The 288,358-nt window shown below is 38.3% G+C and overlaps 3 protein-coding genes and 1 long non-coding RNA gene across 4 annotated transcripts in view; 2 read left to right on the top strand and 2 right to left on the bottom strand.

Moving 5' to 3' along the window:
- Nucleotides 1-10,783, top strand: part of pcdh15a (protocadherin-related 15a) — a 412,089-nt gene extending 401,306 nt beyond the window's left edge. The window contains exons 33-36 of the mRNA XM_055162873.1: nucleotides 24-42; nucleotides 2,467-2,525; nucleotides 5,750-5,834; nucleotides 10,060-10,783. Of these exons, the coding sequence (XP_055018848.1) occupies nucleotides 24-42; nucleotides 2,467-2,525; nucleotides 5,750-5,834; nucleotides 10,060-10,677 (781 nt within the window). The 3' untranslated portion in view covers nucleotides 10,678-10,783. The remainder of the gene's footprint in view (nucleotides 1-23; nucleotides 43-2,466; nucleotides 2,526-5,749; nucleotides 5,835-10,059) is intronic.
- A 40,241-nt stretch (nucleotides 10,784-51,024) lies between these two features.
- LOC110157226 (dickkopf-related protein 1) lies at nucleotides 51,025-52,875 on the bottom strand. Its single transcript, XM_020921508.2, has 4 exons — nucleotides 52,544-52,875; nucleotides 52,287-52,431; nucleotides 51,984-52,118; nucleotides 51,025-51,894 (listed from the first exon to the last, which is right to left on the bottom strand). Exons 1-4 carry the CDS (start codon nucleotides 52,754-52,756, stop codon nucleotides 51,626-51,628), a joined length of 762 nt encoding a protein of 253 aa, XP_020777167.1. The 5' UTR covers nucleotides 52,757-52,875; the 3' UTR covers nucleotides 51,025-51,625.
- Nucleotides 52,876-55,931: 3,056 nt separating this feature from the next.
- On the bottom strand, nucleotides 55,932-283,439 carry LOC110157105 (cGMP-dependent protein kinase 1-like). Its single transcript, XM_020921370.2, has 18 exons — nucleotides 282,984-283,439; nucleotides 260,392-260,558; nucleotides 196,952-197,065; nucleotides 117,123-117,228; nucleotides 100,498-100,561; nucleotides 93,782-93,859; nucleotides 87,663-87,757; nucleotides 74,312-74,377; nucleotides 71,315-71,389; nucleotides 61,768-61,864; nucleotides 61,084-61,223; nucleotides 59,688-59,777; nucleotides 58,928-59,069; nucleotides 58,433-58,596; nucleotides 58,229-58,351; nucleotides 58,091-58,153; nucleotides 57,536-57,602; nucleotides 55,932-57,455 (listed from the first exon to the last, which is right to left on the bottom strand). Exons 1-18 carry the CDS (start codon nucleotides 283,280-283,282, stop codon nucleotides 57,357-57,359), a joined length of 2,049 nt encoding a protein of 682 aa, XP_020777029.2. The 5' UTR covers nucleotides 283,283-283,439; the 3' UTR covers nucleotides 55,932-57,356.
- LOC129411549 (uncharacterized) lies at nucleotides 94,695-95,557 on the top strand. The gene is made up of 3 exons (XR_008633353.1): nucleotides 94,695-95,041; nucleotides 95,130-95,281; nucleotides 95,488-95,557. It is a non-coding gene; the product is annotated as an uncharacterized LOC129411549 (long non-coding RNA).
- Nucleotides 283,440-288,358: the final 4,919 nt, after the last annotated feature.

The raw sequence follows: 288,358 nt of genomic DNA, 5'->3' as shown, positions 1-288,358 counted from the left end.
TTTTTGTTTTATTTTTTTTGCAGGCGAGGCATGGGCAGACCGGTAAGCGTTCCTATTGTGATTTGTTCTTATCTATTTGTTGTGCCAAGACATTTCGTCGTTCTTCATGCAGCTTGAGGCGGCTTATACTCCATTATTCTTATCTGCCACTCCTCTGATGGAAAGCACTGAATGAGATTAAGATGAGATAGGACTCCCAACACTGACAACATGGTTAAGGTTCATTCGGGAGCCCCTCGTATTCCCCAGGGCTTCTTCTTTCAGACAACTGGAAAAGATTGCTTTGTGCTATTCCTGACAACAGAAAAAACCCATATTTGATTAAGATATGATAGGAGGATATTTGAGGCTAATAGTTACTGGTGAGCTCAGATCTCAAAAACTGCTTTTGTAATGATATTGTAATATGCGGAACGTGAACTTGATTTGGTTTCAACTGAATGTTTTCAGATCTAATTAGCTTTTTAGGATGACTGTTTTCAGATACTAGTGGCGCTACACCAATTTAAAAGGCCAAGATAAAAAATTATATATATATATATATGTATAAAATTTGCTGTAACATCCTCTATTTAAGTTACCGTATTTTTTGCACTATAGGGCACACTTAAAAGCCTTTAACTTAATCATAAAATTACTGCCCCCCTTATAATACAGAGCGCCTTATATGAATTTATTCGGGTGTCTTAGTACGACTTTAGTAAACTACAAAGCCTCATCACTTGCAGCATTAAAACTACCGTAGTCAGGAGCATCGTGGAGTAATACATACTGTGATTCCTTTTAATATCAAAATGCCACCTGTCAAGAGACACGCTTACAACGCGGACTTTAAACTCAAGGCTATGAGAGAATGGATTCGCCTTTTCTCAAGGGATGAGGGAAGGCGAACACACATTCACCAAAACAGGGAGACAGCGCCGAGCGACTTACGCCACTATCTGCCTATGGATCGTGGACGCCTGGGCTAAGGATCAGTATCAACTGTGGTCCGAGCTTTCACGAAGCCCGGAATCATGCCAGGTAACAGTAACGACACTGACTCGGATAATGGCGAGAGGGATGCGGGCATGCCTGATGCCGTAATCGCCCAACTGTTTCAACAATTATGAGTTATTGTGAATACGCTAACAATTTAGCGCTCTCAGACAGTATTTTTTGTTAAATAAATTTTGACTGACTTATCTAACTGAAAAAATAGATCATTCAATGACAGTGTGCCTTATAATCCAGAGCACCCTATAGTGCGGAAAATACGGTAGTCCTCCTGACCAAGCCTAGCTCAAGATCTGAGTCCGATTCACATTGAAGTATGGGTCAAAAGCAGAGGACAACTTCCCCTACAGTGACAAAATTAAGCGACCCTGTCTTATGATTGATATGTAAGATTAGTGTCTCCTTGGCCATTGAAACACATTCACTTAAATTGAGGTGTCTGCAGGTCTACCATTGAATGAATATATCCAACCAGCTGAAACATTCTCCTGAAATAGTGCTTAGCTTTGTCTGCAAGGTCTTCTACAAATTACTCCTTCAGTGTCGATTCCAAGTTCACACATATTTTTCCATTCCTAATTTATGCCTTTTTACATTGTTGTTTGCTCCTGTCATCTTGTCACCTTCAAATCAACATATTCCCTCCTGCATGTCTTATTCTCAAAAAGTTCTTATGCCTGCAAGTTTTTCTTCCATATCAATATTTTATTAGTCTTTTCATCTCACGGTAAATAAAAAAGCGCTTTCTGCAAACAGTGCACCTTCTAATTTTAAAGGTATTATATTGCGCAGAATTGACTCTTATGAGCTTGAAGCCATGTTATAAAGTTGTTATATTCTCAAAAACATACCCGGAGATGTATTTTGTTTCATTCACACATGTTTGAGTAAGCCTTTATTATTAGTCTGACATCTCCAAAGCTCAAAATGCTCTGTGCCATCTTGTGATTTCATGTAGTGGTAGTTTTCAAGTTACAAGCTATTTTGTTTTTGTTCAGTGGAGATTGGTAATTCTAGAGTTGAAATGATCCAAATGGAGATGTATGGAGTTTAAAAGCACAGTGGAGAACATCCTGTACTGCCACATGACATTACAAGTTGGAACAGAGTGGAAGAACTCAGTGTAAATATACAAGTTTTGTGTGTTAAATGTGTGTGAATGAAACAAAACACAACTCCAGGTATGTTTTTTGGTACGAAAACAATATTATAACAGATCGAAATTTGCGTAATATGGCCCCTTTAAATCTTCTATCCTCGTGTGTGCCTCTCCTGACCATCCTTCCTTTACCTTTCTCCTTACTAATCTCTGGTAGCAGCAACAACAACTGCTGAGGCCATCCCTTCTGAGACCTGAGGTAGATTTCTTCCTGCTTTTCTTAATTCACCAGGATTGTACGAGCTGCTCTGTGCTCTTCACTGCCTCTTGCTCATAGTGCTGACTCATTTCTTTGCTTCTATAAACCACAGGAGCTGTCCATGGAGGCTGGCCAGGACTACTACGGACAAGACTACTATTACGACCAGGGGTGAGTGTATACTAGTACAGAAGCATGAAACAACTTTAACTTAGACTTAGATAAACTTTATTGATTTACAAGGGATACTGAAAAATTTGCTGGATTGGATATCGGCCTCCAAATATCATTTCAGTCAATATCCTGCTTGGACATAAATTGATGTACTAAGACTATTTACTTGATAGTGAGCCCAGAAATTCTCATAATGTGTACACTTTTATTATACAACGTTGTTCTGTAGATACTTGAGAGATAAGGACCAGAGCCATGAATGCTCGTCGTAAGGTCCAAACATTTGTGAAGCCATAGTTGACGTTTTGCACACCTTGTTTCACCTTTTAAAATGCCTCAAAACTGAAAGAATCCACGGAGAGCGATCCAAGTGCAGTTAAAAACTCTTTACTTGAGTATTTACATTATTGAGACATACAAAACATGCAAAAAGGGGAATTTTAACATGTACAGTAGGTGACAGGAGGTCATAAAACTGTTTGGCTCCACTTCACTCCCATGGTACACCTGCATTCGCCTTAAATAAAAAGCCATAGACCACAAAATAATAGAAAAATAAACATTCCTTAAGTAAACTTTTAATTAACATTAGCAATAATTAACTGAAAGAAAAATGTAAATAGATCAAATTAGCAAATAATCAACAAATTATCATGTTAATCATAAAGAATTACCAAAATACCAGAAATCATGCATTTTAAGTAAATATTAAATCAAACAAACTAAGAATAATTATCTCAGTAATGAAAAAAATTACAAAACTGGGTTTAGGCTCTCACACTCGTTTTAATTACAGGCTTCTGAAAATGTGTTGTTTTAATCAATTTTGTATTTTTTCTTAAATTTTCAGTCTGTCTTAAACATTTTTGTCAATGTTTTCTTTGTGCCACCGTGGTAACTAATGAAGAACACCCCCAGTGCAATGTCACTACAAAGTATCAATTAAGACACGGTGGTTAGCCATTGGAATTCTCAATGACCATGGTATAAAGTCTTTTGAAAGTCCTAAGTCTCATCAGTCTTGCTCTTACCCTAATCTCTTCATTTAAAATAGAAATGAGCCCTGTTTAATCGTATTTACCATGGCAACGCGTTTATCTTTTGGTGCTTAAGTCCTTTGGGGGCGTCTAGAATTTTAGAATAAACGATGAGCATAACTTTTGCTCCCCTCAGCATAACGCACCAGCCGACTGTTTACCCTTACTGCTCCCGTAAAATGAGATCAATTATGGCGCCTTGAGTCAACCCTGTGAAGCATGCGTGTTTTATCACAGCTGACTGGATGGGGGCTGTTTTGGCTTGTCTTTTACCTTGGCCATATGGTGGAAATGTGGGGGAAAAAAACCTCCAGATCCAGGCTTTGAGCAGCTGTTGAGAAATTGTTATTCATTAAACGTGGCCGGTCTATGGCAGGTGACGCGAAGGCCTCGGGGGGATCAGGGGGAGTTTATCAGAGGATAGAAGCAGCTTATACACCCTGAAGGCCAGAGCCAGAGCCGAGACTTTTTTGCCTTATCCTTTTATTCAATACAAGTCACCATAGGAAACAAGTTGCACAGTTATGTAGAAAAACTTTGTTGATTCCCAAACGAAATTAAATGAACACAGTGTATACGTTTTAAAGTTGCAAAGAAAAGTAACAAAGAGCAAATAGAATAGTAATATGTAACTTTATTTACACACTCAGCGTTCAAACCAGTAATAGTCTGTGTAATAAGATAATTTAAAAAATATAAAGGGCCCATATTACACTATTTTCTGATCTCTGTTATTATGTTGTTTCCTCATTAAAAACATACCTGTGGCTGTATTTTGCTTCATTTTCACATATGTTTAACACACAAACTCTGTAAATTTAGGCTGAGTTCTTCTCTCAAACTGTGAACACTATGTTCAAGGTGTTCCACTTTTTGATGTCATGTGGTAATACAGGAAATAGAAATTGTGTTTTTAAACTTCTTCACTAGAATCATTTGGATGGAATTGCCAATCTCTTCTGAACTAAAGGTATAAGGCTGCTGTGAACTTGAAAACTACTACTAAATGACATCACAAGGTGAATCAGAGCATTTTGAGCTTTGCAGATGTAGAGAGAGAGAGAGAGATTAATAATAAAGGGTTACTCAAACATGTGTGAATGAAACAAAACACAACTCAAGGTATGTTTAAGGAGGTAATATCATTATAACCTGACTTAAATCTCACTTCAATTCACTTCAATTGTGTGTAATACAGGACCTTTAATGTGTAACAAACGTGTATATTTTTAATTATTCATTATATTTATTCTTCCCTGACTAATACAAACACCCAAAAGTCAATATGTTTATAAGTAAAATAGGTTTAATATAAAAACTGGTGCTGCATAGGTAATTCTCCAATTTGCCATACAGAAAGTATGTAATCACTGTTGTGTGTGAAATGAAGTACATAAGCATTATAACATTCTGGAAGGAAAAGTTTGAACTAGCAACTCTTTGGTTGATGAGTAAGCACTTAGTCCTGCTCCCTAGACTCACAAACACTCCAGACCACATTCAAACCGGTCACATTGAAATTACACTTTTCATGATCCTTCTGGTAGCCGTTGCCATAACTTGCCTGTCATCTGGTCTAATTGGTTGGGAGGTTGCTCAAAGTGCTAACAAGCTGTAATTACGTAGCTGTGATCCATCATGGGGTTATTGTGGTGCCACGCGGTGTCCCCGGCCCAGACCAGGTGCCTTTGATGTGTTTCTGTTTGCATTAAGAGGTGAAATTATACTGCAGTTAAGCTCTTAATCCAGTAATAAAGCCAGCATGCTCTCCACTGAGCCACGGAGTGTAATGTAGGAAGTTATCAATGACTCACAGCCTCTCCAGCCCCGACGCTCTTCTTTAATTTAGCACTTAAGGTAGGAGGAATCATTTGAATCCAGTATCAATAAAACATTTCAACACATTTTTTAATTTGCAATATAATTAAATAATTAAAGAAAATGTCACTAGTCATACTTAAGTGGATATAACTATGTCTCTTTTGCTGTGTGTCTCAAAATGAATGAGGGGTGAAAAATATTCATGTATCCACTTGACGTTCTATTTTCTTCTCAAAAACATTCCTCTTTTGACACGGCATATCTCTCCTGTATCTAAATCACCATGTCTTACTTACTTTTCTCCTATTGTTAGTATTGTTCCATGTATTAACTTTTTTCCCTTGATGTCCTCATTTTTTCCAGTTATGGCAGCAGGAGGAGGTTGATTCCACCAATGTATGATGAATATGGAGAGATGATAGAAGATGAATATTACTACAGTCCACAGGTACTGCTTTATTATTTTTGTTAATCAATCTCATCAGTCATAAATCATCATGTGAGTTCCAGTGTGAAACCTCCCAGTGTGACCTTGTCCATTAACATGAATGTTAAAATTAAATATGATTGTCTTAGGTCCGGGGCCGAGGTCGCGGTATGCGTGGTAGAGGCCCACCCAAGAGGGTTGGTTTTAGAGACATGCCGCCAGAGGAGGAGATAGAGCAGGCAGAGCCCACTGAGGAGCCAGAGCCCTCTAAAGCTGCCAAGAAACTCAAGTCTGTCATGAAACTGAGTAAATTCCTAGCAGCCAGCAAGGGAGGGGATCAGCCCTCAGAGCCTGTCTCTTCTCCATGGAAGAAGGCCAAAATGCTGAAGATGTTTGGCGGCAAAAAGAAGGATGATGACTACGCCAGACTAATGTCTGCTCGTCGCATTGACAGTCAAGATAGTCTGACAGACGGGCCTGCTCTTACAGGACCAATCGACAGTAAGGTGGAAACTCGCAGCAAACTTGGCAAAGTTTTTAAGAAAATCAACCTGGGCGCCAAATTACAGGGCCGATCTATGAGCGGAGACGAGGCCAGTGAGGATGACAGGAAGTCCAAAGTGTCCATTAGTGTGACTGAAAGTGAGCCAGAGGCAGGGGCCAGTGGGAGTGGAGAAGAGAGAGAAAGAGGCTCTGATGAGGAGGCCTCTGATAAAAGCAGTGTTGACAGAGACTATCTGAAAGTAGACTTAGATAAGGACTTAGATCGGGAAAGCACAGTGGACTCAGAGGAAGAGGCAGAGGAGCCAGAGGAGTCGGGAGAGGAGAAATCTGAAGAAGAGGAGGAGGGAAGTGAAAAGGAGTCTGCTTCAGAGAAAGGGTCAGAGTCGGAGAAAGGGTCAGAGTCGGAGAAAGGGTCAGAGTCGGAGAAAGGGTCAGAGTCAGAGAAAGGATCAGAATCAGAAAAAGAATCTGAATCGGAGAAATCTGGCTCTGATAAAGAGTCTGAGTCTGAGAAAGAATCCGCATCAGAGAAGGAATCGGAATCAGAGAAGGAATCAGAATCAGAGAAAGAATCAGAATCAGAAAAAGAATCAGGCTCAGGATCAGGATCAAGGTCTGGGACTGCTACAGAAAAGGAGAGTGGCACTGAAAAGTCAGAAACCGAGAAGGATTCAGAGGAAGAGGAAGAAGAGGAGGAAGAAGAGGATGAAGATGAGGAAGAGGCATCCGAGGGGACAAGAGAGAGTGGTTCAACTGCTCGCTCTTCTGTCAGATCTTCCGCCACTGAGGCCAGTAAAGGCAGTAGTGCAGTTAGTGGTAGTGCAACTAAAAGTGGCAGTGAGAGTGGTAGTGAGAGTGCTAGTGGAAGCAGAAGATCATCCCAAAAAACTGTAAAGTCCAGTGAGGAGGGTAGTGAACCTGAATCCGGGACAGGAACCGCCAGTGAATCCGAGGCGGGTTCCGAAAGCGAAGAGTCAGCATCTCGCCGATCTAGTCAGAGGTCTGGGTCAGAGGGCAGTGGTGGATCCAAAAGTCAGAGTGATCAGAGTTCTGTAGCAAGTGAGGAAAGCTCTGGAGGTTCAAAATCCAGAAGTGGTAGCCAGCGTTCTCGAAAATCCACCGCGACGCCTTCTGAAGCCACCATAACTGAAGAGAGCGAGGAAGAAGAAGAGGATGAAGATGAAGACAAGGACGAAGAAGAAACCGCGGACGAAAGCAAAGAGTCCTCCAGTGAGCAAAGTGACGCATCTTCATCCCGGAGGTCCAGTGTCACCTCTGAAGAAGCTGGGCCCTCTACTCCCGTCAAAACCCCCTCCTACCCCACAGACATCAAGAGCATGAGCGCCACATCTGAAGAAACCTACGGAGGACTCTCACCCATCACCGAGGTAGACGAAGACGCCATTTCGTCCGATAGGTCCAGTGGATCTAATGCTTCGTCAGATTCCGACACAGCGTTATGAAGTAAGAGAGTGACTATAAACTAGCATGGGAGTGAAGAAAACACTGCTTTTCCCTACAGCGTGCTTCAGATTTTGTTTTTTTTCCCTTAGCTAGCAGAAAACTTTGCAGATACTCAGCTGCAGAACCTTTAGTTTGACACTCTCTTGCACATCGTTAACTTCTATCTATGACTTGTCTTTGGGTGCCTTTTCCGCCTATTCTGATTTCTCCTTTGGGATTTTGTGTGACTCTGTGCTTGAATCTTTGTTGTATTAGCACAAATAATAGGAGATGGCTATTTCTGTTTTAATAACATTGCCTGTAAGGTGAAGAAAACATTTCCTTGTTTCAGCATGCTCACTATAATTGGAAGGTATATCAACATATTGGTTTTGTTCCCTGTGGTCTTTTCAACCTTTCTTTCACCATACACATTTGTTAACTATTGCCTTCTGACAGGTATAGCCTTTGGGAATGAATGGAGGAGGTCTATCAATCAGACTTAGAGAATGATTAAAAGCATGAAAAAAAAAAAAAAGGAAAAACAAAAACGCTAGCACATACAATGCCATTAAATGTGGAGGGTCTGTCGTCTACTGTCTCCATGGAGATGTTATTGCTTGCCTGGAATGTTCAATAGTATGATATTAAACACATCTATCTATCATTTATTCATTAAGCATGTTTCTATTGCAGTAGGCTCGCGTCTCCACAATTCTGACATGTAATGTTGCCTATTGTTGTTTGCTTTGAGATGGTTTAATCTCTATTCACAATCTCACATTGTTGACAAAGCAATAACATTTCCATGAAGACAAGCAGGTGACGGACCCTCCACCAGAAAAGCTGCAAAATTCACCTGTAAATGTGTAGCTATAGACTAGGAAACAAATTTGGCAAACATTCACAACACATCATCTCATTCAATTATTTTTTTTCAATATGATTGCTACTTTTGATATTTTGGTATACCTACCAAAGACATCAAATATATCACATGAAGAGATATATGGAATTATTTAGTAGGGATATAATGATATCCAAATCTCTGGGTACGATATTATCACGATGTGCATCTCACTGTACAATATTTATTGTGATATTTTAGAGAGGCTGATATAATTGTAGATAGGACACTTTTTTACTATTAAAATACCCTGGCAAGATTTTGGTGTGAATTATTAGTGTCATAATCCAAAGAATTCTAGTAAAAAACATATTACTTCATGTTGTCTGCGCTGAAATGAATCATGGGATATGTAGTTCCCGATGTTTATTATTGTGAGACTTTTGACGATACGATATCACGATATTTCGGTTATTGTTACATCCCTGTTATTTAGTAAAGAAAAAACTTCAACAAGTCAACTAAATATTTTTCACCAAAGCAAAGGGTGGCTACTTTAAGGATTTGGTTATAAAATATCTAGTAGAGTTAGTTTTGTTTAATTACATGATTTTATACATCTTACTTCAAATATTTGATGTCTTCTGTTAAAATGAAAATGTATAAAGTAGTAAACATGTAGAAAACAACACTGAATGAGAGACTGAATCCAAACTTTTGACTGGTGTACCTGAACGTAATGTTAGGAATTACACTACTACATTTGGCTTTTCACATGTCATAAATAATCAGTTAATTGCAGTCTCACAATTGGATCTTGGAATTGGAAAATGTGAAAAATATTTTATTTAAACATCCCATATTACACAAAATTGACACTTGTGAGCTTTTAAGCCTTGGTAGAATGTTGTTACCTTCTCAGAAATATACTCAGAATTGTTTTGTTTCATTCACACGTTTATTATTAGTGTGTTTACATCTCCAAAGCTAGTTATCAGCTACCTTTTACCTTTAGTTTTGTAGAAATGGGGAATTCCAGGGCTGAAATTATCCAAATAATTGTAGTGAAAGTATATGCAGTTTAATAACACAGTGGAGCACTTCCTATATTACCACATGAAATCACAAGTTGGACCAGAGTGTTTTCTGTTTGAGAGAAGAACTCAGCCTAAATATGCAGGGTTTGTGTGTTGAACATGTGTGAATGAAACAAAACACAACTCCATGTATGTTTTAGATGAGGACACATACAACAAAATTAAAATAGAGATCAGAAAATAGGGTATTATGGGCCTTTTAAAAGCATTCCATCTTCCAAAAACAAGAGATCAGATAGTCATACACAGTCAACACATTTTGCCTTTCTTTTCACAACAAAAACAACACTAACATTTGTCATTTTGATATTTCTCCTCTATAGTAGTAGTAACTCTCCTCTTTCTGTCTTTATAGTCTGGCAGAAGAAAGCGAATCAAGCTGGTGATCGATCGAGAGAATGAGACAACTTCTACCGGAGAGGAGAGCACTACAGAGACCCCGCAGCCCCCCCTGTCCAATGTCAACAGTCACAGCAACATCAACGGCAGCATCTACCTCGCCCAGAACGGCACTATTGTCAGAACGCGAAGAGTGCCCCTCCCAAACAACATCAAGTCGGGCTCTCCATGCCGCCTGACGGAGCATTTTAAAAAACTCGACAAACTGGGGGTCACTCACGAAGAGCCATCATCGCCCGTCTCCACCACGGACGGCACACTGAACGGCACGGAGAACGGCACGAGCACATGCATCTCCGCTAACGTGGACATCAATCTGAACACGCGCTCCTCCAGCGGCTCCCTCGGATCCGGTATTGTAGTTCTCAAAACATTTGGCTCCAGAACTAATATAGCCAAGACCTTGATTGACAGAAACAACAGCTGCGTCAACATGGAGCAGGAGACGTGTGTTGACAACCATAAGGACAGCCGAGAGACGCTGGAGTCCCACAGCGAGCACACACTTTCGGACGAGGATGAGTTGTGGATGGGGCCATGGAACAACCTGCACATACCAATGACAAAACTCTGACTGGCCATGCAGAAAATATTTTTGTTTTTGGGTTTTCTGTCAGTCATGTAGAGGTGGGTGATACTGACAAAAATATATTATGATTTTTTTTGTTGTTGTATGATAATCAAACAGTATTTTTGCAATATACTAGAAGTGATTGCGGAAGGATGGACATAGGGTCTTGTGTACAGAGTTTAGTATGCGAGAGGTGTGCTGTGTACACTTAACCCCTACCTTAATATAAGTTTAATTGAACGTGTCAATCAAAAGATAATTGACAGTACCTGTTTTCAGAAAGATGCAGAACATGATTTGTACGTTTTTTTGTTTTTTTTTGTTTGTTTGTTTTTTTTAATAGTCAATTGTCTTCAGAGGTGGGTACTTCAAATTAGTATTACTCAAGTAGAAAGGCAAAGTAGGGGTCAAAGAAATTACTGATTTAAGGTTAGAAATGTATTTGGGGAAACTCTAACTCAAGTAAGAGTAATAGTAAGATTTATCTCGGAGTATTTGAAGTTATGTTATTAGGTTCTATTTTCAGACGAAGAGTTTGTTTTCATACCTGACATTTTCGACTGCTCACTAGCGGTCTTCCTTTGAGTGGTCACATGATGTTGCTGTAACGTGTCCGGTCAGCTGATTTAAACAGATTTTGGCGCTGTCTTGATCTGCAGTCTGACTTCCTCAGGACAGTATCCCAGGTTTTTTACTCTCACATACCTGGGATACTGTCCTGAGGAAGTCGGACTGCAGATGGCGCTGTCGTCCTGCCTCCTCCGGTAGGAAGACAGCGCCAAAACCTGTTTAAATCAGCTGACCGGACACGTTACAGCAACATCATGTGACCACTCAAAGGAAGACCGCTAGTGAGCAGTCGAAAATGTCAGGTATGAAAACAAACTCTTCGTCTGAAAATAGAACCTAATAACATAACTTCAAATACTCCGAGATAAATCTTACTATTACTCTTACTTGAGTAAATTTACCTCACTGGACTAGTATTTGAAGTTATTGTAACAGGCAGGACAAAACAATTAAAAAATACACACAATAATATTTTCAAAGAATAGACCACACACATTTGAGTGGTGCAAGAAAGAAAGAAGTTAAAATTATTGGAAATTGTCAACATTGTTTTGTCACATCTAGACACTCACAATGGAGAGAGTAACAAAAACTTATACTCAAGTTAGAGTTCTGTTAAAGGTGCACTGTGTAGCTTTTCTGGTGTAAGATCAGCCGTCTGCTTGTTTCCATGGAAATATTGCTGTTTTGCCTTTATTATTTCACAGTATGGAAATAAATGTAGTAATCACAACAGGTTAATGGTCAGAGCTATGGAGGAGCAAGCCTGCACATGGTAAGAATTCATGTTTTTCAAGTTGAACAAGTGCAACTGAGATGTGTTTAATGCCATACTGTGGGAAATTCCAGGCAAAGAAATAACATCTCCATGGAGACAAGCAATCAGCGGACACTCCACCTTAGAAATGACATACTGCACCTTTAAATGTACTACGCAAGTTGCAGTAAAAGTACTACCCACCTCTGCAAATTTTCAAATCAACAATGTTATTATGATTTTAGACAAGAAACCGTATCACCCACCTCTCACATCTTACTGGTTTTCTTTTACCAAATCACTTTTTAAACAAGATTGTGTGCCTCAAAAGGGGAAGCTCAATGCTGATGGATACAGGTGATTGCACTTAAAGTATTTTTCTTTACCTGATTACACAGATCAAAGGACGATGAGCTACAGGGCTAAGGGTGGGGAGATTATATAGTTCTATGGCAATGAGTGCCTCAAAGAAATTTATGTGAACCGTGCTTGACTGTCCTGATTTTATGTCCTGTGATAATGGACCAGTTTGATTTAGTACTTTTATATTCATTTTCTTTTTTCACGAGATTGTTCATATTACACTGACAGAAAGAGATCTGTAACAATGAAATGTAAAAAAACGATTATATATATAGTCTTTATTGAAGAGAAGAGACATATTTTGATAATGTTACTGAAAAGAATTTAAAAAGATCATTGGCTTTATGTTGTGATCATGTTTTTGGAAGAAAAAAAATATTATTGAGAAATTATTTTTGTCTATTTTGTATCTAACAGAGAAAATCTAACATAATGTCATTAAAACATAAAACACATATTTGTCACAGAATATGGCTGTTTTTGTTGATACTGTCTGGAAGTCCATTTTCAGGATCCAAACATGGGAAATGGCAACCAAATCATGTTTCAGGCCAACAATAAAGTTTGAATTTATTTTAAAACTCTGAAGTAACTTTACTACTGCTTTACTCCATGCTTTTTGGCAGTAATAAGGTAAGTTTGAGCTTGGTCTTCCCACAATTGACATATGGTTTCAATATAGTAAAACTTTACGATCTTATGAAAAAATACTATTCTGCAGACTTTTGAGAAAATGTGGCCTTCTCTCTGTGTGGTTGGCTCTCACATCCAATTCTAGTGATGACAAGTCACTAATAATAGGAATATGGGGAGCGACTGAATGTATAAAAATGAGTAAAGCAATGTTACATGCACAAGCCAAAAGTGCTCTGCCTGACACGAAAGTCCTAAATCGAAGGCCCTATATTACACAAAATGGACACTTGTGAGCTTTAAGTCATAGTTAGAATGATGTTACCTCCTCAAAAACATACCTGGAGTTGTGTTTGGAGTTTGTTTCATTCACAAGTTTGAGTAACTGTTATTAGTCTGTCTACATCTTCAAAGCTCAAAATGCTTTTTTCCACTTTGTGATGAACCTTGTCATGAAGTGGTAATTTTCAAGTTAATAACTACCTTTTACCTTTTGATTGGTAGAGTTTGGCAATTCTGGTGCTGAAATTACCAGTATCCAGATGATTTTAGTGAAGGTGTATGGAGTTTAAGGCTATGTTTATATGATGATGGGCTGAACAGAAGACATAAAAGTGGCATCGCGTCTTCACTTTTTATTCAGTGTTTACGGTGATGCAAAAGTGTGTGGCATTCGATTGAGTATGCATGCCATTCGACATGTTTGTTTCTGTTTATTGTATGTATGTGACATAAACGCTTGCGCAACGTGAGCAGATCTGGTCAGAGTTTTGCGTCTTGGGCAGTGTAGATGGAAACGTGAAGCCTATTCAACTTTTCCACTCTGCAGGTTCACTTTTAAGCACCCAAAACGCCATTACTGTATTAACGAAAGGCACTTCTGAATTCTGTTTGAGAGAAGAACCCTAAATATGCATGGTTAGTGTGTGAAATATGTATGAATGAAACAAAACACAACTCCAGGTATGTTTTGTATGATAAAACAACATAACAGTTTGATACGGGCCCTTTAATAGACAGAGGAAGACTATAGTAAACCTGAGCTTGTCTCATTCATTTGCTACCTGGTGGAAGATTGACACATGAAGCATCTCCATGGTGACATTTTACAAAAGGGCTCTGATGTCGACCACGCTGACAATGCCAATCAAGTTTTCAGAGATCCCTAAAAGTTTTGGAAATGAGATGCAGCTAAATGCCAAAGCTATTGCAGAAAATAGGTCAGGGAAGATTCTGGTTTCCTACTGCAACAAGTTTGTCCTCAGAGGAAAGAATATGCTTCTACAACGGTACTTCAAACAGTATGAGTTAGTGTTGTCACTTTGTTGTATTATGATACTATAGGAAAAGGAAAAATGTGAACGTTAGGTGTAATCTAACTTGTTTAAATAATCACTTAAATGCAAATAAATAACAAAACAAAAATACATATAAAGTAAATGGTCACATGTATACAGCCTAGTGCTTTTCTACCTCCAATCAACACTAAAAGTTGTTCACCACTCTAGGTCCTCCGCTTGTTTGACAAAGTCTTTTACAAATTCTTCTGACGGATTAAATTGGCTGATTGGAGGATGGAAGGAGTCTGCATGTGAAAGAGCCATTTATCAGTTTCTTTTCTATAGAAATCTATCACTAGTTAGGCCCGAGCCTCGAGATGGTGTAGGGCCTATTGCTTTCACTACGATGAAGGCATGGGCAATGATGAGCACATGGGCGAATATGAGAGGGCGTTGTGCAGCTTCATCCTCTTAATCGCCCTCGGCATGAATAGCAATATCCCAGTAACCCAAGGCCTGGGCAATCACGTTGACCACACCTACATGTCACGCAATCAAGCTGATCACTCCTACATGCCCTGCAATCAGGCTGACCACGCCTACAGGAAGTAACAACAGCTGATATACGACACATCACTACCAACACCGGTGACAGTTCTGAAGATGGCTTATAGCAGCAGCCGAAACATGTCAACAAGGTAAATGGACTTTACTGTACTGTCTTTAAAAAGAACCCAAGAAGTTAAAGGCCTGAGCCATATTTAGCACTGCTAAAATTAATGGAAGTCAATGGGAGTTCAGGGGGTGACCCTGAGGAGATGGTGCAGATGCACCCGTCATTCACGAATGACCCCAGGGTGACGTGGGGAAGGTCGAGAGCTTTCAAAAAACGTATAATATACTATTCCAATGTTGACTGATATGCTGTTTTTGCTCCAATTTGAGCCTCAGAGGAGGAGAGAGATGAGGAGAGATCAGGAGACAGATGAGAGGGGGGGAGAGAAGAGAGGAAAAAGAGAGGGAGGGTGGGTAGGAGACAGATGAGAGGAAGATAGAGAAGAACAAGGGAGAGAGAGAAGGTGAGAGATATTGGGGGGTACAGAGAGGAGAGAGTGAGAAGGAGAGAGTAGGAGAGAAAGAGGAAGAAGGAGAGAGAGGAGGCCGTGGGCAGGGCAGCAAGTAGGGGACTGGTGGGAGCAGCAGGCGGGGGCGTGGCAGGAGCAGCAGGCAGGGGGAACCCTAAATGGAGGAGCAGACATATTGTCATCAGGCGGGGACGTGTCGACATCATTTGGGTACATATCCTCATCAGGCGGGGGCATAGCGACTGCAGGCAGGAACATAGGAGCTGCGTCCTGTTACGGCGCAAGGTACAACAATGTCCTGTCGATTTGAACTTCCTAGCGCTACTGCGCATGACCCCAAAAGCTCTGTTCCAGTTTAAATACCGTCGATTTGAGCTCCTGAGGCAGAAGTGGAGTAACAAGTCACATTTTAAAAGTGTTTAGGTTTTATTGTATGTTTTGACCAGTTAAGCAACGACATGTGTATGTTAGATTTGCGGCTGAATACCTACATTAGATGATTGAATAGTTTGGATTTAATGTTTGATTTTATTGTTATCATTTTCATTACATCATATTTATTTTGTTTCCATGTATAGAAATTGTTGAAACTTTATTTAGAAAGGCATTGTATAAATAAAATATCAGTATATTATAATAGGATATGCACACTGTAGCCTATGATATTAGTGTTAAATATTATATTATTACTATTTAATATAAAGATTTCAGTGTTTCCAGTATTTTTTTCACTCTCACACATGCGTTCACCCTTGTAGACACACATACAATGTACAGAATGCAGAATTTGTTTATTTTATAGTTTAATTTCTACTCGAACAAAAAAGCAAAATCGTTTGTGCTGATAAAAATTGCACTAGAAATAAAACAAAAATATATATATATAATATAAAAATGGAAAAATTAAGCCAAATTAAAGCCATTTTAAAATTAAAACGTTTTGCAGACTTCTGTAAAAAATAAAAAAATAAAAAAAAAAAAAAATTATCACATTTAATACGTTTTTTTTTTTTTTTTATTGCGGGCAGTTTTCTATCTAGACAGAAGGGGCGGGGCTTCCAGAGAACGTGAACAAGCGCTTGTGCACCACTTGTAGGAAAACAAAAATAGGCTAAAGGTTGCAGTTTTTGCGCACTTATAAACCAATAACTCTTCTGTGATAGCTCCAAAATACCAAAATCACAAGAAATCAGACAAAGCAAGCTATGTGTGAGCTGTTTTCTTTGAACCAAAAAAAAATAAGGCAGATTTAATAACTAAACTTGGCTAAAAGCTAATTTCTATTTTCAGCGTTTTCGGGATTTTGTTTAGCCTCCACGTGTCTGCTGTGACGTCTGGTTTACGGAGAAGTTGTTGTTAACAAAGGTGAGTGTGGAAATAAAAGAACACTGGGAGTAAAACTGTAATTAGAAAATACCTCAAGTCTGCTACTGTCTACTACTAGTATTGGTTGTTTTTTCCATACTGGGACTAGATTAAAACCACCGCTGGAAAGTAATTGGTAACTTGTTTAATTATGTATTTATTCTGACTTAACTTGCTATGGATACTTTTATCGAAATTTTGCACTAGGTCATTTATTTTGAGTTGGCTTTTTCACCACTGACCTACAGAGTGACTTGGGGGTGTATTGTCAATTCTTACCATGTGCCATACAACAATAAAGTGCTATTTAAAAGGCCCATATTTCAGATCTGTTATAATGTTATTCGTCATCATTGTGTTTTACACACACACATTCTGCATATTTAGGCTGAGCTCTTCTCTCAAACAGAAAACAGTCTGTTCCACCTTGTGACATTATGTTGTAATGCAGGAAGTGCTCCATTGTGTTTTTAAACTCCATACACCTTCACTAGGATAATTTGGTTAATTTCTGACCAGGAATTGTGAATCTCTACTGAACTTAATATAAAAGGTAGCTGTTAACTTGAAAACCACTGTTTAATGACGTCACAAGGTGGAACAGAGCAGAGCTTTTTGAGCTTTGGACATGTAGACAGACTAATAATAAAGGATTACACTTGTGCATGAAACAAACCACAAATCCAGGTATGTCTTTGATGAGGTACCAACATTCTAAAATTTCAACTTAAAGCTCACAAGAGTGAGTTGTGCAATATACAACCTTTAAATAAGAACATGGGGAAAAAAGAGAGAAAAAACAAAACAACAGAAGCAGAATTTTTGTTGTATTATTTTCCCCCACCACAATATACATTGTAGTTTTGTCAAAAAAATTGGAAATTCACTATAGGTGTTTACCTATTGTCTATTGTCATCAACAGGCCGTCTTGTCTCGTAGGATTAAGTGACATCTAGTGTGAGAGTTGGATTGCAGCTGAACATTGCTCCAAGCAGCAGGTACGGCACCCATGGGAGACAACTAAGAGTGAAAAAAAGAGACAAATCTTTTAGCAAACTTTGCTTCACTCACTGACTTAAGTCCCATAGGCTTTTCATAATTTATCAGGATTAGATGGAACTTGCAAGGAAGTCTCAAAGTTTTCATCCTTGCAGAATAATTGCTTTCAGGTTATAGAAAGTAAGTTGCGTTACAAACACTGTTTCTTATTGAGCTTTATAAAAATTTGATGGCTTCGCATGAGTTGATTATCTATGCTGGAAAGTCTGAACACGCCTCATCCTGGCTTGTTTCTGTGCAGGTTTGTGACAGCTTGCTTGTTCTAATTGGCCTTCTATGGCCTTGTTTCTGGCCCTTACTTTAATCAGAGGACCAGGCGCGTGCGTGCATTCAGATGTGCTGTGGAGTGAACAGAACAGATTCATTGGCTTTCTGAGGCTGTAGCTCTGCAGCAGCCGTAGACACTCCTGATGCGTTAACATTCAATGTGACAGGAACAAGTGCAAAGCAACTTCTTAGAAAATATCAATTTCAAATCACCTGGTTATCAATTATTCATAGTGCATGTTATATTAGTCTGTGTCTTCAGATGGAGCTGTATTCAGGAGCTCCTTAAACTAAAAAATGTAGCAAGGGATTTCTCATTATGACTGCATTGGAGAAAAACATGTCAATTGCAATTGCAATACGATACATTATTATGCCAATTTATTTTGCAATTAAATAAAATCTCATTATGATTTTCACAGTTTTATTATAAGTACAAGGGCTGCATGATATGGGGAAAGTTAGCAATATTGCGATATTTTAATACTTTTTTGACTCATAAATAAATCACTGTAAACATGCTTTAGTTTACTAGTGAATCTTAATAAGGAAAATATAGTTTTAAAGTTTCTGCTTTATTTCACATATTCTTTTTAAAAAACAGTGCAAGACAGAGAACTCTGGTGTTATTGAGATATATTGAGTATGTTGTGATGCTGATTACTGCAATATCGATACTCTTCCGATATTTTGTGTATACTGTATAATGTATACCAAATTAGTGCCATGTTAGACGTTATCTTTGATTATCTTTTAGAAATACAACAAAACAGCTAACTTAAAATCTTATCTAAGAAACAGAACTTTTTGTGGAGAAAACACCGGTCAGAGCTATTATTGTCAGCATCATAAACAAGAGAATAATACCAGCTCATGGTGTTATACCTATTCAAACAGAGCCTGTGCGGTCTGATTGTGGCAGACAGACTGAATAAACGCCGTACACAGCTGCAATGGGCTGATCTATTTATTAATGAAAAAGTTCTCTCAAGTCTTTTCAAACTGAATGGCATCTGATGGAGCCGGAGCTGTGAAGTGGCGAGCATCCGACAGAGGTGATGATGACTCAGTTCCACCAAAGAAGACCTCATTTCTCCAAATCCATTTTCTACTTTTTTATCCTTTGTTTGACGAGCACAAGGGAAATGCCATAGAATTCTGTTTCAAATGAATGAGAATGAGAAATGAAAGCTTCACTACTTATTGTATATTGCAAACATTAGACTTAGACTTGGACAAACTTTATTCATCCACCAGGGAGATTATTTGGACACTGTAGCTCACACATCGCTGTAGCTCACACATCACAAACAAGAGCAACAATATAAATGGTAATAATACATTCAAAATAAGTAGCAACAATAACAAGAGACTGGTGTCAAATAAGGCATAATTTATAAATGTATGTAAAAAAAAAAAAAAATGTAGTAAAGATAAATCTCAGCTATATCATATTTCATTACATCACCATCTGCTACTTCTCTGTGTCTCCAGCAATGAAAACATGTAAGGGGTGTGCGCTAACCAAAGCTCATACATAAGCTCTAGATTATATATTGTGTTGACGCAGGAGCATTCATTAATCCATTAATAACTCTGCCACAGTGAGGAGAGCGTTTCCCAGGTACTACTTTCTCTCTCCTGGCTCACCTATTAGCATAGCGCATATAGGATATCCTGGCCTAGAGGAGCCAGTATGATAATCTGGTCATGACTCATTCTCCAGATTATCACAAATCCCCAGCGGAGGCAGCAGGAAACTCCTCATAATACCTATCCGTCACCATTGCTCACTGCTGCTCTGAGCTGGAGGGCTCCACTTTGCTGTCAGACCAACTCCAAACATTTACAGTGGGACTTTGGTGCTTTTTCGGTAGAGTCAAAATAAATGGGGAAGTTTAATCTAAATGTAAAACTACATTAACTTTTTCTTTTTGTGTATCTTTTTATTTAATTAGTTAGATTTCTTTATAGAACAAAAAATAAGACAAAAATAAAAAGACAAAACAAACACCCACCTCTCTCTCCACACTCCAAACACAAAGAAATACACAGCAACTAATGTCTAATCTTGTCTAAATAGTTAAAAAGGGTGTCCATGTCTGTTCACAATAACAACTATAATGTATTATCAGTAGTTTTATGTAAATATCTTTGCTCTTTGTTATTATATTATATTGTAATGCATGAGCTACTGTGTCCAAATAATTTCCCTTGTGGATCAATTCAGTTTGTCAAAGTCTAAATGGGACAATAGGTTACACTGTTGGTAAATGTTAACTTTCTAACCAGCAAGTTTAGTTAATTTATTTATTTAAATGAGGATGTAGTGTAGAGATCCTGTACACCAGATGCTGTACACCAGATTTGTAACATACTTTCCATCTGCAGTCCTTGGGTTGGTTGAAGGTTCAGATCTCACTTGTTGTTATTTTGAATGTACTTTACTCTATTGCTCCCACTCCAGTCACTGTAATGTGTCAGAAAGGACATCTGACATAAAAAGTTATGTGAAAATAGATGTATCATTAAAAACCAACAATGTTTTAATGAGACAATGCTTTCTGGAGAAAAATTAAAAATGAATTACAAATTTGCACCGAATATTTTTTTAAAGTGAGTTGATTTAAGTTTAATCAGTCCCTTTTTGTCACAACTGAGTCAAAACTAAAAGCAAAATAATCATAATTTTAATAAAACTATTGTTTTGTTTTTGTTGGCATGAAACATTGCATAATTTCAATTTGTAAAGACATGGCAATGACATCTTGCTTTCATGTCTTTCTCACTTTTCTTTCTTCACAGTTTAACAATGAGCACCAAAGACCTTGCAGAACTTTGCCCCCTGACTTCTCTGGCAACGATCTTCTGAACACCAAAAGGTCCTACTTCCACCCACTCTACACTACACTGTCTTCTACAGGTAAGTGTTCTACTTCTGTCCTGAAGTGCGTAGATTGTTAACAGTTTATTAATACTGCTGACAGCATATGTTATGATATAAGCCGTAGCAGCTCCTGATCAATGCTAAATGAATTGCAGCCTCTCAGTGGGACCATAATGCAATGAACCACACTTAAGTGCACTTCATAAACATCCCAGGTCTACTCTTTGCTCCATCTATACAACCCTAATCAATATGGCTCTCATATTGTCAGTTTAGCCCCGGGCCCTGCCACCTGTTAGACTTGTGCGGAACCTGGCTGCTTCAAAGTTGCAGCATGTTGAGAGCCTGCTAATTAGATTTCCTCTGGAGTGTGATGGGGCTGAAGAGCTGATCAATGAGATAGCAGCAGATGAAGCCGAGCGAAGGGAAAGTTTTGCAAACCACACATTAGCCGAACCAGACACCTGAAAGAGAATATTCACCAAAGCACGGAATCCAGCATATGACACCAAACTTTTTTATTTACAGACAAAATGCACAACTTTCCCAAATTGTATAAAGAAAAAAACACACACGCTATGCTTAAATGCATTACAACTTTATGGCATACACATCATACTTCAAAGAAACTAAAAGCTAAAACTAAATCAAATAAATAGTGATAGTGATAATAGTGAAAGTATTAAAGATAAGATAAAGATAAACTTTATTTGCCCACAATGTGGAAAATGTTGCAAGTTGCAACACTTAGTTTCAGAAATGAATGAGAATAGAAATATGCACTCAAAAATCAAGATTCACTTTAAATTAAATGTAAATATATTATTCAGCAGTTAAGTGTGATATATAAATAGGAGCAGTTTATATAATGAAATCCTGACCAGGTAAGTGATTTTAAATAAATTAAAATTTGTGCAGTGAATGTGGAAAAGGTGTGTTTAAGTAAGTGCACACAGTGTTTAAGTAACCACTAGATGGCGCTTGAAACTCACAGCTCAGTTTTGACATCCAGTGTCAAGGCTGCATCTTGACTTCAGCCTTTAAATATCTTTAGCGATCTTTTGACTTCTGCAGTGCATAGAATATTTTATAGTGGTAGAAATTACCTGTCAATAAAAAAGCAGTAAAGTGGTCAGTGTCAGATAACCTTCATTTAATTTATTCCACACAGTGATAAAGTCGCATGTCTCCACTTTTCATAAGTTATTTAATAAAGACGTCAAGTTTGATTTAAGGACTTCAGGTTGTTGTGTCAGCCAATCAGAGCCTGTCAATCATTTCAGCCTTTTACAGTTTTGTTTCTTTCCTCGGGTTGGCATGCTCTATACCACAGATCAGTCACGTTTTAGTAGCCCAGTCTTCAGACAGAGAGGAGATTCAAGTCCATCATCATCTCCTCATTTCCTGTAGCTATTTGAGCGCGTGCCTCTCTAAAATAGACGGCTGTGGACCGCAGCCCGAGCTATCTGGGGACCTGTTTTCAAAATAAATCAGGGATATTAGGATGTCTCTGCATCTTGTGTTTTGACATTTCTACAGCCCAGGCCGACTTTGTGTGCAGAGCGTGTGCTATCTGACTTAATGACATTTGAGAAGTCTTCTTAGATGCTTTTAGGTTTCCATAACTATATATTGTACATGTCGAGTACTTTATAATTTCTGCGCTGCACATTGTTATTTTGGATATGTACTCCAAACCCTAAAGTAGGCCTTAAATGACAGATAGGTCAGACGCACACACACTCCGTCGACATCCCGCCCAGAGGTTATATTCTGTCCGAAATGTTGGGTGTGTAGTAAAATACATGCTCCACACTGTCTGGCACTCCTAATGAAGGCCTTTATGACTATAGTCCTATGTATTATACCCCACGAGGTCACATCAGATCTCATCCTATATCCGCCGCTGTACTCGCCGTTTCACCAAACCTTCTCCAAACTTTACTCATGCCCTGTCTATTACTTGTTCATCTTCTATTACTAATATTATTACTGATGTCATACACAGTTTGATGTATTTTTTCATCAGAGGAGAAAGTCTCTCCCTTGGGTTATTCTGAGTCAGACACACTTTTACGTGGCCAGACTTGTCAGACTGCGAGCTTTCAGCACCCACAGTGTTAATGTATAATGTCAACGCAGTAGGGAGCCTTGTTAAAAAGCAATTAAGCCAAAATGATTTAAACATTGTGCGGTCGGCCCTATTGGCGAGCCCTGAGGTACACACTGTTGTTGTCTTAAAATGAGAATTTCACTGTCTGCTCGCACTGCAAAACCGCTATTTGTGTGCGCGTACTCCCAACCGCACTTTCCCACACCCCCCGAACCGAGCACACCACAGGCACACGCACACACACACACACACACACACAGCAGCATTCACATGAGCAGTAATTGTGGGCTTGGACTAGTTTTTGGTGCATTAAAACAGTAGCTGCTTTAAATGACAGGGGCTGAGACATACTTGCATTGATGTCTGTGAGGTTGGTGAAGATGGCTGATTACTCCGGGAGGACGTGGCATTCACTATTTCGTATTTCAAGTTGTTTATTGGTCTGGATCACTGGATGAAAACATGAGCTCTCTGTTAATTGTAATGTATTCACAGTCCATGGCGAAATAGCTCTCCTCAAGCTAGTCTAGTGTTTGGTTGTTTGGTTTGCTGAAATCTTTCTCTAAGTGTGTTTTTTTTTTTTTCATGTTGAACTTGAATAAAAAATAACTTATTTTGATGTTATGAAACAACTTGAGGTTAAATTTGCATTATATACCATTTCTACTGGAGGGTCCGCCACCTGCTTGTCTCCATGGAAATATTATTGCTTTATTTAGAATGTTTCACAATACAGATTAAACGTATCCAGCATAATGGAGACAAGCAGGTTACAGCACTATGCTACATTAGAATTCAGATCTGTGGAGAGTCACCCCTATTCACAGAAGGAATTGTTGTATTTTTGAGCAATTAAAACACCCGTAATGAATAAATGCTAGATGAATATGTTTAATATGTTTATGTTTTACCATGGTACATTCCAAACATCACTATAGTATCTCCAGACACAAGTAGGTAGCGGACCCTCCACAAGAAAACTGCGTTGTGCACCTTTAAATGTACCTCTTCAAAATACGTCACAATATTTGCTGTTATCCATCAGTATAAATTCATCTAATTAACTGCATAAGTTGTTTTTCTTCTGGCTAAAATGGCATAGAACTATTATTGGGGGACTTGTCAATGACGTTTGCCAACATATTTTTATTCTAATTGCTCATAGAAAGAAAAGAATTGTACTCAAGGTAGATGATGCTAAAAAAAGTAAACCTTTCAATTGAGATTATTGTGGATTGGCATCATGTTTTGTTGAGCTGCAAATCTTGGCAGTGTTTACACTTGAATACAGTAGTTGTTCTTTCATAAAGCAGTTGTCATCTTCTACACAATGCAATAATTTGCAGTAATTTGTGTCTCTCAAAAAAATTATGTAAGAGGCTTTAGTTTTGTTGCTATCCTGTGTCTTAGGCAAAGATTAGCACTAGGCCACAGGCAGACGCGTTCTTGCTGTTGGCAGATTGTTAGCTTTCTCTCAGTGCAAATGTGCTCATCACAGCCAGACGCTTGGATGTGGTTAGAACATCTGTGTGGTCTCCAGCTCAGAAGAAGACAGACAGAGGAGAGACAGAGGGCGAGGATTCAGAGAGGGAGGGGCTGTGGGACCCCAGAGTTTTTCCATGATGGAGCCTGAACCATGTGTCTGCAGTGACAGTGACAGGCGCAGACTGTGCATGAGTTATGCTGCTGTAGAGTCTGGAACGTCACACTTTGGGGCAGAGAGATGGGGGCGTTAGAGGAGTCTTGGTCCAAAGCTGCGGTCGGCTCCCCACCACCAGCACCGTGTGTGTGTGCGTGTGCACGCGAGCGTGTGCGTGCGTGTGTGTGGTGTTTATTTACGAGCCTGTTTAACCACGGCGCGGTCCCTGTGGTGGACTGACACAAGATGACAGCAGCCCAAATGTCTTGCCCTAAAACTCCAGCCTAATGGTCGCTTAGTGCTGTGGAGACAGGCACTGGGAAAGGCGCCTGGGGTCTTTTCGTAGGGGCCCTCTGAGCAACACATCAGCTCACACATCTATAGGCCACCCTCCAGAGCTTTATTACTACCTGCTCGTGTGGCTGTGGCGCCACTCAGCCAAGGCTGTATGTTAAGGGACAATAGAACCTGAGTGGAGACACTATCCATCTATTACAACTGCTCCAACGATGAAGAGCCACTGGACCACCGTCTGCATGCTTCAGTAGAAATAACAATACTTTAATCAGAGGTTGTGCTGTCTGCACTTCACTGGAGCCAAATCCTTAATCCCAAACATACAATCTCATTTCTTGTGCAGATAATTGTTGTTTTTAAGAGTCCATTCTAACTTGTCCTTTTCGGGTTCATCTGCGACTGAAGCCTGAATAACTGTGGTAAGTAAATAGCAGGGACTTGTGTTATTGGGCAAATTAAAGGCAATATAAGAGCAAAGTTACATAAAACTGATCCGCGTAAACACACCATTCATAAGTGCATACCATTCTGTGTGGGCTTGTCAGCCAATGCAATTAGATGCTTTCTGAGAGGAAGAAAAGATTATCATCAAAAACCTTGAGCATTGCTCAATTCATGTGAACAGGGCTGTTTGTTGTGAGACAGACTGTGCCTGTCAAAAATTCACATCGGTTAGTCGTTCTGATCACAGCTCCAGGATTTAGGAGAGGAAACGGGCAAAGTCACCAATCCCATGGGAATCCATCTTCTCCTGAATCACCTGTCCCCTGTGCACTGTTGATAACCAATCCTGCGCGGTGGCCCAGTGCAACACACAAGAAGTAGAATGAGCTTTGATGAGAGCTTTCCAATCTGCGCCTGTGGAGCTGTGCAAACACACAGCGCACCATATACACTGGGCCCGGCCGTTAGCACTCATCAACCTGTTTGTACTGCAATTTCCTCCTGCTCTTATCCAGCTTTTGTCCACTGTCATTTCACTGGGATTATGGAAAGCTTTCATCATGCACGAGCATCAACCGCAGCACAGGCTAATGTTTTTGGAGGTTTTTTTTTAAAGGAAGACATCATTTGTACCTGGTTTAAGTGAACTCAATACATTACTTGATTAGACAATTATAGGTGCACTGTGTGATTTTTTATTTATTTTTTTTTTTTTGCCATCTGCTTGTCTCCATGGAGATGTTATTGCTTTACTCAAAATGAATTGTGGCAAGGCAGTACTGCATTTATTCAATTACAGGTGTTTTACTGCTTGAAAATTTGTAAAAGAGGCATTCTTACTGTATGTGGGCTTGCCTCTCCAAAGATCTGATCTTGAGCTTGTCCCAGTGGTGCCACCTTTCTTGTCTTCATGGAGATAGGCATTAAACTTGTATTACTGTTGGACACTTCAGGTTAACCATTAACATCTCCAAGGAGACAAGCAGGTAGTGGACACTCCATCAGAAAAGTTACTTGAAAATTTAAGTTATTTTAGGGCTTATGGCCCTTCTTACTTGCTCTAGTTGCAGAAAATACCATAATACATCTAGTTCAGTCAACTGTTTCATAATTCATAACTGAAAAACTGAAAATATTTATGAACTTTCTCAAACAATCTCTTTGCTTATCCTATGTAACCAATAAAGAAGTTTTATAAATCTTTCCAACACAGGGCCTTTTCTGTTTTTTTTTTTACTCATAGTAAGTTTTACACTGTTTATTTAACAGTGTTAAATAAACACACACATATATATATAAAAATGGTAATCTTCACTGTTTGTTAGTTTTTGAGCCTTGCCCTTGAGGAGCACCTGTTCTGGAGTTTTAACTAAGAAAACCAAGCCCTGAATGAAGCCCTCATTCCTGTGTTTTTAATCTCCATACCTTTTTTATATTTGCTAATTTGATTGATAGGCCTCTCATTCTGCTACACTCCTGTGACATTTGCTGCACATTTTTATTACAGTAGACACATGGACAAATACTCTTCGCACAAGATGGGTGTGACACTGTTAAACCCTCATTTAAAAGTGCAAAATTAAACCTTTTTTGTTATGTCTGGCCTCATTAGCTCTCTGTTAATGTCTTTTACATACGTATCCACCTGCAGTCCAAACGAGGTAAGTTTACACTGTGTTTTAATCTCCAATTGTCTTTAACTAGACTAGTGATGTCAAAAGCCTCCACTGCTGAGTCCTTTAGAAGAAGTCATCAGGACAGATTAAGGTCCCGTCTAGACACAAGCTGCGGTGGGGTTGTGTTTTCTCTTCATATTAGCTCAGGCTTTGTGGAGGTGAAGATTATCTCCAGTCAGTCCCGGGAGGCTTGGGACACTCACTGCTCTAATCTGTGGGGGGACAGTGCAGTTGATTTAGTCTTTGATGAGAAGTGCTCTGTCCCAAATACTGATGAGCTGTTAGCCATCACCACTGGCCAGTCGCACTGCTGTGGTCTGGGCCCGCTGCCTGCCCTCTCCTCATCCCAAGACAAACACGCGCAGTCATCACAATTAAGCAGCGCTATTAAAGGAGAACATAAAAACTGGACGAATGAAGTGGTTACGATTCTGTTTGTGTCCTCAGAGGCTTATGATGTGTGGAGCATCTGGTGTGAGCCATTTACACGTTAAAGTACACCAACTGCCCATTTTATGAAGAAAATACAAGAAATTTAAACTGTGAGCATGTTTTTTGGCAGCAGTAACATCTGAAAGGAAGAGAAAATGGTAAAAGACAAGAAATCAAAATGATAAAAATGAAAATCCTACAGCAGCAGTTTGCACTTTATTATCTATTAGTAAGTCAACTGGATTTCAAATAAGAAAAGTATAGAGGCAAGTTCTGTTTGATCTGTCAAATGCTCACGATCTGCAAGATCTCTTGTGGCAGTCCATTATTAAGCACCAAGATTAATGATGGTCCCCAAATGGGACCACTTCCTAAATTGACTGAATTTAGTTTTCTAGACTTAGTATGCATGTGTCCAAACTTTTAGCTCCAGTAGTTCCAGTAATAGTGCATCCCAGTGCCAAAACAGCTGTTATTGATGCTTATTTTAAAGAGGAAGCACGTGGAGACACTGAGGACTTGTGACTGGTCCTTTAGGGGCCTTTAGATTTGAAGGATTAAGATTACGGGGGAGGTTCTTTTAAATGACTGATAGTACAAAGTGAGAGAAGGAGCAAGGCAGGGCAGGGCAGGAGCCTGTGTGGCGGACCAGCGGCAGCTTTACTCTTCAATCAGCAAGATGAAAATTGCCACTCATGTCAAAGTAGAGGTGTTTACTGAAAAGAGGACAAAAAGGAATAGAGTGAGACCTTTTGAGAGGGAGAGTTATGCAACCTGCAGGTCCATCGTTCCCAGGGAGCAGGCCAGCTAAATTTAGCCTCACACAACTAGAATTTGTACCTTTTCATGTTGAGTGGGCAGAAATAGCCAAGGCGCTGAAAGGCATGATTCGATATGATCTGGTAATGATGTACACTGACACACAACCAAACTGCACATCCCCAAATGTGACCACACAAAGAACTAAATGTAAGACTTCAAAAGTAGAGGACAGCTTTTACTGTTTGTCACTGAGCAAAAGCAAAGCGGACCAAGAAAGTGATGCAGCAAAATAACAGTGCGTGTTATTTTAGACTGAATTAGAGGCTGGCGACATGTGAAATGCCATTCGTGCCCTCTGCTTTTAATCATTTACAGGGCTATGGGCACAAAAGAAATCCAGTTTAGGGCCAACCCAAATCTAAGCCGTATGTGGTTTGGAAGCAGGGTGGTCCCAATAGTGATTTATGGTACAGTAGTCAAGCTTAGTGCCAATGTCCTCGCTGTAGTTTATGTCTGTCTAGCTTGTATAGATCAGATGGACACTCTCTCAGATCAATTATCATACAGTGTCAATATGAATGAATAAACTGTGTGTTTCTATGTTTTCTTTGTGGTGTTTGGTAAATATCGTAGCAGATTCTAGTCTGAGGTCTTGTAACTTGTAGCCGTACTTAATTTGGTGTGATAGCTCCGTTAAAGGTCCTATATTCTCCTAATTGACTATTGTTAGCTTTTAGCCATGTTATAATGTTGCTTCCTCATCAAAAACATACCTGAAATGTTTTGAATTATTAGGCTGCCTACATCCCCAAAGTTCAAAATGCTCTATTTCACCTTGTGATGTCATGAAGCAGTATTTTTCATAGTAACAGCTACTTTTGGTCTGTAGAGATTGGTAATTCCAGATCTAAAATGATCCAAATGATCCTAGCGAAGGTGTGTGGAGTTTAAAAACATAGTGGACTTTCTGCATTACCACATGACATCACAATGTGGACCAGTTTGTAAACAGTCTAAATATGCAGGGTTTGTGCGTTAAAAATGTGTGGATGAAACACAGCTCCGGGTATGTTTTTGTATGATGAGGAAACAACATTATAAAATAGATCCAAAAATATCGCAATATGGATATACTCAGCTCAGTGCAAAGTCCTTTCTGCCCTCTTCATAAATCAGTCTAATCATAGGGTTGTGGTGCACCTCTGCCTTGTTTGTGTCTCTGTTAATACTATGCACATGTGACCAGTGACATGCTTACATAGAGGAGGGACTTATATCAGCTGCTTACGGTTCGGGAGAAATACCAGGAAGCGTAACATGCTCATATGTGAGAAAAACAAGTTGGTTGGTACTAAAACACGAGTTGTTAGTACATAATGTCTGTGTGTTTGGACCATAGACAACATAATGGACATAGCTAACCCGCTAGACACCGTGTTCATGGGGGCACCTCCAGCTCCATCAACTCTGCTTCCAATTGACTTTACATTGACAAATTAAAAAAAACTATGCAAATGTTCGTATTAACCCACTCTACATGATTTTGGTGTTTTTATTCCAGTATTTTGTACATAAATAAATTTCTGTTCCTAATTTCAAATTCTGCTCCAAAATTGCTCCTATAAATGCTAGCCCTGTGAGCTTCGTTTGACTGGATCCGGACACAATGGGTAACGTCACACTCCCTTAGTCCGCTACTTTAAACAGTTTATGGTTAGGACATGAGCCATTTCTGTGAAATGAGTAATACTGTTGTGTAGAAAAAAACTGAGCCTTTGTATCTATCTAGTCAATGGGGAAAGACTTTCTTATTTAAAGAATTTGGTAAGTGGTGACTCAGATTGACAGCAAAAAATGTTTTTCTCGGTGTCGACTAAAAATTCCTAACTCGAAATATGAAATATGAGATTCGCATCAAAAGCCAGATATTTTCTACCTCTTGAAAAGCTAAAAACAAACATCGTTGAAATACAGCAGATTTTCTCTGAAGAGTTTTAAGGTAAGCTCATTTTTTTTTCTGAATTCTGTACTTCCTTTTCTTTATCATTTATGACTTTCCAGAAGTTACTAGAATTTGTGTGCACAAATAAACAACTTCAGTACACCTGTTAACCATAATGCGTGTACATCAGCAATAGCACTATTATTCAAATACAGTTGTTTTTTCATGTAATTGACTTGTTCCTTATGTCCAGATATCGATCAGCTGGAGCGGCTCTCATCAGACAGTGCAGTTAAGTTCAGAGATCTCTGGTGGCTAAAGTGGACACAGGCTCTTCTGCAGATAGGCCCGCTGATGGACGCAGGAATGCTTTTGGTCTTATCACGCTGTCATCACAATTACAACAGGAGGCCAGAACTGGGACACGCGATGGAGACACAATGTCATCTTGAACTGAAAAAAGCGCTATAAATCAACATGGTGCTTTTACAGCCAAAGTCACATAACAAACAAGTCTATTGAGGAAAGGGGTTGCCAGTTTTTACGTGTCAATTGTCAGAGGAGCTTTTAATTACTGTTTTCCCAATTCAGAATTATAACCCTGACTAATCCTTTGTGTCATTAGCATCCTAGTAACTTGCTGCACCTTTTGTATTTAATCAAAAGGAGGCAGTATTTCACCTAGATACTCTGGCATTTTGTCTTGTTTTTAAAATTATTAGGGGCCATTTTGTCCTTAGTACTGTTTAGTGCTTGCTCCACTCATTTACTAGTAAATGTTCCACCACGCATGTTAGACAACTTAATGTTTTCCAATACTTACAGCTTCATAATTTGGTTCAAGTCTCCATTTAGTTGTTTTATGATGACACAAATACTCGTGTATATTATAAGGAATGTTACTATAATTACTAATGCCTACGGCCACATGAAAAGAAAAATATTAAATGCAGTGGGAGGGCTGTATTTTAAGGTTGCGGTTGAGAGTTGAAACAAGGCATTCCAAAAGCTCTGGTGACACAGGCGACAACAGCAGACTGTGCGACTGGCTGTCTGTCAAAGTTTCCAGCCGTCACAAGCTCGGGAGTCTACGGTGAGGCTGCACAGTTCTGGTTGTGATTACCATAACGGAGACAGTAAATCATGACGCAGCACGAGACTAATTTGTGGCGGGGCGCAAAAAGACCTGGCCTTTACTTTATAGAGTCACAGTTAAATACAAAAGACACATTAAACACATGGAGGAGACATTTAGTGGCAAGAAATTAGAAAGAATAGCCAGCAGCACCCAAGATCTGCAAAAGAAAGAGTAGTCAGTTAATTTGGATATATGGGGAATGCATGTATCTTGATTTGTACTTAAATCACAGCCATGACTTGATGTATGCTGCCAGTAATTTAGGTGAGGTCTCAAAGCAACAAGCATTTCCACAGTTAAATGCCAAATTAGAAAATCAGTGAAAACTTTGTAACTAGGCCTATCACAATGATTACTATATCAACTTACCGTTCAATATATAAAAGCTGGAACTATATATTTTCTTTGTAAAAGTGGGGAGATTATGGGTGTTGCATAAGATTCAAGCTGTAGTGAGTTGAGTAACTAACTGCTATGGCTAATTATTGGTTCACTTTGTCATTTATTTTTTGCAGCTCAGGCCTATTAATGATACTGCCTATTTAAAAATGGTTTACTGGAAATGTCTTGCATTATTATTATTGTGTCATTTGCATAAAGTAGTTTCAATTGATCATTTCTCTGTAGCAATGTATCGTGCTTCAAAATGTGTTATCGTGCCAGTCCTTTTAGTAAATTTATTTTTGAAGGTAGTAGATAGATTAGGCCTTTATTGTCCCCGCAAGGAAATCTTTTCTCTGCATTTGACCCATCCTTTAGTGCTGATGGGACAGCCTGTCAAGAGCATTGGGCGCTGCATTGCCGCATCTAGGGACCTATCTTCAGATTTTGAGCAAGGCTTGGTCAGAACTACTTTAGCTGTTTTGGGTTGTTGTGGTAAACCAGAGTGCCCTGAGGAAACCCACCCAGACACAATAAGAAACTTGCAAATAAAGATATAGAAAGGCCTTGGAGTCAAACCTAGAATCTTCTTGCTGTGAGGTGAGGCGTATTTTACAGGTGCTGTGTAAATGTTTAGCTTAGCCTGGGGCCAATATCCTGCGTGAGCTGTATTATAGTCTAATTTTGACATTGACTGACTCTGAGGACTGTGCATTATGAGCACATGTGTGAAGTGAAGACATAATTAAATAAATGTTCTGTGAATATATTTCAGTGCATTTATAGACTTTTTTGGTGGTTTTTCAGATTTTATTCTATTCTGTCAGATTCAGATTTTTTTTTTATTATTTTGTTTGGAAACATGTTGTTTTGGAAAATCACCTTGAGTAGCCTTGTAAAGTGCTGTATAAATAAAGTTTGATTGATTGATTTGATGCAGTAGTGCCGAATGAATTAGATGTCCCTATAGATTACATTATACTTTGCCATGAGATATCAAAAAGCTAACTGTACAAATGTTAAACCTAATCATTTCTTTTATTAACTACCCACAAACTCCCTGTCTTAAAAACATATCTGCATTTTAACCAGTCATTTTAGCTACCCCTCTTTTATATTAAATATTATTGGCCTATAGAATGTTGTGATGCCATCTGAAACCCAGGAATACTTGTATTATTTTTAGTTTTGATTATACCATGATGTAACTAACTTTTCATGACTCCATAAAAGAATAGAAATGTAGCGTTAGCAGAAAACGCAAAGTAGAGAAAGGTACACTCATATTCGCGCAGTTACAGAAGACCAAATGAATTATAGAGAAGCAACATGTCATCCACATTCCTGATCTCAAATAATGACTATACTTGGCATAAATGATACAGGTGATCTATGATAATTAACGCTAGTCTCTCTTATGAAGGTGTTTTGGTGCCTTTGGGAATTACAGCAAAGAGAATGTGAGGCAGAGTTAAACATTTACCTGGTTAGCACAAATTGTCATGAAAAATGTGTTTAGCTCAATTTCCTATATTACCTTAAATGTCTGCTGTTTCTCTTGGGGGGGAAAAAGAAACAAAAACAAACATGTCTCCATTAGGCAAAGCACTTAGACAGGTATTCCAGCAATTTCGTATTACTCAAGTTATGGGACTAATTAAGCGCAGATCAAAGACAACTCTGAGGACGTGCATGCCAAGATCTCCTGGATTTAGACAACAATCATGAGTCAAGCTTTAAAAACATTCAGACTGATGACAAATTAAAGGGAAAAGCCTGTACCACTGACTCCTTCCAGGTAAACAGCACCCCTATCCGTAAGGCATGACTATTCAAAACCACCGTAATGGATCGAAAATGATTCCAAGTTAATGCTAGTTAGTAAACAGTTAGTAATTTCACCTGAATTGAGTTATGTTTGGTATTTTGCAGAGCTATACAATGGAGACTGTATTTTTCTCAAGAGTTGGGGGTTTGGTGAGTCAGCATCAATAAAATGTGGCATCATGCCCTTATAAGCCAAAACCTCAGAGCTCCCAGCAGTAGGGAGATAAACCAGGCTTGACTGTCATATCAGCTTTCCGAGGTAGAATGACATAACTACAGTATTAGGACACTTAATCCTTGCGCATCTGGAAGAAAAATATGTTTTTGAATGTTAAACCACTAATAGTTTGACATGGTGAGACTAGAAGGATAAGTAATGGGTAGGGCTGTGTGAAAGAAAATTAGTCAAACCATTTTTTCCCCCTTGTAACGATCAATCACAATTTTTTATTTTATTTTGTGTTAATAAAAATGAATTTTCAATATAAATTTCTTGAGCATAAACAGTTTCATTGCCATTTAACACAAGAAATTGTAATTCAGCCAAAGTCTGAACTCTGCTCCAAACCACACGCTTTTACTGACTGAAGATTGGCTGTGGACCTCCCAAAAAATACAAAACAAGCATATTATTGACTATTAGAAATGACTGAATCTTGGTCTTGATTAAATTTTTATTAATTATATAGCTGCTGTGCTTTGTTTTGTAAAGGTCCTTATTTTTTCCAAGTCTCCCATACAACACAAACAATGTTTAGGGAAGTGCTAGGTCTGCCCCCTAAACTTTGGCTGTAGAGATGTTTTTGTCGCCACTCTGCTCCTCAGTTTTAGCTCCTTTGAATCTCTACCTCTCTGGGTCAAATGATTCCCTGGCTTCACAGCAGTTCTGTGGTGGCTCCTCTAATGGCGCTGTAATTTTGCATGTCTTTGAAGTTCTCCCGACCGTTGTGTTACCTGAAGTCTGCGCTCTTCTCTTGAGGTTTTGGGATGGGGCAGGCTCGCTACCCTCTGCAGCCTAATTAAATGTAATTGCTCCATTTTGTAGTGGTGCCCGTGTGGAGAGGGGAAGCCTTGTAATAAGGGAGATTGCGTGAAGGGTCCGAGGATCACAGACGCCAAAGAGGAGCCACGAGGAGACGATCGGAGACGCTTCCCCCTCTGTCGCCTCCTCTGTCCTGAGCAGACCTAGTCATTACCCCCTCCACTCTTCTTGCTCTGGCTGTTTCTCTTTCCTTTTTGCCTATCCTTCATCCTCTCCCTCTCATCATCACTCTTTCTTCCATTTAAAGTCATGCATACTCACTGTTTTGAAACTCAGCCCTATCACTTTTCATGCATTTTATACAAACTTTGTGATCCAAACATTGAGCTGGGATTTGGGTTGCAGGAGAAAGAATGAATGCCAAACATGTACAGGAAGTGTCTGCTCTGATCTCTGTGGCATTCCCTCAGGTGGCGTCACTGTTGTGGGTGCAAAGAAGCAGGAATTCTTGGAATCCGGCCGGCACCTCTGGGACTCCGTAACTGAGTCAGACGCTGAAATGGGCTGTTTGGACCCCTGACACTGACTTGCGGAGCGACAGGAGACACATTCTTTCCGGGAATGAGGAGAGAGAAAAAAAAAGGAAATTACAGAGCAGGTCAGAGACAACATGACACACAGGCAAGGAGCGCCAGCTTGACCGTGACCCGGCAGGATGACAGGCTGACAGGGACCACGCCGTGATGTGTGTGCTGTAGCTACAAAGGTGACTTGGATACAGGGACATGCATCATTCCCTTTTCTCCTGTGATGTCAAATCCTTCCTGTTAGCTCCGTGACATGTCTCCCAGCTGTTGTAGCACCACATAACATTCTGCATCAGGTCTCCAGCCACGCGCTTCCCTCCTCTTCCTCCTCAGTCTCCTCCTACTCCCTCTTGTTCTCAGCTCGATGGTGCCAGTGCGTCTGCCACACGGCCCGTTAAGGCCTAATGCGACACAGGCTCCGGATCACATTTCAGCCACCCGGATCCGGCCGCTTCCCCCATTTCATCTCCATCCTCCTCTACCCCATTTCCTCCGCGGCGAGCTGACCGGGCCTGATCGCAGGACACAGATCAATAAAAGCCACTGTGTCCCCGAGCCATCATTTGCTGTTTAATGATCCAGGAAAGTGTGGACTAAATGATTTCTCTGCTTGTTAAAAAAAGTTTTGAACGGTGGGAAAGAGGTGTGTAGTGGCGGTGGCTTAGTAGAGGATGAAAAGGATGCGGAAGAGCTGTATGTGCACTTTCCTGTCAGTGAGATTCAGGGGTCTCTTTTGGAGCAATGATAAAAGTTTGGAGGGAGACTTCAAAAGTGTGGAGGGGAGCGAGTGCGGTGAGATCGCACACAGCGCCAGGCCTGCTGTCTCTCTCATGACCTCCCTCTCATGTGGCTTCCATGAGAACCAAACTTCCAGCCACAGTTGTTTCCATACAAAACCCAAACGCTTTGGTGATCACAACACTTCTTTCTTTTCACTACCACAAAGCTAATCGTTTGGCAGTTACTGTGGGGCTATTTTTTTTTTTTTCAATCCGTCTGTGGAAGGAATGGATTGCATACATTAAAGGTGCATTGTGTAACTTTTCTTTTGAGGGGTCTGTCAAATGCTTTTCTCCATGGAAATGTTATTGCTTTATATGGAATGTTTCACAGTATAGTATTAAACCTTTCTATCTTCCAAGTTACTGGTCAGATCTGTGGAGAGGCAACCCCACTCACACTCAGAATGCCTGTTTTTGTAGGTATTTTTGATCTATAAAATCACCTCTAATTGAACGAATGTAAGGTAGATATGTTTAATGTCATATTGTGGAACATTTCAAGCAGAGCAGTGACATATACATAGAAACAAACAGGTAAACGACCCGCAACAATAAAAAGTTATAATGCATCTTTACCATTTCCTTTTATCAGATTTAGTATCTCTATTCTATATTTTGTCCCCAGGTTTACCAATAGTGCAGAAGAATTGTGTACTATTTAAGAGGGGGTATGCAAAAGTGACTTTTGGAGCTTTCTATCCAGTTATAACCATTGTTCTTTAATCAAAAACATACCTGAAGAGGTTTTAAACTCATTGTATTCATGCATGTTATAGTAATCTTGTGATCTCTCCTAGGGACGATTTTGAATCCTTATTATGGTTAGCGATTGTGTGTTACATAGCCCATACTCCCGCACAGCCATTTTCCATAAATAAACAAAAATGTGACACAAAAAAATACACTACAACTCCACAAACCTGAAGCAATGTGCAGTATTAGTGGGATGCACACTTTTGTGTTTTTTTAATTGCAATGGCAGGGGGAGAAGCAAAGAGAAGGGAACTCAGAGCATCAAAACATTTTGAAAAAATTAAACCAAACTGAAACTTATTGAAAATTTAATAAATTTTCCGTGATTTTCAGTACAATATAAGGTAACATGGTGAACTAAATATGTTTGCAGGTAATACCGCTTAGAAGTGTAATACCCCCTCTTTAAGTACTTGTAAGTGTTTTGGGACTACTTCAGAGATCCCCTACAACATGGTCTAACCCACCAGAGATTACTTTTCAGCTTTACCTGCTGCTATTTTTGGTCTTCAAGATATTTTCTCAATAGGTGTGCCTCAGCTCCATAAATCTGCCAAGCTGATCATGCTGTCATTCTAATCAGGGTGCATAACCAATTAACGTGGCCTACACAGTAATTAGCTGTCTGCGCACTGAATAACTCCTCACTTTGTTCCCATTAGTGGGTTATTGCTGCACAGGTTCGTAATTATATCATGAATTGTGTATATGCTTGATTTGTAATTATACCATCTGTATAATTATAGATTGCTGCTAAAACTGTGACCTGTTTTGACAAATATTTCTGATCAAAGATCAAATTGGGGTGTGATTGTTATTGCTGTGTGGATCGCCAGTGATCTTTAAGCAAATGTTTGGCTGTTTTCTGACAACAGACTGTGAGAATCTTTTTACATGGATATCTTAGTGGTAGAAAGTGGAAATGCTTCAGATCTCTTGTCCCACGATGACACTGACAGGTCAAAATGATATGTTCCAGGATAGAATTGTGGTTTTATTATTTCCTTATCTCAGCAAAACAGCTTTTATTTCTGGCTAATGAAATCATATGGCCTGTTCCCTATGCAGTCAAAGTGTAGTAGTTGGCTGGCATGTAGACAATTGTTTGAAGTGTAAAGTTTTAAATCAGCATCAGATGGTTTTCATTTCACATCTCATCAAATCCAGATGGAAGTATATTTTTACGCAGTGTGATACGAATATCCAACTTCTCAGAGCCTGTTTGCAATTAAACTTTTGGGTTAACGTTCAACAGGCTGAGAAAAACCTGGTCTTTTCTGTGCAAATGAGACACAAAGCAGGTTTAGCTGTTAACACCGGGAAGACCACCCCGATTTGAAACTGTAAATGATATTATAAGTCCACACTGTTCAAAGTCAAACATCAAAGGCGGGAGCAAGGATATGGATTCTGCTTTTTACTCCGTGTGAGAAAATCTGATGTGTTTGGAGTGCTGCAAAGTTAATCTCTTTTTTTGGATACATAACAGTGATGGTGTTCCAGGAGTAGTAGTAGTAGTATGGCGAATGGACCACTGCCAATCAGGTGTAGAGCAGTAGCAAACCCCATAAAAGCACATTATGAGAACCCTGTATGTTTAGTGTCATCAAGAAAAACAAGAAACAAGATTTGTCCCTGTCAGAAGTCGCCTCTGGGCATTGCAGACTTGTAATTTCAACCCCATTAAGAGGTATTAGTCTTAATTTGTTCAAAGACAAGGAGCTGTTGTGTTTTGTGAAGAAGGCCCATTGTGTGGCAAGAGGGTGTGGGCAGCCGCAATTAGTTTTATCAGCAAACGTTGGCCACGCATGCATTCTGATAATGAATGGAAAATATTTAAACAAATAATTGAAATGTTTTGTTTTGACAGACGCAAGTATTTAAATGACAAAATTCACATTGGCAGCGTTACAAAGCTTGCTCTAACCACATAATGAGGTGGTATGAGCATTTTTCGTTGAGATGACGCTGCTAATCCTATTGACAATAAAACTGTTTATCTTTCTCATGGGGTTCAAAAGGTAGAATTAAAGATTAGGTTGCATCAACTCACAAATGTACACTGTTTCAAAGACAGTAATAATATCCGAAAACATGGAAAAAACTCAGATAAGCCAAACATATAAATGGGTCACTTCATTTCCACATATTATTGATATAATTAAAGGCCTAGAGCAGGTCCATAAAGCTGAAATGGGCTGAGTCAAAGGAAGTTGTTGAGGAGCACTGGGCACTGGAGGAGCTGGAGAGGGTCAAAAGGCCAGCATACGAATGAAAAAAAAAAAAAATCAAATGCGTATTGGCCTCTCTCATTAGAGCGCAGTGCACCATGGGACTTCCTGGGTTAATAACTGGGATGGGGTTTGCATTACTTTGTGTCTCGGCAGCAGGAGAGGAACACAACCCTTTAATACAGTGGCTTCAATTACACCACATCAGGAAAATGATGTCCCCTTAGATCCCATTAACAAAAATTATAAACCGTGATGTGTCTATGTGTCCTGTCTTTTGGTGAGTTAATTTTGGTTCTCTAGCCCTCAAATTTATCTTCTTCGTAAACAGGACAGTTGGCGAATCGACAAGTCTGCCCGGATGATGTTTTCAATGGAGCTGGAATGCGCCAATGTGCCTCAAAATTGTACCAGCACCAACATCTGTTCAATTGTTGATAATCATCACCAACTACCGGCAAATTGCTGCATCTTATCGCGAGCAATTAAGAAAATACGGAACTTCTAAAATACCCTCAGGCAGTCTCCTCTCCCCCGCCAACCCTCCCCCTCCTCTCGGCCGGGTATAGCTCCTTAGACACATGTGGCCTAATGTCAAGGGATGCCTCTTGTAGTGAATGCCCATTGAAGGAAGCTATTTTGCCAAATGCCAAAGCCATTGAGTTGCTTCATATCCTGTCAGATAAGCACCAACAAAGACTTCTATTTTTTTCCCACTCGCTCCCAAATAGTTCTAACGTCTTAACATCCTCTCCTCTTCCTCACGCTCCCCTCCCTCTCCTCTTGTTGGTTGATAAAACGCGTTGTAATGTCAGGAAGGACACACATTCCTCACCATGTGCTCACAGATCTCTGAGGAGTCGGGGTTGAGTCTTCATCAGAGGAAAGAGAGGACTGCTATTTTCAGGAGAAACGGAAGATACACAAGTTATGTAATTGATACTTTGCAGCTAGTGTCATCAACGTTTCCTGTGTGAAGCTAACTGAAAGCACTGCTATGTTAGAAGCTCTGTTCTCAAGTTAGACTTAATCAGAGCTTTATTTTTAACACTAAGCAGAAAGACCTGACTCGGTTCAAATTACAACAGGTGAGATGATTTGTGCGTCTCTCACATGTAAATATTACTGACACAAGCTCGCTAGCATTACCCAACAGTTTTTCAGTTAGTCACTCTCACCTTTTGTTGAATATCAAACAGAGGCTCCTGAAAATGTGTTCTTTAAATAATTTTTCAATTTTTTTCTTGAGTCTTAAGACTATATTAAAACATTTTTGTGAGTTTTTGCTGATGTGTGCATCGTGTCACCCTGGTAACTAGAGATATATTTACAACACCCCCAGAGTAATGTCACTGCAAAGTAATAATACAGATTTACCAAAACAAAGACATTCAAATTCATGTCATCTATAATAGTACTAGTACTAGACTTTGTAGAGATAAAAACAATCAGTATGGGATAAAAGCCAATCCCAGTGTGCTAAATTTGGAGTAGCAAAGTAAATAGGCTACAATCTCTGTCACAACAGCCATACATATTTGATATTTCTATTTCTACATTTGGCATTTATCAACGCAAGATGTCAAGCGACAACTGCAATAGTCGAAAAATATTGTCCTTTTAAAATGACCAGTGGTTTGGACTTTAAAGCTTGTTTTTCCTTCAAATTGCTTGGTTGTAGTCTTGTGTGGACTGCCTCCAGCTCTAATGGTCTGCGAGGCACCACGCTGACCAGCCTCTGTGGAACATCCAGAGTGCACAGAGCAAGGCTGTATGTGAACGCACCACGGGGGTGAACGGTAGCAAGCTCCCAGTCTATCAGTGCCATTGTAAAAACTACTCACACATTACAAGTAGCAGTGTTTCACAAAGCTCCCTTGTGGCTGCATTTGGACGTCTTACAAGTACAACGCTCAATAAAACGCAGGCCTGTTACTCCGCTTCAAAAACACTACTTGAAATAGCTGCGTGGGACAGAGGGATTAATTGGCTGGGTGTCAGTAACAGTTTTCTTTGTTTTATGGTCAACTTGGAATTTTGGTTTGGATCATAAACACCTGCTGACTGGAATAGTGGTCAGTTAAAAGCTGAAAACTCTGGCTGGAAGACAGTGGTTCTTCTGCCAGTGATCCTGTAGACAAATGATCATGTGTTATCTTCCTGAAGCTTGTGGCTTTGTTGTCCATTCAAAGATCTTTTATCACTTGATTCACTTTAATCTTTACATATTCCAGCTCATCTTCTGTTCCAATCTGTCCTCTAGTGCAGCTTTGCAGAAAAGTGCCTCCAGATGGCCCTTTTATCGTCATGGCCGCGGTCAAAGTGAAAAACAAAAAGCTCCAAACACAACTGCCCACATTGTTATTACATATAAAAATGTTTGCACACTTCAAGTGTACTTACCATCACTTTTACCACATTGACTCAAAATATAATCTAGTCCTTCAAACAGTGTTATGCTTGTATGCTTTGTCAAGTAGGTGAAATTAAATGGAAAGATCATAAATGCTCATTTATGTAGCTACTTAAAGCATTTTTTGAGGACTTCTAATCTTATAGTCTTTAAATCTGTCATTACACATTTAGTAGTTGATTGTTGGTGGCAGGTAGTATTTTTCAGTCCCTTTGAGCTCCTCAAAATGAATATGTCTGAGACACCACTGCTTCTTGTCTGCTTGACAGATTTGGCTTCCCACAGTTGTGAAGACCTCAGTGTGCACTCAGACCCGTCCATATGTCATCACAGATGTTGGACCACTGACAGCGCTGCCAATCCACTGAGTTTAACACAGTCATTTCAGCCAATCAGCACACCTATAATTCAGCTTCACCTGAAGGTGCACCTGACCTCATTTGAATACACCATTGCCCTGTGTGAGAAGGTGTGCTGTGCTGTTAACTCATTCCTTTTCCCCACATAATTCTCATGCTGTTTTGTTAACTATCTAACTTTATTTATTTATTTTTTTACATTAACAAGGACATGCAACCTCAACTATTGTGCAGCACATGCTTTTATATTCATTACATTATAATAAAAACTGTATATTCCTTACATACATGCTATAGATTTCATGTACTTTCATTAAATTATTAAGTACATACTTTCGTGCAATTTTCTACAATTTTATTTGCACATTTTCAATTTGTCAACAGGCTCTTTAGCCATTTGGCTGCAGTTCCACTTGCTGACTCTGCAGAAAAAACACTGCTATATGTAGAAGCAGAAAAAGCAGCATAGTGCGTATGAAGCCTTCTCTGTTTGGCTCCTATCAAAATGGCTGAGATGTTTGTGGCTTTGTGATTAAGCTGCTGCAAACCGCACAGCCCAGGGAGAGTAAAACCAACATTTAAACCAAAAACCAAGCTACAGGCAGCCTGGGCAACAACAGTGGCATATTAGTAATTACTCCAAGACAAAATGTCCGTCATTTGTGTAAACCACAGTCTCAGCACATGGAACCAAGTCTAGGAGCCTCCAGGGTGTTTAGGCTTGCATTTTGTTGCATTTATGACATGCTCAATTGTCCAGAAGTAGACGACTTCTTGTAAGAATGGCTTAAGATTGTCCTTTGCTTTTTCCTGGTAGATTTTTACATATGAACAGGTAAATACCATTCACCAGAGTGTCGTATCTCACTTCAAAGCTAACAACTATCGGATATGAGCAGTGCCATTATTTAGCGAATCCGCTTCTTGACCGTTGGGACCATTTCTCCAGGGGAAAATAAGCCATCTGTCTGGCAAACGCTTCCATATGTTTACAAAGGGAAGGGGGCACATTCTAACTAAAATGAAAGCTGGTCCTTTAATCTGCGAGACAATCAATAAATGATAAGATGTGTAGCTTCAGGAGCCTAAAGCAGTAGTTTTGAAGATAACTTTTAGGAGCAGATTAGTGATGGGACGAAATAGGATGCTGAGAGGGGATCTTGCATTAAAGATTTTGGATGGGAAGGAGTAAAGTTGCTTGCTAGCTAATCACGGGTTCCTATCAGCGCTGGAGATCACTTCCTGCAAGCTTAGCGCAGTGGTATTCATTGTTTTATCTGGAAGGAATGCTAATTAACGTTGTAGAGAGGCCAAGCATTTGCCAACATCACCAAAGTACAAGTTGTGGGCACTACAAATGAGACAATGGATGCTTTCAGTGGCTACTATGCAAAGGAGACAATTAAGAGCTGAATCGGAATGCCTAGAAAATATTTACCAGTCTTGTGTGTGGTTAATGGCCAAGTATATAATGCACACTAGAGTAACATGAGGGTACACTGAGGTTTCTTACTTGGAATACACTTCTTTTGGGAATGTGCTGACTGGAACAAGATAACCAAAATAGTGGGCATTTTCAATCAACATGTCAGCGCAAATTTCTCGAGCAATTCAATAATAACACCAAAAATGGAGTGAGGTTTTACGCTTGGCTTCATCCTACTATAAGTTTAAGCACCGAAATTATGTTGCGCACGTCTTGCCAGCAGAATTTGTCCATCTTTCTGAGCTCTTTCTAATGATATGGAATGGAGTGACCCAGACTGGTGCTACCACTACTATACTGGTCTTAAAGTGTCCCGAAATAGAGATGCTTATTTGCAGTACCGCATGTTGGCTACGCGTGCAGAAAATGGCAACGGGTGACACTAGGCGAGGATTCTAATTTTCCCCCTTTTATGGTTATTGCTGTGAATTTGCCATAACGAGCTTGGAAGGCTTTGAAATAATAAATAATCTTTTGACGTCTGCGTAACTGTGTGCGACAACGCCCACAGTGCTCCACAGTGCTCCTAGGCTGTTCGTGCTATTCACATCATTATTTTGCCCCTGAGTTACCTTCATTTGGTTTCAAAAATGCTCAATGTTTGCACTGTTTCTCTACCAAAACATACACGTGTCTCTCGTAGTGCCATGAATAGGTGGATTCTTCGATGTTCATCAAATTATGGAGAGGTGTCTGCCCACGAGCTCTAAAGCTGATTCTTTGTCTTTGGCTGCAGAATAAGCAATTTGTGATTTATACCTTTCTGTGTGTGAGCTGTAGCAGTGACAGTAATATAATGTTTCCCACCCATAATGGGAGAGCCACACACAGTCAGTAACCTCAACATAGCTTACTACTACAGATAGGACAGTTCACAGTCATTTTACAATCCACAATTTAGGCATTAAGTAAAGAATTATGAGTTACTCTATTAAGTAAGACCATAGTTTAAAGACTATAGCTGTGTTGGAGACCCTAATTCTACAAACCATACCATAAAGACTATAATGTAAAGTATGTTGACTGACTTGCAATGTGTGTTGACAGTTGTCATGATTTAGTATTATGATAAGCCCTAAAGAGGATTAGTTTTCCAAAAGTCAGGGTAAAAGAAAGCATTTAGTAGCCATTGTTCTGTTCTATTACACAGTAGTAAATTCTGTTTCTGATAAAGATTTTATTCGACTGTATTTTTAAATTATTTATCTTTATAAGTCCTAAGATTTTTGCTAAATTAAAATTACGTTTTTATGGAATTATATTGTACGATATGGTTAATTTGTGAAGACATACTTAGTTGATGCGTAACAAGTTATAACTTGATATAATGATTTGGTTAGCGGGCAGTGAGTTTTTCTTGGTCTGTCTGTAGTGATGTCAAAAAATGTTTTAACTCTTTTCTTAAAGGTGCATTGTGTAACATTTCTGATGGAGGGCCTGTCAAATGCTTTTCTCCATGTAGATGTAGATCTAGATGTAGATGTAGATGTTATTGCTTTGTCTGGAATGTTTCACAGTATAGTATTAAACCTTTCTTTCTTCAAGGAAACAATACCAGAACAAGTTACAGGTCAGATCCATAGAGAGGCAACCTCACTCACACTCGCCTCTTTTTTGAGCTATGAGACCACCTGTAATTGAATAAATATAAGGTAGAGCTGTTTAATGTCATCCCGGGACAGACCCCCAACCAACAACGTTTAATCAACAACCACCTCTTTGTTGAATTTTTCGAAGCTGTACTAATTAAATCTATTCTTTTGACCTTCATGCACATCTTTACCAAAATTGTGGTTGACTGAACTTGACTGCTGGGTCCATTTGCATTGACTCTCTGTTGTCCTTTTTGTCAACTCATTTAGCCATCCTGAGATGCTGGTGTGAACAAATCAACATTTAGATAGCGTCCTAATGTACCGCTCTGAGGACAACCTTTGATATGACCCCCTGCCACTCTTACTGTCCCCAGCTTTGCCCCCACCCGCCGGGGACAGGACAATCCAATCCATTTGCCCCCCAGAGAGATCAAAGCTCCGGCCCCCTCCCTCTTACATTGTATGTTCACCCTGCACTCCACCTTTGCAAAGTCCCCTTACACAAATGAGATTGTCACATCAAGCATTTTCCCTAAGACAGTGTTTTTGAAAAGAGGAAAAACAAGCATAGACATTAAAGAGCTTGAGTTTGAAGGAGTTTGAAGTGGACTACATGGGGGGTAGTTTGAGCTATAAAGAGGTGGTGAGGGGCAGAGGGAGGCTCATTAGGGGCCAGTGACTGTTAAAAGGACAATGGTTGGAATAGTGGGGCCATTATTGGGTTATTGTCTGGTAGGATGCTCCCCTGCTGGGATCTGACACTACTCTCCGCCCTACATGTCTGAGTTACTTTGACAGTTGAGTTTGTAACTGTGTTGTCTTTCGAATGGTGTATATGGAGTCCTTTTTGATGAAGTAGTGTTAGATATAGATATATTAAGATGAGATATCTTTATATTACCATATTTCTATATTTGATTTTTAGACTTTAACAAACCTTATTGATCCACAAGGGAAATTAGTTTTACTTGTACATACACATTTATACAGTCATGCCTTATTTGACACCAGTCTCTAGCTATTTTTGCTATTTACAATTTATTATTATCTCTTACGTTTTTGCTCTTTGTTATTATAGTATATTGGGATGTGTGAGTTACTGTGTCCAGATAATTTCTCCTGAGGATCAATAAAGTTTGTCTAAGGAGCTTGCCAAAAAAAGCTTAATTATAGGGCTTGATATTTGTCTTAATAAATGTCTGTGTTATGTGTTAGGAATTCATTTTCAAGATTGCAGAACCATAATCAAAATTAGGGACAGTTGGGCAGTAAGAAGTTCATAAAAGTGAAAAACTGGCCACTCCTCTAGTATTTAATGTTCCACAAATTACAAATAAACAGTGATATTGTAATCGTAGTAGTTTATAGTAGTAATAATGTTTACCAGAGAGACAGTTTTCATCCCACTCCACACAAGGACCTGCTCTGTAATGTTTATTAATTATGGGTAATACACCATATTATGAAAGTTCTCTTCAGATACCACTTTTGTAGGTGTGCTTTGTGTGTGACAGAATAAATCTTTACAATTATCATTTCATACCAGTCAAAAGTTTGGACTCACCCTCATACAAAATACATCAAATATGTACTTCATTTATTTGTGTATGTATATAAAATGTAGAAAGTAGAAAACATGTATATAAAAAATAACATTTAATGAGAGGGTGAGTCCAAATTTTGATTGGTAATGTAGATCAAAATCTGTACTTTTTACCCACCGTACAATGGAAAATGTTCCTTGTGCACTTGCTAACTTGTCACATATTTTTCTTTGCTTGACTTTTAAAATAAAGACAGTAAAAAAGGGAGACACTGTTCTATCTTGGTCTCTTGTCTTCACAGTTGGTGGTTCCTGTTCTGAAATTGAACATGCTGTCTTTCTTATCAATCTCTGAAACTCTATGCTGTTTTGCTGCTAAAATAACCTTTGTTTCCTGAAAAGAGAGTCCAATATTTGTTTCCAGCTAGACAGACTCCTCTCCTGGCTTTATGAAATCAATTGAGACCTTGGAGACACATATTTCCTGCTGCTTGTGTAACTATTGTTTTACAGTGAGCACTTTGTACCATGGTAAAAATGTCACCGTCATCTAAAACATGGCTCTGGCTGATGGTCAGGCTGGGGCAAAAAAAAAAAGTTTCCCTCGCATTGATCAAGAACAGTTTTCTCTTTTATTTCTTTGTGTGTTTTAAATCAATAAGACCTTTTAATAACAGGTTTCACAAGAAAGACCTTTTTTTAATCAACTACTGTTTTCCTTTTAGTACCATTTAACACATGAGAAATAATCACTTTTATTCCTCCAGAGTCACAAAACTCCACAAATGTTTCATTTTTATTTCCTCAAGATTGGAAGTAGACCTGTTCACTGAAGGTTCAGAGAGAAACACCATTTACAACTGATGCAGAGCTCCTTTAGTGCTGAATTTATAGGTCTGTAATTATGTTTATTTTAATTAAAAATGTATAGAAAATTAAGTGGTCTGGGTGTTTGTGTGCTTCAGTCTTTTTATTTAATTCATTTTATTTAAATACAGCAACTTTAGCTACTTCTAAGCTGTAATATTAAGCATCTCTCAAAATAAGAAATTACCACTGCCACGGCATGTCCATCAGCCGGTCCAAATTGACTGTGACTACCTTGAAACTACATCTTGTTATATAATGTTTTCATCTCTCACATTAGTCTTGCTCTCCCCTATATATTTTTCAATGCCTCTCAAAAATGGCATGAATAATGAGTAAATTATATGTGTGAAGCAGCTTTGCACAGTGTGGTTGTGTGGCTGAGGCAGACTTTACATGGCTGCCAGGAGAGAAGCCAGCCCTGGCCCTAGTCCTAGCCCCAGCCCTGAGCCTCCAAGCAGGAGCAGCAGGAGCCATAATGAAGGCTAGGCATTTTTATTTCCCTGTTGTGCCTTGGATGCGGCTGGCAGGCAGTATACAGTACATAGGGACATTATTTGTATAAACAATGGGGAGGTTTTTCTCTCTGCTCAGTCTGCTCCAGCTGTGAAAACACAAGTGGGGGTCTGGGCACCTGAGAGACACAGGTGAATCTGTGAATTACAATCATTATAGAGAGAGATAGAGATGTTTTTCATTCTTGACTCTGTGAGGACAATTTGTAGCTTTATTCTGCACATAATTTTTAATATTTTTCATCAACAACAAGCTTTGACTCTTTAGGGGGCTTGTTCAGACTTTAAAGAGTTGTGACATCAGGGACTGAGTTAAAGGGCCCATATTGTGCAATTTTCTGATGTATGTTGTAATGTTGGGTCTTCATCAAAAACATACCAGGAGCTGTGTTTTGTGTCATTCACTCACAAATCCTGCATTGTTCTCTCAAATGGACAAGACTCTTCCACCTTTTGATGTCATGTGGCTCCACTGAACTCTGTACTGAGCAAAACTTTGAAGGTAGCGGTTAATTTCATGACATCACAAAGTGAAACAGCATTATTAACCTTAGATATATAGACATCCTAACAATTATTCAATTATGTGAATGAAACAAAACCCAACTCCAGGTATCTTTAATGAGATAACAATATTTTAATGTTCTGGTGGTTAAATAATAAATTTTGCGTAATATAGGATCTTTAAGAGTAGACATTTGAAAAACTGAGAAATACTTCAATTTATTTTTACTTTAAGCTAAAGGAAATGTTTAAATTGAAGAAACAAGAACAACAGTTTGCAGTTTAGCACCTGTGGGGTGGAACATGATACCCTAACAGTGTTGCACACGTGATTACCTCACTGTGTGAAGGCCCTTGTTTCTGACATCATCTACCTGTTTGTTCACCAGCCAAATGAGTGAGTCTGTGTCAAATGACTTTATATTTCCATGAGAGTTTTCCTAAGTTGCTCAATCAGGCAGAACGCCTTCATGAAGAATGGTGTTCATTGTGCTGTTTTCTGGTGAAGATGCCAGCAGATACCGGTAGCTCCACACCTCCCCAGGAAATAGAGTTTACCTAAGAGCCCAGTTTGATTCTGATTGGATAGAATGCTATCTCTTTTATCTGCCCAATAACATACACCAGTGCTGTGTACACGTGCCCTTTTATCTGTGATGCTTCACTCATGAGTTTGTTAGCTGAGTCTGTCAGGAGTGTTTGGCATCTGTGGTAGAATAACAATAGGAGGTGTTCCAGGTACTAAAGATGAGAAAAGCTTTATTGTAACTCTCAGATCCTGCAGGGAGATAAGAGATTCCCAGACAGATATCAAACCAAATGTGTTTTAGAGCAGTTAATATTGTGATTGACGGTGCTTGCTTGTCAGACCACAGGTGGTGCTGTCATCTTATGTAAACTAAAGGGAATAAAATGTGCTTTGCTTTTTCTTTTGCAACACAATAGCATGTTTTACTATCATGTAATCATTTGACATATGATGTTTTTGCCACTATAACATGGCCTGAAATTGCCTCAAAGTCTAATGCTGATTCATTCCTGTGGCATGATAACCCCAAATGTAGTTAGTGTGTGTGGATGCCATTGTGTGGGCAGGCGCGCTGTTACTCCAGACCTCTGCTCCTCCCTCCGGGCGCTGAGGAGAGAGACTGTGTACATGTGTGGATATATGTCCATGTGTCAGTGAATACGTGTAATGGGCCTGGGTGTGCGTGCGTGGGCATGTCCAGGCCTGGAGCCTGTGTGTATTTGATGTGTTTGGGTGTCTGGGCTGCTGTGGCTCTTGTTGTTGCTCACAGTGCAGTGTAGGGCAGTGCTCTGACAGTGCTGAGTGCAGAGTGGCGCATGCCTGTGGCTGTGAGGCTGCCCCACTGACAGACTGAGACCCCCACAAACACCACAGGGCCTTATGCTGCGCCCCATTACTCCAAATAGTGTTAAAATGACACTAAATTGCTTTACTAACATCAATTTGAGCTAGTAAAAAACAAATCATATTTTTGGACCCCTTAGCTAAACTCACTCCGTTGGAAGTTTAACCAGTCTGTTTATTATTTACAGTGCTTTACAATGCAAATAAAAATGTTCTAATTAACTAATTAGCTTAATTACCAGCATTATGTAAAAAAGTGAACATTCTGAAAACCATGTGTTGCCAATGACACGATTTATATAAAGTAATAATCAATGAAATAAGATTTACCAATTTTAATGTTTCATACGATTGTGTATGCTTTATAAATGCAGTATTTTAAAAATGTATCAACTTGGTGGTATTGGTTAATTTTCATCATAGAACATACTAGTGCATTAAAAATAAAATATAATGTAAATTCTGTAATGCTTTTAAAATAAACTGTAATGCGTTTACTGAGCCTAAACTCCAGATTACATGTTTCCTAGAACTCTACTTAAGTGGTAATGTTTCACCAAAGGCCTTCAATCAAAGTGACTTAGAATGACTTGTTATTGCAGCTAAGCAGATGAAGAGGTGATCTCACTCGGACATGTACTGTATCAAATGTCCCGCTTTGTTTGATCTGACAGAGAATCAAACAGAAAGCACAGTAATTTCCTCTCCATCTTTTAATCTTAACACTTCTAATTACAGGCATCAAGGTGTATTTGGGAGGATTCAGAGGCGACACCGGAGCCTGAGCATTGCACAACAGTCAGGAAATGTGGCGTGCTGTGAAAAATCCTTTTGTGCGTTGCATCACAAAATCTCAAGTGCTGCTACACTTCACCACACTGAATAAACCTGTGTGCAGATTGGGTAAGATAAAGTAATTAGAGGCTTTAGCAGCAAGCTAACTATCTACACAAGAAGCCACAATGTTGTAATTAGCAACTAGCCAGCAATAGCAACAGGTATAGACACTAGCCAAGTATTATCCCAATGCATTGTGATTGGGCATCTCCTCCTGGTTTTCTGTTCATCTGATGACAGTGGCCCCAGTGTGTCCTCTGCTGCGATTGGCTGGAGCACGATGTGGCATGTTGAGGCACCAGTAATGCTTTGTATGTTTGTTGTAAGTACTTATGTGTGCCTGAAGATACTTAGGCAATTGTCTATAATGAGCGTGGCCTGCATATCTCGGCACTTAAACCTCCTACACACAACACTGTGGAAGAGTCACTGTTTATGTGTGAAATGAGCAGATTGTTTCTGTGGAATGCCACAAGTATTTGACACCAACAACCATTGTGCACTGAATATTTGCCACCTAATTCAATAATGGTACATCATACTCTATTACGAAATCCTCTACGAATAACAAGAAAATACACAAAATAAATGCTGTAGATGTTCAGAGTGTTGTTTAATTAAACAATATATTCACATTTTCTATACACGTAAATTAAAAATATAGTAATTTACAAAGTATATAACATTATGCTGTGTACACATTTACAATACTGAGAACGAACCATGCAGCACCATGTCTAAATAATACTGGTGTTGACAAAATTCTATATTCCAAATAAGTGCCACCTCCATCATATTTACAACACAGTAATTTACTGCAATAACCGAGGCTTGAAGTTCCACAAAAGAGAAACAAAACAGCACTGCCATTTCTAACGACATAAATTGATCTTCGAAGAGTTCCTAATGTCACTCTCCAACTTCCTTTTCCTCTGGATTGTTTGGTGCCACAGGATCAGTCCATCCTACACTTCCGCATCCCTCTGGGTGTATCACCTTTCTCCGGACTCTTGTCTCCCCTTCCGGCTGCTGTTTGTCAGCAGCTTGGCCGGAAAGGATGTCTTAGGTGTTGGGTGTCTGTGTGTCAGCATCTCTGGCTGAAAGCTATCCACCAGTGTCTGACTGCTGTGTGGTGTGGAGCAGAGCTCAGAGTCTGTATGATCTGTGTGGAGCAGAGCTCACAGTCTGTATGGGCTCTATGGAGAGTTCAGCGTCTTTGGCAGGTGTGTAGATTCCGGGCTGCTGCTGTCCTGCTGACTCCATGCTCCCGTTCCCCTTTCTCGGGCTTACAGGCCAGCCCGTCTCCACAGTCACAGCGCTGGAAGAGCTCCAGGCCGTGGGTGCCTTTCCTTCGGTGACGTGTGCACACCTGGCCCTCTGTCAGCACAGGCTTACAGATGCGAGACCAGAAGTGTCGGGCACAGCACAGTCCCTCGGAGCAGTCTGAGGAGCGCAGGCATGTGTCCCCCTCCATACCTAAGGCAGCAGACAGACAGTTAGTGACTGGCGTTCATACAGCAGGCCTGCTGGATAATGAAATGTGAATTAGATGTGAGAGTAATTACCTTTAACTGCATTGGGCAGGTGGCTGTTGGAAGCAGGCAGCTTTTTGCTGTGATGCTCCAAAGTGTTATTGTGTTTGTGCCAGCCGGGGGTGATAGATGGGTCAGTGCTGTCTATGTCATTAGCCTGACAAACACCTGGAAAAGCAGCACACATTAGTTAGCCTATTTAAAATTACAACATTTCATGGGCCAAAATCAACTAGGTTTATTTCACTTTAGAGGCTCATAATCAAAATGTCATGACCCAAAGTATTCAGTCATGCTGTAGTAGTAAATTCAGTGTTACAATTACAGCATTCTTACCGTTGCTACAGCGGTTCCCAGCGCAGCACATGGAGTCCCGTGAGCAGCGCTTCCTGCTCTTACGACAGGGCAGACAGGCGCCCCGGGCGTCGTTACAGAACTCATCAGCGCTGCAGTCCTCATCCTCCAAACACACTCCTGGGTGCTGTTATAATGAAGATAAAAAGTGAGTTTTTCAATCGCGAAAATGTCAGTGTGTTAAAACAGTGTGCCAACTTGTGCGCACTTGACTTTAACGCACGAGAAAGCAGCATTACCTGTATGTTGTCATGGTGAAATTTGTGTCCAGCGCTTTGAGATGGTGAGGTGCGCGGACTGGGGCTGACAGTCTCTCCTCCTTTAGCGCCGAAAGTACCGGGCACGTTCTTAATGGCGTTTGAGTTCGTGAGAACTGTCCCTGCGTAAACTTCCCCAAGGTATCCCAAAAGAGAGAGGCACACAGCCACGAAGCACCGCACTGACAGCTGCATGATTCCACGCTCAAAGTCAGCTGTGAAACCAAACACAATCCCGATGCGTAAAAAGCTGAGTGACAAAGTCCAAGTGAGTCTCGAGTCCTGAATCCAAACTCCTCAGAGTGAAGTTAGTGGACGATGCTCAAAGGTCTCCTGACGCACCAGCGCTGGGATGATCCTTTATACATGTGGACCTGTTTGTCTTCCCGCCCCTCGCTGTGCACAACAAAGGCGGAGGGTGGAATTTCAAAGAGAGCCCCACTGTACGGAAATGGCCATCTATTCTCTGGTCATAGGACCCCGTTTCACAATATTTGTGTAATGATAATTACCAGTAAATACTGATTCAATGGCCAATACTTGGTGACACTAAGTTTCATTTAATGCATTAGAATATATTGCTTTTTATATAATTAGAGGAATAAGAGTTGTTTTTGGCAGCAGTTACAGACTTCTATTTTGGCAAAACTTTGTATCGGGCTTTTAGGCTTTTGCTTGGCTGCACGGGGTAATTATTAATTTTATTAATACAAAATTATCTTATAAAATGTTCTCTTAAGGTGAAGATAAAGCAAATTTCTCGTTTTGTTGTGTTGACTCTGTTATTACAGTATAGCGGTAGGGTGCTATTAGAAAGCTTGTTGGTTATTCCAATTATCTTAGACACTCAATATCGCACCTACCCTTTGGCGGTGCGAAGAGGGTGATTGAAGTTACTTGCGTCGATTAACTACTTCATTTGATCCTTGTGATTGCAAAGGGCCAATTATCCTCCAAAGTGTGCTTGGTTACACCAGCGACGGACATGAATGTGTAGGATATGCGCACCATTAAGGGGTGTGAAAAGTTTACCGAATTAATGGACTTCCGTGGCGAGGCCTTTCAGGGTTGACTGGCACTTCGAGATTAAAGGAAGCTCTGATGTGTCCTGACCCTTTAAGCACCCACTCTGCAGGGTATGTTTGTCTCCACACCAACGATCCCAAATATAACCAAATATACCGCAGTCACCTGTGTCTCAGACACAGGCGGTGACAGAACCTCTATCTTACAAACTAATTGTCCGGGCAATTATAAAATTAGCACAGATAACAGTATGCACTTTGGTGGTGAGTTCGCCTTAAAACTACAAAGTAGTCGTAAAACAATAATAGCTAATGAACATTTGTTTTACCTCGTGTCAGCCTGACCTGTTGGTCCTCTTACGCGCAGGCTACAGTTTTAACTATTGTTTATTTTCTTCCCGATATTTCCAATGTGCGCTCAGTGTCTACACGCACAGTTCTGGATAGAGTCGGACTGTAAACGTAAGAGAGAAGTTATTTACCAAAGTTTCGGGCAGAGTTTCAACAGCATCTGCTGGTCACGTCCATTTGTTTTTGTGCGTGTGCATGTGCATGTGTGAGCGACAGATCCACGCCGTAGACACCTGACTGACGCACCGCGACACTTTGCATGTTTGCTGCGTATCTTTTGAAGTGTAGCTTTTATCTCCACTTTACTAAATGTCAGTGTTGGTAAGGTGAGCCCCTTTGATGCACTTTGATCCTCTTTGATGTTGTAGAAGTGTCACCCTGTTGTTACGTCTGCAGCCATCTCCCTGCACTGTCCTCCAAAACAAATCTGCCAACAACACCGTGAATCATCTCTGCATTTACCGCTTAGAGGATGACACAAAGCCCGATTATCGCCTCTACACTACACCAACTTGTTTCTATCAGTGAAGTGGTTTGGGGTATCAGTCTTACCGGCAGCACCCTCTAGTGGAGACAGGATGAAATTGCTAGGTTTTTTTGTTAAATAGACGCTTTTCTTGGATGGGGCGTGGAGCCAATATTTATGAATAAAGTCTTTCATTTAGTTATACCCTTAAAGAAAAATTAAGCAGAACAATTATGAATGCCTCCTACAAAGTCACAAGAAGACCAGTGAAAACTCTTTAAAAAATACACACACAAAATGCACAATGCTCACCCAAAAGTATTTTTATTATTCTATATTTAAAAAAAAAGTTTACACGTGGCACTCTGCAAAATTAATTTACTGCAAAAACATAACCCAAATACCAGATAACATATCATCAGATGACTGACACGGGATTTGAATGTACAGTTCATAAATAAAGCTGAGTGGACACAATAGTAAAAGATCATTTAAAAGTGAATGATACAGTTGAACATGAGTATTTCCATTATGAGTGATACTAGATTGTCATCGTTTGAATAACTATTTAAGCTGCAAATCATTCCTGCCATTTTCAACTGCCTAATATGTTAAGTGTGTTTGAGACATGATCTTATGCTTGCTGTTACATTACAACCATATCTAACTGACATCTAGAGAAAGGCATATCAGTGCAGCCACGTCCAATGTGAATAAATAATTTTGCATGTTTCCTATAAAAGTTCATGATCCTTGTAGATTTTGAATGCTGTCCAGTGACTTGAAAAACTCCTAGATAAACAAATCTATCAGAAATATTAGAAAAGAGAAAAGCAGCTTCCTAAGAGGACACATTGAGGTGTGTGTGTGTACATGCAGCATTGAAGGAGGACTGGAAGGGTGAGACTTTTGGATGCCATTGAATTAAGGCACTTACATTGTTCGGATCAGATGAGAAATTTTTAATATAAATGTCATGGAGTTACATTTTAGTTTAGAACACTGCTAAAAAGGAATTTCTACATTACTTAAAGGTGCATTGTGTAACTTTTTGGTTGGCGGTCCATCACCTGCTTGGATATGCCAGCGCTCTGCCCGGAATGTCCCACAGTATGACCTTAAACAGCTCTACCTTACATTTATTCAATTACAAGTGGTTTTACTGCTAAAAATACCCAAAAGAACAAAAGAGGCATTCTGACTGTGAGTGGGGTTGCCTCTCCACAGATCTGCCCTGTAATTTGGTCTGGTCTCCATGAAGATCGAAAGGGCTAATACCATACTGTAAAATATTCCACACAAAGCAATAACATCTCCATGGAGAAAAGCATTTTGTTTATCTTTTCTGGTGGAGGTTCCGTCACCTACTTTCTATCATCATGGAGAACAAACCAGACCAAATTACGGGTCAGATCTGTGGAGAGGCAACCCCGCTCACAGTCAGAACAGCTGTTTTTCTAGTTATTTTTGAGCTATAAAACCACCCGTAATTGAATAAATGTAAGGTGCAGAGCTGTTTAATGTCATGCTGTAGAACATTCCAGGCAGAGCAGTGACATGTCCATGGAAACAAGCAGGTAATGAACCCCCAACCAAAAAGTTACATAATGCACCTTTAAATTATTTGGAATTCATAATTTGTCTTGTTTTAATTTATTTGGTGTAGATTATGTAACTCTTTTCTGGTTATTTCTGTATGTATGTAAGTCATTAACTATAGTAAATATTCCTTTTTTGCATTGTATAATTTTAAGATGAAATGTGAAGCTAAAATGGCTGGTAAGTTGGGATGTCAGTGAATCAATGTATGATCAAAACATGGACAAAACCACTTTGCACTGCTCAACATTGTAAAAAAAAATATCCACTGAATTAAGTAACAAACAATAAAACTCCAAATTGTTCAGAATAATCTTACAAAGACCAAAAGAAACCAAGCACAAAATAATCACTATACAAAACATGTACTGTCAACTCACGGTCTATTGTAATTTGTCATTAACAGCACCAAAGACACTGAAACCAGGGTTCACAGTTAAGTCAGATCTATAGAGGTTGGGAGAAGAAGAAGAAGAAGAGGAATTCTGGTTTGAGAAGGAAGAGGCAATTGGGTGATTCAAAAACAAGAAGCATTCAAGTGTGACGTTAAGCTTTTTAGAGAAAATAAAAGTAAAACTGAAAGTGACCCACACAAATGCAAAAAAGCGGCAACACAATATTTTATCAGTAAATGGTCATAAGTGCATAATGACAAATTGCTTTATGGTAATGCTAGCTGACAATTCTCACAGGTCGGTGTGTGGTATACTTAGAAATTCAATGCAGGGCACTTGGAGAATCTCGTCTGAACGCACAGTGTATTGTGCTTCTGAAAACTACAATTTGTCTGTATAGAAAGTGTACTAAGTTCTAGCTGTCAGTCTTAACGCCCATGAGTGTGAATTCAAATGCTATATGTACCACTCCTTTCTCCTCAAATAAATATCAGACATTCATAGTCTTGAGCACTTAGTTTAGTTTTTCTTCCTCTGTACCGTTTGTTAGGGAATGGCCCCAAAATTGTCCAGCAAACTTTCTGAAACAAAATGAAAATCTCTTCTGTTTCTAACCATTCATAATGTTGTCACCCGAAAACAGAATTTTCAAATCTACACTGGCTCCATTGTTAGCTCATTGTGTTGTATGTGTGTGTGTATCCCTGCACGTTCTTTGCCTTTGAAACCAAATATAAGACAACACTGAAGTAGTGCTACAGCAGTCCCATTAAAAACGCTTGATCCACAGCTTCAGCCACAGTGAAATAAAGGCATATCGGTGAGCCAGCGGTGTGCCATCTACGATCCAAAAATCCAGTCTTTTTTGAATGCCGTTTGAATACAACACAGCTACAAGTATGTCTTCCTCCAAGCCAGTAAAAAGAATATCTGTTTTTTTTAAGGAAGATGAGGGTGCTTCAGAAATCTACATCCCACCCGGAGTTATCGTCAGGGGGCGGGTCCTCATTGTCCTCCGGGAAACTGTCGAAGTTACTCGTATCGACTGCTGATGTCACCTGGACAACAAAGTAAAAATACATAAATCAAATGTGAAATTGTTTACTTTCATGGCAGTATAACAGGAGAAATAACTTACAGTAGGTATGATAGGAGGTGTCAATGTCCCCTTCTTTAGACCCTCCCAGTTAAAGCCCTCAAACCATCTGTGAATACAAATGCAAATAATTATACATATACATATATGTGTATTATATATGTTTAATAATGAGCAATATGCAAAATCTGTAACAAAGATCAAGAGGGGTTTATGAATTTATCAAGCTTAAAGTAGAACTAAGCCAGGACTTAATTGGGCATAAACAACCGGACTGAAATACAGAAAACATTTGTCATTTGTTTTGTTTCTTGTTATATAAATGTTACAGTATTGTCAATATTATGATAATGACTTTGTATACTTTTACAATCTTTTTAGAATTACAAAACCTCTAATTTCCCCACATAAGGGAGTCAATCATTCATAATAGCTACAATACATTTTTTTCATCTTTCTCTGTAATCAGCATCATAATAAATAATCTACCCTCTGGTGTAAAGTCAGTGAATATGCAATTTGTCCTAGCAATCCCTGTCTAATAACTGTTCAAACTTTATATTATATAAAAAGACCACAAGCCATTGCAGTTCTTACTTGTGCTTTTGGATGTCTTTGACACCATTCTTCAAGTTTCCTAGTCTTTCACAAGGATTATCCCTGTAACAACCAAAAACATATTTCACTTTCATGTTTAGACTCCATATATTTATAAATCTTGAAGGCAGCACTCACTTGCATAGCTTTTTGATTAAGTTGAGAGCATTTTTGGTAATTTTCTTTGGAAAGACGATCATGTCAATGCCTTTAAGGATGATGTTGTAGGTTTTCATAGGATCTGTGCCAGTGAATGGAGGGCTGCAGGTGAAAAGCATTTCAGTAAATACAGGCTGTTTACAAAGACTATTCTAAATGAACATAACCAGTGTCCACACGTACCTGCCAGTGAGGAGTTCATACATGAGAATTCCTAGTGACCAGTAGTCAGCTGAGATGTCATGGCCCTTGTTGAGAATGATTTCTGGTGCTACGTACTCAGGTGTACCACAGAATGTCCATGTTTTCTTCCCAAATCCAATCTTCTTAGCAAAGCCAAAGTCCACCTAAGACACAGTATAATAGTGGTTAAGTTAGCTTGAATATTTATGTTGAGTTTCATATTATTTTATAATGGGCATTGCTTCCAGGATTTGTTCTTTTGCATTTTTTAAATAGTCTATAATAAATCTTAACTCAAAACAAACACCACTACACTGTCTACAGCAGAACAGAACTGAATATATTTAAGTACATTTACATAATGGTGTTAGGATCATGAATATTCACAGCATAATCATAAACTTTTCTACAGGACAGAAGTAGTAGAGAGAAACATTATAAATTGTAGCTTTTCATTTTTTCTCTTAAACCCATTTTTCCATGCAGACGCCTTACCAGTTTGGCGTAGCCTTTGTGGTCCAGGATAAGGTTCTCTGGTTTGAGGTCTCTGTAGATGATGCCTTTGGAATGCAAGTAGGCGAAGGCTTCCACCACACATGCTGTGTAAAACCTGGTGGTGGATTCTTCAAATGAGCCCCTACAGGGAAATCAGATAAATAAATACAATCAGAAATACATCATGAGATCCACAGTCAGATTCTTTTTGCAACCACGCTTGGTCAAAGCTGATGCTATTGAAAATATAATGTTGTATACAGCAGGGATGCACCGATCCGATACTGGCATCGGATAACGACGCCGCTACTGAAAAAATTACTGGATCAGATACTGCTTCCAAATATCAGTTCGGTCGATATCCTGGTTGGACTTCTAAATACAGTAGATGTAAAAAGACTATTTACTGCTTGTAGTTGGCCAAGAAAGTCTCATAATGTTTCAATTTCTGTTTTTAAAAAAATGTTCTGTATAAATAACAGCCACATAAAACATTTGGATCAGTTTTGTCTTTTTATATTTTTGGTTTAAGGAAATAAAGGCTGTTTTCAGTCTGCACTGGTTAATATTGAGTACTGGCAGATATACATAAGCAATAGTATCAGAATCTGTATCAGAAAAAGCTGTATTGTTGCATCCCTAGTATATATAAGATGAAAACTTTAGTTTTGGTTGTAATACTTAGAATAAAAATAATACTAGGGTTATTGTTGAAATTTGAAAAAGCAGATTTTTCAATTTTAATATAATTTCTGTTTACCTGTCTCGAAGGATGGTCCACAGTTCTCCTCCTAAACACGCTTCCATCAACATATAGAGGTACTTGCTGTCCTTGAATGTTCTATAAAGTCTGCAAACACAGTAATAGTTAACAAACACCCCAGTTACAAAAAGGTGACAGGTGGTTCACAGTCTTCGCACACTTCAATGGCCTCTCTCAGCACATGCCTCCCCCTCATTGTCCAAATCGCCCATAAGGAAAGAATCGAGTGTGAATAGTCATCTGTCAGTACCAGTCCCTAGTTAGCACTGCTATTATCTGGCAATTTTCCAGGACCTTACCCCCACTTGTTCAAACTCTCATGGCCCGCAAGAGGATAGTGAATGAATGAATCAACTTAATGCACTGGCCAAAGTAAATGTACTCTAACATCTTACATCAAATTACATCAAATTACATCTTCAATCTGATTTTAACTCAACACTGACACGTTTGATGGATGTACTGTTCCAAAAGGATTATATTGAAATGAGAAAGAACAACTAAGAACTACTTGTGAGATGTTCAAATCTAGTTATGGCTACATTTGTGAGCCCAGTAATCAGTAAGTACAACACTGTATAATGACTACACGTTTATTAACCTAAGAATGCATTTATTAAAGGGCCTACATTGTGCTTTTTTCTGATCTGTTATAATGTTGTTTTCTCCTCATTTCATTCATGCCCCGTTTGTGTGTTATATGTGTAGTAAAACACACAAACCGGATATATTTAGGCCGTGCTCTTCTCTCAAACTGAAAACACCTTGTTCCACCTGCCCCAATCTCCACTGAACTAAAGTTAGAAGGTAGCCGTTAACATAAAAACTACCACTACATGGAACAGGGCATTTTGAGCTTTGGAGATGTAGACAGACCAATAACAAAGGATTACTCCAACATGTGTGACTGAAACAAAACACAACTCAAGCCATGTTAGAATGTTTTCACCTCATCAAAACATACCTGAAGGCTATCAAGAGTCAATTATGTGTAATAAAGGACATTTAAGAATGACTCAGACTTAGTAACTACTTGATAAATACCCTAACTCCTAACCCCGTATGTAAGTGGTTACTGGCCTGAGTCATTCTTCACTAAATATTGCCATTATTAATTATTTGTAGTTATTATAAAATTGTACTTATATAACTTTTTTCCCCTCTTTTATTAGTGATTGTTTATGGATACCTTTTCTCACATTGTAAGAACCACATCTCCAGTTCTTTACCATTTTATCTGAACACATTTGAATTGCGGGCTTTTTTTTGTCACACATCTCTATGGCTAGATTGCCACTGATATGATATAAAGAAGTTATTTATTCTTTCATATTACCAACAGTGAATGTGTGACAGTTCCTTTGTGTATGGATCAGCTCATATGGAGTAGTACCTAACAATGAAGTCCGAGTGAGCCTCCTGCATGATGAGCTTCTCTGAGCGTATGTGCTCCTGCTGCCGTGTGTCCACAATGTGCCTCTTCTTCAGGATCTTCATGGCAAACGTCTTATTCTCATCACTCTTCAGCTGAACCTGCAAACATAAAGACCGTTACGGACACTGTTTGATGCTCTTTTTAATTAATTTTTTCAGTTTCAAAAATAAAAAGTATCATAATATTAAAAATGCATTGTGTAACTTTTCTGGTGGAGGGTCTGTCATGGAAGGTTGGAGATGAAATGTTATTGCTTTGTCTAGAATCTTTCACAGTATGACATTAAATCTTCATCTAGACCAAATCAGACCACGTTAAAGGTCAGATCTGTGGAGAGGTAACCCCACTCACAGTCAGAATGCCTGTTTTTCTAGGTATGTTTGAGCTATAAAACCACCTATAATTTAACACATGTAATTTAGAGCTGTTTAATGTCATAGTGTGGAACATTCCAGGCAGAGCAATAACCTTAGATGACCATATCCATAGAAACAAACAGGTGACAGACCCCTAACCAAAAAGTTACATAGTGCACCTTTAATAATAAAATAAAATCACCAACAGTCAAGTCCAGTCAAAAGATCTAATAAAGATGTTACTTTATGCTGTTGCAGTACCACCTTTCACCTTAGGGGTCCTTACCAGCTCTACGCGCCCGAAACCTCCCACCCCCAGTGTGTCGATGATGTTGAAGTCAGCCAGGTTGAGGTTGGAGAAAAAGGCATTCTCCTCTTCATACCTGTGGTGAAGAAGAGGGAGGAGAAGGCAAAATGGGAACAGGATTAGTTGAGATATGACGGATGAAAGATGAACTAATCCACTTCCAACCAGCCATCCGAAAATATCCGACTCCGTTTTCAGCCCATCTGTTTGGAAATCTTAAAGGATTACACCTGTCCTAATCTATTGAGGATGTGAAGAGGATGTGTCTAGTGTTCAGTCACAATGACCTTGGATTAATGGGGGATCCACGTCTTCCAGCTCCCAAAACATGTTATTGTACCATATAAAATGTTCACACTATAATAAAAGGAAGACACAAGGGCCACATACAAGGGCGTTATCAAAGCAGCTACAAACTAAACAAAGATTTCAAAGATGGGATGAGGTCAAAACAAAGTGGGATCAAACCAGACCTAAACCAAAACTAAACTCTACCTAAACCCAGATAAACCAGGAAGGCTACACTTTAATTCAAAGTACAAGAATTAAAGATTCTTTACCTGTTTTTTTCTCATGGATTTGTGCACAATTACATCAGTACAGATTTAATTGCATACGCAGTTCTTGAGCTCAAAATAACTCACTGTGTGCTGTCTGCATATAGTCAAAAAATCAGGACGCGTGTGTTAACATGCTAGTCATTGGTAGTGTAACTGTCATAGACAACATAAGTGAGAAATAACTTTGGTACTAGTTCTGTTTTTCAAGTTTTTAAGATAGTGAAAATCAAGCACAGCACCTTTTGAAATTAATTTGCTCATCTATGTTTATTTCTTTATTAAAGTTTGTGTAAGTGATTCTTGTGAAGATTAGCCTTGTTATAATCTTGTTATTTTATCGTTTCAAAAACATACCTGGAGTTGTGTGTTGTTTCATTCACACATGTTTCAGTAATCCTTTATTATTAGTCTGTCTACCAAAATCTCCAAAGCTCAAAATACTTTGTTCCACTTTGTGATGTCACGAAGCGGTAGTTTTCAAGTTGCCCTTTATCTTTTGTTCAGTAGAGACTATGAATTCCAGGGCTGATATTTTCCAGTGAAGGTGTATGAAGTATAAAACACAGTAGACTGCTTCCGTGTTGCCACAAGACCTCACAAGGTGGAACAGGGTGGTTTTAGTTTGAGAAAATAACTCATCCTAAATATGCAGGGTTTGTGTGTTAAACATGTGTGAAGGAAACAAAACACAACTCGAGGTATGTTTGCGATGACAAAATATTATAACAGAGATCAGAAAATAGCCCAATATAGGCCCTTTAAAATTTATTTTTAGACTTAGATTGAGATAAACTTTATTGGTCCAAAAGGGAAATTACTTGGACACAGTAGCTCACACATCACAATATGATATAATTACAAAGATGAAAAATGTAAATGGAAGTATTTAAAATATAATGTTGAAACTAAGAAAAGACTGTAAAACTTCTGAGTGCCCGTGTTTTTTCCAGGTTTTAGAACGGCTTCTTTATTTACAACAGTGACGTCAGAACTGGCAATGTCCAAATCCTTATCCCCAGATACCGCATGTCTTCTTGGTTATTGTACCTATCCAATGTTAGGCTGCGGATCAGTGGGCTTACGACAGCTTTGATATGGGACGGGTCTATCTGGGTCACTCCAAAACACCAACCCGCCATGCCCCACCAGGACAGAGGAATATACCACAACAAAAACCATATACGGAAACACTGTCTGCCTTCCTTCAAGCAGCAGCTGGGGTCTGTATCTAAAGTTAAGATAAACAGTGAGTCATATGGAGAGCACTGCCCAGGAATCTGTGTGAAATGATCCTTAATAGACTAGTCTTTGAAGCACAGTGAAAATGAGTCGGTTCCACTAAATGAACGAAGAAACCACAAGAAGTGAGTCAAACAGCAGCTCCAACACGTGCGGGCAGGCAGGTTAAGTGTTTCTCAGAAAATCAACCTGGTTTCCATGGGGCACTACTGTTTGTGTGTGTCTATATTGATTCTGCTGCCGTGATCATGGGAGCCGTTTATCTTTAGTGATGTGGAAGCAGGCCAAGAAAGTACTCCAAATCCCAAAATGCCCTCCGCTTAAGGAAGTGACCAATAACAGACCAGTGTGGCAAGATGTGGGATTATGGGACAAAAGGGCATGGATTTACAGACCGCAGCTTCTTACACCAATGACATTTACTCTCTTCAGAGAAAGAAACAAACAAAAAGCCTTAAAAGGAAAGAAACAACACATTTGACCTTTCCTTTTAATGGAAAGATTGTTATTTTCAGTTAATATGAAATTTTTAAAAGGATGTGTAGAGTTGTGTAATGTTCTTAATTCAGTAATAGACCAATATCAATAACTAAATCTATATCTATATATCTATGTCTATATTAAAATATGGGTTATACTTTATATATATAAATTTAGATCTAAGATGATAGCAGGTACACAGCAATAAAAAGTTTGATTCGTCAGCTCTTTGCACAGACTAAATAAAACTTGGTATGGTATGCAGTACTGGAGTTCATCCAGCAGAGGGAGGCATGTCTCCATTAGAGAAACGTGAGCTCTGGTATGCTGAAATGTCCACACTGAAGCGCCAACGAGAGTGCCGTGCGGAGCCATGCTAACAGATTGATGCTGTCTATTATATTCTGTGCACTTAGATTAATACAAAGACCGCAGCCAGCTCAGTTATCACTTTACACCAGCAACAACTGTGATGAACACGACACGAGTCAATTCCAGCTATTCACTTTTCAGGAATAACATGCAACCTACATAGAAAGTGGACATTACAATTATATATTCTACATATCTTGAATAATACTGTATTAAGAAATAAATGAGTAACATATTTGCTTTTCTCAACACACGCCAGGTTGTCCATGTTTTGAAATTATATGTAAGCTTCATGTTCTTGAAGAATTTAGGGTGTAAATTTGAATTTAGCTCAGTTTCAATTTTGACTTTAACATTTTTTTTCGTAATATAGATTTTTTTTTCATGATAATATCCAGCAGTTTATTATTGTAATAGCCTTGACTCCATTTGTTTTATTAAAGTAAAAAAAAAATAATAATAATAAAACCAGATCTCTCAGTCATCTAGGCAGGGCTTCTTGGATGAGTTGCAAAATGTCTCCTTTAAAAACATTTGTTCAGCTGACAGATTTCAACCATTTAAGTTATTGTTTTTCATTTGTCCAAAAACAATTTTGCCTCATCTTACAATGTGAAGTACTTCTGAGAATGGGAATATGATATAGGTCAGTTTTCCCACAGAGAGTGACTGCGTACATGGGCCTCAAATAACCACCCGTGACCTTGGAACCGACAGACTTGAGTTGTAATCAGATCTGGTAATAATAAGTGGTATGGTACGTATTACTGTTGTGTGCTGAATGGTCTATCAATAACACAGTGGTCTGAAATATTGCTGTGGTGGTCAGGTAACACCCAAGGGTGTCATAAAGTGCAACAGTGCACAGATGACATCATTTTAAGGGTGTACAAAGGGCTAATTATTGTCCAGACTTTTTTTGTTTTCCTGTTATTTCTTTTATTGCAACTATGCAGTGTTTTATGCTCTAAACACAATTTAGTTGTTTTCCATGACAATGACAGTAACATCTTGAGTCTCAAAATAGAGATTTGGTTACTACCAAACTGCATTTTAATGTTACCATGTCAAAACTCAGTTTCAATATTAAATAAAATTGGACTCAATATTTTTACTTGCAGTGAAAAAATGTTATTATATTTGTTTCATTGTTGATGCTGATGAATTTTGGAAGTGTATGTCTGTCTGCCTGTCTATCTGTCAAAAATACACTTGTCTCCTTTACTATTCATCTCCATTCATCATGGCAACATACAACACACAGGCTACCTAAAACAATCATAAATAATATTATGTTTTCTAATTAGATGAAAACCATGTGTATCAGGCAGAAGTTCTCCTTTTACAACACATTGCTGGGAAAAAACTGAATTTACTCATTTTTGAAGAAAAGGTTGAGTAAGGTGAGGTGTAGTTTTAGAGAAAGATTAAAAGCCACATGAACAGTGAGCTGGGAGGATTTTGTGCTGTCCTAAATTAGCAGTCAAAAGTGTTTAGCTTTTGAACAGACTTGGACATCTCTTTTGAACGTCTTGACAAGTCTGGACTTGACTGATTTTTATTAAAGCTGCACTTTATTACTTCGGTTGGGGGTCCGTCACCCGCTTGTTTCTATGGGTATGTCTTTGCTCTGCTTTGAATGTTCCACAATATGACAGTATGACTCCATGATGATAGAAAGTTTTAATGCTATACTGTGAAACATGTCAGACAAAGTAATAACATCTCCATGGAGAAAAGCAAGTGACCTTCCATCAGAAAAGTTACACAATTTGTCTGCCTAGTTTTTTGTTTTTGTTGTGTAATTTTTGTGTCCGATGACTGTTGAGAGAGGGGCAGGTTGTGGCAGTTTTTTTTTTTTTTTCATTATGTATAAGTTTAAAAGCTAAAGTAATTTTTCATGTAGATGTTGTGTGTGTGTATATAGCAATAATATTCTGAATATTATCCAAACTCCTGATTCAAATTGTGTTGCTGTCTCAATCTGAGGCAACATGGGAGTGCTAAAAATACGGCCCTATTTTGTTTTTCGATGTTTTTTTTTCCGGAGATGCCATCTAGGTAGAGTGCTTTGTTGTGGAGAAGCCAGAATGCTCTCCCCACTGAGAACACGAGTCATGTTTTATGCATACAGGTGAATCTGGAGTTTCCACTTTTATTTGGTGCAAAGTTGTGTCCCCCCGTTGAGATGCTCTGCTGCTGATCAAAACCAGCACGCATGCAACAAAGGAATCTTCTGAACGCACAATCAGCCTCGCACTGAGCTGCACTACTGTATGTCATAACATTTTCAGAGGTTAAAAAGTGATGGCCAAGAACTAGCAAAATTCACTTAATATTTGTGTCAAATTGCAAAATTGTTGAGCTGGTTTATGTTTAAAGGCTTCATATTACTCTGTTTCCTGATCTCTGGTATAATGTTGTTTCCTTATCACAAATAAAGTACCTGGACTTCATTCACACATGTTTAAGACCCAAACCTTGCATATTTTTAGGTTGAGTTCTTCTCTCTAATCAAAAACACTCTATTCCACCTTGTGATGTCATGTGGTAATACAAGAAGCGCTCCACTGTGTTTTTAAACTCCATACACTTTCACTAGAATCACTTGGAATTGACCATCGAGTGAACAAAAGGTAAAATGTAGCTGTTAAAAAACAAAAAAAACAAAAAAAAAAACAACTACCGCCTCATGATGTCACAGGTGGAGTATTTTGAGCTTTGGAGATGTAGACAGACTAACAATAAAAGGTTACTCAAACGTGTGAATGCAACAACTCCAGATACTGTTTTTGATGAGGTAACAACATTATAGCAGGACTTAAAGCTCACAAGAGTCAATTTTGCATAATATTGGACCTTTAATATCTCAGTTCCTCATTCTAATCACATGAAACAAAAACTGGTATATGCAAAGGTTGGAATGAAATTTTACTGCATTTCAAAAAAGTTGAGGTAATACTTCTTTCATTCAGGCTGTAATAAGACGTTTGTGGATCTCTGTTTTTCGTGTAGTAGTATCCATTGACATATCAAATGACCTCCATATTTTATTTATGAACTGCAATATTAGAAAACCTATTGAGCTTGCGCCTGGCATATAGTTATTATCTATGATACCCATGGATCATTAGTTATAATATGGACATTTTAAATCGCAATATTGATCTAAAACAACTTAATAAATGAAACAAGTACGTGTTAGAAAAATGAGGAGCGTAATGGGAGCTGACATTGCCACAAACATCATCATAACAAAGAGAAGTTGTTGGCATTACCTATGGATAGTTGCACGTCATTCTAACAAGCTGCAGATATTTTCTTTAAAAAAAAAAAAAATTCTTCATGTATCACCAATACACATGATAGAGAGAAAATACAATTGGAGAACAAACTTTGTACAGAGCAGTGTGGGCATATAGCAGTGGAGTTCAAAACGGGAGTTGAGCTGCAAAATGGCGATTTAAGATTAGTCAAACATGCATGAATCACTCCAAATACAACTTTGATCGAGTAAATGGAGAGAGTTAAACATCCATAACATGACTGAAAGCTTTGAAAATTTGATTTTGCATAATAGGTCTGATTTAAAGATTATGTTTATGGTGTTTTGACAAAGTTTTTTTTTCCCATCAAGGCCTGCACAGTTGTGGTGGTACTAAAAATGCAGAGCAGCAGATGCATCTTGCCTAATCAGGGTGGAAATGTCTTTGATGTGACAAATTTGGGCGAGCAGGCCAAGTCACGATGTCTGTAGTCCAAAGTCCGATGGGAAATAGGTAAAATACACCGTGTAAAGTGGCCAAAGAGGCATTAAATAGATTTTAGATGTGGTTTTGAAGGAACAGAACAGCAGCTCTCTGAAGACGTCAGTTGGCAGCTGGCAGTTGGAGTGCCAGTCAGTCCATCGGGCACAGAGCCAGGACCCAGTGCCAGGATATACCACTGGGTCCAGCCATTACACCTCGTCTCTCCCATTCCTCTGCTTCTGCTCCAATGTTCTGATCCCGTATGATGCAACATAAAACCATGACAGGCACCTTTAGCTGTTCTCCTCCTGGTTTTGTATTTTTCTCACATTCTATGTAAAAAGTAGCATCACTAATATGCCCTGTGTATTTTCTCAATTTTTCACTCTCTCTATTTTTATTGCCCATAGTTGAAGGCATCATATTGTTTGATAGGAGTATGAAGTGGTTTTATCTGACTGCATTACTTTTAATTTGTATAGACATTAAAGTTGCACTGTGCAACTTTTCTGGTAGAGGGTCTGTCTCCCACTTGTCTCCATGGAGTCATTCTTTTCCTTGAATGTTCCATGGTATGACTTTAAACATTTCTATCTAGCATTTATTCATTAAAGTTTGAGTTTCTATTGCTCAAAAAATATTATAATTCCTTCTGAGAATAAGGGCGACTTTCCACAGATCTGAATTGTAATGTGTGAGTGTGGTGCTGTGACCTGTTTGGCTCCCTTGTGATAAATAGGTTTAATCTACACTGTGGAACATTCTAGACAAAACAATAATGCGATTTGCAATAACTGATTAAATACAACATGCTCACATTTAATGCCATAGTGAGGAACATTCCAGGCAAAGTAATAACATCTCATTGTAGCAGACCCCCACTAGAAAATTACATAGTGCACCTTTAATTTGCACATTAAATACAACCCTAGGCAATGAATTTGATGAAGCCAGGGCCTGTATAACTACAGTATATGGTAGATTTACTGGTTTTGGAAGCAATAACCATACTTCACAAATGTTGAACCTTATCATTATTTGTCAGGAATTAACTCCACTTGTTATATTAATCCTTTCAACTGGCAACAGTCACATCTTTAGGACTGAAAACTGGCACCAGGTTCTGAAGCAAAAAAAAAAAAAAATCACTTTTGTTTATTTAAGATGACAACAAAGAGGTTGAACTTTTAGTTTCATGCAGATAGACCCATTCATTATTAAAGATATATTAACCATAAACCAGGTCAACAAACTTCTAGGGATTCTAGTTATCTGATTTGACCACAGCAAATCTTGGACCATTAATACTTTGCAACTGATGTCATCAACATCCCCTGGCGTTGTGATGCTTCTGAAAGCTTCTTCTATAAAGAAGCTCTTTATGGAGCTAAATTATTTCCTGATTGTGGGAAAGATGGACTAGCGTGGGTAGTGTTGTCTTTTAGTTTTTGTTTTTCCTCGAGTGAGGCAGAAAAGAGGGGGCCACTGTCTGTCTGAGTGAAAGCACTACTTTGTCAGAAGCTCTATTAGCCTTTAATTTGAACTTTGTTTTAACACAATCTGATTGAGCTGAAATTGTAACAGGAGAGATGATTTTTCCTGTTGGACAAATCTCTCACACACAACATAAAGCCTGCAATCACTAGCTAACATTAACAGTTATTCTGTTAGTCACTCACCTTTTCTGTTGAAAATCAAAGTCCTGAACAGGACCGTGATCACTCGTATTAATCAAACTCCTGAAAATGTGTCTTAATGTGTTTAAATAAATCTTAAATCTGTTTTGGCTTTAGTGTGCACTGTGCCTCCATTTTTAACTGCTGAACATTGCATCATAGGTGTACATACATGTAGAACACCCCCAGAGTGACGTCACTACAATGTATCAATGCATATTTTGTATGTCATATCGTATACAGTCGAAGTGCCACATTAAAATAGCTTTATTATACCCCTGTTTTGCTCCTTGGCTGTCAAAATGCAAACCATGACTGACTCCTGTATTCCAGTCGAGTTCACTCTCTTTTCACCTTCTCACTTTATCTCAGTGCTTTGCTGTGATAAACTGTCCTTGCTTGTGCCTTGTATTTAGTTAAGCTTGGGTTTCATCTCACCTTGGCTAGCAGCATACCCAGGAAACTATTTTACAGACACACTAAGCCAAAACATAAAAATGGCATGGACTTTCACATTCGCCCAACCAACCAAAGGCATCTGAGCTTTTTTTTTTCTATCTTTTTGTTTCCATAGTAACAGTAAATAATACTTGAAGTTAACTGGTCCAGAAAGACAGGGGCCATGGCCTCGGCTGCCTTGCCACCTGAGCCCAAAATCTCTGCAGCAGATATTTTACAATTATGAAACTGGCCGTTTTTTGTGCTTCAAGTTTGACAAATCTGCATTTTTTTATTTCCACGGTGTTGCTATTATTTTCAGGGGTAATAGGTGCATAACATAGCATATTTTCAGAGCGAGCAATGGACCATTGAAGACTGACAGTGATAATGAGCAATACCTGTTCAGTTTTCATCACAGTGGTCTCGAACAATGGAAACTGCAACGCTATTGTATATTTTTACTATTTTAGCTTTTCCAATATGGCTGAAGGCGCATCTCTCCCAGCAGTATAGTGCATTGTTATCTGCGATGTGTAACTGAATGTGATCCACGGCAAAGGTAATGATTTGCAATTTTTATGCACACAATAAAATTTAAAGGTGCACTATGTAACTTTTTGGTTGGGGGTCCGTCACCTGTATGGCATTAAACAGCTAGATACCTAGATACCTAGAAAAACAGGCTGCCAGCAGGGTTCTCTCCATAGATCTGACCTGTAACTTGGCATGTTTTGGTCTCCATGAAGACAGAAAGGTTTAATGCCATACTGTGAGACATCTCATACAAAGCAATAACATCACCATGGAGAAAAGCCAGTGATGGACCCTCCACCTTAAAAGTTGCACAATGCACCTTTAACATATTGCTATTTTGATGACATTTTGAGATTTTTCTGGAGAAAATATTGTTTTTAAATCCACAACTACCTCTCTGTTTGTAAATATTGTATGGTGTGTCAACACTATGGATGTGCTTTGGTAAGTGGGAAGTAATAAAGTGCGTTCTTACTTGGCTTTAGCATCAGCGTCCTCATGGCCCTTACTAGAATTATCGTCAAACCCTCCGATCAGTTTGTTGAAGGATCTGAAAGAAAAAAAACATAAAACATTTAGACTACAAAAACATGTATTCCTCTTTGTTTTATAATATCTGACACAGCCTTCAGATGCTCAATATTCAATATACTTTACATCAGTGTTTCTTAAAAAGACCATATTCTTTTTTCTGATCTGTGTTATAAAGTTGTTTCTTCATCAAAAACGTACCTAGAGTTGTGTTTTTGAGTTTTGAAAATGTAAAACAAATAATAATAAAGGGTTACTCAAACTCGTGTGAATGAAACAAAACACAACTGGAGCTATGTTTTTAATGAGATAACAGCATTCTAACATGAGTTAAAGTTCACAAGAGTCCATTTTGCTTAATATAGGACCTTTAAACTTTTCACAATATAATATTTGGCTTTCCAAGTACCACCAGGTTATATGTAGCCTAAATTATGGCTAAACCATGGATAAGGTAGCTCTATATAAATATGAATAAAAAGGAAGACAAAAACAAAAAAGATAATTCATTTACAAAAATACTTAAACTGCAGGTACCCCCAGAGGCAGCCCCCACCACAGTTTGGGAAACTGCTTTAGATATAGCAAATACATTTTATGACAGCGCAGTCCCAAAGATGTGTGAAAGGGATGAGAGGGAATTCTGTGACAAAAGTAGAAACTGCATAAATGTTTGAATGAATGAATTATAAAACAGAAGTCCTGCTGAGAAGCCACTGGTGTGATTAGACCTACCGATTCTCAAGTTCAGTGTCACTGTTTCATGATAGATCTACACAGTGCTGTCAGTAGCTATTGTAATGTAAGAATGATGGTTTATTTAGTACCATCTTAACCACTTTGACAGTTAAATGCTTTTGGCTTGTTAGAAAGAGCAACTCCTCGTAAATCTCTAGACATTTTATTACGAAACCAAGTGTCTTCACATTTTCAGTGCCTAAACTTGTTGCATCTATTTAGTATTATTATAAAGTGTGTACTTAAGAATCAGATGAAAATGCTACTTACAGAAGTATCACAATCATGAGACAAATGCATCATTTACTGGGCTTTGATGAGACTTAACTTGCCACTTTCTTGATATGTTCCTAAAACTATAATGATCTGTGCAGAAGACTAAATATTGCAGGAAAATGAAGGCTGCTGGATATGAGCCTCATCAAGCCTCAGACGATGGGCCCAGCTGGGGCTTGCTCCCACTGAGACTGTAATGTTTGAGTCTACTGCTCATTTTCTGCTCTTCGGAGACTCCCCACAGGGCATTCTCCAACTTGTTCTTGTTATTATCTATTCTTTACCTTTTAGCTGTGCTCTTTAGTCTGTTAAACTGCACATTAAGCCCAATCCCCAATGGTCCAGAGACATAACTGAAATTAGGCTCAGTTCGAGGGAAACAGTAGCTCAGTTGGTAGAGCATTGTCCACTGACCCACATGCTGTCACTCTGTCCTTGGGCAAGACACTTAATGAGATCACGTGTGACCATTTGCATCATATAAGTCAGTTTAATTGTTATGTTTTCAATGCCTGATCCAGGTTTGAGCAGGCTGATGTCAAACACTTCTGCATGTTTATTGCTTATCAATAACAATATTTTTTATAATCCCTTTTCTGCTTTTTGCTTTCTATCTGCATCATGTACTTTAATAAACTGCAGAAATACCCACAGCCAGAGGCACAGACACAAGTGCAGCCACATCCTGAGTTTTAACCCAAGTGAACAAAAGCCCATGCAGTGCTTTAACTGTGTGGGCAGAGATAACATTAGGCGCTCCCTGACGGACAGCAGTAATCACATGTGTGGGATGACTCATTCACTCTCTCTCTCGCCCCTCTGTTTCTGGCAGCTTGGAGGGCGTCCCATTTGTGCCGGGCAGGAGTCCCAAGGGCCACACGGAGGTCTGGGTAACCTGATATGATCTAGACCTGCGTGAACCTCCCTGTTCTCACAACCAGCACTTGTTTGAGAGATGAACTTTAAGCTTTACTATATGCCAGACATAATATCAACCTTATATAACCTTTACATTTTTGGCCCAGTTTGGCAGGGATTATCTACGGTTATTGTAAGCAGTGGGTGTTATTGTGATGCTAAATAATAATTAGGTTTAACATTAATCACACCAACAATAAAGTTACTTTCTTATTTTGCTGGCTTAGCACCTTAAAGAAGATATATTGTGTTTTTTCAGCTATTTATTTTACAATTTGTTCACTGAAATCCACAATATTGACCTAAAAGGGCTTAACAAAAGTGGTTCTATTGACTTATTGTTCAAAACTGCAAAACTGGGAGGCCCGCATCATTATAGAGACATTTCAGTGTCACAAGCGGCACATTTTAAGGTTTGTGTTTTTAATTAGAAAAATGGCTACATGGTATTAATTAATCCTACAGAGTTTTTTTTAATGCAAGTACATAACAGTGGCCAGGGATAGGGATTTGAGTAAGCTAATGATGTAGGGATGCCAGTTATAATTAGTTTTACATAATATGTCCCCTAGAAGTAAAAGTTTAAATAGTTAAATAGCAGTCAAAGCAGACTAAAACATGGTATGCAGTTCAAGCAAGGAGATTCATTAGACACAAAATTGTTCAGTCTCTATTGATAAATCTCTATTAACGTCTTGATATTGACAAAAAAAACATGTGGTAAACATTCTTTCATTATCACTTAATTTTGTGGTTTGGTGCCTAGATCACTCATACAGATCTGCCCCATTCATTTGGAGATTTTCAGTCTGAAAATATTGTCCTTTACGTTTGCTTAGCATTCAAAATGACCTTTACTTCTTTGCAAATATCCAATAAAGCAGAGCTGACTGTAATATCCAAATGATTTCTCTGTGGTGCTTTGTGCAGCTCAGTGTTCTTATTGCACATTTATCATGACTAATGCTGTTATTAGAACAGATCAAAGAGAATGAATGGTTTGACTTACTCCAGGTCAATGACGAGACATGTGACTGCTTCTGCCGCGATCACGTTGGCCGTCCTCAGGTCCTCTCTGTGAACACACAACACACAACATATGCATTACTGCATGCTTCTGTTTCTGATTACATAAGTGGCAAATATAAAGGCATTATGTGGAAGCATCACTGTCCTATGTTTCTTTTTTTAACTTATTTAGGCAAATCATAGACACCCATATCAGTTTATAAAAATGGAAACAAAATATTCTCTTTTTATTCCAATTTTACTAAGGGAGTGATCACACAAAATACATTTTCTGCTGCAACTGTATTTGGAAGGTTTGTTAAAAATCTGATCCTCCAATTCATGAGTGCTTTTTAAGGAATAAAAAACAACAATTTATTAATGACAATATTTTTGATGTTTGAAATAATTGTAGTGCACTGATAATGCAGCCACATCTTCTGCCCACGTTCAGAACATGGACAGAGAGTAATGCATATCAAAAATAAAACTAAAAAGCTATGGAACGACCTGGTAAGCTACTAGGTCACTACCAGTAAATAAATTAATTACACTGTCAAAATACTTAAAATACTTTTGAATGTACGCTGAGTCTAGTATTAGAATCCTAAAATCTCCATTGGTTTAACATTGGGCTAACTGTACATTCCATGTGTGTCAACAGAATTCCAGTCTCCATAAAAGCTTAATAAGACTCTTATTATCTTATTTAAATTAGAAAATGCTTCATTTGAAAATGACTGAACACCCATTTCATTCAAAATCCAACAGGTTTCTTCACTTGTCCTCACACACTGCTTCAATTACACTGGCACACTTGAAGACGTCTCACTTTCACACTCTACAAAATGAATGACATTACTCTTTATTATATTTGACTCCAGCTTCCTCTTCATCTGATGACAGCTCTTGAGAGGAATCATTCCATCCACACGAGTCCTCCGAATCACTGTCCAAAGCCTCCATCCTTCACTGTTCCCAAAGAAAACTCCCAAAATCCAATCGCAGTCAGCTCCACACAGCACAGAAGACAAACCCAGCTGCCCCGCGTCACTTGAAAACCACTTCACTAGACTAAGAAATTACAAAAGAAAACCAATTCTTCCATCTTCTTCAATATTTTCCATCTTCAAATGCTCAAATCTCCACATTTTCCAACATTATCCTGCTTGAATCTTTCTTTAATGCAAATTCGGACACACTTCATCCAGATCTTGCCTCGGCTCTCTCCTGACACGCCGACTCAAAGCAAACTCTTGCAATGAACTAGGGGCGACAATTCTCTCCATGATATGTCAGCTCCCTCCACTTTCCTTTTTCAAACGTGCAAAACCCTTTTGCGCTCTGTGGACACTGACCCCTGTACAAATAAAGGGCACAGATGGTAGAGAGCAACTCATTTCAGAAGGTGTGGAATAAACAGATGTATTAGGGGTGGGAGTTTGATGGGGGGGAGAAGAGATGTGTTAACAGTTGGAGGGGGCCAGGTTGCAGGGGAGATATTTCTTCCCCCATGACCTGCATCCAGGTCTTAGCGCAATAGTCTGGCCTGGGACTGTTCCACCTGTTGCTTTTGTTTGGCCACAGCAGCATTGAATAGCCCTGCAGTCATTTTCACAAGTACACAAGGGATTACAGGCAGGTTCAAATCTCGCCAAAGACAGAGAGACAGATTCTTTAATATCAAGCAATATATCTTGGGTGATGTTTTGTTTTTTATTTTTAATATTTTACGTTAAAGGTGTATTATGTAAGTACATATTCTTGTAAGAGTCCAGCACCTGGTTGTGTCCTTTGAGATATGTTTTTGCTGGAATGCACCAAAGTATGGCATTAAACTTGCTTATTATTTAATTGTAGGTGTTTTTTGCAATGAAGCAGTACATACAGTATATGCATTCTACTGTAAGCGGGCCCACCTCTCCACAAATTGGACCTGTAAATTTGCTTGTTGTTTATCTCCGTGGAAATAGATAAAGTTAATATCATAGTGTGAAAAATTCCAGGCGAAGCAACAACATCTCCGTACTGGTGGACTGTCCATCCGGAAAATTACACTTGGCACCTTTAACATCAGTACCACAGTATACAGAGCAAGGAGCGACGCTTTTAGATTCTATTTTGCTCATTTATGGAACAATGTCATAAACCAACTAAAACTAAACAGTGTTAAGAGTCCCATATGTGAATTTAAATACACTGTATTTGTTATCCTTTTAGACCACTGTAATTATTTTAACAAAATGCTTTGTGGACCACAGGTTGAACAACTATTTAAATGTGCATTTTATAATGCATTTTATGTTTTTAACTGTGTTTGTACTTGAGAATCCCTTGAAAATGAGAGGCAATCTCAATGAGACTTCCTGATGAAATAAAATAATAATAATAACAATAACAGTTGACACAATCTGACATTTGACATGTGATCTGAAGTATGACCAATCACACAAGTCTCTTCAATGTTTCATTTATGCATCGTGTGACTATGTGCCGAAATGATCCCGTAACATATTTTCTTGTTTGTTTCTTACAAAAGAAACAATCTTCACATTTATTTCATATTGAAAAAGAGAGTGGATTTGAAATTGCTCTCAAACGTGACCATAAACATGACCAGCGGATGCAAAAAATATGTATTAGGAAGTGAAATTGAAATTTCATGCCATCAAGGAGGGCATGTGGCATAATGCTTTGGACAGGCGTAAAAAATGGTTTGTGATGCCTCGTGGCTGAACTAGAAAAGAGCAATCCTTAGTTTGTTCAGTGAGGCAGAATATGGATGAGTTTCAGTTTCATGTTTATAGATGCGATTTTAAAAACTTCTTCCCATTAAAAGACCTAAATATACTGATTAAAATTGTTAAATTCTATGGCAACGGTCTCTGTTTCTCATCATTGAACTCCATGGATACTATAGAATTCATAAATCACCATCTCTTAAGAAAGTGCTTTGTGTTTACATTGGACTAACCATGGAGATGCACCACAACATTGCACAGAAATGCTGCTTACATAATCCTTGCTCATCCTTAAGAGACCTCCATGGTTTCACATTAGACAGTAAGTCTGCACACCTGTCCCACTGTGCCCTGTTCCGGCCCTGTTGAACAACTTAGTGTGCCATAGCGTTGATGCTGGTGCCATTCCCCGTGAAACTCTATCTACACACAATATCTGTCAGGCACATCCATTTTCACACCACACTGAGCTTCAAGTCTGTGCTAAGCCAAGGACGGAGAGGCTAGATTTAATTGTAGCAACAAGCAAAACGAAATCCCTGCAAACATCTCCACAGGCAGGTGCGAGCTGTATCGAGAATGTCCTAGCCCGCTTTCGGAGATGGCGGTGTTGATTTTCAGACAGATAGAGTGAATAGGGCGAGTGCTAATTGGTGATGATCGTGGCATCCGTGGAAAGGGGTTTTGGAGATGACGTGGGGTGCGGTAACGTTGAGACAGAATTAGAGGAAGATCGGTAGAGAGCTGGGGTTATGGGACAGTGCCAGTGCCTCAAGGCTTAGTGCCACACAGGGGAAAACAGCTGCAGCTAGTGGGGGCTATGTATACATCGTAACCACCAAGGATTAGACGCTTCATCTAAAGACCACTGGTGCTACTTTAGATTTGACCTCTGATTGAAATTGTTCTTAAATTGCGATATTTTTTTCTCTCTCACTCTCAGAGCTTTTAATCGTTACACATATTTGCTGTGAAGATTAATTAGATGTAAACAGAAAAAAAAACATATTTCAGCACCACATGTATGTTATGTCATAGTAGGGTGACAATCCCTTGACTTTCCTGAGACTTGTGGAATGGGCTCCTATATTAGGACATAGAAATTGCTGGTGTAACAAAAGCTCCTTTACTCTGTCAGTTATTGTAATAATGCAAACATGGCATATGTAAACAAGGAGTTATATTTTAAGCGTAACTGTATGTGCTAATGCTAAACACAGAACTGATATTCCCAAACTCAGGCTTTGAAATAACTGATATGATACATAGGGAGATCATTACAAAGCCTTATTGACTGTTTCATATTTCAGTCTATTGTCAAATAGCAGTGTGCACAGTTTAGGCTCTATTTTTACGTAATGCACAGATCTGCTGTTAATCACTTGAGTGACTGTGTATGAGCAGCAGTGTGCTGTAGTCTGCCACTCAATGTAATGTAACACCATGCATGTATTATGTCACAGGGGGGTGAAAATCCCTCTGGACTTAAACCTTTACATAGGGCTTTTGAATGCCTTTATTGAGACCTGTAGCATTAACTCAAGTCCAAATTATATTAAGCACATTTCCACATTCACAGTAACACTGTATTCTGTGATCAAAACATCAGCAGAAATTGATGGAAAGATTTTTTTTTTCTTTTTCACATACTATAAGGTTTGGTGCTTGAATATACAAATGTAGTATAGAACACCTGTCCAGTGCAATTTTTTCAAGTAGTTTGATACATAAACTGTGCCAGAGAAAGGACAATTTCACTACCTACTATGCCACTGTTTCCCAAAGACTGGGTCATGACCCTCAGGTGCGTCACAAAAGATTTTTTGGGTCACCTGATATGCACCTGTTATGCGTGTTGCATCCTGCATCCTGGACTGGAACTACAAAAACGCAGACAAGCCCACTTATCTCATTAGAAATGTTGACATGGTTTGTATAATTTCTAAACTTTTCATATTTTTTTTAAACTATTTTCTTCCTATATTGTTGGTTCAATTGCATGTTGAAAAGAAAAAGAAATGGGCTACATTTATGTCCAAATAGGTGACTTATGGATTCCTTTTATTGCTGGTTCAATTACTGTTTTTCATTGTTTAAAACTTGAGTAACACTAATTGTTCAGACAGACATGATCACTCAGTCAACAATAAAATATCCTCATTAATGTTCAATCATGGTCAAATCCACCTTTATTTTGTGATTTATGAATAATGTCTATTGACTTGGGTCTCGAAGATTTGTGACTTTTAAAATATGGGCCCCTAGAAAAAAAGTTTAGGAACCACTGTACTATACAGCCAGTAGTGGAAGTTGTAGTCGTTTGGGAAAAGAGCCATCTCCCTCTCCAGAGAGTAATAATAAGACAATGATATTCTTTGCCAAGTGATTATACACTATTCAAATAGAAAATGTACTCACTACTGATCCTCATAACTTTTAATTAAATTCTAAGTACTATTATAGTGACAGTTTTATTATGTTGCCATAATTTTTGCTGCCAAATCTAACTGTTCATTTTTTCACTTATAAGAATTTATTTTACTGATTTACCTTTTGGAGAGACTGTTCTGTTAACATGCTGTATCTTTCATTTTCAACAGTTTGCAGTGATCTTATGCATTCTGAGCATTCTTGTTCACCGCGATGAGTTCATAAGTCACTTCATAACTTTATAATTAGAAGCAGACAGAACAGAGGAGACTAATTTTGATCTCAAGAGCTGCTTATACAATATATCTGTAATTTGGCAGGACAAATGTTTCTCAAATACATAGGGAAAATCAGGTAGAGGCCCTTTAAGCACAGAATACTGCACAGAAGAGTGAGTAGAAGATGCTGCGGATGGTTTAAAGTGTGCCCAATGGTCGGAGTTGGAGTTAGAGACACATTATTATTTATCAATGGTCAATGAAATATCTAATTTTTAAAAATTTGGATGCTAATATGATTTTACTATACTGCAAAGCAACTGTTACATCCTTATCTGTCTAAAAACAATGAATAACTTCTTTTTCCAAATAATTCAGTTCTCAAAATAGTTACCTCACGACAAACTAAAGCTCTCCATTGTAAGGCAAGGTAGCGCGAGTCAAGATGCACATATATAAACCACGTGACCCCTTCTGTCTCCAGTGACGTGCCTCTCTCAGTTTGTAAATATGTTTTTGCCTGAGGATCAAAGTGCGCGGCTCCGTGCTTTGGAGTATAACCTATTGAGTTTCATGAGCGCAGACACACACAGTTTACTTCTAATTAGAAAGACAGCTGCCTGAGAGCCCTCTGATCAAACGCTGTGTCCTCCAAGATGGCTGCCGTCTCAATCATTTAAATTTGAGACATGCTTGACCATCAAAGGTGCATTTCAATATTTCAATAGAGCCCCTTCTCTCAACACACTCATGAGACAAAGAACATGAGTGTGAACAAGGCAGAGCTGACGCAAAGGGCTTTCTTGAAAACCGCATGCGTCTTTCCTTACACAAAAGAAGAATAGCCTCAATAACAACTATTTAAATGCCTTTTTAGATTGAATGGTATAATTATAGGGCAAACAGTTAATCCCACATGTACCTAGAAAGAGTGTATAGAACAGTATATAGTTAAAAGGCTAAGGAAATCTGAACCAATTCTGCTATGAAGCGATTTTTTTTTCACTTTAAATGCTTTTTGCAGCCAGCCATAATGAGTATATATGTGTAACTAAGGTACTATGGAAATGTGAATGATTTGGACTAGCAGATGTCTGGTTAGTAGGAGAGGACTCAACTGCTGTAATGAAGATAAAAATAATTGTGTTAAAAGTGTAGAATAACTTTAAAGGTCCTATATTTTGCAAAACTGACTCTTGTGCAATTTAAGCCACGTTAAAATGTTGTTTCCTCCTCAAAAACATACCTGGAGTTGTGTTTTGTTTCATTCACATGTCTGAGTAACCCTTTTATTATTAGTCTGTCTGCATCTCCAAAGCTTAAAATGCTCTGTTCCACCTTGTGATGTCACGAAGCGGTAACAGTTAAAAGCTACATTTTACCTTTTGCTCTGTAGCGATGATCAATTCCAGATCTGACGTTATTCAATTTAGTTCAATGAAGGTGTATGGAGTTTAAAAACACACTGGAGCACCTCCTGTTTTGCCACATGACATCACAAGGTGGAGTTTTTTCCATTTGAGGGAAGAACTCAGCCTAAATATGCAGGAGTTAGTGAATTAAACAACGTGGGAATGAAAAAACACAACTCCAGGTATGTTTGTGATAACGAACTAACACTATAAGAGAGATCAGAAAATAGTGTACTGTAGACCCTTTAAAGAAAAAAAAACAAATCAACATAATATTTTGCAGTTCGTATTCTATCAGAGGGGAAAAATAAGTGAATAAATGCATAAACTGATAGAAAACTTGCAAATTTGATATTATGTTTGCACTCCTTTCTGAGATGACACTGTGCGCATTCCAAATCTGTCCTTGGTGCCATTTCCCCATTAATCTCCACTGTTTCTACCCATTAGTTGAAAAGAATCGAATTTCTATTTGCCACCACGCCGTCTCCTCCCCATAACAAGAGATCAAGCGCTCTCCGGGCCTCACATGTTCCCCATGCATTTTAATGTAGTGTCATCCTGTAAACCCTATAGTCATTACTTTGTGCATGTGAGAAAATAGGGGAAAAACACTGACCATCTGTCCACTTCCAGCTGCTTCATCTACAGTAACCAGCTCCCCTTTACCGAACGCTTGGGGATGTTTTGAACCGGAAATACCCAATACAGTAAAAACAGATAGGATTCAATTAAGATACAAATTTATCTCCCATCTGCCCTTACTGTAAGTCACTACTTTTCATTATGAGCTGAATTACACTACCCAGATGTCCTAACGTGCATGTTTACTAGAACCGGCCACTAGATGGAGACATTTTCATTACACTGGCAGCTTCGCAAGAGCATTCATTCAATCAAGTGGAACTCTGTGGTGGTTCTGTGATAGTGGCTGACCTTTAGCAGACAACACTTGAAACTATTCTGTGTCCCTCTTGAGGCACTGGTTTCCCAATACAAGGAGATGTGTGTTCAGGGCCAGATAGGGCAAACTGTTAGCAAAAGAACACTTAAGGGCTTTTTGTGTGCTTTCCACATCACTGGGCTTGTAAAAGGTTGGTGTAGTACAACAGAAGGGATTGTTTTCATAAATAAAACACTCAAATCTGATTGTAAGTTGGGCTAGTTTTGAGATAGATAAATACATATAGTTTATTGATCCATGTGATGTTGCTTTAAAAAATATAATTACTATTAAAGACAGAATATTATTACTATAAATATTATTTTATGCTAAATAGAACACAACTTCACTCCCATATTATGCTATTTTCTGATCAGTTTTATTATTTATAATGTTGTTTTTTCATCACAAACATACATGAAATTGTGTTTTGTTTCATTCACATGCAAATCCTGCATATTTAAGATGAGTTCTTCTCTCAAACAGAAAACACTCTGTTCCACCTCATCATGTCATGCGATAAAACAGGTTGTGCTCCACTGTTTGTTTGTTTTTTAAGTCCATACACATTCACTAAAATCATTTGGTCAGGCCAGTCCTGGAATTACTAGTCTCACTGAACTAAAGGTAAAGAGGAAGCTGTTGACCACCACATGACATCACAAGTTGGAAAGGAGCATTTTGGGCTTTGGACATGTAGACAGACTAATAATAAGGTGTTACTCAAACATGTATGAATGAAACAAAACACAACTCCAGGTCTATAATGCCCAGACGAAGACCATCTTGCTAGTCAAAGCGTGTTGGCGTCCCTTCATGTAATAAAGGACTTTTATTATATTCAGTCAGAGTGCCTCGGGTTTGTACCTTGCCCACTTTTACATTTTTCAGAAAGGGGAACTTTCTGTTAAGATTACTAGTTTAACCCTCGTAGAGCACCTGTATTGCTATTTTTCACTTTTTTATGACCCTGTGAAGCGCTCTACCTCTGTTCTTCAACTGATAACTCCAGGTATGTTTTTGACGAGGTAAGAACATTAAAGAATTTAAAGAATTACGACTCAAAATGTCAAGAATTAGTAGAAAAAATACTAAAGAAATAAACTGTATTTAATCTTGGTTATGATGTTCTAAACAAGGCATATCACCCTATTCAAAATGCAAGTTCCATAGAAGGATTTAGCAGAGTACAATTTAATAACGTTGTATTATATTTTCTTCTGAATCGCTATTACGTACCAAAGTGATAACAAGATTGCACTGTCATTCTGTTATTATTGGTAGGAAATTGAGCAATCACATGAATTTGTGTATTTTTCATATTTGATAACTATTTTTCACAATAATCTTTGAACAGCTGCAAATCTTAAAACCATTACTTACTTCAATATTATAAATGCATCCATTATACTAATCTGCTTTATTCAGATTTTTTTTTTTTTTTCTGCACTAAGACCTGCACATATCATTTTCTCCTTCTGCCAAGGACAAGCGAGATTTACCTTGACTTCACAACATTGCACAACGCCTAAAGAAACACAACCCGTAAAACACCGTCTTGAATCTGAGCTACAACATCACATGACTATCAAGCTCCATAGAACCAATCACAGAAGCAATTTTCAATGTAGATAACTATCTCCCGACATGGCAACACACAAATTAAGGCACAGAAGGCTTGTCACTTGAGATTGTGAAGTGATGTGAAGATTCTCTACTGTCACTTAACAAAAAAAAAAAAAAAAAAAAAAAGAAAACACTTCATTGCATCTGATAGGGTGAAAAGAAACAGCACTCAGAGAGGAGAGCATCACAGTTGTAATTAGGACTTCTGGCACGTTGATTGTGGAAATGAGATAGAAGAACATTTGATAAGAAATAGTTTGATTAAATTGTTCGAATAAGATCAGTGTCTCGATGGTAAATTCAGTTTTTGTGTTGGATTCACAGACTGTATAAAGAAGTGGACCAAGGGAGTGCGACGTCACCCTTAGTGTTCGGTTCCAGTCAAATGAAGCTAATGGAGGCCGGCAGTTATAGACGAATTTGGAGCTGAGTTGAAGCAACCTTGGCAAAAGAAGGCACCCGATTAGTCTGTTGTTCATATTTTGATTTACGGAGAAAATAGTGAAATAAAAACACCAGGATCATGTAGAGCAGGTTAATACAAACTAGGGCTGTCGCGGGAACTTCTCCTGCAGTGTGGTATAGGAGCTCAACACCGCAGTATGCTGTGATACTGCACCCCCTCCCCCACCCCCCATCCCCTGGAGTTACAATATTTCCAATGGCACTGAAAACTCTCTCCAATGATGTACTTGTTGCACAGATTCATTGGTTGCCGTATGAATATAGTGCGTAGCGTGGGAGAAATAATATTTGGCTTTGGGACAGGTGCCTCTGCACCAGGTTGGGTACCCACGGACTTAACAGAGAAAGAACCAGGAGCACGTGGAGCAATGGCCACATTTACCTCCGTGCGGTATGGAGTTCTATGCTGGTCCTTTCGCCTACGATCACGCGACGGTCTACGCGGGCACACCTTAGTTCTGAGTTAGTCCTGGGTTACTCTTATGTTAGTCCTGGGTTATCACAGGTCTCTAAAAATGGCCCCGTGCAGGAATCTGGGTCGGGTCACGTTGGTCACGTGTGGTGATCGCGGTGGGCCTCTTAGTACCGCGGTGATTCATTTTTGCGGTTATTGCGACAGCCCTAATACGAACATTTTAAGACTGAAATGATGAGACTGACAACAGCAGTTAGAGTAAAAGAGGCAACAGTTTTTCAATACTAAGTAAAGTCGATGGAACCGAAAGCACACCTATGCTCCTTTCTTAAATGAATCACCTGTCCTCGTCTGTTTATATCACTTAACTAACTTTATGCCATTTTTATTACATCTACAATTCTTATCTTTGGTCTTCTTTTTCGCTTCTTTCCTACAAGCTCAAACCAGCGTCCTTCTGCCAATATTTTTCTCATACACGTGATAACCATCTCAGTCTGGACACTTTCCTTCCTTCATGCCAACCTTATTGTCTTTGGAGAGAAATGTATACTTTGTCTTAGCCCTGCCACTGTAATTACTATATCAGCTTATATTATGCATTTTTCTGATTTATTTTATGTTCTATTATGTTTCCTCACCAAAAACATACCAGCAGTTATGTATTCTTTTATTCACAAAAATCCTGAAAACAGAGGATGCAGACAGACAAATAATGCTGGACTACTCAGAACATATGTGAATGAAACTAAACACAACTCCAGGTATGTTTTTGATGAGGAAACAACATTCTAAGAAGCTCACAACAGTCATTTTTTTAAACATAGGACCTTTAAAATGAGAGATGGAACGAGTCAATATTTCTTGAAGATGTTTTTTCCATCTGAGTAACTTTTTGTTGTTTTTCTTTACAACAATAAGATTTGAGCTGCCGAGGCTTGAATCAATAACTTCAGTGCATCATTATAGGCTAGATACATACTACGAAAGGGTTTTATTCTGCTGTTTTTTAATTGTGGCTCATGTTTTAATCATATTGTATGTTAAGAATTGTTTATTTGGGATGTTGTCAGTGGCATAAATTGCTTTCAACGTTATCTTTTATTGTCTCCATTTTCTTCAGCAAAATATCATCCTTCATTTCCTCTGCGGCAGCCTGTCAAAAGCATGGAGCACTTGGAAAAAGTAATTAGAAAAAGTACTTGGAGTACTTAGAAAATTAAGCATTTTGTGCATTTGTAGCAATGGGGATAAAAAGACTGAGATAGCATTAAAGGGAAAAGAGTTAGCAATGTTTTCTGCTTAATTCCCTGTGATTTCTGAGTTTATTTTATTTCACAGGGACCATGTACAGGAGAATCAATCAATGAATCAATGAAGAGATGCTTTGTACCAGTCTACAGCTCTCAGAACTCATTTCCATTTGCAGTCCCCGAGACATACAAAACATAGAATACACGAATAACATAAAACAATGCAATCTGTATACAAGTAGTGATACAAAAGTTACATTAAAGGTGCATTGTGTAACTTTTCAGGTGGAGGGTCCATCAGATGCTTTTCTCCATGGAAATGTTATTGTTTTGTCTGGAATCTTTCACTGTATGACATTAAACGGCTCTTCCTTACATTCATTTCTATCTTCATGGAATCCAAATCAGACCAAATTACAGTTCAAGATTTGTGGAGAAGCAACCCTGCTCACAGTCAGAATGCCTGTTTTTCTATGTACTTTTGAGCTATAAAACCACCAGTAATTGAATAAATGGAAGGTAGAGCTGTTTAATGTCATACTGTGGAAGAGCAATGACATCTCCATAGATACAAGAAGGTGATAGACCCCCAACCAAAAAGTTAAACAGTGTACCTTTAATATTGGCACTTCTGTGTTGTTAAAACATTTTCTTAAATCTACACTAAACTTTTTGAAATCTTGTTGTTCTGGCCATGTGTTCAGAGACAAACCTTTTGACTGGTCGACGGGCCATATTGATCTTGTGGTGCATATTTTCCCAGAGTCTTGGTGGGATTTTACTGGGTAGCAAAGGAGAAATTCAATTTGTCAACTGGACAAAAGTTTTTTTTTGGTTGAATTTGTTTCGCAGCCCATCCAAGCTGCTTCAGTTTCTCTGAACTGAAGAACGGCATTTTTCCAGGCACTGCAGTGATTTCATCGAATTGTTCTTACAGATTTACTCGCAACACTGAAGGCTGGATCAACAGAAAAAATCTCTTAAATTCACCTGTAATCCTGTTAATCCTTATTTCTCTGCACAATTTAGGATAGAATAGACTATCTTTATTGTGTAAGGAGGTAGAAAGTCATCTTTGGCTCACCCATAGACTGTATAAAGAAGTAGACTTAGGGAGTGTGATGACACCCATAGCGTTCACCTCCAGTCAAAAGAAGCTCATCGAGGCCTGCAGTTATAGGAGCAAATTCTGGAGCCGAGTTCCATAGTAGGAATAGGAATTGCTTTAAGGCCAAAATCGTGAAAAATAAAAACACCAGGATCATGCAGAGCGGGTTAATATGAACATTTTCCATTATGGAGAGAGAGGTGATGTTTTTTTTTTTTTCAATACAAAGTGAATTGAAGAGTCAATGGAATGCGCACCCATACTCACTTCCTATTTGGAACGTGGCTAGTGTGTTAGCTGTGTCTGTTTATATATATATAGTCTATGGCCTCACCAGATCAAAAAAAAAAAAAAAACAGCACAAGGACAACATGAATGAAAGTAGCAGTAGCCTTGGTGAAATACATTAAAGACATTATAAACAAAAAACAAAACACAGTTCATTTTTGTGGCTAAAGTGTTTCTGTTTTTCAGTGTAATTCATTTTTCTCTTATTGAGACATGTCTTCCTGTGCTGTATTACGAAGTGTACTCCTCGTCCTTTTTCATTATGACCCCAACCACCAACCAGCACAAAGGTAAAAAATAGAATCCCTGATTGACAAGCGAATTAGATGCAAGTAATTGAAAGAAGATTAGTACAGAAGGCAAAAAAAAAACTGAGAGCAGGTGAGGTTGGAGCACAGTAGAATAACGGCCATGAGATTTGAACCGTAGTTGACAGTACCCGAGGCAACTCACCCTTGGAATATTTTTTCTCCAAACCAGTCTCCTCTGGCCAGGCTACGGACGTACACTGCTTCTCCACCCACCCGCTCAAACCTGGTCACGTCAGCCTGGAAAAGGAAAACAAACAAGAGATTATGTACCAAAAAACGTATCAATGTCATGGGGGTGTGATGCTAACTGAAGGCACTACTCTGTCAGAAGCTCTATTAGACTTTAAACACAATCTGACCTGAAAGAGCTGACTTAGTTGGAACTACAGCAGATGAACTGTTTTGTCCTGTTGAACAATTTTTCACACATAAAATAACAGTTAAAATCTAGCATTAGCCAACAGTTTTGCAGTTAGTCACTCTCACCTTTCTGCTGAAAATCAAACACCTAAACAGGACCATGAACGGCTTGTGAAAATGTGTTGTTTAAATCCATTTTTTCTTTGGTTTTCAGACTGTTTTAAAACTTTTGTCCCAGTGTTTGCTAATGTGTGCATTTACCACACAAACCCTTCAAGTATTTCTCTTAAACAGAAAACATTCTTCTCCACTTTGTGATGTGATGCAGTAATACAGGAAATGCTTCACTGCTTTTAAACTCCAAACACCTTCACCAGAATCATTTGGATTGTTTCTGACCTGGAATAAAAAGTGAAAAGTAGCTGTTAACTTGAAAAATCGCTTCATGACATCACAAGGTGGAACAGAGGACTTTGAGCTTTGGAGACGTAGATAGACTAATAATAAATGTGTGAATGAAATAAAATATTAACTCCAGGTATGTTTTTGATGAGGTTACAATATTATAACATGGCTTGAAGCTCACAAGAATCCATTTCAAGTAATATTGGATGTTTTATTTCGCTTCTAAAATTTTCACAGTTATATTTTTACGATTACATTGTAACTTGAACAATCACTACTGTTAATTAACCTTATAATTTGACATCCCTGGTACATTTATATATTCACATACATACCAGGAGCTAAGGCCTTCCAGTCTTAGCACCACTCCATCTTTCCCTCAAATTGCTGTGTACGTCTTCATAAACTAGCAATTTCCCAAAGCTTATAGAGACACTGGGAAAGCATATGCTGTGACGGACTGTGCCTCTCCTCCCATCCCCGCTGGAACAGGTGTCTTCCCCGTGAGTGAACAGGCATCCAGGCAGCAGAGCCCACTTCATTAGCCCAGTGACGTTTGAGTGATGGAGGTCTGTCTCTCCAGCAGGATCCACACACCACTCAAACATAGCACAGGTTTGTTCCAAGCAAGAGATCATTAGAGTAAATTGTAAGACTTTTAACTGATTGTGCATGTGCTATAACGTTAAAAATAAAATGCCCTAGTTTAATATTATTAGATGCATTTTAAGGGTTTATTTGCAGGTGTTTTTTTGTTTTTTTGTTGCCAGTTGCCAGTCACAAATCAAAATTGACTTGTGAGCTTTAAGCCATGTTATCATGTTACGTGATCAAAAACATCTCTGGAGTTGTGTTTTGATCATTCACATGCTTGAGAATCAATTTAATATTAGTCTGTCTACTTCTTCAACTCTCAAAAGGCTCTATTCCAGCTGCTACAGTTTATGTTTAGTTAAGTAGAGACTGGCAGTCGGAAGGTTGAAATCATCTAAATTATTCTAGTGAAGGTGACTTTAAAAACACAGTGGAGCACTTCCTGTATTACCACCTTACCTCTCAAGGTGCAATAGAGTGATTTTAGTTTGGGAGAATAACTCAGCCTAAATATGCAGGATTTGTGTGTTAAACATGTGTGAATGAAATAAAACACCACCCCAGGTATGTCTGTAATTATTTATAAATTATAACTAGGGCCCGACCATTATATTGGTATAGGCACTTGGAGACATATCGGCTATCGGCCTACATCTTGCCGATATGGGGTAATAGTCCATGTGGGCATGTTATACCTCGTTATAAAGCTTAGATTCTCTATCCAATGTACATACAGATAAATGTCCAAACGTGGCGCCTGCGGAGTAATTTCTCTGTGTCCCGAGAGCCGTATTGCCCTTGAATATACCCCAAGACTCACGTCACTCACATGCACTTGTTTACACATGCAGCTGCTGTTAACATGCTGGATTATATTAAATTTACGGATGATTGTTTTGAGTCAGGATTGAAAGGACACTTATTTGTGAAGACTTGTGATGTCTGTGTGAGTGTTGCAAATGTGTCGGTTTTGGAGCTACTTTTGGTTCTTTCTCATTGTTTAGCTCTTAGTTGTTAGCTGTAGCTCCCACACATAAACAGGCCTGTTTTCTCTTCCATTGGCCTACTGTAAAGTGACTATACACATGTTACTGGACCAGCATTGATATGTAAATGATCTGTGAATAGAGATGCGAATGATCTGCATTTACACATAATTAATTACCACAGCTCGCACACATTTACCACTTAAGGCTGATAGCGATACTTTACTTACTTTCTTTACTGGCTAGAATGTCATGCAAAAATGCCATGCCCTTATGCTGACCTGTCTTTAAATATGACTGTAAAAAGGCAGAATAACAATAAATGTAGCCTAAATAAACCCAATATACAATCCAGTAGAGCCAGATCTAAGTTTTATAATTAATGGAAGATTTATAGTTAATTTTTACATCTCTAAATATATTCAGATTTTTTCGGTATCATATCAGCTGCAAAAAAATCCATATCGGTCAGGTCCTAATTATAACATACATCAGAAAATGGTATAATATGGGCCCTTTAAAGCAAAGTTCCGTTTTTTTTCTTTTTCCCCACTGTGTCTGTGTTAAATATATTTCCCTTTAGCAGACATTCTTCTCTTCACCCCTGGTACTGGTTGCGCAGGTCTCAGGTGGCAGGTATGAAAAGGGTCTGATCTGTAGTCTGTGGCGTGCAGCCAGAAGGGCCAGAAGTCCTAAAGAAAACGGTGCTGTGGGTGAGCTGGACACCGAGCCGAGCGTGTGAAAACAGCTGGGGCAAAACTCCAAAGATCAGGTGTGTATATGTGGGTGTGTGTGTGCCACTGCCTTCAAGTCCACTAATGGATGTATCTCTGCACCCCACATGTCCTGCTGGCTCATTTAAAGACAAAATATATGAAATGGAATGATCTCCACTTTGCTTGAGATGATGTAAAAATACTCATATGGTAAATAGGTCTGTCATGATCATTCCTTTCTACAATTTAATATACATTCAGAAGACATCAAATATATGAAGTAAGACACATGGAATTATGTATAAAAGAAAATAAGTTAAATATCTCTTTATTTGCTACATACTTCCATATATCTTCATTGTTTTACGGTAATATTCAAGATGTAGAGACTCAAATAAGTACTTTCTATGATTATTTATAAAAACTACGGATGAACACAGCTGCAGAGGGTTTATTAAAGAGGTTATTATATGTGTTGCATATATGTACGTGTTGCAAATAACTTCCCACTACAAAATATTGACCGACGTGTAATTGATTCCTGCTCATTTAAATAGCAACTGAAAAATGTCCACCGTTTTCTTCCTGACGTCAGTATTGAGTCTTGGCCTTGCTGTTGCTGCGGTTACATAACATTTGAATAGAATCAGGCTTTTGAGTTCCACTTGTGTCAAACGATTAAGTACTATTGACTTTATTGAGGAAGCTGCCAAGGGCGACTCAGCAACAAAAAAGTTACACAAAAAGCTGTTTTCAAGCCATACAGAGAAGGCTGGATTGTCGGCGCACACGGTCACTGGCCATTTGACAAAAATCAGCATACTTAATAATATTTTAGTTTTTTTTTGAGTTCTACATTTAAATGAATGAGATTCTCAATTGGGCCCATAATACCAGTGGTGGAAGTAGTAATGTACTATACTTAAAAACAAATTAGGTATCTACACTTACACATTACTAAATTTTAAAGTTGATAGTTTTTACTTTAACTTCACTATATTTACTTTTGAATTCAAGCTTTGGCTTTCAGTAATGACACATAAATAAACAAAATACGTAGTAAAATTAGACTGATTGATTGATTGATTTGTATTGACACTGGTAACACTGCATCATTTTAATCAATATCACCACATTTAACATTTGAACAACACTTTACCAAAATCTGTGTGAAATACTTTTACTTTTTACTCTTTAAGTACCTTTTAAAACAAGTACTTAAATACTTTTACTTAAGTGTATTTTTTTCCTATCATATTTTTACTTGAGCAACTCTTTGCATCTGTCTGTACTTTTACTTAAGTAACAAAACCGAGTACTTCATCCAATACCGTATAACACACACAGATTGCCCTGGGCACTTGGTCACTTTGAAATCCAATGGCTCATTTACTCTAAGCTGCATCTCAGTTCAGCAGCAAGAGAAAGAGATTTTTTTTAAAAACTACAAAAAAAACCCCACTTTGCTCATGGAACATTTGCCCTAATTTTCCGGCACGGACATCTGAAGAAAGAGATACGCACATAATACATTTAGATTAAGGAATAAAAAAGATAATAAAAATATGATTAAATAATTTGAAAATCAACCCACTTATAACGCACTGAAGCATGTCCAAAGAGCACAACCTATCTGCTTTGTGACCGCTGTATTTGTACAAATTAGTGTCTAGAAGGAAGACATGATTATAGCATTTGAACACTGAGAGCCAAAGAAAACACAATTTATTCCCATTGTGCTCACAAGAGACCTATGATTTTCTTCAAGCATTCTTGGTTTTTTAGAATACAAAACGGAAAAATGGAACAAAATAAGGTCAAATATTTTTATGCAATAATTTTTTCATCATCCTGGGTTGAGATTCTGAGTGTGTACTGTTTGGTAGGGTGATTTTATTGATTTTGTAAGTTTTACTTTCTGTAACACCAAATCATTTCCCGTGTGGATCAATAACGTTTGTCTAAGTCCAAGTCTAGAATGCCTTTATGACCAGAAAGATAAAAAGAAGAAACAAAAGCCGTCCTTGTCCCACTGTAAAGAGGTGACATGAACGCTGCTTGATTCCTCTTCTCAAGAATACTGATGCCAGAGCTACATCCTTTTCCACACCTCTCTACGTAGAATCTGTTTGCGGATAAATGCACGGTAAACAAGTTGTAACCGGCTGCGATTACATGCACATTAAGACATGTTATAAGATATTTTAACAGCAAAATCATCTCATTTCTTTGTGATCATGGTCCTTCTAACTTGTGTTTTTCATGCAATATAAATCTTAAAGGTCCAGATCAGATAATATTCATATTTTAGTCTGCATAAAAACAAAGCTACTGTTGTGAGGCTTGTGTATGTGTATTTTATATTTTAGTTTGCACTTTATTTTTGTTTTTCACAGTTGTGCAGAGACAATCATCCACACAATTGACATTTTGGTTCCTGCTAAGACAAGACTCATAGCCCATCGTGTTTGTGGAAGCAGTTAGTGTGAATGTGTGATTTGGTAGACTAACCACGCTTCAGTCCAGTAGAGTGCAGTTAAAGAGTGACTGAATACTGTTGGAAAATGGACTTTAAGCACTTATGATGGGTCAGACTACTCATCTTAAAACACAGTTAAGATACTTGGAAGAACATTCACACTCGATTTCCCAATTTAGCCATTTTTTTCTTTTAAAATTTTATTTCCTAGTTGGAAATTGTGGGAATTCCATAACTGTTCCCTAACAAAACTCCCTTTAAAATACACAGAAATTATAATCTGACAAATTGAAATATAAGAAAACACCTTTATTTTGTTGAAATCATGTTTAAAGTATGAGAAAAAAAATGTGTTTCTTGTGTAAAAATTTTGTCAAACTTGGACAAAATTCTAACACGATGCCATTGATATGTTTAATTTTCCACATATTTTTCTACTTTTCTTGTGAAACTGCTTCTCGATTTGGATAAAACTATAATTTGTACTTACAACAAATTAAATCAAAATTAGAGAATCATAAAATCTGTAATGCGCATTTTAAATAGCAAATTTGAACATTCATTATTAGAGAATTGCACTTGTATGACTGTAAAGCCTTATTTTTACCCAAGCAGCCCCCATTGAAACACGATGAACAATGCAATATTTGTAACATTATGGGGGGAAAATAGGTAGTTTATTCTGACGGATGGTGGGGGATTATTTTGTTGACAGACTCACCTTTCCTTTGGTGAAGATAAAGAAGGTGTCTCCTCTGGCCCCCTGTCGGATGATGTACTCTCCCTCTTCGTAAGTCGTCTGTTGGAGAAAAAGAACAGAAGAGCAGCAAAGGTCACTCCACTATCACAGCGGGACAGAGCTCCTTGTAAGGATACTCAGGAAGCATTTTGCATTTTGCTTAGGGACCATTCCAGCTTTTTCAGTTCTGATTCTGACACTATAGTTGTAAGCATCTGTCAATACCCCGCTGATCTTACTGTTGTGTAGCTGTTATTTATCTCATAAATTACTACAGAACAACTTTGTATAAATAAAAGTTCAATCATTCTGACACTTTCTGGGCCAACTACAACCAGGAAATTATCTTATTACATCATTGTATCTGTCCAACCACACTGTAAACCCAAATTTTCTTTTACATATTAAGCCATGCTAATATTACTAATCTTTTTAATATTTTGCAAAAGGCGGGACCATTACTAAACAAAGTGTGAATTGTAAACTATTTTAAACTAGTATTTGCTGTACTAATGGCTCTGAGTGGAGACGGCTCACACTTGTATGTTTTTACCGGTGAAGGGAGGGGCTTGGCACCTGAACACTCCCAAACTGCACCAAACCACATTTGACTTCTGCTCGGACTGTTGGCTGCAATTCAGCGTCAGTCTGCTTTATCATCATATGGTAAGTGAATAAATATGGTTTATGTTCCCGTGAGACTGAATAGTTGGTGACATTGGTTGACGCTTACAGCCAAATAAGGCTAAAGTGAAGTTCACTTGTGGTCACGATGCGCTCGCTATCATGTTAGCCGCTAACAGAGAACAGCTAATGTTAACAGTTAACGGTGTCTGAGCCGGTACTACCGGCATCTTTACCGGCCCGGTAGAGATGCGCGGAGGGCGGACTCCGCGGCTAAACCGCGGCTCGGGCGGATGACGCGACGAAAAATACTATTTTAATCAAATTCGGGCGGGTGGCGGTTTAACGACGCATGGACCCATAGAACTCCTCACGGGCGCCGTGTCGTCTCACGTACACCGTGTGCACCGCGCCTTTTTTTTAATCGAGACTCGTTTTCGTTGTTTGCTATATGATTGTTCTAAAATCTAAAATCGTGGGTGCAAATGGAGAGTTTGGAGTTCAAGTTTTTAGATTATCACCACAAAATTGCATAAAAGCTTTGGTTGGAATTAAACACTAAAACATATTTTCTGTTTTACAGGTGACTACCCAACATGCTGTGGAGCTGTAAATACTGTGAGTTCAGCTGTGATAAGAGAAGTTACTACCTCAGACACTACAGAACACTAATTTCTTTCTTTTTTATTTATTTATTTTTTTTTAGATTTGTCTGGAATTCAAAAGGATTGTGGGAAAAGACCTGCACCAGGAATTTTATTCTACCCTTGATAACCACACTACCCATTTTATTGAAAGTTTTAAAGCTAAGAGGGGCAACGTGGGTGACAGTTGGCACAGCTTTTGCAGCAAATACAGGTAAAACTTTTGTAACCCGGATAAAAATACATGTGCAGTAAAAGCATAAGTTCATAACATAGTTAATCTAAAATGGATAAAAAGATAATTCATTTTTATTAAAATACATAGTTCATGTTAATGCTTAAATGTATATTTACAAAAGTGTTTGCGTCTCTGTATATTTCTTGTAATTTATCATACAGTATCCATTTTCTGTCTTACAGTCACTGGATTCTACTGAAAAAAGGACAGTCACACTAAGAGGTCTTCCTTACTTACTCGGAGACAGTCCCAACCGAATTCTTCAAATCTAGCTTTGTAAGTGTACATTTTGTTTGTAATGTGAAACTTTTAGAATGTGACATTTATTGTATAATTTGAATATGCCAAAACTGACAAGTAGTCTATACATTACGAGCTTCAGCCATTCCATGAATATTATTTATCTTAAAGTCAGATTATTATTGATTTTCAAATATTTGTTTGAACATTTATCAGTTATCATGTCAGCATAAATTGAATTTCATACAATTTATGTTTTGTCATTCTTATTGAGTCTGTTCTAGTTCAGTAATTTCATTCACTAATGGTTATGTTTCTGGCATTAATGTTTTTGTTTTTCTTTAGGATGGTGATGAATCCTTTCGCCAAATGGACATTGGGATCTTGTTAGTAAATCTGAAGGTGTCTCTCTTCCAACACCAGATCTTCACCCAGCAAGCCTGAAAATCATCATTCAGGGTGAAATTGTTATGGACAAGCTGATGACCCTTATAACCCCTTGTTTGAATTGTGAAATGTAAAACCCAAAAGCAAATGCTGTTACAGGGAACAAACAGAAGACTGCAGTTTATTCAGGTTTAAGCATGTTATTATTGCACTATTTTTGCAATAAATTTGTGAGAAAAAAATTGTCATTTTATGTCAATTATTAAAAAAATAATATGATGTATAATTTGCATGTAATTATTATAATTAATAAACATATTCAATAAATACTCATAAATATCAGAAATACATACTGATAAAAATAAGTAATGATTACTGTAATACACAAGTAATGGTTAGTTAATTACTTGTAAACATTCGTTTTAGAAACTTAAGTTCTTTAGTAATGGGTTATCTTGGACAGAAGATTTTATGTAAACAGAGCTTGATTTGTTTAGTTTTTGATATTGTAAAAACTAGACATCCCAGTGCAATCACTTACCACGCGCGGTTTTAGTAATGATTACTAATTTGGGTTTACAGTGCAGGATATCAACTGAATTGATATTTGGAAGCCGATGTCCGATCCAGCAAATTTTTCAGTATCAGCGGCAATACATGATACCAGTATCAGATCAGAATTTTACTCCTACTTAAAAGTGGGCGATGTATCAAAAAATTAACAGTTGTAGTTAGACCTGTCACCATAATAAATTTGAATATATTGCTGAAGGAAATTTAGACAATAAACAATAATACTGAAAATAATTTATGCCACTGACACAATAACCCTTAACTCCAAAAGCGCTAGTGTAAATGTGAAATATTGTAAGCAAATTTGAGCTACAATAACACAGCAGAACGAGACACATTAGTACTTAGTTTGAAAATAACAGAGAAATAATAAAAGGTTTTCCACCCGTCCAAAGAAAAAGTACCAATGATAAATATTGACCCCCAAAAAATCAATAGCAGATACAGATTGTTCCATCTGTCAGGTATTGAACGATGAGTCAATACAGTAACTATCATGAGGGGCCTGGTTGTGGTTTTGGAGAGTAAAATTAGTGTTTATAATTAAAAGTAACGTGACAGGAACCTCTACTCTAGTCTTGCAGTCTTTCAAACAAGTGCAACAAAAATACATATCATTAAATATTTATATACTGTCAGATTTGTGGGTAACACATTTTTAGATAACACTTTTCTCTGAAAGTTGTTTAGCTGATAAATGCAAGAGGATGGACTGCTAGCTTTAAAGGTACACTGTGTAACTTTTCTGGTGGAGGACTCGTCTCCTGCTTCTTCATGGAGATGTTGCCTGGAATGTTCCACAGTATGGCATTAAGGCAGTAAAGTTTTTAAGTCAATAAAAACCGATGTTACTGAGAAAATGCTAAATAGATAGATTTAATGCCATACTGAAACATTCCAGAGAAAGCAACAACATCTCCATGGAGACAAGCAGGTGACCCTCTACTAGAAAAAATGCACAGTGCACCTTGAACTGTCCTTTCTAGGTTGCTGTGTTTGTTTCTTTTTTGCCGAACAGTGAATTCCTTGGGATCAATAAAGTATCCATTCATCCATCTATCCGACTATCCATCTATCCATCTAGACATATATCCATTTATCTATCTATAGGCTTTTCAATACAGTCTCCCTTTCCTTCAGCAGATATAGAACTTTCATCGTCTTCTTTCCTGGCATCTAAGGTGACCTTGGTTTTGAATAAGTCTAAGGATCCTGATGGATAAATTAACATTCCCCATTTAAACTGAAAGGATTCATAGATTTCTAATTGAGTTAGAACATTGCGTCCACACAGCGGTATGTTTTTGTATACCTTAATCCTATTCAGGGACACACTCCTATACAAGAGGAATGCCCGGTCAAACATACACTGCATACCATATAGGCCAGTGTTGACTTGTATTGACTATATCTCAAGGTTAGGTTATGTAATATGAAAGGAAATATCCACAGTGACACTGCTTTCTCAATGACAAAGACGGTGCAAAGCAAATAGTAGTGTTTTCTTAAGAGGGTGACTTTATATTAAGACACTGTTGGCAAATGTCCTTCTATTTCAAATGTGTTCCTTTTTCCAGATTCTACTTGTATATGTTGATCAACCATAATTTTCTCTCATATTTTCAAATTCTAATAATATATTTCCACTTATGTTATGTTCTTTTATTTTATTTTATTTTTTATTTTGTTCAACAGAGTGGTTGGCTGCTCTTGTGGCTACGTGGCTCATACACTGAGCAGTTTTTGGAAATGTTTTGTGTTCTGAGCTCAGTTTTTAACATCATATCATGTAATTTTAATCAGCTAAGAAGTGCAGTTCAAAGGGCACAAGTAAGGGACTGTTGGATTTTGTGAAATGAGCTGTTTGTTTTTCCCACATCCATGGAGACAAGGAGCTAGCTATGGACATTTGAGACGCTACAGGCTTTTTGCACCATATGTGGTAGCAAATGTGGCATAAGACCATCAGAGGAAATACTTTTGTTTTAGTGTATTGTCATTGTCAACTGTCAACTTTCTAGTGGGGGTCCACTACAATGAGATGTTATTGCTTTGCTTGGAATGTTCCTCACTATGGCATTAAATGTAATTATCTCTCATTATTATTCCTGAGAAAGATGCCTTGGAACAAATGTATTCTTACTGTCAGTGCAATTCCCGGTTTACAGATCTGACTTGTATCTTGGCCTAGTAGTCACGCCTTGTTTGTTTCCATGTAAATAGATATGTTTAATGTCATACTGTGGAACATTCCAGGCATAGCAATAACATCTACATGTAAACCAGCAGATGAGAGACCCTCCACCAGAAAATACTAATAAGACATTTTATTTATAAGTGCTTTTCTAACACTCAAGGTGACTTAACAAGGCATAAACACAGTAAAAACAACACCAGTACAACTAAAAAACAATATACAGCGTTAAGATAATCTAATCTAAAATGGTGGGTTTTGAGGTAGGACTTAATTTGGGGCAGAGAGATCATTTAGAAAAGTTACACAGTGCACCTTCTTGTTTCCATGGAAATGTTATTGCTTTATCTAGACTAATCCACAGTATAGATTAAACCTATTTATCACGAGGGAGACAGGCACTACGCTACATTAACTTAACAAGCCATAGAAACAGCCGAATGAGTAAATGCTGGATGGAAATGTTTAAAGTCATACTATGGAACATTCCAGGAAAAGCAGTAATATCTCCATGAAGAAGTAGGTAGCAGACCCTCTACTAGAAAAGTTGCGCAGTGCACCTTTAACTTGACTTTTTTTGTTTGTTTGTTTGTTTTTAACTTCAATTTCAACATTAACCTTATTTTTGCACATGCTCATCCATTTAAGCATACCCAACCATTTTGGCAAAGACATAATCTCCCATATTTATTTCCTCTGCTTCAAAAGATTGTAGAACATTGCATTATTTTTCTACCTACTTGGAGACAAAGCTTGCTATTTCTAGTCCGAAGGATCTTTCCACAAAAGGATGCTTTGACATTTGCCAGGTGCATGTATTGTGACTGCGCCTAAGCCAGGATTGTAGCTGTATTGTACCCTGAACACCACACGGAGCTAACACCACATGATTCACATCTGTTGTGCGTCACTCCGAAGACACTGGTCAAACGTTGTGTAATAATAATTATACATACATGTCGACAAGCCAGTGTGCGTTATAAACCTGAGTCAGGACCTATGGATTTATGATATGTGTTAGCAGTGTTTCCCACAGAAAATTGGTTAGGCAAGGCGGTGCTGTCAAAAAGGTGAGGGGTGGGGTAGTCAAGGCGGGGGCCACTTGTTGTCAAGGCCGCCTTAACTATAAAGTGCTGCAGGAAACACTGGTTAAAATTTTGTTTCTTCCTCAGAAACATACCTGGAGTTATGTTTTGTTTCATTCACACATGTTTAACACAGAAATCCTGCATATTTAGAATGAGTTCATCTTTCAAACAGAAAAAAAAACTTGTCATGTGATGTTTTGATGTCATGTGGTAATACAGAAAGTGGTCTACTGTGTTTTTAAACTCCATACTCCTTTATTTCAGCCCTGGCGTTGCTCATTTCTACTGAACAAAAGGTTGCTGTTATCTTGAAAACTAAGCACTTCATGACATCATAAGATGGAACAGAGCAAAAATTCTGCCTAAATATGCAAGGTTTGTATATTAATCATGTGTAAATGAAACACAACACAACTCTAGGTATGTTTTAGACGAGGAAACATTATATCATAGATGTTATAATGTTATCATGTTAATGCCATACTGTGAAACAATAACATTTCCACAGAGACATGTTTTCTTTTTATTCCTCGTATTTCTTTTCTGCATCTGACTTTTTGCTGCTAGCATCATCTTGCCTTGATTTTTGCACCGCTCTTATACCTTCTTCTTGCTTTTTCTACTTTCTCAAACATTCTATTTGTGCCAGTGAAAAGGATGCACTGAGACATGTCTTAGTGGCTCCCTGTACTTACAAACCAAACACTTACCTCTTCAAGGATGTCCACCATTTTGCTGAGAATGTCCTCTTGTAGATCATGGAACGTAGGCACACTGTACGGAAAAGAAAAGAACGCATATGTTCAAATTGGCACATAGTATCTTTATCCATAATTCATTCTTTTGTGGCCTTGAAGACAGTGTTGAAAGCTCTGGGACAGCATATAATATGTGTGCATCAGGCTTGCTTTCAGATCAATAATAGATAGGCTTTTGTGAGTTATATTAAAGTATGCGCAGATGAAAATCTGTGGCTTTAAAGGGGAGGGGAAGGGAAGGGGAGTGTGGTTTCTCTGTGGATCAGATGGAGAGCTTTACACCCAATGGAGTTAACTGGCATTAGACAAACTTTATTGAACCACAAGGGAAATTATGGGGCACAGTAGCTCACACATCACATTATATTATAATAACAAAGGGTAAGAATCTGAATGTTAATAATAAATTCTAAATAAGTGGCAAAAATAGCAAGAGACTGGTGTAGAATAAGGCATAATTACATAAATGTACATGAACAAGTAAGTATAAAATATACAAATATAATAATACAAATATCTTAGCTATATTCAAGAGGTCGTAAGGACAGTTTATCTATTAGATAAGGGTGAGTTGTACAGTTGTATGGATAATGTTGAACCTTAAAATAAATGTTCGAAATTAATGTCATTAGAAAATATTGACAAAAAACAAGGTAGAGGCCGGTAACAGATAAATGGTAAAAGCCCACTCACAATCAGAATGTCTGTTTTTGAGCTATAAAATAACCTGTAATTAAATAAATGTAAGGTAGAGCTATTTAATGTCGTACTGTGGAAAATTCCTAGAATGAAAAAAGTACCCGCCTACTGTCGAGCGAACGAATCCTAATGCTGTGAGGTCAGACAGTTTCTACGAAGTGGTGCCGACTGATGAATCAAGCTAGAACATTCCAGGGAGAGCAATGACATATCTATAGAAACAATCAGGTGACGGACCCCCAACCAAAGTGCACCTGTTAAAGAAGGCTCGGCAGCGTCTCTTTCACAAGGAGTAAAAAGATCCTGCTGAACTTTTATCACCGCACCACTGAAAGCCTTCTGGTTGGCTCTATCACCGTGTGGTTTGGCACCATTACAGCCAAAAAGAGGCAAGCTTTAAAGGTGCACTGTGAGACTTTTCTGGTGGATGGTCCGTCAAATGCTTTTCTCCATGGAAATGTTATTGCTTGGTCTGGTTTGGTCTCCATGAAGATAGAAAAGCTTAATACTATACTGTGAAACATCACAGACAAAGTTACTGGTCAGATCTGTGGAGAGGCAGCTCACAATCAGAATACCCATTTTTCTATGTATTTTTGAGCTATAAAACCACCTATAATTGAATGAATGTCAGGTAGAGATGTTTATAATCATACTGTGGATCATTCCAGCCAGGGCTATGACATATCCATTGAAATAAGCAGATGATGGACCCCCAACCAAAACATAATCCTTTAAATAAGATGGTCTGCTCAGTCAAAAAAAACGTAAGTGTGATCTGCCTGTCCTCGAGGCTCTTTAATCTGAGCCCTTCAGATCATACACGACCCCTCTGGCCATCCTGACAGAGACATGTCTGAGCTTTTCCCCTCTGGAAGAACATATGGCTCCATTAAATGTAAAACCTCTCACCATGGTAACAGCTTCATCACACAAGCTGTTATAAGTTTGAACAATTCACTCTGAACTTTGATGTAGCACCTTGATATTTTAGCTCCTTAATCTTTGTATCTTGTTTATTTCACAGTGTCATATGTCGTCTGGAATGATTGTCTGTTGTTTGTTTATGTGGTTGTTTTGTAGGTGCACTGCATAACATTTCTAGTGGAGCTTCTGCCACTTGCTTGTCTCCATGGGAATGTTATTACTTTGTCTAGACATTCCATGGTATAAATTGTTTCTTTCTTGCTAGATAGGTTTAAACAATTCACAATTCAGATAATTCAGATCTATGGAGAGTTGCCTGAGAGTTGTTTTTGAGCAATAGAAACATCCGTAATGAGTAATTGCTACATTTACATCTACAGCTGTTTTTTTTTTTTAACACTTACAGTTTGTGCAAATCAGCCATGTGATTTTAAGTTTCGTTTGTGTAAAATGCAAACAAATGTGTGCAAAACTGCATTAAATACTTTATAATCTCAAACAGGCTGATGTGGCTCTATAGTGGTTATGGTTTATATGTTGTAAAGTTGAGTTTTTTTATGCAGAAGATTTTAATTAAGAATCTGCTGCAGTGTAGAACTTGTTCAATGGTGTTTGGAAATGTTGGGTTTGATCTGTGCAGTGGATTGAGGGATACCGCTGGTTAGGAACCTCCCAAGCTTCCTATGCTAAAGGAGCACTTGGTTGTTGTATTTTTCCTGGTTTATTAAATATAAAATTTTTGCACTTACGCATTTGTAAGATTATGTCAGGGAAACGGAATAGTGCATTTATAACCAGGATACTGATGTGCATGTAAAGAGAAGCAATGATGATACCTGCTAACACTATACTTAAACACTTAACAATTACTGAGATTAATAAAGTTAAAGCGCTGAATATTGATATCTGTGTCCCACCTTGCTGTCATTGTTCATAATTATTGTGAGAAATGATTAACGTGAGCAGTGTCTTCACATAAATGATTATCATTAATTATTGTTATTAATAATGTATAACTAAAAGCAAACTGAGCAAATCTATTATTTCAGAAGAGCATATTAAACTGGTAACCCTTCGTATGACTCAGTACCCATGAACTTTCAAAAAGGTTGGTGACCCTTGGTTTAAAGTCATACCATGGAAAATTCCAGGCAAAGCAGTGACATCTCCATGGAGACAAGTAAATGGCGGACCGTCCACTAGAAAAGTTGTATAGTGCACCTTTAATGCCTCATTGTGCACTTTAAGCATTTTGCACATGTTCCTTCAAAGTGTTTTCTTTTTTTTAAACTACAAATGGCAAATAAATTTACCTAACCTCACACTTCGATAACAAAATAAATAAATAAAATAAAATACTTGATTTCCACTTGTTTTCACCGCTGCGCCAACTGTGGCACTGAATCCACAATGAGCCTTGCTTGACAAAATAACTCTACGCCCTAAGCTCTGTGAATATCAGTGTATTAAATTTTTTCTCCTTGTTTAATTTAAAAGTCAAAATAACATGGCTTATTACATTTCTTTGTGTATGCATTCAGCTTATCACACTATATTAAACCCCAGCCTTTGTTAGACACAGTGCTACATATATTGATACAAACAGTGAGGTCCTGTGCTTTCCTGTAACCCGATCAGATGTGCAGGGGCTGTTTGTTCCGTTTGGCGCCTGGGTGAATTAGCGCTCTTATCAAGCCCACTAAATAAAAACTAGCCCAATGTTTATCAAGCAGCAGCGGGCACAACCAGCAATGGCAAACAAAGCTCTTATCATTTCTTACCATCCCCCCCTCCCCTCTCCTACTCATTTTCCACGCTTTATTACTGTAATCGGCACCATCTCACCCTCAACCTCCCCGCAATCCAAAATTTCGCCGGCCCGGGCTGGTTTGCTACACTTGCTACAAAACAAAAGCTGCGTAAGATCGAGCTCTAACGCTGTTGACATGGACAGAATCATTTCCTTTGTAATAATTCCTGCTTTCTTTTTGTATTGCAGAGGTTTAATTAGTTTTACAAGGCCAATGGGGGACTTAGCTTCGTATTAGCAATATTGTGTTTTAGCATTGTAATCTTTATGCTGCTATTGTGAGTCAAGTCTTAAGGCGCTGGGGGCGGAAGTTCATGTAGGAATGAAAAGAAATGATATTGAATGCCTTGGTATTTAAGTTCTGTTCATTATCATAATTATCTTTCTTTATACTTTCAGTAGAAAACATATGGGACTCTCAGAAAGGTTAAGATTAAGATTATTTAACGGATAAATATTATGCATTACACTCAGGCCTTTCATGCTCTTGAGTACCTTTACTTTGGCGTTCCAAGTTTTAGAACTTAAAATAGATAAGATAGCCCTTTATTTACACACCGTACTTTGCAATACTTCGCAAACTGTTTGCACTACTCTGTTAGAAGCAGTGTTGGGCACTTTACTTCAAAAAATGTATTATGTATGTAACGGTATCCAAGTCTCACGATACAATATTGTCACCGTATGAACCTCACTGTACGATATTTTATGAGATATCACAGGAAAGCTCATGATATGGTGGAGAGGCTCACAATTAGGATTAGGTATGTAACAATATCCAAATCTCTCGGTATGATATTTTCACGATATACATCTCACGGTACGATATTTATTGCAATATTTTATGGAGGCTAACAAAACTGTGAATACGCTACTTTTTCCTCTTAAAATGCCTTGACAAGACTTAATCCAAAGAACTAAGACTTAAAAGTGCTTAGAACTGTTATTTCTTCATGCAGTCTGCACTGAAAAGGATTATGGTCTATGATGTTCCCTCTTTCTTATTTTTGCTGCACCGTGACTCTTAATTTAAGCGACTTGTAATTCAATATATTGTGATGGTCCATGATATTATTGTGTGGGAACTCTGACAATATGATATCATGATATTTTGGTTATTGTTACATTCCTAGTTATGAGTTACCATTACAAATTACTTTCCCCTTAAAGAAAGTTAGTCAGTTACTATGCTGTAAAAGTAATTAATTACTCAGCAAAGTAATTATCCAGTTATTTTTCATGTTATGTACTATTGCCTGAAAAATCGAGTTTGTCTTTAATGCAGTGGCTCCGTCTCCATCTTGCTCACACTAACTGCACTGGGGCTCGAGGATGGATGACCAGCAACAAGAGGTGTGTTTGCATGTGACGATGTGAGGCGCTTCATTAGATTCGAGTTACTTGAGGCTGACGCGGCAGAATTTAATTTCCCATGGCACAGTTACACTTAACATACACATTCTTGCTGCTGTTGAATGTCCCTGGCTCGTCGTTGCCATTGTCACATTCTCATTTAGTTTGTCTCATTTAGCGAGAAGTGTGCAGGAAAGAAACAACAAGGCAGCGTAAGCAGAGACTCAGCCCACCCAACTTCTTAGCCAATCATCTTGGCCCTGCTCTCTCCTGAGCTCTCCCCGCTCCTGCTGATGATGTGTGTCTGTTCACCGCGGCGCCTCTTTCATCCCAACTGTAACGTGCCACTTTGCTTTCCCAGTAACGATAACGCCATTGTAACGATGGAGAGTGTAATTAATTGGATTACTCCCTTACCAAAAATGTATCCCTGTTAGTAGCACCGTTATACTTAAATGCAGTTATTCCCAACACTGGGTAGAAGCTCTGTTACTCAAGTTAGTCTATAATCTGAGCTTCATTTTAGAACAGTTTGCTTAGAAGTAGTTCCAACCAACTAAACTAACAGGTGAGATGATCTGTGCTTTTAAACAAGTCTGAAAATGTCTAAAATGACAGTTTTAGTGTGCAGTTTTTCAGTTAGTCACTTTCATCTTTTGGTTGAATATCAAACACCAAAACAGGACCATGAATGCTTGTGTTGATCACAGGCTCTGGAAAATGTGCTGTTTAAATAAATGTTGTATTTTTTTCAGACAATCTTTAAACTTTTTGTCATTGTTTGCTAATGTGTGCATTGTGTCACCATGGAAACTGGTGACATTTCCACCAATAGAAATGCATAATAGAACACCCCCAACGTGATGTCCCTGCAAAGCATCAGTAGATTAAATATTAATGCATAGATAAGCTTTATAATCTTGTTAAACATCGTCAAATCACTGGAAATCTGTCTCTAGCAAACAGTATAATATTTTCACTATTCCACAATTACAATTTGATGAACTAACCCTGACATTCTGAGTTGGCGTAGTCTTTTCACTTGACTGAAACGTAGTTTTCTCAGAACAGACACAGGGCTGGAATACTTGTCAGATTGAGTTAAAACTAATTTGTCCCAAGGTTTCTTTTCTTTTTTTCCCAAGCTGAAACGACAAGTAAAAGCCACATTGTTTATCTGGGACCACCGCTCCTAGATTAGACTGCAGTAAAAGAAAAGAACATTTGTAACCAACCAGAACAGTATAAACTCCACATGTGGATTTGATAAATATTTACATATCTGCCCGATGGTTACGCAAAAGGAAACGCGGAAGAAAGACTGGAGCGAGGTCTATTTTTAGCTATCTCTCACACAGTCTTAATATAACGGGGGAAAAAATGAATTGGAAATAGTTTCGCATTCTACATCCGCAGCAGTGTACTTGAATAAAATGAGCATTGACTAAGAGGTTGCTTGGTTCAGACAGGAAAGAAAATTGATTGTTTGGTGGACATTTTGACCTGGGTTTGATTTGGTGTTACGGATGTAAACGTAGAACCTGACCTATGTCAAATCTGATCCTTTGAGCTTATGTGGTCAACAACAGTGTTAAAGATTTACAGAAGATTCCTGGAGGAGTTGTATAAGGAAATTCAGAATCCTTAAGCAGGGGTGTCAGATTGTTTATGCTTTAATATTGTAGTGAAAAGATGATGAAAGGAAATGATGATGGTGAAAATATTAGTGTTTATTAAGAATGACAAAAAAGAAAAGAAAATTATAAATAGGTCTAAATATAAAAATAAAAGGGGGCCTAGCAGTATGGTTATGCTGCTCCACCACATTATTATTTGTGTGTGTGTGTGTTGGGGTGGTTTAAGGGTGGTGAGCTTTATTGTTTTATGTTTGTTTTAGGTATTATTTTATGTTTTTGTCATGTTTTCATCTTTATTATTTCATTGTTTAATGTTATATTCTATTGTCCATAATAAAAATAAATAAATACAGTATTTTCCGCACTATTAGGCCATCCATCCATCCATCCATCCATTTTCGTCCGCTTATCCGGGGCCGGGTCGCCGGGGGCAGCAGCCTAAGCAGGGACTCCCAGACTTCCTTCACCCCAGACACGTCCTCCAGCTCCTCCGGGGGGACCCCGAGGCGTTCCCAGGCCAGCCGAGAGACATAGTCCCTCCAGCGTGTCCTGGGTCTTCCCCGGGGCCTCCTCCCGGTGGGACATGCCCAGAACACCTCCCGAGGGAGGCGCCCAGGAGGCATCCGGAACAGATGCCCGAGCCACCTCAACTGGCTCCTCTCGATGTGGAGGAGCAGCGGCTCTACTCCGAGCTCCTCCTGTGTGACTGAGCTCCTCACCCTATCTCTAAGGGAGCGCCCAGCCACCCTGCGGAGGAAACTCATTTCGAGCGCTTGTATCCGCGATCTCGTCCTTTCGGTCACTACCCAGAGCTCATGACCATGACCATAGGTGAGAGTAGGAACGAAGACTGACCGGTAAATCGAGAGCTTCGCCTTTCGACTCAGCTCCCTCTTCACCACAACGGTCCGATACAGCGACCGCATCACTGCCGAAGCTGCACCGATCCGCCTGTCAATCTCCCGTTCCGTCCTTCCCTCACTCGTGAACAAGACCCCGAGATACTTGAACTCCCCCACTTGAGGCAAAGACTCCCCACCCACCCGGAGAGGGCAAGCCACCTTTTTCCGGTCGAGAACCATGGCCGCTTCACACTCGGCTGCAAACCGCCCCAGTGCACACTGCAGGTCCTGGCTCGATGAAGCCAACAGGACAACATCATCCGCAAACAGCAGAGATGAGATCCTGGTCCCCAAACCGGACCCCCTCCGGCCCCTGACTGCGCCTAGAAATTCTGTCCATAAATACAATGAACAGAACCGGTGACAAAGGGCAGCCCTGGTGGAGTCCAACATGCACCGGGAACAGGTCTGACTTACTGCAATGCGAACACAGCTCCTGCTCCGGTCATACAGGGACCGGACAGCCCTTAGCAAAGGGCCCCGGACCCCATACTCCCAGAGCACCCCCCACAGGACACCACGAGGGACACGGTCGAATGCCTTCTCCAAGTCCACAAAGCACATGTGGACTGGTTGGGCAAACTCCCATGAACCCTCGAGCACCCTATGGAGAGTGTAGAGCTGGTCCAGTGTTCCACGGCCAGGACGAAAACCACACTGCTCTTCCTGGAATCTGAGGTTCGACTATCGGCCGGATTCTCCTCTCCAGTACCCTGGCATAGACCTTACCGGGAAGGCTGAGGAGTGTGATCCCCCTATAGTTGGAACACACCCTCCGGTCCCCCTTCTTATACAGAGGGACCACCACCCCGGTTTGCCAGTCCAGAGGTACTGTCCCCGACCGCCACGCGATGTTGAAGAGGCGTGTCAGCCAAGACAGCCCCACAACATCCAGAGACTTCAGGTACTCAGGACGGATCTCATCCAATCCCGGAGCCTTGCCACCAAGGAGCTTTCCAACCACCTCAGTGACTTCAGCCAGGGTGATGGATGAGTCCGCCTCCGAGTCCCCAGCCTCGGCCTCCTCCTCGGAAGACGTGACGGTGGGATTGAGGAGATCCTCAAAGTATTCCTTCCACCGCCGGACAACGTCCCCAGTCGAGGTCAGCAGCTCTCCCCCCGCACTGTAAACAGTGTTGGCGAAGAACTTCTTCCCCCTCCTGAGGCGCCAGACGGTTTGCCAGAATCTCTTTGAGGCCGTCCGATAGTCCTTCTCCATGGCCTCCCCGAACTCCTCCCAGCTCCGAGTTTTTGCCTCCGCAACCGCACGGGCTGCAGCACGCTTGGCCCGCCGGTACCCGTCAGCTGCTTCAGGAGTCCCCCGAGCCAGCAAGGCCCGATAGGACTCCTTCTTCAGCTTGACGGCATCCCTTACTTCCGGTGTCCACCACCGGGTTCGGGGATTGCCGCCGCGACAGGCACCACAGACCTTACGCCCACAGCTCCGAGCAGCCGCATCGACAATAGAGGCCGAGAATGAAGCCCACTCGGACTCCATATCTCCAGCCTCCCCCGGAATCCGGGAGAAGTCCTCCCGGAGGTGCGAGTTGAAAGTCCCTCTGACAGAGGGCTCCGCCAGACGTTCCCAACAGACTCTCACTACACGCTTGGGCCTACCAGGTCTTTCCGGCTTCCTCCTCCGCCAGCGAACCCAACTCACAACCAGGTGGAGATCAGTTGACAGCTCAGCCCCTCTCTTCACCCGAGTGTCCAAGACACGCGGCCGGAGATCAGATGACACGACTACAAAGTCGATCATCGACCTCCGCCTAGGGTGTCCTGGTGCCACGTGCACTTATGGACACCCTTGTGCTCGAACATGGTGTTTGTTATGGACAAACTGTGACTAGCACAGAAGTCCAATAACAGAACACCGCTCGGGTTCAGATCGGGGAGGCCGTTCCTCCCAATCACCCCTCTCCAAGTGTCACTGTCGTTGCCCACGTGGGCGTTGAAGTCCCCCAGGAGAACAACGGAGTCTATTAGGCACTATTAGGCGCTCTGGATTATAAGGCGCACTGTCATTGAATGGTCTATTTTCAAACTTTTTTCACAAATAAACCGCACCGGACTTTAAACGAAACACAACAGGGTCAGTTGGACTTTGTTTGGCGCATTCACTGTGACTCTCTGCTTTGTTCAGTTGTGGCGTGTAGGGAGGGTGCTGTCTGGGACCGCTGGATTGTCGGCGTGTTCGCAGTGACTCAGTTGTTCAGTTGTGGCTAGAAGTGCCACATTGCTCTCGCTTTTTCAGTTTGTTCCTCCGTTCCATTCCTCGTCCGCGTGGAGTGATGAGTGTGGCTGCGGGTGTTTTTCACTGCTCAGTCGCTGTCTGGTCCGTGTGTGTTTGCGTGCGCTGCAGGTGGTGCAGCTTTGTAGTTTACTGAAGTCGTGCTGGGACACCTGAGTGGATTCGTGAATAAGGCTCTCTGGATTGTGGGGCACGCAGTCGTTTTTTTGATGGGGTTGGAGGCTTAAGAGCGCGCCCATAGTGTGGAAAATACGGTAAATAAAAAAAACAGGTCTGTAATGGGCATTTTTCAATAGACAATATATAGTGTAGTGGCCCGTCATTTGTACCCAGGGCCCAAAATTTGCTTACACCAAGTGTCAAATGTCAAGTGTCACTCAGGTTCAGCAGGTGTGATTTAGACATCTTGTGGTACTGACGTGAGCCTGTCTGTCGTAAACTCAGTAGCAAATTGTTTTAATCAGGTTAAGGATTGTATTTGCTATGAATGACGTGGCATGGCTCCAGTGTGAAGGATGTTGAATAGCAGAAATGTACTGAATGAGTTTGGTCAAGGGTAATGGACTTTATTAAAAGCATTAAAGCTGAGGTATCTGATTTTCAAACCGTGAAAGGAGGAGGCAGGCATTTAAATCAATCTAACTTGCCCGTAGCTCTCAAAAACCCTTTGACAATCAGGTCTTGTCCCAAATATAGTTATGCACATGGCTGTTTCTTAGAAGTTTGCAGTAAATTATTATGAGGTTTAATTAGATAACTGCTTGTAGCTTTTATGATACACTTTCGGGGGGAAAAACAGAATTGTTCTATGAAAAAATTAGAAAGATATGAGAAAAACACGAGTAATTTGAAACTGTACTGATAATCACTGCTTGAGGATTTGGTTATTTAATTATTTGTGGTAAATTTGCACAACTAAACTAAAGATTAGGGATGGTTAGACAGACTTTTATTATTTTATTTTATTTTATTTTATTCTTGAGCCGATACAGATATCCGACATTTGAAAGCCGATATTTGCTGATACCGTTATTTATCTTAAGTTAACATAAAATTTAAGTAACTTAAACATAATAACATTTATCATTTATATTTATGTGGGAGATCAAATGTGTTGTTACATGTTTTTGTGAACATACAACTATATAATGCTCTTCTATGTCCATTGTTATACATGAGTCTGTTGAAAAAGGGCACACAAAGAATAGATAAGCCTAAAGAAATGTCACTATCAGTAACGAGAAGCTATACTGACCCATACAGATATAGACTAATCTGTTTCTATATCAGCCGATACTGATACTGGAACCAATATATATCTCCAAATCTCTAATAAAGAACACCATTTAGGTTGTAAATACTATACTCATACTATTCCTCCATCATTGACTCTAGCAGTGTGTAGTTATGATCATTTTCCTCCACCCTGTTGCACCACATTTCAAATTGCGATCCTTTTTTCACTAATGAGCTACATGCAGTACATTTATTGTTGCACTAAATGGGAACATGCTGTTTATTTTCTGTAGCTGAGAGAAGCTTTTACCATGTTTTTGAACACAAAGGTCAGCTCAGGTCAACCAGCCACTCTACGGGATGTTGTGCAATGACCATAATGTGAGGGGCCAAACAAAAACACTGCCATTACAAATAGTACGTTAGCCTTCCAATATCGTTTTTATTGTTCGAGACCAAAAAGACTTGTAATATATATTTATTTTCCTTTTATTATCTCATAGTCCAGAGTTGTATAGTGTGTCATTCACACACATTCTTCCCTAATTCCTACTCCCCTATTGAAGAACGATCTGTGCAGGTTTGTTTCTTTTTTTTTCTGCTCCTTCTCCCCTCAAGTTATGCTGTACTGTTTTTCTTAAAGGTGCGCCTGAGGTAATGGTGGTCAATACCTGAATTTTCTGTTTGGGGATCAATAAATATTATCTATTCCCAGAGCTCTAAACGATTGTAAAAATATCAATTTATCAATAATATAATCAATTCTGTCTTGAAGATATGCCACATTTAAATATTAGCAATATTGTTGATAGTTTAAAAAAAGCAGATTAAAATAAAAATGGAAAGAAATATACTGTAATTGAACAAGTATATGAACAGATTTTTGTATTTAGGTAATTTTATTGTTCATTCACGTGTGTCTGATATACTTAAAAGTTCTATATTCTACAACATTGCGTCTCGTGTCAAATCTCGTGATCTTAAAGCCATGTTAGAATGTTGCTCATCAAAATCATACCTGGAGTGGTGTTTTGTTTCATTCACACATGTTTGAGTAACCCTTTACTATTAATCTTTCTATGTCTTCAAAGCTCAAAATGCTCTGCTCCACCTTGTGATGTCAATTAAAAGATACCTTTTACCTTTTGTTCAATAGAATATTAATTCCAGGGCTGAAATTATCCAAATGATTCTAGTGAAGGTGTATAGAATTTAAAAATCCAACAACATAGCAACACTTCCTGTATTACCACATGACAGAGTGTTTTCTGTTTGAGAGAAGATCTCAGTTTAAATATGCAGGATATGTGTGTTAGACTGTGTGAACGAAACAAAACACAACTCCAGGTATGTTTGTGATGAGAAAACATTATAATATAGATCAGAGAACAGCGTACTATAGGCCGTTTAAACCTCAACTAATATTTTATACTTGCTTTTAACAAGTGACATGTACATTTGTTGTTGTTGAGTACCTTATTGTTTTTTATGTTTTCAGTAGTTGTATTGTGTTTGCATTGTGTATTGTGACTTTGATTGTGATTGTCCTTATCTATTCTGTGTTTGTGTACAGCACTTTGGCCAGCTGTAAAGCTTTTAAAGTACTTTATAAATAAAGTTGGTATGGTATGGTATAGACTAATTTGAGCACTAAATCGGCATCTTAATTTTTGTCAGTATTGCTCAGCTTTACCCCACTGGTATACATCATGAAGCTCCTCTGTGTTTTTAAAGTCCTTACATTTTTACACTCATTTTATAATAATTTTACTGTCCCTCACTCACAGCTTAACAAAACGTTCTATTTTGCCCCAGTAGTATTTGCACGTAACGCCATGTAAATATGCCTGAGGGTGAGTGGTCAAATAATCCCTCTATATAAAAAGCTTTGAATTCTATAGAGGTAAAAACGCTGTAAAAATGACTACACTGTTTTTGACAATTCAGGATTTGCTCAAATAAATGTTCCCCATCAGTGAGTAGGGAGGAGGAAGTCGAGGTCAGGCTGGTTCAGCGAGCTCAGTATGTAGTTCACATCCTGTCTCATAGTCTCATACTGGGGGTCCTCAGTGGATTGTTTTCACTGTAAACTCCAGCGCATCAAGATTTCAGAGGAAGTGTACAGCATGCAAACCAAGGACCGAAGGAAAGCAATGAAGGACAAGAAGTTTTTCCGTTCCACTGTCTGCTCCTACAAAAACTGTTACTTAATTAAAGAGACATGTTATACTGCTGTTACCTTATCAAAAACATATCTGGAGTTGTGTTTTATTTTATTCACACATGTTAGAGTACCCCTTTATTCTTAGTCTATCTATCTCCAATCTCAAAATGCTCTGTCCCCCCTTGTGATGTCATGAAGTTGTAGTTTTGTTTTGTTTTAACAGCTACTTTTTAGCTTTTGTTCAGCAGAGATTGGCAATTCCAGGGCTGAAATTATCCAAATGATTCCAGTGAAGGCCTGTGGAGTTTAAAAACACAGTGGAGCACTTTCTGTAATATCACATCACATGCTGGAACACAGTGTTTTAAGTTTGAGACAAGAACTCAGCCTAAATATGCCGGATTTGTGTGTTAAATGAAACAAAAAACATGACTCCAGGTATGTTTTTAACACAAATTTGAAAGTATTATTTACACTAGAGTCCAATTAAGTAATATTAAAAGATGCTGCCGTTGAGCTTTTAAGAATTTATAGACTCTATTGATCCTCCAGGCAGTTTTTGCATTTAACACACGGGATACCCAGTTCCCCTTCGTGCAGAACCCAGGGGATATCTGTAAATCTAAGAGCTAAGATCTGGGTCAGGCTTTGGTAGTTTTCATACTTTAGGATGTGAGGATGTCAAACTTAGATGGGGAAGCAAGAGCCGGATTTCCCTATAGATATATATTACATAATGTTTTAATTTGAAATATCTAAAAGGCAAATTTACATATGTCGAACCTGATCATTTTTGTTAGTGTCTAGACCCTAAAACTTAGTGTGTTACAACAAAACATTTACCATCCATCTGTATTAAGTATTATAGAATGTTTTGATGTTATCTGTTATTCCAAGTGGACGATTAGCCTATTATCACATCAAATACTGCAATTTAAAGACGAAATATTTTAATTCTATTGGGTATTTTAACTGCTAATACAAAACATATTTAGATCAGTGTTACCTTTTATTGTTTTGAAAATGCTATATTCACCCAAACTGAAGTATTAATATGTTTTATAAGTTACTTTTTCATGTTTGGTGCTCTTGAGTCTCATCCTTTTTTTTGCTCTCTGCACTGTCACCCCCCCTTCAGAGCCCTATCACAACAATCAGGGTGCATCCCGCTAATGAAACTACTACACATCACATCAGGTTTGTCAAGTTGTTATGTGCAATTTTGTATCAGCATGAGTGATTTAGGATGTGGGCGGAGCCTTGTACACAATCATACTGCTAACCACAATGAAGGTTCAAATAGAGCCTGGGAGAGATTGCTAAATTACTCAAACAGGCATGGATAACATATAAAACTTAGACATGTTTTTGATGAGGGAACAATGTTATAACACTAAAACAAATCAATTTCTAGTGTAGTGTTCGCCACCTGCTTGTCTCCATGGAAATGTTATTGGTTTGTTTAGAATGTTCCACAGTATAGCTTAAATCTATCCAGATAAGCAGTTTACAGCACTATGCTACATTATAATTCAGATCTGTTGAGAGTTACCTTTATTTACAGAAGGAACTATTGTATTTTTGAGCAATAGAAACACCTTAATGAGTAAATGTTTAAAGTCATACTGTGGAATATTCAAGGAAAAAGAAAAATAATATCTCCATGGAGAAGAGCAGGTGACAGATCCTCCACCAGAAAAGTTGAGCAGTGCACCTTTAAGTATGTTTTTATAAATGCATTTAACCAAGTAAATCTGTGTATTTATGTGTAGCAGAAAAATGTTATAAACTTTCCATTCCTTTTCTCCATTACATTCGTTTCATATATTCCAGTGTGTGGGCTGTTTAGAGGATGGGGGATGCTATGGAGTTGTGACACTTGTATGCATCCATCTGCGTTCAAACAGTGCGTTCAAATAGTGACAGATTCTTGTCATGATCCCGGTGATTCATGGGGCTTTGTGCGAGAGGAAGTCAGCGCCTCATTCTGCTGCTATGAAAAATATCGCACGGATTTCAACACGTAATGGGGACATCAATTTAATAAGTGGGCTGGAGCGGGTGTCAGAGGAAGTGTGGTTTTTTACAAAGACGGGAGCGCATGCATGTTTATGACTACACACAGCTTTTGATATGAACCCCGCGTTTATGCAACGGACCAAAGCAGCTGAGTCTTTAAAGTGGTAATGGGCTCATGTGTACCATAATGTTTATGTAATTTTATTTTTGGCTTACTCGCTCTGTCATTCTGATTTTGCAGCCTTCTACACACAGAGATGATTTAAAAAGTGATTATAGATAAGATAAACCTGTGTGTATTCACAAAATATTATCCAGTAGAGTTCAGTGGTCTCCAAATATTACTTAAAAATATGCACTTTTTATCACTATCTACGAGAGAGAGAGAGAGATTTTTTCCACATCTTTGTAAATTCATTTCATTTGTGTTGTTGTTTGTGGCTGTGTGTGCGTGTTTATCTGTGTATCATTCGTTCATTCATTTTTCAAAATAAAGCCAAAAATGAGAAAACAACAACTATTTTCTTCATTATTTGTCTTCAAAAATAAAATGAAAAAACAGATAACGATTTGTTTTTTTCAGCTTTCGATTTTGTGTTTAAATGAATAATGGAAAAAATGGATAATGGCTGTTTCCCATTTCCCTGACTTAAACTGTGATGCTGAACTTTTTCCCTGCATATAGACTGAACCGGGACTAAAACAGGTCTAAACCAGGTCTAAACCAGGACTAAAACAGAAATAAACCGGGTCTAAACCAGAACTGAACCGAATCCAGGACTGAACCAGGACTAAACCAGGACTAAACCGGTCTCAGTCCTGGTCTTCTCCTGGTCTCAGTCCTGATCACCTGACAGTCTACGCGGGCGCACCTCCAGGCCCGTGCCGACACTCAGTACTGGTTCAGTTCTGATTTAGTCCTGGGTTAAACCCGGTTTCAATCCTGGTTGAGACCTGGTTCAATCCTGGTTGAGACCTGGTTCAATCCTGGTTGAGACCTGGTTCAGTCCTGGTTGAGACCTGGTTTAGTCCTGGTTCAGTCCTGTTTTAGTCCTGGTTCAGTCCTTGTTCAGTCCTGTTTTAGTCCTGGTTAAGTCCTGGTTTAGACCTGTTTTAGTCCTGGTTCAGTCCTGGTTCAGTCCTAGTTCAGTCCGTATGCGTCACAAAAGTCCGGCATCACAGTTAAAGTCTAGAAATGGGAAACAGCCATTATCCGTTTTTTCCATTATTGATTTAAACAAAAAATCGAAAACTGAAAAAACAAATCATTATCCATTTTTTCATTTTGGTTTTGGAGACAAATAATTAAGAAAATAGTTGTTTTTCTTCATTTTCTTATTTTTGGTTTTATTTTAAAAAACGAATGAATGAATGATATTTGGATTTTTTTTAATGGTTTCTAAGAGTCTATTGTGAAATATTACCCTAGTTTTATATATTACAACTATATACCTCAGTCACATTAACATACATTTGAAAGTATTTTTTACACAAGACTCCAATTATGTAATATTAAAATAAGTTGCCTTGATTGTTTGTGTGTGTTTATGGTTTCTAAGAGACCATTGTGGAACATTACCTTTTGAGCAGCTCCATATACTCTGTCTGCTTGATTAGCCCTGTCCTCATCATGATGGTCTGAAAACATTGCCGGTCGATGGCCCACAGCTTCACGTCGGTAACAGCTGTAATGAAAAGACAAGCGTACATAAGTGATGCTTACGTAATTGGGATAATTATAAAGCACATAAGCTAGACATGCTCCAGACTATAATTGTGCCTTTGTGTATTGAAACTCTACAGTGGCACCTTCAGCTTGTTCTGAGTGAGAGCAGACCACTAAACATCTACTGAATGGAAATTAGCCATCCATTTCCAGTTTATGTTTATGCATTATGGCTCCTTTATGAGGCTGCCCTGGCCTCCTCTGGAGCAAAGGCAAAAACAAAGCGCTATAGTAAGGGGCACGCATTCATTATCATGTGTTTAGAAGCTTTTAGTGTCTGAAAGATGGTGACACAAAATTCACCAATGAGGAATTAACAACATGCCAAGAATACCCTAAAAATATTTAAAATGTAAAACTTTAAAATAATCGCTTAAATGAATAACTTTAAAATATGAAAAAATAAATAAATCTGTGTAATTTTAATACTGCGTGTGATGCAATAAAGGTTACACTTTTTTTAAATTTTCTGCAATACACAACAAATGTAATAATGTGTAACTATGAATTAAAATTAGACACCAAATCTCTATATTCAAGTGGGCTGCTTTGAGAATGAATCAACTAGTGTACTACTATTATTATACTGTATTGGTGTACTGTATGGTATGGTAGGTAAAACAAGAAGCCACTAACATTTACAGCACTACTTCAAACTTCTACTTCAAACAGCGCATCTCCATCATGGCAATCTTACAAATGAGTGAGTGATAAAACACAGCATGTTGTTTTCAAATGTTGGTGTTTGCTTTATAGACTGGTCAAAATGCATCATTACATCTCTTAATCTTGATTTACCCGACAATATAAAAACTGCACTTCAGAAAATGTCCCACATCTGGACAATCATTAGCCTTTTATTGCCCAATGCAGCTCTGATTATTTGAATACAGAATGTGACAACAGGCCCAGGTGTTTCCAAAGTGGGGCTCAGTGGACCAACAGACTGAAACCTTCCATTTCCGGCTCTATCCTGGAGCCAGTATAAGCTCCAGCTGCTGATTGGGCCAGCAGAATAAATACAGGATTTAACACAATTAGCATTTCCTCAGCAGGCAAATTCAATTTATACTGTTGGAATACGTTTTCTGCATGGCTTGGATCTACTCATCCTCGCACTTTTATAATGAGGTTAAAGTTAGGCCATTGGGCTAGCTATACCTGTATCATTCTTTTCAAGTCGAATGCAATAGCACCACTTGTCCTGAACTTTAAAGACAATTGGAAACGCAAATTGTAAGTTTGACATCTGCTACAGACGACTTAACTTTGTGATGTCCACTTGCCTGCAACCATTTGGGATTAATTATCCTTGATTGCGATCTGGCCTGGCCCTTCGGCACACAAACTCTGAAGGATTACAGCCACATTCAGTCTTTCAGAGGGAATAAGTTCTTTCTTTTGTTAAAACTGGCAAAAGGAGAGACAAAGCGTGCGCTGAGAAAGTAATAGAAACCATTATGAAAGAAACCAATCCCACTTATCATGCACCCAAATAAAAAAAAAACAAAACGGAACAAAAACAAAAACATACACTTTAAGGCAGGGGTCTCCAACTTTTTTATCTTTATCCTTTTTTTCATCTAGCTATCTTTACAAAACGAAAATGCATGAGAGCTACTAGTTTTAGCAATCACAAGAAACTGAGTAAATATAAGAGCCATAGCAAACCTTAAATGAGGTACATTTAGATGCCTATTAAACATAAACCGTTATGCATAGAAGGGCACAAAGTTAGGCATCAAAATAAGACATGTACACTGGTAATAGGCATTTCATTAATCAAATTAGACTTATTCAGCACAATACGTGTAATACGTGTCTCCTGAGTTATAGGTTGTAGACCCCAGCTTTAAGGTAAGGCTTTTTGGGCGCATGAATAAATGTGAGGCTTAAATACCAAGCTGAACAACTGATTCAGAAACATAACTTTCATAACTATACAAAACTATACATAAATTAGAAACCCTACACTTACTCATACATACACACATACATTTTAGACTTCATCTGCGTAGTGTTGTATGCATTTGGATTGTATAGTACCGTATTATATTTATTGTGTTGTCCCATTCTGTGTAATGTTTGTATGCTTGTTGACTTAGACTTAAGACTTGGACAAATTTTATTGATCCACAAGGGAAATTATATAGGCACAGTAGCTCACACACCACAATACATATAATAACAAAGAGCAAAAATGTAAATGGTAATCATTAATTCTAGCAAAAAATATAGCAAATTTATATGTTGCAAATAAAAAATTACATAAAAATAAACCATTATGTTCTTATTTGGGAAGCTGAAACAGAGGGTTTTATGCCTCTTTGACGAGTGATGGAGCTGGGGCCTTTTCTGACCTTTACACTTGTTTCTTGGTAATGCTGTGGAGCCCAAACATCCACAAATCACATTTTTACTGATAAGGCTTCTAAGTTTGGAGACAGTTTGTCACTTGTTCAGAAACTTTAAGCTCGAAGCCGCACTGCACAACAGCAGATTCTTGGAAAAAGTTGTGTCCATCTGTTCTAAGTTCTTGCAAAAACTTGATATAAACTAAGTTGACACGAGACCTTAAAGGGCATATGGTGCATTTGGTGGGATAATACCTGTTGTAAATATATAAATGATAGTTTTAAACCAAATCAAGAAACTATTTATGAAGAAAAGGTGAAACTGTCCAGTTTATGCAAGAAAAAACACTTTTTCTGATACTTTAAACATGATTTCAACAAAATAAAAGTGTTTTCTTATATTTTTTATTTGTCAGATTATAATTTCTGTGTACAGTTGAGGAGTTTTGTATAACAATTATGGATTTCCCTGGTGTGATGTCCAATTTTTTAACTAGGTAGTACAATTTGAAACGTAGAAAATGGCCAAACTGGGGGAAAAAAAATAAATGTTTTTAATAAAATCTTAATGATCTTAACTGCGTGTTAGTGAATTGAGCAGTCTAACCTGTCATAGGCACTTTGTCACTGTCATAGGACAATTATAGGCCTGTCACGATAACAAATTTTAAACCATGATATATTGGTACTATAGAGATATGTGTGATAAAAAATAATATTGAAACTACTTTACGCCACTGACACAATATAAAATATAAATATAAGAAGATAAACTATTTTTAAATACTGTATCACTAAAAGGCCTGAGCTGCATTAGATAAATACTGGAATGAAAGCAAAAAGAACAGCCAAAGATGTTAATTATTCAACCCTCTACAACTCAACTCATATTGTATTACAACAAAAAGCCAAAAAAAATCCCTTCTAGCCAATTATTTATTTATTTATATTTTTTTCTTAGCTCACCTTGGTAGATAAGCCTTGTCGGTCACCTTTTTCAATTCCCCACCTATAGCTTTCTCGGCATTACCTCCATTTTTATTACATTTTATATTGTGTGGCCCACAGATTGACATGTATTTTTCCTTTTCAGCGCATTCCAGTATAAGCTCTATAGGGTGGCGGATGTCTCTATTGAACAATGGAGCCTTGAAGAGAAACTAAAAAATGTCCCCAAGAAGCAGACGAGCATTCACACTGACATTCATTCAGGAGCAATTTAGAGCCACAAATTCATGGCTAAATCCTGTCTTTAGAACTAATAATGGTGTATTGTGTTTTTGAAAATATATATAAATTGGGACATCATTGCAGTCTGAATATCTGTTTTTCTAGGTATTTTTGAGTTATAAAACCACCTGTAATTGGATTAATTTAAAGTAGAGCTGTGGAAAATTCCAGGCAGAGCAATGAAACATCCATTGAAACAAGCAGGCGACAAATCCCAGCTGTAAACTTACATAGAGCACCTTTAAATTATTTATAGAAGAACTATATCCAAATAAGTAAAAATAAATACATAGATTACACTTTGGTCTGAGACATAAGGCAGCGAGTTCTGACGACTTTGAGACCTCTCCACAGAAAAGAAAAAGTCCCAAATTGGCTATGCATGCAAAATCTCCTCCATCCAGTTACAGCTTTTGTAAACATTATACCATTTTTATATTTTCATTTAGTGCACCCTGTTTGGCCTGAGACATAAATGAGGGAGTGATGACTAGACTGATTCTCCATATAGTACGCAACGTGGTCCCAAACTGGCAACCAAGTAAGCAAAAATCTCCTCCTGGCAGCTATAGTTTTTGTAAACATTATACAGTTTTCATGAGCTCAACAGCTGAATTTACATTTCTTTCTATGTAAGAGGTACAGAGAAGTATTTGTCTTCACATTGAGAATCATCTACAAGGCTGTGCAGCAAACTGTGAGGAATAATATGATCCAAGTAAAGTGAAACTACATACTGTGACCCCAGAATAGCAGCGCATCCCCAAGGAGCTGCTGCCAGGAGGACACGTAATATCAAAATTCATCAGATAAGTCGACTGGGTATTTTCAGTCAATGTGAGGCTGACTGCTGCAGAGCTTTTCTTTCTGTCCCATCCCAGTGCAGTTATTGATTATGAGAATCATTTCTGCTCGTTTTCAACACGCCCAAGTTTTGCTAGAGGCCAGAGAAACTGATTCATTGTACAAGGAAGCGAGTGATGAATATCTATGGAAAGATTATAGAAATTCAAAGATTCAAGAATCACCAGCTAGATCTAATCATCTAGTATTTTAATTTGAAATATTTCTTAATCTTAATTTGTTCATGGTAAATGGTAATTGGTCACATTTTTATATAGTGTTTTTTCACCTTCAAGGCACTCAAAGCTCTTTACATCAAGGAACCACTCACTCATTCACACACACATTCATACATCAGTCTACGCCTGGTGGCAAGGTGGGTTAAATATCTTGCCCAAGGACACAATGACAGCATTCATCTGTGGGAGCCTGTATCACACTGCCAACCTGTGGGTCAGTGGATCTGACTGCTCAACCAATGATGTTTATGTGGGGAGCAGGTTTCGAAACACCAACCTGTCGATCAGTGGACAAACTGACTACTGTCAGCCCTTAACTGGCAGTTTGTAGTCCTATCTCTAATTCCATCGAAGTTTAAAGAGAAGACAAGTTCAAAATAAACATTTAAGAGCTTTTAGCCTTGTTAAAACAGTGTTTTCTCATCATTAGTTTTTTCGTTTCTATTTTGATTGATTCATGCATGTTTGAGTAATGGACTGTCCTGGCTTGAGTGCTCAGATAACTTCTGTTTTCCCTGTACTTCCTCCCAACTGCCTACACCAACTTGCATTTATTTAAGACTTAGCCTGGGATATAGATTCAAAATGTTGTGTAGCTATTTTTCAAAAATTAGAAACACATAAATGAAACGTCACTGCTTGCTCTGGTGAAATAGGGCTATAAAGAGCTGGGACTTGTTGATTCTGTCTTTTTTCAATGGTCCTAATACCATTACTAAGTTGTTTTAATGTGTCTTCTTTAATGTTCTCCTTGGCTCCATATGTAATAAGAAGAATCAGTGTAGATTTTCTTAATTTAGTAACTTCCTAACCTCGTCTCCAGTGCATGTTTAATAATAGAAAGAACATTTAGCAATTCTTTCAGCAATTTAAGAATCCATTTATTATGATTCATTTACGATTATTACGGTTCATTCTTCATTTATTTTGTTAATATTTTCCAGTTCCCATATTGTCCCCATCGAAACAGTGTAAGATTATCACTCAAGTCAACAGCACACATTGCTTATGTGAACTACCACCTATCTGTTTTCCTGTGGAGTGTCATCTTTGTAAACAGACTATTCTTGCTCAGAGACTGCACAGACATACATCAGTACGAGCTCTTCCCTGACAAGCTGCTCTTTATAAGCTTGTACTATGCGCTCCTATAAATTCGGCCTTCACAAACGCTTCTCTTTGGCTCCACTTGAAAATAGGGCCAAACCACACGAGTAGTGCCCTCATTACGCACGCCAGCACCATTTCACTCACTTCCTGGAGTTGGAATCCTAAAACATGTTCAAACTCAGATGGAGGTACAAGCGCATAAAGGCATAGCTGTTGGAGATACCAGCTTACATAAACATAAATATACCAGCATACATAAACATGGATATTTCAAAGTCAGTATTTGGCCATATATAGACCTTTCAGTGTTTGTTTATAGACTGTCAGGCATGTCTTCAAGTAGGAGTTATTTTGATCACGTTTGTGCTTTTCAACCTTTAATGGGAGCTGGCACTTGGCCCACATGAAGTACCTGTTCCTATAATAAAAAGCATTCACACCATATAGACCCTATAGGGGAAATGACTGGAGAAGAGGTTTGAACCACTGAGATTCTGGTTACGAGACAGAAACATCTGCATAAAGATTGAAGCCAACATTAACACAACCTCTTAAGGCTCATATATGCTTCGCTTCTGTATGTAAACAGACCAGTGCATTCCAAGCGAAGTAACAGTCTCTACATTTATACTTCCAAATGTTTCTGCCAAGACTGCATTCTCTTAAAAAAAAAAAAAAAAAAAAAAAACACCAGAGGGCGCTAAGAGCCAGTTTGAGAATTGACCAAAATGGACGAAATCGAGCATCAAATAAACAAACATGGAACGGCCCACGGGAGGTTTTAGATCGCACCTGTTGGAAAGAGAGCCAAGAAAATGAGGTGAGGGAAGTATTTGTTTTGCCATTTGTTCTAATCTTTTTTTTTTTTTTTTTTTTTTAAGTTTAGCCTCTATTATCGAGCTGTGTTCAATACTGCCCCCAGTGGTTGGCTTATCGCTCCGTTGCTAAGATTCCACATGTTCTGAGAAGATGAACGAGAAAACAGACAGAACAACACAGAGGATGGACAGAAGCCTCTATGCAAATCCGTATGTGTCCAGAATATAGAGCAGGGGTCACCATACTTTTTTCTTTGGTTGCCACTTTACCGCTCCTGACTGTGATGGGGGGGCCAGGGTCAGGTAGGCCTTTTAACAGAATTGTATGACCCTGATGACACAGATTATATTCTTTGAAAACTGCCACACTTTCTTAACATATCAGACAAACTGCATGGTCCTTACACTGAACAAAAAAATGATCGGTCGTCCACAGTTCTTTGAAAACTCTGCACTCTCTGTCAAGTTTTCATACTTTAACACTTGCCATTTTGCTGTGCTTAACTGCACTACAGAACTATACACGTGCGTTGACTGTCACTGTTTGATCTCGAGCTTGTCAGGTGACGAAAATTCTGCGACAAATGTAAGTACGTCATATAATTATTTAAATAGAACTGTAAATACTTCATATAAATATAATTTTTAATTGAAAAAATCAACAAAATACAAGATGCAGATGTGTTATTATTTGCCAAAAAGTCATTTAAAAAAAACAGCCATGACAACTTTTGAGGATTGCCTCATAGGGCCAGTTCAAGTGGTGAGAGGCAGAGGAGCTGGGGGGCCGGTCAAAGGGGCATGGAGGGCCAGAGTCGGCCCGCGGGCCTTAGCTTGATGACCTCTGAACTAGAGGCTCACCTGCTCAACAACTTGGAAGTAGAGACAGATCAATATATAGGTTGACTGATATACCTGGCAAATATTTGTACTTCTTAGCCCATCAATTATTGGCCTTGAATCTCCAGCACAGGGTGATATTTTGTTTTGGCTGAACTGGTGTACAGAACATGACTACACAGCTCTCTTAATGGCAGTGATGGAAGGTAACAAAATAAAATTTGTGCTTAAGTATACATTTTAGGTATCTGTACTTTACTTAAGTACAAATTTTAAAGTGGATACTTTTTACTTTTACTTCACTACGTCCGAGAGCAGGTCTCTGTACTTTCTACTCCACTGCATTTTTTAACTGGACTGAAAAGTGAAAGCATTTTTCATTTTTGTTTGTAAGGCTGAGGGATTTGTTTTTGTTATAAGCTCTCAATCTGTGAAAAATACTTTTACTTTTACTGGTACTTTCTTACTTTTCCTTTAGTAGATTTTCTGATATGATACTTTTCCTCTTACTTGACTATTTTTCTGCTCCAATATCTGTACTTTTACTTAGGTAACAAAATTGAGTTCTTCCACCACTGCTTATAGGTTTGTGGTAAAAAGGTCTGTAGTAAATGTAAATTTGATAAATTGGGGAAAAATACTCAAAACGGCACTACATATAGGACAAAAATATCGGCAGAGCTTATCAGCCATCAGCTGTCCTATAGTCTATACAATCATTTCGATATCGGCCATGAAAAAAAAACATAAAGGTCGATCTTTACTTGGAAGCTTTGTATGTAATTAAATGAAGGCTGCATATATCCATAAAATCGAATGTGTAATATGCATTGTTATTCCAAGGAGGAAACAGTCTCATTAGTCGATGAACTTTACCTTGTGTAGGCATTAGTTAATTTATTTATTTAACCATCTTGTCAACATGGGACTTATTATTTACTTGCACTGTTAACTTTTCAAAGAGAATACAAGAGAAAAACACTACTGTTGCGCATCTGACTTGACCCCAAAGCAAAAACGAGTGGGAGGAAAGACGCTCATTCTGCCACGCAATCGGGTGGTCTGTGAAAGGGAGGAGGACTGGGAAGTAGTATAGTGTATACAGCCAGCCCGAAGCACATCGAGGTCGAATCATAAACAGATCACTCACCAGTTTGACAAAATTGCACTGAGACTTTGGGAGCTAGTTATCCACCAGTGCATGGGGGCGGTTAGTTCTTGAATAGGCTGTTGATCATATAGCGCATCATCTGGCTTTGGTGGATATTGAATTATAAATGGATTTGAGAATGAGACACAGTGGTGGATACAGGTGTGCACAAGCAGTAAACCCTGTGCTCATGTTTATTTAAATCACAGTGTCTGGATGTCACTGAGGGCAACAGAAAGGTTTATGCATATGTTTTACTGCAGTACTGTGAGCCGTGCTGTAAAGTGGAATATGTCTGAACTTATTTATTTTGAAATTTTGGCTTTAGAAAGGAATGAATAAATTGTGATGTCAGATCGGAAGGAATAAAAAAAGTTATCTATGTTCTTGCTGGAGGAGGAAGATTGTATAGAATTTCTGAAAGAGGCTGACATTCTCTATAATACGTTTTATTCACGTTGTATACTTTGATGAGGTCATAATTTCAGATGCAGAGAAGAAGCCTTTATAAGTCTATAGAAGGAATTTCCAATCTTCTGATCCATAAATGTTGAAACTAATAATTATTTGTGAGGGACTGGCTCCACAAACTTTATATATTAATACTATGACTTTTCAATTGACTATAATGTTTTGCCTTCTCACTTTCTGAAGATGTTGTGAAACCATCATTTCACTCTTGTTTTATTTCTCGTGACAGAGATAATGCTTTTGTTTGGAGTTCATTAGCTCAGTAATAGCAGAAAATTCTACCATAGAATTGTAATCTTTCTCCATTTCGACTTTAAACTACAGGGGTTTGAGAATTTTGTTACATCAAGTGGACCCAAACTATTGATACCTTGCAATGACATGGTGGGGGTGGTCTACTTGTATCTGCACGGTGGAATATTCAGCAGTTACCATGGTGACACAAAGCAAACATTGTTAAAAATGTTCTATTGTCTGGAAACTCTAGAAAAAAATACTAAATGGAGTTCAGCAGCCTGTGAACAATATGAGTGTTCATGGTCCTGCTTAGGTGTGTGATTTTCAACAAAAAAGTGAGAAAGACTAAGGGATGGGCATTCGATTAAACTGTCTTAATTGATAATCGGGAGAATTAATGATACATTTTTGATTAATCATTAAAGTTTTTATATTAAAATTATCATCATTATTATTACTATTACTAATCTGCATAAATAAACTCAATTTTACAACATATAAACCACAACCACTATAGAGCCACATCAGCCCGTTTGACATTATGTGTTTAATGCAGCTTTGTGCACATTTGTTTACATATAGTTTTGTTTTACAGAAACTAATACGGCATGGCTCAATTGCATAAACTGTAAGCTCTGAAAAAAAACCCAAAAAAAACACAACTTGTGCGCTGATGCCGTTCAGCTTCTGTCTGATGATGTATGATATGAGTGTTCTCTCTGTGACAGAGGGATGTTGATGATGATGATGATGATGATGATGATGGTGGTGAGTCTGTTCTGTGTGTATGTCGCTCTGGAGATGGTTCATGTTTTTAGAGATCATATGTGTGCAGGTTTAGCGCAGCTCTTTACTTAAGTCATTTCACTCACTTTATTTATGTTGGTAATTTTATTTAATTTGGCTACTGTTGTGATGAAAAGACTGAAAAGTGTTTGTCTTTTGGACGCATGCGCACTGAACTTTATGTAGGGATACTGTGTATACATGCACCAAAACGAAACCAGGATACTCAAAAAACCCTATCATACCAGGGATACTGATGTGCATGTAAAAGCACTCAGCGAGTGGTATAGTGATCTCCAAGGCGGTGTGCCAGAGCTGAAATATGGGACTGTGAGGCTGCAACTCCAGAGTTTGTGCTGTCAGATGCAGCCTCATCTCCTTATGCTACTCTACACACAGCAACCTACATTTGGTTTGTCGATAAAAAATTAACATGATCGACGAAATTCTTAATGATCAATTATTAATTAGTCAACTAATCATGCTCATCCCTACTTGTGACTGTAATTTTATGTGTGAGAGACTTGTTTAACAGCACAAATTATCTCACCTGTTGTAATTCCTGCTAAACCAGCTCTTTCTGGTCAGACTATTTTAAAATGAAGATCAGATTAAAGTCTAACAAGCCTCAGACAGAGCAGTGCCTAAAGTTAGCAGCAGACCCCTAGGGAATGTTACATCACCTGCAAAGTATCAATAACATCTACCTTTACTTTTACCTTTAATGCACTTGCTGAATCATTATCCAGTCTTGTTTAAGAGGGTAAGTCATATACATTTAACTTTGTCCCTTAAATTTCCACTAAATGAAATGTTCTCGCACCTCAGGAGACCCATTCATTTCTTCGCCCTCTACACAGATCTCCGTCATTATCTTTTGTTTACGGAACACTTTCGCCTCCTTCTCTTCTCTTAATAACTCTAATCCCCTCTTGGTTCAATACCTTCCAATTATTCTCCGCCCCAATCAATGAAGCTGATTGTGAATACTGACGAGCTCCATGTTTTGCCACTCAATAAGAATCACAACAAACATTAGCATCCTCAGTAGCTTGTAATTTTGTGTGGAAAAAGTGACTGCTTCGAATAGGCCTGTCACGATAATTACTGTATTAGACTCTGACTTAGATTGACTTAGATTTTGACTTAACTTTATTGATCCACAAGGGAAATTATTTGGACACAGTAGCTCACACATCACAATATAATATAACAGCAAAGAGAAAAAGTACATAAATGGTGATAATAAATTCTAAATAAGTTGCAAGAATAGCAGGAGACTGGTGTCAAATAAGGTATAATTACATGAATGTATATGTACAAGTAAAAATAAAATACAGAAATAAAAATATATCTCAGCTACTGTATGTACAAGTACATGTACAAAATGGTGTAGTGAAATAGGGTTATCTGTTACATAAGGGTGAGTTGTTGTACAGTTGGATGGAGTATGGGATGACTTATTGACGTAGGGTTCAGTATCGTATTTTCCAGGCTATTACACGCGCTCTTGAGCCGCCAAAAATGACTGCGCACCCCACAATCCAGAATGTCCCATACACAAATCCACTCAGGTGTCCCAGCACGACTTCAGTAAACTACAAAGCCGCACCGCCCACTGTGCACGCAAACACGCACGGAGCAGACAGCGACTGCGCAGCAAAACACACCCGCAGCCACACTCATCACGCCACGCGGACAAGGAATGGAATGGAGGAGCGAACTGAAAAAGCGAGTGCAATGTGCCACTTCTAGCCACAACTGAACAATTGAGTCACTGCGAACACGCCGACAATCCAGCGGTCCCAGAAAACACCCTCCCTACACGCCACAATTGAACAAATCCAAGAGTCACCATAAACGCGCCAAACAAAGTCCGACTGACCCATCTAACTGTTGTGTTTCCTTTAAAGTCCAGTGCGGTTTATTTGTGAAAATAGACCATTTAATGACAATGCGCCTTATAATCCAGCGCGCCTTAGCCTGGAAAATACGGTATATGAAAGATGGAACAATAATTTTTCAGAGTCGATATTTATCATGTGTACTTTTTGTACTAATACGTTTTGTTTTTTGTTATTTTTCTTTTCTATAATTAGATTTGAGCTGTAAAGGGTTAAATAAATCACTTCTATGACCCATTATAGATACAAACTAAGGCGGTGTCCATACAACGTTTTTTGGTCCAAACGGTGCAGTTTTTATTCGTTTTGGCCTTTTGTCCACACAGAGCCAGCGTTTTGGGTCATTGGGAAAATCAGGTGCCACAGTGCTGTGCCAGTGGCAAAATACCGATGCTGGGTCCTTAGGCAAGACACTTTACCCACATTGCCTAGTATGGAGTAAAAGAATAATGGACTATAAATTCTTACAGTGTCCAAAAAGTGTTCATAATATAAAACTGATCTGTTCCATTCATTGTGTCAGTGGCATAAATTAGTTTCAGTATTACTGTTTATTGTCTATATTTATTTCAACAATATATCATCCTTCAAAATGTGTTACCATGACAGGCCAGGTTGAGAATTTATAGGAGCTGAAGCTGGCCATCTTTCATTTTGCACCGTAATAATTTAATAGAACCGAATCTCAGCTCGGAGCTTTGTATGCAAATGGTATGTCTGTAGGTAATCACATTTCTCTTCATTGGATTACAGAAAAACAGAAGAGAATCTGCGGTACTGTTGTTTATGACACAATATACTATATATCTGGAGAGTCTATGTTTGGGTGGTGTTCAGTTTAAGGATGCTTCCGGGTCAGAACATGAATTTGAATGAGGTGATCAAACATTAGCACCAAATGATATTGCACCTGTAAATGAAAACTTGGAGACCTTTTTTCATGCGGTGAAAGATACCAGTAGTCGCACTAGCACATTGCAGCACAAAAGGATAAATTGCAATCACACTTAATGCACCAATCATATCTAGTGTTGGGGACACTCAAACCTGATTGCTCTATTTCTAAGGCAAAGTGGGAAGTGTCTTGGACTAGGACACAAAACTAGGCACTGACTGATACACTGTATATTGAATCATCAACACTTCAGTTATAAGAAAATGAATTGTGATTTCATTTGGCGATATACTGTATTGACAAAATCACTTCACAAATTTGATCTTGAAAACAGCTTTGTCCCACTACACGTCCCACTGGTCAGACTCAGCAATGTCCTGAGTTGGTGAAAGGCAGATTGAAAGTAAACCTATTATACAAAATTGACTTGTTAGGATGTTTAAACATGTTATAGTTGTTTCCTCTCCCCGTTTACTCACCAAAAGTTGTATTTGGAGTGCTTTGTGCATGCTTGAGTAATGTTTAATCTCTTATTTTCAAGTCATATAGCTGAACAACTCCTGTTTTCGCCTCCACTGCTCTGTACTTACTGCTTTCTCCAGTTTTATTTTCTTAATCAGTGATACGTGTAGGATTTGGCAGTACTGTTTAGTCAATTTGATACAAATGAAAAAAAATCTGTTGATCGCTATCCAACTATCTGTCAGAGATGCTGACTCTTTGTTGTGATGACGTTTACGGCGACGTCAGCTCCCCCTGGGAACCACAGTTTTCTAAAGCAGAAGTCGGTAGAGTTTTAATGATAAAAGTGGTGTCAGAGATTATAGACATGTAGTAGACACAAGCACAGCAGGTCTTCCTTTTGCAGTGCAACTGTGAACTTACAGAAGACTTTAGTTAAATCTTCAGTTCATTACAGCAGTATTAACTTTTACATTAATTGGGGTAAAATTTGAATTATACTCCGATATTAAATTGCGATACACATTTTTTGGCTTATCACCCACCCCTTAGTTATAAGGCTATCTATGTGTTACTATACTACCTGCTCTTCATGCTCATGTTGTCGTAAGAGTCAAAACCCACCTGCTTTTTCCTCCAGTTGTATTTGCTTGTGTCTTTTATGTAAAGTCTTTAAAGTAAAGTTATGTCTGTTGTGTAGTAGTAGTAGTAGTAGTAGCAGTAGTAGCAGTAGTAGCAGTAGTAGTATAAGCTACATCTTCTGAATGTTAACCTTGTTCCAGCAATTTTACTCTGTCACTTCAACATTTAATTGAAAAGTTAACTGAAAACTCTGCTTCATTTAATTTCTCTTTTTAAAATGTCATCGGTGGTGGATGAACTACACTATTTTCTTAATTAAAAGTAAAAGTACAGATACAGGGGCAAAAGATTACTCAAGTTAAAAGTATCACATGAAAAAATGCACTTAAATAAAACTATGTAAAAATGTACTTTAAGAGCAAAAAATAAACATATTTTGCAGAGATTTTTAGAACAAATAAAGCATCAAATGTAGTGAAGAAAAAGAAGATAAAGAATATCGGTGATTTAAGCATTTTTGTGAGCTGGGACGTTAACTCAAATTAAATGTTCTAAAAATAAGTCTCAGCCATTTCAGCAGGTCTCAAACTATAAAGTAAAGTCTTTTTTATTTTTCAGTCCAGATTTAAAATGTAGTGGAATACAAAGTACAGATACCTGCTCTCAAATGTAATAAAGTAAAAGTATCAAATGAATTTAAAGGTGCATTGTGTAACTTTTCTGGTGAAGGGTCCGTCAAATGCTTTTCTCCATGGAAATGTTATTGCCTTTTGGAATGTTTCACAGCATGACACTGAACCTTTCTATCTTCATGGAGACTAAACCAGATTAAATTACTGGTCAGTTTGTGGAGAAGCAAACTGGCTCAGTCAGAATGCCTGTTTTTGTAGGTATTTTTGAGCTATAAACCCACCTGTAATTGAATAAATGTGAGGTAGAGCTGTTTAATGTCGTACTGTGGAGAGTACCAGGCAGAGCAATAACATATCCGTGATGGACCCCTCACCAAAAAGTTACATAGTGCATCTTTAAAGTACAGATACCTAAACATTGTATTGTACTTCAAATTTTTTCTTCATTTTCCCTTCCACCACTGAATTTTATTATTGTTTTTTTTTTTTAATCCATAAACTCACTATGTTGGAAATATAATTTCATAATTAGGCGTTGCAGATTTGCAACAGCTAAATTCCAATTACCTACTTACTCCACATCCATATTTTATTAGCTTTTTTTACTCAGGAGCCTTTTCTCCCATCCGTGCTGATAAATGTGGAATGCAGACTGTGACGATGATGCACGTGACTGTGACGATGCAGACTGTGCAAGAATGGCTCCACGCAAACGGCCTGCCAGAAGTGCAAAATACTTTTTTGTTCACAAAGGATAAAAAAGTCAGGATTGTATATTTCTACCCCATATTATAATTTTCCCCAAATATCAGATTTTTCCTGATACTAAAAATTAATTTGAGCCTGAGAGGGTTAACAGCATCTATAGTAAGACCTTCTGTCTACTTCAACCCATCAATGCATTTTCCTTCCCCTATAGATCAATTCTACATCTCCCCTCTCTTCACACGCGCAGTAAAGTGAGAATATGGCATCGTCACATCCCAGAATCTGAAAACCACCGCTACTTTCGTAAATTCCGACAATGTCAAAGTCAGATGGTCATGTCTTTTGGGTGTCATTTAAATGGTTGCCATGGCAGCAGCATTCAGCAGTGAGTCGGATGCAATGTCAGTGACAAGGACCTGACTGTTTGCGAATGAACATAAAACACTTGTCGACAATTAACCTTGAGTTGTACAGTGATGAATGCTGTTTGACATCTCGGATACACAATACAGAGGAGAGGCTTTTGCTCTGATTATTTTTAATTAAGGAGGCATGCTCAAAGAGTACAATTATGAATACCAGCATGACAGCACTGTGGAGACTGCATGTTCTCACATTTGGGGTTTTCGAGGTAATCCAAGGATAAAAGTTGTGTTAACAAAACCTTGGCTAAAAAAATAAAAATTACCAGTTTTAACTCAGCATTGAACAATTATGACTCAAAATGAATATAATGCAGCAATATTTTTAGCCCGAGACTGTAAAAAGAAGTGGGCAAAGTGAGTACGATGTCATGTCGTCATCACCCACAGTGTTCGGTTCCAGTCAAATGAAGCTCACAAAGCTAGTAGTTATATATAGCAGTGAATTTGGAGCGGAGTTCACTTCTTAGAAATGAGAATGTTTTTCTGGACAAAATAAAGAAATAAAAACATCAGTGTCATGTAGAGCGGGTTAACATTTTAAGACCAAAATGACCAGGCTCACAGCAGCAGTTACAAAGAGAGGTGACAATTTTCCAGTGTAAAGTCAATTGGAAACAGAGTCTATGGAGCCAGAAGTGTCCCCATGAACACTTCCTAATGGAACGTGGTGGTTAACAACTTAGCTATATCCATTTATATATACAGACTATGTTTTTAGCTCAAAATGTATTAATTGTGGTCATTAATATGACTCAAACTACATGTACAGTATTGCCGCACTAACAGTTCTCTAAAGCTACGTTCAGACTGCAGGGCTTAATTCTCAATTCAAATTTTTTTGTGAAATCCGATTTTTTAGGGAGGTTGTTCACATTTCCAATTAAATGCGACTTGTATGTGATCTCCAGTGTGAACTTTAAACGCCAAAAGTGTCCCGCATGAGCATTAGAGGACACGACGACGTCACACACAGCTAGCGTGCTTAGTGTTTACAGAATTCACCTAAACATGGACACGGAGCACCTGGTGGTTTTAAAGTTGCTGTCGTACCTGAGCCAGAACATGTACATCTTATTTGTTTTAAGGATGAGATTAAGAAGGACTTGGTCATGGTGTTTTGTGGGGCAGTGGCAGCAATGTTCGTAGAAAGGAACACGTGGGTGCGGAGTTGCAGCCAAGAATGGTGGACTTGGTATATGCTTTGCTGCATCACTGACATGGAGTTCATACACAATTTTTGTAGGATGAGAAGAACTTTTGTGTACATTTGTGAGCGCCTACTTGTACCACTCTCGCGGGAGGAAACACGTGTAGGTGGGATGAAAGCGACCTGGCCGTTCAGACTGAAGTCGCATATCAAAAGATCGGATATGTATCGGTTTTAGGACCACATATCCACATAACGCATTTGAAAAAATTGGATCTGTGTCATTCAGACTGTCATTAAAATATCAGATACAGGTCACATAGGGGCGACAAAATCAGATTTTGGTCACTTCAGGCTGCAGTCTGAATGTAGTCTTTGTCCCATTTTGTCATTTCTGTCATATGATGGTGGCACAGGAGGTTAAACAAGTCATCCATTAATCAGAGGGTTGGTAGTTTGATTTCTACTCTGAAAACTTAACAAAACAAAAACAAACAAGTCACAGCACACGGCAAAGAACATATTATGGCATTCATTCAGGACATAAATCACTAAACTCCAATAGTTTTCATAGTTCCATATTCAATCTCTACCCACTGTCTCAAGACAAATAAAAACACTGACTTTAGACATATGGGGGTTCCTGTGTGTCTCCATCTGCCGCCCTCAGATTGTAAGGCCACAGTCTCATAGCTGTCAGTGCTGTTGTATGGGCACACGAGCAATTCTCCACTGGCCCCAAAGTCATTAATAACCCGATCCAGCTCTGATTACATCTGTAGCGGAGCCTCTGAGCGTGAGAAAGCAGGACAGGTCATCTCAGCAGACAGAGAGAGAGGGCCAAAGGGAAGAAAAACATGACAGAGACTCTGTACAAAATCATAAGCATTAATATTCTTGCAACATCGAGCAGACTACTTGCATAAGCGTCAAGTTTTGACCTCTGACCTGAGACTTTTTTACAGTAATAGTCATCTAACTTTTTTAATTCAGTAACTCAAGGATAATTGATATGTGATTTTTTTAATATTTTTTTTTTTTTTTATGTTTTAGTTTTTATGATAAGAACTACTTTCCCACTCCCATTTGTCCATTTTAGTCACAGTAACATGGCTTGTTGTGGAAGGGCATCTGATGTTTAAAGTGCCTAGGACGTTAGACTATTCATTTTACTAAAACAAATTGCTTCTTGATTTGGTTAGTTAGTTGGTAGTTTGCAATAGTTATGATTGCACCATATTAAGTCAAAATGAGAGAATGATAAAAATCTGTTATACGCACTTTAAAATAAGTTGTAAACAAATAAAATAGCCACAGAGATTTCCACTGTATACAAGTCAAATAAGGTCACCAGTTCAGATTTCTAGTGGAGGGTCTGCCATCTGCTCGTCTCCATGGAAATATTATTGCTTTGTCTAAAATGTTCCACAGTGTACAGATTAAACCTATCGACAAGCAGATTTCAGCACGATGCCACATTGCAGGACAGGTCTGTGGACCTATTCACTAAAGGAAGTGTTGTATTTCTAAGCAATAGAAACACCAGCAACGAATAAATGCTAGATGGAATATAGATAGTAATGGAATTTAAAAGTAGTAATAGTAGTAATGGATAGTAATGGAAATTAAAAATGTCATTTTCCAGGCCTGGAAAAGTCATGGAATTTTAGTATCTCTTTCATGCAACTACAGCGTTCTGTTATGTTCTCATTAGGCTATTATGATTATTTCCGAATGTATGCGCCTTTTGTTTAAAAGAGACTACAATAAATGCACTGACAGTATTTTGAATATTAAAGACTATAATAAGGTGAGTGGAAAGGGTTAACATTTCATATTTAGCCCTAAAAGTATACTCAATTCTACATCTGTAGGGTACCGTAAAGTCATGGAAAATTCACTTCATGTCATGAAAAAGTCATGGAAAATTTTTAAAATTTTGTCAGTGAAAAAGAGTGGGAACCCTGAAAGTCATACCACGGAACATTCCAGGGAAAGCAATAACCTCTGCATTTGGGGTATGCAAAAATATCAAAATATCGATATATCATATTGTTTAATGTGATGATACAGTATTGATATCGTGGGCTGCTGTATCGATATTTCTCCAAGAGTATTTTTTGGTATATTTTGCTAAATTATTTTGTTATAGCGCTACAGTTTTGTTGCATGTTTAGTGGAAAGAAACTTGTTTATGTGACACTTTGGACATATTTACTGTTTTGATACTTAAAATGTTTGTGTTTCATATTCACTTTGCACAAGATGTGGTTTAACAAAGAATTTTAGTATCACAGCCATCATTTAGCCTTTATTTTTATTGAACCAAATCAAATTGAAAGTGCACTGTATCAAGCTATGTATCGTATCATGGCCTATGTATCGAAGTATATATCGTATCGGCAACTTCTTAATGATACCCAGCCCTAATCTCCATGGAGACAAGCAGGTAGCGGCCCCTCCACCAGAAAACTTGTTCAGTGCACCTTTAACAATTACTAACAACATCCAACTGTCCAATTCTCTGAGCTACACTTGAAACAGTCAAATAGTGCGAGTTGCCCAGAAAATCAAAAGCAAATGCGTAATCCCCTGTGATCGAGTGTGAACAGGGTAAGTGGCTTAGACAGATGTATTGTGCTGCTGCCAGTTGGGCCGGTGCAGTTGCGAGGGAGGCTCAGGGCGGTGGAGGAAACAGCAGATGTTTGGATCTAACATGGTCCCAGCCAACATGTCCCTTCAACCCCATCACCTCCTTTACCCTCTGGACTCTGACATCCAGCAGAAGGGATGCAACCAATAATGTAATAATTCTGGCCAATTTTACTTGTAATACAGCCAATACCATAATCATTTGGCCAATTTTAGATGTAATATGGCCATAATGATGTAAATGGCTGTAATAATCTGCCAATAATGTAATAACGCTGTGCCAATAAAGTAATACTTAACATGGTCACATTTTTCAACACAAAGCGTTTTACATCAAGGAAACACTCACCCATTCACACACATCATTTATCATTCATACATCATTGCATGCAGACACTGGGGGTAAGGTGGGTCAATTGTCTTGCCCAAGGACACAACAAGAGCATTCATCTGTGGGAGCTGAAATTGCACCGCCAACCTGTGGGTCACGGGATCTAACCACTCAACCAATGATATTTATGTAGAGCAAGATTCGAACCTCCAACCTCCGGATCAGTGGACAAACTCAAGGCAAGCAAAGCAGGCAAGTACCGGTAGGCAAAGAAAAGGGCATCTGCTGAATATGGACAGTGCTTCCTCCCCATCACAAAAATAACAAGTAAAGCGTTAAAATGCAATAATAGGGCTGAACAATTTTAAGAAAAGATTTTATTGCAATTTCGATTTCATCCACGATTTTTTTCAAATCAAGTTGTAGTGCACGTGAACATTTGCAAACATCACAGAAACTTGCATCATACCAGAGTCCTGCACCAACAATTTGACGCTGGACTGTTTGAGCACATTTGTTTACGTTTTACAGAAATGAAACTTAAAACCACATGGCTAATTTGCATAAACTATAAGCGCTGAAAAAACGGCTCATTCCTTGTGCTGCTGATGCGGTCAGCTTCTGTTGGACTAAAGAACATGACTCAGTGGAATATATATGTTCTTCCTGTGACAGAGGATGTGCTGATGATGGTGAGTCTGTTCTGTGTTTCTATCGCATTGGGGATGGTTCATGTTAAACTTTACACTAACCCCAGATTTAAATCCTAGCCTCCTAGTGTTGTGGTGGTGAATTACCATGTAGCTCATAGACCTCGACGCAGATCCATAAATCAAAAACGATGGCAACAATGCGACGGCGGCAGTGTGCAGTGTGAGTTGACGCAGAACTATACTTTGCCCTTAAAATTGGGCTTTAGGAGCACGGCAAAAAAATGCGCCTTTGACGCTCCGAAAATCATGTTGTCTGAGATCGCGATTTTTGGTCCAAAATGATAGATTGTTCACCCCTATGCAATAGCACTGAAGTATTACATTATTGGCTGAAGTTATTACATTATGACATGTTTTTTCCTTTACCCAGCTGATAATTAATAAAGCAAGTTATTACATTATTGGCTATTATTACGTTATGGGCTTATTACATTTAAAATTGGCCAAATTTATTACATTAGTGGACATTATTACATTATTGCCCTTTATCAGCTGCTACAAGGGACAAAACAGAGGAACACAACCAATCATAACTTCTGAAATGCATTATTGAAGAGTTTGCTAATTGTTTACTTGATCATAAAAACAGAACATTCATTAATATACTTAATATTTTTGTGTAATTTGTGATATCAAGAATGCATATATGCTTGAAACATCAAAAAGGGTCTATAATCGTTAAAGTGGCAGTGTGTGTGCTGTCTGGATTTGCTAAAAGCTCAAAGTGGGTGGTTTGAATTTATGGTTAGAAACTGATGATACAAAGAGTAAACAGGATCTGATAAAGATATATGCAACTTTAAATATGAATATCTTTGATGCTGCAATTTCATTAAGCAAAACAACTTTCTGCTTCTTAACTTGATCAGAAATGCTCAGACACTTGCCAAATTGACATCTACAAATTCTGCTATAGACTTTGAAATGTTTAAGATGTTGTAGACCACATCGCTGCTGATACCATAATTTGATTCTAACGTAATTTTGCTTGATATGGTGTCCGCTCACGCCCAGTCTCTCATTCACATACAACATTCAAATGGAAACAAAAAGAACCTTAAATGAACCTTGCCCAAGAACACAACTAAACTGGCTAAAGCAGGATTTGTTACTAAATTTTCAATCACTTTACCACCTCTACCAGTTTTTGTTTCCCGTTTCCCAACATAGCCCTGACCTATACAAAGTGTTCATATAGACTTTGCCTACTAGGTCCTTGGGCAAGACACTTCACCCACCTTGGCTGAATGAATACTCAAAGTCAATTACAGACGTTACATAACTCTAATTCCTTATTATGCATTTATTATTTTAGTGTTGTGAGTGCTGTGAAGTGGGTGCGAAGTTAAAAGGAACACACCTGCTAAAGCGGAGAGATAATAAATATTCCACTCTGATGCTCCGCGTGGTTCTGCTGAGTAATTATCAGCCCAGCAGGGTTTGTCATTTGAAACACGTGTGTCGAGCTCCTTTCACTTTGGATTCTGATCAAGAGTCTGGGAGCCATTGATGTGAGTGTGTTTAGGAGAAGAAGCTCAAAAGGACAGCTGTAAGCCCCTTTTAGCTCAGAGTTCAGAGACTGAGCTTCTTGACATTTTGCCTTGTTAAAAAGTGGAGGGTCCTGCATTTGCGCCAAACGACGTAATAATGAAGAAATTAGGACCTGGTGATGGGATCCTCAGCTCTTTAATGGGACCCAGATCTTTTCGATCTGTTCGTTTCAAAGAGTCATTCAACAAACTGGCTCTTTGACTATTTATTTATATGACAGGCAGAAGACAATGTGAGAACACATTTTATCTACAAATGAATCCCAGAGAAAAGACCAGGGCTCATATTTATTTCAAATGGTTCAAACTGAGAGTCAGAGTCTTTGGAATTATGCATCATTTAAATAAAATGTTGCACTACAATATTAATAATGAACAAAACTAACTGCTTTTACGCTGTCAGATATGTTTTTTGTACACAAAGATCTCACTCATGTTGCTGACTCTGCTTCAGTGCTAATTCTTGTGTTGGTTCAATGTTAATGAGTGTAAAAATGCATAAAAATTTGAAAGAAAAAGATTTGGTTCTTTTAAAACAACTGTCTTTTTGATTCCTGATCCACTATTGCTCAAATTTGAATCCTCACTATACTACTTTCTACCTTTCTATCTACAGTAAATTTATTTTACATCAGGAAGTGCTCCACTGTGTTTTTAAACTTCATACACATTTACTAGAACCAGGTGAAACAGAGCATTTTGAGCTTTGGAGATGAAGACAGACTAATAACGCAGGATTACTCAAACACAGATGAATTAAACACAACATAACTACAGGTATGTAATTGATGAGGCAACAACATCCTAACATGGCTTACAGCTCACTCAAGAGTCAATTTAGCATAATATAGGACCTTTTGATATTTGTTTTTGATAAGGTATATTATGCAAATTAAAGGCAAACATAAGAAGCTCATGGGATCTTTTCAAAAACATGTTGCCATTTTAAATCACAGGTATACAGTGCTGTAAAAAAGTATTTGCCCCCTTCCTGATTTCTTACTTTTTTGAATGTGTGGCACAGTAACTGTTTCAGATCATTAACCAAATTGAAATATTCAACTAAGATAACCCAAGTAAACATAAAATGCAATTTTTTCTGTGATAATTTTATTTGTTAAGAGAGAAATACTATCCAAACTTACATTATCCTGTGTGAAAAAGTAATTTCCCGGCTTGTTAAATGATGAGGTAACTGTGATTAATAATATTATTGTGGAAAGCTGAGTTAAATTTCATAGCCACACCCAGGCCTGATTGCTGCCAGACCTTTCAGATCAAGAGATCACATAAATAGAACCTGGTGAAGTAGGCCATATAAGTACTTGACATGACTCAGTCTGGAAAAGGTTAAAAAGCCATTTCTAAATCTTTGGGACTCCAGCTAACCACAGTGAGAGCCATTATCCACAAATGGAGAAAGCATGGTAAAGTGGTGCACCTTCCCAAGAGTGGCCAGCTTACAAAAATGACCCCAAGAGCACAGCAATGACTGATCCAATAGATCACAAAGGAACACAGAACAACATCTAAACAACTGCAGGCCTCACTTGCCTCAGTAGAGGTCAGTGTTCAAGACTAGGCAAAATGGTATGCGTGGCAGAGCTCCAAGGCGAACCACCATCAAGAGTTTTTGATGATCCCCAAAGCTTTTGGGAAAATATTCTGTGGACCGATGAAACAAAAAACTTTTTGGAAGGAGTGCATCCCATTACATCCAGTGTAAAATGAACACAGCATCTGATAAAAAGAACATCATACAGTGAAAAATGGTGGTGGTAGTGTCATGATTTGGGGCTGCTTTGCTGCTTCAGGACCTGGATGACTTGCTGTGATTGAATGAAACATGAACTCTGTTCTCTACCAACAAGTACTGAAGGAGAATGTCTGGCCATCAGTTTGTGACCTCAAGCTGAAGCGCACTTAGATTCTGCAGCAGGACAATGATCCAGAGCACACCAGCAAATCTACTTCTGAATGGCTTAAAAAACAAAAAAACTAAATGAGGGTTTTGAAGTGGCCTAGTCAAAGTCCAGACCTGAATCCAATTGAGGTGCTGTGGCATGACCTTAAAACGGCGGTTCATGCTCAGAAACCCTCCAATGTGGCTGATTTAAAACAATTCTGCAAAGAAGAGAGGGCCAAAATTCCTTCACAGTGATGAAGACTCATTACCAGTTATCACAAATGTTTGACTGCAACTGTTGCTGCTAAAGGTGGTTCAACTAGTTATTAGGTTTAGGGGGGCATGTAGGTCCTGATGGCTTTTTTCCCTTAATAAATAAAATCGGCATTTTGTGTTTACTTGTGAGTTACCTTTAAGGTGCCAAAAAAATAAAAAAAAATTCTAAGCTTTTTCACAGCAATGTAGCATTCTTTGAACTCAAGATTATGTTAAATTGTTATTTCCCAAACTCTGCCCATAATTTTTGATTAATTAAAAGATAACAACATCAAATTATTTCACCTCCTCTATCATTTATCACTTGTCTGACAGCACAAAATTGAAAGTAGCAGTGGCAGACTTGTGGGTGTTTCTTAAACCAGCACCCAAGGGACACCGGGGCTGCTTTCGGTGACAACAAACAAGTACATGAAAACAGGATCAAAAGACAGCGCAGCGTGCACGTCATTTTAATTCCCCATTTGAGCCAGAGAGGGGAGGAAGAGAGAGGGGGGAGAGAGGAGAAAGAGATGGGCAGAGAGAGTGCTAGGAGAGAGAAAGGGGAGAAAGAGAGGGGGAGAGAGAGAGTGCCAGTGGGAATATAGAGTCATCCAGTGGCCCAGGGGGAGAAAGAGATGGGGAGAAAGAAGGGATATGGAGTGCTATATAGGAGAGAGGGAAAAAAGTGAGAGGGAGGAAGAGAGGGAGTGCTAGGGGAGAGAGAAGGGAAAACGAGATGGGGTGGGGTGCTACTGGGAGTATGGAGTCATTCAGTGGCCCAGGGGAGAAAGAGAGGTGGAGATAGAAGTAGGAGAGTGAAGTGAGAACGAGAGGGAGAAAGAGAGGGGGAGATAGTACTAGGAGGGAGAGAGAGAGAAGGGAGAAAGGGATGGAGGGAGGTGGAAAGAGGGGGAGAGAGAGTGCTAGTGGGAATTATAGAGCCGTCCAGCCTTGGCCCAGGGGGACATCCACAGGAAGTAGGATGGATAGAAAGCATTGGCAGCTAATCAAAGGCTACATGCTAATTTACACATGGGAGAGCCAAAAAGCTGCAAACACAGATCTCGCAAAAAACATGAGTGAGAAAACAACAAAAAGTTAGCAAAGTCTTACCAAAAATATATAATTATTTTGGATCTAAAACTGCTCACTTTGTGTTACGTTGGTAATGAAACTAGGCCTATCACAATAACACATTTTGAATATTGCTGAGGTAAATATAGATGATCAATGACAATATTTAAAGGTGCATTGTGTCACTTTTCGGGTAGAGAATCCACCAATTACTTGTCTCTATGAAGAAGTAGGCGCTTTGCAGACCAGCACCTCCTGGTTGTCCCCAGGTCCAGGCTGAGGATCAGAGGAGATAGGGCCTTTTCTGTGGTCGCTTGGTCACTTTAAGTCCTTGCTCAAAACGCACCTTTTTCTCTTTATTTTTATTATTATTCTGCTTGATTTGCATATTGTATGTTTTATTTCACTGTAAATGTTGTTCAGCATGTTGGTAAGCTTTGGCTGTGTTAAATGTGCTATTCAAATAAATCTGATTTGATTTGAAGATTTTATTGCTCTAACTCCAGTATTCAGAAGTATGGCATTAAATTTTTCAGTCTCCATAGAAACGCCACCAGGACAATTTACAAGTGAGATCTGTGAAGAGGTGACTCCACTCACTGTAAGAATGAATGTTTTTAATGGTATTTTTTGCAGTAAAACCACCCATAATTGAATAAATGCATCTTATATAAGTTTAATACAATATTGTGGAACATACATAACAGGCAAAGCAATGGCATCTCTGTAGTTGTGGACCCTCTACCTGAAAAGTTACGCAGTGCACCTTTAAACCTAACCATTATTCAGAAAAGAACTACTGGTATTCTACATGTACAATATTGTTAAATATTGTAGAGCTGTATGGCAGATCTACAATAAATGGCAAAATTCGACCCTAACCCTAACCTAAGTATGTTTGTGTAATTTTAGTTCTAAAGAACCAAAAATTTTCCACTACTACAAAGGTAAATATTGACCCCCAAAAATTATTGTTCTATTTATCATATGTCGAACAATAAGTCGATATAGTATTTATCGTGACAGGCCTAAATAAGTTATACAGTAAAGCAGCTCAGACCTTGCTTGTCCTTTCAGTCCTTGGTATTTCATGATAAACATTATCTCGTTCAGAAGCTTTGAAGAGCTCTCCATTACCCAAAGAGGAACGCTAATCTAAACATTACATCAGCCCGTTAGCATACACACTCCAGAAAGAAGACTTCATCATCAAAGTTCATGGTTTTTTGGGGGGCTGAAAATGTTCTATCTTTTGAATTGAGTTGAAACTAGACAAAATTGATTCTCATGAGGTTTAAGACATGTTATAATAGTGTAATGGAGTTGTGTTTTGTTTCATTCACGCATGTTTTGAGTAATCCTTTATCTAATTTAATCTGTCCACATCTCCAAAGCTCAAAATGCTGTTCATCCTTGTGCTGTCATATATTGGTCATTTTAAAGTTAACGGCTACATTTACCTTTTGTTCAGAAGAGACTGACAATTCTAGGACTGAAATCGTTCTAGTGAAGGAGTTTAAAAACACAGTGGAGCACTTCCTGTATTACCACATGACATCACAAGGTGTCTTCTGTGTTTTTCATTTGAGAGAACTTCACCTAAATATGCAGGATTTGTGTGTCAAACATAAGAAACAAAACACAACTCCAGACATGTTTTAATGAGATAACAAGCTCAGAAAATAGCATAATGTAAGACCTTAAACTTCTAAAACCTAAAAAAAAACAAAAAACAAAGTGACAAAAAGCATGTTTAGGAGCCATTAAAGACCAAAATAGCATTTCAGCGTCAACACCCTTTGTGATAATTATAATGAACACATGTCATTATTTGCTACATAAAACAAATCTTGTATTGAAAATGTCCTCATCACCTGTTCCAAGCCCTGTAACACGGCGCTTTGCATAACTGGCACTATTCAAATTTCATCAAAGCTCCACTCAGTCCATTGGGAGACGCAGCAATACTACAAAGTCTTTTGCAACCACTGATGCCGGTTTAGTCATTGTGTAATCCACGGCCCATCTCCTTATTTTTAGATGCGTGCTGACTCAATGAAATATTCAACTGAAGTCACTGTCTGAGAGATGCTGGTCTTTTTAAAGGGCCCATATTACGCTATTGTCTGATCTGCTTCCTGATATAATGTCCTTTCCTCATCAAAAATGTTGCGTTTTGTTTCATTCACACATATTTAACACACAAAACCTCCATATTTAGATATTTAGTGTAGTTCTATCAAACTGGAAACACTCGGTTCCTTCTTGTGATGTCATAATACAGGAAGTGCCCCACTGAGTTTTTAAACTCCACACACCTTCACTAGAATCATTTCGATGATTTCAGTCCTGGAACTGCCAATCTGTACTGAACAAAAGCTAAAAGGCAGCTGTTAACTTACAAACTACTACTTCATAACATCACAAGTTGGAACAGAGTGTTTTCAGTTTGAGATGAATAGCTCGGCCTAAATATGCTAGATTTATGTGTTAAACATGTGTGAATGAAACAACATTATAATTAGGGCCCGGATGATATAGGTTGATATAGATATAGATTATATGTAGATATAGGTTGGCTGATATTATTGGAGACATATCTGTTATCGGTCTAAATCTTGCCTATATGGGCTGATGGATGTTATACCTCATTATAAAGTTTAGACTCTCTATATTATGTCCATTTAATCCAATTTACAGACAGATAAATGTCCTAATATGTGGCGCCACTTCAGTGTTTATCTGCGGAGTAATTTGTCTGTCTGAGAGCCGTATTGCCCCTGAATGCACATGCCCCTCAGAGTTACGTCACTCACATGCGCTTGTTTACACCTGCAGCTACTGTTAACATGCTACCATGATTATATTATATTTACAGACGATCATTTTGAGTCAGGATTAAAAGGATACTTATTTGTGAAGACTTGTGATCTGAGAGGAGCCTGTGTGAGCGGTGGGTGTTGCAGATGTGTTGGTTTTTGAAGCTACTTTCTCACTGTTACAACCCAGTGCTAGGGACAAAGGAAAGTAACACAAACCAGATATGATGTAACGTAAATAGATTTTATAAAGTGGTGTAGGTAAATAGATTAACAAAAAAAATAACTAAACGTCACAATTAAGATTTCACAATTCCAGAAATTTACTAAACCCCTCATAAACTGAGAAAACAAAAACATTGCCCAAGGGCCGAGCCAACCTGGCAAAACTAAAAGGGTATAATACAAAACACTCTTTACAATAACAACAAGCGAAAGTCTACAGTTGTGAGGGCGAACTGAAACTGCCATCCAGCCGCCAGGAGGGACAGGCGCACCGCACTTTTATTGGCGGAGGTGATTGAGGTGGAAGGATGGGATTGGAGGGACGGGACGTCAATCCTCCAACCACAGCACAAGGGGTGTCGGAGCCAGCACACATCCTCGGAACCACGGCCCACCAGTCAGACATCAGGCACCACACGGAACATGCAAATACGGAAGACACAAGCGGTGATACAAACGGGGAGCGCCAGGCGATGCGGAGCCGGAGACAGACCGCGAGCCGTAACACTCCCCCCCTTAAGTTACAACTTCTTTCTACTAAGCTGATTTTTAATCACCATTAAGCACAATTAACAATAAACACCTTCATATCATCATCGAACTTACCTACAATCTGGACAAGGCATCAGCAAACACATTCTCGGTTCCCTTTTTATGACGAATTTCCAAATGGAAATCTTGCACTATCAGCGCCCACCTCATCAAACGTTGGTTCTGGTTATACATACGTGACAAAAAGGTTAGGGGGTTGTGATCGGTAAATACAGTGACTGGCTGAGAACAGGACCCAAGGTACACCTCAAAATGTTGGAGAGCAAGCAACAGCGACAATGTTTCTTTTTCTATTGTGGAGTATTGGAGCTGATATTTGTTAAACTTTCTAGAAAAATAGCCCACCGGGTGATCTATACCATCTGCATCCTCCTGCATCAGGACCGCGCCTGCTCCAACCGCGCTGGCGTCTACCTCTAGTTTGTACGGTTTAGCAGGGTCAGGAGCGGCGAGTACAGGTGCGTTACACAGAAGGGATTTAACGCTCTCAAAGGCGAACTGGCAGGCTGGGGTCCAGTTGAAATCTACTTTGCTACTCAACAGATTAGTCAGGGGTAGGACGATGGTGGAAAAATTTCGACAAAAACTTCTGTAGTATCCTGCCATGCCCAGAAAACGTCGTAGCTCTCGCCGGGTGGTCGGCGGAGGGTACGCAGTTATCGCAGCGATTTTGGCTTCTATGGGGCGCACCTGACCCTGACCGACTACACGGCCCAGGTAGGTGACAGAAGCCTTTCCAAATTCGCATTTTGCCAAGTTAAGGGTTAAAGATGCATTGGCTAAGCGAGTAAACACTTGTTTGAGGGTATTCATGTGCTCTTCCCACGTGGCAGAATGCACTATCAAATCATCTAAGTAAGCGTTGCAATTCGGTACGCCCCGCAAAACAATGTTAACCAATCGCTGAAATGTAGCAGGCGCATTACACATCCCAAAGGCCATGACAGTATATTGTAAAAAGTAATCGGGCGTGACAAAAGCAGATATTTCAGATGCGCGCTCTGTCAGTGGAACCTGCCAATAACCTTTTAACAGGTCCAACTTACTAACATACTTAGCAGAACCAAGGTTATCAATACAGTCTTCCATCCGGGGCATAGGGTAGGAGTCGGGGACAGTGACAGCGTTAACTTTACGGTAATCAGTAATGAAGCGGGGAGAGCCATCGGGTTTGCCCTCTACTAAACAGGGGGAGCTCCAGGCACTGGTACTGTGTTTAGCTAAGCCGTGTTGGAGCAAATACTCAGCCTCTTGTTTCATCAGAGCGCGTTTGACAGGATTCGCACGATAGGGATGCTGACGGACCGGACGTGCATCCTTAACATCTATATCATGCAGTAAAACAGTGGTACGGCTGGGGACGTCAGCAAAAAGGCAGGGGAATTGGTAGACTAATTCAAGTACTGCGGACCGTTGGTCTGAAGTCAAATGAAGTAAATGGGAGGGAAGAGACTTCAACATTTCGGAGTTTGGTAGACGAGCGCTTTGCGGCTTCCGGGTCTCTACACGTTCATCATCAATTAGTTGATCTGTTACAACCACTGCAACTACGCACGGAGACGGCTCTGTTTCAGCGCGGTTTGGTTTATCACCGCGGGGATGATACTTCTTCAGCATGTTTATGTGACAAACGCGCGTCTTTCGTGTCCGATCTGGCGTACCGATCACATAATCGGTGTCAGTAAGTTTCTGTTTGATCTCATAAGGGCCAGAAAACTTTGCAGAAAGAGCATGCCGTTGGACTGGGAGGAGGACGAGTACTTTGTCGCCAGGGCAAAAATCGCGTTTTACAGCCTTTTTGTCATAACGGTATTTCATTTTGGTTTGAGTGCTAGCAAGTGTTGTTTTGGCGATTTCATTGGCTTTCAATACACGTTCACGAAATGTACTAACATAATTCAGTACGCTACTAGGAGTGGCAGAGGACGGGGAAAGAAATTTTTCCTTCAATACTTTTAGCGGACCGCGAGGAGAATGCGCAAAGACTAACTGGGCTGGACTGAATCCTAGAGATTCTTGGACTGCATCTCTTGCAGCGAACAAGACAAACGGAATACCCTCATCCCAGCATTTACCCGTTTCAACACAATATTTCTTTAACATGGACTTTAGGGTTTGATGCCACCGCTCTAACGCACCCTGCGATTCGGGATGGTACGCACTTGAGACTACATGTTGAACTCCCAGGGTTTGGATTACTTCATTAAAAATTTTTGACTGGAAATTGGACCCTTGGTCCGTTTGGATTACACGAGGGAGCCCAAAGAGCGTGAAGAAATGATTCAACGCGGCTATCACTGAACGGGAAGTAATTTTCCGCAAAGGAATGGCTTCAGGAAAACGTGTAGCCGCGCACATAATGGTAAGCAAATATTCGTTTCCCTTTTGAGTGCGAGGTAGGGGACCAACACAGTCAACTATGACACGGTCAAAGGGCTGGTCTATGGCAGGAATAGGATGTAGTGGGGCTTGTGGGAGTGGTTGGTTAGGTTTACCTACTATCTGGCACACATGACAGGTGCGGCAATGTGCGGCTACATCTTTTTTCATGCCTGGCCAAAAAAAAATGATTGAGAATGAATTGATAAGTTTTGGTTACCCCTAGGTGACCCGACCACTGACTCTCGTGGGCCAGTGTTAATACTGATGGTCGGTACTGTGTGGGGATTACAACTTGATAGACTGCGTTAAAAGTCGAATCATCAGCCCAACTTGGAGTCCATTTACGCATAAGTAAATCCTGGTCAAGGAAGTATCCTATTTTAACATTGTCTAGCTGTTTACCACTCACCACAGCGGAAAAAAGAGCATGTAACGTTGGGTCCGCCCTCTGCGCTGCACACAGGGAGTCACGGGAGCACGACAAACGCAAATCTTCTGTAGAGAAAGAAGCAAATGTTTTAGCAGTTTCAGGGTTTTCTGACAATGGCGACTGAGGGTCGAGTTTTGGATTTGCATCATGCGATGGAATAGCGGGCTCTGGCATCGTAGCAAAAAGTATGCTATCAGACAAATCTATATCGGGGTTTTTTCGCTTCTGTGCGCGCGTAACGGCACAGACTGGGTACAGGTCAGGCGCACTGGGATCTAAATCACTGGATGGGGGGGAATCGACTACCTCGAGGGAAGGAGTTACTTTACCCCCTGCAATGTCATTCCCCAGTAGCATTTCTACCCCATCGATGGGCAATGCGGGACAGACTGCTACTGGAAAAATGCCAGTAACCAGTTTAGATTGTACATGCACAAAATGAACAGGCCTAGGAGTATATCCCATTTCTATTCCCCTTAGTACAGATCCGTACCCACAAGATGTCTCGGAGGAAAAGGGGAGAGCACTGGCTAAAATAACAGATTGTGAGCCACCAGTGTCTCTCAAGATGCGGATAGGGCGCTGATCATGTGCTTCGCCAGTTAATGAAACTAACCCCTGAAAAATGAACGGCTCAAAACATGAGTCGGGATTTTGGCTGGCGTGTGACACTAAGCTACCAGTTTCCGATTTAATGAATCCCACGCCTTTTGTTTGGGGAGCGAATGGTTCCGCTTTTTTGTTGAGAACAGGGCAGTTTGCGATGAGATGTCCAGGCTCGCGGCAGTAAAAACATTCTCGTTCATTCGTTTTACTGTTAACAGAGCTTACAGGTGAATTGGATCTACCTGATGCTGGGGTAGGCCCACGCACCTTATCATAATTAGCCATGAAAGTTGATTTATGGGTTAACACAAATTCGTCCGCTAAAACAGCAGCATCTGATAGTGTTTTCACCTTCTGCTCGTTTAGATAAACTACAACCCGTTCCGGAAGGTTTCTCTTAAAGTCCTCCAACAGTATCAATTCCCGTAAAGAAACGAAATTCTGGGCCTTTGCCGAAGAACACCATTTATCAAACAGGTTTCCTTTCTCCCGAGCAAATTCGGTATAGGTACGGCCAGGGGCTTTTCTGTGACCTCTGAATTTTTGCCTATACGCCTCGGGAACTAGCTCGTAGGCGCGTAGGACAGCACTTTTGACTGCGTCATATGAGAGACTTTCAGTGAGAGGAAGTGCAGCGATAATCTCCTGTGCCTTGCCGTACATTTTACTTTGCACGAGGAGGGGCCAGACATCACGAGGCCAATTTAAAGCCGTCGCAATTCTTTCAAACGCTGCAAAATATGAATCGACTTCACTCTCCCGGAATGTAGGAACAAGAGGAATACATTTACTTACGTCAAGGGCTGCACAGGTCTGAGCGGTGGAGGAGAGGGCAGGCGTAGCGAGCCCAGGGCTGGTAGGACTGGAAGGGAGGCGGCCTTCTGCCTCCAGCTCAAGGCGTCTGAGCTTCACAGCGGTGTCAGCCTCAATCTCAAGCGTTCTGATCTTTAGCTCGAGCTCAGCTCTACGATTCCTTCTCTTTTTCCTCGGCTTCCATTTGGATGCGCGCCAGGCGCACCTTACGTCGAGTGGCATCCTTAGAGCCGGGAGAGGAGGGAGGCGAGAGGGGATTAAACCGGGGAAGCGTAAACGGTTGTTCGGGTCGTTCATCGGCCCCAGTAATCGAACCCTCAGGTCCAGGAGTACCCGGAGGTCTCCCCTCCGGTTTCGGGGAAATCGTGAGCACAGGCTTTGATACAGGCATTTCAGAAGGTCCTCCAGCCCCAGGGAAGGACAGCAATCCCCTCTCCACCAACCCGTCCCTCACAAGCACCTTGAGTTCATCTTTCCTCACCGTTTTGGGGTACTGAATAGCATAATATTCAGCAATGATCATTAGCTCTTTCTTCTTGCAATGGTCGATTCGGTCAACAGAAATATTATCAATAAACTCCTGTAAATCGAATAAAGCCATTTTGAAATATCCAACTACGATTACTTACCCTACACTTACTTACGTCTTTATCTGGCCACTTTTTTTTTTTGGACCGGGAATGGTTAAAATTCGATAGATCCCGGACGAGCCCCCAATATGTTACAACCCAGTGCTAGGGACAAAGGAAAGTAACACAAACCAGATATGATGTAACGTAAATAGATTTTATAAAGTGGTGTAGGTAAATAGATTAACAAAAAAAATAACTAAACGTCACAATTAAGATTTCACAATTCCAGAAATTTACTAAACCCCTCATAAACTGAGAAAACAAAAACATTGCCCAAGGGCCGAGCCAACCTGGCAAAACTAAAAGGGTATAATACAAAACACTCTTTACAATAACAACAAGCGAAAGTCTACAGTTGTGAGGGCGAACTGAAACTGCCATCCAGCCGCCAGGAGGGACAGGCGCACCGCACTTTTATTGGCGGAGGTGATTGAGGTGGAAGGATGGGATTGGAGGGACGGGACGTCAATCCTCCAACCACAGCACAAGGGGTGTCGGAGCCAGCACACATCCTCGGAACCACGGCCCACCAGTCAGACATCAGGCACCACACGGAACATGCAAATACGGAAGACACAAGCGGTGATACAAACGGGGAGCGCCAGGCGATGCGGAGCCGGAGACAGACCGCGAGCCGTAACATTCCCACACACAAACACCCTGTTTGCTCTTACATTGGCCTAGTATAAAGTGACTATAGTGGTTGTGTACATATTACTGGACCTGCATTGATATGTAAGTTCGCTGTGAACAGAGGTGGGAATGATCTGCATTTACAAATAATTAATTATGGTGGCATGCACGCATTTACCACTAAATAGCAGTAGTTTACTTACTTTCTTTAAAGGCTAGAATGTCATGCAAAAATGCCATTAGGCCGACCTACTGTCTTTAAATATAACTGTAGAGGGAGAAGAAGAGTCAGAATAACAATAAATGTAGCCTAAATAAACCCAATATAAAATCCAGTAAATAAGTTTTATAATCAATTTATAGATAATTTAGATTTATAGTGAATTTTTACATCACTAAATATATCAGCGTTTATATCTTCTATCGGCAGCTCCAACTCCCATTTTATCAGTATCATATCGGCCACAAAAAAATGATAACATAGATTAGAAAATAGTGTACTATGGGCCCTTTAAAGATTGATATAATTGATACCAACAGAAATCATACCCAGTGCTGTTTTAAAGGCATGTTTTTTTATTTTGACCTTAAAATCAAAAAATATAGAATGAAGTATTGTACTGTTTCACTGTCTTAAAAATGTGAAAAACAGATAGTTCATTTAAAACAGTTTGCAGTGGTCCATAATTATTGCTCACTTGTCTAATGCATTCCCAGTATCCCAATTATTCACAGCGGGGAGTTTATTAGTGCTTTTCACAACTCTCCTGGACCAGAGCGGATTTTTTTTTGTCGTCTGGGTAAACTCAACACCAATTAGCATGCTAATTATACACTTCCTGATTATTGGACTATAAAACACTTTTTTTATAATACGATTTTGACAGTACACAGTGGATTTATTTTGCTCTCAAGACCTGCTTATACAATATATCTGTATTGAGTAGGGCTGGGTATCATTAAGAAGTTGCTGATACGATACATACCTCGATACACAGGCCATTAAACGATACATATCTCGACACAGTGCGCTTTCAGTTTGATACGATATATTTAAAATCGATTCAATAAAAAATAAAGGCTAAATGATGATTGTGATACTAAATGTCTTTGTTAAACCACTTAATATGAAATGCACCAATTTTAATCATCAAAACAGTGAAAATGTCAAATGTGTCGCATAAATTAGTTTTCTTTTTTTAAACAAGCAACAAAACTAACTTTTGACAAAATAATTTAGTAAAATATTCCAAAAAATACTCTTGGCAATGTATATATATAATATATATATATAATATAGCAGTCCACGATATTGATACTGTATCACCACATTAAACAATACGATATATCAAAATTTCAATATTTTTACACACCCGTAGGACTGAGGCAAGACAAATTTTGCTCAGATACCAGGGAAGAAAATCTGGTACAGGGTGCAAATGAATTAATGTTATCTGTAGAGAACAAAAATATCCTGACTCCATGGGCTTTCATTTTCCAGAAAACCCGCTTACCTCTTACTTCAGAACTCTCCAAACTTGTGAATGTTGTGCTAGTTTAAAGGTCCTTTGTTATATTCTTTTTTGATCTATGTTATAATGTTGTTTCCTGAGTACATATACTGTATACCTGGAGGTGTGTTTTGTTTCATTCACACATGTTTCACATACAAATCCTGTATACTTAGGCTGAATTCTTCTCTCAAACTGAAAACACATTACTCTACCTTGTGATGTCATGTGGTGTTTTAAATCGCTATACTCCCTCACTAGAATCATTTGGATCATTTCAGCCCTAGAATTGCTAATCTCTACTGAACAAAAGATAAAACATAGCTGTTAACTTGAAAACTGCCGCTTCATGATATCACAAGGTGGAACTGAGCATTTTGAGTTTTAGAGACGTAGACAGACTAATAATAAAGGATTATTCAAACATGTGAATGAAACAAAACACAACTTCAGGTATGTTTTGGTGAAGTTAGGAATATTATAACATGATTTACAGCTTCCAAGAGTCAATTTTGTGTAACGTAGAACCTTTTAAAGTATTTTAGTTTTTGCAAATTCTTCCATACATCTCGGTGGGTGAAAAATGTGCCATGGATTATCTGAATGTTGACCTAGAGTCTATTTGCTATACTGCTAAATCTCACTTAGATATTTTTCCACAATCGCTCAGGCCCTTGTGTGTATATAGAAAAGCACTACCTTAAACAACCAAACACTGATAACCCAAACACTATTTAATTAACACCTCTTTCGAATCAACATTAAACAGTCTTGGCATTCCTGTTTGCCATTCAATCTCTTTATCTCCACACACCATCAACCAGGAGCCGCCGAGGAGGAAATGTGTTTGAATAACGTGATAAATTTTCAGCTGGAGCGAATCAAGCGCAGGAAGTGTGCCGTTTGTTTACTATTCATCAGGTTTATTTTTAGTCCCTGTCCCGGCTCGAATCAGGTAGCACAGTTGATCCCCCCCCTCATTGCACGCAGAGTTATCGATTGTGTCTCAAAATGTAATAAGGAGGAACAAGGTGAGATTAGGTTGAAGCATTGTCACTGTGGTGTAGAGTTCCCATACCTCAGGGGCTTCGCAAACAATTGGATTAGACTAGTGTGGCTTGTTTGGAGAAGTGACAAGAAACCTGCAGTCGTGTTCTTATTATTACATTTGACAAGCTGAGAAATTACTGCTGGGTTAAGAAGTACCCATAGTTAGAATGGGGTTGTTGGAGTGGGAACTTTTGAGTGTACTATGTTGTCATGTGAGTACAGTTAAAGGGCCTATATTACAATATTTTCTGAGCTATATTATAATGTTTCCTCATCTAAAACATATTTTGAGTTGTGTTTTGTTTCATTCAGATGCGCATGTTTAAAAGACAGATCCTGCGTATTTAAGATGAGTTCTTCTCTCAAACAGGAAACACTCTGGTCCACCTTATGATGTCATGTGGTAATACAGGAAGTGTTCCATTGTGTGTTTAAACTCATACACTAGAATCATTTGGATGATTTTAGCCCTAGAATTGCTTATATACTTAAAAAAAAAACAGAGCATTTTGAGTTTTGGAGATATAGGCTACATTTATGATGACGGTCTGAACAGAAGACACAAAAGTGGCGTCGTGTCTTTACTTTTTATTCCGTGTTTAGACAAGGTTTTGCGGAAGGAAATCTGCATGCATATGGTGATGCAAAAGTCTGTGGAATTCGATTGGGTATGCATGCCGTCTGGCTTGCCTGCGACAAACTGGTGCATCCAGAATTTGACAAAGGTAATTGCAGATCCTTCTCTGTTCACAAATAGTATCTCTGCATATTCTGTACAATTGTTTGAGATGCCAGAGCAGCTTGAAGGTCCGACGCGTGGAAATGATCCGACATGTGTGCTGTATGTATGTGACGTAAATGTGTAAACGTGAGCAGATCTGACCAGAGTTTTGCATCTTGGGCAGTGTAGACGGAAACGCTATGGCAGAGTGTATTCAACTTTTCCACTCTGGAGGGTGGTTTCAGATTTTTGCGTTTTTAAGCCCCAAAAACGCTGTCACCGTCTAAACGAAAGGCACTTCCGATAAAATATTTTATTGTTTTTACCCGCAAGTGTTCTCATGTAAACAGACCCATATATAGACTCATAATAAAGGGCTTCGCAAACATGTGTGAATGAAACAAAACACAACTCCTGGTATGTTTTTGATGAGGTAACACCATTATAATATGACTAAAAGGAGTAAAGTTTGTGTAATATAAGACGTTTAACAAAAAATTTTACATAGTAAAATGAATTGTCCAAATATTACATGTAAATATGAGAAAATAACTCTTTCATAACACAGGAAGAACATGCAAACCCCATGCAGAAAGGTGGTCCAATCTGGAAATCAAACTGAGGACCTTGAGGTAAGACTGTCGCACTAGTGAATTTTAAAGTGTTGTGAAGTTCTGTTGAGTTGCCCAAAAAGCAAAACTACTTTTCACATCTCCTAAATATTTGATCATATTAAAGGTGCACTTTGTGGAGGGTCCGCTACTTCTATGTCTCCATGGAGATCTTATTACTGGGCTTGGAATGTTCCATGGTATGACAATAAACATATCCCCCTAGCATTTATTCATTACAGGTGTTTCTGTTGCTCAAAAATACAACAATTCTTTCTGTGAATAGGGGCGACTCTCCACAGATCTGAATTGTAATGTAGTGTAGTGCTGTAACCTGCTTGTCTCCCTCATGGTAGATAGGTTTAATCTATACTGTGGAACATTCTAGACAAAGCAATAACATTTCCATGGAGACAACCAGGTAGCAGCAGTGCACCTTCAAGTATATCATGTCAAATTGCAGGTTGTAAATTTCCAAATAATGTTACTCAAAATTACTCGTTACTCGTTAATCACCCGTGTACAATGCTAAGTAATGCCAGCGTGTGTCTGCATTTCTTATTCACCCCTAGGGAGTCTTTTGTTGTTTTTTTTTTTCTTTTTTGTCAAGCCCCATTATCCTCAAGAGTCTGATCACAGCAGGCGCCTCGTGTACCAGTGTTTTCTAGTCAGTCTGGGGATGTCATTGTTGTGGAAAAGGCGTAATGTTACTTACGGTAATGAAAGGCTTGCTAATTCTAGTGTTGGACTGTGTGTGCCGCTTTTGTCGCTAACCAATTGTACTATTATTACAATATTAGCACGGAAAACAGTACACAGTGGATGAAAATGAAAACTGAATATCAAAATAGTCTTCGAAACATAGCGTTGTATTATTTTAGACTGAGCACTCTTATCCACCAAAGTGAAATGAGTCTGGTGCCTACCCTCCGAACACTTTACATTCACCGATGCAAATTATACTGTGCTGCATCTAAAAGTAAACAACTTTATTTTGAATGGTTTGCAGTGGTCCAAAGTTATTCCTCACTTATACATTCCAAGTATCCTAATTATTCAGTAGTACTATCCCTGTCCTGCTAAACTGTGTTTCTAAATGTGATTAATAATGTTTTTACTTAAACTCAATTGGAGCAGGGGCCAAAGTTATAAAATCAGTGTTGGTCAGGGGCCGCATATTATATAACGTATTATATATGAAAACCAAACTGTCATGCAGCCTCACATAGAATAAACTAGAATGAAATGTGTAGTCTGATACATTTTATAACGGCCGCAGGATATGACATAAAGATATTTGATAACTATATGTTGTATCGTAAAACTGATACCAAGACCAAACTGGGTTAAAGGAGTACACAACAAGTAAACTGTGAACCATTTTTGCATCTGCTTTCAAAACTCTCATTTCTTTTCATATGGAGAAGTTTGTATTTTATTTTTATTTTTGTCATTATTGATTATTTGCAATATCAATGTGTTTAAGATATATTGTTCAGCCCTAACTCTCTCTCATTATATTTGATTCCAACGGGTAATAAATGAAAGTTTAGAGGGGAAAAAAACAAACCTTCACATTTCCATTTTAATCATTTGTTTTCATTTATCATGATATTATATTACTTTTTGTACATTCACTTACATTCACTCACTTTGTACATTCTACAGCCACCACTCTGTGGCTGGCTTGTTAATGAAACAATGGGGGGAAAGAAAATCAATAAACATAAATAAGTACTAAATAAAGGCCATAGCACACATTTTAAATATTTTTTGTAATTTTTTTATTAATGCTTATAAAGGGTAATGGTTGGAGGTGCTTAGCGCTGTTGACGCCTGGGCCCCCTCCTCTGCTTCTTCACTATGGCCGCTTTTGGGCAGCTGGATCGCTGTGACCTTTGACATTCACAGTGAAACTTCGGGAAATGCAGCTCCTCTCGTGCTGTGAAGGTTTCAGAACACGGCTTCTGCACCTTCTTGGGCAGTTTTTCAGCATCATTACAAGTGGTTTGGGTGGTTTGAGTGGTTTCAGTCTCCATTGTAGGTTCCTTAAGTTCTTCTGTCAACTTCTCGTAGGCTTTCCTGGTGTTGGCCAGCTCTTGTTTGAGCTGGACATGGTCTGACACTGTCTTGTTATACAGACACCTTATGTCCTTGTGTACACTCATTTGGTTTTCCAGCTCTTACTCTTTGAGCTCTTTCAGCTCAAGTCTTTTTCGTTCATCTTTTCCATGAATCTTTTGGAGTTGGCAAGCTCTTGTTTTAGTTGCACATGTTCCTGTACTTTAGAATTATACAGGTACCGGATGTCCTTATGTGCAATAATTAGCTCTTGGAATTCTTTGCTCTATGAGAAAAATCCTTTCTCAGCCCAGGGGATTTTTTTCTGATGAAGTACCAGTGAGTGGCCACTGTGTCAACTGGAGGCAGCTACCAATACCCTATCCAGTTATTTTAATAGATCCATGGTCCATGGCAAAGTACCAATTCTCCAACTGTGTCATAAGTGCACCTGATAATATTATTACCAACTAACCTGGTAATTATGAGCGTTATTAATTTCTACTGATTATGTTTTTACAATCTCTCAAATGCAGTGGATGAAAATGAAAAGTCAAACTAGTCTTCAAAGCATAATATACATATTATTTTAGCCTGAACCCTCTTACCGGCCCTTATCCACCAAATTGAAGTGAGTCACATCTACCTATGCAAATTATACTGTGTTGCATCGAAATGGTTGCATTTATGGTACATTTTGATCTCCATAGGTACTCAAAATGCTTAACCTTAAAGAACCTGCTCTCCCACTTGGAAATCCATTTTCAATTCAAAAGAAACAAACTGTTCTGAATACAAAAATATCACAGCGGGTTTTCGGCGCATTAATGGTGGTGTATCTGATATTTTTCTAACTTGAAAATATTAAAAACTAACTACGGTTGTTTATTTTAAATGCTTTGTATTCCTCACATATGCATTCTGAGCATTCTAATTAATCTATAGTAGTAGTTTATAAGCAAGTTTAGAGGATGAGTTTTGCTATCATACACAACAACTAGCAAGCTAACAGCACTTCCTTATCATTGGAAGATGATATTTCTTTGTTAAACCATTACCTGTGCAAAGTAAAATAAAATAAAAATATGAAATACAATGATTTTACTCATCAAAACAGTGAATATGTCAAGTGTATTGCACAAACAAGTTTCCTTCCACTGAATACACCCATAAGATTGTAGTGCGGTCACAAAAAAATGCTAAAAAATATAAAAAAATATTCTTGGCAATATAGCGATACAGCAGCTCATGATAATAGTGTCACAATATTTTGATACTTTTGTACACCCATATTGATCAAATTTTTCCAGTCGATCAAACCAATGCGTCAAAGGGGGAGATCCATTAGCGGCTGCATTTTAATGATCTAAAATGGTGCAAATAGTTGTTGTTCGACCTTTCTTTTTTCTTTTTTATGGCTAAATTACACCTTGAGGCTGACACCATCTATCTGAGTGCAGACAAGATGTGCTGTGTCTGATTCTTTATAACAGGGTGCAGTGACCTCCACAGTCACTTTGGAGTGCCTCATTCAGCCTCACTCCAGAAAATCCAACAAGGCTTTTATGGATTCAAGGATCCTACCTGAGCAAAAAGAAGAGCTCTCAAGTTCAATGGTGGGGAGTGGAGATGTTTTTGGATTTTGTTGTCTTTTTACCTTTTTTTTCTAAAGCAGTGTTGGCAAAATCTTTGATGTATTTACTGATGTCAGCCATAAAGAACTCATGTCTAAATCGTTGAAGACATGTTGACAGTTGTATTTTTAGATGATGAATGGATACAAGAAGAAGGCAAAGGCAAAAGACAAAAATGTAGCTTTTTGCACTAAAATAGCTACTTCGTTACAGCTATTTGACCTTTGCGTTTTTGTTCTTTTGTTTTTTTGGAGTAACTCATAATAAGAACATTGTACATTTATAAGGTCAGCTTTGAAAAATATATAAATATAAAAATGAGCCAGTCTTTTGAATAACTCACCTCTAGTAAAGAGAGTAAAAGTCATTTGTGTAAGTAACAATTCATTGCTTAATTGTGAACCAGACAATACCAGAAAAAATGTATCCACTGTAAGACCAACATTACAAGAATACAAACAAAATGAGTATTCGAAAGCAAAAATTTACTAACGAAACCTAGTCCTTAAAGGTACACTGTGTAACTTTTCGGGTGGAGGGCTTGTTACTTGATTTTCCCTATGGAGATGTTATTGCTTTGTCTGAAATGTTTCACAGTATGACATTAAATCTAACCAAACCAGGCCAATTTACAGGTCAGATCTGTGAAGAGTCAACCCCGCTCACAACCAGAATGCCTGTTTTTCTAGATATTTTTGAGCTATAAAAACACTTGTGACTGAATAAATGCAAGGTAAATCTGTTGTATGTCATCTAATGTCATATTGTGGAACATTTGAAGCAGAGCAGTGACATATCCTTAGAAACAAGTCAGTGGTGGACCCCCAACCGAAAAGTTACACAGTACACCTTTAAAAAAAAGTCTTGCCTCAATCAAGAGCCGTGTCCTGATTTGCCCTCCACTCCTTTTGTCAAACTCAAGTTAATATTATCAGCTGCTATATTGATTCTCCAGAGCTATTAGCATAAGACGTCTGGAGCAGACAGTTGCGTGACAGATTCCCTACGGGGCTTTCCTCACACTGACTCACTGGGTACTGCTCCCGTCTGTGTCTTTTAACCTTTTAAATCCAAGCCAAAGGGGGCGGCAGAGTGGTTAGCTCCAGGAACTACAGCTGTGCACATACTCACAGACAAGACAACAGCAGCAGCAGGACTCCAGACATACACAGATAGGCCTGTCACAATAACAAATTTTTAAGTGTGATACATTATATAATTAAAAATATTAGTACATGATAACTTTAAAACTTATTTATGCCACTGACACAAAAACACAAGAACAAATTCATACCACAAAATCGATTCTAAATGTATACTATTGTAAAAAAATATTATAAATAAAAATCATGTTGCAATAAATAAATAGCAGAATGAAACACTTACTTACTTAGTACTTAGTTTGTATCTATAATGATTTATGGAAGTTATTAAAGGTGCACTGTGTAACTTTTTGGTTGGGGGTCCGTCACCTTCTTGTTTCTATGAATATGTCCTTGCTCTGCTTCAAATGTTCCACAGTATGACATTATCAGCTCTACCTTACATTTATTTAAATACAGGTGGTTTTATCACTCAAAAATACCTACAAAAACAATAATTCTGTCCATGAGCATGGTTGCCTCTCCACAGATCTGACATGTAACTTGGTCTGATTTGGTCTCGAAGAAGATAGAAAAGTTTAATGCCATACTGTTGCATTTTATTGACCCTCCACCAGAAAAGTTACACAATACACCTTTAAATGAAAATTTTACGACTCAAATCTTATCATATAGCCAAAAAATAACAAAAAATTTCCCAGTAGTGCAAAGAAAATGTACACACAATAAATAATGACCCCAAATATATATTTTTCCAGCTCTCAAATATAGAAACATAAATCAATATCACTTTGGGACCCAGTCAAATTTTCCTTTAAATTGGTTAAGACACTCTGAAAATTGAAGCGCATTTTCACTGTAAAAGACTCAGCCCACAAGTCTAGGTGCATATGCTCCCAGACGGCCATTTTTCATAACTACAAAAGCAGGATGCAAAACAATACACTACAACTTCACCAACCTGGTGTGATATGCTGTAGTTTCATTAGCGGGATGCACACTGATTGTGTTGTGATAGCACTCTGAAGGGGGAGTGACGCGGGAGCAAGGTGAATAGGCACTCAAAACTAAACAAAACTAAAACCTATTAATCATTTTAATATGTTTCTGGCAATTAAAGCAAAGGAATACAAGGTAACATGGTGATCTAAGTTTTAGGGCTGGGAATTACAGGGTCCCTCACGATTCAATACAACATGTGGCTCACGATACGATATTATCACGATACATGTGAAAATCAATATAATAAACATGATACTCTGATATGCTGTTATTGTTTTTTAAATAACCAAGTACTTTTTAGCAACAATATTTGTTTGTTAAAGCGCTACCACTACAAAGTTAATATGAAACACTTCTATTTTACAAATATCAAAAATACTCTTGCCGATATATTGATACAAGCAGCCTGTGATAACAATACTGTATCACCAAATTTAGTACCATAGTACTTTGATATTTTTTCACACCCGTACTAAATTTATGTGTTTGCAATTAGTACAATAATTTAAATTTAAATTTTGAATAAAAAAATAACCTTGTTTGCGTAAGATTTTTTTTGTTTAGTTTAGTCATAATGTTACTGTAGAGGTACTGATATTGTATTGTGTGTGTACTGAAGTTGTAAATGCTATGGATTATTTGAATGTTCACTCACTGAACAGGTGTGTAAACTGCATCCAGATGGTTGGCAAATGAAAATAACTGTGTTTTTGTTTCATGTTGTCATGCTTTTTTTTTTTTTTTTCTGAAATGTTGCCACTTTAAAACCATGAGTTGTCAGTCAAGATAATTAGAAGCTCCTCCAGATGTGATTTGCATTTGCATTTTTTAAAACCAATCTAAACAACACAATTTAAAGGTCTCATATGACGCTATTTTCTGATCTATGTTATAATGTTGTTTCTTCATCACAAACATACCTAGAGTTGTGTTTAGTTTCATTTACATATTTTAACACACAAATCCTGCATATTTAGGCTGAGTTCTTCTCTTAAATTGAAAATACTTTGTTCCACCTTGTGACGTTAAGTGGTAATACAGAAAGTGTTCCAGAATCATTTGGATGATTTGAGCTCTGGAAATACCAACCTCTACGAAACAAAAGGTAAAAGGTAGCTGTTAACTTGAAAACTACTGCTTCATGACATCACAAGGTGAAACACAGCATTTTGAGCTTGTAGTAAGTAATAATCAAAAATTAAATCCAGGGTGAGAGTCATCATCGTCCCAAATTTCAATACGATCAGACTAAGCATGTGCATGTAAGATTTTTTTAAAATATTTTTTGGGGAAGTCTTTGTGCCCCTGCTGGCCAACTGTGGAAGATGTCCATAATATATATTTTTTCTTGTAGTCATGCGTAGAATGTAATCCCCAGATTTGGTACAAATTCGAGAATGTTGACTTTTCAGGTCAATGAATGGGGGCGCTATAGTATTCAGTTGTGTTAGACTTTGTAGTCCATTACATTCAGGCCAGGATCACACAATTGTGATTTGAATTTGAGCTCTCTCTAGAAAAGTGCCTGTGGCCGTGAAAAGTCATCAAAGAAACAGGAAATGGTGTTTTTCACCGGCGTGCTACGGGCAAACTGTAAGCAATGTCCTAAAAAAAAACTGATCATTTTTGTGAACCTGTCTCTTGATGTGATGTGCCAAATGTGAGCTCATTTGGACCAAATCCAGGGACTAGTAGCGTTTTACAAACATGCAGTCCAAGCCGTGGTGAATTTTTTTTATCCAATATGGTCGACTTTCTCTTCATCAAAGAGCCATGTGGCAATTCAACTTTTGGCTTATCTGCTATGCTGCTTATATGCTGTCACTGTTCGGAATTTCCTTTGCCTATGCCAAACTTTGCTTATCCCCACTCTCAAAAGGGTCCACTTCTAGGCTGTGCTGTTGAGTTGGGTCACTTTGGGCATTGTCGAGATGCCCATTTTATCCAATTTTATTCCACTTTTCGTAGACATTTAGGCCTTCAAAATCACGACCGTTTGCAAGGAAAAATAATAATAGAGAAGGATAAATGGGCAAAGAATAATGGCCCTCGACAATTACTCTGTTCCTGGCTCGGGCCAGTTACTCAAACATGTATGAATGAAACACAAACCCAAGTCTGGTAACAACATTATAACATGGCTAAAAGCTCACAAGAGTCAGTTTTGTGTAATTTAGGACCTTCAAATTAAAAACATCGCTAACAGTCACACATCACGTCTTGATGCGTTTCTTGGGGGAAACTGACCCGCCACCATTACCATTTTATCTCCACATTCCTTGCAGCTGGCGATGACAGTGTTTCCATGGCAACCCTGGAAACAAGAGCTTTCCCCAGTTGGTCCCCACGGAGTTTATCTGCCAAAGCCACTCTACGCCTGGCCTTCTTCTCATTGTCCCACTGTCTTTATCCAAAATAAGTGAAGATGCGACTGAACTGGTGCAAATTCAGTAACATTTGGGCTTTTAGAAATGGAAATTAATTAGTCTTAATGTTTTGTTTAATTCCAAATGCATGTTGAGTTATCTTTTTGTAACAGAAAAAAACTCCTGAATTGTTTCTAATTTTGTGTGGCAAAGGAAGTGTACTTATCGTTAAAAGCCTTTATTAGCCTCTTTCTCTCTGCACTTTTGAAAACGAAATTGGACAAAAAAAATCTTTCTTAAGGGCTGAGTTAATTATATAATATTTTTAACTAGTTATGGTCATATATGGCAACAGTAGCTTAGAGTAGTAGTTTGAAGGTTGGCAGTTCGATCTGCTCTCTAAACATCATTGTGAGAGCGATCCACTCACCCACGGGTTGGCGATGTGGTTCCTGTTGTTGTGTCCTTAAGCAAGACACTTAACCCTCCCTGTCTGCGTACACAGATGTATGAATTTTTGAGTGGTGCCTTTAAAGCGGAAAAGAAAAAGTACAGAAAAGTGTGACCATATGAGTGTTTAGGTGTGATACAAAATTTGGAGATGAAGTATTGTTATCGCGGGCTGCTGTATCGATATATCGACAAGAGTATTTTTTTGTTTTCCTTTAGTTCAGACATCATCTATTCCTATTTACAGCTCCATCCTCAAACCTAAATGAAAACAAAGAAAACACTAGTGATAGCCTGTATGCTCAGAGGTGTGAAAGCACCCATCAGGAGCCTGAATGATTCTGCTAAAATGACTCAGGCACAGTCCCCACTTAGTGCAGTTCAACAGGCCTAGCTAACAAACACAAACTGTAAACAAGTAGGTATGTTAGTTTCAGAGTATTTTCAGTGTAGTTAGCTCCTCCCTGCATGCAGATATAAGGCCGTGTCCACCAGCAATCTGTTCAGAACTGAAGAAGCAGCTTGGATGAGCTGCAAAATGTATTCAATCAAAAAAAAAAAACGTTTGTCCAGTTGACAAATTGAATTTCTCCTTTGCTAAATCTTTGTTTGTGGCCACACTACAATTTTGTTGCCAATTTAGTGGAAGGAAACTTGTTTATGCAATACACTTGACAAAGTCACTGTTTTGCTTGATTAAAATGGATGTGTTTTATATTAACTTTGCAGTAGTAGTGGTTTAACAAAAAATATTGTTGCTAAAATGAGTTTGGTTCTTAAAAACGGCAATATATCACAGAATATCATGTGTAATATATTGATTATTGCATGAATCAAGAGGGACCCTGTGATTCCCAGGCCTATGAGTGTTCCAATTGCAGCAGTTGTTTTTGAGTCCTAATCTAACTATAATGTAAATATTCATGTTGCATTTATCCACGGTAATTGCCCTTATTCATGGTTATGATATTATAGTGTACAGAATAGCCACTCTTCATCCCTATGCATAATCACAGCACAGAAAACATTTTTAAATATTAGAGATTAGATTTCATTATGTTTTCACTTAACATGCAGATTGCAAGAGGTTAAAAGATTATATTATATGAAAATTGCACCATATGCTAATGCAACTTCTTGAACTAAAGCTTCTTCAATACTATGACACAAATGTGTTTTTTCTACAACAAATCCAAAGCCTGACCCTGCTGAGTTTTCTTTTTTTTTATCCATTCACAATGCATTCTTACATTCCTACATTTATCTTTTCTTTTTTCCCTTGTAAACACAGTGAACACCAGCTCACACAACAGATTCTTGCATTCTGATGTGGAAGCCTGCATAAATAAGCTGTCTCTCTTGTTCTCTTTCTCTCTTTTTCTCCCTCCCTATCTCCCTTTCTCTCCCTCTCTCCTCCTCTCGATCACTGCTCCTCCCGTCCTCCCCTTGGTCACACCTGATTATAGAGACAGGAGCGTCTGATTGGGAAAAACACATGGTATATGCTGCATCTTTCTTGTTAGCGCTACACTGGCTTCTTGATGACTGAGCATCATGATTGTGTACCAGGACAATATGGGGGCCATGGGGGTGCTTCTGTTGCTTTATTCGGATGAGTAGGTGTAGAATTACAGTTGATTAAATTCTCCCACTGTCTTGGTCTCATGATGAAAATTTAACACACTGACAGACTGAAAAAAGTGAATGTTAAAAATCACTTTTGATTTGAACTAGACTTGATTTGAATGTTACCAGCTTTTGAGTACCTGCTTATTCCCCATATTTCAGGATGGAGAAATCCTGAAATATCCTGCTAAAGAAACAGTCCCATTTTTAATATATACACTGCCAGTCAAAAGTTTGGACACACCCTCTCATTCATTGGCGTTTTTTTGTTTTGTTTCGTTTACTACGTTGGATACATACGGACGACATTAAGTATATAAAGTAGGGATGGGCATTCGATGAAATTTTCTTAATCGATCGTCGGAAGAATTAACGATCGATTATCGATTAATCATTAATGTTTTTTTATATTAAAATGATCATCGTTATTATTACTATCTGCACTACTAATCTGCATAAATAAATTCAACTTTATGACATATAAACCGTAACCACTCTAGAGCCACATCAGTCTGTTTGACATTATAATGTGTTTAATTCAGTTTTGCGCAACTCTCACAGAAACGAAACTTAAAACCACATCGCTAATTTGCATAAACTCAGCGAAGATAAAACTACAGCTCTTGTGCGCTGATGCGGTCAATTTCTGTCGGATTAAAAGACATGATTCAGTGGAATACAGGTTAGTGTGACCATATTTGCGTTTGTCAAAACCAGGACACCGTACATATGTTCCTGCTTTGTTCACTGTGCACATGGACTTGTGTGTGGAATTTCTTGTACAAATCATCGTTAAATACACATTTGTGCTTCGGTACGCTGCAGACTGACCGACTGTTTGTGTTCGCTCGCTCCTGAGTGCAGAGAGACCTACATGTCCGGACCCCTGTTTGGTCACGCTACGCACAGCAACCTGCATTCTGTTTGTCGATTAAAATTAACGTAATCGATGAAATTCTTAATGATCAATTATCGATTAATCGATTAATCATGCCCATCCCTAATATAAAGCAAGATTGCAAGGAAAAAAGTGAAATACAACTCAACTACATATTTTTTAATACATATTTTAGATTTAAATTCCTTAAAGCAGTGACCCTTTGTTTTGTTGACACCACTGCAAACCCTTGACCTTCTCTCAATGAGCTTTACAATAAAGTTACCTGAAATAGTTTTTAATTCAAGGTGTGCCATAGAAGGGTCAAGGAATGGCAATTGTCAAAATCAGTGATTAAAACAAAAGGTGGCTGTTTTTAAAAAAAAATTAAATCTGAAACATGTTTTGTGTCATTTTTTGTTTTGTTTACTATATTCTGGGGTTGGGTGGTATCCAGATGTTGATACCGTTAAAACTTGTCAGGAATTTACCAGGGTATGCAGTATTATCGTATTACCAAAATGTTTTAGTACGACTTTGGTAAGCTATGAAGCTGCACCGCTACATGGTCTATGTGTATGACCTGCAGACTTATAATCTTTGAAAAGTTTTACATGAACCATCTCCAATGCAACACATGCACAGAACAGATTCAACGTCAGCCGCACATCCTCTGTCACAGAAAGAACACACATAATCTTTTAGTCCGACAGAAGGTGAACCGCATCAGCGCACAAGGAGAGAGCTGTTTTTATCAGCGCTTTATGGTCTCCCTTGTGAGCTGTCACGACAATGGAACGAAACTCATCAAACATCATCTCCCCACGCAGTTACAAGAAACATTATAGACGATTATTAATTTTAAATTGTGATAGCATTAAATTGAAAATACAACCACACATTTGTGCTGAACAAACAAATGTAGGTATCAATAAGTTATAATATTATATTAGGACCTTATGCGCTGCAGATTTTTTTTAATGAAGGTATTGAAACTGATACCGTTGCTACTTTTTGATCCCGCTGGATACCGTAATACCATATTACCACCCAACCCTACATTCTACATGTGTCTATTGATATTTTGGAAGCCTTCGTTCAGAATCTACAATGTAAATAATCATGGAAAAAAAGAAGAAACATCGATGAATAAAAAAGTCCAAATTTGAGGGTGGTAGTGTATAATTCGTCATCTAATAAACTGCAAACTACTCTCTGTAGGTGGATAAATACTAGTATATCAGAGAAAAACAACTTTCAGATGTATGCTCTTAACTTTTTACTATGTGGAATAAATAAGTCTTAAATCATTTGTATTCTTTATAGTCTCTATGCATGCATCAAATAGTTTAATGTAGTTTATCAAATGACATATTCTAATTAGTGTGAAATGAGGGAAAATCTCTATAATCTCTTATCCAAACCTCCTGGCCAGCTGTTGCTTTTCCAAATCAAAATTAACACCCGCAAACATCCAACTCTTCAAATCTGCAAATCCCCTCCAGCGAAACACAAAGTTGTTCCAAGAAATGATCACTCCATTTCTTCAAACTTAACTTCTCCAAAAAGTGCAGTACTATAGTATACAACAAGTGTCCACATTTCCACACTGATACCATTTTTGGAGATTTCCTTGCTCGCTGAAAGGGTGCCATCTTCCTCCTGAGTTGGCGGTAGCTGCGAGTTGGCATTAGCTGACCTGCTTGTTGGGCACTTCTGACGACAGCTGGACTGACAGAGCACCAAACGCAGTAGGGACTCTCTGGCTACGAGGATTATTCTGTCCACCGGTAAAATGTCCAACCAACCGAAGCTAAATCTGTTCAACATGCTTATACAGCCAGCTCCATGTCATTTGGATTAGTCAGTATATTGAATGAGACTACAAAATGGTCGAAAATGTGCAAACCAGATATTGTTGCTGCAAAAAAAGTTTAGACCACAGATTTTCAACTTTTGATGGATTTTAAAGGTCCTATATTTGACAAAATTTACTCTTGTGAGCTTTAAGCCATGCTATAATATTGTTACCTCATCAAAAACAGACCTGGAGTTTCACACATGTTTGAGTATCCCTTTGTCCACATCTCGAAATGCTCTGTTCCACCTTGTGATGTCATGAAGCGGTAGTTTTCAAGTTAACATCTACCTTTTACCTTTTGTCCAGTAGAAAATGGCAATTCCAGGGCTGAGATCATCCAAATGATTCCAGTGAAGGTGTGTGAAGTTTAAAAACACAATGGAGCACTTCCTGTATTAGTTTTGTATAATCTTTTCAGTTTGAGAGAAGAACTCAGCCTAAATATGCAGAATTTCTGTGTTAAACATGTGTGAATGAAATAAAACACCACTCCTGGTATGTCCGTGATAAGGAAACAATATTATAACATGCTGTGATACAGGAAGTGCTCCACTGTGTTTTTAAACTCCATGCACCTTCACTAAAATTAGGCTACGTTTATATGATGACGGTCTGAACAGTAGACGCAAAAGTGGCGTCACGTCTTCACTTTTTATTCCGCGTTTAGACGAGCGTTGGTGCATATATTGAAGCAAAAGTGTGTGGAATTCGATTGGGTATGCATGCCAGGTTTCTGTGTATTGTATTTCCACTCTGGAGGGTGGTTTCAGATTTTCGTGTTTTTAAGCCTCAAAAACGCCATCACCGTCTAAATGAAAGGCACTTCCAATAAAATATTTTGTCGTTTTTACCCGCAAGCCTTCTCGTGTAAACAGGCCCTCATTTGGATCATTTCAGCTCTATAATTGCCAATCCCTACTGTTAACTTGAAATCTATCGCTTCATGACATCACAAGGTTGACCAGAGCATTTTGAGCTTTCGAGATGTAGAGAGACTAATAATAAAGGATTACTGAAACGTGCAAATGAAACGAAACACAACTCCAGGTATATTTTTAAGGATGTACCAACATTATAACATGGCTTAAAGCTCACAAGAGTCAAATTTGAGTAATATAGGACCTTTAACAGTGGTTGTGATAAAGCCACTGGAGTCATACATTAAACTCTGTCCTTTTTTTTCTCACTTTGGTTCTAAAGGCAGGTGTTGTGTTCTGATCGTGATGTGACCTGAAAGCTGTACTAAGATTGACGAGAGCTGTGCTGAGATGCCAGGGAGAGAGGTGTCATGAAGAAGAGAAGTCTAAACAAAACCTGGGCTACAGTAGAGTTTGTTTACTTTGTTTATTAGTTTATAAAGATATCTTGTCAACGATATTTCTCTCTTTATAACTTACATACTTAATGGAATCTGAAGTAGGTGTTTGGCAGTCTAATCAGAACTGGAAGGAGATGTTTTGCATATTAGCAGCTCTTTTAGCAACATGATCCAAAAAAGCCACAAGGAAGGAAGGAAGTAAAGAAGATTGTGCTTGTGTCTGTTACACGGCTATAATCTATGACGCCCGTGGATCATTATGTTATGTTGTCGTTTTAAATCTGCACGTCACACAAGCGAGCAGCAGCTTTTTTCATTTGTACTTAAATGACTATGCAACGTTATTGACTGCTTTAAGTGTCACTGGTTTAAGAAAATAAAATTAGAGAATGAAGTTAGTAGAGAGCAGTGGGCGTAAACTGGTGGCGGTGAAAACAGTGATTGATTGGCATCTTGAGTGGAAACAACTATAACATGGTTAAAAGTTTTAGCAGAATAGATCTACTTTAAGGCACAAGAACTATAAGAGTGCACAGACTTAAATGTGCATGAATGAAGAACAAAACTACACTTAACATAACTTTAACATAACATAATATTTCCTTTTTAATCTTTATGAAACAATACGATAGAATCTTGTCAGAGTCAGAGGACAGATCTCTCCTTTGTAGCAGTTGTTGACAGCACATTAGCAGGTTAACCCAAATGGGACTCTTCCTGATGTCGCCAATCAAAGGTGTGCCAATTAACAACAGTGTCATCTGGTGCAGCTGAACCGCCATTGTTAGAAGCTTAGTAACTTCACTGAGCAATAACGGTGGATGTAAGAGACTTGTTTGATCTATCATGAAGGCAATGCTCAAAAGTGGAGCTGTCATTCAACTGAAAACCACAAAATTGTTCTAGAGATAATGATGGAATAGCATTTTCTACTCTCTTTTAAGACAGCTGAGAAAAACTGCAAATTCATGCACATTTTCAGCATCTTCACCAACACTGAGCAATTATGTGCAAAAATGGCTTTGCTTCCAATGATAGTGAAGGTGGTACAATATTCTAACTACCATTGTTAATACAGAAGTCATAAAATTATCCCTATTTCTGTTGTGGCTGCAGTGATCAATATATTCCAGCAAATTAAATAAAACTGTTCATGGGGGAAAAGCACGGCATTTCATCCGGGGGCTGCACCTTCTATTGCAATCATGACAACCTACTTTTAAATAGTGTTTTCCTATCCACTTGAGCTACAAAGTAAAAAAAAAAAAGAAAACACTCAGCTTTGTCTTGTCAAAAGTCTAAAATGATAACAAAAACATATCCAGTTTTTCTTTGACTTTCATTTGATGCGTCAGAGGCAACATTTTCCAACAATTATGCCAAACAGCAGACACTTTGTAGTGGTTATTCTCGCAAATAGATTTTTGTCAATATATTTTCAGGATAAGATCAGGGTTAGGTTTATGAATAGGTAAGTTTATGGTTTTGGGAGAGGTCTGCTAAACAAATCTTATTGTTGTAGGCAAATGAAAAGAATAAATACAGTTATTAGTTAATTGTATTTAGCAGATTTTAGAGAATTCTCTGAGTGTGGCTGAACCTTAATATTAGCTGTAATCACATCTACTGATTATAAAATTAACTCTAGTCCATTTAAAATACAGCACGCAGCAATTAGTTAGTTTTGGTTGACATGGAACACTAAGTCATTAACATTAATTCATGGGTTTTAGCTTCCTGTTTATATGTGATTTTTTTTTTTTTTTCACCATCCAAAAGATAAATTTAGTTTTAATATTTTGTTAAACTCCATGGAAACAGTGCTAACTTTTCCTCACTCTCAAAACCATGGATACAATAACAACCACGCAAACCACCAGTATTGCTAACCGTATTATATTGCCTGACCAGCCAGAATGCTGGCTGGTCACGCTTTGACAAAACTTGACAAAGACGAGTGAATCTGAAGCCATAGCCTGTCACCCTGATTTCAGAGGGTGTGATTGACAGGTGGATTAACCAATCAGAGAGACGCATGTTCCTCTACATCAAAACAAACACAGCGAGTTACATGTAAAAAAAAAATGGGGGGATATAACGCAGAGGACTAAGAAACTGGGGAATTTTGCAGAATCGACAAACAAAACACTAAACTGGTAAAGAAGTTATATATTTTGTTCTGAATGTCACAAGAATTTTCGAGAGATGTCCTCTGCATTTAAGAAACATGTGATACAAATTAGCGTATGTGGTTGGACCGTCTCAAGTAAGAGTGGAGGTTTTTCACACTGTGGTATGTTCCAGTAGCCTGATTCATCAGCCGGTTTCACTTTGTGGAAACAGTATGACCTTGCAACATTAGAATTCATTCGCTCGATGGTAGGTGGGTACTTTTTTTTTATTTAACCAATCGCTGCTATTTGGTTGTATGTAATGTGCCGCTAACGAGGATAACTGGTATATTAAGCTTTTCCCAAATCCCGTAGGAAGGAGGGCAATAATGTCTTTCCCCTTGATAAAATTCATCTTTGTTGTGGCTTTAAATCCTCGATCTCGGGAATCGTTGCCAACACAGAATGTATGACTCTTCGCTGATTGGCTGGTGCCTGAACTCGCAGTTCCAGTGTTCTTGCAAACCGTCTAGTGTATTCCGATTCCTGACCTAGTCGCTGGAGAGAACTGAAATTGAGTGGAGGCACTAGGTGGCAATAGTCTGGCTAATGTTCCAGACCCTTCTGGATTAAAACAGAATGTAGAAGGGACTGGCTGGTCAGGTTACTATACTGCACTCTTGCTGTTTGTTATCACTCAGTTTTGCATTTAGTTCTTGAAAGTAAGTCTAACATACAACTCACCACGTTGGGTTTAAACAGCCCATGCATATAGAAACTCTCACTTAGACTTTGTTAATCCACAAGAGAAATGATTTGGATACAGTAGCTCACACATCACAATATTTAAATAACAACGTGCAAAAATATAATTGGTAATAATAAATTCAAAAAAATAAGTAGCCAAAATATCGTACCAAAATAAGTAGCAAAAATAGCACACACGTCACAATTTCCACAACAAGAGGAGATTTTATACTCTCATCAAAACCCTATTTTTCCTGAGATGCCAGCCATGAACTGCTATGTCATTATTCCAGTTTGCACGACTAATGATGCCCCGCATTAGATCTCTGCGCGTTTTGTTTGCAGAGAATTCAAAGCCAAATTTCAATCGTCTGAAACATGTTTATGCAAATAGTCACTACTCCATTATGGTGTTATGATTGTGCGCTTGTTTTTTTAAAGGTTATCATATTGAGACGGCGAAGCTTGTAGGTCACGGATAAACAAAAGTGTGGTGAGGAAATATAGGGGTTTGACATGGAAGCAAGAAAACAATCTCTATGGTGAGAGTCTATGCCACATTTTCTCTAGTTTATTTCAAAATATGTAGTATATTTCAACACTGTAAAAGTAATAGTAGAGGGATTAGAAAGCAAGGTATGAGTTCTTGCAATCTGACAATTACTTATTCCATGTAATAGCCACTTAAAATAACCATAGATTTAAAATTCAAAATACAATTCCTGATTGAAAAAAAAGTTATCTGAAGTGGACCTATTATGCAAAATAGGCTTTTTCAAGCTTCCCCTTTAAATATAACTTTTCTCTCAAAGCAGTATTTTGTGTGTTTCATGCATGTCTGAGAAATCTTTATACTCCTGCATTTAAGAAGTCGTTGCCCCAATCAGCCCGTTTTTACCGCCACAGGCACACCCTCACTGCTCTGTACTTACTTCATTCTCCAACTTTATTTTCTTAATCGGTGATACACATAGGATTCAGCAGTGTACTCATTTTTGGAACAAGTGAAAACAAAATCTGCTACTTGCTGATGTGATCTGCAGTTATCTACAGGAGGTGCCGGCAGCTGTGTGGCTCTTTGTTGTGATGATGTTTACAGCACCAACTCCCACTGGGCACACAGCAGACTTGTTTCTTTTATTAAGTTGTTTTAGATGAATATTGCAATTTAAGATGTCTAAATTAACAAAATTATTCACAGTGTCATAGATTATAACTTAAATTACAGTATTTTTTGGACTATAAGTCGCACTTTTTTTCATGCTTTGGGTGGTCCTGCGACTTAAACTCCAATGCAACTTATATATTTAAAATATTCACAGTGAAGCTGCAAGAGGGCACCCTAGGCTTGTATGTCAGTATCTGCTACTCCTATTACTCCTGTACCACTGTCAAATTGCACTCTACTGCACATGTCTCCTGCAGAAAAAGCCACTGTGCACTGCTGCAAGTTGTGAAATATTCAGATGATAAGAGTAATCGAGCAGCAGAAAGAAAGTTTGGAGTGAGAGAGAAACTTGTGAAGGACTGGCAGAACACAACTTCACGGTAACCAGACAGGTGTGCCATGCAACTTTAGTGGAAGTCATTGGATGGATCAACAGAGGCTGGACTTCAGAGACAACCGAAACCATCCTGTCGGGATTCAGAAAGGCTGGAATAGTTCTAACTGGAACTGATGCTGAGTCAGACGACAGCTACACAGAAGAGGAAGCGGCGCTCCATTTACCTCCGGAGGTCGCAGAGTTGCTCAGACGTGACACCAAGGATAAAGAATTCAATGGTTTTAGTGATTTGGAGTGAGATGGAGAGTTTGGTAAACTTGTTCTGTTGTTTATGCTGTAGTTATCTGAAGAACTGTTCATATGTGACATTAACAGCCTGTTGTTCTCTGTTCTATTGTTATTACTATAACTTGCCTTTCAAGATGAAATGTCAGTTCCTGGTCTCTGATTTCATAAACTTATTGTCTTATAGTCCTATGCGACTTATATATTTTTTTCTTCTTCATTACGCATTTTTTGGCTGGCGCGACTTACACTCAGGAGCGACTTTTAGTCTGGAAAATACGGGTATATACTGTAGATTATAGCAGACACAATCACAATATGTGTTCTTTAAAAAAGTCCTGAACTAACCTGACCGGGCAACAGGAGAAGCACTTAACTGAAAACTTTGTAAGAAGACTCCCGCACACTTTTGCACTCTTCATTTACTTTTATTAGCACAACCTTTGGTTCCCTCTGACCTTCTGTGAAACAGTGCAGAAGTCTTCTTACAAAAAATACCTTTTTATAGAGCAATCTCATCATAATTTAATAATAAATGTGCTACATAAAGTTGCCAAATTAAATGAAATAATTCAGAAATAATCAGGAACTATTATAATGATTACGCTTGTGGAAATCAATCACTCTACATGGATTTATTTCTTGTATCAGAGATTAATAAAATCCCAAAGCAAATTTCTATATGTAAGATATTGATACTTTGCATTCTCTGAGGGCATGATGCTAACTGTAAACACTGCTCTGTCTGAGGCTTTGTTAGACTTTAATCTGAGCTTTATTTTAACACAATCTGACCAGAAAGAACTGACTTAGCTGGAATGATCTAGTTGAGCTGTTAATCAAGTCCCTCTCAAATAATTTTACAGTCACAATCTAGTTATCATCACCTTTTAACTGAAAATCAAACACCTAAATAGGACCATGATCACAGACTCCTGAAAATGCGCTGTTTAAATGTATTTTGTATTTTTCTTGAGTTTTCAGCAGTGTGCGCATTGTGTCACCATGGCAACTGATGAACATTCCACCACACAGACACAGGCAGAACACCCCCAGAGTAATGTCACTGCAAAGTATCAGCACCTTCAACAACATATGGTCAGTGAAGGTAATAACAAATATACATAGAGAATGACTGTATTTGTTCATGCTGTTTGGTGACACATGATTCAATACATGAGTACAAATACAGCTGGTCTTGTGTTGACTGGGTCCCTGGACTATTGGTTTATTTACTGTTAACAGCGCAAAGCCAATTTCAGACGATTTAACTACAAGTTTCTTGCAATTTTCAAAACATACCCCAATCTACGTTTTCCAAATTGAGTTTTTAATCTCGTCTTCAGGGAGTGATTCATGCTTTTCGTAGATAGCTGCCACAAAACGGAAATGAACGCCATCCTTGAAATTAATAACAGTTCATTTATTTTTGCTAGTCACCATTTGCAGGCAGAATCCAGGAATATACATTACTTATTATAGGAGTAATGAGAAGAAATGGCACCTCCAGATGACTGTATATTGACTAAATTGCAAAGATGTTACGCCTCTTATGTAAATTACCCATACTGTGAAACATGATATGCATATAGATGGAAGGGATTCATAATATAAATGATCACAGTAATTGATGTCTCGCATTCAAATTTGCATTCTTATTATTGGATTGTGAAAATATAATACAATGTTGTTGAAGTGGGACATATAAACTTCATATAAACTTAACCACATTTCAAATAAAGCTGCTGCACACTAACAGATGTGCATAATTCAAACTCAGTCCCTCCAGCCCTGCATTTGTAACATAGACAATATATAAATGGACATAGTGAGCCAGCTAGCCACCACATTCCAAATAGGAAGTGAGCATGGTCGTGCTTCCTGCTCCATTGGCTCTGGCTCCAATTGACTTTACATAAATAAATTGTCACCCTGCTCTCTGTAACTGCTGAAGTGAGCCTTGTCATTTTGTTTTTAAAATGTGCGAAAAATCTCTCCGTTGTCCAGGTAGAATCCATGGTAAAGGAGAAAATTCAACAAAATAAAACTTTGTCCAGTTGACAGCTTTGAATTTCTCCTGTGCCTTGTTCTTAAAATGTTTGTATTAAAGCACTCTACATGATCCTAGTGTTTTCATTTAGCTATTTTGTCCATAAATAAATTCCTATTCCTAATACAGAACTCAGCTCAAAACTTGCCCCTATAACTGCAAGCCTCGATGAGCTTCATTTGACTGCAGCTAAACCCCATTTGTAACATCACACTCCCTTACTTCTTTATACAGTCTATGGCTTGGAATTAGAAACACCAATCTGTATTCAGAACAGTACTTAAAATTGCAGTGGCCACTGGACCACAAAGCAAATATATCTAGTTTGCACTAAAATTGTCAAAAAAAAGAGAAAAAGTGTAGAAACTGTAGACTGAACTGTAGACTATGCTATTAAAACAACCTTTTTGGTGAAAGCATGCTTTTCTTCATGTCAATGGTATTATTTTGCCTGGATTCTTTCACAGTATTGTATTAAACCTTTCTATCTTGATGGAAACCAAACCAAACCAAGTTACTGGTCAGATCTGTGGAGAGGCAACCCCGCTCACAATCAGAATGCCTGTTTTTCGAAGTATTTTTGAGGTATAAAGAGCTATAAAAACAACTGCAATTGAATACATATAGGGTAGAGTTGTTGAATGTCATACTGTGGAACATTAGGCAGAGCAATGACATAACCTTAGAAACAAGCAGGTGACGGACCCTCCACCAGAAAAGTTACACAATGCACCTTTTAATATAGGATAGATTTCAGTTCATACCTCCACTCTTTTATTTATGTTTTTCAGTACATTTTATTTTATTTCTTATATACAATTGTAGTGCCTACTGTATGGCTCAGTGGATTAAAATTAACCGACAGTGGTTTAGTTTGAATCCAGGTCATCTTTTATAATCGTATTCATCCATTTATTCACAGTAACAGCTACTGGTTTGAACTTTAAAAGTCCTTCTTGTCTGGCTACTGGCAACTTTGGTCAATTGTTATTCACAGCTTGTTTTTTCAATCACTCTTGTTTTGTTTTTTGAGGTTCAGAAAGCACTTTTGTGGTTCCGAAATAGATCTGGGGCATGACAAATCTGTCCTCCACAGTTTGCACACATATTATTGATTGATTATATTTCAAACATGACAGATAATAAATAACATGAATTGCCAATATCAAAAAGCAGAATGTCATACAGAAAAAGACAGCTTGTTGACATCTTTCTAAAGGAATAGTAAGAAGATAACAATAAGATAAGAGTCTGCCATCTGCTTGTCTCCATGGTGATGTTATTACTTTGCCTGGGATGTTCCACAGTATCACATTAAACAAATATATCTAAATTTATTCAATTATATGAGTTTTTACTTCTTAAACTACCACAAATACATGTATTGTTACTGTGAGCAGGCCCACTTCTTTATAGATCTGACTGGTGATGTGACCGCTTGTCTACATGGAGATAGATAAATTAAATGCTATATTGTAGAATCCTCCAGGAAAATTAAAACAAAAACAAAAATACAACAATAACATCTACATAAAGTGAAGCAGATGGTGGACCTTCTACCAGAAAAGTTACACAGTGCACCTTTAATCCTCCCCCCATCTTATTTTCACATACGTATGCTAGAATACGATCTACCGCTGATAGAATCTGATACAATGTTTTTAACATAAACAACAATCCCATATTCAATTCAATTAATTATTACTTAAAGGTCCCATATTACGCAAAATTGACTCTTGTGAGCTTTAAGCCATGTTAGAATGTTGTTACCTCCTCAACAACATAACATACCTGGAGTTGTGCTTTGTTTCATTCACACATATTTGAGTAATCCTTTATTATTAGTCTGTCTACATCTCCAAAGCTCAAAATGCTCTGCTCCACCTTGTGATGTTATGATGTCAGTAGTTTTCAAGTTATCTGCTACATTTTACCAGTACAGATTAGAAATTCCAGGTCTGAAATTTTAATTCAAATAATTCTAGTGAAGGTACATGAACGTGAACACAGTGGAGCACTTCCTGTGTTTGGTGCTTTCTGTTTGAGGGAAGAACTCAGCCTAAATATGCAAGATTTGTGAATGAAACAAAACTCAACTCTAGGTATGTTTTTAATGAGGAAACATTATAACATAGATCAGAAAATAACCTAAAATGGTCCCTTTAACTTTACTTTTAATGAACGATTGCGTTGCATAGAGTTCTCAACTACCAAGTGATATTTTCATCCCTTGTATCTACTGACAACTTCCTTGTATTTTTTTTTATTTATTTCCAAATGTTAGGACATCATTTTAGATCAACTTCTAGTCTGTCCTCCAGTTATAGTAATGCAAAAATGGTTCTTGGTTGTTTTATGTAGTGGTATCTTGAAATTGAGAGCCTCTCGAAAGTTCTATCCACCATCCACTATTGCCTATAGTAAGAAGTTGTGTTATGCTGAATTTTTCTTTTATTTATTTTACGTGTGTGTAGCAGACATAGGGGAGGCAGACGGAGAGCCTATGTGTTGAATGACTTGAAACAAAATGCCCAGAGGCAACAGTAAAGCGCCATTTCCAACTGATTGCTCGGTCCATCCTCTCATCTGAGCCCTATATAACTGTACCAGCGCTGCTCCTATAGTAAATTAGAGTAATATTACGCTGTATGATCTTGATAGCCTTTACAAATGGCACAAGTGTAATGGACCAATGATATATAAAGATAAGCAGATTAGAGTTGATGCAGTATAGATTTTATTGCATTGTGGTGTATAGATTGTGAACTGCTTTAGAGCACTATAATATATGTTCAAGGGTTGTTATGATTCTAAAATGTCGTGTTTTTGATACGAAAGACAGTCTCAATACTCAATACCAATTTTGCTAACACAATGAACACACGCATTTCATTTTCAGTTCAAGGTCCTCTTAAAGCTATTCAGGAATGGCCCCAGTTTTTTGTAGTATCATTAGTATCATATTGTTGAAGCTGATGTCTTGTTTTGAAGTTTGTTTTAGTATAAATTAATCTAATATCTTAGTCTTTGCATTTGTGTAAAATTAAAGAGGGGGTATTTTACTTCTGTAGGGAATTATTTGCTACATATTTATTTAATTGAAAACAACATATTAACAACATTTTTAAGCTTCACTTTCATTTTATATGCTCTGTCTTTCCCCACTCTTTTCTTTCTGTGTTAAGTCACTCCTTCTTTAGAGCACTAGCACATTTAAAGCTGGGTATCATTAAGAAGTTGCCGATACGATACATACCTCGATACATGGGCCATGATACGATGCATATCTTGATATTCATTTTTCGATTCAGTACAATATATTTCAAATATGATATGGTTCAATAAAAAATAAAGACAAAATTGTGGCTGTGATACTAAAGTCTTTGTTAGACCAGTTCTTGTGCAAAGTGAATATGAAACACAAACATTTTAATCATCAAAACAATGAAAATGTCAAATGTGTTGCATAAACGAGTTTCCTTCCACTAAACAAGCAACTAAACTGTAGTGCTATGAGAAAATAATTTTGTGAAATATACCAAAAAATACTCAATATATCAATACAGCAGCTCACAATATCGATACTGTATTAGCACATTAAACAATACGATAAATCGATTTTTTACACACCCCTAATTACAACACAATCAGTATATACCCCTCTAATGCAAGGATGTCCAAACCTCTTTCAACACGGGCCACTTATCAAAAGGCATATGAAGTTGTAGGGCCGATTGAGGGTCACTGGGTCAGACACTGGGCCCAATACAGTGAATAATTGAAATATGTGTATTTGTGACAAGCTAAAAGAACGAGTCACTAGAGCTTTATTCATGCTTAAATCATCCATAGGACAGATTAATTATTTGATATTAGCTTTATCAAAATGGTAAAAATGACAGCTGACAGTAATATGAGCCAAATCCCCTGGAAGTCTGAGGGCCGCATTTGGCCCCGGAGCCGTAGTTTGGACATGACTGCTCTAATGAAACTACTGTACATTGCATCAGGTTTGTCAAGTTGCTATGTACTGCTTTGTATCATGTTTTAGTATATTTATTACAAATTGTCTAACCATGAGTAGGATTTGAATATGGCCGGATAGAGATCACTAAATTACTCAAACATGCATGGATGATGATATCTAAAACCTCTTCAGGCATGTTTTTGATGAGGGAACAATATTATAACATGGTAGAAAGCAGATTTTAGTATTTGGTTTCTACAGTAGGCCAGAGAAAACAAACAAATATGGGTCACACAAATGTAATTCGGATGCTAACTGCCAAATGGGCATACTTTGATTGATTGTTTTTGATAACGCACATAATCAGATAACTATCACAAATATTTCCTGTTTTGTTCTATATTTTCTCAGAGTGGACAAATGAACTGCTGGTGGAGGTACGACTTTGATGCTTTTTTAATTAACACCAACATTTAACTAACTAAAGACTCCATTACCATTTAAGCAAACTGAGCAGTGGAGGAAATGAACCACACTAATGTAAATGCATGAGACAACCCCTCTAATTTAACAACATGTAGATGATGTAGATCCATACCCTCTCCACACCTCTAACGCATAGAGAACAACCGGCCAGATATACGATTGCTTTATTGCGAAGTAGAGAAATGAGAAAAGGTGACGGTGCAAATGGGAATAATAGACACGAACATAGCCCAGATTCCAGGGCTGCCACATTGTCTTTGAGCAGTCTGTTTGGATGCGAGCCAAGGTCCCCATATGCTCGAGTTATGACACAGTGCGGGCTCCGCAGACTGCTCCGATGCTGGTCCTGTCATTAAGATGAAGCCTCACATAATCTCAACCTGTAAATTAGACCCTCTAGTCTCTAAAAGCAAAAGATCAGTCAAATTTATATAGACTAGTTTGTTTCTATAGTTTTAGGTTTTTTTCAGGGTTATAGGATTGGACAGTTTACCTATAGGTCAGTTATGTATATGTAAATGTTTGTTTTTGTTTAATTTAACTAATATAAAACGAAGGATTATTGTTCAGGGTGGTTTATTTAATTATGTGTTTATTTGATAGGAATTTTGCATATTACAGGGCCCATTCTACACTGTTTTCCGATCAGTTTTAATGCTGTTTCTTCATCAAAAACATGCCTCGAGCTTCATTTTGTTTAATGTACACATGTTTAGCACACAAACCCTGCATATTTAGGTTGAGTTCTTCTCTCAAACTGAAAACGCTCTGTTGCACCTTGTGATGTCATGTGGTAATACAGGAAGTGCTCCACTGTGTACCATATAACTTCACTAGAATCACCTGAATAATATTAGACCTTGAACTGCCAATCTTTGCTGAACTAAAGGCAACAAAACTACCGCTTCATGACATCACAAGGTGGAACAGAACATTTTGATATCTGGATTACTCAAATGTGTGTGAATGAAACAAAACACAACTCCAGGTATGTTTTTGAGGCGAAAAGAGCGTCATAATGTGGCTTAAAGATCACAAGAATCAGTTTTATGTAATATAGGACCTAACGTAAATAATATTATGATTATTTTTAGGGTGATTTTTAGGGTATTTATTTATATATTTCTTATTTAAGGAATGTGCATATGAATGAACATCTGCAAAATTCTAATTATGACAGATCATTGCCAAGGTGCTAATCTCCATCTGTACTCCCTAGACAGGTGAGCGCTCTCTTGCTTTTTATTCCCATGTTGTTATGTGTTATGGTAGCTCACATTCATATTTTATCACCTCCAGACACACTGAAATGAACATAGAAAACAAACCTGCCTCAGACAAACACAGACTAATGAATACAACAGTGTGCACAGACAAATCCTACAGCAGGAATTGAACCATCAATGAGTCACTGCTGCTCATAAAGATACAAACTCCAGCCTCAAAGTAAAGAGAAGTGTTTTCTAATTGCATCTAGTTTATATTATTATGCATGTTTTGGTTATACTTTGTTTTAAGGTAAGCTTATTTTCTTCCAATTAGCTGGTAATTTCCATGCAAGGGGTTAATTGCTCGCGAATAAGTCTATATTAATTATTTTGAAAGCACTTAAATTGTTCTCCAATTATATTTTCTTAAATCAAAATCAAATTAACAAATGCTGTTCAGCTAGAGTGATCTGCAGCTGTCCATAGGAGATGCCGGCTCTTTGTTGTTGCGATGACGTTTGCAGTGACGTCAGCTCCCATCAGGCACCACAGTGGAAATCAGCAGACCTGTTTCTTTTATTTATTTGTTTTAGAAGAATATTGTGATTTAAAACGTCCAAATGATAACATAATGATCCACAAGTGTCATAGATTATAGACAGACAGAAACACTAATAAACACAATACTAGAATGCATCCTCCTTTGTAAACTAAACTATCGTAGCCCAGGCATCTTTTCTTTTCTTTTTTTTTTTTTTTTTTGGCATCTTATTGCTAGAGCCAGCCAAGTGTGAACACAAGAGCTTTCTGTTGCCATTCTCACAAGTGTTAACCGTCCCAATGCTAAAACCCAAAGCAGTGCGATGGTGCTCCAAGTGCCTTAAGTGAGGGCTCTGACATGAATGGGGAGGGCAAAAAGAAAATACTATCAAATCCACATTCAAATCCCCTTTAAAATGCCCCACACTCTCCTCTCATCGATTTCACTCTGGTCTCATTGTGTTCAGAGCAGCCCACTATTGACTTTGCCATACTTCATCTGAACACTTTTGGAAAACACAGCACTTCTACAGCGGGTTGTGACATTTTTTGGGGCAGTTTGCTTTTTTATATCTGGTAATTTGTTCAGCACTAAAGCTGCACAAAATACTGAAAATGGTTATTGGAAGATCAGGAAGCAAAACTGTTTTTCATTCAATGTTGTGATAAAACCAGGAATCTATAATAAGAAGTGGATAAGACCCTCCCTCTCTGTCCTGATGTGAGCTTGATAAATGGGCTCTCCATAGGTATTACAGCTCCTGTGAGCTGTGGTTCACGAAGAATTCTCCCAAAGCTACAATGTTTTTGTGTGAAATCAAAGTGCCTGTGCTCCGGTGACAAGGCATTGACAGCTTTCACAAAGGTCGGATTGTGCAGAGATTCTCTTCACACTACACACAACATTTCAAAATGTTTTAAATACTCAGAGCCTAAAAAAACATCCACAAAAAAGTCACAGAGATCAGTTCATCATTCACTGAGGACAATTTTAACCTTGATGTTGAGAACACACAAGGCCTCATTTATCAGGTGATAAACCGATAATCACATTAAAAGTGGAACAAACACACAGCGATGCTAAAAAAGACACAGCACAGTGTTGCTTCTATGAAAGAATGAATATGCAAAAGGGAGGTGTCTGCGCAGGATAGCTTTTACAGTTTATGCATCTATAGTGCATGTTGATTTGAAATGCTTTAAAATGACCAGCAAGGAAAATAATAAAATGATGTATTCAAAGCAGCAGAAATCATCACGGTTCTCATCTAACAAAATGCTTTTCAAATTGTATTTGCAAAAATGTTCATTTTTACAGCTGCTTTTATCAAATACTTCATGGAGTTAAAGCATTTTCCTGAACTGAAAGAAATAAGACTGCTTTGACATGCTTATTACAGCTGTAACCTGTGTTTGTGTTTCCAAATATCTCTTACCACAATACACTGCTGCACTATGCTCACTAGTAACAGCTTGGAATTCCCTTTACTTTTATATCCCTTTACTGTCATTCTTCAAACCTTATGATTCAGTCTGACATGATGGCATGAATCTACCTCATAAAATACAACTGATAACATCTCACACATGTGGCACACTAGTGAGATGCACACTGACTTTGTGCTGGAAGGTTTTCATATCAATAAAACATATTTCCATCCCTTACCATCTACTGTTGTAATATTGAAAATTTTCCAGTCAGAAGAGGTGTACCTAATAATATGGCACATGTATTTCTAAACTCCCACTGTGTTGTTCTTCTACCTCTGCGTTTAAATGACACTACTAGGGTCATTTCTAATTGTCAATAATAATAATAACTAAAAGATCTACAGCCTCTATCAGTCAAAGCTTTTGGTCTGGAGCAGAATTCAGAATATAATGTGGTTTCCTCATCAAAAATATGTTATGTTTGGAGTTATGTTTTGTTTCATTCACACATAACATAACTTAAAGCTCACAATTATTTTATTACTGTGTGTAATATAGGACATTTCAAGCTAAAAAAAACTACAGTATACATCAGGTTAACAACAGAGGCTTACCCCAGCTGTAATACTCTACTCTCCCCACTTGATCTCAGTATACTGTGTTTGACTCCTAATTGAATCAAAAGCTACGATCTTGCCCTGTCCTCTCAAAGGGCTGACATTTTGATGCAGGCTGGTGTCTTTGTATCAGTGCGACTCAAATTTCTTTCTCTGTCTTCTCCCCGGAGGTGTCTGTCAACGCTGCTCTACATTTATCACTTCTCTGTCTGGCCTTGTGATTTCCTTCTCTCACAATCCGCTCTCTATTCTTTGTTATGGAGTTATGATAAGGATATGTGGCAGCTAAGGGCTTTAAAGAATACAAGAGCTTTTAAAATGTGGTTTATAGCTGCTTTTTATGTTGAAGTCAGTTGAGGTTGTCCCTTTTTAGATACAAAAACGCACAAGTCTCATTTAGGGCCTGAGAATGTGTCTAGAAAAAATCACTTTTGGAGGCTATAATCATAGACTGTCAAAAAAAACGAAACAAAAAAACTGCTACCCACAGCATTCCATATACCTGCCCTATATGATCCTGGCATTTTTATTTCGCTATTTTGTCCGTAAAGCAAGATATAAACTTTAATATCAGACAAGCCAGGTGCCTTCATTCACCAACACAGGTTTGATTAACAGCATTGCTAAGCAGCTGCCCTCTTATCTTCAACAGCCTCACTCACTGCCAGCCTCGATGAGCTTCATTTGACTGGAGCTATCTGCGGGTGATGTCACACTCCCTTACTTTATGTTTACACTGAAACGAATCACCGTATTACTGTATCACCATACCAAAAACGATTTGTGTCCAGACACGCTGTTTCTGTGTCCGCAAGCCTTCTCTATCCACACAGCTTTGCGCATAATTGTTTACCTTTTACAGAAACGAAACTTGACTAATTTGCAAAAGTGAAGCGCTCAAAAAACAGCTTGCTCCTTGTGCGCTGATGTGGGTCAGCTTCTGTCGGAGTAAAGGACACGACTCAGTGGAATATGTGTGTTCTTTGTGTGACAGAGGGGTCTTCTGCTTACCATGTCTGTAGCAGCCAATTTCGAGCCGAGGAAGACGGCAAGCATGAAAACAATCTTTTCGTGGACCCAGATACTAGCAAGTACTTCTAGCTATGTTGTTTCTCAGTTGTCTGTGGTTTGTTTAAACTGTTTCCCGCAATAGCGTCACATGACTGATGTCACGAACCCAGCGAATCAGGAAGCCACAAGTCACAGTGACGTGGTCCAATAAGGATGCAACTAGAGCTGCTATGTCAGCATATGAACGTTTTCAGACAGCCACACAGTGCCGGATCAGATCTGTATTTTTGGGAGCTGGCGGCACCAGATCGTTCCGTCTCTGGAGCCATTTTCTATCGGATTCGTGTGAACGAACACTGCATCCTCAACAAAAATTACTTGAATACATACTAGTGTGGATGGTCTACTTAGTCTACTTCTTTATACAGTTTTTGGTTGTTTTGATTTAACAATATTTTAAGGGATAAACTAGTTGAAAATCATACAGTTTTATAGCCTTTGTAAGTTTTTCATATCCATGTGACCATGTTCCACCACATTGCCCAAGCTGTCCCAACTTTACTTCTATTTGAGGTGGTCACCTTATTTCTCAATGCTTTTTAAAGCCCATATATCATTACCAAACTCATTCCGAACATGCCAGGATTTAAATTGCTTTCACGACAAATAATCAATATTTTTAGATCATGTTGAGGAGGATGTTAAGGAGAATGTATAAAATGACAGTGAGTGAATAAGAGTGATGTTTTTTATACTACTATATCTACCAGAATCAAATAATGGATGGACAAAAGCTATAAGCAGAAGTAATTATCCACCCTGACCTGTGTCTAAAAACATAGTCTTCATTTGATCATTTTTGTTGGTGGCACATTGGAAAAACATCACATAAAAGCGATTTCCTTGAGATTAAACTGACAAAAACATCACAGGAGATTGTCTCTGAAACAGAAATCAAACCTGATTAACTAGTTACACAGATCTGTGCGAGAGAGATAAGGAGATGCAATGAGCAGTTATTCCAAAAATATGACAACTTATAGGCTGCATTACTTGGACTCTACTTTCTTGAGTGGAGAGAGACCGTATTTAAGCTGTCTTTCACTTGACACTGACTTTAAAGGTGCACTGTGGAACCTTTCTATAGATACGTCATTCCTCTGCCTGGAATGTTCCACAGTATGACATTAAGAACCATACAAGCACCTTACATTTATTCAAATACAGCTACTTTTATAGCTCAAAAATACATAGAAAATTGGCATTCTGACTGTGAGTGGGGTTGCCTCTCCATAGATCTGACCTGTAAAGTCGTTTGGTTTGGTTTCCATTTAGACAGAAAGGCTGAATTCCAGACAAAGCAATAACATCTCCACGGAGAAAAGCATTGGATGGACCCTCCACCAGAAAAGTTTAACGTACCTTTAAAAACTGATTGGGTGATTTTAAAAAGGTACTTGAGTATAATTCCACATTGTAAACTAAAATTGTACCATCTATCAGGCATTCTCTTTTTATTTTCCAGAAAGAATTGTTTTAGTTGCAATTGAACAGCGCACAGGCTGATCTGAAACAGCAGGCATGACTCTTACTGTTATAAATCACCCAAATGAGTCCCTGATAATGTCTCTGAAATGAAAGAGCCCAGTGTTGCACACCACAAGAAATGAAGTGGGCAAATACTCCCAATTGCAATTCTATTTGAGAGCCAATCCAACAACTGTTTGTTTATTTATTTATTTATTTTTGATTATTTTGTAAAATTATTCTTTTATTTATGTATTTATTTTTAACATTCAATGAGAACAATACTGCACATTCTGTTCTTGATAAACAATACGACTAAATCTCTTCAGTGCCCAGATGCCCAATTTTATTTTTGCATTTTCCATTTGTTGGTAAAAATTGTCAATTTTATTTTTTTTTCTAAACTCAAATTACATTTATTGATAGAGACTAAAATGACAGCACAGCAGCAGGTCAGAGTAATATCTTGTGTTGGGTATGAGGTCTTGGTCCATTACGATCCCATGGAACATTTTCACACAGAAATCTTAAATGCGGCGCTTGGCCTTCAGCAGAGCAGTTTGGTGGCGATTGTTCTTGATTGATTTTATTGTCTGGATTTCGTCTCGTCACATACAGCTGGCATTGTAAGTGACATGTTTTGCCCAGGGACTCTGCAACCATATGGGCTTCTAGTTATTGTCAATGTTGGCTCCATCATCCTCAAAATGCTTTTATAGGTGGCCACTATACAGTGCAGACATTTCTCAAAACCCAAAACATGAACAATACACACAGTCTTCCAGCTAAAGCCCACCGCATACTAGAGGATTTTCAGTTTTGAATGATTTTTAAATGTGGTCGGAATCATTTGAGATTTTAAAGGTGCGTTGTGTAATTTTTCTGGTGGAGAATCCATCAAATGCTTTTCTCCATGGACATGTTATTGTTTTGTCTGTAATGTTTCACAGTATGGTTTTAAAGGTTTTTGTCTTCATGGAGATCAGACATCAGATCCTGTGCCTGTTTTTATTGGTATTTTTGAGCTATAAAACCACCTGTAATTGAATAAAGTAGAGCTGTTTCAAGTTATACTGTGGAACATTCCAGGCAGAGCATTCATAGAAACAAGCAGGTGACAGACTTCCAACCAAAAAGCTACATAGCGCACCTTAAATCTCCGAGTGCAAAGACTGCTGCGTGATTTGGCTGCGGACCACAGGTTAAAAGTTGTGAGCCTGTTTCCCGTCTAGAGTAAAATGGCTCACTTTGAGACTCTTAAGTGTTCAAAAGATCAGAGCACTGCACTTCTAGTTTAGATACAAGTCAAAACTGTGCTATTATTTGTGAAATGTGTTGTAACACTTCAGATACATGATTTTAATGCACAGAAGGTTGGCGATAAAGTACACAGGAAGCAGAGCCATTATCGCTAATCTACAGCTTCACCCTGATATGAACAGACATACGTAGGAGGAACTACTCTCACCTTTTCACTTTTAAAGAATGCTTGAAATTGGATGAACAGTACTGTTTTGTGGAGTTCGGGTCATTATTTGCGGAGGATAAATTCTATGGATAATATAGACGAGAAGCTGCAGTTTAAATGTACAACTTTACAACAGGTGAGTAATAAAGTCTTCTCATTATTTTTGTTATTTCCTGAGTTTGTATCTTGCGCCTCTTTGTCTGTCAGTCCTCAGCCCTTGATGCTGTGTTTTATTGGCTGTTACCGTGGTGATGTTTTATTCTTATGCTATGACAGAGCAGCTCAGAGTCACATTGTCACAACACACGAGGAGAAGACGCAAACACGGGGAGAAGCAAATCACAGCTTAAATCGGGCAAATTATTCTGTAGTGTGTGGCAGGCTTAAAGGTCCTACATTACGCCATGTTATAATTTTGTTACCTCATCCAAAACATACCTGAAGTTGTGTTTGTTTAATTCGCACATGTTTGACTAATCCTTTATTATTGTCCATGTATATCTCCAAAGCTCAAAATGCTATGTTCCACCCTGTGATGTCATGAAGCAGTAGTTTTTAGGTCACTTTTACCTTTTGATTAGTAGAAATGGGCAATTCCAGGGTTGAAATCATCCAAACGATTATAGTCAAAGTGTATGGAGTTTACAACATTATAACATAGATCAGAATACAGCATAATAAGGGCCTTAAGGTAGTCCTCACTAAGCCTAATATCAAGATCTGGAGATGTGTGCCTGGGTACAGCTCTGTGGCACTCAATTCATTTATTTTTTATTACTGAAATTGTTGTAGCCTACTTGCACTTCTCCGTAAACTGCTCAAAATGCAAGTAATTTCCATCATGCAAATCCTTCAACTCAACCACACATTTTAATGACTTTTTATTGGTGATTTTGCTTTGTTTTTCCAGTATGACTAAGTTTTAATCACGGATTCTGTTGAGAGGAGAGAGCGGCAGGACTGCTGATGCTTTATTAATGGCTTCATTAGTCACTCATCTGCGCAGGGGCTTTCATTCAAACTCAACTCTGTACTTTATAAACAGCAGGACATGGGGAAGGCTGAGGTGGGCACTGGCATGGACATAACACAGCAAGTACCAAAATTATGAAAATTGGATTGCAGAAATGCTTAAGGTGCATTGTGTAACTTTTCGTGTGGAGGGTCCGTCATTTAAATGATATTGCTTTGTCTGCAATGTTTCACAGGATGACGTTAAACCTTTTTATCTTCATGGAGACCAATTCAGACCAAGTTACAAGTCAAATCTGTGGAGAGGCGACCACACACACAATGATAATGCCTGTTTTTCTAGGTATTTTTGAGCTATAAAACCACCTGTAATTGAATAAATGTAAAGTAGAGCTGTTTAATGTCATACTGTGGAACATTCCTGGCAGAGCAATGACATATCTATAAAAACAAAGCAGGTGACGGGCCCTCCACCAGAAAAGTTACACAATACAGCTTTATATTATTTGGATAGCAAAATTCAAATTCTTCCACTTTTTTTTTTTTTTATCAACAAACTACTCATTTGTCTTACAGTACAAAATAGCCTATAAAGAAAAAAATATTTTAAAAGTTATGAAAACAAGATGATTGATGATGTTTAGGAGTTACCATGGTGACACAATGCAGACATTAGCAAACACTGTCAAAAAAAGTTGTCTGAAAACTCAAGAAAAAATACAAAATTATTTAAACACATCGTTTTCACGAGCCCGTGATCAATACAAACATTCAGGGTCCTGTTTAGTAGTTTGATTTTCAACAAAAAAGTGAGAGTGACTAACTGAAAAACTATTGGCTAATGCTAGAGAGCTTGTGACAGTCATTTTATGTGTGAGAGACTCAGGCTGTGTTAAAATAAAGCCTCAGACAATGGGAATGTTGATTACTATGTTGATTATTATGTTAATTTTAGCTGAAATAGATATAGATATAGATATAGATATAGATATAGATATAAATATAGATATAGAAACATCCTTTTTTTTCCAAGATCTATTCTTTTCTAATAATGGCTGTGATAGTAAACAGGCTCCATTTCATAGAACACATTTTAACTTCTCGATTAGCTGTCATGCATGCGTTGCCAACATTATACCAGGCTGTTTGTCATTCGATCCTTGATTACAATATAGGCAGTAATTACACGTGACCTTGCACTAAACCTGCTTCTGTGTGCATTGATTACATGAGGCTGTATGGAGATGGATTCTGATTGGACAGCGGGGTGACCGGGGTTTCTCAGTGCAAGCTCTGTGTTCATTATCCCAGTTAGCATTAATAATATTATGGTCTCAGTTACCTCAGAGGACTGCATAGGGATCAACTGCTTCACATTCAAATGAACATTAGCAGGCGACAGTCTCACTCAGATGTAATTACTTATGCGTACGTCTTTAGGGAGCCCACTATGTACACGGCATGCGGTCATATCTACATATACGTCTTCAATGAATCTGGTTAATTACGACTTGAACTGTGTGCACTTCAGATAATGACTCGTATAAGCAATGTAAACTGATAGCAGGCAAGTACTTGGATATATTTAATCTCGGTGAGTTTCTCCTGGTAATAAGGGCCCATATTACACTGTTTTCTGATTTACCATCTCAGCTTCACTAGAATAATTTGGATAATTTCAGACCTGGAATTGCCAATCTCTGCTGTACTAAAGGTAAAAGGTAGCTGTTAACTTGAAAATTACCACTGCATGACAAGATGGAACAGAGAATTTTGAGCTTTGGAGATGTAGACAGACTAATAATAAAGGATTACTGAAACATGTGTGAATGAAACAAAACACAACTCCAGGTAGCAATGTTCTCCCATGATCTAAAGCTCACAAGAATCAATCTGGCCTAATATAGGACCTTCAAATAAAGGTAAAATAAATAAAATAATGGCATTGTTACATGAAGTCTTCTTTTCAGGATGCTCGTTAAGTAAATGAAAGCTGTAGCAGTACTTTTGGAGCTCAGTAATAATCAAATAATCATCTGTCATGTGTACCTTTTCTTTGCATTCATAGGAAATATCTGTTTTTTTGTTTGTTTGTTTTGTTTCATTTTGAATGATATTCACACAGTTTGAGACTTGGCATACAATGTCTTTTTTATGTGATCAACTCAGCCATGTAAAAAAGTGTCCAGCACCTTTTGAATGTGGAATTTTTTTGGAGAATTTTAGCTCTAGAGACAGCAATCAACAAGCACTGAGCACTTATTAGGAATGCACCAATCCAATACTGGTATCGGAATCAGCGCCGATACTGAAAAAATTGCTGGATCGTGTATCAGCTTCCAAATACTGTTTCAACCAATATTTTGATTGGACATGTAAGTCTATGTAATAAGTTGTATTTACTGGTAGTAGTCAGGCCAGAAAGTCTCATAATATTTGAACTTTTATTTATACAAATTGTTCTGTCGTTACTCAAGATGTAATAAATAACAGCTACATAACAAATTTGTATCAGTTTTGTTTTATTTTAGTTTAGTTTTAAGGAAATAAATGCAATTTTCAGTCTCTGCACTGGTATCGTTTGATATTGCCAGATGTTTAAAGCTATAGTTTCAGAATTGGTATCGGAACCATAAACTGTATATAAACGCGCTAGCTGGCACATTCCAAATAGGAAGTTCTCATGCTGGCGCTTCTGGCTCCTACTGACCCTGGCTCCGATTGACTTACATTGGAATATTGTGGCCCCTCTCTTTGTTACTGCTGCTGTGAGCCTCGTCATGTTGGTCTTAAAATGTTTGTATTAACCTGCTCTACATGATCCTGTTTTTTTTTGTTTTTTTTCTCACTCTTTTGTCCATTTAAAAAATCGTATTCATAATATAGAGCCTGTAACCGTTAGTGTCGCGAGCTTCATTTGAGTGGCGTTGAATGCCATGGGTGACGTCACACTCACTCAGTCCACTTTTTTATAGGGTCTGTGTTTGAAACTGAAAAAGCTGGGTCAGTACATCCCTAAAAAAGATCCTTCCAAATAAGAAAGTCTTGTGTTGTATTTAACTTCAGCACCATAAGTAGACATTAGTGCTAAAAGGATACACACCAAATACCTTTCCTCTGATCTACAATTTAAATAGAAGGTAAATGTGTAGACAGCCAGTAAACCTGTCAGAGTATTTAAACAGCTTGTGCCCATAGACCGCAGTTACCTCATATGTTCCATGCTGTGCCTTTTTATTGAAGCACTGACGTATTCCACGGCTAACTGGGGAGACGGAAAACCTTCCCGGGCTCCTCGCTAAAAAACCAAGGCGTCCCAACTGAAAGAGACAAGCCTGAAATGGGAATATTTGATCCCATAGGTGCCGGCTGTTCCCATAGCAACCCCAGCTAAAAGTTTGGTAAGGTTGAGCGGTCACTGCCAAAGGATCGGACACACAAGGAAGGGTGGGGGTGTCAGGGATGTCCACTAATCCACTGTGCAATCATCATTACCATTGTTGATTTGGTGCGCTCGTGAGGCCTTCAGGGACCTCGCGTAAATATCAGGGTCACACACACATTTACATCTCAAGCGGAGAGAAGGGACAGCTCAATGTGGGGGAATATGGCAGGTCAATACATGTTTTATTAAACGTGTGAGCGCAGGCAGCCAGGGGTCACTCCCAGCTCAGCGCATTAACATGGAAGCACTGGGACCAGGGCTAATCAAAATGCCAAAGCCTCAAAGTCATTTACTCCCACTTAAAGATCAACTGCTTGTTTTTCCCCATGGATTGGAGGCCATATTTATAATCATCTTATAATGTATGAGACCCTTTTAAACTCTGCTACAGCCATGCAAACCTCTGGCATCAAAAGGATTTTTCACCAAACGTCAATTGTGCATTTTATTAATTTTTTTCTTCCTTGAGAGTAATCTACACTACCTATTTTTGGATAAAATATTACGTGACAACTGAAATCTTTTCAGGCTTATGTTAGTGCTACCACATCCACAGACAGGGATATGTGGCTGTCACAGCTCGTTTGCTTTTTTCGGTAAAAATGGCATGAAAAGATGACTATGTCCACAAATCTGCTTTTAAAGAATGAATGACATCTACCAAACTATTTTTGTTATTATTATTATTATTATTATTTATTTATTTTTTATCTAAAATGACAAAGTCCAGAACTGTATTGGTAAACAGTAAATATTTAATTGTAAGACAATAGTGGCCCACTGGAGAAGAACTGAACCCAACCATTACATTAGCAAAGATATAATTTTGTGTTTACTATATTTCTATCATTTTTTATTGTACTAATAACATTTAAGTATGCCTTATTTGACACCAGTCCCTTACTATTTTTGCTATTCATTTTAGATTTATTATTACATTTATATTTTTGCTCTTTATCATTTCATATTATCATATTATATTATGATGTGTGAGCTGCTGTGTCCAAAAATGTATCTTGTGAATCAAAAAAAGTTTGTCTAAGTCTAAACCACATGCTATTTGCATTGTGTCTTTTGGCAATACACTTCACCTGCCAGCATGGCAAGAGAAGCATCCTGCAACTGGTTCACTCTAGCAACTCTAAATGAAAACTTTTTTTGACCCCACAGACCCTAATGACCACATCATGTAGTTTGAACTATATTTATAGAGACCACCCGTACCACCATTGTGGCCATCATTAGCACTACCAGCATGTGTCGTCTGTGCCCACCCGCCTGGTCCACTCCTTCACTGGGCCTGAGCTCTCACGGTCAGCCTGACGGACAGCCCCTTCACCCACAGCTCATCGCTCATAGCAGGGGCTGACACATGAAAGAACCCAGCCACTACTCTTTGGCATTTAGCTCTGTGGGAGTCTGAGGAGGCACTACACTGAGAATGTGGAGCTCGCTGAAGGGCGGAGAGGGACAATGCTATCACTGTGTATCACCCTTGCAGGACAATGGAGCAGAACAGTTTATGGTCTAAGTGTGACGTTATTAGCAGCCTTCTGACCAGCTTCATTCCCACTCTATACAGCTCATATACTCTTGTGTACAAGAAAGACATTTCAGCCTCTTTGCCTGTGAGAAAATGCTGTTTGTAATGTTGGGAAATTTACTTTGACAATGTATCTTTTAATGCATTCCAATAGAGTAGCCTACTAATGATACTTGGGTCTGTTCTACATGTATCTGTATCTGATGGGGCATTCGTTAGTTACCATGGAGACACAATGCACACAATGTCAGAAAAAAGTTTTTAAGATGAACCTCAAGATAAGACACAAAATAGATTTAAGTCTAACAAAGCCTCAGACAGATTAGAGCCTCTAGTTAGCATCATACCTCAGGGAATGTTGACGACATCGGCTGCAAAGTATCAGTATTCTGAATACTTACAACACTTGAATTCATTATATTGCAGTGTAAAAGTGTGGCATTGGATTTTCAAAATGCTTTGTTGAGGTGTCTGAATACTTTATCGCTGATTAGAAATCACACAAGCTCTTAAAACCTCAAGAGCTGTGTTTTATATTTTTCTACTGACGCTGTGCAATTTGAAGCCTAAATTGCGTGATCAAATACTGCAATGTATTTCTTTGGTGGTATTCAGTATACAAAAAACAAACGAAAGAATAACTATACCAGAATGCAGTTCAAAATGAGTACTCTTGAATACATACTTTCGGTACATGTATTTAGTTTCTTCTTAGCTCTGTCCATATAAGTATGATTGAGGGTGAAGTGGCCAATGGTCCACATCTATTTTACTGAATGTAAATGAATAAAGGACATGAGAATTTTGTAAAGTTTGTAAAGTGCAAGATGAATTCTACAAAAAATGTACACTGCTAGTCAAAAGTTTGGACTCAACTTCTCATTCAAATGTTTTTTCTATTCTTTTACTAATTATTCAGACTTTATTATTACCACTTTTATACTTTTTACTCTTTGTTATTGTAATATAATGTAATGTGTGAGCTACTGTGTCCAAGTAATTCCCCTGTGGATCAATAAAGTTTGTCTACTTTCTAAACTTACAGAGAGAGTGAGTCCAACTTTTGACTTTTTTGAGGTAGTGTATGTACTGAACTGAGTATAGGTTACTTTTCACAACTTTACTCTAGTTTACATTATTTTATCATCTAACAAAGACCATATTATAAATTATGTTTGAGAATCCTTGGCCCGTCAACATAAAACACAAAGACAACACAAAGTCAAAGTAGTTAAAAAACTGTTGTTAAAATCCCTAACGCCATTCAATCCCAACTTTTGTGCACATTTACGAGTCACCCAGGCGTGTCACTATAACAACTTTTGAATACCACGATAAACGCTAATATTGAAACTACTTTATGCCTCTGTCACCAAGCAGGATAATCCCATGAATCATATTTTTAAATAGGCTGTATCATAAAAAAAAAACAAATTAATAAATGTTAGAGTGAAGCAATAATTAGCCATACACTGCAAAAACTCAAATCTAGTAAAGTTATGATTACTTGAATCAGGAAAGTACATTTCATAAGTAAAATGATCTACCAGTGGAACAAGACTTTTTATACTTAAAATATGAAAATACACTTTGCTACACAGATAAATTAAGCTACACATTTAAATCAAGAAACAAAATGTAATGTTGCTTGAAATAAGGAAAACACCCTTATTCCATTGGTAGATAATTGTACTTGTGAAATTTAATCTACTCAAATACAGTAAAATGTTCTTAATTTAAGTCACTTTTTGCTTACCTACATATTGCCTTTTGTAATGTAGATGTTTATTCAATTTATTCAATCATCTAGAGGATCTAATCTGATGGAGTTACATAAAAATGGTTTAAATTTCCACACTATTGCAAAAAAATGTACATGTGATAAATAATGAGCCCCAAAAAGTATTACAGTATTATTCACGAGGGCGGGTGGGGATTGTTTTACAGACTACACTGACATACAATATTTAAAACCGCTTATTGTTTTTATGCTTTTCATATCCTGGAGTACAGTGTCTTGTTTCTGTGTATTTTTTATACTGAAATGGCAAATAAATTCCAATTTTGAGTCTTATTATTCCATCTTTCATACACTGAATGATCTATAAGTCTATATAGTAATTACAATGACAGGTCTAGAGTCACCCCAGTCCCCATATGGTCACTCACCCTTGACAGTGGCCGTCCTGGTGCAGTCGTACAGAATGGCCAGTTCTCCAAACACCTTCCCCGCTGACATCTCTCCGAGCAGGGCATTCTCCTTCAGCACCTCCACTCTGCCATCTGTAACACACACACACAGAGAGAGAGAGAGAAAGAGGCTGTTATGACTACTCCCATTCAAATGAGACCTTCATTTGATTACTCAGGTGTACCGGACCCCTCTCGGCTCCACTCTCAGCTTGGGAGATAAAACGCTCGCTGGGTTATGGTCTGTCTGTGGGGTCCGGATTCTGAAATTATTGGCACCAAGTCGTGACTTTTTCGCAGCTCTCTCATCCGGAAAAGAGAAATCAGATTATTTTCAGTGTGGGGTTTTCAAAGAGTAGAAATGCTTCTTAAAGGGGCACTGTGTAACTTCTGTGGTGGTTGAAGAAGCATGCATTTTACTGTGGCAAAGCAATAGCATCTCCATGGAAACATAGTGCACTTTTAAACTTCCCTTGGGTAAGAATATTATAGTAACCATACTCTGCTCACATGTGCATTACAGTACTACCGTACTTCATGGCTACTGGTAACTTTCTTTTTTTCAATGTTTATTATGAAGTTTTGCTTTTGTAATATTTTTCCACATAATTTTGGTGAGTGCTTTTTACTTCTACTGTAGAAGTAAAATTAGACCTCTACACACTTCATCTTTCATCAAGAAATATTTTATCTATTGCAAACCATAGAACTATAATAAAATCTGAAGGTGAACTCAAGACCGCTTTGAGGATTTTAATTTTTTTTTAAAGTTTATGATGTGAAAATAGAAAAAAATCCAACCTTTGTGAAAGCTGAGGATGGTCTGTCAGCCAAACACGAGCAGTTTTGACTTCCCAAAACATGCATGGCTATGGGAACCACAGTACCTGGAGCGGCCACTACTTGGTCTTGAGCTGGGACAGAGAGGGACTGCCTCATCCACCCAGAGTATTTTAAAAGACGTGCAACATCCACTAAACTCAGAGTTTCAGCTGCTTCCCTTTGGTCAGAGGCTTTTAGTCCCAAGATCTGGTACGCATCATTTTAAAAGAAGCTTCGTTCCAGCTGCTATCATACTCATGAATAAATTGTAATCTATCTATCGATTTTAGTACCTTGCCTTGGAAAAAATTTGGTGTGTTTTTTATATATTTAATATTTATGGTGATCTTAGCTAAGTGTGATGGATGAATTTAATTCATTATTTATGGAACAAAGCCATTCTGCACTGGAGTACTGTAACACTTTATTTTGTAATTGTGTTTTTATACGTGTTTATTGTGCATAATGTGGATGAATGAAATGTGAAATGTGGGACCAGCCTCTCAAATTTGCAAAACAAATTTACCAGCAGGTACGAATAAAAGTAACCCAACCTAACCTAACTACAGTTTTTATTATAGATCCATGTTGCAAACTAAGAAAGAGCCTCATGAGTCACTGTATGATGCTTTGGGGTGAGAGCTGATTGGGTGTCAGGGTGACCCAAGCTGCTTCACTTTTGAATCTGACAAAGCTGCTCTAAAGCCCCAAAAATGTGCATGCGAATTCTACCCAAACATTGTGAGAGATGAGACAAGTAATACAAATATAAACTTCTCCTTTTTACTATTTGAAAATGTCTGCTTGTTTCTATGATTATTTCATTGTTCTGACTGGAATGTTCCACAGTATGACATTAAACTGGTCTACTTAACTAGGGTTGCCTCTCTACAGATCTGGCCTGTGGCTTTGTCTCCATGATGATAGAAATGCCATACTGTGAAACATTCCTGACAAAGCAAAAACATGGAGAAACCCATGGAGAAAAGCATCTGATGTAACCTGCACCAGAAAAGTTACACAATGCACCTTTAATAACAATATTCGGCTACTCTTGCTATGACAGTAATTCACAGATAAGCAGCAGTCAGCACATATATGGAAGTACTAGACCTTTTATTGCCACTATGACATGAAAATATTATACACTGTTTTATTTTGAAACTAAATATTCTCCCCATCTCCCCACACAATGTAAACATACCATTAGCAGCCAGCCTAGAGTACTTAAAACAGTCATAAAGCTAAGCGTACGACAAATTGGACGTTTGACCAGAGAGTGACTCCAGAGGGGAGACAGTTTATAACAGTATGGAGGCAGCCAAGATGGGCAGATGTTTTCTTACACTGCGCAAAGGGCGTTAAGAAAAACAATAGAAGTAGTGGTGGAGCCAAAATCAAAGACCGTTATGAATTATTATGTGTTGGTGACGACATTTCCAGTAACAAGAGTCCAGCTTGAGGATTAGTAAGTATTATCGGGAAATAAATGAAAATATTGTGTGACTTCAAAGAGCTTTTATCCATCTTATAATGTTGTCAAAGGGCCTATATTAGGCTATTTTCTGATATGTTATAATGTTGTTTCTGTATCAAAAACATATCTGGAGTTTTGTTTTGTTTCATTCACACTTGTTTAACACATGTGGTAATACAGGCAGTGCTCCACTGTGTTTTTAAAACTTCATACACCTTCACTAGAATCAGTTGGATAATTTCAGCCCTGGAGTTGCCAAGCTCAGCTGAACAAAAGGTAAAATGTAGATGTTAATTTGAAAACTACCAATACCTGACATCACAAAGTGGAACAGAGCATTTTAGAGCTTTGAAGATGTAGATGGATAGCCTGATTCATCAGACGGTTTCACTTTGTGGAAACTGTCTGACCTCGCAGCATTAGGATTTGTTCACTCAACAGTAGGTGGGTACTTGTTTTATTTAACCAGTCGCTGCTATTTGGTCATAACGTATGTAATGTGCCGCTAATGAGGCTAACTGGTATATTAAGATTTTCCCAAATCCTGTAGGAAGAAGGGCAATAATGTTTTTCCCCTTGATAAAATTCACCAAACATTGTATTTGTTCCAGCTTTAAATCCTCGATCTCAGGAATCGTTGCCAACACAAAATATATGGCTTCATCTACATCCATCTTGGCCACTTTGTTTACTGTTGTGCTGTTCCACAAAAGGGACCAAGTCATGGCTTCACAGCTCTTCACTGATTACACGGTCTACAACTTTCGGGGTTCTCGCAAACAGTCTCGTGTATTCCTATTCCTGACCTAGTCGCTGGAGAGAAATTAAAATGAGAGGAGGCACTAGGTAGCTAGTAGACAGACTATTAATAAAGGATTAATGAGGTGACAGTATTATAACATGGTTAAAAGCTCACAAAAGTAAATTTTGTATAATACAGAATCTTTAACACTTACAACAAAAAATATTTAGTAAAAAGTATAACAGGAACAGTGCTCAAATGGTCTTCGCTATGAATCATCTATCTGCCAACAATGACAGTGTGGAAGCCCAGATGTTTCCAGCATGGGGCATCAGACAAGTATTCTCAGTGGCATTTTATAAAACTTGCAAAAATCTTAAGTTATAAATTGAACAAATGCTTTTTAAGGTTTGTTGTGTAACTTTTCTAGAGGAGGGTCAGTCAAATGCCCTCTCAATTATATTGATTTGTCTGGAATGTTTCACAGTATGGTATTAAACCTTTCTATCTTCATGGAGACCAAACCAGACCAAGTTGCAGGTCAAATCTGTGGAGAGGCAACCCTGCTCACAATCAGAATGTCTGTTTTTCTAGGTATTTTTGAGTGGTAAAACTACCTTGTAATTGCAGGCAGAGCAACATATCCATCGTGACAGACCCCAACCAAAAAGTTTCACAGTGCACCTTTAAGCTTTAAGGTAGGACTTTCTATTCAAACTACAAACATGTTACAAAACAAAAAGTTAGCCAGTCTGTTTGATTGTTGCATAGTCTAATTCTATCTTTTGGCAGTTCATTGTTGGCAAATTGTTACCTTCAAAACAACTAAAGCCCATTATTATTATTGACAGTTTTGTACCATTTTTAGCTCCACCTTTATTGTTCCATCTGTTTTATATTATGTCAGCACCTACACTATCAATTTCACTCTGAGGATTACAGTTTTATTTTCTGTTGAGTATTGATCTCGATGTCTGCCACCTACTTGTCCAGACTTCTCGGCTCCAGATCTTTTGGGAGCAGATTGTCCAGGCAACAGTAATCGGTAAAAAGTGTCTATCTCCCCCATAGTTGTTGATAGGGGCTGGGTTTGATGTACTACCAACTGCTACTGCGCTAAAACTCCCTGTGGTAAATCTGAGGAGTGTACTTTGGCAGCTAAGAGGCCTTTGTTGCTCTGGAGAGACTGTTGTTTATATATAGTCTCTATCAAGGTCATACGTGTGCCTGGAAACTGCCTGAACTCCACTGAGACGTTTGGGTTATTCATAAGAAAAGCTCAGACTCCATATAATCTTAGGTAATATGGTGAGACAAGTCATCCCTAAAGGCAACATTTTTTACATAGAGGAGTACGAAAATAAGCTATTTGTATGTTTATGTATGTTTTTTGTTGTTGTTGATAATAGAAAAAGACTGATATGTTTTTTTTCTCGGACTGTGCTCATACCTACCGGGTGTTTAGAATCCAGAGAAACCAATGGCCGATAAGCTCTGCAGTTATTTTTTGGCCGATATTTTGGGATGATTTTAATTACTTTCCCCAAATTTTCTAATTTAAAGGTGCATTGTGTAACTTTTCTGGTGTAAGGTCCGTCAAATGTTTTTCTTTATGGAGATATCATTGTTTTTCTAGAATGTTTCACAGTATGTCAGACTTGAGTCACTATTTTTTTTAGGACTTGAGACTTGACTTGATAAAATGGAGTAAGACTTGGGACTGGACTTATGCTTGAAGGTCAGTAACTTGGGACTTGACTCGGACTTCAGGCCTGTGACTTGAGAAGACTTGAGGAGTACTAAATATGAAATCTTTCTATTCTGACTGTAATGATTCACACTCAGATCTTGTCAAAACATTTAAAAAGGAAATATTTACATTTCTACAAGTCTTATATACTCTATAAATACTCATATATATAAATATACTATGATTATTTAAAGTACAATTTAGTTTAAAATTCATATAAATTGCAAAAATCTAAGCTATATTTGGTGCTTTGGTTTAAAGACTTGAAATGACTTGAAGCTCAAAACAGACGCCTTGGACTTGACTTGGACTTATGGGCCAGTGACTCGAGACTCGACGTGGACTTGCCTGTATTTGACTTGGGACTTGACTTGGACTTGAGGTCAAAGACTTGAGACTTAATAGAGACTTGCAAAACAACGACTTGGTCCCTTGGTCTATCTTCATGGAGACCAAACCAGCCAAGTCAGATCTGTGGAGAGGTGACCCCGCTCATAGTCAAAATGCCTGTTTCTCTGCGTATTTTCGAGCTGTTTAAAGTTGTACTGCAGAACATTCCAGGAAGAGCTGTGACATATCCATAGAAACAAGCAGGTGACCGATCCCCAACCAAAACGTTACATAGTGCACCTTTAAATTTGCTACCAACTCACCCACAGCCATTTTTTAAAATTTTTTTTTTAACCATAAACCTACAAGAGAGCTATAATGATGTTCTGTATAAGTATTCAAATAAGGCGCCAGGTCAGTCAAAACAAAATATCGAACTCTGCTTCAGAGTTAAGGCCAAAAAAGCCAACCGATCTATCTCTATTTGACAAGTCAGATAATTATTTTTTGTTATGCCTTTAAAACACCTTGTATTATTTATGCAGTTTAATTAAACAATGCCGGCTAAAGACTTGGGGAGAATATTAAAATGTGTGCCATTCTTGTGCCATTTTGATTTGATAATGTCAGTGTTTTTATGCTAAAACATATTTTTCTCAGTTTGGTTTGTTTATAGCCCAAATAATAATTATCAACATTACATCTGTTGCTGATTATTGTTGATTAGTCACAATTAAACGCAATTTGTCATTGTCAATTCAGCCACCATAAATCAGTCTGTAATTTTCCTCTGAGCCAATCATATCCCAGACCATCCAAGTTTCTCCTCTGTCTCTTCTCTACCACAGCAGCAGAACCACCAGCCACGTCAGCCTCTCTGTTTCCTATCAGTATTCTTCACTTCACTTTGCATTTGCTCAACAATCTTTACAAAATTACATTAAAGGTTCTATACAAAATGGATTCTTGTGAGCTTTATGCCATGTTATAATGTTGTTACCTCATCAAACATACCAGGAGTTGTGTTTTTTTACATTCATACATGTGAGTCACACTTTTTAATAGTGTGTCAGCATAAGGGCTGGTATCATTAAGAAGTCGCCGATACGATACATATCTCAATACATAAGCCAGGATACGATACATACCTCAATACATGATACATACCTCGATACAGTGAGCTTTTGATTTGATACGATATATTTCATATCGATTCGATACGGTTAAATAAAAATAATGGTGAAATCATGGATGTGATACTAAAAGACTTTATTAAACCACTTCTTGTGCAAAGTTCATATGAAACACCCTCATTTTAATCAATGAAAATGTCAAATGTGTCACATAAACAAGTTTTCTTCGACTAAACAATCAACAAAACTGTAGCGCTGTAACTAAATAATTGAGTAAAATATACCAAAAAATACTCTTGACGATATATCATATATCATATAGCAGCTCACAATATCAATACTGTATCATCACATCAAGCCAGACATGTCAAACTCAGGGTCAGGGGCCAAATTTGGCTCACAGTATAATTATATTTGGCCCACGAGATCATATCAAATATGTATTAGAGGTGGCCCGCCAGGTACAGATGGACTGTAGAGACATTATTTATTTAACATTTTGTTATTATTTTATATTATGCTTGTTCTGGATTCAATGTTTAAGCAAAACTAAACATTTATTTTAATAAGAAAGGGTTTAACATTACATATCTCGATAAATATTTAGTTTGGCCCACCACTTATTCTCAGTTTTTAATTTTGGCCCTCTGTGAATTTGAGTTTGACTCCCCTGCATTAAGTTATTCGATATATCAATATTTCAATATTTTTGCACACCCCTAGTCAACATCTCCAAAGCGCAAAATGCTCTGTTCCACCTTGTCATGTCATGAAATAGTAGTTTTCAAGTTAACAGCTACCTTTTACAAATTATTCTAGTGAAGGTATATGGACTTTAAAAACAGAGTGGAGCACTTCCTGTCTTGCCACATGACATCACAAGGTGGAACAAAGTGTTTTCTGTTTGAGAGAAGACCTCATAAATATGCAGTTTGTGCATTAAACAAAACAAAACTCTCGGTGTGTTTGTGATGAGGAAACAAGAAAAAATCTGAAAATAGGGTAATATAGGACCTTTAAGCACAGCCCCTGTACTTTGTTATTCACATGGAAAACATAGTGCAACCCTGCCTCCAGCATTTGAATTGGACTCCGGTGATAAGAGCAGACATGCCCTCCCTGAAGGCTACATTTTGACACTGGTTACAAAGGACCGCTATCTGCTTTGTAAACTCCACGGCTCCCTGTTTTCTCCCCTGGTCTCTACACACCTGAAAGACCCCAGCCACATTATTCTCTGCTCACGTTCTAGTACTGATCAGCGGCAGAAGAGGAAAATCTTGAGATCGTACAAGAGTGTCAGCAAAGATGGTGGCATACTTTTCTCTGTCGTCTCTCTCGCTGTGAGTCGCCTGGCTTTGTTTAACTCTGCATTTGGGGACATGTTTTTTTTTTACTTCCCGAACTTATTTATTTCAATGTAGCAGCCTGGAGCCGGGAGTCTCTGTGGTCTGTCAGCAGCGCCAAATGGAAATCCAAGTTATACAGAAGCTTTACTGAATATCAACTATAGCTACTGTAAATTTTAGAATGGTCTTGGTGTCAGAACCAGTGCTGATACTTTGCAGTGACACCATGCTGGAGGTGTTCTACTTGTATCTCTAATGGTTGAATGTTTAGGAGTTAACACCAATATTGTTGGTCTGTTTAACATAAACGGGTGTTTCTTCCCTCCTGTTTTCTTTTTCTCCTTCCACGAGGAACTGTCAACATCTGGTCTGACATATACGTCAAAGTAAAAGATGTACATTGACATTGGCATTGAACCCATAGACATTTATAGATGTATATATGTCTATGATTGAAGCGAGTAGTAAAAGCAGGAACTTCAAGTTTAAACACTAAGCTGCCACTGAATGTCGTGTAGTAAAAAGTTGGGTTGTGCAGTGCATTATTCACAGCTTATGTCCCCTTCCGAAAAAAACAAAACAAAGCAAAAAAATAATGTATTGTACCGGCTATTTCTACTGCTGTAAGTGCAATCATATGGATATGGAAAAACTTCATTCATGACGAATACTAGTGTTAACGCTGTACTTGGGTCTGTAAGTATCATTTATTTGGACAGTTTGAGCAATTCCAGCGTCATGTGAAATGTACATAAATAGAATAATGTTAGAATGTGATCAGAGCCTCTCGGGTACATACGCTGACAATGAAAACAACCAAGTTAACAAGTTAGTTAACGATAGCATTGCATTTGCCTTGACATTAGCTACTGATAAATGCATAGCCGTAGTTCTACAGCTTAGTTCTTTATGTAGTTCTTAATGTACATTTAACATGACGCTGGAATTGCTCAAACTGTACAAATAAATGATACTTATGGACATAACCTCTAGTGAAACACGTGTTGTCGCTTTGCTTTGACCATAGACAGTACAGACTTTTGCCAAAAAGAAGCGAAAAAGTGGTGCCAAAGAGTGCAAAACTCTTTCTGATTGGTTGATTACAGGCTACAGGAATGCCCATTAGGGAATTTCTGCTGCAGACTGACCCTCCTCCTGAACATGGTGACACAGTGCACACATTAGTTGTCAAAAACTGTCAGCTGTCAACACTGTCAAAAAAGTCTGAAAACTCAAGAAAAAAACTAAATGGATTTAAACAACACATTTTCAGGAGTTTATGATCAATATCTGCATTCATGGTCATGTTTAGATGTTTGAGTTTCATTAAAAAGGTGAGAATGACTAACTGAAAATATGCTGGCTGATGCTACATAGCAAATCATCTCACCTGTCAGTTCTTTATGGTCAGACTGAGTTAAAATAAAGCACAGATTAAAGTCTAATAAAGTCTCAGACAGAGCAGAGCCTACAGTTAGCATCACACCCCCAAGGAATGGTGATGACATGAGCTGCAAAGTATCAAAAAGACTATTATTTTAAATTGAAACTTACGTGCTATTGAAGGAAAAAAAAGAGGGATTTCATGAATAGTATCGAAATCCTTATTGAACATTTTCTCTTGTTTCAAAATGAATGAACGTGGCTGAACAAGACATAATGGGCCACACGTTTCAGCTAGACAAAAGGGAATTCAAAAGCTTTCTCACCACAAAAAAAAAAAAAAAAAGTTCTAATTTAACATGAGTTAATTAGCTGGCCTATTTTGAGGTTCATACTTGGACAACAGGATTTTGCTGTAGGGGCATTGTGTGGACCAGTGGACGCCCATCTGCTTCTACAAAGGATTTGAAAGCAACAGTTTCATTGTTTATGTGCTGAATATGTAAATTAGATGGATGAATATTTCTAAATAATAGTCCATGTATTATGAATGACACATCTCAAAACCTAGGCCATCACAAAAAAGCTGATATTTGATTTTCAGACCTGGCATCCTCGTACTATTGCCCTTCTTCTGAATGTAATAATCCGCCAAGGTTAAAAGGATATTCAGACTAAAGGCCTTTCTCCTGCTTCGACTTTACTACCATTCTGACTGCTTTCTTTTATTCACTACTTTGTTTTAATTTGCCGCTTTATGAGCAGGCAGGTAGAGACCGGAGCCACTCGCATACTGATTTCTTATACTGCCCAAAACTCCAAATAAATCTTAATTTTGTCTACTGAACCCACTCCACACGAGCCACTGGGGAGGATAATGAAAAGTAAAACAGACAAGGCTGTAGTGCGATTCTGATTACACATATGCATGCCTGGATCCATACACGTAATTGAAATGCTGTTGTAAAGCATACAAGACGTGGAATTTCATTAGAAGTAATAACAGGGGAGCTTTATTTAATAACGCTTCCTTGAGTTCGGAATATTTTTATTTATTTATTTTCGTACACAAATGTTAGAAGCTCATTTTCTGCTCCAAAACGTCTTTATTGCTTTGCCCATAAATTTACTTCGAGCTTCCAAACCGGAAAGTTGGTGGATTGCTATTGATGTGTCCTTGGGCAAGACACTACGATATTGGCTAAGGATGTGGATGGATGAATGATTTGAAGGATGTTTTGAGAAAGAGAAGCACTACAAAAATTCCCCATTGTATACTTAATTGAATTGAATCACCTCTTCTAATATTTATGTCAAATCTCCCTCCACATGAGCCACTGGGGAGAATAAAGAGAATTAAAACAGACAAGACTGTAGTGCGATTCTGGTTACACATATGCTTGTCTGGATCCATACACGTAATTGGAATTCTGTTTTAAAGAATACAGGATGTGGAATTTCATTAGAAGTAATAACAGGGGAGCTTTATTTAATAACGCTCGCTTGAGTTCGGATGAGGACAAGATATTTTTCATAAAGTTTGGATCACGCAAGGAAGGAAATCTAGGATATTGTTTTGGAATCTTTTTTTTTTTTTTTGTACAAAAATGTTAGTAGCTCATTTTCTGCTCCAAAAGGTCTTTATTGCATTGCCTACAAATTTACTTTGAGCTTGCAAACCAGAAAGTTTGAAAGTGATTTGCTTTGCTTTGCCCTTGGCATAGAGTGTATATATAAATGCACATAGAGTAGCTAATCTGCTGGCCAACACGTTCTAAATAGGAAGTGAACATGGGGCAATTTCTGGCTCCATCGACTCTGGTTCCAATTGACTTTATATTGAAAAATTATCACCTCTTTCTCTGAGACTGCTGCACTGAGCCTTGCCATTTTGGTCTTAAAATGTTCAAATTAACCCAATCTACATGATCCTGGTGTTTTTATTTAGCTATTTTGTCCGTAAATATATTCCTATTCCTATTATGGACCGGGCTTCTGGCATCATGAGCTTCATTTGACTGGAGTCGAACGCTGTGGGTGACGTCACACTCTCTTAGACCACTTCTCTATACAGTATCCTTGAGTAAGATGCAGTACATTGAAAACCCAAGGACAATAAGAATCACAACAAACATGTCCTGTTTTATACATTATGTACTTATTTACTTTAAAAATCTCTTATAATACTTCTGGCAAAATTGTAAGGAGATGCCATGTGGTATAGTGATAAAAATACTGTGAAATAATGAAGACGAGGAGGGATGAGATGTCTCTAATCTAAAGCTCCACTTGTGTGTATATTGTCAGCACGTGTGTGTGTGAATGTGTGTGTATGGTCTGTCCTCCAGGCGATGGGGCTTTGCTAATGGGAGATCATTTGAATGCACGAGACGAGAGGAGCTACAGGGACGACAGAGCAGGCTCCCCCCGGGCACTTATATCAAGGTCTGCTCGAGGTTTGAAAAGGTGACGCTTCTGTAAGGCATGTGTGTGAATGGAGTCTTATGTTTTCTATTATGTTTGTGGCTTGTGGCATGTATGTTGTTATTGCTATAAATCATAAGAAGGGAAAAAAAAGTCCTTGGTAACACTCTATAATCACTACACTATATACACTCTTAATAAATCATCAAGAAAGATATAATCCATATTCAAAGTAAACAAATCGTTTAGTGAAAAAAATTCAGGCTCAGTAACTACTTAAGGAGCTAGGATTAGAGTATTAAATAATTTCCGTATTTTCTGCACTATAGGGCGCTCTGGATTATAAGGTGCACTGTCATTGAATGGTCTTTTTTCAAACATTTTTCAGAAATAAACTGCACCGGACTTTAAACAAAACACAACAGTTAGATGGCTCAGTCGGACTTTGTTTGACACGTTCACGGTGACTCTGGGCTTTGTTCAGTTGTGGCGTGTAGGGAGGGTGCTGTCTGGGACCTCTGGATTGTGGGCGTGTTCGCAGTGACTCAGTTGTTCAGTTGTGGCCAGAAGTGGCACATTGGACTTGCTTTTTCGGTTTGTTCCTCCGTTCCATTCCTCGTCGACGTGGAGTGATGGATTGCCGGGTATGCAGTCGTTTTTTAACGGGGTTGGAGGCTTAAGAGCGGGCCCTATAGTGCAGAAAATACGCATCTCAAATAAACGTATTCATCAAAGAACACATGCAGTGCTTGAGCCACCTTTATAGTTATAATCTATGACACCTCTGGATCATTATGTTCGAATTTGCAGATTTTAAACCACAATATTCATCTAAAACTACTTAATAAAATAAACAAGATGACTTCTGTGGGAGAAAAGCGCAGCATCCCGTGGGAGCAGATGTTGCAGTAAACGTCACTGCAACAAGGTGTTTGTTTTTTTCAATTTATAGGTTTTTTAATTTGCACAAAAATGACTACGCAATGCTGGCAAATCCTACATGTATCACCAATTAAGAAAATAAAATTAGAGAACGAAATGAGTCGAGGCAATGGGCGTATGTCAGTGATGGTGAAAAGGGGGTTAATTGGCAATATGGCATCTTGAAAATAAGTGATTAAAGACGACTCAAATATATACGTATCGCTTCAAATACAAACACGGGTGAGTAAATGGTGAGGGAAAACAACTATAACAGCATAAAAGAGCTCTGTTTTAAGACTAATTAAGGTGTATTTATTGCAAAATGAATTATTCCAAATTGTATGACACATTTTTATGGTGTCACAAAATATTACTCTTGAAAATATTATGTGTTAGCAACATTTAATTGGTGTCACTACAGTATGTTTCAGTCTTTGGGAGAATAACTTATAGCAATTTTACTGTTCCCGATCCATTATCATTAGGAAATATTTCAGAAGCAGAATACATTTATATGATCTAATTTCTCCCTGATTAAAGTACTAATACATCACATATAGAAGCCATTGTATTACAAACCAAAATTCAATTATGAAAATTAATTCATACTACAAGACACAACGAAGCCATGTTTTATAATGGGCAAGAGGGCTTTCGTGGTCATCTTTTTTCTTTTTTTTCTTTTTTCAAGGTCTTATGATTACAGGAAACATCACGTCTGACATAGATTCTGTCTGCTTTCTTCAAAATGGGGCTCTGGTCACAATTGTCTTTTCTAGGGCACAAATTGCCTATTATTATTGCGTAAAAACTTAAGTAACCTCTATTACAATTAGAACGTAACATGGTCCGAGGTCTCTGTCTGGATATAAATTTGGGGACAGTTGTCAGCCTTTTCTGGTGTCCTTTTCAAAACCATTAGCCTTTGTCCATAAATAACCCAGCGCACCAAAGATCAGCAAAGGGATATTATTAGAAATCTAAAATGAAACCGGTTTTATGTTTTCCAAGTCCAGCAAAATGGGCTTGAAGAAACAGGAAACTGGGGAGTTGGCGTGCCTCGGAGCAACGCATTTACAAGCATCCTCACAATTTTTATAGCATATAGGGTCACATTTCCAAACCTCTTTTTTGCGAGTCCATTAGGGAAATAAAGATATCTTAGATCAAATTCACAATCTATTTCCTCTTTGCTCCCAATGGACAAGGTTGGGTCAGCGATGGGGAAAAATAGTGTGGCGTGCCAGTTGACATTTTGAGTGCGCTTTTGTGGGAATTGAAGCCATGGGAGCAAAGAAAATGCATCTATCGCTAAGTGTATGATTTGTTCAAAGGGGACCAGTGTGGCTTAGAAAATCTCAGGTCCTATGAATCACCATCTGGACTGTTTTGTGTGCTTTTTGACATACTTTCTGAGGTAAAGTGTGTGGATGTAAAAGCTGCAATTGGTCTTTAATGGTTGGTGTTAGATATGGCAACGGATCAAGCTGTTCTGTGCCAGGTTTTGCGAGGAACATTGTGATCCTGGTTGAAATAGCACACAAGAGTAAAGGTGAAGGTCCTATCTCACAGTGTTCAAAACAACGCCTTGACCTGCACTGATACGAATAGAGCTTCTGTTTACTTGTACAAATTCTCTCAGTTGAAAGAACACATATTATGTATTCTTGTAGCTTTAAAAGGCCCATATTGCGTTATTTTCTGATCTACGTTATAATATTTCCTCATCAAAAACATACCTGAAGTTGGGTTTTTGGGTTCACACGTTTAACACAAAAATCGTGCATATTTTTGTTTAGTTCTTCTCAAAAACAGAATACAGGAAAAGTACCACTGTGTTTTTAATCTCCAAACACTCTACTCTACTCTCTTCTACTAAACTAAAGGTAAAAGGTGGCTGTTGACTTGAAAATGGCATAACAAGGTTGAGCAGAGCATTTTGAGGTTTGGAGATGTAGCCAAATAATACTAGCCGGTTTCACTTCGTAGAAATCTTCTGGCCTCACAGCATTAGAATTTGTTGGCTTGACGGTAGGCGGGTACTTTTTTTCATTTAACCAATCTCTGCTATTTGGTCCTGACGTATGTAATGCGCCACTAATGGAGCTAACTGGTATATTAAGCTTTCCCCAAATCCCGTAGGAAGAAGGGCAATAATGTATTTCAGCTTGGTAAAATTCACCAAACATTCTCTTTATTCCGGCTTTAAATCCTTGATCTTGGGAATCGTTAACAACACATTATATATGGCTCTTCGCTTTTTGGCTGGAGCCTGAACTCTCACTTACGGGGTTTTTGTGAACCGTCTAGTGTATTCCGATTCCTGACTTAGTCGTTTGAGAGAAATGAAATTGAGTGGAGGCACTAGGTGGCGCCAGCCTGGCTAAAATAATACATTACACAAATATGTGCAAAGGAAACTAAATGCAACTCGGGGTATGTTTTTGATGAAGTAACAGGGTTAGAATGTGGCTTAAAGCTCAAAAGAATACATTTTGTGTAATATTGGACTTTTAAATCCCCTTTAAAGCTTTTGGTCACCTTGAGATAAATTTAACTTAAAATAATAACTGCATTTGGAAAATATGCTATATAAACTTCACCTCCATTTTCAATTAGGTATTTAAACTCTGGAGCTCCGTTAGCTGTTCGCAGCAAAAATGAAAAATGGGAAAGTAACCAAATCCGCCATGAAAGCTTTTCCTAATAGAACCATCCATTTGTTGTGAACACAATTTGAGCACAGAAGAAGTCCAGTGAGTCTGTGTGTGTCTGTGGGCCTAAAAACCGAGCGGAAGTGTTATTTTAAAGAATTCAGCTTTACTTGGTCTTTCATTAGTTTTTTTGGAAATGATCTCATATCTTAACAGCCATCCATCTAAAAATTAACTCAATATTTTAAGACCGAGAATAAAATTTTAAATGATAATGAAGATGATTGACCTTGTGTAATAGGGAATATCTTCCACTTAAAACAACCTTGAGAAATACACAAGAAGCACATGATTAAATTAATGAGAAAATTGCTTCTTTTGAGTGTTTTTTGCCCTCACCATACAAATCAATATCAGAAATATGTCCAATACTTGCATCAGTGGCAGTTAAAATCCAAAACTATTACACTCCGCAAATGTGTAACCCATGGAGACGAGGTACATGCTGTGAATTGAATAACACAGGAATAGGCATGGTTGAACTAAGTTGTAGTTTTTGAGAGATGTATTTGTATTTTTCATGCTGTCAGTCTTGGAGCAATGGAACGTATGTAGGTAAATGGGAAATAATTTAAATGAAATCATAAAATCAACCACAAAAATGTATTTTTTCAGGTTATGTTTATCTGATGACGGCATGAACAGAAGACGCAAAAGTGGCATCTTCACTTTTTATTCCGTGTTTGGACAAGCATTTTTGGGAGGAAATCTGCAAAAGACGCAGAAGTGTGTAGAATTCGATTGGGTATGCATGCCAGGCGGCTATGTGGTGACGCTAGGTGGATGTATGTGACGTAAACGCATACATGACGTCAGCAGATCTGACCAGAGTTCTGCGTCTTGTAGGCAGTGTAGACAGAAATGCTACGGCAGAGCGTATTCAGCTTTTCCACTCTGGAGGGTGGTTTCAGATTTTTGCGTTTTTAAGCCCCAAAAACGCCTTCACTGACTAAACGAAAGGCACTTCCAATAAAATATTTTGTCGGTTTTATCCGCAAGCCTTCTCATGTAAACAGGCCCTCAGTGCAATAATTTCATCTGCCATTATACATCAAAAACTTACAAACTCTCAATCAATCGCCTCTCAACACATAAAGGTTAGTTTCTGTCAAAAAAAACATATACATTGCAGCAGTAGAATCGTCGGCCTCCTCTGCCGCTCCCTATTCATTCCATATTCTCCTCAAAGGTGCCCCCAGTATAGATTTAGAGATCCATCTATCTCTTTTAACTAACCATTTAACTATTGATACTTTGAAGTGCCATCCCGCTGGGGGTGTTCTACGTGCATTTGTATCTGATTGAATGTTCAGCAGTTCCCATGGTGATGCAATGCACACATTAGCAAATGCTGTCAAAAAAATCACAAAGTCAGCTGACTTGTTGTTATTCTCGCTGTATCAATTTTTAAGGTCAGTCTGTGTTAAAAGCAATTCTTGATTAAAGTCTAGCAAACCTCAGATAGAGCAGTGCTTACAGTTAGCATCACCCCCAGAGAATGTTGATGATATCAGCTGCAAAGTATCAATTCATTGTACCTCACTCTTCTGTCTCTCTGATTTGTAATTTTTTTTTTTTTTAACCAAAAAAGAATATAAGAAAGTACAATTCAAGTGACAGCAACTTGTGATCCTCCAAAAGAGCTGGAAGGTTTTGCCGTGCATGATTGACAGCTCTGTTTATCGGGGGAAAGTCTCGTCAAAAGCAGTCTGCGGGCATGTCTTAAAATCAGAAAGAAGCAGAAAATGTGCTCCAAAAAACTCTTCCTAGGTCACACATAATAGTTTCAGAGTGTAGCATCCCATCTCTCTGTTCCTTTTGGGAATCCCCTGCCTCTCTGAGAATTTCACGATTTTTTTTTTCTTTTCTTAGGTTTGGTTTGGTAATGGCACAAAACAAATGCTCTGGCACCTCCATAGGACATGGGGCAGCTGGTTTCAACCTTTTTACATCAGCCAGGCGCCGAGATGAGAAAAATTAGCCAAAAGCACTAGCGTAATACTGCCTGTCTACCTTTGTAGCTCTTCTGTGAGCTGACCTGAAATGAACCCATGTCTCCGGAGAGGAAGAGAGCACATGAGGTGAGCACACCATCTCCACATGCAACAAGCTCTCCTTACCAAAACACAGGCCTGTCTCTATAATTATAACATTGACTTCAATATATGGATGCTGGATAAGGTGACCAGATGAGATTGGCTTTTTTTCTCTTTTTTTTTTTCACTGCATGTCGCAGTGTTGGTACAATGTAATTTGCCACTAGCATGTAGTCTAACATCTGCCTCCCCTCTGGGAGAAACACCACACTCTTTTCTACACACTTTACAGAATTCTTTCATTTTATTGATTAGGTCTTTGACAATCCACCCACTCTTCACCACCCACTCCTCCCGGTATCTGTATTGACACTTTCACTTTTTAGCGGCGTGTTGAGGTTTTGATATAACCAGACTGGCGCCACCTAGTGCCTCTGCTCAATTTCATTTCTCTCCAGCGACTAGGTCAGGAATTGGAATAGACTAGACAATTTGCAAGAACCCGAGAAGTGCGAGTCTGGGCACCAGCCAATCAGCAAAGAGCCATACATTCTATGTTGGCAACGATTCTCGAGATCGAGGATTTAAAGCCGGAACAAAGAGAATGTTTGGTCAATTTTATCAAGGGGAAAGACGTTATTGCCCTTCTTCCTACAGGACTAAGGAAAAGCTTAATATACCCGTTAGCCTCGTTAGCGGTCATGACCAAATAGCAGCGACTGATTAAATTTCAAAAAAGTACTCGCCTAACGTCAAGCAAACTAATTCTAATGCTGCAAGGTCAGACGGTTTCCATGAAGTGAAACCAGCTGATGAATCAGGCTAGTTCTGATACACCAGTCATGTTGAATGAATGAAAATGAGTTTATCGTTTGTGCATATTCGCATCTAATTGTAGAACGCCAAACAATAAACAAAATAGATGGATTGTAGCCGGGGCTGCATGCAGCATATCAGCAGCAGTCAGGGCTGCATGCAGTTGACTCAACTTCTCTACCAACAGTTTTTAATGTTTATCAGAAAATAACTACTCAGTATTCTCTTTAAGTGCAATATTTGGGACATTTAGGGCTGGATATGGGATTCGAGACAACAGCTTAGATTTTGGAACTGCCCCGAATTTTTCAGGACGTCTGGTCACCCTAACACGAGAACAGTATATTTTGGGGCTCAATATTTATATTGAGTACTTTTTCTTTGCAATAGTGAGAAGATTTTACCCATTTTTAATGTAACAAGATAAGATTTAAAGGTGCATTGTTTAACATTTCTGGTGGATTGTCCACTACCTGCTTGTCTTCATAATGACCTGGGCGGCAGTTGTTCAGTCGCTAAAGCGTTTGTGTACTTTTTAGGGTATTTTTGAGCAATTAAAACACACTTAAGTGAATAAATATTTGAAAGATTACAGTTATAACATGCAGTCATGTAAACTCAACCAGAAAAGTTGCACAGTGTTTAAGCTGTAGAGAGTAGAAAAAATAACTGATAAGGCTTATTCTTGTTCTGCCATTTATTTGTTGCAGCTCATTTGTCTTAAAAGCAGCTTTACTGGAATTATTCTGCTTTGTAGTACTTTGAGTAGTTCATTCATTGCAGTATATCTCAAAATGCGTTATCATGACAGGCCTACCAAAACATTAAAATTCTTTGTGGCTTTCCTCACAATCACATTGCTCCTCTTATTATTGTCACAAGTGGGCAAACTGACTGATTGCCGAAGCAAAGGAAGACCACTGAAAATAATGTGCATTTGTCAAACCGATCGCGGCATCGTAATTAGCGGTTAGCATCCCTGGCATGTGCGTGCGTTGTAGTTGTTTTTTATGCAGTCCAGGCTAATTAGCTAGCTTCCACATCAGAATACAAATTAATGTGGCGGTTAAAGATGGACGCCAATCACACTCTCATTTCCGTTTTTTTTATGAGCTGTTGGCGAGGCTTCAGTCGAGAGGAAGTGACACTATGAACCAGGCAAGATCAGTGCTTCAGCTGTGTGGGGGATGGTAATACTGAAGTACGATTTGAGTGTATTTTGCAGCTGATGTCATCAACCTTCACTGGGGGTGGGATGCTAACTGTAGGCACTGCTCTGTCTGAAGGTTAAGACTTTAATCTGACTTTAAGGGACTGTCTTGGTTCGAACTACAATGGGTGAGCTGATTTATGCTGTTGATCACAAACTGAAAATGTGTTGTTTCAATGAATATGTATTATTCTTTAGTTTCAGGCTATTTTCAAACTTTTTGGCTCTGTTTGCTAATCAGTGCATTGTGTCGCCATGGTAACTGATGAACATTCCAGCATATACATACATATAGAACCCCCCAGCAAGATGTCACTGCAAAATATCAATAGCACAGATGTAGTTTTGTGAGATTCTGATTATATTTTGAAGATATTTTGAAGATCTTAGATAATAAAAACATAAACTGTAAACTAGGGGTGTGCAAAAATATCGAAATATCAATATATCATATAATTTAATGTCATGATACAGTATTGATATTGTGGGCTGATGTATCGATATATCACCAAGAGTATTTTTTGGAATATTTTACTAAATTATTTTGTATAGCGCTACAGTTTTGTTGCTCTTTTTTGACACATTTGACGTATTCACTGTTTTGATGGTTAAAATGTTTGTGTTTCATATGAACTTTGGTGATTTAACAAAGACTTTTAGTATCACAGCCATGATTTAGCTATTATTTTTTTACTGAACCGTATCAAATCAATCTGCAATATATCGTTCTGAATCGAAAGTGCACTGTACTGAGCTATGTATCATGGCCCATGTATCGAGGCATGCATTGTACTGGCAACTTCTTAATGATACCCAGCCCTACTGTAAACCTACATTATTACCATTTTCGACAATGATTTGTTTTTGCGTCTTCTAAACCTTCTTCTAAAACTTTCTCCTTGTTTGCTTGTAGTGTGCTTTTTGTTTAGACCCACTAGTTTGAGATAAGATCAGTCCAAACAAAAGAGACAAGGTATATTAAATAGCAATTGTTGTTTTGGCGAGAGATAGATAGATACTGTATTGATCCCAAAGAAAATTTGGCAGTAGCAACATAGAAACAAACACAGCAACATTTGATTTAAAGTTAGTCGACCATCCGCTTTCATTTACAAGCTATAGAGATGTGTAAAATTAGAATACTGAGTTGTAATCTTTCATAAATAAGACAGAAATATAAAGTGATATTTCCGCACATTTGGGGTTAAATCCATTCACCTTCTGAGCCTCAACCACAACATTTGCAGGCACATTTTATGATAGATTGCCGTAATATTATCTGAACATCGTCAACATAATTATCCCCAAAAAAGATCACTGTAATTATTTTGCCAATATCACCTATTCATAGTTCAGAGCAGACATGTAATTGATTTTAGGCTCAGTTTAGTCCATGTTTATCCCTAGCTTCAGATGTGATTTTATAGTCCTGCTTTATTCTGTTCACTTCTGGTTAAAACCTGGTTAAAGGTGCATTGTGTAACTTTTCTGGTCATCTGATTTTTTTGTTTTTCATGGAGATTTTACAAGTAAGTGCTTTGCCTGGAAAGTTCCATAGTACCATTAAACTTGTCTACCTTGCATTTATTCATTGACAGTTTTTTTTATTGCTTAAAATCTGACATGTAACTTCATTTGGTCATGTTTTTTATTTTTTGTCTCCATCAAGATAGATCCGTTTAATGCATTTCTGTGGAGCATTCTCGACAAATCATCAACATCTCCATGGAGACGAGGAGGTAACGGACCCTCCACCAGAAAACATCCCTAGTGCGTAACAATATCCAAATCTTACAATACGATATTTTCATGATATGCATCTCACGGTACAATATTTATTGCGATATTTGTGGAGGCTAACAAAACTGTGAATGTGCTACTTACTTCTTTAAAAAACATTGATACTGTCATAATGATACTGTTGTAATATGAAGAATTAAGATTTTAAAGTGTTATTAATGTTAAATCTGCATTGACAACACCAAAGGATCATGGTCTGTGTAGTTCCTTCTGGGTTTTTTTTGTTAACTATTGCTGCACCATAACAATGAATTTAAGTAAAGAGACTTGTAGTTTGATATATCGTGACAGTCCATGATATTATTGTGAGACTTTTGATGATACGATATCACGACACCATTAAATTTCAGAAAGACATGGAATTCCAACAGGCAGAACGTCTCCTGACCCACTTGAAAAACTCTGTAGTAGTATTTAATCCAACCAATCACCACCTCACCGCATAAATTACAGAATCATTGAGCGCTAAATATACAGCGATAAGTGTGCCGCCCCATGGCAGTGACATCCAGACAGACGCACAGAAACCCCCAGCTCCAATCTGGGCGCAGGAGAATGGAGCGAGATCAAAGAGGAGACAGCAACCAAGTCTGTGCTTATGGAAAGAACTTGAAAAGAGCCGGTGGGGCCTTATCTGAGAGTCCTGACAACATAGAGAACACTGGAGGTGATGGATGACGCTGGCCTTTACAGAAGCTAAGCAAACTTCAAGAGAGATGTACAGTTATTAAGGGCTCCTTCATCATTAAGGGTTATGTGTATGTGAAAGACAGGTTATGCAAAAGGTAAAGGTTGTTATAGGGAAGTGAGATGCAGTGAAATAGATGATAGTTGTGACAGTGATGAATGAAAGTTATTGTACTGTTGGTTAAAGGTCTTTTATTGTGTATTTTGGATGGTTTTCAAACTGCTTTGGACAGCACAGTCTTAGTAATTTCCTGTAATATAACTTTATTAAGTGTGTGTAGACCTCCACCCTTAGTTTTAATGCGAAATTCTTCAGAAAATGGCACCACTTTCTCAACTGCCTGTGATAAACTTGTTAATCTGATAAATGGAGGCAACTAAAGCAATGGAATTAAGTTTGATAATGATGTACAAAATATAAAATGCATAAATAATTGCACAAAGTTTTCAGTTCCCATTTTAAAAGTGCATTATTGTTCATGTTTAGGAGCGTAAACAAGACCACGCAGAGGGAGAACATGCATACTGTACAAAGGGAACACATAGGGCCTCATTTATTAAGCTTTTGCTTGTTTGGAACAGCTAAACACGCTAAGAATGGAAAAACCTGAGACACAATTTGCAATTGAGTGCAATTTTGCTCTATGAATTAATATTCAGAACACTTTTGAATTAATATTCTGCTCATCTTTCAAACGGCAGAAGCGTTTTCATTCTTATCAAACCCTATTATTTAAGAAACTGCCTTCAGTTACATTTGTATAGATATCTAAACGTAATTGGACAAAAATCCTACTTTGCAAAGAAGAAAGTCAGGAGTAAATTTGTTTCATAATAATCCTCAATTTCATGATTTTGCTAAATCTCGAATATTAAAAACCTGATGAATCTAATTAATTTGATTCGTTGCCCAGGCCTACATTTGCTGAGTGCTCTCATTTACATATCAGTTTTGTGGCACTTCCCAGTGGTAAACCACATGCAACATGCCCTCAAATTACTCAAGCTATTTCAGTTTCTGCTCACAGTTTAGCTCATGGATTGACAACTGAGGCCCAGTCTGTTTTTCAAACTCAGGACCTACTTGCTGTGAGGTCCCATATGTCACCAGTTACTATAAAAAAAAATCATCTGAATTCCTTTGCGTCTAAGCAGCACTGTCTAGCTCTTTGGAAAAACACTCTGGCTCCAAAATACTGTCATCCATGTGGGAGGTTTTGCAGTAGCAGCCAGGAAGCATTCCCATTCACACCTCCACAGAGATCTCACACACTCGAGCCTGACCACCTCCAAATGTCTCCCCATGCCAGCGTGCCTTTTTGCCTATTCATGCATGCATTCAAGCTGGCTCCATACACCACTCACCTACTGTTTGTTGCTATACATATGAAAGACCTGATTTTGTGAGACCTGGTCAATCCTCCTTTTGGTTTTCAATTGCACCACGACATATGCAGATTATCTTGACAACGCAATCTATTGTAAAATTGTTTGTTTTGGCTGTGGCATTTTTGTTTAATATTTAGAAGCCATTTTAACTGTCCAATAAATCAAAACACCATTTCGTAAATTGCTTCAAATATGTTTTAGAAAGCAGTTGTGACAGAAAGTTTGTACAGAGGAACAGAGAATGCGTCAGAGCTTTTGTGTACTCAGGCGTTTAGAATGGATCGCAAATGACGCCAGTAACTTATCAATGACAGCGCAAATATATTTTGTCTTATTTGATTTTTCTTGAATTCTTTGACTCCTTTATTCAAATTTTCCTTGAATTGCCTTAGTCAAACTATTTTGTTTGAATCCATATTTGGTTATAAAAGCCCTAAAGCCTTAAGCAAAGAAAAGGAAATGTGAGTTTGAAAGAAGAAAACCTTGAGGAAGTGCTGTCCTTATACTGAAATGGAAACTCAGACTGTTAAATAATGTGGTACCTCAAGTACAGTATGTATGTGTACCAGTCTAGTAAAAGTCACAAGTGGTGTAGTGGTAGTGGTAGTAGTAGTAGTAGTTGTAGTGTAGTAGTAGTAGTAGTAGTAGTAGTAGTAGCAGTAGTAGTAGCAGTAGTAGTAGCAGTAGTAATAGTAGTAGTAGTAGTAGCAGTAGCAGTAGTAGTAGCAGTAGCAGTAGCAGTAGTAGCAGTAGCAGTAGTAGGAGCAGTAGTTGTAGCAGGAGCAGGAGCAGTAGTAGGAAGCAGGAGCAGTCGTAGTCGTAGCCGTAGCCGCAGTTGTACTCATTGTAGTTGTGGTGGTAATGGTGCTAGTCGTAGTAGTAGTAGCAGTAATAGTAGTAATAGTAGTAGTAGTAGTAGCCATAGCAGTAGTCGTAGTAGTTGTAGTAGCAGCAGTAGTCGTAGTAGTAGCAGCAGTAGTCCTGGGTGTAGTAGCAGTAGTCGTAGTAGTAGTTGTCGTAGTTTCAGTAGTAGCAGTAGTAGTAGTGGTATTGGTGGTGGTAGTCGTAGTAGCAGTAGTCATAGGTGTAGTAGTAGTAGTTGTGGTAGTAGTAGTCATAGCAGTAGTAGTCTTATCCTCAATTATGCACATTTATAATAAGAAATTGTAGTTCTATTAATAACCATTTGTTGTGTTTTCTTAGTGCGTATTACTCAATACCTCAAAGCACATTTTTATTTAGATTTCACTACATGGTGTACTGGGTTAAGTCTTCACCTACAAACCAGAGAGTTGCTGGTTCAAATCCTTAATCCTAAACCCATAATCTCATTCTCATTTAATCCCCATTGCTCCAGTCATAGTTCTGTGGATGACTGTGTCAGGAAGGGCATCTTGCACAAAACACCTGCCAAATTAACACGAAGAAGATGATCTGTATTTTGTGTCCAAAATCAGACAAAGACAAGACTGTTTTCTTCAATCCAAAGAGCCAAGACTATAATTGCAGTCTGATTGAAAAAGTCTATCTCAGAACCCAATCACCAACACAGGTCCTGAAGAAGACCACATTTAAAATCTGCCAAACTTCTGTGTGAGTTCTGAAGTCCTTAAAACATTCACAAAGAAGAATATGGATTATTTAACTACTTTTTTTTTTTAGTTCTGTGCATAATTTACAAAAGGGTTTTCATTTTTATTAGGCCTATATTATTTGTTTAGTCTATGTTTTGTAGTAGTAGTAGTAGTGGTATTTTTTGTTTTTTAATTTTTAAATTTATTTAATGAGACAGGGACAGCGCACAATTTTTACATTAACCTTAACAGGAGAGATGCATTGTACCAGGTTGTAGCACCAGTGCTCATTTCCACCTGGGCAGGTTCATTGATTGATTGTATTTAATTGACCTTGGCTATCAACTGTTCTTCCTGGAGACCAATGTAGCATGTTTTGGGTTGGGATTAGTGGTAGTAATAGTAGTAGTAGAGCCCTTTGAGTGCCTTGAAGGTTGAAAAGTGCTATATAAAAATGTGTGCATTTACCATTTGACCATTTAGGGGGAGTAGTAGTAGTAGTAAAGCGCTTTGAATGTCTTGAAGGTGGAAAAGTGCTATATAAATATGTGACAATTTAGTAGTAGTAGTAGTAGTAGTAGCAGTAGTGGAGGTGATGGTAATAGTGGTGGTGGTAGTAGTAGAAGCAGTAGTCATGGAGGTGGTAGCAATAGTAGTGTCAGTTGTGGTGGCGGTGGTAGCAGCTGTTGTAGTAGTAGAGTAGCAGTAGTGGTGATAATAGTGGAGGTGGTGGTAGTAGTAGTAGTAGTATTAGTAGAAGTAGTGGTGGTGGTGGTAGTAGTAGCAGTAGTCGTGGAGGTGGTAGTAATAGTATTGATAGTTGTGGTGGTGGTAGTATTAGTAGATGTTGTAGAAGCAGTAGTCGTGGAGGTGGTTGTAATAGTAGTGGTAGTTGTGGTGGGGTGGTAGTAGTAGTAGTGGTGATAGTTGTGGTTGTGGTAGTAATAGTGGAGGTGGTAGTAGTAGAAGCAGTAGTCATGGAGGTGGTAGTAGTAGTAGTGTGTAGCAGTAGTAGTGGGGGTGGTAGTAGTAGTAGTAGTATATTGTTGTGGGTATATTATTATCTTGTGTCTGTGTTTGTCTGTATAGATTTCTCCAGAATCAGAAATAACCTGAAACTCTACTAAAAGCGAGTCTCAAATTTCCTGAGCAAACCCAGGCTGTCTCCAGTATTCCTTTTAATAGACACTTAAGCTAAAACTAGACTGGCTTAGACTGGGCATACCTAATGGGAATTTTATCAAGCAGCAAAAGAATAATAGCCAATACACTTTTAACTGGTATCCCTATCCTTAGAAAATAGCCTCTGAGTGCACTCCAGTTATTACAATGAATGAGTCAGTCCCCAGGTCCGGCTATTCGTCGACCATGATAACATTAATGGGCTTCTCAGTGGAGCTTTATTAAGGTGTCATCTTGGGGGAAGTGTGAAGCCCTGTAATTGGAATGACATTTAAATACACAGCTCTCATAGACACACAGTAAGAGGAGGAAGCGTCAGCCATGTTGGAATCACAAAAAAATAAAATAAAATAAACATAAAGAGGATACACAGGATTTTTCCCTGCATTTCTGTCACTTCAAATGTCATCTAGATAACACGGTACATGCTGCAAAAACGAAAATCAAGCCAAGTTGAACTAAGAAAGTTTCATCATGATTTGAATAAATTTTACTTGGAAAGTAAAATTATTTGAGACTTTTTGTACTTGAAATATGAAAAAAAAAATTGCTACACTTAAAGGTGCACTGCGCAACTGTTCTGGTGGAGGGTCCACTAAATTCTTTGCCTGGAATGTTCCATGTTATGACGTTACACATATCTGTCTAGCATTTATTAATTACGTATGTTTCTATTGCTCAAAAAATACAATAATTCCCTTGGTGAATAGGGGTGCCTCTCCACAGATCTAACTTGTAATGAAGCATAGTGCTGTAACTGACTCGTCTCTTATGCTATATAGGTTTAATGTACACTGTGGAACATTCTAGACCAGGGGTGTCAAACTCAAATTCACAGAGGACCAAAATTAAAAACTGGGACTAAGTCATGGTCCAATAAATATTTATTGAAAAATTTCAACAACATCTGCCTGTTTTCTCTACTTTTGAGAAATGTAATGTTTAACCTTTTCTTATTAAAATAAATGTTTACTAATACTTTTACTTAAACACTGAATTCAGAACAGGCATAATATAAAAGAATAACAGCATTTTAAATAAATAATGTGTCTATAGCCTATCTGTAGCCGGCAGGCCAGCTCTAATATATATTTGATATGATCTCGCGGGCCAAATATAATTAGACTGTGGGCCAAATTTGGCCCCCGGGCCTGAGTTTGACATGTCTGATCTAGACAAAACAATAACATTTCCATGGACACAAGCAAGTGGCGGACTCTCTACTAGAAATGTTATGCAGTGCACCTTTAAGATGAGAAAAACAACAACTTTTTACACTTAAAATTAGGAACAAAATCTAATATTGCTTGAATTAAGAAATAAACACACATTCCATTTGTAGATTATTTTACTTGTCAAGTTGAATCTACTCAAATATTTAAAGGTGCATGGTGTAACTTTTTTGGTTGGAGGTCCGTCATCTGCTTGTTTCTATGGATATGTCATGGCTCTTATTAGATTGTGGTTTAATAACTAAAAACACTAAGAAAAACAGGCATTCTGACTGTGAGCAGAGTTGCCTCTCCACAGTTCTGACCTGTAATTTTGTCTGGTTTGGTCTCCATGGAGATAGAGGCATAAGGTAGGTTTAACACTATACTGTGAAAACATTCCAGACAAAGCAATAATATCTCCATGGAGAAAATCATTTGATGGACCCTCCACCAGAAAAGTTACACAATGCACCTTGAAGTCATTTTAACTTACCTAGATATTGCTTTTCCAGTGTATTCATTGATTCAATTGTAGCACTGCAGTTAGGAGTACAGTGCACAATCAGGAGAGTTTCTACACATGAGTGACAGCTTTGTGTAATTTTCACATGTGGAAAAAAAATCAATAGTTGTTGGAGACAGACGCTGTAGAAACTGAATGGTGATTTTGAAGTGCTTTCTCATAAAAACAAAGTGTATTGACAGGATGAAGATTATTTTTTGTTGATTATTGAGTTTGAGTTCACTTGCAAGCTTGGGTGTAAATTATAGACTTTAGGCTATGTATGTTGTAGTATTGGGCAGTCTTACTTCCTGAGTAATGCAAATGGATTTTCATAATGTCATGTTTTGGTTCAATTTAAAATGGGACTTGGGGGATAATATGTTACTAACTTGAAAGAAATCATTGCATTTTGAAACATTGGAGGAACATCAGGCGTGTATAGTGACCTTGTTGCATCACCTGCTTATTTCCAGGTCATAGATAAGTCACAAAATGGATGTTCTAATGTTGTTACCTTCTCAAAAACATGCCTGGAGTTGTGTTTTGTTTCATTCACACATCTTAGACTAGAGTAACCCTTTATTATTAGTCTGTCAACATCTCTAAAGCTCAAAATGCTAAGTTCCACCTTGTGATGTCATGAAGCGATAGTTTCCAAGTCCAAGCTGCATTTCACCTTTTCTTCAGTAGAGATGAAATTATCCAAATGATTGTAGTGAAGGTGTATGGAGTTTATAAACACAGTGGAGCAATTTCTGTATTACCAAATCACATCACAAAGTGGAACAGACTGTTTTCTGTTTGAGAGAAGAACTGAGCCTAAATATGCACGTTTAGTTTGTTAAATATATGAATGAAACAAAACACACAAAAAAACACAACTGTAATGGGGAAACAATATTATAACATAGATCAGAAAATAGTGTAATATGGGCCCTTTAATGTCATAATTTGAAAAATGAAAGAAAATATTTAATATAATAGGCTGTGGTGTTATTGGATGTCTGTTTTTTTTTTTTTTTTTTTGCTGTTAAAACTAATGGTCTATGTCTAAGTGAAAACACATAACTTCTAACTCTCATTTAACCGTATTTCTTACACAAAATAACCTATAACCAAAGTTCGGTTTCACTGCATAAATCCAAAATCTATTGAGTAAATGTTTGGACTTTTTTAATTTACTTATCGTATTTCTTTAACCTTTAATTTTGGACAAATCAATATAAGGAGTCCCCAGTGAAGGGCTGACATTAATGAAGGCACTTGGTCTTGGTCTGTTTAAAGGGATCTGAGGAGGAAAGCACTGCCTTTCTTACTTACTTTACAAAGTGGTGTTAACTCTTTTGCCAATGTCACAAATGTGTCAGAAATCACCAGAAAATCATCAGACCCCTCGCAGAGATTTCATATTAGTGATGGGACTTTCGGCTCTTTTTTAGGATCCAAATCTTTTGGATCTGTTCAAGTCGTTCAAAACACATATTTATATGACAGAGACCAACATTAGAATGCATTTTATGTATAAACTAATCACAAAGAGAAATGACCAAGGCTCAGATTTGTTTAAAATGGCTCAAACTGACTGTGTTTACCCACTGAATAAATTAAATGTTTCACTACAATTATAATAAAATAGAACAGTTATTATGACGTCATATATTTTTTGTGTATGTAGCTTTCACTCATGTTGCTCTGCATCTGTGCTGATTTTTGTCTTGGTTCAGCTTTAATCAGTGTAAAAATGCATAAACATGAGAAAGAAAAAGATTCCATGTTCTGATTCCAACTGTTCACGTTAAAGGTGCCCTGTGTAACTTTTGTGGTGGAGGGTCTGACACCAGCTTATCTCCAAGGTAATGTTATTAAAGGGACGTCTAGATTTTGGACATAGGACCTCATTTCCTTTCCTAGTTAGCCAGAGTGTTGGAGACGTGTGGAGGCACTTCTTTAAATATTCCATCCATCCAGTCCTTGTATTTGCAGAGGTCACTGGTGCTAGGCTAGTGCATGTCAATGGCCATAGTTAGCCTGCCACTAAAAACAGTCTTACCCACTCCACAAAACACCTGAAGCAAAACTATTATTATGCCAGACTGTCGATGTAAATGTCTGTGTTGATAGAATAATGTTTGAAATAAAACTAACCTTGCATCGCATGAATCATCGCATGTTGGGGGACTATTTTCTCAGCAGCAGCAGAATTTTACATTGCCGGTAAGATAGGTGCTAGGTAGTATCAATCCGCCGCTGCTGAGCTTTATATCAGGAAGTACAACTCACTGCTGCTCAGACATAAATCCTTCAAATGCAAGGTTGGTTTTACGTCTAAAATGATTCAACATAGACATTCGACATTGACAGTCTGGCGTAATGATAGATTTGCCTCGGGTGCTTTGTGGAGTGGATAATGTGGGTTTAGTGACAGGCTAACTATGGTCATTGACATGCATTACCCTAGCAACAGCGACCTCTGCAAATGGATGGAATATTTTTTAAAAGCTTCTCCTCTCGTCTCCAACACTCTGGCTAACTAGGAAATGAGGTCCTATGTCCAAAGTTGCAGACTGTCCCTTTAAGCCATGGTTAAAGTTCTGACAGACCTGTGGAGAAACTACGCTGCTTACAAAATAAATGCATGTTTTTTATTGAGCTTGTGAGCAAAAAAAAAAACCTGTAATTGTAATAAATGTAAGATTTAAGTTTACTGTCAAACTATGGACTATTATCTTTTCAAGGTTAAGAAATATCATCTCCATGGAGACAAGCAAGAGGCAAAACCCTTCAACACAAAAGTTACACAGTGCACCTTTAAGGACCATCACTGTTTCATATGTCACACGTCTAGTCACATCTTCTACCCTGATGTGAGGTGTGATTACTGTTATCATGGAAACTGTTCTCTGGGTCTTGGCTCTGCTGGTGGGGAACTTTGCCATCAAGATTTTTTGGATTAGAAGCAGGAAAAATGTACGAAGATTAAAGTGATTTTTGGATTAAATAGATAAAACTGCCTTTGCGACAAATGATGGATGCCCGTTCTCCAGCAAAATATTGTGAAATTGATTCTCAGACAAATTGAAAGTGATCTCTCTGAGTGTGGTCTGTATGTCTTCCCTGGCTTACTGTAGGTTATATGCTGGGATATACAAGAGTCAAGACTTGAAACAAATGCCAATGAATGTATACAAAAGCATTTTTACAATAGCTTTGCTCTGGCTGGAATGTTCCGCACTATGACATGAAACAGCTGTATCTTACATTCAGTCAGTTGCAGGTGGTTTTATATGGAGTACAGAAGCTTTCACAAATATTGAAATCCGTACATATTTGGCTGTAGTTTAGCATAAATCTTTGTAAACTCTCAAATGAGTCCAGTCCTACATAAAATTTATTTTATCCATCAGAATACAAATTCACAGGGTCAAGTCAACTGTCAAAAATACATCATCACTTCACAGCCATTATTTATTTAGCAGAAGAAACTTCGATTGAGATGTCAGACTTTTGAGTTGCATACGGACTGAACCAGGAATAAAACAAGACTAAACCAGGACTAAACCCGGTCTATTCCCGGTCTAAACCAGGACTAATCGTGGACTTGAGAGAGAGAGAGAGATGGAGAACCCCAAGCCCGTGGAGCAGGGTGTCCACAAAGTGCGATCGGGAGATGGCTGCACTTAGCCCTGTGGGGTGTGGAGCTTTGCGCCGGTCCTTCTGGCCTGTGGTCAACCAAGAGCCTCACACATGATCGTCCCAACACTCAGTTCTTGTTTAGTTCTTATTTAGTTCTGTTTTAGTCCTGGTTCAGTTGTGGTTTAGTCCTCCTGGTTCAGTCCTGGGATCAGTCCTGGTTAAGTCCTGGTTCAAGTCCGTATGTGGCAGTGGAGATACTGTGCCAGCAAAAGGTGAAAATGAGGACCGGGGTGTGATGACCATAGTTTTGCGAGGATTCATGCGGTTCGGTGAGAGGTAGTCAAGTTGGGGGGCAATTGTTGTCAAGGCAGCTGTCTAACTATAAAGCGCTGTGAGAAACATTATGAAAGCTTTCATACTCTATAGTTTTAGAGTTCAAAAACACCTAGAAAAATTATTCTGACTGTGAGCAGGGTTGCCTCTCCACAGATCTGACCTATAACTTGGTCTGATTTGGTCTCTGTGATGATAAAAAAAAGTTTAATACCATACTGTGAAACATTCCAGACAAAGCAACATCTCCACGGAGAAAATCATTTGACACACCCTTCACGAATCCAAGAATTACACAAAGCACTTTAAAACCCAAAAAAGACTTCTAAATCAACATGTACCTTCAAGTCACTTTCATTTTCTCAGTAGTCAAGCCAAGAACTTGTATTTTCCATATATCCAGAAGCAAAGTTACTTCCCTTTCCTTCATCTCTGCCTTTAAGCTCTGCAAAGACAGCTTATCCACTGCTAGCATACTTCTGCCTCCAGTTTGCATATAGCCCCACAATACAAACACCAACATACTTTACTTTATAACGCGCAAACAAACTCGCCGAAGATTCAGCATGGTAGAGACAGAATTGAATTGGAAGTAAATTAGCATATTTCTTCTTCTCCTCTTCCTCTTCCTCCTCTTCCTCCTCTCTTTCGCTTGGTTCCAGCTGAGGGACTCTCCAAAGCAGGCGGGCCACAAAGGAGTTCAAAGCGGCAAGGATCACCGGTGTACGTTTCATTAATTCCGTCGCGGTGGAGTGAATATATGGGATCAATTCTTATTCTGAAATCGCGGGCCAAAAGACAAAGCGCTACGCATTTGCTAATCAGTAACACTTAGAGCTCCTAACAAAAGCTGCGGAGATGGACGTGGAGATAGGAGGGGGCAGACAATGGAGCTGGAACACAATAGGTAACTTACAAGTGATGGGCAATCGGAAGGAGACGAGTGACAAGAGACAGATTGGGGTCAGAGGTCAGGCGTGGCGGTACTGTGCAGTGAAATTTGTGTGTGCGAATGTGAGATGTCGTAGAGAAATGAGAGGGAGATGGAGGGAGAGTGAAATAGAAAAAGACGGTGCGCTTTAGGGGAGTTTATTATTTGTGTAGGGAACATATTTGCACATAAATGATGTGAGGACGGGAGTGTGGAGGAACTGTGTGTTGACGGTTTAGGTACGCAGGTGTATATCTTCTTCATTATTTTGCGTGTGTAACCAAAGTGCAGCCACTGCTAGGTTATTGTTAGATTCTGATTTTGTGCATCTTTATCAGACCTGAGATTTCACGTTGTTGATTCTGAAAGAGCCTCTTTATAAATCTTAAAGGTGCATTGTGTTTTTTTTCTGTAGAAGCGTCCACCACATGCTTTCCTCCATGGCGATGTTATTGCTTTGTCTTGAATGTTTCACAGTATGATATTAAACTTTTATCTTTATGGAGCCCAAACCAGACCAAGCTACAGGTCAGATCTGTGGAGAGGCAATGCTGTAGGTATTTTGAAGCTGTAAAACCACCTGTAAATGAATAATGTAAGGTAGAGCTCTTTAATGTCATCCTGTGGAACATTCCAGGCAGTGTAATGACTTAGAAACAAGAAGATGACAGACCCCCAAGCAAAAAGTTACACAGTGCACCTTTAAATTATAGAAGATATAGATAATAGATGAGATTTCATCTATTTGCCTAGAATATTCCACATGATGGCCTTAAACTTATCTATACTCAAAAATACCTTCAGAAAACTCAAGGTCAGATCTGTGGGCTTACCACTCCACAGATCTGACATGGAGACTGAGCTCTCCACCAGGAATGCAACTTAGTGCACCATTTAAGTAAAGAAACTTAAAACTAAAAAACTTAAAAAATTAAAAATGACAAAATTCAACATTTAAACTTTTCTTGCTTCTGATCAGTCACCATAATATCTGATGATATAACGTTACAAATTGCACAACAGGGGAACTTCTAAGCACTTGGACGTGATATATCTAAGTACCATCCATTCTCGATAAAAAGTTCATTATGCCTGTTGATAAAAACCCCATTAGACAGAGCAGAGTTTTTAGCTCCTGTATCTTTTAGGCAACAGCGGAATCCCCCTGGGCTTCTCACACTCAAATTCAAAGAGGCTCAACGTTTTACTGTGCAGTTTCCCAGGATGCTACTTTGACAGCAACAGCAGCAACAATCTGTGCCCTGCATGTAGTTAAGTTGCCAGGCAACAATGGAGTAACGGCAGATTGGGTCGCTTTCAATTCTAGAGACGACTGCATTCCCTGGCTGTCCTTGTCCATGTGGACACTGATTATTTGGATTATGTAATTGTGATAATAATGATGACATAACAGATTCCACTACTGTATGAATACAAATGTCATTTTGAACAGCTCTATAATCTACAGTCAATAGTCTAATAATGTTCTTACAAATACACAAGCATCCAGACATGTTTGAATCACTGACCATTTGGATAGTGGGTAAGCAGCTCTACTATGTCCTCTTTTCCTTTTGAGTAATTTACAAATCTTTATTATATTTAAAAAGGCACTATGTAACTTTTCAGGTGTAGGATCTGTCAGCTGCTAGTCTGTATACTGATGTAATTACTTTGCCTGGAATATGTTACCTTGAATAACCTGCGTCGTCACTTTAAATGGGGTCACCTCTCCACAGATCTGAATGCCTAATTTTGTCTTGTGCACAGCATCACCTGCTTTTGTCCATGGAGACAGATTCTTTTAATGCCATACTGTGAAACATTCCAGTCAAAGCACTAGCATCTATTGAGCAAAGCAGCTGACAGATTGTTCACCAGAAATGTTACATAACTCACCTTTAACTTTTATTCTTATTTTTTCTCAGTTTCTCAAGTTTTCTCAAGTCTTGATTTGGTGATCAAGGCTTATTATGCTCCATTAGGGACAGAGACGGCACACATTTTTTTAAGATCATTTCAGCCCTGGAACTGCCAGTCATTACTGAAAAAAGGTAGCAGTTAAATTGAGAACTACTGCTTCATGACATGACAAGGTGGAACAGACTATAAGAAACTATAAAGGATTACTCAAACGTGTGAATGAAACAAAACACAACTCCAGGTATGTTTTTGAAGAGGTACCAACATTATAACATGGCCAAACGCTCACAAGAGTTATTTTTGTATAATGTAAAGACCTTTAACATGACCTGAGATGAGTGGTATCCATTGGTAAATCTGTACACCAGGGTAATACATTATACAATAAAGCAATGTGTGAAGTCTGAATCAGCCCAGACCTAATTAGAAGAAAGTAACACAAAGGGTGCTACTACACTTGTTTGCACTAATATGCCATTAACACAGAGCTGTCATTAGTGTTAACACCTCCATAACAAATACAGAGGTTTTCAATCTACTTAAAGGGGCCATATCACGCTTTTTTCTGATCTATGTTACACAGTTGTTTCCTTGTCACAAACATGCCTGGAGTTGTGTTTTGTTTCATTCACACATGTTTGACACACCAACCCTGCATATTTAGGCTGTTCTTTTTTCAAATGGAAAACTTTTTGTGATGCCATGTGGTAGGAAGGTAAGGAAGTGCTCCACTATGTTTTTAAACTCGGAGGATGTGGGTGCTTCTGGAAAAGATTGCAGGTTGAGCAGGCGTGTGTGAAGACGCTGTGCACCACACTTTGAAAAACTTTCAAAAGGAACTTACTTTGCTTTATCTTCAATTATGCTTGCTGTTAAGACCCGGGTGGATCAAACATATTAATGAGGACACAGGAGGCGAAAAAGTTACAAAAGTAAAAGATATTTTTATTTTTAAGTTAATTTTAATTTACTTTAAAAACGCTAAAACCCCTCCCGTGCCCAAAAACAAAGTAATAACTGAAAGGTGGACCTGGTGAGCCGACCAAACAGAGCAAAATGATGCAGAAGCCGGTGCCGACATCGCTAACCTAAAGGAAAAAAGACGTCCCCAAACGAACCTTAACAAACAAAAGGCGAAAACAGGACAACCGGTCCCACCAGGTCAAACACAAAAGGCTAACAGCTAACAGGCATGGTGCGGCCTTCACCGAGCAGCCAAGACCAGGGAGCGCGCATAGCGACGAGCACGCGCCCAGGTGCGCGAAGGGCGAGGCGGTGCGTAACAGAGCGGAGCGCAAGAGCAAGAGCACGCGCCACTGATAGGCGGCCTATTTATACGCGAACCAACCACACCCCAAAACAGACACAATTGTAATACACGCAAGGGGGTGCGCAAAGGGGCGCCAGCACGTAACACTTGCCTTATAATGAGTCACCACGGAGGCAGAGTGCCTACCGCCTCGAGAACACCCCCCCAAACACAACTTTTCAACACTTGGCTGGGATAGCCCTACTCAGGCTCTTGTTACAGCTGGACACAACTACAGGCGGGCGGTGTGCGGCTCAAAGCTGGGGTCCTTCGAGGAGGACTTTCCACCAGCAAAGTCACTGACAACAAAGATGGTCTGCAATGTGGAGATGGAACCTTCCATCATTAGCAAAATCTTTGCACACTTTGACTCAAATGAAAAGCTGATTAAAGCCAGAATTTTATTTTGGTTGGTTCGTTTTGTTTTTTTTTGCTCTCTTGTGTAATTGACTGCATATTACCCTAGGTACCGTATGTGTTAAAAACATTTTTAAAATCCATTCACCTTAACTAAAATCATTTGGATAATTTCAGCTCTGGACTTTCCATTCTTTATACTCTATACAAAATATAAAAGGTTAATATTGACACATGAAAACTACCACTTCATGACATCACAAGATGGAACAGAGCATTTTGAGCCTTGGAGGTGTAGACAGACTAACATTAAAGGGTTATTTAAACATGTGAGAATGAAACTAAAACACAACTGTAATATGGCGTAAAGTGTTTGTGTAATACAGGATTTTTAAATATTACAAAAAAGTGCCACATATACTTTGAAGTTTTGTGCAAAAGCTATTGCGACCACCAATACTACTACTTCTACTGCTACAACCACTTTTGCTGCTGTTAATACTTTGCTACTACTGCCAGTACTCCCACAGCTAGTACAAAAGTGTGACTGTCCCAGAAAATGGGGAAGAAAAAAAATGTGATCAGAATTCTGCTCTGTCTGGAAATAAAAATCCTGGTAGTACAAATAGGACCACTTCACACTTCTCTTTTTTGGGATGAGATGAGGCATGAATACCCCACATAATGGTCCAACAGAAGAGGTACTTCTACTGCAGCCATTTTCAACATCTGACATCATCATTATGAGCCAAAAACAGAACATGTAATGACTCTGGACATTGGAGATGGTTGAGCAATATAATCATTTGTAAATTTTCGGACGGATTGGATTAGGTTTGTTCCTATTCATACATAACGATGCAGTGCTTAACTTCTCTGAGCTCCGAGTCATTGCTTTGCTGGCATGTTTCACAGTATGGCATTAAACCAAACTATAGGCCTGTAACAATAACTGATTAAATAATGAACGATAATATTGACATTTTGATACCATTTTTCAACTAATATAATGACAATGGAATAAAAATAAAAATACACCCTTCCAAAGATCAATAAACTTTACTTTCTAAAGAACATTTAACACAGGAACTGCAAGACAACCAAAAACAACAGACCTAAAAATAAAATGGTCTTGTTAAAATAAGAATAGTCCAATGTAGTCTGGCATACAGAAAGGAAACATTCGGTTGAAATTCAAAGTGATCCCACACTGCAGCTTTTGTGTTCGGCTTTGAAACTAATTCCATCTGTTTTCAAATCTCAGCTAGCCTGTGACTTTCTACTCCTCGCGGTGCTCTCTGCTCAGGGGTGGTACGAGACCATGCGACTGGCAAGCATAGAACATTTATATGAATGAACATAGCTAATGCGCCATAGGAAGTTTGCATGGGGGCTCTTCCAGCTCCCTCTGACGCTGGCTCTCATTGACTTACTTTGGAATATTGTGGCCCCTCTCTCTGTAACCTCTGCTGTGAGCCTCGCCATTTTGGTCTTAAAATGTTCGTATTATGATCCTATTTCGCGATTTTGTCCATCTAAAAATTCTATGCATAATATAGAGTCTGGCTCCAAATTCGCTCCTGTAACCGTTAGCATCGCAAGGTTTATTTGAGTGGCACTGAACGGGTGACGTCACACTCGCTTAGTCCACTTTTTTATACAGTCTATGGTTGCAAGTAGCCTAATTGACACGTTCATGTTAAGGAAACAAGAGGAGTCAGTAGAGAGCAATAGAAGCCTTTTGACATTCAGTCTCTTTTGTAGCGGGAGAGAGTCGAAGGAAACAAACAAACACTCAAATAGAAATGATCGCAGCCAGAAAATGTATCAAGCACGTTAAAAGTTATCATGCGTTTAATTGATTTATTGATTATCGTTACAGGCCTACCGATCTATCTGGCATTTAACATATTCATGAAGACAGTAGGTGATACATGGATACACCCTCCATCCGAAAAGTTACTCCGTGAACCTTAAAGAAAAGACTGAAATATGAACTGGAAAAATATTATTATTATTTATACAGAATTGGCTTTTTTTCCCGGAAGTGGCCATGGGTTCCTTCATTATCATTCAGGTTGCATGGTTTTTGCATGGGGCTGATTTTGCAAAGTTATCAAGCGACCCAGAGAAAACCTGCATTGTTGACTTGTTGGTGCACTTGAACATTTCACATTTTACACAAATCCACTTTATGTTGTTTTAGCTGCAGGACTTTTCTCCACCAATCTAAATGCATGGGATTCTTGCTTAACTTGAAATGCCAATCACAACTGAAGTGCAGGTTAGTAGCGCTTAGAAGTAAATGTGGGGGAATAAGATGGATACTAACTGTAGAAACTGTTGTGATGATTAGGGCTGGGTATCATTAAGAAGTTGCTGATACAATATATACCTTGATACATGGGATTCTCTTGGATTCGATACGATATATTTCAAATCGATTTGATATGGTTCAATAAAAATAAATGCTAAATGATGGCTGTGATAATAAAAGTCTTTGTTAAACCACTTCTTGTGCAAAGTAAATATAAAACACAAACATTTAAATCATTATAATTGTGAAAATGTCAAATGTGTCACATAAACGAGTTTCCTTCCACTAAACAAGCAACAAAACTGTAGTGCTCTAACAAAATAATTGAGTAAAATATACCAAAAAAATACTCTTGGCGATATATTATACAGCAGCCCATGATATCGATACTATATCATCACATTAAGCAATACAATATATCAATATTTCAATATTTTTCACACCCCTAGTCACGATACTAAAATTTCAAACTCGATTTTGATACTAAGAATTCACTCAACACTCGATAGCAATTACAATACCACAATTAAGACACAAAATTTATCCTTTTTAGTAACAAATTGTAATTTTCATATATAAAAAATTGTACTTTCTTTATTTTAGTATGCTGTCTTTTATTCTGAACATACATTTTTGCAGTATTGATACTTGCTCAAATGAGTATCTGAGTTTCAATATTAGTTTTGGTATCTGATTTTCAATCTTTTAACAACCCTGATAGAAACTGTATAAATGTATAAATGGGCATAGGTAAACCGCTAGCCTCCATTCCAAATAGGAAGTGTGAGCACTTTTGACTTCATCAGCTGTTTACAGTTGACTTTACATTGAAAAACTGTCACCCCTCTCTCTGTAACTGCTGTAGTGAGCCTCATTTTGATCTTAAAATGTTCATATTAATGCGCTCTACATTATCCTGGTGTTTTTATTTAGCTATTTTGTATGTCAATAAATTTCTATTCCTAATGTGGTCCTGGCTCCAAATTCACTCCTGTAACTGCTAGCCTCGTCAGCTTCATTTGACTGGAGCTGAACGCTATGGGGGACGTCACACTCCCTTAGTCCACTTCTTTATACAGTCTCTGGTAGAAAGTAGAAATAACTCTTTTCTCTAATGCCAATATAAAGAAAAGATGGCATCCTGGACAGTGCCATGCATATTTAAAAGCTCATTATTTGACTTCAGAGCTTGTTGGATCAAATCACATCTGAAAGAAACTTAACATTCCAAACACATGATCTAGTATCCTTGAGCAACATTGTCCAAGCTTGTTTTATCTCCAATTTTCTGCCAATATTTGCTATTTCAGGAAATACATTGCCATGACGTCAAACAACAAGAACAGAAGACCGGCTTCATTTGTCAAATATTGAGTCGGACAGGCTCAATACAAGAGAAGCCCAGAGAAGCCAGTGAAAAGCTTTGGAGTGAAGAATGACACATAGTCCTTCTTTCACTGATAACACCTCATATTAGTACATGAGAGGTTTTAGTAATGTTAGAGAGTGCAAAAATAACCAATACTTTCAACATTTTTCTCTATCGTACTTAATGGTAGTACTTAATGGTACTACATAGCCGGCAGCAGGGTCTGAAAAATACTGTGGAAGTGTACTTTAAGGGGTGAATTAAAAATGGATAAAGGTAATGGAAAAATAATGCATAATGGGAAATTACAAGCATTTAGGAGATTTTAACGGGAAGAATAATCATGTAGTAATTTAAAGAGATTATCTGATAAGTAACAATCGAATGTTGACTTTTAAAAAGGGGAGTTTCAACAGAGATAGCATCTGGAGTAAAAGGAAATGCCAAATCTTAAAATGTTTGTATTAGCCCGCTCTATATGATCCCAGTGTTTTTATTTCAGCATTTTGTCCGTTAATAAATGCATCATGAGCTTCTTTTGAGTCGGGCTGAACGTTATGGGTGATGTCACACTCTTTTAGTCCACTTCTTTACACAGTCTGTGATAACAACTGCAAATCACATGAGCCGCAAATGAAGAATGTTATGAAATTTGGAGAAATTAGTTCAGCACAAGGTATTAGAAAGTCATTGATCACCTACAAAAAGGCAACAGTGAACCTGAAACTGAAATTCATATATTTTACTTAAAGATGTACTGCACAAGTTTTCTGGTTTGGGGATTCAGTATGTCACCTGCTTGTCTCCACTGATATGTTATTGCTTTGCCTGTATCTAGCATGTATTTAATTATTCAGATATTTATTGTTTAAAAATGATGAAAAGCATTCATACTGTGTGCTGGGTCATCTCTCCACAGATATGACCTACTTAGTCTGGTGCCATCAGTGTGTTGTTTCCATGGAAGTAGATGAGTCCAGTCTCTGCTTCCTACACTACACTCATCTCTCTCTATGGAAACAGGAAGTTGATGGTTCTCCTTCATGATTCAACTTCATGGTTCACTACGTTCCTACCCTCACCTTTGGTCATGAGCTTAGGGTAATGACCGAAAGGACAAAACCACAGATACAAGTGCTCCAAGTGTGTTTCCTCTGCAGAGTGGCTGGGCGCGCCCCTAGAGATGGGGTGAGACAAGGGTCTGGACACGTCCCACCGGGAGGAGGTCTGGGGGAAGACCCAGGACATGCTGGAGGGACTATGTCTCTTGGCTCGCCTGGGAACGCCTTGAGGTCCCACCGGAAGAGCAGGGCGAAGTGTGTGTGGAAAGGGAGGTCTGGCAGTCCCTGCTCAGACTGCTGGCTCCATTGCCTGACCAGCCAGTCACTTCTGCATTCTCTTTGAATCCAGAAGGGCGTGGGACCAAACCATAGTGTGTGAAAATCCTCCATCCAAATTTTAGATGATCCCACCACAGCTACTAATTTGTATCATGTGTCTCTCAGATTTGGCAAACATCTCCTCTTGAAAATTCTCACATCATTCAGAACAAAATATATAACTTCTTATATCTGAAATAAATAAGTTTCATGCTGATTCTATAAAAATCTGCACTGTTGTTCAGTCCTGTATGAAGATTTTTCTTCTTTTTATGTGTAAGCAGCCATGTGTTTTAGACGTGAATGGAGCTTGCGTCTCTCTGATTGGTTAATCTGCCTGTCAGTCGTGTCCGCTGAAATCAGGGAGACAGGACACAGCTCCAGATCCACTCGTCTTTGTAAAGCTTTGTCAAAGTGTGTGATTCTGGCTTGTAACTGCCTCAGTGATCAAGCCCTGGATAAAGCAGAAGAAAATGAATGCTTGAATGAATGCAATACTGTGGAACATTCTAGGTATAGCCATAACACCTTTCCATGAATACAAGCAGGTGGTGGAAAAGTTACATAACACAGCTTTAAGTAATAAATTATATGACTGAGGCTTAAGGCTGTACATTCTGAGGCTACATCGCTGCGTGTACATCTTGACCTGTTCAGACAAAGTAATACCGTAAGAATAGCTTTTCTCCGGGATAATTCTCATAGTGAGTGGGTCAAAGGAGCATGTCTGTAGTGGTGGTGAAGCGATAGTGCCTTTAATTTTCTTTCTGTATCATGTTCTTCACTCAGGTGGGTCTATTGATTTCATCTCCTGTCTGTGCTGCGGATGAGAAAAGTGCAGCTCTCTTGGTTCATTGGACAGTGAGAACCCAAGGGTGGGGGGAAGAGAGACATCTATTATTATTACAGAGACACTTGGTCTGAATCAGGCTCCCAGTGGAATCGATAACATAGATACTTACAGCCTTTGTTTAGGTTTTGTGCTTTTATCAATACAAACTGTTCAAGGACAAGATTGAGATCTATTGGGAAAGAACACTCTATTCTTGTGTTAACTACATCTGACCTGTAATCCAATTTACATGAGAAAAACATACAACTACTGCTATCTGAAAACTAAACACAAGCTAGAACTAATATGGGACCAGATATGAAGCTAGTATAGGGACAGGAAGTGGGCTGGAGTCTGTTCACTGAAATTACAAACAAATTATCAACAAGACAGAGCGCAGTAATAATTTGTCAAGTCTACTCTACTAAAGTTAAAAGGCTTAGTTAAGATTTTATTAGTGACGATTAGACGGAGAGCCAAACAAAGACAGTTACCAGAAGCTGTACAAAATCTTTTTTACGTCTGTCTCGGAGGACTGTGAAAATAGGAGGCTACATTTTTTCGAACTGTTTTCTCAAGGACAGCATTAAAACTGACATCTGCCTCTGTATATGGTGTCAAGCTATGTGGAACTTGTTAAATAAAAGTTGAGCTAAACTGTACAAGGATAAATGTCACTAAGGAAAGTATTAAAGTTAATGAAATGTAAACCACAGGAGGATACTAAAGACATGTTTGAATGATCTGTGAAAAGAGCAGGGTTTATAAGATGTTCCTTCTGTTCATGACAGTAATGACAAGGCACACGGTTGGAACATGTATTTATGTTCGTTGTCAGATTTTTTGTTTTTCTTTTTAAGTTGATGCCAACAAAATGAAATGGGACAAGCAATAAAGAAGTAAATAAAACATTTTAAGCAACTGCCACTACCGATCTCCCCTACTATAACTCTTCACTATCACATTCACTATCCTTTACCAGTACAATACCACCACTACTAATATTTCCATTACCAGTACTACTAACACTATAATACAAGTGCTGCTACTACTACTGTTACTACTCCTACTCCTCCTCCTGCTACTACTACTCCTACTACTACTTCTCCTAATCCTCCTCCTCCTACTACTACTACTACTACTACTACTACTACTCCTAGTACTATTACTTCTCCTCCTAGTACTCCTCTTCCTACTACTACTACTCCTACTACTACTACTACTACTCCTCCTCCTCCTCCTCTTCCTCCTACTATTGCTACTTCTCCTCCTCCTACTACTACTACTACTACTACTACTACTACTCCTTCTCCTACTATTACTACTACTATTACTACAACTACTATTATTACTACTATTCTTCTACTACTACTACAACCATACTTCAACTACTTGTCTGATATAATTTCTACAGCACTGCATTACCACTCCTCTTTTAAAACATAACTCAAACTTTTAGCCTGCATAAAATGTTTTATTGTAATATTTGCGCATTAGAGCGTTAGAGTAAAGAGGGGTCCCAGACCAGAGGGTGTGTGCAAATAAAAATAAAAGTCTTCAAAATCCGTCTTCAGCCTCAGGCAAACTCAGCACGTCTTCTTACTTTAAAACAGAGGGCGACTGGCACACTCTTCCATGACAACACAGTACGCACTGGGGCGACCCCCTCACAGTTAGTGCTTCCTCCCAGCAGGTTGAGGGTTTGATCCCAGAGGTTGGCCTATAGCAATCTCTCTCTATGGAGTCTCTTCATCCTCCCAGTGATAACAAGTATAATAGAAGTACTGCTGTGTGTGGCATCTACCAAAACAAAAATAAGTAGAATACTTTGAATAGAAAGGAGGTGATGCCAGTGTGATGTTGGTTGGTAAGGTGTTATTAGGACCCTTCCCTTCTGAGATGCTAAGATCAGTGGTGGAAGGCAATGAAGTGCAAAAGTAAGAGTACAATACTTGAACAACATTTTTAGATATATGTACTTTAGTAAATTTTACAGTGGATACTTTTTATTTTTACTTCACTACATTTAAGAGCATGTATCTGTACTTTATATTACATTACATTTTAGATCTGCACTGAAAAGCAAAAAGTACTTTTTCTAATGCTGTGAGACCTGTTGAAATGGCTGAGAGTTATAACTTTAATTTTAATTTGAGTTCAAGATCTAGCTTTGAGCAAACCAAATACACAAAAACAGCTAGAAAAGATTAAGAAATCACTTAAAATCCGCTGAACTCATTGTCATAATCACTACTATCCTGTAATTGTTCTGAAACTTTGCAAAATGCTTTTACTTTTTACTCTTTAAGTTTTACTCTTTTGCATAAGTAGATTTTTTCATCTAATACTTTTACTTAAGTAACTTTTTGCTCCAGTATCTGTACTTTTACTTAAGTAATAAAACTGAGTGCTTCATCCACCACTGGCTAAGAAGCTCTATAAACAAACAGTTGTCCAATCAGTGGCACTTCATTTGACAATTATTAAAACAGATGAACATTAGACCACTATATTAAACTGCATGGAAAAGCAATCTTGTATATCTGTGACTCTGGATCATTTCTATGGCTGCTGAGACTGACCTTGAGCAGGACAAACAGATTTTAAAATGACCATGGACAAATCCTATATCCATGAATTATCCACAAAATAAGAGAGAGATTGTAGAGTTGTTTTCCAATGTCAGAGTTAAGAAACCTCCACTGCATTCATGGCAAATCTCTCCAAAATAGTAAACATGCATTGTGTAACTTTTTATGGAGATGTTATTGCTTTGTCTGAGAGGCGACCCCAGTCAGAATGATTGTTTTTCTAGCTATTTTTGAGTTATAAAACCACCTGTAATTAAATAAATGTAAGGTAGAGGTGTTTAATGTCATACTGTGGAACATTCCAAGCAGAGAGAAATAAGAAGGTGATGAACCCCCAAACAAAAAGTTACCTAATGCACTTTTAAGCTGCTTTTTAAAACATCGGTGTCATAACTCATTCCTGACGTAGTGTCTGGATCAAAGTATAGTGTTGATTTTGCCTCCCAGCCTCCCAGATTGCACAATTTGGATTAATACGCCGCTAAAAATAGTCCCGCGTATCTGTTCCAATTATCTTTTTTTTTGGCACCAAACTAACTTATAATACGTAACTTTTAATTACAGGCAAGATGATTAAAGGTGCACTGAGCAACATGGCTGGTAGAGGGTCCACTGCATGCTTATAGCTATGGTGATGGCAATAAACTGACGTATCTCCATGGAGACATCACCAGGCCAAGTTACAGGTCAGATCTGTGCAGAGGCAACCCCAGTAAGAGTAAGAATGCGTGTTTTCAAGGTAATGTTAACTGTTAAATTAAAACACCTGTAATGAAATAAATGCTAGAACATTTTAGACAAAGCAATGACATTATGGAGACAAGGAGCTGACAGACCAAAAAAGTTACGCAGTGCACCTTTAGTGACATGCTTGAGCGAACACATGTAGTCATTTTGTTCTTAGTGTAGGGAGAACTTTTGAAATGGTTTGACTTGGATAAAATTTAACTAAAGGAGTTTCCTGTTGTAATAAAATCAGCCCGGGAGCCACAGGTGACAGAGGTGATAATCTACAGGGGATTATCATGGGAAAAAACATATTTAGCTACCTGCATGTTCCCTATGGCTTTTGATTAGAAAATGGAAAAGTCTTGTTGTTTTTAGCTCTACCTGGCATCCATCAATGTTCTTAAGCGTTTTATAATGAATGATTAAAAACACCACCGGCTTGTTATTTAGAGAAGGGAAAGCACTTGTTCTGCAAATAACCAATTTTTGTTGTCATGGTGATAATGTTTAATTGACTTTTGTGCAATATATTGTATGGTAAAGTATGACATCACTCATTGCAGAAGTATTGTTTCTTATTTAGAATCTTAAAGATGAACTATGTAACTTCTTCTGGAGGGTTTTCCACCTGCTTTTCTCCTTGGAGATTTTATCAATTTGCAAATAATCTTTCACAGTATAGCATTAAACTAATCTAACTCAGTCTAACAAGCAGATGACATCACAGTACTAAAATTTGTAGTGTCACAGTACTAAAATTTCAACCTCAATTCCATAATACAATCGATTCTCAATACAGAATTTGATATCACAATGATAATACAAAAAAAAAAACTTTATTTAGACAATAGAATGTCATTTTTCAAATTAAATATTAGTACTTTCTTATATTATTTGTAGTAATCCTTATGTGTGCTACTAGTCTATGTGCTCTTATTCTTGTTCTGATACAGCTCAAGAGGTACGGCCATGTTTACCATAAAGAAAACCAGAACAAACATTATGAAATATTGTAAATCTGTTAAAGGAATGGAGCTCTGGAACAACTGTAAAAAAAAAAAAAAAAGGAAAATTGCACTACTCTCTTCCATTTTATAAAGATGTCTAAATGTTTAACTCTGGACAGATACTTGAATTTTGATACTTAGTTTGTCCTGTAGTACTTTATTGTACTGTTACTGAATTGTTGTTTCGTCTTGCTGTATTTATGAAGATACACTGGGGTCAAGAAGACACTCTGACAAAGGAATAAAAGGTAGGCGTAATAAGCTCAAGCTTCAGCCTACACCTTTTCGGTGAAATAATGTCAGAATATACCTGTGACCGAAATAAATCAAAATCAAAAGATAATTCCTTAAGTTATTCAAGAAAGGTTCATTTCTGTTCTGAGAATGTGACTTTTTTATTGTCAATACTTGCAAAAATTAGTATTTAGTTTCTATACTAGTTTGAGTATAGATTAGTAGTATTATTTATTATTACCTAGTGCCCGAAGGGTTGACCAGGTTTTGTATTCACCCTGTGTGTCTGTGTGTGTCTGTCCACCCACGATAATTCTGCCATTTATGAACCGATTGCCACTAAATTTGGTACATGGGTCAAGCCCCTGTGCCCGATGCCACAAAAAATGTTTGGTGACGATCTGAGGTCATTTGAGGTCACACAGGTCAGTTGAAATGTCATGCCATTATGAAAGATAGGTAATTTCAGCAATTTCTGAACCATCTGTGGGCTAAAACATTCACCCAATCATCACACAAGTTGGCACACACATAACCGGGGTACACTGGATGTTACAGGTTGAAACCGGTCAAGGTCACTTAAAGGTCAAGGTGACCAAGGTCAAATATGCGTTTTTGGTCATAACTCCATGAAGGATCGAGCTAGAGCAAAGAGAGTGGTCTCAAAATCTCAGAACAATTATTATCAATTTAGAATTCTATGCATTTGTGTTGTAAAATATTAATAGTTTTCGAGATAATCACTAATTGTAACTCCTTTCTCTTTCACTAGACCGACTACCAAAAAAGTTACGTACATACATACATCTTTAACCTAAAGTAAAATAAGATGTTTCCTTGTATCCTTGTTTCTGAAAGTAAATCTATATGTAGTAAGTTTTGAACGTTGCCTCACATTTTAAAGCTTTACATCGATCTCTGTCTTTCTCACAAATACCTGAGCTGTTACAATATGGCCTCCTTTAACTGGGGAATAAGAAAGCAGTTTGTTTATACATCTGTTCAAAGTTGAGATTATGATGCATTGCCAGAAAAAACACTAGTTGGAGTAAAAAAAAATAAAAAACAACTTTGCTCGAAAGGTATTGAATATTTTCCCTTTGTTTAGTTTTTCATTCCTTCAACTCTACACTGGAATTGTCATGATTTGTTTCTCGATGTTAGAAGATTTTACCAGATTTACCTGAGAAGAAACAACAGAATATTGGCACTGCTTCCAATTACAGATGGAGAAACAGTGATTCATAGTAGCACTGTAAATCTCCTAACAGCATAATTGAATAAAATGCATTTACAACTAAAATGCGAAGGACTTTGACTGTCTCCGAGCAGTAGTATCTGACACACTGGTCTTATTGTACCATCAGCCATCACATGTCAGCCTTACCTCTTCCCCACTCATCTTAGACAAACTAATAAAAAATACAGGGCGCCTTAAAGTCACTAAAAGGTAACAAATACAGAAAAATGCATTATTCAAGCACAATATGACAAATTTATGCAGTCTAGTGCCGTGGCTTTCGATTCTGCACGTTTGTGGACATGTAGTTGCATTAAACATATTCACCAAGCATATTTGTTTTTTAAAGGCTCCATATATATAGTATGCTATTTTCTGATCGATGTTATAATAAAAACATACCTGGAGACACAAATCTTGCATAATTGTTTGAAAGTTCTGCTCTCAAACAGAAACTTTTTATACTCCATACACCTTCACTAGCATCATTTGGATGATTTCAGCCCTGGAATTGCCAGTCACTACTGAACTAAATGTAAATGTAGATGTTAACTTGAAAACTACCGCTTCATGACATCACAAGGTGGAACAGAATATTTTGAGCTTTGGAGATATACCGTATTTTCCGGGCTATAGGGCGCACTCTTAAGCCTCTAACCGCATCAAAAAAACGACAGCACGCCCCACAATCCAGAGCACCCTATACACGAATCCACTCAGGTGTCCCAGCATGACTTCAGTAAAGCAAAAAAAAAAAAACGCAACCACACTCATCACTCCATGTGGACGAGGAATGGAACGGAGGAGCGAACTGAAAAAGCGAGTGCAATTTAGTCACTGCGAACACGCCGACAATCCAGTGGTCCCAGACAGCACCCTCCCTACACGCCACAATTGAACAAAGCCGAGAGTCACCGTGAACGCGCCAAACAAAGTCCCACTGACCCATCCAAGTGTTATGTTTCATTTAAAATCTGGTGCGATTTATTTGTGAAAAACGTTCGAAAATAGACCATTCTATGACAGTTCGCCTTATAATCCAGAGCGCTCTATAGTGCGGAAAATATGGTAGACAGACTCATGATAAAGGATTCCTCAGACATGTGTGAATGAAACAAAACACAACTTGAGAAGGCAAACATGACTTAAAAGTTACAGGAGTCAATTTTGTGTAATACAGGATCTTTAAATATGTTTTGATTGCTGAAAATATCTTGAAAAATATCCATTCTTACTGGTAGCTGGTTCACCTCTTCACAGGATCTGACCTGTAACTTGTCTCCATGAAGATAGATGCGTTAAATGCCAAACTGTGAAACATTCCGGGCTAAGCAATAACAATTCCGAAGAGCTAAGCGGGTGGCATAGATGTTACGCAACACTTTTTACATGTGCATTGTGAAATAGAGTTTGGCATGTTTATATAATAATGAAAATGAAACTTTTTTTCTTTTCAAAATTCATTATCCAATAAAAACGTTCCATACTGGCAAATACATGAACTTGGAGGACATACCCAGATGAACACTGCTCTGCCTTCTTCACTCATGTGTTTTGGCAGTTTTCACAATCACAAAAAATCACTTTCATTCACAATATAAATAATGAAATCAACTTATTATCTCATCCCTACAATAACATGAAACAGAATTGAAATAAAAACGTGATCTTTAATATATAATGTCCTTCAGAGCATTAGCATATTTCTATGATATAAAATGTTTAATTCAGAAGGCAGCTGGTGTGTAATTTCCACCCAGAACGCCATCAAGCTGTCACGATCCATCTACTGACTTTAAAATCACATTCACGAGGCGAGTATTTACCAGAAGACCACCAGAGCACTCACAGGGGCTTCCAAACGCAGCAAATGGGCCCCGAATGCCACGAGCATGAAAATATTGAGTCTCTTTTCAAGATGGCCGCATTGCACTGTTCATGCTGGCAGAGCTGTAGTCCATAACTGTTTGACTTCATAGAGATTTATTATTTTATTTTAGGCTAAACTATTACACCAAAGCCCAGTACAAACACCTCTTGGAAAAAATCAGTTTGATTTTTTTTGGTTTTGTTTTTTGCCAGAGTTAAATGCCAGTATTGGTTCAAATAGAAAATGGGGCTGCCAGCTCACAATTCAAATCACAGGAGGGAAGGATTCATTATGTTGTTGTATGTGTGTGTGGTTTCAATAGTCAAGCTGTGTACCCAATTTTCCCATGTATTTGACCAAAATATGTTTTACCCCAGTACAGATATATTGTATAAGCAGTTCATGAGATCAAAATACAGTATACCCACTGTAGGCAGTTTTCATGCATTTATCATAAAGTATTTTATTTGTTCAATAATGATGAAGTGTGTGTTAGCATGCTAGTTGTTGTTAGCTTTACCGTCACAGCAAAACTCTGCTCTGGTATCTGAGAGCTGTGAAGAGCACTTATAAACTCATCATGGGGAATAATTAGGATGCTCTGAATTAGAGGTCTGCGCGGAACTGAATTTTCAGTCCCGCTCTTGCCTGCAACTGCAATATTTTATCCTGCTCCTGCCTGCTTTCTTTCTCCGTCAAACACGGAGAAGCAGAAAGGAATTGTCTAAAATGTGCATGAGGTTAGACCACGTCCGCAAATTTAGGCTGCTTAAATTTTTTTAATTCATGCCAAATAAAATATTCAGCACAAATGATAGGCATACAGTCATCATTTGTATATTTTACTTTACATTTAGATATTTACATATAGTTTACGGGACTGCCGTTTATCATCCGACCTGCCTGCTCCTGCGTTGTGTAGTCCCGTTCCCGCCCGCGCCTGCAATGAGTTTTCAAAATGTGTCCTGTGCCGCACTGTTTCACGTCGAGTCCCGCAGGACCAGGGCTCTACTCTGAATGCATAAATTAAGTGAGGAATAACTCCGGACTACTGCAAAGCATTTAAAATAAACAAGTTTTTAGGACAGTAAAAAACAGTTAATGTATTTTGTATTCTTTAAAGGTACTGCTGAAAAATCTATTGAAGTAGCCTGGAAAAGAAGTGCCCAGCTCAAAATTTCGCTATCATTCACTGTACCTGATTTTTACCGTCTCGAAAAATGTTCCTCAAAGCATTCCAGCATCCTGATGATTCACTGATGACTTTACCAGTGCTGTTCGAAACTTTCAGAGATCTGAGCAGAGTTTTGCCATCACGGTAATGCTGTCCAACAGTTATGCTCACCGCACACTTCCTGATTCTTGGACATTAAAATGCCTTAGAATTAAATGCCAAAATCTGCTTTTACAATATATGTGGAAAACACATTTTTCTCAACAACAATGAAAAGATCGTCCACCAGTTTGTTTTTTTTGCCATTTCATTTTGCACATCACTACACACACCAGTAAAATAAACTGCCCTGTGGTCCTTATACACCACTGTACACACAATAAAAGAACAGCTCTTTGTTGTAGACATGAGTCACTCTATAGGGAAGGGTTGCATCAGGTAGTTTGAGCAATTCAATATGAATAATGCTATGATCCATGGAAGAAAAGCCCTGATGGATATACAAGAAACTGGATGAGGATGTGCACAAAATCTCAACAGAAAATACACAAAAAAGTCGGTGTGTGTATGCGACAACTGGACAATCGTGTCAGGGGATCTTTGAAAAAAAAATAAAGAGTTAGCAGTGCTGGTAAGTGGGTTGTAATCTCATGTACCAGTCAGTAATCAAATGGCAATATTGTTTTACAGGTATATAACTTTGGGACTTAAAGGCGCACTATCGAACATTTTCTGATGGAGGGTCCGCCGCTTACTTGTCTCCATGGAGATGTTATTTCTATGCCTTGAATTCTCCCCGGCATATGATTAAAAATGAACTGTATATGCATGGAGACAACAGGCAGGGTTCCCACTCTTTTTCACTGACAAAATTTCAAAAAATTTCCATTACTTTTTCATGACCTAAAGTGAATTTTCCATGACTTCATGACATCTTACATGTGTAGAACTGATCAGACTTTTAGGGCTAAATATGAAACATAAACCCTTTCCACTCACCTTATGGTTTGGTAATATAGTTTTTAACATTCAAAATACTGTCAGTACATTTATTGTTGTCTCTTTTAAACAAAAGGTGCATATGTTCTGAAATAATCATAATTGCCTAAAGATAAGTTAACAGAACGCTGTAATCGAGTGAAAGAGATAATAAAATTCCATGACTTTTCCAGGCCTAGAAAATGACACTTTCAATTTCCATGACTTTTCCAGGATTTCCATGGCCATGGGAACCCTGAACAGATGACACCACCAGATCAACTTACTCCGGATCTGTGGAAAGGGGACCCCGTCTTGTTTTTATTGTGAGCAATAAAAGCACCTTGTAATTGAATAAATGCAAACTGCAGATAAGGTAAATGTAACTAACCACACAACATATCAGAATGAGATGAATAGACTTTAAAAACACAGAGGAAGCATCCTTGATTTCCCTGTCAAAGCTCTGCTATTGGAGACTTTTGATATATGCTTTAATACTCAAACGTACAGGGATGAAAGAAGAAACAACTAGAGCGTTTTTGATGAAGAACCCGCTATAACACGGCCAAAAGCTCAGAAAAGAAGATTAAGAACTTTTCATACCAAGTTCCAGCAAAGAAAAGATTTGTCTTTCAGAGTAATTAATTAAACTTTGACTAACTTCCATGAGCCATAGTGCTGCCATAATTCACTTTTAAATCCTCTTCGCTTCATTATGCACAGTAACCAGAGTGGGGATATTGTTGCTATGTTCTTGTGTTTGGGGGGAAACACTTCATTGAAACATGATTACAATGGTTATGATCATTATGTGCCACCTGCGCGTCTCTACGCCAGCGCCAGGGCCAATCAAAACTCTCATCTCATCGCCATGGAAACTTCACCTTTTGTCTAGTCTATCGCAATCAGCTTTGTGTTTTTAAAAACGAGGGCCCCACTGGATAGAGGTAAACAAAATATCATTAAAATATCTATGGCGGGCCAGCCTCATCACGGCGCGGAATTGGTGCCAAGATCTTTTTCCATTCGAGCGGCTGCTGTTGTGTCTAATCTCCAATTACCTGACACATCTGTAACAAAAGCTAACTACTGTGCGCTGTTTAAACAGAATGGCCTGGTAATATGTTAGCTTAGCATGAAGAATAAAAGCCTGGTACTGTTTAGCAAGTAGGAAGACTATTGATTAAACAAACAGAGATCAGTTTAGAGCAACTGGATAAAGAGGAGGCCAAACGTGGAGAGGTGAGATGGGGTTTGTATGGTGTTCTTGTATTTTTATTATTATTATTTATATTTTTTGTATTTTGGTATATTAAAACATTCAAGCTTTTTTTTTTTTTTTTTTCCAAATGGTTTGTCATCAGCCAATCAGGAGAAGGAATATTGAGAAGGAGTTAGGTAGCCATACTGAAAATGTTAAAGTCACAGCACAAACATAAGCTACTTGAAAAGGCTTCAGTCGTTTACTGCTCTCTCTGGACCGGCCCAGTGCCACTAGATTTAGTTCTGTTTACTTTGGGGTCGGTCTTGTTCACACACACTGCGCATCCTTCAGCCCAAACACGCACCATGAGTCACACGAAAGTCCGTCCGCTGATTGCCAAACTTATTGTCATGACAACACGATTCAGAGCCACATACACACTCGCTTCCCCTATACACAGTGGACTTTTCTTTCACCTGTGGATACATACATTGTGAGCTCTGTATGTGCTGCTGGTGGAGGAGAAACATCTTTTTGAACGACACACAGACAGATCCAGGCTTACAGTATCTGTGCAGACAGAGGCAGGACGAGACGCTAATGCTAAGCTGATCCAAATTTCTTCATCAGAAGAATGTGTCAAGCTGCAGCTCTGCAGTGCACATTCATACAGATATATCTGACCTGAGCACTGTTTTCACCAAGTCCAGCACTGTTACTGTTACTCTGACCTGTGTATATCAGTCCCAGGTCGGTCATGTTCACATTACATTTGCTCCGCTCCAGAGTGTGAGTGGAGCTGCTCTGAGACCTCCTGTTTGACACACTCTAGGAGCAGCAGTTCACTGTGGTCCTGAATGTGACTGTTAGGTTCACACCAGCTCAAGAGCACCACTCTCAGGGTGACTGCTCCTTTATGTCAACCGAACAGGAGCAATGTGAAAACAACGTTAGAGATCAAATGAGTTTCAAAACAACAGCTAGTTTGGATATGTGATCACTGTAAAAGTGTTTTAAACCACATGAAGTGGCCTGGCCTGAAAGTTATGGAAGACTGTTGAAAATGAAGCAATAGACACCCAAACTGCACCTGTCACTCAGCTAAGTCTACAGAGTTCATTTCAGTCCACAACCTGTTTGCACCTGAAAACCATCACTGCAAAAATACAGTCTTTTTGCGAGTGTCACCTCACTGCCTTATTACCCTGCCAAACTCCACTAAGAAACAGCTGTGTGCAGTGAACAGCTCATTTGATAGGAAAATCATGTAGAACAGAGCGTGTGCAGCTGTGGGTGTGACATGCATGGAGCAGGCCTACTGCCTGTCACTCCACATTACAAACTCTCATAGACTCACACACTCTTTGGCAAGAAGGCCTCAACCTGCAGGCACTGCTGCTGGTGTTTGTTTTCTGTGCAAAACAAGTTCAGGCCATAAGAGATAATCAGCTGTCATAAATGCAAACTGAAGATAAGTAGATGATGTGTGCCTTAAAGGTGCACTGCTCAACTTTTCTGATGGAGGGTCTGCTACATGGAGATGTTGTTGCTTGGCCTAGAATGTTCCAGGGCATGACTTTAAACATATCAATCTAGTATTTATTAATTAAGGGTGTTTCTATTGCTCAAAAATACAATCATTCCTTCTGTGAATAGGAGTGACTGAAGATCTGAATTGTAGGTAGTGTAGTGCTGTAACCTGCTTGGTTCTCCAATGATAGACAGGTTTAATCTGTACTGTGGAACATTCTAGACAAAGCAATAACATTTCCATGGATTTTTGCATAAATTTGATATGGGTTTATATAGCCTTCAGCTTCTATAAAAGTTAACTTAATATGTTTGTATTTTAATTTTTACATATCTTCTGTATTTGCACTGGACAATTTTGGAAAAACAAAATCTAATTGATATTTTTAAGAAAACTTTGCAATGTGGGTTTAAAAAGTAGGATTCAGTTCAGAGTGCATATTGTAAACAACTCCAGTAGCATTCACATTTGAGAGAAGACCGCAGTATGAACTGATAAACTAATACAAGAATGCAGTGAATTTCAGAAAATGTTTGAAGAGGTCAAAACTTGAAGTACAGCAAGATCTTTCTATAATAAGGCACCACATTTTGTTCTTTGCAAAGTACATTCTACAACCTAAATAATTGCAGTCTTTGCGTTATGATAATTGCACCTACTCCCACTACTGCGTTCTTGTTTGATTGGAATATATTGTGCAGGCCTATTCTTTAATATTAAAATACTTTTTGTAGTATCAGGAAACTAAATATATAAATATACATACAGTAAATACAAAACAGTGCATTGAATATTTTTTAAAGGACCATGTTACACTATTTTCATATCTGTTAAAATCTTGTTTCCTCATCACAAACATACTGGGAGTTGTGTTTTGTTTCATTCACACATTTTAACACAAAAATCCTGCATATTTAGGCTTCTTTCGAGTTCTTTTCTCAAACTGAAAACACTGTTCCGCATTGTGACAGATTAATAATTCAGGTTTACTCAGACATGTGTGTGTGAATGAAACGAAACACAACTCAAAGTATGTTTTTGATGAGGTAACAACATTATAACATGGCTTAAAGCTCACAATAGTCAAGTCTGCATAATAGAGGACCTTTAAATGAAGTCTCCTCAAACAAAAAACTTTGTAAGCCACAGTAAACCATTGGACATCCTCACATTTTAACATTACACTGAAGTTACATTGACATTGCACCATTAATATTATACAAAATCTCTCCAAGAACCCATTCTGTTATCTGAGAAATGACAAAAGTCCTTGACAATCATCTCCATCTCTCAATTCTATCTTCTGTTTGCATTCATTTCATCAAGACACTTCCCCATTTGTGGCCTAGCATGACAGCTCACCTGCACTAACAACCATCCTCTCCAACTCCAATTTCAGATAGTGATTAAAATCTTTTCTCATCTCGTAAGCTCACAAACCCAAAACTAGCATCTGCACATGGCCATTTCTTTCAGTATTCAGACATATTTTGTCAGACTGGTAATGAAAAATGACAATGTTCTGTCATCTAATTTATCATGTCAGTACGTTTATGATACATTTCCTGAGAGTTTTTCCTTTTGGTTCAGTTCACACATGTTTAACACAAGTTCTTCTCTCAGAGTGAACACACAGTTTCACCTTGTGATGTCATCAAGAAGTAATACAGGTGCTCCACTGTGTTTTTAAACTCCATACACCTTCACAAGAATCATTTGGATGATTTCAGACCTGGAATTGCCAATCTCTACTGAACAAAAAGTAAAAGGTGGCTGTCCAAAATAGACAAAATTGACTCTTGTGAGCTTTAATCCATGCTATAATGTTGTTACTTCTCCCAAAACATACGTGGAGTTGTGTTTTGTTTCATTCACACATGTTTGATTAGCCTCTTTTTATTAGTGTGTCTAAAAACTCTACTGCTTCATAACATCACACAATGGAACAGAGCATTTTGAGCTTTGGAGATGTACACAGATTTATAATAAAGGGTTACTAAAGCATGTATGAATGAAACCAAACACAACCTTTTTCCTTTTGGTACAATGTTCAAGGCAGTTTGCTCTACTGAAACTCACAGGGAATCTGTTTTGCATTTGATTTGCATTTGCCAGTTAGATAGGCCTCGGTTTGCATATCTGCTCTTACAGGCCCAACATAAAGTCAAGAGCGCTCTTCTTATTGTCTGAGCTAAAAATGCATTATTCATTTTGCAGAAGGGCGCAGGTAAAACATTGTAAGTTCATTGTTTTCCTTTTCAAGCTGATCCACACTGACTAGACTGATCAATATATTTGGAGGGGCCGGTGGAATGGCAATGAGTGAGCACCTTTTTGTATTACGCTTTGTTGTGTTGGTAAAACTGGTGTGTTTTCAAATTCAGAACTTTAAAGGTCTTATATTACATAAAATTGACTCTTATGAGCTTGTAGCCATGTTAGAATGTTGTTACCTCCTCAAATACATAGTTGTGTTTGTTCATTCACACATGTTTGAGCAACTCTTTATTATTAGTCTGTCTATATCTATATATCTAAGCTCAGAATGCTCTGCTGAAGCAAGTTTTCAAGTTCACACCTACCTTTTGTCTTTAATTCAAGAGAGATTGGCTGAAATTGTCCAAATGATTCTAGTGAAGGTGTGTGGAGTTTAAAAACACAGTGGAGCACTCCCTGTATTGCCCCATGACATCACAAGGTGGAACAAAGTGTTTCCTTTTGAGAGAAAAACTCCCTAAATCTACATCGTTTGTGTGTTAAACATGTGTGAATGAAACAAAACACAACTCCAGGTATGGTTTTGATGAGGAAACAACATTATAAAACAGATCAGAAAGTAGGGTAATATGGGCCCTTTAAAATCAAATATGGCAAAAGATAAATAAAGAGCTCATTTGCAAAAACAGATAAAAGCTATTTTAAAAAGTCATCAGAAGCTTGCAGTTTACTCTTGTTATGAAATGTACTCATTCATTGCTGGAATTAAATACTATTCTTATGCCTTTTTGTTCGATATAGATGATGTAAGGTTGTTGTTGTTTTCCCTTTGACCCATCCTTACCAATGAGTGACCTGTCAGGAATTTTCAACACCCTCAAAACAGCTCCAGTGATCATGGGCGCACTTCCGGCTCCATCATTTCTGGTTCCAATTGACTTTACATTGAAAAACGGTCGCTCCTCTCTCGGTAACTGCTGCTGTGAGCCTCGTCATTTTGGTCTTAAAATGTCCGCATTAACCCGCTCTACGTGATCCCGGTGTTTTTATTTTGCTATTTTGTCCGTAAATCAAAATATGAACATAAATAGCAGACAAATCAGGTCCCGCTGGCGTTTGATTGACAGTGTTGCTAAGCGCCTGCTCCCTGCTAAACCCACGGTGCTTGCGGGAAGATCACCTCACTCCAAATTGGCTCTTTCGTTGCTATGATACTCGGAATTCCAAATATGGAACTCGGCTCCAAATGTGCCCCTATAATTGAAAGCCTCCATGAGCTTCATTTGACTGGAGGCAAACGCTATGCTCCCTTAGTCCACTTCTTTACACAGTCTAGATCTTGATCAGGAATAGCCAACTGGAAGATTACTACACACTACACATTTCACTACATCCTTTTTTAGTTGAAAGTAAACCACCCAGACATTTGGAGACTCTGCAAGCTCCATGCTTCACTCCAGAAATCAAACAACGGACATTCTTCCAGTGAGATAGTAACTAATTAGTATAAACATTTTGCAGAATTAATATATTCTGCCAGAATTAAAACAAACTAGGTTGAAAAGCCAAATGAATATGCAAATCACTGCCTACAAAGAAACCTTGCTAATACGCACAATTGTTGATCTAATCCAGCCGTTACAAGTTTGGACTAGATGATCAGAAAATGCCAAACAACTAAATAGTATTCACTGCATTTCTAGAGACAAAATATAGCTCTAAATACTCCGTAAACAAGACCTAAATTGATAATACTGCCTGCCGATATTCTATAGCGTATATTGACATTTAAGTGGTAGGGCGTATCTCTCCATGTGGCTTCAGTGATCCATGACTTCTGTATAAAAACATGCACCAATTCCCAGGAGAAAGCTGGAGTAGAGATGCAGGCGGGTACACACTGATCGATCTGACTGACTCATCTCCTAAATATAATTACCTCCTAAGTCATAGTTCTTATCCGGGGCAGTGGGAGCGGGGAGTTAAAGCCCGTGAGTCACTAAATGAAGACAGAATGCAGCTATAACATTTGTGTTGGCATTCAGACAGAGGGGAGATTCTCCAGAGAGTAGTTGGCCCCATCACGCCAACCACATGAGCCAAACTGCGTCATGCTTTTTACAGAGAAAGGCAAGTCACGGTCGTTCAAGTACTGAAAGTTGCCTGGTTGTTTAGTCACACTTGCAGCTCAGTTTGGTTTTGTAAAAGGTGAAATTAAAAAGATTTTGGAGTAACAGTTTTGTTTTGATGGATGACGCTTGAGTTATTTTGTAATGTCACTGAGGAATCATAGGAGCAGATGACTCATTAGGGGCATGAACAATGATGCGAAATGTGACTTTGGTGGCCGTTCACACCTTAGGGTAGTTCAATGGACTTAACAAGAAGAAGAAGTAGTAGAAGAAGTATTGGAGTACCCTATTTTATGTTATTAGGTTCTTTTTACAGACCAAGAGTTTGTCGTACCTGACAGTTTTGACTGCTCACTAGCGGTCTTCCTCAGAGTGATCACGTGATGTTGCTGTGATGTGTCCGGTCAGCTGATTTATATAGGTTTTGGCGCTGTCTTCCTACCGGTGGAGGCAGGATGACAGCGCCGTCATCGTCGATCTCACTGGACTATTAGAGTACCCATTTAAAAATGTACTTAAAGAGTAAAAAGTAAACATATTTCGCACAGAATTTGAAATCTAATAAAGCTTCAAAAGTAGTGATTTTGATACAGATTTGTGCTGAATTTGTTCAACAGAAACAACTGAATCTATGTTGTTGTTTTTTAACCAGTTGGTTTTATTTATTTGTGTTTTACGTTTAAATTATAAACGTGTTAAAAATAAACCCTCAGCATTTGCAGCAGGTCTCACACAAAAATAAAAAAAATGCTTTTACTTTTCAGTTCTGTTCAAAAATATAGTGGAGTAGAAATTACAGATCAATGTAGTGAAGTAAAAGTAAAAACTATCCACTGGGAAGTCTACTTAAGTAAAGTACAAATACATGTTAGTTTATTAGTTTAGTTAACTTCTTCCTTCAGGCAGATATTATTTTTATTATTATTATCTAAGGTGGAAGGTCTGCTAGGGTATTTCTTTGCATGGAATGTTCCACAGTATAGCATTAAACAATTTATTTAATTACAGTTTTTAGTTAATAGCTCAAAAATACCTTGAAAAACACAAATTCTTATTGTGTGCAGGCTTGCTTCTCCATAGATCTGACCATTACTTATGTCCATTGTGATAAGCAACTTTATTTCCGTACTGTGAAATAACCAAAGCAATACAGTAACATGTCCAAGTAGGAGACAAGCAGGTGGCAGACACTTCACCAGAAAAGTTACACAGTGCACCTTTAAGACAGTCACAATCTTTTGTCCATTTGGGAGATAACCGTTTTCGGTAACACTTTATAATAACTACACCTTACTTAGCCTTAATAAAGCATGAACAAAGACTTAATTAATAATAAACAAAGATTTAATTAATGATGATTCATGCTTAGTCAATGCTTAATAAAGTATAATTCCTCTTCACTTTAGAAAAGCTCTCAAAAAGACTAAACTAACAGATAACAGCTGCCTAAATTATCATTGCTTTGCATTATTAGTAAATCATTGTCTCATAGCTTACTAATCATTAATAAATGCTCAAATGGTTAGTCCACGAGTAATTAAGTATGAAATAATTATGAGTAAGTATTTACAGCACAGGCAAATTAAGTGCAAGTGCTATTTAAGGTAGTAATTAAGTAGTTACTAAGCATGAATCATTATTAATTTAGTCTTTGTTATTAATTAAGCCTTTGTTCATGCTTTATTAAGGCTAAATAAGGTGTAGTTATTATAAAGTGTTACCCAGTTTTCTTTTGCAATGTAACTAAGGAGGTTTGTACTTTTGAAATCTGTAAGGAGCAACACCCAGGAAACTTCTCCAGATGTTGAATAAGAGGCTCGAGAGTACCTGGCTGGTGGATACATTTGCAGTTATTCTAGTTGTTGATAAGGGAAATAAGAGTCCCTCAAGGTAATTAACCTAAACTCACAGAGACCAATTAAACTCATATACTGGGACTTGCATACAAATACAAATCTATCACTATATGAATAAATAAACAAAACATTGCAAGGTTTGCTGTGGCCACAGTTGAAATAATAGCGTCAACAAATCAAGATAGTACCTATGAAGAATGGATGGAATAAAACACAATTCCCCCCAGACGAGACAAAACAAGATTCAGCATAATTTATAATAAATCAATTTTGCGGTTCACTTCACAATTTTAGCCACACAGTTTATTTATTTCATTTTTTTGCAGTTATTGTAAAATGCTTTTTTCGAAATACCAGTTCTCAAAACATAACTCGCCAGCTTTGAGCCCTTTTCTTATCATCCAAGTCAAATATAAACATGGAATAAAGATCTCACAAGATAGTTTTCCTCATATGTGCACTATCTTGAGGCAATTTTATTTTGCAACATCTGTAGTACAGGATGTCCCATCAGTACTATGAAGTAAGTTTGGCAGCAGTAAAAAGTACTGTAAACATTGCATCATACATTAGTGAAACTATTTTAAAGGTGCTCTATGTAACTTTTTAGTTGATTCATCACCTTCTTGTTTCTATGGATCTGTCATTGCCTGGAATGTTCCACAGTATGACATTAAACAGCTCTACATTTATTCAATTACAGGTAGTTTTATAGCTCAAAAATACCTTGAAAAACAGACATTCTGACTGTGAGTGTCTTGCCTCTCTACAGATCTGACCTGTAACATGGTCTGGTTTGGGCTCCATAAAGATATAAAGGTTTAATGCCATACTGTGAAACATTCCAAACAAAGGAATAACATCTCTACGGAAAAAAGCATTTGACGGAACCTCCACCACAAAAGTTACACAATGCACCTTTAATTTCCAGCTACGTTGCAATGGCACAATAGAACCAGAAATGCCACACGGGGTCCGTAATCTAAAACGGTGGCCCACTAGAGACAAATCTCTCAATCAATAGCAGCTCCTTGTAAAATATTAACCTTTAAATGCCACCTTTTATTGTTCAACCTTTGACAAAAACTCTGGAGTATGAGCTGCCTGCGCTGAAGGCTGATTTATGTGGAGTCTGTGGCTGACTGACCACTACATCACAACAACTCTGAGTTAAGGCTTGGATGGAGGCACTGCACAAACAACGTCTACACTGTAAAACTGTGCTCAGAAAGTTTCACAAAAAGTTATATGAGTTATATTAGTTTGGCTGTTACATATATCAAAAGTAATGAGCTTTGTTTTGTAAATTGCTCATTATTTAAAGTTCTATATTTCGCAAAATGGACTCTTGAGAGCTTTAAGTCATGTTAGAATGTTGTTACCTCTTCAAAAAAACATACTCGGAGTTGTGTTTTGTTTGGTATAACAAAGGTCGTCTCCATCTCCCAAGCTCAAAATGCTCTAGTCCACCTTGTGATGTCATGAAGTGGTAGTTTTCAAGTTAACAGCTTCCTTTTGTTCAGTAGAGAAGGGCAATTTTCTGTTTCAGAGAAAAACTCAGCCGAACTGTGCAGGGTTTGTGTGAATGAAACAAAACACAACTCCAAGCATGATTTGATGAGGAAACAACATTATAACCTAGATCAGAAAATAGTGTGATATGGGCGCTTTAAGAGACTACTTTTTAATTTATTTTCAATTATGTAAGTAATTAAGTCGCTTGAGTTTTGGGCACCAATTTTTGTCTACCTTTTTTACAAGAGGGAGACTCAAAACCATAAAAAATGTAAAACATGCCATTCTGAAACAACAATGGACAAAGAAACAATGACACTAAAATAGATGAGTCTGTTAATTGCTTCAGGTCTAACAATCCCCCTATCCAACTCCCATTTCAGTCCGTGATTAAACTGTTTTCTTCAGCTTGCAAACACCAACCTGGCATCTGCGCTGTTGGGCCATCTACCGCTTTCATGTTCCACATAATAATACCTCGGGGTTTGCACTTGTATGTGACCCCAATCAAAGCCCATAGTGATCTTCAACTGCAGTATATTGTTATATTGATCCAGGTTATTTAACAGGCATTACTTGAAACTCTGAGTCACTGTGGTCAAATGTATTGGCTACATAAAAGTTGTCTTTCAGCCTCATTTGCTTTGATCAGTGAATTTTGACTCTGGTTTTCTTCGCTCATACTCTGAATATTTTCACACCAAGTAAATCCACAGTAAGTCAAAGCTGAAAGGCACGCTATGTAACTTTTCGCTGGGTGAGCTTGTTTCTATGAATATGTCATTGATCTGTTGTGGAATGTTCCACAGTATGAAATTAAACAGCTCTACCTTATTTTTATTCAGTTACAGGTGGTTTTATAGCTCAAAATACCTAGTAAAACAGGCATTCTGACTGTGAGTGAGGTTGCCTCTCCATAAATCTGACCTATAACTAAGTCTGGTTTGGTCTCCATGAAGATAGAAAGGTTTAATATCATACTGTGAAACATTCCAGACAAACAAAAAACATGTCCATGGAGAAAAGCATTTGATGGACCCTCTACCCGAAAAGTTACACAATGCACCTTGAAGTAAAAAAAAAAAATTCAGTCACGTCTCAAATTCTCTGTGGGCTCACTTTGTCGTCAAGTGGAATCAACAGGATGTCAGCGAATGCAGCATCGCGCATCATTTTCTCACCTGTCCAATCATCTCATCAAAAATGCCCTTTCTTTTCGCAGTTAGACCTATGGGGGTGCGTTCAAACAAAACAGGATTCACAAACATTTATCACATCTTTGGAGTTGTCTTACCTGCCAGGACGTAGACCAGAGAGCCCACATCTCCCTCCTTGATGATGAGGCTGTGCTTGGCGTACTCCACCGGGTACATGCAGTCCACGATCTCCTGGATCTGAGACGCCTCCAGGTTGCTCATGAAGTCATTGTCCTTGATGGCTTCCTTGATCAGCTCCTTGGACCTATGAAGATTACAAAGGAGAGACATGTAACTATAATTGTGTCCAAACTATAGAGCTTGTCTAGATTGTATGGTTACATCATTGTTAGCAAGGACCGTGGTTTGATGGATGAACCATGTGGGGCAATTTTGTATAGACTAAGGTTGTCAGAATAGAGAGAATCATATACTCATATAGTGGAGAGATATCAGTTTTGTTTTACTATCTAACTAACGATTTTTGTACTTTCAAAATCTGTCAGAAACAACCCCCAGGAAACTTCTCCAAATGTTGAGCAAGAGGCTCAAGAGTATCTAGCTGGTGGATAAATCTGCAGTTAATCTTGTTGTCGAAAAGGGGGATAAGAGTACCTCAAGGAAATTAACCTAAACTCAAAGAGACCAATTAAATTATCATAAGCCGGGACTTGCATACAAATACAAACTATCACTATATGAATAAATAAACAAAATATTGCAGTGTTTGCTGTGGCTGCAGTTGAAATAGTGTCAACAAATCAAGTACCTACGAAGAAAGGATGGAATAAGATACAATTCCCCCGAGACAAGACAAGATTTCAACATAATTTATAATAAAATCCATTTAGTGGTTCAGCTCACAATTTTAACCATGGCATTTATTTTTATTTTTTTTGTAGGTGAAAGTGCTTTTTGTGGAAAGTATCAAAAATCAGATACTAATTGATTCAACTAAAATTACAGGTAGTATCGAAACTAGAGGCTCGTTTGAGCAGGTATCGATACTAAACAAGTCACATTCACAGGATAGAAATGAACCTTTCCTGAATAGCTTTAGAATGATCTTGAGCTGTATCAGAACAAGTCTAAAACCAATTTTTTACTATCATTGCAGTATCGGAATTAGTATTGCGTCTATCTTAGTACTGAAATAGAGTTTGAAGTTTTACTCTCATGGTTTAGAGGCCATGCTGTATCTGCCTAGATGTTTTGTTTATTTAGACAATTTATTCTACAAAAGAAGTGAGACCTATAATTTCTGAACAAAGCCCAGTAACTTTGTGTGTGAAGTTTCTAATTCTTGCCCCCATCTGGGTTTTTGTGGGTTATTTTGTTGCACCCTAAAAAAACCTTCCTTGCAAAAGTCAGTTGCAGCTGGGAATGTGGAGAGAGAGGGTAGAGATGTTCGGTCAAGGCCAACCTCACCAACCTCAAAGAAGCTAAATAAGAGCCGCTGATTTAAAATTCCTTCCCAAAATCCTGAAAAGGTCTCTGTGGTCCCCGAGTCAGGTCCACCCAGTGACATTGAAGAATGGCTCTTATTACACAGGGCAGCTCTTCCTAAAGGGACACATTGTCTAAAAATAAAAAAAGTTTACAAGTAACAAGGATCAAACCACACACTTTCAGATCCTGTTTGTGTATTCTTTATTCTGTGACTATGAAACTGTAAACAATATCTACGTAAGTTCAAATAACTTTAAATTTAAGAATAGTTTACTTTATTTGTGTAGATTGAACTTGAAAAGTAAAATGATAAAAAAGTGTGGTTACTTAATTCAACCAACATTAGATTTTGTTTGTTATTTTAAGTGCTTTGTTGTTTTTCTTAAGTATGTTCATACTTTAAGTACATAAAGTCTCATTCCAGTGAAGTTAACTAAAATCATGATCAAACTTTCTTAATTCGAGTAATGTTAACTTGGTTGGATTTTAGTTTGCCAGTGAGAAGGTAGATTTCTTTCATTTTATAAACAAAATTAGATAAACCTTCAAACTGAAAACGATGAAAATGATCACAGTGCTACACCATAATGTCACCTTCCTCTTGTTCCCTGGATAATAAGGCAGACATTTTTATTATGTCCAAACTGTTGAACAAGTCACTAAACCACAGAAGCCGGGGCTAATGGATTCAAATGGCTGCACATCAGAACCTGGCCTTGGAACTGCAGACCTATTAGTCCAATAAAAATATGTTTAATAAGTGGACTCGGCTACGTGGGACCAGCTTAAAACAAGAGGCAACCCATGAAAGGGGGCGCTATGTCAGAGGAATAATTTGACCTTTGGGGAAATCAGTGTTTCCGCTACAAGCTAATTGAGAGGATGAACACAGATACAAGTCCCATTTGGCTAATTGTAAGCACCAAGTATGCAAAGCAGGGACAATGCAGGGGCGAGCTAACGTCAGGAAATAGGCTATTATGCACAGAGCATTTACAGACCGTCTCCAAAGACTTTAGATAAAGCTATTATTAGTAACAGGAGTTTCACTGGTACTGAAGTGGTAGCAAATTTGGAATAGCAGTAGCAAATGGTGATAGTAAAAGTTCCTAGAAGAAGGATAGTTACAGTTGCGGTGGTACTAGCTGTAGTCATAGTAGTAATTATTGAAAGAGCCCACCTAGCAAAAGTCACAGCCTTTGTATGAAAAGTGCCTTCATAATAAAGTTAATTGACTTTTGTTTCAACTTTTTTCAAAAAAGTTGAAAAACTTGCTGTTGCTTTGGTCAGTTTAGATATTTAGACGATAGTGTAAAATAACTATTTTGTAGTAGCAGTAGTTCATGTATAGCAGTAGTATTTTCTTATTAACAGCTTTGTTCAAATATATGTTTAACATTATGAGACATTTTGGGGCAACGTTGGCTAGTAAATTGCCTTATTACCGTATTTTTTCAGACTTTGCACTTTTTTCCATGGTTTGGCTGGTCCTGCGACTTTAAAATTTTCACACTGACAGCTGCGAGAGGGCGCTATAGGTTTGGGTGTGTTTACTATGCATGTCTCCTGTAGAAAGAGCCATTGTCCTGTCTGGTATCATGTCAGTCAATTGCACCATTACTTCCATAACACAGAAAAATTTAAATTTAAACAAACTTATAAAGACAACTGAGAAGACTGAACACAAAAGGAAATCATATTTTGCAGATTACAAGCTGAAGCAAAACATGCAGCCGAAAACAGTAATCATCTCTCATGCAGCTTTCCTGGAAGTTATTAGATGGATGGACAAAGCCTGGACTTCAGTGACACCGAAACCATCCTGTCGGGATTCGGAAAGGCCGGAATAATTCTAACTGGAACTGATACTGAATTTAACGACAGCTACACAGAAGAGGAAGCAGTGCTCCATTTACCTCTGGAGGTTGCAGAGTTAGTCAGAAGTGACACAGAGGATGAAGAATTCAATGGATTTAATGATTTGGAGTGAGATGGAGAGTTTGGTAAACTTGTTCTGTTCTGTTGTTTATGTTATAGTTATATGACTAATTGTTCATATGTGATGTTAACAGCCTGTTCTGTTGTTATTACTACAACTTGCCTTTCAAGATGAAATGTCAGTTCCTGTTCTCTGATTTTATAAAATAAATTTCTCCCAAAAAGTGCAACTTATAGTCCACTGCGACTATATGTTTTTCTTTTTCATTACGCATTTCATTATGCATTTTTTGGCTGGTACAACTTATATTCCAAAAAATATGGTACACCAATTTATGGACAAAAATTGGATATTGGCTGATATCTTGGAAGCTGATGTTAAAGTATAGTAACATTTTATGTTAAATGGCATGGACTAAAAGTTTGTATCGTCTAGGTCCATAAACCTTAACATCAAAACCCTCCCAGGTCTACACATACCAACACTCTTTCAACAGCATATTTCAGAGAGACGTGACTTTAAATGACATTGACATTTTCCAAGTTGAGGTTAAAAGCAGATTTGTGAAGAGCTGTCCATCTGTCCACTGCAGCAGAACCTTTGCCAAAACCAGCCGAGACCCGTCGTCACGCACCACCAAAACACAAAAACAGACCTGACCAAGCCCTGCAAGCTCAGACCCTGTTCTTCCATTTACATTTCTTAACCACAGAATAGCCCCAGAGCTGGTTTTAGGCCGGTTTAGTGCTGAATTAGGTTAATATTATGTATCAGGGTTAATCTGACATGGCTCTACTCCTGCGGTGAGCCTTTTTACAGTATCTTCTAATTCATAAAAGGGGAACGCTTCTTATCGCACCTGCTGCTACGTTTGACAGGCAGAGCTGAAGCAGTTTGTATTGTGTGTGCTGGCCTTTTTAGACAGAGAGGGAGAAAGAGAGAGAGGGAAGGAAAGAGAGATAATGAAGAGAAAGAAAATGAGAGAGGAAGAGAGAGAGAAACGCTGTAGGTACTCATCACCAGAGGGGTATGGAGCTAAAAGGACAAATACGCTACAAAGGCGGCACAAGGCTCTTTCTCAGAAGAAAAAAATACAGTACCTGCAGGGAAATATAGCAAACATAAATAGTGGAAAATAAGCATTTCATTTTACATTCAGGCATGGAAGAAAGCTTAGCAATAAAAATAAGGGCTGTCTAAACGCTAAGAGGGACATATATTGTAGAATTTCTTCTTATTATGAGAACAAAATGTCATTATGATCACCTTGAAAATGATGATTATAACCTGCAGTTTTCAAAGTCCTATATCGCCTGTGATGCATAAAATTATATACTTGACTTATATTTGACAAACCTGGAGTTGTGGTTTGTTTCATTCATTCCTGATTGTTTCTTCTTCATATTTAGCCTGTTCCCAACTCGAGAGCTCACAACAGTTGCCCCCACCTCGTGATGTCATCTCGTGATAATTCATGTTTTCTGAACTCTGTTATGACGTTGTTTTTTCATCACAGTTATAACTAGAGTTGTGTTTTGTTTCATTCACACACAAACCCTGCGTATTTAGGCTGAATTCTTCTTCTTGGAAAACACTTGGTTCCACCTTGTGATGTTATGTGGTAATACAGGAAGTGCTCCACTGTGTTTTTAAACTCCATACACCTTCACTGAATCAAAAAAGAAAAAAAAAGACACAACTCCAGGTATGTTCTTGAGGAGCTAACAGCATTGTACCGTGGCTTTAAGCTCACAAGAGTCTATTTTGCACAGTATAAGATTATTAAAGTCCCCTCACAATAGTAGACTTACAATGCTAAAATGGCCTTTGCTCCCTATAGAAGCCACTTCTATAGTGTGGCGCAGCAGTCATGGGTGCTATGGCAACGCATCCAGTGCCACTCACATCAACTGTGGTTTTTGTGTTGTAGAAGATGAAGAAGATGAAGAATTTCTTTGTAAACGTTATGTAAAATGTACTTTTTTTGAACCTTTTTAACAGTGTTCCTTTATCATAGTTTACTCAAAGTTATATTTAAGTTCATTCGTGCATGTTTGCATTACCCTGTATTCAACACTGAAGGCTCAGAAAAATCCATTCCTTCCACTGATCTGTACATTTGTGATTATATAAAAAAAAAAAATCCATGTCTAGGTCCATTCACGTAGGGTTCAAAAATATCACATAGCCATTTTTCGATACTAAAAACACATAATTGAAAATCCACTGCCGTCTGCTGTAAAATAAACTAAATGTAAAGTCACAATCATAGTTTATTATTAAATACACCCACACAAATCAAGTGTATTTTTTAAACATACAGTGACCTCAACCCTATCACTTTGTTGCTCTTTTAAAGGGTCAATATTGTGGTATTTTCTGATCTATGTTATAATTAGGGATGGGCATGATTAGTCGATTAATCGATAATTGATCATTAAGAATTTCATAGATTACGTTAATTTTAATCGACAAACCAAATGTAGGTTTCTGTGCACAGGGTGACCAAACGTCCATGTCCGGGGATAAACAGGGGTACATGTGTCTCTCTGCACGCAGAAGGAGCGAGCAAACACAGACAGTCGGTCAGTCTGCAACGTGCCAAAACACAAATGCGTATTTAACAATGACTTGTACAAGAAATTCCACGCTTTCTGTTCCGGTCAGGACAAGTGCAAGGCGCATGTGCACAGAGTACAAATCAGCACATATGTTTCGGTGTCCAGTGGGAAAAAGCTTTGCCAGGTGAGAGTAGCTTAATGTCGATGACGAGTCCCCACCTCCGTACGGTGTCCTGGTTTTGACAAACGCAAATATGGTCACACTAACCTGTATTCCACTGAGTCGTGTCCTTTAATCCGGCCAACAGAAGTTGACCGCATTTTTTTTTTCTTCGCTTAGTTTATGCAAATTAGCAATGCAGTTTTAAGTTTCGTTTCTGTGACAGTTGCGCAAAGCTGCATTAACCACATTATAATCTCAAACAGGCTGATGTGGCTCTAGAGTGATTACGGTTTATATGTCATAAAGTTGAATTTATTTATGCAGATTAGTAGTGCAGATAGTAATAATAATGATGATCATTTTAATATAAAAACGTTAATGATTAATCGATCATCGATCGTTAATTCTTCTGACGATCGATTAAGAAAATTTAATCGAATGCCCATCCCTAGTTATAATGTTATCTCCTCATCACAAACATACCTGGAATTGTGTTTTGTTTAATTCACACATGTTTACCACACAAACTCAGCATATTTAGGCTGAGTTCTTCTCTAAAACTGAAAACACTCGATCCCAGCTTGTAGTATGGTAATACAGGAAGTGCTCCACTGTGTTTTTAAACTCCATACACCTTCTCTGGAATTATCTGGATGATATCAAACCGAGAATTGCCAGTCTCCACAAAATGCTCTGTTCCTCACAAGGTGGAACTTAGCACTTTGAGCTTTGGAGATGTAGACAGATGAATAATAATAAAGGATAACTCAAAATGTATGAATGAAACAAAACACAATTCCAGGTATGTTTTCGATGACGTACCTACATTATAACATGACTTAAAGCTCACAAGAGTCAATTTTGTGTAATATAAGACCTTTAAGGAACTGTAATGTACCATGACATACGATTTCTGTGTAATAACGTGTAGATGGCAACATTAATATTCACATGTTGCAGTTGAAAGCACAGGACCATAAATCAAATCCCTCACTCCAAAACTGGGACAGTCCAAGGAGGATGTATTCAGTAGATCTTTCAAAGGAATTTGTTCAATTTATGTTAACTGTCCTCCATGGATCATCTCAATTGACTTAAAACAGTGGACTTGGTATTTGCTTTTTTTTCTTTATATAAGCCCATGGAATCTCTGATGTTATAAATCACCTTAATGGGATGTTACATTGTAGATCACAAGAGAAAAACTAAACTTGTATTGTCCTTTTGGTCAAGTTTCAGTTTCAGTTGTGTTTTTGGCATTTCTTCACCGTGCTAGGTCACTCCCCCTTCAGAGCACTATCACAACAATTCTCACAAGTGTTGCAATGCAGTTCACTAACTACTGCACATCGGACCAGGTTGTGAAGTTGTAGTGTATAGTGTGGGAGCATGGGTGACATTGGCTTGTGGGCGGAGCATTGGACTCTTACAGCTATCCGCAAAGAGAGTTCGAATGGGGCTTGGGAGAGATCTCTAGATTATTCAAACATGCATGGATGACATATAAAACCTCTTCAGGCATGTTTTTGATGAGGGAACAATGTTATAATATTGTAGAAAGCTAAAAAAAAAAAAAGATTTTGCTTAACCCCCCCTTAAAATTCAATATACAGTAAGCATTCCCATTTCTGTTACATTCTTTCTAAATGCTTTTTAAAGACAGCCTGATTCATCAGCCGGTTTCACTTCATGGAAACCGTGACCTTGCAGAATTAGGATTCATTCGCTCAACAGTAGGCGGATACTTTTTTTTATTTAACCAATCGCTGCTACTTACTTGCATTTGATGTATGTAATGCGTCAAAGAGCAATAATGTCTTTCCCCTTGATAAAACACTCTCTTTGTTCCGGCTTTAAATCCTCGATCTCGGGAATCGTTGCCAACACAGAATGTATGGCTTCATCTACATCCATCTCGACTGCTTTGTTTACTGTTGTGCTGTATCACAAAAGGGACCCAGTCAGGCACTTCAGTTTGACGTCATGGCTTCACAGCTCTTTGCTGATTGGCCGGTATGCAGTCTACAACTTCTGGGGTTCTTGCAAACCGTCTAGTGTATTCTGATTCCTGACCGTATTCTCTTGACTTGTATGTGAAGCACTTTGATGAGCTGAAGTTGTTTTAAATGTGCTATATAAATAAACTTGAATTGAATTGAATAGTCGCTGGAGAGAAATGAAATTGAGCAGAGGCACTAGGTGGCACCAGCCAGAATGTCTGTTTTTCTAGGTATTTTTGACCAATAAAACCGCATGTAACTGAATAAATGTAAGGTAGATCTTTTAATATCATACTGTGGAACATTCCAAGCAGATCAATGACATATTTATAGAAACAAGCAGGTGACGGACCCCCAACCAAAACACAGTTACACAGTGCACCTTTAACACATTTTCATAATTAATATATTACTGAAATATTACGCTAACTTATGTCTGCTAAGTTTATGATTTGATTGAAACTCTAGCCAACATCTTCAAATTCTTAAGAGTGTGTGTTAAAAAACCCTCTATGCAGTGATTCACTTTAAGCTCCAACCCGAATAGAATGTCAGAAAACAGATTTGGACTTTTAAAAGGAAATTAATTCGATATGTTTTCTGGGTAAAAATAGCGTTCTTGTTTGAAACAGCTATACTCAAGGTAATGGTGCTTGCAAGTTTGCCAATTGCTCCATTATGCTGGCTGTCACGTTGTTTACTATTAGCAGGAAAGTTAAATGAATTGTACCAGCTATTTCTGTGCATTGCCTTAAATGTGTCGCAGTTTTGTAACATGGATTATGACTCTATAACTGATTCTAGAACAGTTTCTGGCTTCTTATTGATATTGGGCATGGAAAGTGATGGGAGGAATACTTTCAATACTTTGTAACATATTCCAATACATGGACAGAGTACTTTATTTTGAAAGGGCAAGTTGGACAGTTTTTGACTGTTTAATCATGCATTAATTTATCACTAATTAGAAAAGGAAAGATTGCACACACCACCATAAGAGCAATGTTTTCTATTTTTCTCAGTAATATCGTGCAGTTTAAAGCCTAAATCATATGATCAAGTACAAGTGATGTAACAATATCCAAATCTCTCGATACGATACTTACACTATCTGTATCACACGGTATGATATTTATTGGAGGCTAACAAAATTGTGAATATGCTACTTTTCTCTAGATATTCAAATAATTAAGATTTAAAATGTTCTTAATAACAGTTAGTTCAGCATGTAGATTGAACTGAAACAGAGCAAAGGATCATGGTCTGTCTAGTTCTCTCTGCTTTTTTACGCAATTTACACAAAAAATGTGTAATTCGATACATTGTGATGGCCTGTGGTATTACTGTGAAACTTTTGATGACACAATATTTCAGACAGCAGCAGACAGCTGTACAGTGGCTCGTGGCACAGGCCTACGTCACACCAGTGGTTGTGTCTTGCTAGACCTGTGTAACTTCCAAAGCGGTCTGGGCCCATTGTAATGGAAATGTTTCCTGTGTGGGGGCTCCCTCCTAACTGTTCCATGCCAAGGCAGCCCCAGGCGAACCGTGCCAGGGAAATGAGGCTATAGAGACATATTTTGACCTTAAGAGTTGCTAATACAGTATATCTGTACTGTGGTAGGACGAATTTTGTTTAAATACTTGGGAAACATCAGGTCCAGGGCCTTTAAGTCATATGTCATCAAACCAAAATAACATGGTGATTTGTTATTACAATGAATCACAAATTTCTCAGTCTTAACCCAATCGTTGATTCCCACACTATTCCCAGGACTGAGCAATTTAAAATGTTAACCATGATCGATTCAGCAAATTCTAATCATCAATGATATGCAAGATGTGTTTTTAATCAGCAGGTCCACAGTCAAACCTGTCTGTGGAAATTAACCAAAGAAAAAATCCCTCCCACAACCTACCCATCTCTCCACAGCCCACTTGTCTCTCCACAGATCACCCTTCTCTCCACACTTCACACAAAACTATGCAACAATAACAAAAAAAAAAAGCTCTAGGCATACAAGCATCAACAGTCAAGTCCAGTCCTGTCAAAATGTTCAAAAAAGGTGTCCAGGTCCGTTTAAAAAAAGTATCTTTACTTTTTACATCTTGCTCAGTCCTATCTAGTCCTGAATCACAAATGTTGGCATCCATCTGAAGCCTGTGTTTTGGTCTGTTACTTGGCCTGGCACAGCTTCAAATCAAAGTCAGTGTTAGCCCACCTGTGATTAGTCATCTGCCTTTTTCCAATATTTTTCATCTTGATCCACAAACATGATTCTTTTTTTTTCTTAGTCAGATCGACCGAGAACCATGAATATAACATTTGAATACCGTAGCCCCTATGTATGCACTATTAATGAACTTTTCAGGCCAGAGGTTTTTGCATTTTGCTTGTCTCCATGGAGATGTTACTGCTTTGCCTGGAAAGTCCCACAGTATTGCTGTCTATTAGTATTTATTCAATTACTGGTGTTTTTATAGTTCAAAAGATGTATTCTGGCTTCTAACTTGGCGTGGAGAGATAACCTGCATGTCTTCGTGGCAATACACATGTTTTCAAACTCCATACACCTTTACTAAAATCATTTGGATTATTTCAGACCTGGAATTGCCAATGTCTACTGAAAATAAGATAAAAAGTAGCTGTTAACTTGAAAACTACTGGCTTCATGACATCACAAGTTGGAACAGAGTATTTTGGGCTTTGGAGATGTAGGCAGACTAATAAAAAAGGGTTACTCAAACATGTGTGAATGAAACTAAACACAATTCCAGGTCTGTTTTTGAGGAGATAACACCATTCTAACATGGCCTAAAGATCACAACAGTCACTTCAGCCTAAAATATGACCTTTAAACTAAGTACAAATGTGGCGTATGACCCATAAGCAACTGCTCCTACCCTTGGGAAAGTAAGCGTCTCTTGAAAATTGACAGATTAAAACCTATTTTGCATGCACCTATTTTTAAATGCTGCCTGTCAATCCTCGTGGCACCCTAAAAATGGAAGTAGTTTTGCCTTATTATCTTTGCCAAAATAGCATTTAAAGGAGCATGATGCAGAGTTTGCTTTCTCATAGGCTTATTCTCTGGTTGGTTAAATCCAGAAACCCTATTTTGTCACAGTGCATAAGAAAGTGGAATATGTCAAGATTTGCAGTTTTCTCAAATGAGGAAAAAATTGTAAATTTTGTCTAGATTATCCTGCTACACTTTCATAAGTGAACTAAATGATGCAAAATAATGGTGCTATGAACACAAAATGTAATGGCAATTGAACTACATTACAAAGAAAGAATTAGGATATAAAGAGAGTAAATTACATCATTATTACATTACAAATTATGTGTTAGGAGAGTGAGGATAGTGTTAGGATCATAGAAATAACAGCAAATGACTGCACACTTTTTCAAATCTACCAATTGTGTTTTCCACAATTTTAAGACAACAAAAGTAAAAGGAGTAAAATCAGGTACAATGTCAAAACTTCATAAAATAACCACCATTGTTCACCTAACCTCTGCTTTTCAAAAAGTCTGAGAAAAATTAACAGAATTGTAACTTTCCAGACATTTCCACTTTCACTGTTGAGATGCAATTAAGCTAACATGGAACAGAGAAAGCAATCTACTTACTAATTTTGACTTTGAACTTTCAGAATATTTTACTTTTAACTTGTTTTTCATTTTCTTTTACAAGATTCAGCAATGAGAAAAGGTTGATCCACCATTAGGCTTGTCTAAATATATAAATATATATTACTATACTGGTCACATTGGTCACATTTTTATATAGGAACAATATTTTTGAGACACAATATATATATCGCTTGTGCATTTTCTGTGCTAGTGGGGATTTTTTTTTTGTTTTTTTTGTAGTACAATCATAGACTGTAAATGGACACAGTTATCTCGCTAGCCATCATGTTCCAAATAGGAAGTGAACATGCTCCGGGCTTCATCAACTCTTATAGGGAGAATCCGGAATTTTGGACATAGGACCTCATTTCCTCATAAGCCAGAGTGTTGGAGACGTGTGGACACACTTTTTTAAATAGTTCATCCAGTCCTTGTATTTGCACAGGTTGCTGGTGCTAGGCTAGCGTATGTCAATGGCCATAGTTAGCCTGCCACTAAAAACAGTCTCCACAGTGCACCTGATGCAAATCTATTATTACACAAGACTGCCGATGTGAATGTCTGTGTTGATAGAATAATATCTGAAATAAAACTAACCTTGCATCGCATGAATCGTCGCATGTTGAGGGACTATTTTCTCAGCAGTAGTGGAATTTTACTTTGCAGGTAAGATAGGTGCTAGGTGATATCAGTCCGCCGCTGCCAAGCTTTCTATCAGGAAGTACAACTCGCTGCTGCTGCTCAGACATAAATTTTTCAAATGCAAGGTTGGTTTTACTTAAATTATTCTGTTGACACAGACATTTACATCGACAGTCTGGAATAATAATAGATTTACTACGGGTGTTTTGTGAAGTGGGCAAGACTGTTTTTAGGCGGCAGGTTAACTATGGCCATTGACATGCACTAGCCTAGCACCAGTAACCTCTGCAAATACAAGGACTGGATGGAATATTTTAAAAAGTGTCTCCACACGTCTCCAATACTCTGGCTCACTAGGAAATGAGGTCCTATGTCCAAAATTCCGGACCGTTCCTTTGAAATGTTCATATTAACCCGCTCTACATGATTTTGGTGTATGTATTTTGTTATTTTGTCCATAAATAAACTCTGCTCCAAATTTGTCGCTGTAACAATAAACTAAGTTTCATTTGACTGGAGCTGAACACTATGGATGACGTCACATTCCCTTAGTTCACTGCTTTATACAATCGTTGAGTACCATACAATTGTGGCAGTTGAAGGTCAAACAAGTACCTTCTACCTCTGACCACAGACTAATTAGTGTTTCATTCTTTTTTTTATTGCAGCTCATGTTTTTCTTAACAATATTATACATTTAGAATATATTTTTAGATAGATAATACTGCTTAAATTGTATTGTGTCAGTGGCATAAAATCCTTTCAGTATTATCATTTATCATCTATATTTTCTTCAACAACATATCACACTTCAAAATTTGTTATCGTGACACTCAAACATACACTGCAAAAAGTTATATCTAAGTAACTTAAAATTGCTCAAATTAAGAAGATTTAACTTGACAAGTAAAATTATCTACCACAGGAATAAGTATTTTTTTCTTAATTCAAACATTTGATTTAGTTTTTTATTTTAAGTACAAAAAGGCTTGTTCCATTGGTAGGTGATTTAACTTATGTGAAATTTACTCAAATCAATATAATGTTCTTAATTCAAGTCATTATAACTTGGCAAGATTTTAGTTTCGCTTTCATAGTGTACCATTTCAACACACTACTTTAACCCCAAACTATGTAATTCTCCTTTAATGAAGTTTAATTTGAACTGAAGTCTCCCGCTGGTCTTTTTAATGCTACTTTTACTGAGCCTGGTAAACTTTTAAGAGCACCTCCGTCCATGAAACCCCTTTATCCATCTGACCTTATCTGCTAATCCACTATTCCATCACAATTACACCCAGGAGAACTGACTCCATGTTGCTCAAAAGTCCGTCTGGCCACGGGCTTGCAAAAACACCAGCCACTTTATGAGGATGATATATTTCCTCCAGTCCAGTTCAGGGCCCTGGCAAGATCCTTAAAAGGAGAAAATATGCAGCTTTTTAAGGGGGAAAACAAAAAGATTAGCAGATGGAAGGATGGAGTGAACAACTAGTGGAGATGAAACAGGAGCGTGAGATACGGAGATTTGACGCATTTCACAAAAGTAATGTACAGTGTTGTAATCTTCTTGACGTTTCTGGGCCAAGCACTTTGGAAAGTATTTAGTTTGCATCCAGACGAACATAGGGCCAATCAAGGTTAAAGGTGCACTGTGTAACTTTTTGGTTGGGGGTCTGTCACCTGCTTATGTCATTGCTCTGTCTGCAATGTTCCACAGTATGACATACAGATCTACATTACGTTTATTTAATTACGTATGATTTTATAGCTCAAAAATACCTCGAAAAACAGGCATTCTGATTCTGAATGGGGTGGCCTTTCCACAGATCTAGACCTGTTATGTGGTCTGATTAGGTCTCCAGACAAAGCAACATCTCCACAGAGAAAAGCATTTGACAGACCTTCCACCAGAAATGTTACACAGTGCACCTTTAATATTGAGCTACTGATATAACAGAGATTTGAGGAGTAAAATGCTAAGCTGAATACGCAAAGACTGAATTGCATGCTTCTGGGCAATTTGATAGAAAACTGATAATATAATGTGGGATTTGGTATTGTTACATTCCTCTGAGTAAGGATATTGGAAAAGGTAATAACTTGGCTCATTAGAATAATTGCATGTATATAGGTAAAAACAAATTACTTTAAAACAGGGGTCTCCAACCTGTAGCTCAGGAGCTACCAGTATCTCTCCACCCCCTTCCAAGTAGCTCACCACGGGATTACTGAAATACATGTACTGTCCTGATAAAGGAAAAATTTTATTAATTAAATGCATATTACCATTATACATGTATCATGAACGTTGTATGGACAATGGTTTGCTATATACTGTAGGCATCTAATTGGACCTCATCTAAGGCTCGACATGGTATATATTTCCAATTTTATGCCCAATTTCTTGTCCCACTAAAATGAGTAGCTCTCTGGCATTTTCGTTTTCTAAAGGTAGCTCACTGGAGGAAAAAGGCTGGAGATCCCTGCTCTAAAACTAAGCTAGATTTAAATATTAAGATTCAGAAATATAATTTATATCATGTATGTTATTTTGAAGATATGCAGATATGAGTTTAAAGGGCCCATATTACACTATTTTCTGACCTATGTTATAATGTTGTTTGCTCATCAAAAACATACCTGGAGTTAAGTTTAGTTTCATTCACACTCATGCTTGACACACAAATCCTGCATATTTAGTTCTTCTCTCAAACTGAAGACACTCTTTATGACCTTTTGTTGTCATCATAATACATGAAGTACTCCATTGTGTTTTTAAACTCCATACACCTTCACTAGAATCCTAGTGGATGATTTCAGCCCCGGAATTGCCAATCTCTATTGAACCAAAAGTAAATGCAGCTGTTAACTTGAAAACTACTGCTCCAAGACATCACAAATTGGAAGAGAGCATTTTGAGCTTTTGAGATGTCAGACTAATAATAAATAGTGTGAAAGAACATGTGTGGAAGAAACAAAACACAACTCCAGGTATGATTTGACAAGGCAACAACATTATAACATGGATTAGAGCTCACAAGAGTAAATTTTAGACCAAATAAATATTGAGTATACTGTTATAATGGAAAAAGCTGCAAAAAGAACTGGTTAAAATGGAAATGGAAAAATGTACGTGTAGTGAATATATGCATAAAGAGAAATGTATGTAATTTTAGTGTACGCCAACCAATATATTTAAAACCGATTTTAGATTTGCATAATGTTTGAATATTATCAGATATTCCGGTCAAAGTCACCACGTTTTTAGTTATCAAAGCACAGCCATTTTTAACCAGGTCTGTCTAAATAACCAAAACCAGAATTAAAACTCACAACTCAGAGAACTAAGAGAACTAACCACAAAAAAAAAAAAAAAAAACAGGTCTAAAATGATCCTTCCTACTCGAAGGACTGCCCCACATAAGTCTAAATACAGTCTAAATAGTTCTAAATCCTGAGTTTGCATTGCCTTGTAGCTCACAGCACTTTGACAACCACAGCTGGAGAAGGTCTTTGAAAGCTCTCAAACATTCACCACTCTGATTAGATTAGACCGCTTTAGAACAATCCCAACTGGGTTTCAACTAATAAATCAAAGAGAAATGCTGTGTACATTTGAAGGCTGACTTTATGTGTTCAGTTTGATAAGGACTGAAAGGAAAGGGGGAAAAAATGGAAAGCAGTGCCAACACTTTTCTGGAAATTGGGGAATAAGTTGGAAAGCTTTTGATGGAAGTTTGGGCTACTTTTTCTGCTATTTATTTCAAGTAGCAATACTTATTTATGGATTTTGCTTGTGTCTATCTGGCAACACTCCAAAATCACTCTAGTTTCAAATGTTTTCTGAAGTGTTCCATGATTGCAGTGTGTAATTGAGGAGAACTACGCGACAATTCCCATTAAAAATAAAATTGAGAGATAGAAGTCCTCGAAAATACGGTGGGCACACACTGGGTAGTGCAAATGAAGCTAATGAAATGATCACTTGAGCACCCTGCATCCGGTGAGTTAGACCAGTAAACAAAGGATTAAATGTGGATTAAGAACGATTCGGATTCTGAAAAAGCAAGTTGAAGATTGACTATGTAACTTTTCTGGTATGGGGCTCTGCTTTACTTGTCTCTATGGAAATATAACTGCTTTGCCTGGAATATTTCAGTGTAAGGCTTCAAATGTACATACAGTACTAGTATCTTGCATTTATTCAGTTACAGGTGTTTTTATTGTCAACAACTAGGGCTGAGTGATCTACTGTTATAGACCGAAACTCGCGGTCTTGGATTTTGGGAACGTCAAAGCTGCATTTTTTTTGCAGTGCTCCTAAAGCCCAATTTTAAGGTCAAAGTATAGTTCTGTGTCAACTCAACGCACACTGCTGCCATCGCCTTGTCAATGTCATTTTTGATTCATGGGTCTGCGTCGAGGTCTGTGCACCATAAAGTAATTCACCACCACAATGCTAGGAGGCGAGGATTTAAACCTGATGTTCATGAAAAGTTGAGCATGAACCATCTCCAACGCGATAGAAGTACAGAACTTAGACTCACCATCATCAGCACATCCTTTGTCACAGAAAGAACACATATATTCCACTGAGTTGTGTCGTTTTAGTCACACACAGCCACAGAAACTGACCGCATCCGACTCAAGAAGCGAACTGTTTTTTAGCGCTTATAGTTTAAGCAAATTAGCCATGTGGTTTTAAGTTTCGTTTCTGTAAAATGTAAACAAATGTGCGCAAGCGGTCCAGCGCCAAATCGTCAGTGTAAGACTCTGGTATGATGTAAGTTTCTGTGATATTTGCAAATGTTCATGAGCACGAAAACTTGATTTGAAGAAAATAGTGTATGAAATCGAAATTGCAATGGCTGCCAGAAAAATTGCAATTCAATTTTCAAAGCATTCAGATTTTGAGTATTGTTGAGATGTGTAACCACAGACTGTATAAAGAAATGGAATAAGTGAGTGTGACGTCACCCATACTATTTGGCTCCAGTCAAATGAAGCTCACCGAGGCCGGCAGTAAAGCAGGTGAATTTGGAGCCGAGTTGCATTAAAAAAAAGACAAGAGAGTGAAAAAATCACAAATTGTGAGCATTGTTGCCTCTCCAGAAATCTGACATTTAACTTGGCCTGCTTGTTGACATGTACACTGATAAGTTTGATGCCATATTATAGAAAATTCCATGAAAAGCTGTAATATCTCCATGAAGACAAGAAGTTACATATTGCATCTTTAAAGCAGGGCTAATCGAGGTTGATACCAGTGCTAAACCGGAAAAGAACTCAATTAGATTTATTAGTATGACTGAAACCAGGTATCAGGGCTGGACTAGATCAAAAAAATGTCTTCCTGGAGGGTTTCAGGGCCTAAAGCAGGTCTGAACCAGAACTAAACCAAGTCTAAGTCAGGACTTAACAAGAACTGTGCCTAAACAAGAAGGAGAATACAGTAAAACTTTCTCCAAACAGCACCACAGATCAGCTTAAGTGTGCATGCTTCCTTTGTTCTTCTGTGGCGCACAGTGAAACTGACAGGTGAAACAAAGATTAATAGCTTTTTCTTTTCCCAAGCAAATCTAGTGGGCGGTTACTCTGATGCGATCCCAGGAGCTGTGTTTGGCTGCTTGTCGACACCATAATGACATTCATATCTGACACATCTGAGCAGCCGCCATGTTTGTTTACGCGTGCCTCTTTCCGGAAGATACACAACTCTCGATTGTGTTGTGCCTTGTGACCTTAGCTAAGTTCATGGGAGATGTGGAGGATGGAACACAAACAGAATAGTGACCTTGGCTGTGAAAATGTAATTACTATAAACATTTTAAAAGACTTTCCATGTCCCCAGAGCCAGCTTCTAATGTCTAGAGATATGGTCGTCGAGGCCAGTGACTTCGACTGCCCAGACCCCCCTGCACTGGCCCCTCATGGATCCTCCTGCAGGTGGAGGGTCCATGGAAGGACGGCCGTACATTGCTCCTTTGGCCTGTGCCCAGCCAAACTTAAACTTAAAAAGAAACTTAAACTTGTCATAAAGGGCATAAAAGGGCTTAGTCTGACTCGTCACCCAGGACCTGTTTGCCATGGGAGACCCTACCAACCCTGACTCGATGGCTCCCAGGATCATTCTGGTGTTCAAACCACTCCACCACGTTCAGGCGCCGGTTCAAATAGGGGCCACGCCTCTCTGGGGAGGGACTCCAGCGTGTCCCACCAGAAGGAGGCCCTAGGGAAGACTCAGGACATGCTGGAGGGACTATGTCTCTTGCTGCAACCCAGCCCCGGACAAGCAGAAGAAAAGTAGATGGATGGTATTTTTACATATTATCAGGGCTGTAATTCTTGGTCGACCAAAGGCATTTCCTGCTGATTGATTAGGCGAACAGAAGGGTAGGGGCAAAACCTTTCAAAACCATTAAACTTTAAGTATCTATGTGTCTAAGCGCTTTTGAGTAGTGTGAAATATTACTCCTATTAACTCATTTATCATATTGTTCTATTAGAGCTCATAACTACGACACATAGGATGATCCCTCCTAAACTCCCCATCTACATCCAGTTGAACCTTACGTTAAATGACCCACTTTCGGATTTGAAAGCACCAGCATAAATCTAGAGCAAACTGTTCTAGTGACCCACATTTTATGCCATTTGTATCCGAGGCACAGCTCTTAATATGGATGGCACGATACCACTGTCTCCTTTTACATAAGATAGAATATGCCAATGCTGAGAAACTTCAAGAGCCCACGGTGTTCTTCTGTATACTGCATAATAAATGAAAACAGAACTTACAAGGTCAAAATATAGGCTATTTGAGTTAGTACGCATGGATAATACTTGATAATGTAGTTTGATTTGAATGTCTTGGCTAGGGCTGCAAGATTATGAAATCTAATATTGATTTTTCAACAGAAGAAAGAAGAAATATGAGCTTTGTACTAATACAAGAGTCAGAAGTTTTTTGTAGGTCTAAAAAGTAATGCTGTGATTGCACATACTTCAAGTGTGACATATTGTGTAGTCCTATTCTATAGTTTATAATTAAAAGGCCTTTATTTAAATGGCCAAAGTCTACAGGTTTTGACCATATAGAGTTAGCTAAAGTCATGTCCTGACGAAGACTGTGTATGGGACTTTGACTTTGGGACTACAGACCTTTTAACTATACTTTTCCTTGTGCAACTTTTACTTTTCTGGAGTGCTTGGATTTTACTGATTGGAACGCCTGTCGCAATCAGCCACATCTTTGTTGTCTAAATATTAATCTTACTTCATATTTAAGAAGACATATTGTGTCTGCTATATAGTTGGATCATTGTTATAATTTTTGCCATTTTAATTTTCACAATATTGATCTAAAATGACTTAATAACAGAAACAAGTTTGCCGGCCCAATGGAAGCTGACGTCAGCATGAATGTCATCATAATAAAGAGGTGTTGTCAGCACCTCCAATGGATACCTGCACATTTTCATTTGTACCATAATGAATACGCAATGCTGCCAAATCCATGTGTATCACAGCTTAAGAAAATAAAATTGGAGAACAAAGTACAGAGCAGTGGGAGTACGCCAGTGGTGGTGAAAACGGGCGTCTTGAAAATAAGCGATAAAAGATTGCTCAAACATGCACGAATAACTCCAAATACAACTTTGAGAGGGTAAATGAGAAGAAATCAGCTATAACATGGTTAAAAGCTCTGTCAATTAAAAGTCAATTTTGCATAATAGGTCTGCTTTAATTAACAGGAATAAGAGGCCAGCGAGGACACAACAACAATATCAAATTTGACAAGCATCACACTATCAACTTTAAGGTGCACTGTGTAACTTTTCATCACTTTTTTTCTATGGATATGTCATTGCTTTGCTTAGAATGTCCCGTAATATGACATTAAACAGATTACAGGTGGTTTTATAACTCAAAAATACCCAGAAAAGCAGACATTCTGACCTGCAACTTGGTCTGGTTTGATCTCTATGAAGATAGAAAGGTTTAATCCCAGACTGTCAAACATTCTAAACAAAGCAATAACATCACCATGGAGAAAAGCATTTGATGGACCCTCCACCAGAAAAGTTATACAATGCACCTTTTAACTACATTTTGGTCTAAATTGTTTACCCTGAAGAACCTTTCTGTACCCCACTTGCAGTACTAATACTTTGACTGCATATACTACATTCGAGTACATTCGGAGGAGGAAGTATATTCTTGAGCTCAGTGTCACACAGCTGGACTTCTTCACAACCGTGCACTATTTTAGCCCCACTTTAAAATGGCTGTCAAACTCCGGACAGCAGTGTTTGGGTAAGGACGGACAGCCAGATAAACAGCAGACAGTAGAGCTCTGTCTTGTGTTACCTCGACTTGGGCTGCGCTTTGAAAAACTTAAAACTGAACTACCAGTATCACAGAGTAGAACATTAACTGTGATTACTGAGGGAAGAGACACTGCAGATGCAACGATTTAGTTTTCAGTTTCAATTTCGATACCGGTTCCGATACTATAGCTTTAAGTATGTGCTGATCCTCAATATCAACGGATACCGGTGCAGAAACTGAGAACAGCATTTATTTACTTAAAACAAAAATAAAATAAGACAAAATCTGATCAAATTGTGTTTTATAGCTGTCATTTATCTCTGAAGTAACTACAGAACAATATAATATAAAAGTTTAAACATATTGACAGTTTCTGGGCTGACTGTGACCACTAATTTGTCTTATTACATCAATTTATAAGTCCAACTAGGATACCAACTGAACCAATATTTGGAAATCAATACCCAGTTTTTCAGTATCGGCACCTTTCAACCAGTCACCCCCTCCTTTTTCTTGCCGTCAAATATGTGCCACAATTCTACCCCGCAGTAGCAAAACAGTCAGCCTCCTCAGCTTCTACCTTCTTCCCCTCATTAGAGTCTAGACTTCCCAAACCATTACGCAGTATTGACTATTCATTCAATAAATAATCCATCAGTACAATTGAAAATGGATGACAGAGAGTTGTAGATAACTGTTACTGCAATTACAAATGTTAGCTCAAGTGAAAGTTTGTGATTATTGCTTCAATGCGGGAACATATCTTCAGTTCAGGGGTCAATTACTTTTATTAAACAAAAATTGAAAATCATTTTAGCACTGGAGCTGCCAATCTCTACTGAACTAAAGGTTGCTGTTACCCTGAAAACTACCGCTTCTTGACATCATAAAATCGACCAGAGCATTTTGAATTTTGGAAATGAAGACAGACTCATGTACACAGACTAATAATAGTTACTCAAACATGTGTAACTTAAACCAAACACAACTCCAGGTCTGTTTTTGCTCAGGTAACAACATTATAGCATGGCTTGAATCTCACAAGAGTAAATTTTGTGTAATATAGGCCCCTTAATTTCGCTGATACACCTTTGAATTTAAATTGCAATCCGGAGTAAAATGTCTTGCACTTATAGAATAATGATTATGAGCTGCACGCTTTGATCTGTCATGAGAGTCGTATCCTCCTCCACAACACAAGGATTAACTTCAGACTGTGCCAACTTGAAAATCAGGGCATCCAAAATTTGAAAGTATTTTGGAAAATCATCATTGTAATACTTTTGTAGTTGCAAACCGTAGCGCACTCACACATTTCATTTTCCATGTGGTAAAAGTTTGTGATTGTGAGAATCTATTCATGAGTTTCAGCTTCCTCTTATATGGTGCCGTTTTGAGGACTATGCATGTGCCCAAATGTCCAGTGCGTGAAATAGTACCGCACTCAAAAAATCCTGAAAAGTAGTGAGCACTGGTGATTAGTTTAAGAGATATATTGTGTTAACGGTGCTAAATTTTCATCATTCTGAAACTCAAATATAGAGACTGCTTTACAGAATGACATGGATGCAAAGTTCTGCAATTCCACTGTTCTCTTAATTCACACCTGAGACCTCTGTTACTATAGCAACGCCATGTATTTCAGGTATAAACTACAATCTGCAACTTTTTGTTTTACTTTAAGTCATGTATTGTATTTTTATATTAGACTACACATCAAGAGTCTCCTCCCTTTCTCCTCTTTGACCGATATGCGCAGAGAGCAGACCGGGTACCTCAAATGACTTTGGCAAACCTGATCCGTCTGTGCCACAGGTGCTGCGCCTGCTGCTGCACTGGAGAGACTATTACGCATCAAACAGACTCGCACAGGGACCACTATCTCCGCTACCACAGACAAACCACTACCCTCTCTGCTCCTCTCCCACACCAGCTGCTTTATCAGGGGAGGGGGGTACCTACTCTGCACTCTTGTCGTAGAAGGGCAGCTTGTCATGGCTCAGGATGTTGGCGGTGGGCTCGGCGGAGATGGCCTGTCTCTTGGAGCGCTGGTGCTCGCGGAGCTGGTTGTGCTTGTGGACCTGCTGCGTGGCGGGCTTGATGACGGAGCGGTACTTGTCCAGCTCGTTCTGCAGTCTCTGGATGAGCTCGTCCTTTTGATCCAGCTCTGCCTCCAGTTCGTCTATGAGCGTGTCCCTCTGTCGCAGCTCTTCGATCTTCTGCTGGAGCGCGTACTGCAGGTCGCGCAGCGTGCCCATCATTGCACTTCCAGCGAACTTTCTCTCAGTCACGGCGCACTCCGAGTCGTATAGCTCCAGGCATAAAAGTTTAATCCGGTGTTTCCGTGTGTGTAACGCTCCTTAAAACGAAATCCCTCCTCCTCCAATCTGGGTAGAGCTAAGGTGAACCCATAGCGCGCGTCTGAAACCCAACCAGGCAAAGTTTCTTCCTCTTCCTCTCTCTCTCTCCCGTTTCTCTCTCTTTCTCTCCTCCTTCCTTCCCTCCCTCCTCTCCTCGTGTGACAGCGGAGGATCGTCCTGGCCGTGTGTTGCGTGCGTCAGGCTGCGACCCGGCGGACAGAGCGCGCGGCGGGAGAAGTGCAGTCTGGCTGGCGCACCGGAGCTCTTCGTCTCACATGAATAATGGACCCGGAGAGGGAGCGAGAGAGTCAGCGGCGTGTCATCATCATCATCACCCTCGTACCTCCGCGAGTCGCCCCGGGGCTGCCGAGTACACACGCGCGCGCTTAGGTACAGACGAGCGGCGGCTGGAGGTGGAGGTGGAGGTGGAGAGGGGAACTTGGGCAATTTGGTTGTTAAATGAAGCGTGAGATACGTTTGGGGTGTAGGGGAGTTGTTAAGAGTCAAGTGCAGTAACTACGACGATATGTTTTGTTTTTAATCTATGCTCAATTCCACCTTGGCTGCTTTTTTTTTTTTTTTTTTTTTTTTTTTTAACAAATGATTACGCAAACAATCCATGCCAGCCACACATGCCCAAAATAAAAGTGGTTAAATATAGAGCTATGGGAAACTGCAATAGAGCCATTTTAGGTTACTATTTTTATTATGTTTTTGTCTGGTTGGCTGATTCTCCAAGAATCTTATACAATATTTTACGTTATACATTCAAAATTGGCTCAGTTTTTGTGAAGGAATTCCCCTGGCGCTATTCTAAATTCGCACCCTTGACCGTGAACCGTGTGCTTGTATCCAACTGTGAGCAACCGTAAAAAAGGACGGATTGCACGAGACAGACATGCAAATTTCCAGTCTGCCCCTCTCTCCTCTATTTCTCCCTCTCTCCTCCGTCTCTCCAGACACTTCCTTCGCGCGTAGCACCTCAAACATCCCCCCATAGCCTAATCTAGCGCGCGTCTGTTGGACTTTCTGTGTAAAAAAAAAAAAAAAAAAACCCGTGTTATAATCCCAATGACTCATCCACAAAAATTAACAGCTCAGGTCTTTTTGGCACGAAGTCAGCTCCCCCCCAAAATTTCAAAGCTGTCAAGGACGATCTGATAAATAATGAATTACCGGACGTGCGTAACGTGCGTAAAAAGACAATGGCGGTTAAGCTTGGGTTGTTATAAGAGGCTTTTTGGGGAGATGTGGATATCCGTCAGACAGAGGTGTTGACGGGAGGGCACGGTGATTCCCCTTGGTCCTGACACCACTGAGCCATGTAAACAAATGGGACGAGACGCGCGCTGCTAAGAAAAGACCGCAGCTGCCCTCTTGTGGTTGCTACGCATAAACAAAAGCAGGAATTAAAGGCATGCTGTAATAAGCGCGCGAGCTTTGGACACGTTGCCTTTCCATTGAATTATAAGAATAGACCGGTGTGGGACACAGGGAATAAAGTGTGCATTTGATGTGGGGAAGGACAGATGATCCATGCTTAAAATTGTAACAGACGAGGCGAGCAAGGACTCACACTTTGACTAATGTATTTGATCTGTTTCTTTTTTTAATGAAAGGTGTATATTCTACCTTTTTTCCCTTTTAATACATATATTGTTTAGAAGACTATATACAACAGGTTATATATACTTTTAAAAATATATATATATATATATATATACACACATATTTTTACTCAATATTTCATGTAAAATTAAGTCAAATTTAAAGATTTCCTATCATTTTTTCACAATTTCTGCAGTGGTAGAAAAAGTATACATAGCAATTTATTGACTAAGTGGAAAATATGTGAATTTAAATGGATCCTGTCAGCAATAATAATATTAGTCATAATCATATTAGTAGTAGCCAGTGCAATGAGCTGTACTTGCAGTGCAGTACTTACAAATATTGTATTTGTAGAAGTATTAGAATTAACAGTAAAAAAAAAAAAAAGTGGTAATTGTAGCAGATGAACAGATTGGATTAATATAGTAATACAGCACAACGTAGTAGCAGTAGTAGTAGGAGGAGGAGGAGTTGTTGTTAGTAGTTGTAGGAGTTGCAGTAATAGTAATAGTAGTAAGTAGTATTATTAGAAGTAGGTGTTGGAGTCATAGGATTAGTAGTAGTTGTAGTTGTTGTTGTAGTAGTTGTAGTAATAGCAATAGTAGTAAGTAGTATTAGTATTAATAGTAGTAGTAGTAAGTAGTATTAGTATTAATAGTAGTAGTATTAGTATTAACAGTAATAGTAGTGGGAGTAGTAGTAGTAGAAGTAGTTGTTGTAGGACTTGTAGGACTTGTAGCAGCAGCAGCAGCAAATAGTATTAGTATTAATAGCAGTAGTAGTAGTAGTAGTGGTAGTAGTAGTAGTAAATAGTATTAGTATTAATAGTAGTAGTAGTAAATAGTATTAGTATTAATAGTAGTAGTAGTAAATAGTATTAGTATTAATAGTAGTAGTAGTAAATAGTATTAGTATTAATAGCAGTAGTAGTAGTAGTAGTAAATAGTATTAGTATTAATAGTAGTAGTAGTAAATAGTATTAGAATTAATAGTAGTAGTAGTAGTAAATAGTATTAGTATTAATAGCAGTAGTAGTAGTAATAAAATAGTATTAGTATTAATAGCAGTAGTAGTAGGAGTTGTAGGAGTTGCAGGAGTTGTAGTAGTTGCAGTAATAGTAGTATTAGTAAATAGTATTAGTATTAATAGGAGTAGCAGTAGTAGTTGTTGTTGTTGTAGGAGTTATAGGAGTTGCAGGAGTTGTTGTATTTGTAATAATAGCAGTAATAGTAAATAGTATTAGTATTAATAGGAGCTTGTAGTAGCTCTATATTAGTAGGCATTTTACAAGTACTTGATGTATTATTTGGGTGATTATAAGTAGTAGTAGCAGTAGTATGAGTGATCATTTTTTGTAATTGTAGTAGCGGTAACAGTTTTGTGGTTGTGGTAGTAGGAAAACCTCAAACTATTGTCTACTTGTATATACTTTCTCAAAATAAAAGTTTGACAATACCATTTTGTCTTCTCAAGTTAAAATATTTTGAAACAATACTAACTTCTTCAAATACTTTTATAACTTTAAGCCCTCAATATGCGAACTTGTGGTAAAGTGGATTCTGACAGATATGCATCACACATCACTGTATCCAAACGCACAATCCCCCATAGGTTCACAAAGCAGGATTTTACGAGCAGATGTTTGCAATAAAATCTCCTCCTTAGTGACGTTTATATCTACATTTTGCATGGTTGGGCTGGTCTTACTGTGGATCGATTACACATTTTTTAGGGAAAGCAGTGTTTGTACTCACAAGTGGTAACAATATCTCACAAACATGACGTCAGGACAGTATCAGTGTTGATTAAATTCACATAAATTCACTTTGAGACAGCTTTGAGACAGTCTTTTCTATTTGGAGATAAACAGAATCAAAACATTTACATATTCTGTCTGTTTGTCTGTTTTCTTATATTCTTCTGTCTCTCATGAGCTAAGTTTGGATCCCTCTGCACATTAACAAAATAAAAGAGGACTTGGCTGACATTACAACTGAATGTCACAATCCCAAAGTGTGTTAAATAAACGGACTGGGTGACATAATCCATCTGGAAATGTGGATCGAGAAATGATTATGCAACAACAGCGGCTTTGGGGGGGGGTACGACCAAGTTTATGTCACAATAATAAGAGAGCGCATATTTAGTTTTTTTTTCTAGTATTTTTAGATGATAATTTCACATTTAAAAACTACTTAAAGGTGCACTGTGTAACTCTTTGGTTGGGGGTCTGTCATCGGCTTGTTTCTATGGATGTGTCATTGCTCTGAATGGAATGTTACACAGAATTTATTCAATTAAAGGTGGTTTTATAGCTCAAAAATACCTAGAAAAATTTACATTCTGACCGAGCGGGGTTGCCTCCACAGATTTGACCTGTAACTTGGTCTGGTCATAGAGCTAGATAAGATAGAAAGGTTTAATATCATACTCTGAAACAATCCAGACGAAGCAATAACATCTCCATGGAGAAAATCATTTGATGGACCCTCCATCAGAAAAGTTACTCCAAAAAACCCACTCATTTCCAGTTCAAAACAGCGGAAGTGATTTCTGCCCGCCACTTCATATCACTTTAAATGTCATCACAACAAAGCGCCGTGCTCCATGTATGGATAGTTAAATATAGTATAAATAGCTGTGGGACACTGTTGACCCTTATATCACTCTAGTAAGTAGTGCGTGTATAAAGGGGGCAGGTGAAAACAAGAATTTTCCAGAAGATTGCTAAGCTTGTCACGATAACACATTTAGAATTTTTGAGAAAATATTGACAATAAATGACAATATTGAAACTTACTTACTAATTTATGACATTGACACAATAACCGAGAGCAGATTTAAACCACAAAAACTATTCTAAATGTGCAATATTGTAAAAAAAAAATATTAATAAAAATCATGAGCTGCTTTTGTGTCTTAAATCTTATCATAGAGATAAAAAATAACCACAAATTTCCCAGTAGTGCAAAGAAAATATAAATATTATAAATACTTACCCCCAAAAATATTGTTCCAGCTCTAATAAACTGAACAATAAGTCAATATATAAAAAAGAGAATACTCGAACATGCATAAATCACTCAAAATATAGCTTTTAATGCATGAAGGAGTAAGTATAACCAACTTAAATACCAATTATTATAAAACTCTTTGCTAGCAGCTATTGTTTTTAGCCTGATTTAAGCTGCCTCACAAACATCACTCTGCCTCACATACAACGTTTTCTGCTCATTTTAGCCACATTTTTCTCTCATGCTTAATAGCCACATGGTTGAAGGTTTAAATCCTTTGCCAACCCATCACGGCCAGTCGAGCCTTTGTGTCCTACTGGTGCTTCTGTAGCTGGTCTCCGGATGCTGTCAC

Source organism: Boleophthalmus pectinirostris, unplaced genomic scaffold (genome assembly GCF_026225935.1).
Source record: "Boleophthalmus pectinirostris isolate CB_2022bp ecotype Guang Dong unplaced genomic scaffold, ASM2622593v1 HiC_scaffold_5, whole genome shotgun sequence".
NCBI lineage: Eukaryota > Metazoa > Chordata > Actinopteri > Gobiiformes > Gobiidae > Boleophthalmus > Boleophthalmus pectinirostris.
This window is presented reverse-complemented; position numbering and strand designations above follow the sequence as displayed.

Bases quoted from the DNA above. Each gene is read 5' to 3' on its own strand.
- LOC110157226 (XM_020921508.2), bottom strand. From the start codon at position 52,756: ATGCAGCTGTCAGTGCGGTGCTTCGTGGCTGTGTGCCTCTCTCTTTTG. The intron at 52,432-52,543 runs GTAATGCTGCTT...TCATTATAACAG, and splicing joins TTCACCATGACAACATACAG to CACCCAGGAGTGTGTTTGGA. The intron at 52,119-52,286 runs GTAAGAATGCTG...CTGCTTTTCCAG, and splicing joins TGGGAACCGCTGTAGCAACG to GTGTTTGTCAGGCTAATGAC.
- LOC110157105 (XM_020921370.2), bottom strand. From the start codon at position 283,282: ATGATGGGCACGCTGCGCGACCTGCAGTACGCGCTCCAGCAGAAGATC. The intron at 100,562-117,122 runs GTAATGTTCCAC...TTTTCCGTACAG, and splicing joins TATATGGAGCTGCTCAAAAG to TGTGCCTACGTTCCATGATC. The intron at 57,603-58,090 runs GTAAGAACTGCA...TTGTATTCACAG, and splicing joins AAAGACATCCAAAAGCACAA to ATGGTTTGAGGGCTTTAACT.